This window comes from Enhydra lutris, unplaced genomic scaffold, assembly GCF_002288905.1.
Source record: "Enhydra lutris kenyoni isolate GAN:26980312 unplaced genomic scaffold, ASM228890v2 scaffoldscaffold22, whole genome shotgun sequence".
NCBI classification, from domain to species: Eukaryota; Metazoa; Chordata; class Mammalia; order Carnivora; family Mustelidae; genus Enhydra; species Enhydra lutris.
In genome coordinates, this window is record NW_019154106.1 from 19,734,011 (window position 1) to 20,011,313 (window position 277,303).

General features: G+C 41.1%; 2 protein-coding genes and 1 pseudogene across 6 annotated transcripts; 1 reads left to right on the plus strand and 2 right to left on the minus strand.

The window, feature by feature from the left end:
• Positions 1 to 46,802: 46,802 nt before the first annotated feature.
• LOC111149515 (tetratricopeptide repeat domain 17) lies at positions 46,803 to 166,235 on the minus strand. 2 transcript variants are annotated; one of them, XM_022506612.1, is made up of 25 exons: positions 166,067 to 166,235; positions 144,256 to 144,345; positions 139,054 to 139,223; positions 138,296 to 138,407; positions 137,909 to 138,040; positions 132,489 to 132,598; positions 131,755 to 131,899; positions 130,908 to 131,047; positions 129,074 to 129,234; positions 127,654 to 127,766; positions 125,461 to 125,607; positions 123,439 to 123,554; positions 123,117 to 123,282; positions 121,893 to 121,970; positions 121,532 to 121,756; positions 111,043 to 111,229; positions 91,041 to 91,211; positions 80,128 to 80,387; positions 78,284 to 78,437; positions 73,308 to 73,428; positions 70,526 to 70,685; positions 69,102 to 69,185; positions 50,259 to 50,378; positions 48,543 to 48,686; positions 46,803 to 46,987 (listed from the first exon to the last, which is right to left on the minus strand). In XM_022506612.1, exons 1-25 carry the CDS (start codon positions 166,223 to 166,225, stop codon positions 46,856 to 46,858), a joined length of 3,597 nt encoding a protein of 1,198 aa, XP_022362320.1. In that variant the 5' UTR covers positions 166,226 to 166,235; the 3' UTR covers positions 46,803 to 46,855. The 2 variants fall into 2 exon arrangements, with proteins under 2 accessions (XP_022362320.1, XP_022362321.1); XM_022506613.1 differs by lacking the exon at positions 91,041 to 91,211.
• Positions 155,746 to 156,509, plus strand: LOC111149516 (annotated as a pseudogene).
• Positions 166,236 to 176,591: 10,356 nt separating the features above from the next.
• LOC111149740 (apoptosis inhibitor 5) lies at positions 176,592 to 204,880 on the minus strand. Of its 4 annotated transcripts, none has more exons than XM_022506983.1 (14): positions 204,662 to 204,880; positions 197,279 to 197,440; positions 196,123 to 196,216; positions 195,568 to 195,633; positions 194,674 to 194,825; positions 192,893 to 193,099; positions 192,074 to 192,178; positions 191,103 to 191,192; positions 189,714 to 189,895; positions 188,198 to 188,291; positions 187,370 to 187,426; positions 184,080 to 184,156; positions 183,426 to 183,562; positions 176,592 to 178,721 (listed from the first exon to the last, which is right to left on the minus strand). In XM_022506983.1, the coding sequence occupies exons 1-14, from the start codon at positions 204,728 to 204,730 to the stop codon at positions 178,639 to 178,641; spliced, it is 1,575 nt and encodes a 524-aa protein (XP_022362691.1). In that variant the 5' UTR covers positions 204,731 to 204,880; the 3' UTR covers positions 176,592 to 178,638. The 4 variants fall into 4 exon arrangements, with proteins under 4 accessions (XP_022362691.1, XP_022362692.1, XP_022362693.1 ...); XM_022506984.1 differs by having other exon boundaries at positions 178,631 to 178,716; XM_022506985.1 differs by lacking the exon at positions 197,279 to 197,440 and having other exon boundaries at positions 178,631 to 178,716; positions 204,662 to 204,854.
• Positions 204,881 to 277,303: the final 72,423 nt, after the last annotated feature.

Genomic DNA, 277,303 nt, shown 5'->3' on the forward strand with positions numbered 1-277,303 from the left:
CTGGGTGGCTCAGTGGGTTAAGCCTCTGCCTTCAGCTTAGGTCATGATCTCAGGGTCCTGGGATCAAGCCCCACATCGGGCTCTCAGCTCAGCAGGGAGCCTGCTTCCTCCTCCTCTCTCTCTCTCTGCCTGCCTCTCTGCCCACTTGTGATCTCTCTCTGTCAAATAAATAAAATCTTAAAAAAAAAAAAAGAAATGCTTTGAGATTATTCTGTATTAAATGAAAAAGTTGATATCTTTGCCTGTACAGGAGAGTTGAAGTAATATTTAGGATTCTCACAGGGACCTAGATACCTTTGAAATGGGGGTTGGTGAGAGACCAGCCTTAAAAAAGGTAAGTGGCTGTGTAATTTCTAATTCCCAAATGACTCACTATCAAGGGAGCTCAGCTAGGAACCAGCCTGAAACAGGGAAAGGAGTGACTCAGGCCAAAACCTAGATGTAAGGATCAAGGAGGTGCTTTCACAGTATTTTCTGTAGTTAAAAAGCCCAATCTGGACCTCCGTTTCAACCAATGCCAACCAGAAAGTTAGAACTTAATCTGTGAGTGAAGATCTGGTCTGGGCTCTGCCATTTGCTCCTAACGAAAGTCTGGAAAACGTCATTCGGTATCTTGAATTCCCAACTTATAAAATGAGTGCACCGCTACCTGCTCTACCCACCTCACAAGATTTGATTTTTAAAGATATAGGTGTGAACATTTTCCACAAATTAAAGAAGGCCTCACCTCTGTAATGGAAATTCTTATTAGTCACTGTGGTAGTTACTCTGAATTCTTCAGTATGGGCATCACAGTAAAAGCACACACTGGGCAAGCACTGTCATGTACTTAATTGTCTCACGGGCTGGATTTTTTAAAAAGCAAGGATGATATGCTCTAGAATGTTTATGGAACAATCCCATAGCCAGGTGTAACCTATGTATATTAGGTGGTGAGAACAAGTTCCGCTTCTAATTTCACATTTGTCTCTTGGTTCTTGATTCTCTTGAGTTCTCACTCAGGAGAATCCTAAGAACAGTGAGTAGGCTCAGCTCTAGTCATGCCAGGAACCTACTTAATGTTCCAGGTTTGGGCTGTCTTATTTGTAAAACCTTGCCACATGGAGTTGTGGTATTCAATGAGATCATACAAGTAAAATGCCTAGCACTGTGTTGGCACCCAATGAATGTTAGATGAAATTATCAAGGAGGCAGAAGAGGCCAGCCTCTGGAGTTTCATCTTCCTTGGCTACCTTATTTTCTTTTTGGTTCAAGGCACGGAGAAGCTCAGATGCCTCAAATTGATACCCACAGGGCAGGGCAGAATGACTGCTTAGGAATTTCTACCAAAGAGCCAGTAGAGGGAGCTCCCAGGTAAAACTGCTCTTCTCTAGCTTATATTTGCTTCATTTCTCCATGAAACAAATCTCTGCCCAGAAGCCACAGCCTTTTTCTCTACCAGAGACCTTTTTACTGAGAGCAAGCTGGAGTGCTGAGCAAAAGACCTAGACCCAATCCTGCTTCCAGAGAATCCAGGAGTTCTTGAACGTCAGAGACATGTTGTGTCCCATGGCCTGGTTCAACGCTTAGGCTCCAGGTGTCTCTTGGAATAGAAAGGACAGTTCCTGTTGGGGCTGATCCAAGGAGTTCTGGGGCTGAGACTTTGAGGCTAACACGTCTCTCGCCCTTAGAATCTTGAATGTGGTCTAGTTTTCCAGTCACCCTCTCTCCATAGTTATCTAGATTCATAGTCACTGAAGGACCTTTATTTTAAATTTGTTATAAGGCAGTCATGAAGCCTGGCCACTATTCACAGCAGAGTGAAGGAAATTGTCCTGTCTGCTGTTAGGAGTCTTTAAACACAAGTATATGAGGAACTGAATGATGGACATGGCATGTCTTTCAGATAAAATACCTAAGATGGCTGCCAAAATGTGGTGGGGTGGATTCTACTGAGGGTCTGAGCTGAATTTTTCCAGTTCCTTCTCTGCTCAGATTCCTGAGGTCAACCAGGTAGCCCACTATCAGGGCACAGAGCTTTCTTCCTCACACTTATTTCCTAGCTCACAGTTAATCAATACAATAGTAGGAGCCCCAAGAGATAGTAGGAGATATTTCTAGTCTTTCTTACAATTAACATTTGCTCACAGCCCAATTTTGATTAGCAGTGGCCTCATTTCTTTTAGGGTACCCAAGAGGCTCGGTGCCTTACCTACTTACAGGATGATACATAGCTTAGGAAGCACCCAGAATAAGGCAAAGACTTGACATATAGGAAGGTTGAAAATATATGGAGCTCCTCTCCCTCCTTCTGTTGCACAATACCAACTAACAATGACCAATATTTATTGATTATTTACTGATCTCAACTACTGTGCTAATAGGTATGTATCATCCTATTCAATCCTTACAGCAACTGAGTGAAACAGTTCCTACTACCGTTACCATTTTAAAGTTGAAAAGCCGGGACTTAGAGGGGCTACATAACCTGCCCTAAGTCAAACAGCGATTAAGTGTAACAGCTGGTCTGAGATACAGAGCAGCCCCTCTTTGAGCCCTAGCCGGGTTTTCCAGAATAGACAATAGTGGAGTTCCCTTTAGTACTAGAAGTTTCCACGAGTAAGGAGAGCCAGAGCATACCTTAAGTTCTAACCAGGACCAATGGAAATATCTGATGTTCCTTCTCATCCCATTGTTTCATTTCCACAGGGCGAGTGTGACCCTGGTCCAAACCGTGGAGAGCAAAATGGACTCATTACATCTTTGGCAAATGCACTGGACTTTTATAATTTGAGGTGAATGGAATGGTTGATATCTGGGGACTTAGTTCAAGGATAGAAACCTCTAGGGCTCACGCCTGTAAAGAAAAGACTCTTTGAGAACTGCCATTAAGAATAATCTGGGAGGAGCACCTGGGTGGCTCGGTGGGTTAAGCCTCTGCCTTCGGCTCAGGTCACGATCCCAGGGTCCTGGGATCGAGCCCCGCATCGGGCTCTCTGCTCAGCAGGGAGCCTGCTTCCCCTTCTCTCTCTGCCTGCCTCTCAGCCTACCTGTGATCTCTCTCTCTCTCTCTGTCAAATAAATAAATAAAATCTAAAAAAAAAAAAAAGAATAATATGGGGAAGAGGGGTAAGCTATGGACTCTATCAGCAACTCTCAAACCATGACGCCATCTGTCCAGATCTGTAACTTTGGCAGCTCTATTTACCCACCTCTGGTTAAGGGTCAATGTTGGCTCCTTTGCCATAGGGGCTGGGACCTAGTAGGGAAAGTACAGGCTGCAGAGCAAACATCACAGGAGGTACTCCTCATACCCATCGGTGACAAAGACTTCAATTACCCCATGAGCTTGGCTGCTACTACTCATCCTCCTCTTAAAGTCAACAGAAGGAAGCTATCCAGTGAGAACGCAGGCCTACTGATGACAAGGAGGAGAAAAACATGAAGGAGCTGCTGCCTTGAAGAGCCGGAGAATCACTGGCCACAGGGAGAAGAGAGGACTCAGGCCCAGTCTTGTCTTATCCTTTTGGTTCCTCATCTCTAGGGCTGATACCAAGTATTTTGACTCATGGAATAACTTGCTGCTGTGGGCCACCAGTATTAGCAAATATATAGGCTCTGATTGGTTTCAAATGATATGTAAAGTTGCAAATCAAAACACAACGTTGGTCAGCATTGTAACTCAGGAGAGTTACTCATGTTTTGATTAGATCTCAGACTCCTGCACATGCAGGGCTCATTATGATTAGAGATTTACGGTCAGGTTAACTTCCAGGCCCTGATAAGGATGCGCCAAGTCCTCAGCAGGAACCAGCCTTCATCATGCTTCAACCTGCTTCATGTCCATCCTGCTTTGAGCCCTTCAGGGCCAAACTAGTTATAGAGTATTTATGTTTTCCTTGAAATCTTCAAGTGCGTAGAAATCTCCCAAGGGGGACCTGAAGGGCCGGGATATTAGAGACAGAGACGCCTGATGAATGGAGGGAACACTAATAACAACAAGCATCCAACTGACCTCTTTTGATATACCAAGCAATGTCCTAAGCACTTTGTATGTATTCATGTACTCATTGTAACCATAGGAGGTGGGTACTATTATTATTCCCATCTTACAGATGAGGAAACAGGTGACTGAACTTGTCTGAGGTCTCTGAACTACTTAAGTAGGCAGGATTTTCATCCAGGCTCCCCGACTTGTGCTCTGAGCCCCATGTGAGAGTCTCTCCTCTTTATGGAAAGATCTCCAAAGTCCCTGGCAGAGGCTGGGCATGTATTGGTCCCAGCTGAAAAAGAATCCATAGTCAGTCTTGTGTTGTGTTTGCTGTGATGGTCTCTGCAATGCCAGACATCATGGGGACTAATGGGCCCAGAAAAACCTGTTGTCTGAGGTCTGAGCAACCACTGAGCCCTCCATCCCATGACCAGAAAAGAAGACTGATAACAACAGTACATTCAACTCCTACATGCTCACTCTCCCAAACACCTTAAGAGCTCCTAAGGACAGGAATTATTCAACTTGCTCTGACCAACACTCATGATATTACATAAATTATCGGTCTGGTAGACTCTGACCTTTGTTTTAGAGATGAGGTAAAGAGAGGCCAAGTGAATCACCAAAGTTCACTAGGTTAGGACAGCAGACCCAGGGCTAGAACCCAGCTGACACCTGGTTCAGTCAATTTATCTAATCATAGGGTCTCTGAAGACTGGGGGACAGATAAGAGAATATAGCGGTTGCTGATGAGGCAGGCTACTGGTACTGAAGCTCCTACCTTCTGGTGGGGGAGTGGGGAGCGAGAAGGAAGGTGTTCCTTTAATCTGTGTAGGGGAAATAAAACCTGGAGGGAAAGTTAACTTGCCCCAGATCACAGGCCAAGGGAATGAGCTCATTGATTTCTGTTCCCAAATATTCAGCTCACCAGATTCCTTGAACACAGTATAGGTTGTAATGCTTTAAAAAATGTGAGAGTTTATAAATAGCAGGTTAATATAGAGTGGGAGAAATCCTCTTGCCTTGGTGGAGATGACTAACAAAGGAGTTTTCATGGAGGGATAGTGGCTATTTTACTTTTCCTTAAAAAAATAAATCACCTCCCCAAATGATTTGTTTTCCAAATCTGTGTAAATTCAATATAGGAAAGTAAGTGGAGTAAATAACCCTTGTAGTGAATTGAGATCCTAACTCCTGCCCCAGACTGAAGCTAGGTTGAGGCCACTCCTTGGAAAGCAGATCTTTCCAGGCGCAGCGGTTCTTTAATACCCAAGATGTACTGGTTAGGGTAAGTCCTATTCTGAGATCCATAAGACCTAACATAATCATCTCATGAGCTTTGGATAGGATGAATTGCCACAAAAGCCTGGCTTCCTCCCCAAATATTACCAAGTCCCTAGAACAAAAAATCTGGACTTCAATGGATGGAACTTTTTCTTTTTCAAATGATAGATCCACATCAGTTAACATGCTCATATAAACTCATGGATCAAAGGATTCCTGACAGAATAGGACACAGGAAAGATAAGTTTGGAACAAGGAAAGGAAGGCTGTAGTGGATTATTGGTCAAGCAAGAGCTTCCTAAGTTCCTAAGTTCCTAAGGGTCTTACCAAAGGAGGAATGTAAGTTGCTAAAGGCCTTTTTCACCTTCTAGACTATGACTGCCATGATGGCAAGCAGGATGCATGTCTTAATCACCTATCTTCAGAACCTAGTATATGATCTCTATCTAGGGGACCCTCCATAAATTTTTGCTGAGTTCCCAATTTTTCACAAGGTCAGGAGGACCGGGTAAGGGATTACTTTCTTCTGTCCTCCACTAGGAATGAAGTCATTGAAACTCAGGATCTGGATGAAGAGTAGATAGTCATACTTGCCTCCATGGAATCCCTGAGGGACTCTCACAGTGTCCAAGGAGGACTTAGAAATTTGCCTGAGTGGATAGGAAGGGACTAGAGTCTTGCATCTAGGCTCCAGTGAGTCAAACACAGATGATCTTCTCACATCTATTCTCTTGAGGTCCAGACCTGTGCTAAGCACAGACTGAGTCCCTTTCCCCTTACCTGGATGCCTCCTCTTTCAGGACTCAGGGCTAGTGGGAGAAAAGAACTTATGGTCTCTGAGCTGAGATGAAAGGTCCAGGAAAGTTTCCCAGGTCTCTCCCTGGCTTAGCAGGGTCAGTGGAGAACAGTTCCTTTGGCTATCAGAGGGTAAGGGTGTGGGAAGATATATTTTACCCAGCGTCTCCCGAGAGGAGTCCCAGCATATGTGGGAAGGTCTAAGAACAGCCCAGCTATCTTCAGAGAAGGAAGAATCTACCCAGGAACAAAAGACACATGGTGGAAATACCACCCCACAACATGCCATAAGAAGATTGTCCCACCACTTTTCTGATGTTTCCTTGGCTTCAGAGGTCTGATAATAAAAATAACAGTAAAAATATAATGATAATATATCAAATACTTAGTATGTTCCAGGCACCGTACCAAGCCCTTTGCAAATAACTCAATGAATCATCATCATACATCTCTGAGGTAGGTACTGTTATTACTCTAATTTTAACTGTCAAGAAACCAAGGTGTGGAGAGTTTAAATAACTTGTTGTAACTCACGTAACCAACCAAATACAGGAACCCAGATTTGGGTGCAAACCCTGAACCATCCGCCATGATAATGTATTCAGGAAACCTGTGAGAGTCCATCCTATCAGAGACTTAGTTTACCCCTAATGCTAATTGGGATGGGAAAGAGAGGTAAGCATGATTTAAAAACTTTTAACATGTGCCTACGTGCACACATATAGGTGCAACAAAAATATCACATATGCAGAATATGCTAGAGTGCTTTTGGATAAGCCATCTAATTTCTCATTTTATTCTCAATGGGGTAGGTCTTATAATGTGAATACTCCCATTGTTCAGGTGAGGTCAGCAGGTCACAAAGAACCTAAATAATTTGTCCAAGATCCTATATTTCCTTGGTTGCTTGAATCTATGTCGTTTGAAGCCAAATCTGTGACTCTTTCAACTATAGCCTATACCACATATTCCACAATAACGAGACATGCTCAGAGTCAGCTAGCATTTCTTAAACACCCACAATGGGTCAAGCACTGTGCTAGCCTCTTTCACAAACAGTAAATAATTACTCATCGACTGGTCTTCCAGTCCACTAAGTGAGCTGCTGCTGCAGCAGCCTCCAAGTCTAACAAAGGTTACATAAAAGAATAAGAGTAATTCCTTTCCCTCTTTTCTCTAGGTACTCTTAGTAGCTTAGTCTAAACTCCCATGTTTCACGAAAGGGTGTTCTGTCACCTAAAGGACCAGGCAGGAAAGAAAAGCTAGATTAAGGCTGAAAACACAATTCTCAAAATCCCTCAACCAATGATGGAGGGTCAATAGTGTCTCTGTTCTCTAGTTTGGATGCATTTTTCATGTCATCTGATTTCCAATCTAGTCCACCTCACATTTCTGAGGTGCCCGCTAACTTTGCTCTTTAAAGGGTAAGGAGGTGGTTGATGAAGGAAGGGAAAATTCCCTTTGCACTGGGGTCCCTCAGAATAATAGAGGACTATCTTCCTCTTGACTCTTTGAGTCGTAAGCCCTACTTCTTCTGTATCAACATCAGTTGAACCTACTGCCAAAGTCTTTTCTGAGAACCTGCCATTAAATATCTAGCACAATTATTCATGAAACAAGTTGTTTTATTTTATTCATTTGTAGATGCTGAAATCAAAGTACTTATCAGGCAAAGGGTCTATTGGATGGGTCCAAGCTCAGAAGTATTGAGTAAGGATTGGAATAATACTTCATTTCCAGGCCTGGTCTCTAACCCAAGGCTTCAGCAGACCCAGAAGGATGAGCAGATGACTCCTCTCTTCAAAGCTGTGACAGGATCACCATGAACTTGTGGATTTTTCACAGAGTGGGACTTCGTTACAGGAGAAGAACACCCCCATTGATCAAAAATGGAGGTTGCTGAAGATTTTTTTTTTCCCTGCAGATAGTATTGTTAGCTTGATGAGCATGAGCAACCGTGTTCTCAGTCTAGGATCTGGATTACTTCTCACCTCCTCCTGACTAGGCTTCTTGGGTGGGCAAACTTGTATAGTCATATATGGCCTTGTGCTCAGCAGGGCTTCATGCTTGGTTTAATACTCTAATACTTAATACTCTAATACTCCTAATACTTAATACCCTTGTCTTGAAATTCATAATAATTTTGCCTTCTAACTTGTGTTTTGTAAACAAAGTCTATGGGACAGTGGAGAATATGTGAATATAGAAAATATGTGCCATGGACATGCTCACCATCTCTTGCTGCCCCATCATGTTGACAGTCCCTCGAGTACAGAATTCCAGTGGAGCTCAGTGAGACTCAACACAAGTGAAAGGCAACTCTGTAAGTGGGGGCACTGACAGTACTGAGAGGTAGTGCTGTTTGGACCAGAACTTGCTCAAAGGCAAAAAGAAGGCAATGGGGTTCTTTGAAACACTAATGAACAAGGAACCCTACCATAGAGTTTCTTATCCTCATTCCTTCCCTGTATTTAACAACGATCTATGCCGAAAATGATGACACAGGAGGAAAAGGAAGGATAGGACAGCTCATAGTTCTTTTTCCTTTCATTCCTTCCTTATCAGATAGCTGACGTCAGAGAGAGCTGGTAGAATGTTTGGTTTTAAAAAGTGAAATAAAACCAGTTGAGTACATTTTGTTTGAGGTTTCCATCATTCAGGTAAGAAGAGAATACCTATGCATGTATGACCGAGGAAATATGAATTGTGTAATTTTGGTGATTCTGCAAATAAAATGCTCTCCTATAGCACTGAACAATATAAAGATGGATGGTAAAATTCATGCTAATAATTTAAAATTTTAATTTTTATTTAGCAATTCAACAGCAAATAGAAAACAACACGACAAATTGAGAGAAACAAAGAAAAAAGTTTTATGTGTCAGTTCCTCTAACAGCACTTTTTTCCTGCTTTTTGAACAAGGAGCCCTACATTGTCATTCTATACGGACCCCACAAATTATGTGGTTGGCCCTGCTCCTGCCCTTATTTTTAAGAAAACAGCAGTGAAGCACCAGGGCTCATCCAAAGTGGTGAAGGGAAAAGTTGGACTCCATTCTTCTCATGAGTGGGTAGACAGCTGCTTGTGGTAAGGTTCTCCAACGTCGAGTGAAGGGGGAACTAACACTCCTGAATGAGTATGAGGAAACCCAAGGCAAATTCAGGTTCACCACATACACTCAGGGACGTCAGATCCACCCCTGAACCAGATGTGACAGAAGATGAAGCAGGTCCGCTCCTGTGTGTGTCGCCCATGAGCTCATTTGTGGAGAGGACCCTGCACACACACACACATACTTGCGCATGGGGCTGTGGTCTTGGCACACTTGTGAGGTACACGGCGCATGTGTATCTGTACGGGATGTGTGCTTGGGCACCTGGGAGAACTTGAGACGGGTGGTCTTTACGTGTATCTTTGGGGACCGGCTGATAGACATGAAACACCTTTAAGGCTAGGGTGAAAATGGTGTCCTTCTGGAACTTGGTCCTCAGGACACCACAGCAGAGTAGAGAGTGATACCAATGAATCCGGGGGACTATGGAGGACACATAGCTATATTTCCAGGACCAGACTTTTTCCTGTAACCACTCTCCTTTCCAATTTTATATCAAAAGGGGACAGACACTTGCTGATTTAGGTAAAGAACAGAAATAATTTCCCTCTAAGAAGGGACGACGAAAGTGACCCTACTTGCCTCCAAGGCTGTGAAAGACTATTCCTCCTCCACCCCTGGATAAAAAATGGGATGGGGAGGCAGGTCCCTGAACTAGGACTTCCAGTGATGTGGACAGTGGATGTCAGGCACGTTGGCCTGGTTTTACTCCACACTGGCAGGTCCCTAAAGATGGCACTGCCATCCGCTCTGCTTTCTTTAGCTGGACAACGCTTCACCCTAAGAGCTGGCTCAGTCCAGTCTGTGTCACTCTGATCCTGTTTCTATGTCTAGACTCGAAGCCTTTGGTTTATTCTAGCTCTGGAGGTGCGCCTTGCTGTGACCACGAGCGAGCGTTGCAGATTTCAACTTCCAAGCACCCTCCCTAAATCTCTCACCCCCACCCCCTGCTGAAAGAGATTCACTTCTCCTGTTAATTTGGTGACCCAGCCCCCTCCCACCCCCAGGATCAAAAAGCTATTAAGTCACTGCTTGCCAATCCCATCCTCAACACGGTGGTCTTCACTACTACCAGCCCAGCCCAGTCCAAAAAACCATTGCCTGTCACCTTCCCCATATCTCTAAGTGCATTTTAACTTCACATTCAAACGGTGCCCCCACATCTATATTTAAAGGCTGTGTGTGTGGGGGGGTATTCCCCCCTCCAGAGACTTGAACTCCACCTCCCAGAAGTGGCTGCTTTTCAGAGTGGAGGTGATTCAGCTTTCCTAGAAGATCATTTGCAGGGAAAAAAAAAAATACAGTACTACCACTGAGAGTGCTGCTTGCTTCCCTAGATTAAAAAAAAAAAAAAAATCCTGCTCTCAGACACATGGAATTCCCATTGACGAGGTTTGGCCAACGCCAGGCATGGAATTTTTCCCATTAAAGATAAAGCTCAGTATGAAAGCGGGGGCGGGAGAGGGGGTCACTTTCTTTTCAGCCTTTTCTACTCTCCGGAGGATTTGAACTCTGGCCCCCAAGGTCAAATGGCCGAAAAAGTCCCCCCTCTCTGTCGCTCCACCTCTCTTCCCAAGCTCCTTCCTAACAAAGAATGACTCTCTTTGCCACACACAATAAAGCTCTGGTGGATTTACCCAGATTAGAGAAGCCCTTGAAGTCTCTGTCAAAACTAATCTTCTCAGAAGAAACACTTGTTGATAACCACCTTGCTTTGCGGGGCAACAGGGAAACCAGGGCCCTGCTGGAAAACCTGGCCTCTGACCTCCCATCTCCGCAAGGCACCAGGCGCCGCACAGCCCCTGACCTCACAGAACACACCCCCGCACACATACACCTTGCACGCCCTCGCCCCCTAGCAGCTTCTCCTCTTCAAGCTAGACCCATCTCCACACCAGGCTCCCAGAGCAAAGAGGCCAACTCTGCAGCTTCCCAGGCTTGAGAGACCCTGGCTGGGTGCCAGCCTTTCCCTCCTCTGCTGCCCCTGCCAGGAACCCTCCACCCTGCTGAGTTCAGCCTCTCTTGTCTTCATGCTGCAAAGTTTGCCAGGCGCCTTTTCAGGCAGTTTTCCTCTACACAACCGGCCCCAAGAAATCATGCATAAAGATTTCCCTCTACAGGTGGTTGTGAGCTGTAGCAGTTTTTCCTCTTGCAATGGAAATGTAGTTTTTTTTTTTTAATTTCATTTTACCCACTAATAGGTTTTTTTTAAATTATTTTGATTGCACCCACTAAAGAGCATTTTCTCCAAGTCGTGAGAAATTAAATTCTCTATGCAAGAAATGTCCCCACCACCATCACCACCACCATGCCCTGACTCTTTATCTCCCCACACTCCCTCACTTTGCTCTGACTTCATGAAGCCTTTTTGCAACTAAATTTTCATGTGCAAAATGATGACAAGAACGAAGACACTTAGTGAATGAGAATCAACCCAAAATAAGACAAAGTGGAAGAAGCATTTGATCACTACAGAAGCGCCCCCCACCACCGCCCCCCCAAAAACATTAGGGTGGGGGGAGGCGAGACAGCACCCTCTACCCAGTTTACCACCACAGGATCCTCTTCCAACTGGCATGCCTCTTGCAAAAATCACACATACACACACAACCACGGAAAGCCTGCTTCAGAAGTCTAGGCAATCTGTACAAATATAATTGTTCAGTGAAAAAGACAGTAATCATGGCCAGTCACCCAGATCTACTCCTCCAAACATCCACCAACTGACATCATAAACTTTGCAAAAACCAAACACAAGACAGTGCATGGCATAACCTACCTTGGCGAGCTCCTTCACTTTTCGTGCAAATGTTTCCCCTCCGCATGCTTTACATAGATTTCTAGGGAAATTTGGAAGGACTGGTGAGGGGGTGGGAGAGGTGAGGGAATGAGGGTAATATAAATAAGGAAGCATTTTAAATGCACCACGCAAAAAGCTCGGGATTTCACGTTATGTGTCTGCACTCTTCCCGGAGCAAAGCAAAACAGTTCGCGTTCAGTGCCAGACTTGGAGGGAGAGGGAGAAGAGAGAGGGAGGGGGAGACAGGGAGGGGGGAGAAAAGGAGAGAAGAGAGGGAGGGGGAGAGAAAGAAAGAGGGTGGGGAAGGCTGAAGGAGAGAGAAGAAGAGAAAGAGGAAATGAGAGAGGGATAGAGGGAGAGGAGAGGGGAGGTGAGCGAGAAGGGAGGGGGAGAGAGAAAAAGAGAAGAAAGGAGGGGGGGGAGCCAGAGGAAAGGAGAGAGAGGAGGCAGCCCCCCTCCCACGTTCCCACCCCCACACATTCAGGCACCTCCTGAGTAACTGATCAGAGCAAGAACTCATCACCCACGTTCAAAAACCCGGTTTGGGGACTAAGTCCCCATGCACACACTCCCGGGATCTATTTATAGACAGACCCTAATAATATGCATTGCATTCTGCACGTAAATGTGTGTGTGCACGGATTACATACAGTTCCTTTGACAGGTATTTTTTTTTTTTTTGGCACTGCAGTGCGTCTGATTGTATCTGTTTGGATTTTCTTCTTTCTTTTTTTTGCATCAGGAAAACATGCATCAATTATGAAGGTGTCCGGGGAGGGGGAATGGTGGGGGTCTCAATGCTAATAAAACCCTGGCTGCTCCCCCCCCACCCCGCAAATCTGGGATATTTGCAGAGTTGGGGCTGTTTGAAAAGGCTCCAGCTCTGGCTCGGTGTAGCACGCCCAGTTCCAGCAGTGTGTGCTATTGACCTGCATTGACGTCAGTGCGTCATTAGGTCTCCCTTAGAAACACTGACTTTCAAAAATAGTATCAAATTAATTCAGTTGGAGCCTGGTGAAGAAAGGCTACTAGCTGGAATCAGCCATAAAACTCCAGAATTTTCAGCCCTAGATCTCTGCTTTTTCTAGGAGCCAAATAGAAATCAGATTGTATGGAAAATGCCATTGATGGGATTTTTTTTTTTTCCCTTAAGAAAAGGGACCAAATTAGATTGCAAAACCCAGAACTGCTTTTTTTCCCCCCTTTCCCCTCTTTTTTTTTTTTTTTTCTGATCTAAAAATAACCCCTTGCTTGAGCTGACTGCGGTATCTTTTGTATTGCGGCTCTGTTTTTAGCAGTGTGGTCCCAGAGAAGGCTGGAACTCAAGTACAGATATTGATCTATTGTTATTTGCAAAGCAAGGAATTAATTTTAATGGAGCAGGTGTGCCTTATGGTGGCAGTGGGTAACAGAGAAGAGGGGGCACCATGGGAGAGACTTATGCCATTCACACTTTCCTGTTTCATTTTTTCCAATTCATCTTTTTAAGATATAATTCCCACCCCACGTGTCTCACGTGGCCTCTGACCAGCACATGCAACCCCCATTCATACAAACACAAAGAACCAGCACATTCACACTTAGCAGAGACAGTACATTCATAAGCAAAGGCTCTGGGATGTTCCTTCCTCTCATGGTTGCTTGGCAGAAAAGACCTAGCAGCCCACCGAAACAGGATTAGGATTAATCTGGGGGATTTCAGTATGCAATTAGATTGATAATTAGATTGGACTATTAAATGCTGCACTTATTAAAAAATCTACTTTTTTGGGGGAGCAACTGCGCCTTTCACAGAGCTAACAACTGTTTTACAACCATACAGTTTTATACATACCTACGCATTACATACGTGAATATAAAGGGTGCCTCCCCAACGGAAGTGAGGTGGGTGATACAGAGTGACTCTCAAAGCTCGGGGGGAGGGTGGCTATTAGATTTTTCTATTCTCAGAGGCGGAGGTTTACCATAATTTTGTAGAGCCTTCATTCCCCACATTGCTTGCTCCCCAACCCTCTGTCTGACCCACTCTCCTCCAATGGGCAGCACTGTTCCTCTCAGTGATAAAAGAATTTGGTTTCTCTGACCCATTCAGTCTTTTGCCTCTGCTAAGACTGTTAATGAGGGGACTAATTAAGGCCATTGTGTACAAGGGCCCTCTTAGGAGGCTACTTGGATGACAAGGGATGTGGGGGGCCTTGGGTGGAGGAGAAGGAGAACCCAAGATATATTTAAATCATTTGACTTAAAATTAAATGGGCCTTACTTTTTTTTTTTTTTTTGTACACCTACAATGTCAGATTGCCATTTGATAATTATCCATCTGTGCTTATCATATTTCCTACAAGAATGAGGACCTTTCTTCCAAGCCCTGAAATCTAGCTGTGAGAAGGGGGTAACATGTTGTGGACCTCAACGTTTTCAGACAAGGACACAATGTGCATAAATTCTACCACGATGGGCTAGTACATCAGGGAAGCGGAGGTCAGAGATAAATCATACCCCAGCCACTCATCTGCCCCTTGCTCAGCCCCAAGGAGGAGCACTGAGGGCAAATCAGGAGGCTGTGGGGCTAGAGTTTATCTAAGGACAATTTCTGATGTTTGGAGGAACCTTGAACTAATAACAGACTGACCACGTGGTTTCCTTTGTCTTTCCCTGCCTTTCTTTCCTGAGGGTTCAGGGAAGACAAGGCAATTGCCAATGGTTCAAGCTGCCACAGCAGCAGCAGGAAAAGGGAGGTGCTCTGAGCAAATCGACTGTTCCCCCTCTCCCCCAACCCAGCACTTACAGACTGTGGTCTAGACGCTGATTGGTGGAGGATTCCAGACGCCAAGCACCTGCAAACCACTACCCCAGCTTGCAAGGGCTCCCATACACACTTCATCTCAAATGCATTCATTCACAGACACATACAGTCATTCATGCACCTGCACACAACCACATTCATTCATATTTTAGCCACAACACCAGCCGTGCATTTGCCTGAAAGCCTGGGCAAGTGTACACGCAAGAATACGCCTTTATAAGGTTGCATTCTACCCCTCCCCTCCTACACACACGTAGACACACACATACAGTTTGCTTGCTGCTTCTTTTCCCTGGGGGGAGGGGTGGTGTTCAACTCTGAAGTGTGCAAAATCCTGGCAGGAATAAATTTCTGCCATTGAGATGGTGGAATCCCCAGCCTTCATCAAGACCCACTGACCTCGTCCGTGATTAAATCATGGACGAGATGCCCAAGTGTTGGCAGAGCTGCAAATGCCTAGGTGGATGAGGGGGGCCAGCTCTTTTTCTGGCCCGATTTTCCTCCCTTGGCAGCCCAGAGAATAAAAAGAGGGCCAAGGGAGGGGCTTGCAGTGTGCCCCAAGGCTGTGCAGTGCCCCAGTTGGCTGGTTCAGATCTTGTCCTTTGGGGAGAGGTAAGCGTTGTGGAGAGCTGTCAAATACTGCCAGAGCCAAGCCTTGGCGTTTCCAGGTCTCAGAGATTCTTGTTGGTCTGCACACCAAGAATGGGGGAGCTGGGGATGCTCATCGGCCCCTCCTGAGCCACCCGGCCCTCTCTCCTCTCTGCTCTGTGCCCTGCCCAGAGGCTGACCTCTGTGGTCTACATTAATAGACTCTTGATCTGTGGTTCAGCCATTGGGGGTCCCTGACAGGGACACGGAAGACAAGAAGGGAACACAGTAAGGGATTTAGTCCCTTATGTCCCTCCCTTTCAAGTTATGGGCTGTCTGTGGCTATGTCCCGTTACTAAAAGCCACAGCTCCTGTTACGTGGCTCTCTTGAACAGCTACAGTTATAGCTCTAAGGGGGGTGTGTGTACGGATGCATCTAGGCCATGAATTCTCAAGTTCTCTGCACATGTGGAACTCTTCAGCATTGCAGGAGGTCCCAAATCCACATGCTTCACTGGGTCCTACTTGGTTGCCTAGAGCCATTGCCCATCAGAATGCTGTAGGGGTGGTGTTTGTTTTATGTGCATAAAGCAAGGTGGGCTTTGGCAGTGAACTCTACAAGATCAAAGACTAGATGCTGCTGGAGATACTGGGGAATAGTGTTTAAGGAGAACCCCAAAGTGGACCACCAAGTTAGCTGTCCACCAGCTTCATGAAATCTGCCCAAGTTACTTAATTTCTCTAAGCCTCAGTTTGCCCCTCTGTAAGGTGGGAATAAAACAGTACTCTACTCTTGGAGTTGTTACAAGAACTGTATGAAATAATCTATGTGAAAATGTATAATATAGTACCTCGTTTAATGCACAGTAAAAGTCAACGATTTACTAAGAGAATAAATAAGCATTCTATAAATAGCCATCCATGGGACATCTAGAACTTTCAAAGTTTTTGAGCCAGAGCCAACAATAAGATATTTTATACCATGACCTGAAGACACACACACAAACACACACACAAACTGAAAAGCAATACTTGGCCTTACAACTTCCAATGCACTTTGCTATTTTATTTGTTCTATTTCATCAAAGAAAAAAAAAAAGCTCAGGTCACAGCCAATTAAGGGGAAGACAGTGATCTAGTGGACCTTCCAGGAATCTATGTAGTGATCTATGTAATGAAGACACCTTTTCAGGTGACAAAATAGATAAAGATCATTTCCCGTTATCTTCTAAACAGGTGTATTCACGTTATGGGGGAAAAATTGGTTGGAGATACTCTGTACAGAATGAGAAATACACTCAAACAGCACTTGAATGGTCTTCTGCATAAGAGACTAGGAGACAGGGAAGGGGACCCAAATGGATCCACATGGTGCTTGCTCTCAAGGATGTTCTGGTTGAGTAAGAGAGTTAAGATTAATTCGTTTAACAAACTGCACACCTGCCACCTGTGAGAAAGCTTTGTTCTACATCAGTGAACAAGGCAGAAATTCCTGACTTCATGAAGCTTACCTTCTCATGACGGTGTGAGACAATGAACAAATAAAAGAATAAATGTAATAAGGCTTAGATAGTGGTAACGGGCTTTAAGAAAAAGCAAGGAAATGGGAGAGTGATGAGTAGGAAAACCAATTCTAGATAAGCTAGTCAGGGAACACGTCTCTAAGAAGGTATTTGACCAGAGAGGTGAAATGCAGGAGTAGCCCTATAATTTCTAAGAGATATGCACTCCGTTAAGAGGGCCAACAAGGGTAAAGCTTCTGAGGAAGACATGAAATGTTCTAGAAACAGGAAGAAAGCCAGTGTGGCTAGACCTTAGTGAACACAGGAGAGCTAGATGGGGCCAGATGACACAGGGTCCTAAATGTTGAGATAAATCTTGCGTTACATCTGAATGTGATGGAAAACCATTGTAGGGTCTTGAGCAGGAGAGTGACATGATCTGGTATATGTTTTTTTTTTTTTTTTTAAGATTTTATTTATTTATCAGAGAGAGAGAGAGACAGAGAGGGCATATATGCAGAGGGAGAGGGAGAAGCAGACTCCCTGCCAAGCAGGGAGCCCGATATGGGGCTCGATCCCAGGACACTGGGATCATGACCTGGGCCGAAGGCAGATGCTTAACAACTGAGCCACCCAGGTGCCCCAGATCTGGTATATGTTTTTAAAAGATCATTCTGTTGCTACGTGGAGCGCTGACCAGAAAGGGCAAGAGGGAAGCAATGGGACTGGTCGGGAGGCTAACTCAGTCCAGGCAAGAGATGACAGTAGCTAGGATGAGGATGCCAGTGATGGAGGTGGAAAGAAGTGGCTGGATTAGCAGTACCTACTTTGAAAGCTGATGTCTCTACGTATCTGGAATACAACGGAGAACGTGAGGTGCCAAGATAGAGTACACGATGTTGTGGGAACTCAGATGAAAATTACATCTGGCTGTGGGATGAGCTGGCACTTGAGCTGTGTCTTCAAGGATGAGTGGGCAGAAATGGTGCGGGAGGAGAGGACATTCCAAAGAAAGGGAAAGCTTACAAGTGAAGGCACCAAAGAGGGAAAACAGAAGGCAGAATTACCAAGAGTAATTCTGTGGATTATGGTAGGCGTGAAAGGGTAGATAGAGGGCAGGACTGACAAGGTAGGTTTGGGATAAATCATAAAGCGCCTGCCTTGCCATAATTGAGTTTGGGCAATGGAGAGCTGCTGCACGTTCCTAAGAAGGGTTTTATATGATCAGAGCTGAAATTTGGAGAATATTGTGCAACCAGAGGACTGCAGGGGAACCCGGAAGCTTCTGCTTTGGGTCTTGATAGATTCACTCATTAAGGAGATCTTTGACTTCCTCTGATCCTTTTATTAGATCCTTTATTAGATCCTTTCACTAGATCCAAAAGGGCCTTCTCCATGACCAATCGGGTGGCCACAACCCAACCTTTGCCTCTGCCTTTGTTCATGTAGTTCTCAGCACCTAGGGTGTCTTCTCTGGCTCCTGTTCACTTACTCAAATCCACCCCCTCACACATCCTTTTCTGGCTCCCTGGCGTCTACTGTTCTCTCCCTTCTACCAAAGCTCTTGTCTACACCACTCATGTTGGCGTGTAACCTCATACACCTGCTTACATTTCCTTAAGTATGTATTTCTAGAATGTAGGACTTCCCTTATGAGATATAAATTCCTTTCAGTCAAAGATCTTACCTGGCACTCCCTCTGTTTTCTCCACAGTGTCCAGCACTCAATAACTATTTAAATATATTGACCACCCTCATACCTAATAAAGTGAGTGTTGAGAGCCAAGGAGTCTTCTTAAGAGCTAAGGGCAGAAAGACACTTGTCCATATATACTGATATCTAGACACACAGCCCGAGGGGACCCAACTCCCTGCTCTGTTCCTCCTCTCATTTCCTCACCACCCTAGAAATGAACCCACTAAGACCTGGACACACTTAGGTTTTCTCCCATAGAACAACTCTCCTGGGAAATTACCCATGCTCTAGAGAATGTAATACATGTTCCAGAAAAGAGCCATGCCAATGATTTCCCACAGGAAGACAGGGAAGTGAGCCTGAATCAGATTTCATGTCTGCCCCTCTCCACCTCACCTCTCCACCAGCAGCTGGCGGACAGGTGGTTGTCCTGGCTCCTCCCTCCCAGTCTCTGTGCCACACTATTTCATGGAGCCCGTTTACTTACCTTAGGGCCTTCCACTCCGGAGTGCTTTCCCCTGGGCACTGCCCTTCCCCATTCCACCAGCCATTGGAAATAGCAACCAGTGAGACACAAGTTTCAAGACAGCAACAGGGCCGTGTGAACTCTCTCAGCACCTGACACCTTGCAGGAACACGGGTCACTTAAGGACACACTGCAAAGACACAGATGACGGGTTTCCTTCTCTGTTGCTGTGGACACTCAAATTGGCGTTTGGCCTGTCCTTGGCCTCCATTGCTTACTGGTTCTTCCCAGATGCTCCATCTGCCATTTCCTGGAGAGGGCTTGGGGGCCGGGGTTGTCAGCGAGGTCACTGACCCAGTAAGGATGAAGTTGTCAGATTCTTGGTCATGCCTTGAACTTGGTGCTTGGCCCGGGCTTCAATAAGCCAGGGTACCCCGCCCAACTGAGCTCAGAGTCTGGTGGTCAAGACCAACCCACACTGATCTGCCATGGCGCTGGCGCAGTAATGGAGATTAAAGAGGTCTGCGGGAATCTCCTCATTTCAAAACCTTTTCTGCCTGCCTCCCTCCAGCAAACCAAGCTTAGGTTTAAATCTAGAACCCGCTCTTCGCTCTTCACTTGGGGGTAAGAGTCCTCCCTGAAACTCAGGTGGATGGGGGGTGGGGGTGGGGAAGGGAGACCTCCTTTCACTCGAGTTCCAACTCCCTCCTCGAAAGCCAAGCCACCAAAAAGCTCTGCACCCCCCGAGCCCCCAACTCCTGAGCAGTGAAGGGGGGGGTCCGGAGGCCGGGTGTGCAGGGGCGGGGGGGGGGGAAGGGGCGGGAGTAAGGAGTGGCTACACAGCGCAGACTTTCCCGCAGCCTCCCCAGGCCCGGCCGCCCCCGCCGCCGCCGCGGCCTCCCTCCCACGCGTGGAAGCCGCACGGCGCCAGAGGCGACGGAGGCGGCGGCCGGGCTGGGCGGGACGGTCACGCGGGCGGCACGCGGCCCTGCGCCGCGGGCACGTGAGGGGGCGGAGCCTGCGCCCAGGATCCCCTCTCGCAGCTGCTTGCGTAGGAGCCCGGAGCCCGCCCGCGCCCGGGCTCGCGCCTGCACCCGCGCACCCGCTCCCTCCCCGCGCCGCCCCGCCCCGCCCGGCGCCACCACCCCCGCGCCGCTGCGCGCGCCGCCTCCGCCTAGAGAGCTCCCGCGCGGGGGCGGGCCGCGGAGCCGGGGGAGCGGGAGCCGGCGAGGAGGAGGCAGGAGGGAGGCGTGCGGACTGCAGGAGTGGGGGTCCGGGGCTGTGCGACGGCCCCCTCCCCGGGAAGCACCGTCCCCCCCCACTCCCTCCAGAGGTGCTCTGGGGTTTTGGGGGGGATTTGGGGCGAGGGGAAGTCGGGCTGCGGGATAGAGCTGCGGGCTGGAGGAGGCGAGGGGTGCAGTCGGGTGCGAGAACCCCTCCTTCCCCCCATCCACCCACGCGCCTTCCCGACGCTGATGATGTCCTGCCCGCTCCGCTGCTCTGGCTCGGCTCGTGACTCTGCTTCGTGCTGGCAGAATTCCGCAGCTTGCACACGGGGGCGGGGGCGGCGGGGCGGGGGAGGTGTCTCCTAGCGTTGCCTCTTGAGCGTTCCCACCTTGGGGCCTGCCAAGGACCCCACTTACCTGCCCCCACCCCCACCCCCCAGACGGTGGCCTCACGCAGGTCATTCCCAGGCCCAGCCCCCGTGTCCCCATCCACTCCACAGGACAGTCTTTTGTCTCCATCCAGCACCTTGTTCCCCACCACCATCCCAAGGGCAAAGAAGGCATCCATCTTTTGGGGGGCACTCATAACCCCACCTCCGGTATCCACATGGGTGCTGGCAGCAGAGGGGAGTGGGGCAACACAGACTGCCCATGCAGCCCCTTCGATGTACACGATCTTGGAACAGAGCAGTGGAAAAACAAACAGGAACTCTGCAAGAGGAGATGGAACCAAAACACCAGCTCATTTCCACCCTCCACTTGTTGATCACTGAGCACGTGTGTCCGCCCCCGGGGTAAATATTGTGGTTTGGTTCCGCTCAGCACCCAGAAGACGCACTCGCTGCCCCTGGTAACTGGGCAGCAAGACCTTGGCCAGGGCTCTGTCTTCTGGGATGCAGTGCTTCTGACGTAGGGTCCAAGATAAGGTGGTGTGTTGGACACACAGAGAGGGGTAGGGCGAGAAAATAAATATTATGAAAAGCAAGACGTACTCGGTAAATCAGAGTTGGTGCCCTACAGTTGGCAACACCCTGCACCGGAAGGGATGGACTCCTTTTTGGAGGCAGGACTGCGTGAGAACTATGTTGCCCCTTGCCTAGCCAGAGGCTGATTTGGGATGCAGCCCTGAGAGAAGAGATCCTGTCTTTCAAGTGGCAGTTGCCTGGGCTGAAATTTCACGGGGAGTGGGGAGTGAGGCAGTGGGGCTGGGCCTCTGATCTGGGCATTGAGAATTCCCGGTTCCAGGGATAAGGACTATCTAAGAGCTTGACCTGGAGAGGCTCTTTAAAACTGCTAGGCAGACAAGCTCTATCATCCCCTCAAAAGAAGTCTAAGAAGTAGGTTCAGTTTTCTTTGGTCCTCCTCTGCTGCAGGCTACTGGATGTTTGGATCTGATTGCCTTTAACTTTGGAAACTTGAGGCCATCTTTCAGAAAGGCTGTTACAGTCCACACCATATTCCTCAGATTTCCTGTTGTTCTGGATAGCACAGCAACTTTCTCTTTGATTTGAGCTAATTTTACTACCTGATGTCTGCTGGAAGGTGGGGATTTATGTGCAAAGGGCCTCAGGAGAGGGCTTCACTGCTTGGGGTCGAGATGACAGTGCCCAGCTTTCAAATCCTTTGAGCACTTATTGATTCATTCATGATTTTTGAGAGCTCATTATGTTCTATGTGTAGGGGGAGAAAAAATTTTCTTTTACTTTTTAAGTTTCTTCTATCTGTTCTAAGAAGTTGACATGAGACAGATGAACAGGAGAAAATCAGACTTAATTTTGTACGTATAGGGAATCCATGCAGACCTGAGATTCCAAAAACAGGCAAAATGGGGTATATATGTCATCTTGAACTAAGGAGAAGGGGGTAGGGGGTTTGGAACCTCAAAGGGAAGGAATGCAACTCCCAGGAGTAAATGTTTGGTAAGCAAGTGGTTGCTAGACCTGTCAGAAATAATGGGACATAGACAAGACTTTGATCAAACAGACCTTGCTAGATTCTTCCCTGTCTACCATTCCTAGTTCATATTATAATGCAGTTATCTATGGTGATAGCTCTCTTCTTAGAGCAGCTCCTCTGCCTAAATTCTTTTAGGCAGTTGGAGTGAGGTCAGAGTTTCTTCCTGAGTCTTTTAGACCTTTATTGTTTTCAGCTAGAAATAATCTGCATGCCAGTGGGGCACATTTTGAGGCAGCCTACCCTTCAGCCCTACATGCCTTGTGCAAAGCACTGGGAAAACCTAGTTAAAATGAAATGAGCTCTAATGGGGAGGAGTTTGGCATCCACTGGAAAGATTGTGAATGGTTATGCCACAGTGAGGTCATTGATACAACTGGATTGTTGGTGAGATGCAGTAAGGCCAGAAGCTGTCGTAATCTGCCCTGGGGAAATACATCAGTCAGCTCCAGTTACTGGTGCTGCAGTAACCAATGACCAAAACATTTCAAGTAGCTTAAAACAATCAAGGTCCACTAGAGGTCCCCCCTAGTTCTGCCTTGTGCTCTCTTCATTCTGGAACCAAAGGTAAAGGTATATAATCTCCGTGTGGGTCTGGCTGATCTCGATGGCAGAAGGAAAATAGATATGGCAGAGCCAAGTAATAGCTTCTGCTCCAAAGTGTCGTGTCCCCAACTCACACTTCATTGGCCAAAGCAAATCATGTGATTTAAGTTGGCAGTAAATGGAGCAAGAAGTATAATCTTTCTGCACCGTGAGGCCAGTGGGAAGGGGCAGTGAATATATAGACTAACTTACAATCCTCCACAGCCTCCCAATCAGCCTAGGCTGATTGCAAAAGCAGATTAGAACGGGGGCAGGTAGGCAGACAAGGTAGGAGAAGATATTCTGCAGCCACATGGGCCACAGTCTTAGAATTATAAAACTTCCTGGTGCCTTCAGGACAAGCCAGTCACCCCTCATTCAGCGGTCTTTCCTCCTACATCTGTGTAGTATAGGGCATTATTCTTCATCCACCCCCCTTCCTTTCTGTGAATCTTCTTTTAGGGGCTTGCCCCCAGCCCTGTTTCAAGGATTGTCACTAGAGAAGGGTGCTGATTGATTGTTGTGTGTCTTCCCAGAAAAAAATGGACCCAGATTACCCCCAAAAGACTCTTGTCTTCCATAAATACTGGAAAACAAACAAAAAGATCAGCAGATTGTCATGTGGTTCTTAATACCTTAAAGACTGCATGTGGTGGGTCTTGATGTGTATACATGGGAGCTGGGGGCTACCAGAATCACCACTGCAGATGTCAAGTCTTCTAAGATTCCAGCCTGTGTTCATGGGACACAATTTCAGGGCCACCTGGATGTCAGCAGCGCAGCCTCTCTCTCCGGGTAAGCCTGATCAGTAACGGCCTCATTCCCATCTTCGTCTAGCACTTTCTATCCTGTTTTAGGAATTAAAAGAGGATGCCTCTTGGCCAAGATGCCTAGATGTTGGTGTCAAACAGCCCCTCAAATGCTATTAAGTAAGAGTAAAAATGCTGTTATTGATTTCTGAACTATTAATGAAACCTTGCATAGTAGTTAGACTTTGACTCAGAACTGGCATGCTATTAGCTTCACCTAAATATTCTTTCGGCCAAAACAAGTCACAAGGCCAAGTCCAACACCACTGAGGCAGAGAAATATACTGAAGAAAAAAAAATCCAGCTTTTCTCAGTGCTGCAAAAATTGAGATTAGCAATGGGATTAGGACTACTCGAAATTTCCAAAATTCCATCTGTATGGCCTTATTCACAATTGTCTCATGTTTGTGTGAACATGCATAAAAGGGTTCTGCTGAGAAAATCACATATCAAGTATTTTCCTCCTCTCTAACTTCCCTTTCCCCTGGTCCCAGCCTTCAGGCTTCCTCCAGATTTTCCTACAACTATCTGTGATTCATTTCACCTGTTTTGAGATTGTGAGGGATGATCCAAGAACTATTGTTGGTGTGTATCCCGAACAGGTGAGTGCCCACCTGTCTGAATATCGTAGAAGTCATTCTTGTTGTGTGTGGAAGTTGGATAAGAAGAGATTACTTCTTGAGCCCTTTCCCATTCTACAGTATTCAAATTCTGGGTATCCACGTTAATTTCTGACCTATGTAGTTGATTTTTGGACACAGGATTTGATCTGTGAATCTTTGATCTCCTTGTTTCCCTTGTCTTCAATTTGGGATCCATCAGGGCGTAGGACCACAGTAGGCTCATACACCAAGAAGACCACTGTTCTGTCCTCCCTGGGGTAAACTATGAGGAATAGAAATTGCAAGAATGTAAGTTTCCCAGCACCCACATTTTTTTTTAATAGCACTTCTCTCTGCCTCTGGACAGCTACTGGTGGAAGAACGGTTCTAGAAACATTAGTCTCCCCCATCCTTTTTTTTTTTTAAATATACATTTATCTAAGAAAGAAAGCACAACTTTATATTTTTTATTCCAGGGGCTCAAAGCGCCCAATGCCAGGAAGTTCTGCTTAGTGTCTAACTTTATTCTCTATGGTTAAAGGCCATCCTTTCTCCTTTCTCATCTTTCACATCTTTGCATATGGTGAAGGCCATCTGTAATGTTGGTTTTATGGAGACCTGTTTGTTTTGTGTTTCTAGAAGAATGAACTGGTATTGTTTTCTCTTATTTCACATCAGCGAAGAATCACAGAATGAGTGTGATCATCCCCATAAGAACTTGCGATATCCTGAACATTGCCTTTGGAGCCAGACTGTCTGTGTTCTAGTTCCAGTTCTTCTACTTACTAGGTGCGTGGCCTTGGGCAACTTATTCAGCCTCTCTTGTTCACAATCTCCTTGTATGTAAAATGTGATTACAATAGTACCTAAGAAACAGAGGTTCTCTTAAGGGATAAATGAGTTCATGTATGTAAGGAGCTTAGAATAGTATCTGGCACATACATGTTCATACATGTTCACATAGATGTAAGTAAGACCTAGCCATTGTCCTCAAAGATCCCAGACCCCAGGGAGGGAAATGGCACTGACCACACTGAGGCACTGGAGGATAGCTGTTCTCTTGACGAAGACGGTGAGGGGATATGGGTAGTTGTAGGAACACAGAGAGAGGAGGTTACAAGGAGGTAGATTTTTATTTAAGGTAACATCTTCCTAACAACTAGAATTTATCAAAAAATTAGTTAAACAATGGGATCCTCTGTCATCGGAAACAGTCAGGCAAATCCTGAATACCCATCCAGATGAATGGTAAATGAAATTCTCTAGAATTTGAAGAACAGACTTTGCAAATGGTTTGTTCATGGACTGGATCTCACTGCAAAGGTGTTTTGTTTGGGCTGCAATGTATTTTTTAGAAGTGAAGTGAGTTGCCAACAAATTAAGAGGTTTTTTGCTAAACAATATAGATTTTTTTTTTTTTTTCTCAGAGTTGGAAGATCTGACAACACTGAGTCTACAATGTTGTATGTCAGTCATGGAGCTGAGCTGTGGCTACTCCCTTAAGACAGAGCCCATTTTACGTATATGTATGTCTTATGCCTTCTAGGATCTCTCCTCTTATTTATGGGACTCACTTGGCTCCTATGTTATTCTGAATTTAAAACTCCTGTGGCAGAAGGTTTGCCTAGGAGGAGGCTCGATCAAGCCATATCACCTTCAGGATGACCTGATCCCACATGAACTCCCTCCTAATTCTGAGAGCCTGTACTTGTATTCTGAGACACAGGTCTGACCCCTAGCACAACACCATTCACCAAACGGGTCCTGCACACCTACTCCTTGCTACGCCCAGTGACTGATCCTGGCGCTCTACAATACTACACTAGACTTCAAGGGGTCCTAGATTAAATATTGAAAGGAGAACATTTGTTTCCTTTACTCACTATTCACTGAATACTTCCTACACCAAATGTGTGTGGGGTTTTCCCCAGCAAGCAGTTCTCCAACTCTGTGGATGCCAACTGGGTGTCCTACAATTCAGCTCCGTTCTGATACTGACTGCCTGTGTTTAGCACTGATCCCGCAGGTGAAGGGCTCAGCCCCACAAGACTGCCTGGCCCCTTTCAGACGCCAGCTGCAAGTCCAGGTTGTTACCTTGAACTTCTGGTCTTCCAGCTAAACATCAGAAATTCCCACAACCCTCCCCTCGCATTGATTATTTGCTAGAATGGCTCACAGAGCTCAGAAAAGCAGTATCCTTACCAGATAATTGGTTATAAAAGGATAGATGCTGTAGAAACAGCCAGATAGAAGAGATGCATGGGGCAAGGGGTGGGTGTGCTACCCTCCCAGCATTTCCTTGTGGTCAGCAACCTGGAAGCTCCTGGAACCCCAGGGATTTTTTTTTTTTTTTTTTTTAATGGCGACTTCATCACACAGGCATGGTGGATTGAATCATTGGCCACAGGTGATTAACTCAAATCCAGCCCCTCTAAAGTCCTCAGAAGACAGGTCAGGGACTGAAAGCTTCAACCCTCTGAATACACAGCTGGTTCTGCTGGCAATCAGCCCTCTGCTCCAGGGGCTTTGCCCAAGTCACCTCATTAACAAGTTCCCCGGGGTGGCTGAAAGGGGCCTATTATTAATAACAATATTCCTTTTACACGTATTCTTTTCATCCCTTAGGGAACTCCAAAGGTTCTAGAAGCTCTGTGCCGAAAGTCCAAATATCGATCTATTATAAATCACAATGTCACACATATATTTGATTCTTTTTGTGGTAAAAACACATAATAAGATTTCTCATTTTCACCATATTTAAGCGTACAATTCAATTCAATGTACAATTAAGAACATTTACAATGTTGTGTGCGATCATCACCACCATCCATTTCCAAAACTTTTTCATACCAAACAAAAGCCATACCCATCAAGAAATAACTGCATTTCCTCCATCCTTTCAGCCCCTAGTAATCTGCCATGCTACTTTCTGTTTCTATGAATATTCTATTCGAGGAACTTCGCGTAAGAGGAATCATACAATATTTGTCCTTTCATGTTGGATTATTTCACTTAGCAGGATGTCTTCAGAGTTCATCCATGGCGTAGCATGTATCAGAATTTTATTCCTTCTTAGAGCTAAATACTACTTCATTGTACTTAGGTACATTTGGCTTATTCAATCATCTGTGGATGGACACTTGGGTTGCCTCCACCTTTTGGCTGTGGTGAATAATGTTGCTGTGAACATTGGTGCAGTCGTATCTGTGGGAGTCCCTGTTTTCAATTCTTTGGGGGTGCATGTGGTCCTGTTAAATTTTAATTCAAATTAAACAATAAACTTCCAGCTCTTTCTTCTCATTGTTCCATAAGGCAATAATTAAAAAAAAAAAAAAATCCTGGTCCTTCCGTTTTACAGACGCAGAAACTGAGCTGAACTCAGGGCTGGAAACCAGAATGGGAAACTCAGTCTTTGATGGGTCGTCACACCAGAGTAACATTCCCAAGGACCAGGGCTATGTCTGTTATCACTGACGCATCCCCAGGACAAGTGACTAGGATGCATTCAACGTGTTTTGAAAGAATAAGTGAATGGTTTTTGTGCTTTTCACTCTAACAGAGCTTCTAGAACAAGTTCCCGGTGTCTGGGACACTTATTCTCCTTTTCCCGGTCTCCCTGTTAGACACTCCTCCACGCAAGGGATTTGGACAGACAAGCCGGTCCCCCAACTTGCAGTTGACTCAAGTGATGACAACTCCAGTGTCAGTCCAGCCGGGAAAAGGCGGCTTTCCAAAGCGCTTCTGGTCACAGTCCCAGGAGTCCGTCTTTGCTCCCATCCCTTGTGGGGTTCCATTTGAGCCCCGCCTCTGAGTCCGCTGCAATCCCGGGAGCAACCGGCTTCTGGCTGGCGAACAGGACCCACGGGCGGGGGCGGGGGGCTGCCTCTGGCGGGCGGGGGGAGGGGGGTTCGGACGACTTTGAGGCAGATTTTGTCAGGGAATCTCTAGGCTGCTGCTGCCTGCTGGCAGGTCCGCCTGTCCCCCAGTGCGCTCCTGGGGTTCGGGAACCTCAACCCAAATTTCCTTTTGTTTAGAAACGGAGACAAAAGTAATCTTAATGGAGTGGTGGAAAGCTGCTCTCGGGAAACCGCACGGCCGGCTTGGCATTTGCTTTAGAAAATGAGGGCTCCGAAAGGATTCCCTGCTCCCTCCGCGTCGGAGCCGCACCACTCGGGCTCTCGGAGGAGGGAAGGGGTGTGGCGGACATCATCTGGGGCCCTTTGTCCACTGCTTCATGCCTACCCGACAACAAAAGCTGTCATTAACAGCACAGTGATGGGAGGCACGAGGCGCTCGTGACCGTGTCTCGCTAATGGGGAGAGGCTGGGTAAGGAAGAAGGCGAGTGCCGGGGAGAAGCACGCGCAAGGCATCCATTTCAGGCCCCCAGAACAGTCAGGCTTGAGGTTCAGTTTCACCGGGGAAATTTCTTAGACTCTTTAGGAGGGAGATGCCGAGACAAAAGGTTTGGTGGGGGCGGGGGAGGTGTGGAGGTGAGCTCGCGCAGGTTTGGCCAAAAATAGGGAACCAAATGCATTTCCCTATAGCCGGATGGGAGGCCCCCAGAGCGCCCCCTCCCTCGGCTGGAAAGGGGCGGGCGGCCCCCCGGGCAACAGAGAGTTAACCCCTGGGGGCTCCCGAAGACCTGGGAGCGGGCTCCGGATTGAGAACTGTTATCCCTTGTTATCTTTCCTCATGCCTTTGCTTTCCATTGTGTTTGGATTTCTGGATTTGGCTGTTTCTTTTGAATATTTAAAATATTTAGGAGAAAAAAATTCATCCCAGGGAATGGACGGGAAGCCCAGCGGGAGGGGGGGGGGGGGGGGAGGGGCCATCGGGAGTCCTGGTTCAGAGGAAGGGCATTCCACAGAGCCAAAAAGACCTCCACCTGGGCGGAGGGGCTTCCTGATTTGACGACCCACCTTCCACTAGTCGGCTTTGAGGACAGCTTTGATTAACAGGGACCCCCACCCCATCCCATGGGCGCTCCTCACAGACAGTCTGAGCTTCTGCAGGCCTGGGAGCCCAGGTGATCCCACGGTTCTGTCAGGCATCCTTATCCTTCCTCCTCTGCTGACCCGGTGGGGAAAGGGCATGAAGGAGAAGGGCACACTCTCCCTGAATGTGAACGGAGAGAAAATGGAGATCAGGTTCCAGAAATGATGGAAGAAGTGGCATAGGTCGCTCAATAATACTTTAGAGCTTCTTAGACCTGGGAGCTTATGTGATATTCATAAGAGAAAATGTTAAAACTTGGGTAGGGAGGGCGTGTTCAGCCTATGGCCGTATGGATTAGAATTTTCCAAAGCCAGCAGGCTTCACGTGAGGCGAAGGGTGCTGAGCGCCAAGGTCGGGTGAGAGAAAGGTAAGGTGGCCTGGGTGTGGCACTATGGAGCCAGAAATTGAGGCAGAAATGAAGAGACAGAGCTATTAACTCCAGAATCCCAGAGATGGAAGGGAGGTAGGAAGGTATTAACTAGGGGGACCTGCTCCCCAGAGGAAGAATGGTGTTGGCCCACATGCTTGAGATGGAAGCATCCTGTCGGCTTGCTTATTTAGGGCCCTAGAGAGATGACTAGGGAAGGGATAATAGCTACTTCTCAATGGAACCTTGTAGCTTGGAAGCCCTGGGAAGCTGCAAGAATTACAAGGAGCCGAGGAGGTGGCTGGAGAGGCAAGACCAAATAACATCTGCATCTCTCTTAGTCTTGCATATAGTAGCGCTGACAGAGAAATCAGGCCCCAGGAAATGGTGAGCTGGTGTTAAAAATCAGAACTGGGTTTCCTGAACCAAGACTTACGTGATAAAAATGGGCTTTCTACCGAGGACAGACCACATCTGAATGCGACCATGACCATGGTGCCCGGTGGGAAGGTCCACCACCCAGTCAACATAAAGCTGAAATTTGAGAGAAAGAGGGAGGGAAAATATCCGTCTGCAATGAAAACTGGAAATTGTGGAGAATAAGCCTGGCATTGGTGAAAAATAGAAAAATGAAGAAGTTCTCAGTGAAGGAATGATGTTTAAGTGATCTCAGATGTGGGCTTCTATTTAGTTCAGCCAACCTAAGGTCAACCAGGAGGAGTGTGTCCATTATACTTCAGTACTTCAAAAATTTTTTTAAAAAAGGAGTCAACTAGCAGGAGACTGGAAAGTGGGAGGAGAGAGTCAAGTTGGGATTTATTTTGTGACTCCATGCGCTGGCTGCATCCCTCTCGGAGGACCACCATTCTTGTCAGGTGGTAATCTGTTATAGCAGCTCTCTTCAGATTCTGGTATCCACCCCTCCTTTTGCCCTTCCAGAGCTTGGAATGGTAACAGATACCCACAGTTACTAGCTCCATTCTTTGCTGGTTTCCCTTAACGTTGCCCACAATACTTCATCAGCCTCTTTCTTAAACTCTCAGTTGCCCCACTGGAGAGCGCCAGCCACTTCCTACCAGGATCCCGACAAAGACAAAAATCTGATAAATGACTTCAAGTTGAAATTGTAACATGAGGTTATTATACGCTCAAAGCCAAAGCCATCACCAAGACTCTACCGGATGAAGTTTATGACATGGGGTCTATGATATTAAGGATGCCCTTCATTCAAATCAACTGGACTCATTGCAATGGGCCAAGGAGTAGAACTCAGTTCATTCATTTATTTAAAGAAATATTTGTTGAGTAGCTGCTGTATGCTATTCAGTACATTAGGAATTGGGGACTCAGTGATGGGCAAATGACAAGCTCTCATGGTGTTTTCAGTGTAGTGGGGGAGAAAAACATTAATCACATAGCCACAAATATAAACATATAGGTAGAAACTAGGACAAATCCTTAGCAAGATAACTCCAAGTGTCTTTGAGGGCATCTAATAGCAGGCTAACAAGGAGTAACCTCCTTTGTGGAAGTGACAGTAAGCTTAGCCAGGCACAGGCCAAGAGAGGGAGAGAAAAGCAGTGTAAGCAGAAGGAAGAACATGTTCAAAGATTCTGAGGCTGGAAGGGTTTTACAGGTGTTTGGTAAATCTAGGAAACCCTCTACAGCAAGCTGAAATTGGCTTTAAGTGCAACGGGGAGGCTTTAGGGAGTTTAGAGCAAGAGAATATCATGATTTGATGTCATAAAAGCTTGGTGGTAGTACCGTGGGGAGCACAGGTGGGGATGAAAGGAAAATCAAGTGATGTTGCTGTGGGAAGTCCAGACCCCTGGTTGGGTTAACAGTGTTGTGATGCTTTCCTTGTCTAGGGAATTCTATATCTAGCAAGAGGGGCAAGAGGCCAACTGAGCTCATGGGCATAACAATTGGGGGCTCTGTTCTGTCATAAACGTTGCCGTGGATAACATTCTTGATCTGATTTTCTCTTTCAAAGAGATGAGACAGCAATGAGGGGAGAGTTCTCACTTGGGACCTAATTCTGACCCGCAAGGCAGAGCTTGTGGATAAGGTGAAAGTGTTTGGAGGAACAGAAGAAGTTCTTGAGAGAACAAGACATGTGATTTCGTGGTATAAGTGTATGTGTGTGTGTGAGAGAGAGACAGAGACAGAGAGATAAAGAAGAGTGACAGAGACAAAGAGATATGCTAGAAGAGCAAACCTTATAGACTTCAGAAAGAGAAGAGCTTATGGCTAGAGATTCAAAGAAATAAAGGCTTAAAAGGTACAGGAAACACAACTGTGTTAGTTTGCTGGGCTTGCCATAATGAAGTACCACAGACTGGTGGCTTAAACAATGGAAATTTATTGTCTCACAGTTGTGGAGGGCAGAAGTTCAAAATCAAGGGGTCGGCAGAGTTAGTTTCTTCTGAGGGCCGTGAGAGAGAATCTGTACCAGGCCTCCCTGCTTGGCTTGTGGTTGGCCATCTTTTGCCCTTGTCTCTTCACATTGTCTTCCTTCAATTCATATCTGTCTCTGGATCCAAATTTTCCCTTTTTATAAGGACACCTGTCCTATTGGATTAGGGCCCACCTTGATAAACTCATTTCAGCCTATTTCTATAAAGACCCTCTCTCCAAATAAGGTCACATTCAGGAGTAATGAGTTTTAGGATTTCAACATATCTGTTTTTAGGAGGCATAATTCAATCCATAACAATTACCTGGTAAAATTCAAGCAGAACTTAAACTAATTCATCTATCAAACATGATTTGGGAGCTTATTCTGTACCAGCTACACTACTAGGTAAGGTTTGTTTACTTGCTAAGTAAGGTCTTGTTCACTGCTAAGTAAGATAATGGCCAAGAATGGCCCCAAAGGAACACTTGGTCTCGTGGTAGGATACGGGTATACAAAAGCATATCAGATAGGTTAGCAAACGTTATGATAAATATATTTATCTCTGTGATACACTGTTATATGATACAGTTTAATGTAAAATTAGAGGTAAGCACAGGGTACACAAAGCAAAGTATACAATGGATGGTCAGCTCTACTCAAGGGGGTCAGGAAAAGCTTCTTGTAGGAGGTAATATGAGCTTAGTAACCAAGGATGACAAAGGCATAGCCTAGGTGACATGGAAGGGAGTTCCACACAGAGGGAAATTCATGGAGTGAGTGAATGCAGTGTGAGCATGAGAGCATAGCTTCACGGTCTGTGGAAGGAGATGAGGTTAGAGAAATCAGATAATGAAGGGTCTTAGGTCTAGGATAAAGAATGTGAACTTTATCCTGAAAACTGTGCCGTGTGTGTGTTGGCGGGGGCTGGACAACATCTAGGGGATTTAAGGAAGGGAGCGATAAGATTAGATTTGGCTTTTGTGTGGAGAATGGATTGAGGCAGTTGTGAAGGAGTCAGAAAGAGTAGTGATTGGGCAGAGAAACAGAAATGTGAGAGGAAGAGCAAATGAGAGTGAGAGTGAGAAAGAGAGAGACAGATGGAGAGCGAGATTGAGATTGCAGAGGGCCAGACCAGGGCAGTAGAGATGGAGAGGGGAGAAACCATCACACAGAGTACTAGGGGTGGGATTAAAATCTGTTAATGACAATTTAATTGTGAGGGACAAGGGAACAGGGAATTTAGGATGGCTCCCAGATATCAAGTTTGAGGGTATAAGTGGACTATGGTGTCCATTCATAGGACAGGGACTTTAGGAGGAAGAATGGATATTGGAGATTAGTTCTGTTTGGACGTGCTGAGATTGAGATGTCTGTGAGAGTCAGGTAGAAATATGAAATAGGAAGTTATTGTACATACAATCTGGAAGTCAGGGAAGAGGTTTGGGTTTGAGATAAATTCTTGGGAATTGTCAGTAGTTGAAGTCGTGCACTTGGATAAAGTTACCTAGTATGAACTCTTAGAGTGGAAAAATAATATAGGGCTCACAGACAAAAGCTTGAGGAAAAGAGCATTCCACATGTGTATAAAATAACGAGCCTCCAAAGGAGATTGTGAAAGACCAGCCAGATGATCCTGGAGAAGGGTGTAGCAAATGTGTTGTCACAATATTATAGGGAACAGAGTTAACATTGTCAGATGCCCCTGGAAGATAAGATGAGAAAAAAAAAAATGAAAGGGATCTATTGGATTAGGCTATTCTGTGGCCATTGGTTACTTCACTGAGGTCAGTTTCAGTAGAGTGAATACAATAAAGGCTAAGTTGCTTGGATAGAGGAGTGAACAAAAGGGGAGAGAATGGAGATGAATAGTGTAGATGATTCTCTCAGAAAGCTTGGCAGTGTGGGGAGAGAGACCTTACCTAGAGGGGCAGAGAAGATTGGGAGTTGTTGAGGATTTTTCTCCACGAGAAAGTGTTGGTAGTGTCTATAATGAATGAACAGAATAAGGAGAGGGAGAAGTCAAAGACACAATAGGGAAAGGGATTTTTGGAGATGAAAAGGATGGGATCCAGAGAAAAGTGAACAAGTTATCCTTGCAGGAAAGATATCATGGAGATGGTAGTGGGTCCAGCAACTTTAGATGGATAGTCAGGAAGTTGAGGAATTCCTCGATAATGTTGTCTATGTTTTTCTTCCTTGACATATAAGAGGTGCTTCATTTCTGGGAAATGAGATGGGAAGTGGTTGAAGAGTAGAGATAAAAATTGATGAAGGGAAGAAAAACTTGTAAGGAAACATATCAAAAAAGGGGGGGCATATCAGCCAGAGTTCAGCTGCAGGTAAAAAAAAATCCATCCTAGCTATCTGAAAGAGAAAGAGATTTAATAATGTGAATTGGGTACTTACAACATCGTTGGAAGGACTGGAAGGCCGAACTCTAATCTAAGACTCCAGGAATGAATCCAAGGCATCTCACCATTGACCTTCCAGAGGACTTGCCACCTCCAACACAGTCAAGAAATTGAGGAGTCTGGAAGCCACTGCTACAAATGTGGAATCCAGGAACGCACTCTTCATCTGTGATAAAGGAATCAGGACGTCGAGATGCAACTTAGGATACAGGGCCAAGGTTGCAAATTCAAGATTCACTGAGTGTTTCTCATTGGCAGGACCTAAGTTATAATTTAAACCAAAATCTAAAATTGCGAAGGATTCTGGGAAGTTTTTGATTTTTCATTCCCTGCAGTATAGGGATGCACAGTTTTATTCTCACACTTTAAATTATAAAATAACAATAGCAAAAACATCATGCTCCCACCTGATAAAACCATCCTTTCATATAAACAATTCATCCATCCATCCATCCATCCATCCAACCATCCATCCATTTTTTTAGTTGAAATCACATTTTTGCCTAATATATAACTACAGATTTTGACAAGCCTCATTAATAGCCACAGACTTTCATCCTTGAATAATAGATAATTGCCAAGAATCTCCATTTTAGCCAGATACAGAAACAGCCTAGTAGCTATTTACCTTGTCCCTTGTAAAGTTTACTATCCTCTTTCCCATACACGACCTCATTTGATTATCACATCATTTGGTGAACTGGATATACATGGGGACTACTGTTTTCATTTTATAACTGATGTAAAAGTCTCAATTGGTGCAGTAGCATACAAATTTTAGTTGTATTTATATTAATTTCAAATTTCTCTAGTATTCAAATATATTTACAGTCCATCAAAGAGAAAGAGGTTGTGTATTACATTCAGTAATAATACTTGTGTGAGGAACAATACAGGTTGGGGGGTCAGTTGAGTCCCGTTGGGCAGTGTACTAATCTGTCTAGAAGAGACTGGAAGCGATTACCTTAGCCTTACTAATAATTTCCTTTTTTTCAGCTTTATTGAGGTATAGGTGACAAGAAAGAATTGTATATATTTAAGGTGTTCGAGCTGATGTTTTGACATATATATATTATAAAATGATCACCATAATCAAGCTAATTAGCGTATCCATCACCTCACATAACTATAATTTTCTTCTTTTGTGAGCATACTTCAGATCTGCGCTCTTAGCAGATTTCAAGTACACGGTACTTGTTAAGTACAGTCACCATGCTGAACTTTACATCTCCAAAACTTATTTATCCGGTATAGTTAAAACTTTGTACCCTTTGACCCCTGTCTTCCTCTATCCTTCTCCCCCCAGCTCCTGGCAACCACCAACTCTACTTTCTGCCGCTATGATTTTGACTATTTTAGATTCCACGTATAATTGAAATCATAGTATTTGTCTTTCTGTGTCTGCCTAATCTCACTTAGCACAATGCCCTCCAGGTTCATCCACAATGTCATAGATGACAGGATCTCCTTCTATTTGTGGCTGAATAATATTCCGTTGTGTGTACCACGTTTTCTTTAACCCTTCATTCCTTGTCAGACATTTAGATTGTTTCCGTATCTTAGCTGTTGTGAATAATACACTTTCATTTTGCGTCTGTCCATTCATCCATCCACCCCCTAACCATGGTCAGCATCAGGAGCTGGTCTGATACAGTACAGTAGACAGATCAGATCGAGAACAGCAGCTGCAATGGAAATCACAGTGCGATTTCTGTTACATAATCTGCCGTCATTCCCCAACTCCAACACATGTCTGGGGAAACAGACAGGCTCCATGAGGAGATGAGGATCACCAGTAGCTTAGTGGTAAACTGGCTTTCAGAAAAGAAAATAAAAAAACCCTGATTTGTAGTGTTTGCCGGTTTCGATGGTTTAAATAGTTCCAACTCGGCCAATTCCAAGCTCCCAAAGTGACGTCACTGCAGATGAAGTTGGGAAGTAATGTTCACAATCTTCACAATTCTTATGAATAAATGAGAATAATGTTAACACATTCTTACAGGTGTGTATGAGCTGATTCCAGCACGCCACTGGGTCACCAACCTTGCATTTTTTTCAAGTCTTCTGTGGTGGCACTGCTCTCTCTGATTCTCCTAGAAATGTCGCACCAGTTTTGATCTCCCTTTTTGTTACTATTTTGTTAGGAAAGGCCTGACAAGAGTTTTCACTTGGTCCTTCCTCTCATGCCAGTCCTTACTCCAGAGGTCAGGCAGGCGATTTTGCCTGTTGCTAAGTATATTTGTATTTTCCAACTCTACATTCAGGACCTTAAGAAACAACCACAGGGTAGATATGATTCTGTTGGACCCACTATGAAATAATTTGGGCCCAAACTCCATTTATTTCCTGACTTTCGTTAATTCTCACTCAACCCATCACCTGGAATTAGCGTTAACTCAGAGCCAGTAAGAAGTCCTGAAAAGTCTGGGATTTCTCTTTGATCAGGGCACACTCACTCTACTTAATGGCCACAGAAAAATCTGGGTGGCAGGTGCATACTATAAATGTGCAGTGTTATATGGTACAGAATATGAAGTTTTTCTATTTACCCGACTTAGGTTGGGGATTTGGTGAAAACCTATAAATCTCCTGACGTCCTGAGATTTTGCCTGTCAGATCTCTAGTTTGTGTGTCTTTTAACTGAATGTGCAATGCTTCACGTGTTTTAGCCCTTGGTACCCAGATCGATTGGCCACCGCCAGAGACGACCCCCACCCCCTCTTGTGTCAGTCTATTCTGACTGTCATTCTGGTCCTGCTGCCTTCTGTGTCCACTTTGCCCCTGGTCACTGTCACTGCATCGCCCGTGCTGGGATCTCATGATTCCCATTAAAACCCAGGAACACATTTCAATGGCAGTATCTTCCATCATCAGCCCCAGGACTGTTTCAGATGTTTCTCTCTGTCAGGGTGAAAGGAAAGTCTTTCGGTCCCTCTCAGGGCATTTAAAGTGTGGATAAGCCAGTCATGGGTGGTAAACCCATTTCAACATACCTAGCTCCCTAAGTCACTGGCTTTCTCCCACATTATACCTAAGAATTCGCTGGCATGTCAGTTTCACTCGGCTCTTGCTGAAGCCAGACTTCAGTTTGCCAAGAGAAGTAACACTAGAACTTCTATCACTTTCTCAAGCTGGTACGCCAGCCTCAGAATCTCTGGTAAGCACAGCCATCCTGAAAAATTAAGCTGTATTTCCAACTACATTCGTTTCTCCCTGCTCTGGAAGGGGTGGGACCTATTCTTATGACTATGTCTCAGGTTTTCATTGATATATAAATGTGCGTGTTTTGGTGTGTAAGCATTTGCTAGATTCACCTTTATAACTGGCTCCTTGGGCACATGGAGATTGTCTTTTAGCCATGGCTCTGGGGTACATGGGAGGTTGTGGGGTGAGGGACAGTCCTAGTCTTCAAACAAGGCAGGACCAGTCTCCGTAGGTAGGGCAGGACGGGGTGTTCCTACTAGTGAGAGAAGCCTGGTGGACTGATGGGGTTCACGGTCTTCACACTGAACTGGGTTTTCCTAAATATCACCGTTCTGAATTTTGAGACCAGGGTCCTCATGGTCTCAAATGGTCTCTTTCCGAATCACTGTCCCACACCGAGCTGCTGGCGTGGTTTTTACGTCTGGTTGGCTGAAGCGCATTGGAGATGAAGCATCGGTTTGAGCTCAGAGGGTCTGTGACTTGGCGATTTGGAACGTGAGACAAGCTGTCGAGGTCAGCCTCTCTGTCTTTCCCAGCACCTGGACTCCCCCGTTGGAGCTGTCATCCCAGCACTGCGATGCGCAGTCTGCCTGTCTGCCTCTCTCATCACACGTGAAACCATGCACCTGTCTTGTTTTCGTTATGTCCCCAGTGCCCAGCAAGGTGCCTGGAATACAGAAGTCTTCAGTACATATTTACTGAATAAATGTACCAATCAAGGAATAAATGACTGAATGGTTATCTTCCAGGTTGTTGTCCTTAGTACTCGGAGGAGTTACCCTGAATATGTTCCTTCACCCATCTGGCCACCCGCCACATACTTACTAAGCATCTACCCTGTGCAAGACACCTTGTCCCTGATTTCCTTGTAGTGGCTTGTTTTTAGTCAACAATCTGCTTATTGTGTACAGAGTAGTACAGATACTGTCCGTGGTGGGGAGAATGTAATCTCTTCTTGACTTTAAAGAAGGAACATTGGAGCCAGGCAGAACTGAGATTGAATCCTGCCTACGACGTTTGATATTTTGGAAACCTTGAGCCATTTACCTTTTGGAGTAAAGAGTTTCTCCTTCTGTAAAGTGGTTTGAAGAATATCTACTTGCAGGATGGTCCTGAGTCAGCCTCAGTGAATGTTGTTGAATGATGAGATGTAATGGGTGAATGAATGAATGAGCGGTGATCGCCCCACTTAGGCTAGGTGGTCAGGCACAGCCTGGCTCCGCTCCCATAGGCAGAGTCCACCTGCTGGCTGAAAACTCAGGATGGGTACGAGAAAGCCTAAGCCTCAAGCTTTGCTTAACCAAGCAAAAATGGCACAAATTGGGTGACAAAGCAGAGCGCGAGTGAAGTCCTCCCCCAAAGTGGACCTTGAGCCAGCGGCAGGGGCCCTTGGGCAGGTGACCCAAGAGACAGACGAACCGCTCCCTGGACTGCTGAATGTCCCACTGCCCCAGCCCCTCCCCTCCCCCCCAGGGATATGGGCAGTGCGATGTTGGCATGGTGACCAGTCAGCCTGTCTCCCCCTCCTCTGCATCCCGACGACAAAGAGGCCCTGAGGAGTAGAATGGGGCCCTGCGGGCTCGGCGGGCTGCAGACGGGCAGGGAGAGCGGGTCCAGAAACTGAGGGGGCCTGGCGGCTGCACTCTGCGCCGGGAACAATGGAGCCGTTGCCCTGGCAACCAGGGGCGGCCTCTCCCTGGGGCTCAAAGCCGAGTCTGGGAAGAGGTGTCCTAAGAAAGGGAGGCTGGGATCAGGGGAGGGGAGTGCCCGTTCTCAGAGCCGCCTGTCCCCCAAAGAAGGGCCAGGGGCCGCCTTCCAGGGAGGATGAGCCGCGTCTCTGCGGACGGTTCTCCAGGGCGTCGGAGGAGAGCGGCTGAGCGCAGCCCCGGGCGGGCGGAGTGGAGCCTCGGTGGAGTGGGTGGGGGTCGCTTCCCCGCGGCGTGTGACGTCGACTCTCCACTGCTACCCACTCCTCCTCCCCTCCGGCCTCCCGAGGGCTGCTTTAGGGGCGGAATCAGGGCCCAGGGTCAGCGGCGCAAGGGGTCCCCCCACGTCGGGGCTGTCCTGCAAACTCTGGGGTGTGCGAGGCTGCAGTGGGTACAGGTGAGGTGGGAGGGGCAGGGCCACATTCTCCAGCCTGACGGCGGACACTTGTCCTGAGGGGTCCCGGGGTTTGTGAAGGTGACAGCTTCTGGAACAGGGCCGTCCTGGCTGCAGCTCAGCGGCAGCCCTGACCCGCTGCGGGAGCCCGAGGAGCCGGTTGTGTTGGAGGCCAGGTTTCCCCAGCTGAAAAGCAGGACTGACACCGGCCTTGGCGTGTTGGGATGGCATAGAGGAGACGGCCCCTGGGAGGCACCATGAGGGGCAGAGGGGCCCCCTGTGGGGCAGCTTCCCCTCCCTTCCCTCCCTGGGCCGCACCTGTGGCTGGGAACCCTGGAGGGGTCGCCTCAGCTCTACCCAAACTGTGGCGATACTCCCTCAACGCAAACATATCCCCATTCTCCCGGAAAGGCTCCCCTGCTCTCATGAGCCTCCCAAGGAGCACAGTCCGTGAGGGTCCTGGGCAGGACATAACCTTGTCGTGGTGACCAGAGCAGTCTTTGAGAATGGCCAGTTACAGGTGTTTCTTGCCTTTCTTGAATTTTCTCCTTTTGCCCCTTTGGACGTGGGTTGCTCTTGCTATAAAGAAAACGGTAAGGGGAGATGAAACACACCTTATAAAAGGCCCCAGTACTCAGAGGCGCGGGAGGTGGCCAGGCTGGGCCATGAGTGTGTCCTGGGCCTGGGGCCCACTGCACTTGCCTGAAGAGAAGCAGGTGGCTGAGGGGAGCCTGCCTCAGCTGGTGGCCACCTGAACAAGAGGACCCAGAGCGGAGGCTTGGCCGCGCACGACCCGCTCTGTCCCCTTCTGCAGTCAGCACCCCACAGGACCCGGGAGCCTGCGTGGGTGTTGGGGGATGAAGTCTGGAGTCACGATGTCAGCCAATGCCTAGTCCTTTCAGAACAAATGGGTCCCTCTTGTGGCCACAAGGCCTCATGGCAGCCGTTTGCCACCCCAGTACCCTCGGCTGTGGCTCAGACAGGTGTCTGAAGGGAGGCACACCAAGGACTCCGGACCTGGTCTGGCCTGGCTCTGGTGTACCCAAAGTCCAGATCACACCTGGCCTGGCTCTCCGAGTCGGACTGAAGAAGCAAGGTTCTTCCTTGCTTCTTCCCAAGGGAAAACCTTGTGGAGACTGAAAGGCAGCCTTTCTGAGAGGGCTCACCACACTGCGATCCTGATGGATGAGGGGGGCTGCTGAGCAGACAGGCTGGCTGCAGGGATCTCACCCACAAAGGCGGTCTCAGATCCAAGATGATCGGACAAGAGTGCACATACTAATTCTGGGGAGTCTGTTATGTCAGAGTCCTGGGCTGGGCTCGTGGGGTGTGTAGGCAGAAATGAAGAAACTAAGAAAAACACACTTGTGGCTCTCTAGTGCCCTCACCCTGGTTAGTGTGTTCATTCCAGACAGAAGTTACTTGGGACACATGGAGTGGCCTCAGGGGGCCTGTGAACCCCTCAAATTATATGCAAAACACGGGCTCAGGAGCATTTTCCTAGAGAGGGTCCAGAGTTTTCACCAGCTTCTTGAAGGATTTAGAAGAACCAGAACCACAATGAAAGGAGATGAGACCCGAACGTTCTTATCTGATGCGGTATGGGCCTCAAAATGGCCACCCTGTCCGGAGGCAGATGTGCTCAAATGATGCTGTCTGCTTCCATCTGGGGTTCCCTCCGGCTGTCCTCAGGGTAGCTTTCCAACGATGGAGGGATGTCAGTCTCATTTCTCCCTGGCCACATCTGGCTTTTGTCCCCAGAATGACCCAGCTTCATCACCCACCTTAGTCATCAGCTTTGGATTCAAATGACTGTCAGCCGTTTCCAAAAACGCCATCCACCTTAACAAGGCAAAGATTTGTCACCCTCAAGAGTATTCAAGTGAACATGACAGGATTGCCGCAGGAGTTCCTGAAACTTCTTCAAAACTCTGAGTGGGAAAAGAGTATATAAAGGTATATAGTCTTTGGAGATGACTACTTTAAAGGTCTGCTAGATCAGTAAAAACTCACTGATGTAACTCGGTAATGATGAATTGTAAGCATAATGGAAAACTAGGAAGGCCCAGAAGGTGAGATAAAGGATCAAGGAATGTATAGAGGCAGTCAGAGAATGCACGAGTTGTGGTGGCCAAGAATGGGCCATAATTCATTCATAAGGCATTCAAGAGACATTTCTCCATGTCCACTCTGGACCCTAGGCAAATAGGACAGGAGCTCACAGTGGATAAAGGAGAGAGGCCCTGTTTGTGCCATGTGTGCTAATGCCCATCAACTAGGGATACAAAAGTCCTTTACTAGAGATTTCAGCACATTTCCCCTTGTGTAGATATGTGGAAGGACTAGCAATGGTCATAAAGGAAATTCACTCATCATGCAATAAATATTACTGAGCACCTACCACTCACCATGTTCAAAGTGCTATGGCAAGTAAAATCTCCTAAGAGGCTTAAAGTCTAGTAGGAGAGATAAGTATAAATACACAAAAGGGAGAATGTGATCAAAGTGTCACAGAAGAGACCAGACAAGGGGCTGGGGAAGGCAAGACTTCGAAAAAGGCTGTGGTTGATGACCTTAATGGTTTTGGGTCCTCATTCCTCCCTGTGTCCGTGTCCATTGCCATGGGACTTCTCAGCACTCTCTCACTGAATGTAAGTTGTAATTCCTGTCCCAGGATCATGGATAATAGCACAGGCCACATAAGCAGGGTATTTTAAAGTGCTCATGTGATTGTTCTCTAAGGCTTCTGCCATTGCCACAAGAAGAATGTTCTGGGCTATGTCCCTGGTCCCAGAAGAGTCTCTGGAAGTAGGACAGGCAAACAGAACCCATGTTCTAAGAACAGGGGAGGGGGTGAGGACCCTCAGAGTGCCCCAATCCGGTTCATGGGTCAGTCGGTGGTCACCTCGTTTTGACAACATTCCCTAACACGAAAAATTGAATTTGTAATTGCATTCCACTTCAATGCCTAAATGGCAGTATCAGTAGGCGGATGGGTTAGAGGCTACCACACCGACCAGTGCAGGTCTGTGAACTCCCTTCACCTCCCTTCTGCCTCTTCATCCTCTGCAGCCAGCGGCGGGGAGCTCCCTGGATTGTGAGCATCTCCGCACCTGGAATGCCATGTGGTCTGTCTTAGTTACCAAGTTTGGTCCTCAGAAGCTCAGCCTGGTGTCCAGCTGCCACCTGCAGGATTTGGAGAGTAATGGGCAGAAGTTGGCCTGGTCCCTTATCCCTGGGGCCCCTGGTCTTCACTAGCTTTACCCAGAGACACTCGACTGTAGAGAGACTGGCTGCTGAGAATGATTCTGGACATATTATCAAACTCTAGGGAGATGCCTTACTGGAGAAGCCCCGGGCTCTCATCTGCCTTTTTTATGGAGGTAACACGTGGTAAGGGTCTGGTTGGGCCTTCCTGATTCAAAAGGGGTCAGGGCTTGTTTCCAAATGGTAAGAAGTACCTCCCGACATTTCCAGAATAGCTGGGCTTTCTGTAATAGGCTCCTGCAGAGATTTTGGGGTTGAAGGGTATGGCCTAACTCTGGAGGAAACTCAACTGCAGACAATGGATGTCTGCTCTGAAGTCAGTGGGTCTGAAGGCCTTTTTTTCCATTTGAGCCCTTATGGAGAACATAATTCATGTTTATCAGTAGCAATGCTTCTCACACAAGGGCTCATGTTCCCCAACGGGAGGTTCTAGATTTCTTGAGGGAAAGGTCGTATGTAGTATAGAACTGGTCTTTTCAAACTTCCAGTCATGAAAGCAATGTGGAGCACACACACTGACATCCCCTACCCTCAACTTCAGCACACACAATGGCCATATATAGTATTTTAAATATTGAGCTAATGCAAAGTCAAGAAGGATAGATAACCAGGTTCCAGCAGCACTGCAACAATGCACAAGGCCTGAGAAAATCATGACAGGCTGAGGAACTCTGGTCTCAGGCTCCATACAAGGCCAGGAATTAGGACAACTCATGGACAACTGAGATTTTGCAACTGGGCTCTGTGTAAGGACAGGAGCCAGGAATGAGACCCAGTCCACTAGGTAAAATATTAGAACCTTTAGCCTTCTACCTGTAGGAAGGTGGGACCCTAATTGATTCTCCATACAGTGTGGAAACCTCATAAAAAGGGACATGAAAACATGTTTGACCTTGTAGAGATCCCATGTGAGACTGCCTCAAAAACTTCCTGTATAAGGGAGGTGTCCTCAACCCCAGGTGCTTGTGGGATTACCTCAAATGTTAACTCCTACTGAATAAGGACAACGAATATAAAATATATGAGGAAGTCCAGCACCACTCAATAATTAATTAACTCAGCAGTTTTCTCCGGGTATCTTTTGTGTATCAGGGGTTAGAGATACATCAGGGCACAAAGTTAAAAACTTACTACACTGTATGTTAACTCGCTTGAATTTAAATTACAAAACAAAAACAAAAACAAAACATAAAAACTTTGTAGTTAGAGCTGACTTTTAGGTTGGGAGTGACAGACATTAAATACGCATTGCACTCACTGATGATTGAAGTTAGAGAGAGAAGCAAAGCAGGAAAGGGGATTAGGACATAGTGGAGACAGATGCCACAATATTACAAATATCATGATCAGGGAAGGCCCACAGACATGATGAGTGGAGTCAAGTGGATTTTTGGGGAAGAGCAAATGCAGATGCCCTGAGGCAGGAGCGTGCTGGAAGTTTTAAAACATAGTCACGAGGCCAGTGCAGCTGAAGAGGACTAAGAGGGAAAATAATAGATGAAGCCAGAGAGGTGAGCCAAATTTTTTTTGGGGGAGGGGTAAGGCTTTATGGCATTGCAAGTCCCTGGTTTTTAAGCAGAGAAATGACACAATTTGACTTACGTTTTAACAGGAGTTAGGGTTGCTCTAGGATTTTTTGACCCAATTAACTGGAAGCAGGGAACTCAGATGGGAAGACCAAAGTTAGACAAGCATCTCTGGGAAGGATAAGGAATTCAATTTTGGACGATGTGAAGATATGGGGTAGACAGATGATGAATTGAGGGCTAAAGGAGGCTATCTGTGCAGGAGGTGTGATTGTGGAGGTGTAAGCATGGAGAGAGGATCAGAAACCACATAATCAGATGAGATCACTAAGGACGTGAGAGAATACAAAAAGCAGAGATTCGAAGACTGAGAACCAGGGAATTCCAACATTATGGGGTCAATAGTCCACAGGCCCAACAAGTAGAATTTATTCCAGATAAGTAAGGAATAATTGAGTGATTTGAAAAGTAAGAATGCTGAAAATGTTCAAGTCGGTAAAAGAAAGACTAGCATCCACAAAACAAGGAGAGATCATGAAACATGAACAGGCAGATATGATGAATAAGAACCACCCAAAAACCCTACGAATGAAAAATATCATTCCTGCAACAAGGAATCTCAATGGATAAGCAGCAGACTAGACATAGCTGAAAAGTTACTGAATTGGAAGACAGAATGGAAGAAATCCACCGAAGTGAAAAACAGGTAAAAAATGTCTTCAGGTGGCATTTCTATTAAAAGTGCTCACGGGGCAAGCTCCTTACCTTCCAGGCTAGCAATCACTGTTCGAAGCGGTCAAACTTTTGAATCAGGGTCCAGAAATGGAACAAAACTCTTTAACATGGAGGAAAAGGTAATTTATTTCTAGAATTGGGAAGACGTGACGACTGGATTGAAGACCTCTGCCGAGGGGAGCTAACACTGGCTGGCTCCGTAGTGTGTGCCTGTCTCTGCAGGATGCTTGCCAAGGCTCTCCACGAAGCTTCCCCGGGTGAACCTCAGGATCGGTGCTCACCTGAGGGGAAGTGACTTTGCACTGTAGATTATTCCTTTCCGGGAAGGTCAATTATATACCCACCTCTGAACACTTGCTGATCATGTATCTTTCCCGGTCAAATGTATCATGCTAATAAGTTCATCAACCATAAAGCCTAGTGATGGATTGTTTCTCCCCTCACCGTGCCGTTGTGGGAAGGAAGAAAGATGAAGACGACCCAGGACTTGAGAGGATCAGATCCAGAGTTACCGTCAGCTTCTGAGCTGTCCACATTAGTCTGGTTTTAAAGAAAAAAAAACAAAAAAAAACAAAAAACCACTCCAGACCTATGTTGCTCATAAACAACTTTTATTTTTGTTCTCAGTATGTGCCCTTGAAGATTCCAAAATGTCTGGAGTTTCTGATTCTCCTGGGACCAGAGGTAAAAGCATTGTACGGAAACACTCAACCTTGGCGCCTCGCTCTCTCCCGAGGAGCTAAGTTTGAAGGCCTCAGAGAGAGGAAGCAGACACACCTTATTCCGAGATGGGTAACACAGTGAACAAAGAATTAGTAAAACATAGATTCAGCGTAGAGGGCTTCAAATATACATATTCTATATATATAAACCTGTTATATAGGATTTCAACTTATTGGTTTCCTTGTGATTTGTAATTAAAGCACAAATGATATAGATGTTGTACACTGCTGACTTCCCCTTCTCAGCACCCCCCTCCCTCCCCAACATAAATAACATTACAAAGGTCAGGTGATCCTAAGAGTTTTTGTTGTTGTAAATATTTTGTTTTTTTAAAAATCATTTCCCCTTCCTCCCCTGCAAACTACCTCTGAGGGTTTGTGACATAGCAGCATGGAACGGACACGACGGGGGACGGCACGGATCTAATGGCGAGAGCGCACGACGTTGCTTCTCACTGGCACCGGGCGGGCTTCTGCATTTCCACTGACAACAGACGCTATGACAGGAAGCAGAGGATGCGCAGCGCCGCTTTGTCCTCTGCCAACGAGGAAAAGGAGGTGGCGGCGGCCGGCTGGACCACTGAGAAAAGCCCTAAAGGCATCGAGGTTTTGGAGACAGAGCACAGCTCCAGAAACGTCTTGGCTCAGTATTTACACGGTATCTTTCTGCTGCATTTTCCTTTTGAGAAATTTGTGTTTCTGAGGTTGGCTGGGGGGAAAGAGAGGACTTCAAAACAAAGACAAACCGATTCCCACATACGTAAAAGTCCTGTTGTAAGTCCTACTCAGTTATTTTCACACACATCATTAAAAGTAGATACTGACAATGATTGGTTTCTTTTCTTATTCTTTTTTTTTTTTTTAAGAGTGTGAGAAGAGAAAGAAATGAGAGAGAGAGAGAGAGAGAGAGAGAGAGAGGGAGGGAGGAGGGTGCACTAAGGTGAGCGCCGTCCCTTCTTTAGCATTAAGTGACACTGGATGGTCTGGATTCGGTTCTTGGCCGGAACGAACTCAGGCTGCAGCTTCAGCGTCGATTCATACCACACGAGAGCTTTCTCAAACTCCTCCTGTGAGGGGCAAAGGGGCAGACGTGAGTGGGACACCACCCCCTGGCCAAGTGTGTACCGTGACTTCTTTCTCCTCAAGAAACAATTCTGTGCTAGGAGCATCCTGCAGTGTTTTCTCAATGGGTTGACATCTCTGAGGAAAACTCCAAGGTCTGCAAGGGAACATCACCCCCAAGGCACAAAGAAAAGGAAGGCAGAGCCCAAGAGCCAAAGGGGAAGGGGAGGTTGACTTTACAAAGGTCTGACCCAACAGTGAGGACCAATATTGCCGAATACCGGCCACAAGCCAGGCACTGTGCCGGGTGCTTTATGAAAACCCTCCATTTAATTCTCACAGAAACTTCTAGAACTGTGCCAGGCAAATGCTCCTTATGCCTCTGCCTGAATTTTCTACTATAGCTAGAAAGATGGCAGTTAAGTGTCTCAAAGTCAGGTGCTATAAATTTTGAAACTTTTTTGTTCTCCCTAGCATTTAAAAATATGAACATTGTTTGGAAACGATCGCTGTCATACTGAAGGCGTTCATCTTCTACTTAGACCAATACTCTCAAAGAAGAGCCCAAACCAAATGGTTAAGTGACGCCTTCTAGGCAAATGAAAGGCAGAATTCCTCATTCACAGTAGCAAATTTCACATTTACTGGGGACAAAAATAGATTCTTTGATTCTAAGAAGCAGAGAAGGAAATCTGCACATTCAGCAATACCTACCTGGCCGAATTATACTCGCTACGTTTCAAGTCAAGGCTGACACATAAAACCCCCAGCCTCAAGCTGCTCATTCTATTAACCTTTATTGAGAGCACCTTGGGGATCGCCCCGTGTGGGGCCCCAAGCTATAGATGAAAATGCATGGCACGATTCTCATATTAAATTCAGCTATGACAGCTTCTAGAGGACCCCTGGGATTTCAAGTTCTGAAATCAGTCCTTGTTTCTGACCAGAATGAGGGTTCTAGATGATGGCTTCGCCATTTTCTCTGGAAATGGTACCCCATGAAACTAGTGGTATGCCGCCATCAGGGAACACGTGATGAGCACCTAGTGTGTGCCAGACACTGTGAAGTGCTAGGGACAGAAAGACGAAGAGGAATCTCTTCCCTAAGAAGCACACCGTCTGGGGGAGGGACAGATACTTAAAAAATTCTAAAACAAGGTGAAAACAGAGACATGTACAGGGCGTCATGAGTGCAGTGATAATAGGCACCTAGCCCCACCTGAAAACAAGGGAGCACAGGTGAGTCTGTCCACGCAGGTTTTCTGGAACGGGTGAAGTCTCCAGAAAATTGTAGGTCAATCTGACGCCACTGTCAGTGTGAAACTCATGGGGAGGGGCCACACAGTTGCAAGTACTTAGATGGGTTTCATGTACTGTGTTTTTTTTAATTCATAAACTCCTTAGCCATAAAATATGCCTTTGGTGGGGCTAGCAATGAGAGGCGCAAAGCGTACAGGAAACTGGAGGACACTGACACCGTCAAGGGAGTTTGAAGGCACAGGCGTGCCGGGGAGAGGCAGCGGCGGAGGTGATCTGCTCCGCTCATGCCAGCGACCTCACCATCGCCACGTAGACGTTGCCCAGCGTGAAGTGGTTCACGGCGAAGTGTGGCGCGATCTCCACGGCCATGGTGGCTACTATGACTGCATCATTCCAGAGCTTGGCGTTGTGCAAGATGTTAGCCAGGCTGATCAGGGGCACGTCCTGGGAAAGGAAGGAGAAGGCTGAGAAGGAAAGGATACTGATTTTTGGGCTTTGGTTCCTTGTGGTCCTGACCATAAATAATGCAGTAAGTTTCTCCTGACGAGTGACTGAGTAATGCAACCTAACCCGCCGGTCTTCTGTTTGCTACTGGCCCATGACCCATGGGGAGATGCATGAAGACATAAACCAATGCATTACTTGTTTCCTTAGGAAAGTCTGGTCTCAAAACACAAAGCAGAGGAGTCAACTGAGTAAACAGTCTGCTTAGTGAAATTGCTGGTTTACTGCTGGGGCAGGTTCCCGACTCGTTGTGACTGGTAATGAACAGCTCATGGCCAGTTCACAGACCACACTTGGAGTCCTGCTGTCAGAGAGTCCAAGTGTCTTCTGCAAGGCCCATGGCATCATCTGCTTGAAGCAGGGGCCGGCAAACTGGCCTACAGGCCGAATCTAGCCTGTTGCCTGTATTTTAAGGTTTGATTGGAATGTGACCATTCTTGTTCCTTTACGTATTTCTGCGGCTGTTTCAGGCCGGCATGGCAGAACGGACTTGACTCCAACAGAGGCTGTCTGGCCCGCACAGCCTCAATGTCTTACTGTGTAGCCCGTTACAGGAAAGGTTTCCTGACCCCTGACCTAGAGTGTCCTCTGGCTGAAAGTACAGCGCACAGAATGGTGGGCTGAACAAATAGCAACACTGTTACCAGCACAAAGACTTAGTCCTCTAAGTGTGCACCCAGCAAGCACCACCTGTATCACACTGTACAGGGTTCTCCAGGAGATACAGAAGCCCTAGGGAAAAAGGACCCACCTTTGTCCTTATCGGACACTCACAGAGTGAGATCATTATATGAGGTCACAGAGCTTTATAACTTGCCTAAGGTCACAAAGCCAGCAAGAGGCAGAGCTCCTGCCACCATTCCAAATGCTGCCCTTATGAGCAAACAAGACCCAAGCTGTGTCTTCAGAAAGTCTGAGATGGGGAGGCGAATGCAGAACTCAGCCGTGTGGCTACCACTGTGAGGTTGAAAAGCTGAACGTTCTCAGTCATCACAGCAATAACTGGCATTTTTGAAAAGACTGATGTGACACTGAGTTAGCAGGGCTTTCTGTTTTTGTGGAAAAAGCGAAGTCAGACAGAGACCAGGAACTGGCCCATATGTAAGAGATGGAAACTGCTTCAGTTTCAGGGTCTGAAAACAAGCTCAGATCAGCAGTACACATGAAACAAGTGTCACAGGCCTCCAGGTCCCTGGGTGTTGGCTAATCCCAGAAGGACTTGTGGGGTGATGGCCTACTGATGTACATTGGGTGGCTCTGCACACAGTGGAAGGGGCATTAAATGATGGAATCTTGAAGACTTTCCCTTGTTCCCATTTGCAGAGGCAGGGAAGGCGAGGGAGTACGTCTCACTCCCAGGCCTGCAGCACCATCACTGGGGTCAGAAGGTTCTTCCACCCTGTGCTCACCTCTTGCCACTACTTTACTGGCTATGCACGAGGAAGGCTCGTTGAAACCTCATAACAGGAAAGGACCGGGAGACAGAAATTTGCACCTCTGAGTCCCACTCACCTTCATCTGGTGTGGAGCGTAGTGGAGGGCCTGGCGGAGGCAGTCGATCGCCTTCTTTCCCTGGCCTTTCACTCTCCAGTAGAGGGCTGCCATGCTGGAAAGGACCCAGGAGGTCTGGTTCTACAAAGGAATGGTTAGTTGAGGCTGTTGTCTCTTAAAAAAAAAAAAAAAAAATAGCAAAGGACTCCTTGCCTGTGATACGAATTACAGATACATTCCCTCAGTTCTCAGATGTTTGCTTTTGGACCTCTGGTGTTTTTTTGTTTTTTTGTTTTTTTTTGCAATGCAGGCTTTGATTTCTACATAGTTCAGTTTATTAATTTAGATGGCTTCTGGATTTTTAGTTGTAGCTGACAAGGTCTTGCTTACTTGAAGGTTATCAAGAAATTTTTACATTTTCCCCCCAGAACTCCCCCCCCCCGAACTTTTCTAGTTTCATTTTTTTCACATTTAAATCTTTGATTCATTTGGAATTTAACTTGGTATAAAAAATATGGCTCCACCTTAAATGGTTACTAAGTTGTCCCAATAAGATTTAACAAATAATTCATCTCTCTTCACCCAGTGAGATGCTACCTTTACCATATACAAAATTTCAGTACTTAATTTAGATCTAATTTTGGATTTTCCTGTCTAGTTCATTTGCCCCTTTCGATGGATGGTCTCTAATTCCCGACCATCACTAAGCAGACAGATGGTCTCTAACTCCCAACCATCACAGAAAACCTGCCCTGATTTTTGCTTTCTATCTTATTTCTTTCTTCCAATGTAATTCTTTGGTAATTTTATTATTCTTCATTGTCAGGGCATATAGTATTTATATTGTTCTATCACCCTATTCCCCAAAGTTTGTTTTTTATATTGATTTTGCACTTAAACACATTCATTGACCACTGACATGACTTTTGTGTGGTTTCCCCAATCATGTCGTGGTTGACCGAGGTTCAGGCCAGTACTGTTGGTGGGCACGATATTCTTTGAGACTGTTGTTATGGGCTGAATTGTGCTTCTCCAAGACACATCTCAGCCTCTCGTACCTCAGAATGTAACTGTATTTGGAGATAAGGTCTTAAAGGAGGTAATTAAATTGAAATGAGGCCCTCAGCGTGAGCCCTTAATCCAGTAAGACTGGATTTATACGAAGGATTTATAGAAGAGGAAGAGCCACGTCAGGGTCCTGTGTGCAGAGGGAAGGCCCTGTGGAGGGGAAGCAAGAGTCTGGCCACCAGCAGCCTGAGGAGGGAGGCCTCAGAGGAAACCCATCCTGTCGGCACCCAGATCCTGGACCTGGAGGCTCCAGAAATGTGAGAAAACAAATTTCTACCGTTTAAGGTCCCTAGGCTGTGGTGCTTTGTTACGGTAACCCTACCAAACCCATAACATCATGTGAGTTCAAAACTTTCTGTCTTCAGCCTTCATACCTGAAGGACAGCTGGCTGGATATAAAACCATGGCTCATTCTTTCTTTCCTTGAATAATGCGTTGGCATTGTTCCATCGCCTGCTGGCACGGTCGGCTGCTGCAGAGAAATCTGAGACTGCCTGATTTATTCCCCCTTCTCAGTGACTTAGTGACTTGGTCCTTTTGATTGGTTTCTCAAAAGGATTCTTTTTTTAAAACTCAAATTATCTTTCTTTAATGCCAATATTTCACACATACGAAAGAACATGTTTAGGTAATTATATATACATAATAATTATATGAAAAAATATACCCCTATGCTATAAAACATAATGAATATCCCACACACTGCCACCCTGGTCTAGAATGAACTGGCAGCCAGTCATCTATGTGTTCTTAAACAATTCCAGCCTCTTGCCTTTTCTCCACAGGCACACACTATCCTAAATGCTGTGTTTCTTATCCCATTGCTTTTTCAAAGTGTTCTGTCACACACACACACACACACACACATTTGCTTCAACAATAAAATACTTAGTGTACTTCTTATGCATTATAAAAGTGGTCTAATGTGGTAAGGAGTTTTCTGGGACTTGAACTTTTTCTTTTTTTAAAAAAGATTTTATTTATTTGAAAACGAGAGATCAAAAGTAGGCAGAGCAGCAGGCAGAGAGAAAGGGGAAGCAGGCTCCCCGACAAGCAGAGAGCCCGATGCAGGGCTCGAACTCAGGACCCTGAGATCATGACCAGAGCTGAAGGCAGAGGCTTAACCCATAGAGCTACCCAGGCACCCCGGACTTGAACTCTTTACTCAACACTCTAGTTCTAAAATTCATCCATGTTGTGTGTAGCTTTAGCTCATTCAATTTCCTTGCTGCACAATGAAATGTCCATTAAGTGAATATATTACAATGCATTTATCCCTTTTCTGTAGATGGGGGCTCTGAAATATCTCCTGTTTTTAAGTTTTCTGTTGCAAATAAACGCGTAGAGTTTCTCTAGTCTAGAGTAGGTACCTATGGGTAGGCTTGCTGGTTCACAAGACATGTAAATGTCCAACATAGCAAGAGAATGGCGACTTGTTCCCTAGTACCTTGTACCAATCTACAGTTCCATCAGCAATGTTCAGAAGCGCTTCTTGCTTTCTAGCCTACTTCTTGGCGTCATCGGTGGTGGTGAAATAGCATCTTACTGTGGTCTTAGTTTGCATTTCCTGATCATTAGTGAGACTGATACTGTTTCTTGAGCTTATCGGCCACACGTATCTTCTTTCAGTGAAACGTCTGATGTTAATCTTTTATGTATCTTTCTATTTTATTATTTATCTTTCTCACTGATTTGTTTCTATGTTCTGCGTATCAGTCCTTGCAGGTTGAATGTGTCACACATACTTTCTCTCACTCTGTCTGGCTTACCTCTCTTTCATTTAAAAAATGTATTTAATTAAAAAAAAGTTTAAACTTTAATGTAGGTGAACTTAGTCACATTTTCTCTTCTAGTTAGTACTTTAATATCTTAAGAAATCATTTTCTATTCCAAGGGCAGAAAGATCACCTCCTACATTTTATTCCAATTTTTAAGGCTTTGTTTTTCATACTCCAGTCCTTAATTCACATGGAATTCCTTTTTTTGTATAAGCTGTGAGGTGAGGATGAATGAGCTCAGCAATTGCCCCAGCACAGCTTCCTGCAAAAATCCTCTCTCTCCCTGTTGATCTTCCACAGTCCAATGTATGTCAGTATGTTTCGGGGTTTTCTATGTAGTCCCCCTTGTCATTATTTCTGTTTATCCTTGAGCACAAGGCATTATGGCCTGTTTTATAATTTTTCATAAAAGTAAGGCAATTCTCACCTTATTTTTTTTCAAGAGTGTCATGTCTATTCCTTACCCTTCCATATAAAGGTCTGCTTTTCAAGTACCATAAAAAAAAAAAAAAAGAAAAAAAAAGAAAAACTTGTTGGTATTTTGTTTCTAGTAGCATTGACTCTATAAATCAAATTAGGGAAAACTGACATGTTTATGATGTGTGTTGTTTTATCCATGAACATTATATATCTTGGTTTATTTAGGTCTTAAAATGCCTTTCAATAAAGTTGTATCACTTTGGGCAGTCAGGGCTTACAAATTTTTTGTTAGATTTATTATTGGGAAACTGATATTTTTGTAGCAATGGAAATACTTTGAAAATCATGTTTTCTAATACTTTCTGTTGCTGTATAGAAATGCAACTTATTTTTATTGACTTTACAGGCAGCCATCTTGATAAAAATGTTATTTCTAAAAATTTGTAGATTCTTTTGGGTTTGCTATGTAGATGATCACATCATTTCTAAATAATACTTTGGTTTTTTTCTTCCTAATACGCCATTTCTTTCTTCCTTCCTTTCTTTCTTTTTTTTTTTTTTTGGTTTACTGTACTTGCTACGCTTTTGGTACAAATCTGGAAAAGTGGTGATGGTGGGCATTCTCTTTCCTGACTTCAAAGAATTATTTTAAATATTCCCCATTAAGAATCATCTTTGCTGAAATATTTTGTTGATTCTTCTCATCAGATTAAGGAAGGCTTTGTCTATTCTCAATTTGCATTAGTTTTAATGAATGGTACTGCATTTTATCAAATATAATCTACTGAAATAATTTCATAATATTAATCCTTTAATTTGGTTGATGAAATACAGGGTTTTCCTAGAGTTAGACCATTTTTGTATTTTTTGGGATAAACCCAACTTGATCAAGGTGCATCTTGTAAAAGAAAAATATATCCTGTCGGATTTTGTCTGTTAAAATTTGGCTTATGATTTTGATACCTATGTTTGTGAGTGAGCTTACAGTATTATTTTTTTCTCATGTCTTTGTCTAGTTTTGTTTTCAAGACACTGGTCTTGTCTCAAGCAATTAATTGGGAAGTTGTTCCCTTTTCCGCTGTCCAGAAGAGTCTATTTATATTGAGGTGGTGTACTTCTTAAAAGTCTGGTAGAATTCACTTGTAAAATCAATAGGCCTTGTATCCTTTGTGAGGAGATTTTTTTAACGTACTGCTGCAATTTATTTGAGTTATATTACCAAATCAATTTGGATAACTACATTTTTCTAGAAATTTGTCTTCTTTACAATTGTTTTGAAATTTATTGGCATAAAATTGTTAATTGTATCATTTTTCTTATCTCTTTAGCTGTAGTTCTGCTTCCCTTTTCCCTCAATATTGGTTATTTGTACTTTATTTCTTCTTGATTAATTTTGCCTGAGCAGTGCTTCAAAGAAACAACTTTTAGATTGTGGATCTCCATTCTTTGGTTTCACTGATTTCTGCACTTAATAACAGAACTTAAAAATATAAGAATCAAAAACTGATAGAAAATAAAATATATACAAATTCAGAGTTACAGCTGTAGATTTCAACATGCTTCTCAATGATGGACAGAAGAAATACACAAAAAAGTCAGCAAAGATAAAGAAGACATGAATAATATTATCAAACCACTTGACCTAAATGACATTTCTAGAATACTCTAACAGTAAAAGTATTCTTTTCTGAGGTACATGGAACATTTACCAAGACAGATCATATTCTGGATCATAAAACAAGTCTGAATAAGTTTAAAAGGACTTAAGTCATATGAACTATGTTCATTTACTGCAATAAAATTATAAGTCAATTAAAGAAAGAGATCTGGAAAATGCCCAATACTTGGAAACCCAAATAACATACTTCTAAATAACTTACAGATCAAAAGAGAAATTAGGAGGAAAATTATAAACTATTTTAAACTGAATGAAAATATGACAAAATTTGTGATATGAAGCTAAAATAGAATTTAGAGGGAACTTTTAACATTAAACACCTGCCTTAGAAAAGCAAGGGATCAAATAAATAACCTAAACCTACACATAAAGAAACTAAAAAAACCCCAACAAATTAAATCCTAAGAAGCAGAAGACAGGAAAGAGTAAAGATAAGAGCAGACACCAATGACAGAGAAAATAAAAACAACAGGGAAAAATCAATGGATTCAAAACCTTGGGTTCTCGGTTCTTTGAGAAAATCAATAAAATGGATAAACTTCTGTCAGTCTGATCAGGAAAAAAAAAAAGAGAAAAGATATAAAGTACGAACATCAGAATTACAAGAATATATGTTACTACAGATCCCACAGATGTTATCAGAAAAAAAAGAATTATGAACAATTTTATGCTAATAAATTCAACAACTTGAAGTAGACAAATTTCTTTAAAGATACAACTACCAAAACTCACTCAAGAAGAGATAATTTGAATATTTACTAAAGAAATTGAATTTGTTGTTAGAAATCTCTCACAAAGAAGAATCCTGGCCCAGATGGCTTCACTGCTTAATTCTATCAAATATTTAAGGAAGAAATAATACCACTTCTGTATATAGTCTTCTGGAAAAATAAGGTGGAGGAACATTTAACTCATTATACAAAGTCGTTTATTATTAACCTAATAACAAAACTGAACAAAGCATTATAAGCACGGAAAACCACAGACTAACACACTTCATGAATATAGATTCAGACACTGATTGGTTTATCAACTGTGGGGAATGGTATTTATGTCGGTATTTTTTATTTCTTCCAGTGGATCATTTTTGCTTTATATTTTTGAGATTACTTTATTGGGTATGTGTAAGTTTAGAATTGGTGTATCCTGTGAATTATATCTTTTATCATTACATAGTCATTTTCTCTGCCCCTAGTAATTTTTTTGTTTTGAAATATATTTTTCAGGTAATTAATAACTATACCTTTCTTTTGATTACCAAATATCTGGTATATCTTCTTTCCCATTTTTTTCAATGTTTGTATTATGTTTCAGGCATGACTCATTAAATCTTTTTTTTTTAAAGATTTTATTTATTTATTTGACAGAGATCACAAGTAAGCAGAGAGGCAGGCAGAGAGAGAGAGGAGGAAGCAGGCTCCCTGCTGAGCAAAGAGCTCGATGCGGGGCTTGATCCCATGACCCTGGGATCATGACCTGAACCGAAGGCAGAGGCTTTAACCCACTGAGCCATTCAGGTGCCCCTTGACTCATTAAATCTTTAAAAAATTTCTGATTTGACATTATTTTGACTGCTACATTATAGAATTTTGTTTTTAAAGATTTTATTTGAGGGTGCCTGGGTGGCTCAATTGGTTAAGTGGCTGCCTTCGGCTCAGGTCATGAACCTAGGGTCCTGGGATCAAGGCCCACATTGGGATCCCTGCTCAGCAGAGAACCTACTTCTCCCTCCCTCTCTGCCTGCTGCTCTCTCTACTTGTGCACTCTCTCTCTCTCTCTGTCAAATAAATAAATAAAAAAAAAAAGATTTGAGAGAGTGAGAGAGAGCGCCAAAGCACAAGTGGGGGAAGGGGCAGAGGGAGAAGCAGACTCCCTGCTGAGTGGGGAGCCTGACCAGAGGCTCCACCCCAGGGCCCTGGGATTACAACATGAGCTGAAGGCAGACGCTCACCAGGTGCCCCTTATTACAGATTGTTTCTAAGATTGTCTACTCTGGGCTTCTATTTGTTCTTACCACTTTTTGTTGCTGTTGTTCTGACCCTTAAATGCTCTTTTTTCCTTTTTTTTTTTTTTCCACTTCTTACATTAAAATTTTTTTTTTTGATCCTCCCCTTCCTAACTTCATTATTTTATCTTCAAAGGATTGGGATCTGCATTCTTTCTAATGGTTAACCTTAAATCTTTACTCAATATTGAACCTAAGTCCAAGCAATATGTTAACTCATGCCTCCTAAATATTGAGGCCTTTTGAACACTTTAACTCCGATCATCCCACACTCAAATGTGTATTGTTTCGCACAGTATTTCTGTTTAGTCGTTTCTCTTAAAAATCCCACAAATTATTGTTTTCTACAGACATATTTGCATGCATGTATCACTTTATTTGCTTAGCAAATCTTCGGTCTCAGTCAATCCTTCTTTGGCTTTCATATAGAAAAATTCGTTTAGGTAGGACTCCTGGTAGTAAACTTTTTCCAGTTATCTTTAAATGTGTTTACTCTTCTCTCACTGTAAGGTACACAATTCTAGGAGGGCCCACTATGTTTTCAAAACTATCACGTGGCTTAGATAGGTGTTTTGAGAAGCGGGCTGGCATTTTGACCAGCATTCCTCTGTAGGTAATCTGTCCCTTCTGTCCTTCCTAAGGGCAGAGGTCTTTGTCTAAATTTTTCCTCACTGATTTATCCCAAGCACTTAAAAAGTCTTTGGTACACACTAAGCCTCTGCTACATATTTGTGAGTAAATTCATACATATGCACGTTGTGGTCTTTATGAAGTGGTCAGATGCAAATCCAAAATTCTATAACGTGCTCTGTGGTACTGTGGCTAGAACGCTGCAAATCATATTTCTCTTTTGTTAGCAGGCTTCTTGTCAGGGTCTGCAACTGTGCAACCTAGGAGACTGAAAGGCAAGAGGGAGAAGGGGCTTTTTTCTTCCTGTTTGCGTGTGGCATCTGTCAGTGTCATTTGAGCAACGGTATTCTGTGCTCCCAGACCCAGCCTCACTGCATCCCTTCAGCAGCCAGGATATGCTCCCTCTTCAGAAGCCAGGACTCCCACTTGCCAGAATTCCTGTGAACACTGAGATTTTGAAAACCCCACTGCCTGCCTGTTTCTCTCATCCCTAGGCTTGGGTGCCAGGCCCAGCAGTTGGTATTTCTAGCTTACTGGTCAGGTGTTTCCTTTTTCACCCTCCCACAACAATGTAATCAATTCTCTACCTTCAATTTGCTCTTCTGAATTACCTAATGTCGTTTCTGTTTTCCTGACAGTGCCCCGACTGAAACAGATGCTCTTAAGATACCTTTGTTTTTGCTGATTTACTATGACGTAGCCAGGCATGGATTTCTTTTTACTTATCCAGCTTGGAATACAGCATGCTTCCTGAATTGGTCGATTCACTTACCGTCTTGTCTCTGTAATATTTTAGGTAATTTTTTACACAAAGCTTGCATTCACTATTTAACTGTGTCTAATTCACCCGATGAGTATTTGACTTAAATAATTTTAGTTTAAGAGATGTCAATTTGTTTTTTTAACTTCCTCATTTCTGGTATGGTATTTGTTTGCTCACCTTTGAGATAACATTTTAAAAAATATTTTATAATGAGAAATTTCAAATATATACAAAAGAACACAACAGTATAAGAACTTCCATGCACTCATTGACGAGCTTCAACACTTATCAACTCATGGCCACTTATGATTTCCTCTAACCCCTCATCCATATTAATGTGAAGCAAATCCCAGACTTCACATAATTTCATCAGTAAGTTTTCCATGTGTGTACCTCTAAAAGATAAAAACTCACATTTAAAACAAGGTTAACAAAGCTTGCTTAAAATATTGAAAATTATTTTTTAGTATCATCAATAGTCCTGTTTCCCCTGGCTGTCTTATGCAAGTTCATTTTGCTTTTATAATTTGAATCATAATCTAAATAAAGTCTGCATGTTGCCATTGGTTAATGTGTTCCTTAAGCGTCTTTTGATACCGAGGGTTCATCTTCATCTACTTTTTAACATTCCTGTGGAAGAAATGGGGTTATTTATCCTGTAGTTTTCCACTGTCTGGACTCTGCTGATGGTATCCCAGGAGTCATTTAACATGCTCCTTTGCCCCTGTATTTCCCACTGGTTGGTAGTCAGAGGCTTGACTGGCCTCAGATTTATTTGACTTACTGAGGAGGCAGGGTGGCCAAACGCTTCACAGGCGGTAACGTGAATGTCCAATGGTACCCACGTGCTGAGTGTATTTGTGAGGTTAGTAGCGAGTGATGATCACTGCCATAAATTAATTAGGAGCAGCGAAACTGTAATATTCTAATTTTATTATTTCTAGTTTACTAGTTGGAATACTCCTATAGAGAGACTTTTTCTCATCATTGAATCATTTACCCTAAAGTACAGTTCATTTAGAAAGAAAGGAAACATGCTGGTTATTTTCTTTTCATATTAGGAAAAACAAAACAAAAACAAAAACCCAAGTTTGTTCCCATGCATCTTCCAAAACCAAATCCTCAGTGTGAATTTGGGAGTCTAAATATCGTTTAATATATGTGATGTTATCTACCCACTCAGTTGCTTCAAAGTGTTCCATCTTTGGCCAATGGGAACATATTCCAGTTGGCTCTGAGTTCTTCTGACACAACCTTTGTTGAGTTTGGGAGTCTCTTTGCTTGCCTGGACTTGGTAGAAGCCATTTCTCCAAGGAATTCTGGCTCCTTTTAGTGGAAAATAGTATCTAAGGATCAATATCTAGGCATAAAGTGTGCTTATCAATACTGGGTTACTCACTGATATTAATCTTTTCGGCAAATAAAGTTAGGAAATGTGTAAATATATGAGAAAGTTTTGCTAGTGTTTTTAATTCACAACTACAGACGTTTACTTAACATCATCATTCTCACACTTTTATGTCCTTTACCCATAGCCAAACTCTAGTTTGCAACATCACCAACAAAATTATTCATTTATTTCGCATTGCATACACCTACAATCTCAGGACAATATCAATATTACTAACAATAGTATTACTGAAAACGAGTAAGGTTTTCTTTTGTGCGTAGGGTAAATCCCATCAGGGAGGTAGTCAAATAATGGTCTTTTAAAGTCACTTGGAATAGTTCCTTTTGGTATGGTTTTACTACCAACTGAGTATGTGGTCGGGCTCACTTAATTTTACTTTTAATTAGGAACTGCCTTATTAAAATTTGTTTTGATATTAAACAAAATATTAGTTTTCAAAATCAAACAAAAGATAATATAGAGTCAAGAAAATCTAGCTTCATGCCCGATCTTTCCCAACCAATTTCTTTCTTCCCTCCACGGAAAACCATTTAAAAGTATTTTTAAAAGTTACTCTTCCATTTTAAAATATCTGTTTCTCGGGGAGCCTGGGTGGCTCAGTGGGTTAAGCCTCTGCCTTCGGCTCAGGTCATGATACCAGGGTCCTGGGATCAAGCCCCACATCAGGTTCTCTGCTCTGCGGGGAGCCTGCTTCCTCCTCACTCTCTGCCTACTTCTGATCTCTGTCAAATAAATAAATAAAATCTTTAAAAAGAAATATCTGTTTCTCTCTACACACATCCCCAACCTTGTCATTGTTTAAAAAGCAAAATATTGTAATCAGAGAGATGATTTTTTTCCCACTTTCCTTTTCCTTTTTTCACTGCCTATATCATTTAGATTATTTCATAGAAGTTTATAGAAATTGTCTTCATTCTTTTTGACAGCTGTAAAAGATTCCATTGTGAGGATGTTCACACCAAATAAACACCCATGGAGGACTTTTTATTTACTCAGTCTTCTTCTGTTGGGCATATGGGTTGTTTCCAGTCTGCTATTTCAAGTGAGGCTACCATCAACAGCCTTATTCATAGGTATTTTTGTATTAATTTTGTATTTTTAGAAAAGATTCCTGAAAGCTGGTTACATGGGTAAATGAATATATAATTTTATTAGATAGAGTCAATTTTCTCTCCACAAAGGTTATTCTACTTTGCCTTTCCACCAGGATGTATGAATGGTAGCACCAATTTCCCAACAGCCTCACTGAGCCTATAAAAATTCTGGATTTCTGCCAATGTCAGTGGCAAGAAATAACTCACTGTAGTTTTGATTTGTTCTTTTTCCAGCTTTTTGAGATAAAAGCATAGATCACTCATTTTTGGTCTTTTTTTCTTTTTTTAACTAATATATCCATTTAAGGGCTATAAACTTCCCTCAAGCACGGCTTTAGCTGCATCCTACAAGTTTTGACCTGCTTTATCTTTGTTATCATTCATTTCAAAATATTTTCTATTTTTTAAAAAGATTTTACTTATTTATTTATTTGACAGAGAGAGAGAGAGAGAGAGGAAGCATGGGGAGTGGCAGGGAGAGAGGGAAAAACAGGCTTCCTGCTGAGTGGGGAGCCTGATGCAGGGCTCGATCCCAGGACCCTGGGATCATGACCTGAGCTGAAGGAAGTTGGTTGACTGGGCCACCCAGGCACCCCTCAAAATACTTTCTAATTTTGCTTGGGCTTTCCTCACTGGCCCATGGGTTACACAGAGGTGTACTGTTTAATGCCACCAAAATTGCTGAGGATTTTTCCATCTATCCTCCTGCTTCTGATCTTTATTTTTTTAATTTAATTCTACTGTGGTCAGAAAATAATACTCTATAAATTATTTCAGTATTTTAAATTTTATGACTCAGTTTATGATCAACATGGTAAATGGGCCACGTGCATTTTTTAAAAAATTATTTTAAGTGGGCTCCATTTTAACATGGGGCTCGAACTCATAACCCCAAGATCAAGAGTTGCATGCTCTACTGACTGAGCCATATGCTTTCTTAAAAATGAGAATTATGTCACAGTTTAATGAAACATTATATAAATATGTGAAGTCAAATTTGTTTTTTAGCAAGATGGTCTATATTTTTACTTTTTTTGTCTGTTTAGATCTACCACTTACTGAGAGAGGCTGACGTCTATTATGATTGTAGATTCATTTCTCTGTTTAGATCTGCCAATGTTTAATGCTTGTCATATATAATTTGAAATTATCTTATTGGTTTCATCAAACAGATTTACAATTTTGTATATTCTTGGTGGACTGACCACTCTATTATTATTAATCGTCTTTTTTGTAGTAATGCTTCTTCCCTTAAATTCCACATTGTCTGATGTTGGTATTAGTTAAACCAGCTTTCTTTTGACAAGTGTTTGTATATCTTCTTCCCATTTGTTTAATTTCAACCACTTAATATCTTACAGTAAAGTGTGTTACTTGTGAACAGCATGTAAGTGGGTTCAGTATTTTAACCCAGTCTGATAATGTTGGTAATCTAAGTGGAATACTTAGTCCTTTTGTATTTACTGTCATTAATGACGTATTGTACTTATCTCTAACACTTTACTATTTGTATTTTATTTTACCCATTTTTATATTTTACATATAATATATATTTCTATTTTATATTCCTTTTGTCTTCCTTTTTTGCTTTACTGAATTGATCAAATTTTTTTTATTATTCCATTTTTCCTTAACTATACATTCTTCAATTGTTCTTTTAATGATGAGCCTAGAAACGACAATATGCACCTTTAAATTATTCCAGACTAAAAATACAAATTACTTTAATTTTGCTACTTTCCTGATAATGCTAATACCTAACACCCTGCCCATGTGCATTCGTGGGAAAATTAATCTCATGTTAATCTTCCAGCTGTGTTACCCTGGAAACCTAATAAAGGTAGAATGCCAGCCATGTTATCAGCCAACACACTTAGAGTAAAGACGACCTGACGAAACTGCAGTGGACGGGGAGGACTGTGACCATTCCCGAGTGTGACATTTCTTGTCCCTTGCTGGAACTCTTGCGCTCTAGCCCAGTGGACTCTTGTAAAAGTTATTGGTTCCTACATGGAACTTGCGACTTCTGAACTAGGGTTGTTCCCATACTCAGCTCATGTGGACTTGATCCCTCATCGCTGAACTGTCACTTGGGGAAAGGGGCAGATAACTGTCCCTGGGCCTGCTGCCAGACTGTTAGGGCAATTCTTGGAAAAACTCATGAGAAGCTGCATGGCTGGTTTACTGGGTTTCCTACTCTATCCTTCTGAGTGAAGGCAAGACCACAAGTGCCCTACTGAGTTGTGCGAGTTTAAAATATTTATCTAGCTGGCCCTAAATCCTCTGGCAATGGATACCGCAGAGTGGTAGCAGCAGCAGAATGGACTTTCATAGCCTTGGTTCAATGTGGCCAAGGCACTGTGACATAAAAGAATGCCCAGGGAGATGCAGAAGAAACTAAAGTCTCAGTGCGGGGCCAACTTTCTCGGGGTCTGATGGCAGAAGTTTGACATTGTGTGACAGAGGATAAATCTTCCCGTTGTGGGCCTAGATGAAAGCTGAAGACAAACTTGTGCCAAGAGCAACTGCCCACTCCTCCCTTCCCCACTGTCCATGAAATGGAACTGAACAGAAGCACAGCTGTAAGTGGGCTGGCTGGAAGAATGACAATTGCCTTGGGGTAGCTGATGCATTTGGGTCAAATGGGGCCCTGATGCCTGGCAGGGGGCGTGGAAGAGACTCGAGCTTGACTCCATGTTTGTGAGTGGGGCTGGACTAGAAAAGAGGTGGAGCAGCTGGGTTGGTTTGGACCGAAACTGGGTTGGCCACGGATCTACTCAGCATGGAGTGGTGCCCATGAGCCCCAAGCAGGGGGAGCAGAGGACAGAAGCAGAAGAACCACTCTGCACCAGCACACAGGTCGAAGAGGGCTAGGTGGCAAGCTGGCACACAGATTGGCTGCATGGCAATGGCTGTGGTGAGCTGCACGTCTGGGGAGGCAGCGCTGTCTGAGCAGCTTATGTGGGAGCGACCTCAGCTGCAACCTGGGGTGGCATCCCGAGGGTTTAACCTTCACATGGGGACTAATCAGTGTCATCTACGGACACTTAAGGAGATAATGAATGGCAAGGCAAACTACATACTCCTTGGGCTTTCCAAGAAATGACAAATGATAATGACTATTTTAAAAGCTGGAAGCAAAGAGGATATGGACATGCTTGTTCTTCTGTGAGTGATAAATGAGAAAGGGGTGCTTTATTTGTCATCACTGTCATTTTCTAAGGCAGCGGTTTCAAAATGTGATCTTCTTACCAGCAGTATCAGCCAACAGCTTACAAGAAATGTCCATTCTCAAGCCCAGCCCTAGTCCTACTAACTCAAGAAGCCCAGCAAACTGTGGAGTCTAATAAGCGCTCCAGGTGATTCTGGTGGACCCTAAAGTCTGGGAGGAGTTGTATTAAAGTTAGTAACTCAAGGTCATGGAGGTTGGTCTGTGAGCCCACAATGGACAGGGTTACTAGATTAACCTTCTAGCTCTATTTTCCTGAAAACCTAATAAAGGGTGAATGTTCTCTTACCAGGCAAGATAGCTTATAGTAAAAATGACCTCAGTTGGTAACTGTAACTAGACTAGGAGAACTGGAAATAAACTATGAACACCTCATGAAAAGCCAGTTCCAAGTTTCGGAGTGCCGTGATTCTTATAAAGAGCGAGGCTCTTTCCAGGACTCAAGGAGCTATCACAAAAGATAATGGTTTTTATATGGAACTTGGAACATCTAAACCAGGATAGTTCCCATAATACATCATTTGACTTGTTCCCTTGCACTTGAACTGTGGCCTAGCAGCAAAGGGCAGCAGGCAGAGAAGGGTTGCTGGGCTAAGCAAGGACTCCCTCTGGAGGGACACACCTGATGCTATTACACTTTCCCATCAGAAGCTACTACTGTCATTACTTTGTATGGTCACACTCATTTATATTTAATATTTACCCTTTCTGTTGCTCTCTGCTTTTTCCCGTTTCCATCTGGGATAGTTTTTGTTCTGCCTGAAGAAATTCCTTTAGTGATTTTTAGCTCAAGTCTGTTTCAGTTTCTGGTGGTCTAAGATCCTTAAACCTTCATTTTTGAAAATAGGTATAATTTATACAGAAATGCTCAGATCTTAAGTAAAACATTCACTTTTGACTACTACTAAATACACAACATTTCCAACACTCTACAAAGTCCTTTCAGGCTGCTTCCCAGTCAACCCTTTCCCCACAAAGCAACAAGTGATCAGAATTCTAACACCACAGGTGTTTTGCCTGTTCTAGAATTTCATATAGTTGGAACTCACACACTAGGTACTTTTTTGTGTCCAACCTCTTTTATTAGCATAGTATTTTTGAGATTCATCAATATGGATGTTGGACCTTTCTTGCTGAATCCATTAGTATAATTAGTATCGACCATGTAAATACACCATTGTTCTTCCATTCTTCTATTGATGGGCACCTCAATGTTTTTCTGGCTATTATGAATAAATCTGCTGTGAACATAAAGTATTTTGTGGACATGTATTTTCACGCCTCTTTGATAAATTCTAGCACTAAAATTCCTGGATCATATATGCTTAATAGACAACCAAACTTCTCCAAAATATCTGTACGGTTATACTCCCAACTGGCAACTCCCAACATGAGAGTTCTGGTAGCTCTGTAGCATCTCCCACATTTGCCATTATTGATCTTTTTCATTTTAGCTCTTCTAGTGCTAGGAGTGCTTCCTGCTTCAAAGTCTATTTTTTTCTGATGACAACGTTGCTCTCTTTTTTTAACTGTTTGCATGGTATATATTGTTTTCCATCTTCATATTCTTGACACTTCTGTACCTGATATTTAAAGTGTTTCTCTTATAAGCAGCATATAGTTCGATTTAAAAAATCCATTCCATAATAAATGCTTAAATTACATAATCTTTTTTACCTAACTGCTGATACGCTTGGAATCTCTACTTCCTATTTTACCATTTGCATTTTATTTTTATGCACCCTTTCTCTTGCCTGACTTTAATCAAATGTTTTACATTATTCCATTTTCCTTCTGTTCAATTACATTTTAAAACCATTGTTAGTAGTTAGCCTAGAGCTTAAAACTGTATTCTTACTTATCACAGTCCTATGCAAATTATTACTTTAGTACTTGGCTGATACCAATTAAACCTCAGAACTTTTCAACTCCATTCACTTCCCTCCCATCACCTGTTATTGTTACCGTGCACTTTAGTGACACGTAAAAGCGTGGCACTTTAGGGCCCTGCAGCTTTGACTCTGTATGGCTACTGTTCATTTACATTTGTCTTCGCGGCGTTCTTCATTCCCTCTTGCATGTCGGTATCTCTATCTGGGATGTTTTCCTGAGAACGTTCTTTGTTATTTCAGTGCAGGCCCTCTGGTGCCAGATTCTCTGAATTTTCGTTTCTCTGAACCCATCTTTATTTCACCTTAACATCTGAAGGACATGTTCGCTGGTATAAAATTCTAGGCTTGCAGTTTTTCTCTTCCAGCTTAAAAGATGTTTTTACACTGGCCTCTGGTTTCTATCATCTCTATTGAGATGCCGTCAGTCTCGTGGCTCCTCTGGAGGGACCTACGGTGTGTTAAAGATGGGCCACGCGTTCTTTGTCACTGCTAGCAGATGGAGGACGTTTCCCCGGGCTTTGATTCCGAGCAGGCGCCAGCACTCTCCGCTTGGACAGAGTGGTGCCGTGGCAGTTCTGGCTACGCACAGGCTCTTGGAGGCCTGCGTGCTTCTGCTCTCACCCTTGTGGAGCTCCGAGCCATCGTGGAGAAAGGTCCAGCTACCCTGCTGAGAGACAACCAAGGCAGGGCTTCCCAGCTATGCCCAGCTATTCCACCCTCTCCACCGGAGGTTCAGACACGTGAGTGAAACCTTCTTCGGTGGCCAGTCCCAGATGAGTCTCTACACGTCTTCAGTGGCATGAATGACTCCAAGGGAGACCAGAAGAATGTCCAGCTGAGTCTGGCTCAGACTGCACAGTCTTGAGCAAATCACAGTTTTGTTTGAAGCCAGTAAATTCTGGAGTGGCTTCTGAGGCAGAAATGGAGAACTGAAATAGTGTTTGGTGTCCAGAATAGAGTGCGGCCATACCAGACACTTAGAACCTGTGGTGTTAGTTCTAGGACTGGGTCGACTACAACTGCTGAGCAGCAGTGAGACTCTTCATGGAGGCTGGATGAGCACGGAGGAAATCAGGATGGGAGGCTGGAGAAGGGGAGGACTTATCTATTGGTAAAACAGTGAGGCTGTATCTTAGAATACAGCAAAAATACCTAACTAAATTGTAGATCTGGCTAGGAAGACTTCCAAGAGGAATGCTGAAAGTGAAAAGGGTTTTTGAAAAGCTATTAAAAGAGAGAGCACTTTAGAAACTATAGTTTTCGGGCAGGGTTTAGAAAAACTGCTTTCAAGTTGGGACTTGCAGGGTTAGAAAATGAAACTTTTTCAATCGTCAGCTTCTCCAATCAGCATGAGGTTTTAAAGTAAAAAAAAAAAAAATTCCAGAAAGTTACCAGTAAAACTATGGCCTTGGGGTCAAGCTCAAATCAGAAACACGGCAGTAGGACCTTTTGTTACTCCTGCCTCGGAAGGATATAGATGTAAGCCTCATTAGGCTCTCACAGACAAAAAGTGCCTAAAAATCTTAAGGGTATTTACACCCTGGACTCACATTCAAGGTAGACAGGGACCTTCTTGAAGAGATTTGAGATATGGGTTCTGTCTGCAGTGACTTATCATTTGAAAGTCTACAAAGTCTTTTTTTTTTTTTTTCAAGATTTTATTTATTTATTTGACAGAGAGAGAGAGATCACAAGCAGGCAGAAAGGCAGGTAGAGACAGAGGGGGAAGCAGGCTACCCCCTAAGCACAGAGCCCGATGCGGGACCCGATCCCAGGACCCTGAGATCATGACCTGAGCTGAAGTCAGAGGCCCAACCCACTGAGCCACCCAGGCGCCCTCTACAAAGTCTTTTAAAGGGGTTGTGCCAGTTTGGACTAAAAGGGAGAGAAAGGTGGGAAGCAAGACGAGTGAGCTTTTCAACTTTAAACACAGGCCTTTCTTACAGAAAAGGAAAGACCACTCAGAGAGAAGGGTCAAGAGTGGAGAAACAAATTAGGGAACCAAGCCCAGGAAACCAAAATGGACCATAATCAAGGAACATTCCTTGTAAAGCAAGTCATCAGGGGAAGTGGTGACATACGGGCCAGATGGGGTTCAGAATCGACACAGAATGGAGATTGCTATGTCTTTCCCATTTCCTGTGTTTAAAACTACCATGACTTCCCTATTCCTGCCACACTGTCATGTCGTGCCGAAGCCCAGTAGATTCTCATTAGGTTATAGTACTGCTTTAACATTATATATTAATAAAGTGGAGAGATACTTAACCATAAAGTAATTAATTTTAGTTTTACAAAACCCCCTCTTTACATAAAGATCACACAGAAACAGATGAACAGTCTTAGAAACTCTGTGATATGTTCTCTAGGCTTCTAGAGAACAAAAACGCAGTTTTGCAGATATTTTGTTTCATTATTTTAAGAGAAGAAGGTATTTAAAGTTGTGTTTCCCATCCACAACCTGAAATACCAACTACTCTTCACCACCAGAAGAACACCCGACTTACATCATATACTGAGATTCCCTGGTTGCCAGGAGCCCCACCTCCACGCTGGAGTAAAGAAGACAAAACTGAGGGGCGGGGCACAAATAAAGGCCACAGGCTCCAATGTGTGTGGTGTTAAAAAAAAAAAAAAAAAAAAAAAAAGACAAAACTGACAAGGTAGGTTCTACCATAGAAGGTACACAGAGCAGCCAAAAAGAGTACTAACTGAGTGATGGAAAAAGCAATGGAAAAGTGATGGAAACTCAGTGGTGGGTTATTTCACATCTTCCCTTTAGCTACTAAGCGCTGCGTAACTCACATAGAGGTTAGAGCCACTTAGTGGCAAATAATCTGGGAAAGTCAGAAGGTGGACAGATGGTAGTTTCCAGCTTTCCTACAGGGTGACTCACCTTTTCCAAAACTTTGGCAATTCGTGTGCCGATTTGTTCGAGTGACTGCTGTGGATACTGGTCTTTGCCAAGATTTTGCAGTACCTGGTGTAGGGAAAGACGGCAGGTGAGAGCAAGGAAAGGAGCAGGATCTAGGTGACGCTGCTGACGCTGAGCTGGATACTAGGGCCCAAAAGCCAGCAGCTGCTCTGGGGTATGTGCTGTGGTCCTGCTGGTCGGGCACTTTGGGGAAGACGTATGGAAACCTAGCATCCCTTGCATACCCTCCCACTTGACAAAAACTACAGACACGTAAAACATATTCATTACAGCAACATTAGAAAAGAGAGTAAATAAAGAAAATTAAAACTATCTGTATTCCTGTCACCCAGATGCAACCAGTGTTAGTATCTTTACACTACGGATATTTCAGGGATTTTTCTGAAATAGCATGTGTACACACATACTGCCTCTCTCACAGAATATGGGATCACACTACATATTGTCACCTATATTTTCACATAACATGAAGATTTCTTCATGCCAATAAATGTATTTCTACATCTTTCTTTTTTTTTTTTTTTAATAAAGATTTTATTTATTCATTTGACAGAGAGAGATCACAAGTAGGCAGAGAGTCAGGCAGAGAGAGAGAGGGAGGCAGGCTCCCTGCTGAGCAGAGAGCCTGATGCGGGGCTCGATCCCAGGACTCTGAGATCATGACCTGAGCCGAAGGCAGCGGCTTAACCCACTGAGTCACCCAGGCGCCCTCTACTACATCTTTCTTGAGGGCTCCATTGTATACTATCCTCTATCTGTACAACATTTATTTAACAAATCCTCTATTCTTGGACATTTGTGGTGGTTTCTCAATTGTCCTTCTCGGTACCTGTTTGCTAGGCATATGCTGGGTCTGCTCGCCTTCCTTGCCTTCTTAAGAATGCCAACAGGAGGGACGCCTGGGTGGCTCAGTTGGTTGAACGACTGCCTTCGGCTCAGGTCATGATCCTGGAGTCCGGGGATCGAGTCCCGCATCGGGCTCCCGGCTCCGCGGGGAGTCTGCTTCTCTCTCTGACCTTCTACTCGCTCATGCTCTCTCTCACTGTCTCTCTCTCAAATAAATAAATAAAATCTTAAAAAAAAAAAAAAAAAAAGGAATGCCAACAGGAGAATAAGCTGCCTCAAGTAATCCTGACAAGAGCCTCTGTCCGCTGGCAAGCAGAGTGCTACCTACCTTGAGGAGTGAATCAGAATTCAAATTTCCTGGCCCTTAAAAGAAAAGCATAAACTCAATCCCAGGGCCTGAAATAAATCAGGCCTGGCCTAAAGCCACCTAGATTTAGGCCCTCTGAAATGTGGCCCGGCCCCCGGGCTTCCTGCTGTCAGCTGCGGCACCACTGCGGCGCTAGCAAGTACAGCCGCGCTGAAGACGGCTGGGCACTCACCTCTGTCAGCTGACTCTCGCCCGTGTAGTGCAGGCTGGCCCGGTTGGAGACCCCGTGCAGGTGGTCCAGGGTGTGCATGCTCGTGGGCAGATTGCCGTTGCAAAGCGGCTCCATCGCCGGCTGCTGTATTGGAGTGGCAAAGTCGATGTGTTCTGTGATGCTGGAAAATGGAGATTGCCATGTTAGCCATGGGAAACCCGAGTGGGTGGGGAGCAAGAGTATCAATAATCGGCTGATCGTAACTTTGCGATGTTACCAGGACTGTCTGGAACCACGACTCACAGACTGAAGAGACAGCAGAGGTGATCGAGTCTGCTCTCTCGTTTTATAGGTGCAAGAATCCAGTGCCTGGCCATAACTGTTTGCTGAACGTATGAGCAGAGATCGTAGCCCTGGTCAAAGGAGCAGCGCTGGAATCAGAGTCCTGAACTCAGTGATTTCCCGGTCCACTCAAGCTGCCTCCTTTCTATGCACCATGGGGTCTGGTGTGGTCACTGCCATTGGCCATTTTTTCTCACTGGGGAAGTTTTGAACCTGGCAGGCTTTAGTCTAGGGTTTCTGTTTTTAGGGTAAAATTCCCTTTTCAGTGATAAATACCCGCAAGTGGTTCCTATCTTTTATTTTCCCTTTATGCACAGAAGCCCACCCCACAGAAAAAATGACCCAAAGTTTAGACAGTACATTTTAAACAGATGCAGCTGTTCAATGTATCCATGCATAAGACGTAACTCCCTTTTGTAGACCCAAAGTGGTCATTTTCCTGCTATCTGCAGGCTAAATGTTATACACTCTCATATATGCTGAAATGGCAAACTGGCATGGCCAAATTTTATTTTTAGCTATTTAAAGCTAATATGTATTAGGCAGGGCACCTGGGTGGCTCAGTGGGTTAAGCCGCTGCCTTCGGCTCAGGTCATGATCTCAGGGTCCTGGGATCGAGTCCCGCATCGGGCTCTCTGCTCAGCAGGGAGCCTGCTTCCCTCTCTCTCTCTCTCTCTCTGCCTGCCTCTCCGTCTACTTGTGATCTCTCTCTGTCAAATAAATAAATAAAATCTTAAAAAAAAATTAATATGTATTAGGCAAACATTCATTCATTATTTATTTAGAGCCTACTACGTGTCACACACCAGAGGTACAATAATTAACAAGACATCGCCAATCCCTGCTGTTATGGTGCTCGTGGTCTTGTGAGTGGCTCGGTTATTACAGATGTTATAAAAGACAAAAACAAGGTACAGTGTCAGTACACTACGGGGAGGTATGTATTTCCCCCTCTGCTGATGGAGGAAGGAGGTGACTAGTGAAGGATTCCCTAAGGAACCAAGATTTAAGTCAAGACCAGGGTGTGAATAAACCAGGTGGGAAGAAGGTGGTGAGAACATCACCCCACGCAAAGGAACACCAGTGTGAAGGGCCCGACAGGAGGGAGGGTGGCGAGGATGGAAAGACACATGGCAGCAGATTACAAAGGGCTTTGTGGACCATGGTAAAGAGCAGTAAGAAGTTATTAGAGCATTTTAAGAATTATTTGACTTGTATTTGAGGAAGGAGTCTGAGTATTGTAGGGATAAGGGGCAGAATAGAGTCAAGAGTGAATAAAGCATGCGGCCCGGCTAGGCGCCTACTGAGTGGAGTGAAGTGGAGATGATGGCGATCCGGTTTAAGGGTCAGAAATGGAGATGGAGAAAAGCTGACGGCTTAGAAAAACACTCAGAGGGTGGAAATAGTAAGAATGGGTAATAGAGGGGCGCCTGGGCAGCTCAGTGGGTTAAGCCTCTGCTTTCAGCTCAGGTCATGATCCCAGGGTCCTGGGATCGAGCCCCGCATTGGGCTCTCTGCTCTGCAGGGAGCCTGCCTCCACCTCTCTCTCTGCCTGCCTCTCTGCCTACTTGTGATCTCTGTCTGTCAAATAAATAAATAAAAATCTTTAAAAAAAAAAAAAAATGGGTAATAGACCGGATCTGAGGGTGAAGGGAAAGGGGTCATTAAGGACGACTCCCAGGTTTCTGGCCTAAGGACTGCTGGAGCGATCTACTAAGAATAAGAAACAGAAAACACACAGAACAATGATTTTTTGGAAGGTGAGTGGACAAGGAAACAATGAGTTTGGTTTTCCTGAGGTTGAGGGGTCTCAGAGATATCTAGGCAGAGAGGCCAAGTCGGTAATTGGACAGATGATTTGAAGAAAAATCTGGTACGGAGATCCAAATTCAAGAGCTGTCAATATATTGGTGGTGACAGAAGTTCTGGGAGTACATCAGTCTGACTCGGAGTGATTCTAAGGTAAGAAGGCTTAGAGGTAAATCTTGGGAAACACCAACATTTAAAGGGCAGAGAAGGAGCCAGCAAGAGAGAATGAGTATCCAAGGAGGAAAACGCAGTTACCGGAGGGGCAACTTGGCTCAGCCTGAGTCTTGGTAGGTGTTTGTAAATCTAGATGTGCTCTGGCTCCCTTTTTAAGTACACAATGTCAGAATCACAGGTTTTTCCATAAAGAGGGATCCAGTCTTTAACTCAAACTAAGTAAGTTCCATACTTTCGCAGACCTTACAAAGTGTGGGGGAAGGCCCTGAGAAGGGAGGGCACGTTCACTGCTTCAGTACAATGGACTGCGTCTACCTGTGGCCTGTGGTCAGCGATGGTCATCCTCAGAACCTCTAAGCCTAAAAAGGACGACTCCTCTAACAGCCGCTGACAAAGGGCATCCCTGAAGTCAACAGAGGCCCAACAGGTTCGCTGGTACATAAATGCCACAAAGGAGTGAGGGGTTTAAGATACTCACTCAATGTTTTTTGAAGAAACTGCAAGCCAGGTACTCACGATGGCAGTCAGCTCTACCCAGCGGAGTTTGAGGCACTCGTCTGGGCTGGGCCATCCCAGACTCTGGTAGTCACGCTTTTTTCCTAGAAGGAAAGTATGACATCAATGCACACGACTGCAAAGGAACAGAACCTGCAGTGTCTTACTTAACCCAGGCTGGTGTGTTTGGAGGTGCCAGTCATTCTTCTAGTCTTTAGGATTTTTACCATTTAGAGAATTAGAATCTTGTCATTCACAGCAAAGGAAATAAGATTATCTGAGTGAAGTCTCGGGCTCAAAGACAGATGATGAAGTAAAAATAAATGAGTCCACTGGATTTAAGACTGATCAACGGAAGATAAGAGCTAAGATATTCTTCGATGTTAACATCTTACCAAGTTTCATTTTTACCCCTCTATATCTTGATTTTATAAAGACAGCTCCAACTTAGGAGGAGCATGTACGGCTAAAGCATGGTTTCCCATTCTCGCAGGACTGACTGTGGCTGGGGGGTGCTTTGTGTGGGGCTGTCCTGTGTACTGGAGGATGTCTAGGAGCATCCCTGGCTTCTACCCTATAGAACCAGTAGCACCCCCCATTCCCCCCCGCCACACACACACAGATGGGACAACCAAAATGTGCCCTGGGAAGACAAAATCACTCCTGGTAGAGAACCACTGTTGCAGAGAAAAGCAGCAGATGGGGAATAACGGTGATAATGATAGGGTATCATTTATTTCCAGAGCACTTACTGTGTGCTCAGGTCCTGTGCTAAGTGCCTTATATCCACAGCTTATTTCTTAGGTGGGAAAATGGAGGCACAGAGAGATCAGGTGACTTGCCCAAGGTTACCTGGCTAATGGACGGCGGAGCTAGGATCCAGATCCAGGTTGGTCTGAGTCCAACATGTAGGCTTCCAATCAGCATGCTATTTAAAGCTATACTGGGCTTTTAAAGTTCTGTTAATTGACACCCTTCACAGGTACTACCTTTTGTGTACAGGCCCTTGACTTAGATTGAGTCCCCAACTAAGTCTTGTCTGGGATGGGGGACTTCTGGAAGACTTACAATAGAATGAATGGACAGGAAGGAGATCTTTGGTTCTGTGTAACTTTTTCTTATAATGTGGGAATTTGCCAATAACAGAAAACTGAGGTATAAGCAGGGCTTTAGATTTAAGTAAAATGGAAGAGTTTGGAAGAGTTTCAAATGAGCCCTGTTTAAATGAATAACTAAAAGAATTAAACCGTAAGTTTCACAATAAAGCTTATTTTTCTGTTATGTTTAAGAAATTCACTTGAAAAGCATTTATTGAGCATCTTTCATAAAGAAATGGGAACTGTGTTGAGGCACTAGGAATAGTCAGGGGAATAAAACAGAAGGGGCCTGCCCCTGAGTTCACAGTCTAGTGAGGAAGGTAAACATGAACAAATCCTAGGATACGGAAGGATGACTGCTAGAGTGAAAGTACAGGACAATGGCACGGAGGTGAGAGCAACTAATTCTGCCTGAAGGTACCAAGGAAGGGAAGGCACGTGGCATCTGAAGTTTAAGGATGAGTGATATTTTAGCACTGCTGATGTGGCAGGAGGGCAGGCCAGGCAGAGGGGGCAGCATATGCAAAGGTAAGGGGGTAAAATAAGAGCATGGTTGGTTCAGAAAAATAACAGTATGAAGGACAGACAGTCTGGATGCTTGTACACCACACGAGGAGGTTTGGACTTCATTCTATAGGCAGTGGGGAGCCTCTTAGCCCACATTTCCCCATCTTGTTCACTGGAATATCCTAACAGACTCTATTTATTTATTTACTTATTTTTTTAAGATTTTATTTATTTGACAGAAAGACAGCAAGAGAGGGAACACAAACAGGGGGAATGGCAGAGGCAGAGGGAGAAGCGGGCTTCCCACTGAGCAGGGAGCCTGTGTGGGGCTCAATCCCAGGACCCTGGGACCATGACCTGACCTGAGCCAAAGGTAGACACTTAATGACTGAGCCACCCAGGCGCCCCCTAAAAGACTTTGTTAAATGCTTTGCTGAAATCTAGTTACATTGTATTTACAGCATTTCCCTGGTCTTCCAGTCTGGTAGCTCTCTTCAAAAAAGGAAGTGAAATTAGTTATGCATTATTAGTTTTACTAGTTCTTAGTAAATTTACAGTGTCCCTCATTGATCTCCACTCTTCCCCACGGCCTCACAAACTATCTTTTTTAGGATTTGCTTTAAAACTTTGTCAGAATTTATCATGAACCTTATCTCCTAGTAGTGAAGAGAATGCAGATTTATTTGAAAACCCAGGATACTGTACCTCTCTGGCTACCTGTCATCTCTTCCAAGCCTTAGAACTTTTCATGTTACTGAGAGTAAGCAGGTTCCCTGATGTCATTGGCCAAGTACACTCAATGCCCTATGTGGGCCCACCCACTTGAATATATTTAAAACCACTTAAGTGCTTTCCTGTCATCTCAACCACACCAAGCTTTAATTTTCACTTTTACAAGAAATTTTTAGTTTTTTGTTTGTAAAAACAATATAGGCTTATTATAAAATATTTAGAAAATGGAAAAGCATGTAAAAGAAAATTAAAAATTACCCATATCTCTATCAGTACCCAGAAATGACCGCTTACATTTTGGTATATTCTCTTCTATACTTGTTTCTACGTACTTGTTTATTTTAGCTTCTTTTATCAAATCTAAGAGGTCCTAAACATTATTTTATATGGTATAAGAAAGAAAAAGACAGCCAATTGTTATTTAAAATATCATCAGCTGTAAGATACACCTCAGCTGCAGATACAGAAATATGAACAAGTGTAGTCATAATCCAGTATATCTACTACCTTACAAACACTGAAGGGTTCTATCTGCTATTTTATAAACCACTTTGGTTCACTTACTAGACTACAAGCATCTTGGCTGCACAGTACATGGCATGGATGTTCTGTAATTTATTTGGGCAATTACCAGCATTTAGGTGGTTTATAATTTTTTATTATGATAAGCGGCCCCATGATCAATCTTGCCACTTCTGTCTGGCATCTATAAAATGATTTACTTAGGGTAAAGTATTGGAAGTAAAATTATTGGTATATTTTTAAATTGTCTGATCTATATGGTCAAATGATCCCCAAATTGATCTCATTAACTCTGTGTATTGCACATTTAAAGACAGTTTGAGGAGCAAAGAAGGCATGTCGCTGTTTGTGTTTATGTCTCTTTGATTGCTAGTGAGGCTGAACATTTCATCACATGTTCAGTGGCCAACTGTATGTGTGTTATTTGGGGGACTGTCTCTGTACTTGGACACAACTCACTGAAATGCTGTGTTTTCATACTGATTTGTAGGTGTTATTTTATTTTTTTTAAAGATTTTATCTGTTTATATGAGAGAGAGAAAGAGAGAAGAGCACACAAGCAGGGAGGGGCAGCGGGAGTGGGAGAAGCAGACTCCTCACTGATCAGGGAGCCTAAGGGGGGGCTCGATCCCAGGACCCTGAGATCATGACTTGAGCCGACGTCAGGTGCTCAACTGACTTAAGCCAGCCAGGTTGCCCTGTAGCCCTTGTAGGTGTTCTTTAAATGATACTGCTATTTTGTGCTTGTCACCGAGTCTGTAAAAATATAAATATTCTGCAAAAATACTTTGTTTCAGTGCTCTGCCTATTTTATGGTGTCTTCTGATGCCATAATTATTTTTTTTTCTTTTTCTCTCTGCCTTAGAAAGTCCTTTTCCATTGGAAAACTATATAAATATTCATCTAAATTTTCTACTTTTATGATTTTATTACATTTACTATTTAATGGAATTTTCATTTCCATAATGATGTTTTACATTTTGAACACCCTTTCCCTTGCTATAGAAGATAGACCGAGTAAAGGAAGTGCTGCTTTCTTTCTGTTAACACACGATGTCACCCTTAAATAGTACAGCTACTACATGCTGTCAACTCTGGTCATGACAAAATGTCCTTTTTGGTGTCCTTTGTATTTTTCCCAAGTAACAGTTCACTCTGGGATTTAGCGAAACTGACCCCATTCTTCATATTTTATTATGTTCCTCCTGCTTTCAGCTTTAAGTATACCAAATTAAATAAGACATCTTTTCATGAAGTTAATTTTTGAAGTCTAGGATAGTGAAAATATCCTTTCTTTCTTTTTTTTAAAGATTATTTATTTATTGATTTGACAGATAGATCACAAGTAGGCAGAGAGGCAGGCAGAGAGAGAGGAAGGGAAGCAGGCTCCCTGCTGAGCAGAGAGCCCGATGCGGGGCTCGATCCCAGGACTCTGAGATCATGACCTGAGCTGAAGGCAGTGGCTTTAACCCACTGAGCCACCCAGGTGCCCCTGAAAATATCCTTAAAAAAAAAAAAAAAAAAAGATTCTTTATAAAAGAAATTTGATCACCACTATTTCATTGCTAGAAAAGAAAGTCAACTGGGCCCATGGCAATGGCCCTGAACCTGGAGTCCCAAGAAGCACTTCAGGACAACTATGAACACTAAAAGTACATGACAAATTCTGATGTGTATGCATTTTTCCTGGGCACAGTTCTAAAGCATATATCCAATACTTAAAGAGATATCCGACACATGAAATATTAAGTGTTAATATTTATTGAGTCCTATGTGGCCAGTTCCTTTAAAGTACTTCACATGTATAATTCTTAGAGTTCTCACAACCATCCTATAAGACACATGTGATCCTATTAAACTAGACTATCGAGAATTAATAGGACTTCAAGCTCACGATGATAAAAATATAAGCCCGACAGGCAATGGTAAAGAAGTCAAGTAATATCAAAACAAACTTTTTATACCAGCGACTGTTTCCTCATTCACTAAACCCCATTACCCTCTCATCTGATCTCCTTCAAGTCACAAACTCATCCTTAGTAAGAAATGAGACAGTGCAATCTGAAAAAAGGAGACCGGCATATTAAACATTCAAATTTACCTTGTGGCCCAGGAGATGCCACCTTTGGGCCAGTGATCTCCAAGTTTGCTTGGTAACGATGTACATTTTCTGCTTGATTCTGTTCTACCTTTTTCCCAGGAGTTTTCTTATGATCTCCTTTGGGTTTCTTTACACGTTTGACCTGGAATGTGATCTGGAAAATGGAAATATGTTAGGGACAAATTAGACCAATTATCAAATCTGTAAAGGCTGTGGATATTGGTGGTTTTAAGAGTAACCGGTCCTAATTCTACAAAGAAAACATCCAAATGGCCAAGAGACAAATGAAAAAGTGCTCAACATCACTCAGCATCACGAAAATACAAATCAAAACCACAGTGAGATACCACCTCACACTAGGCAGAATGACTAAAATTAACAAGTCAGGAAATGACAGGTGTTGGCGAGGATGTGGAGAAGGGGGAACCCTCCTACACTGTTGGTGGGAATGCACACTGGTGCAGCCACTCTAGAAAACAGAATGGAGTTTCCTCAAAAAGTTGAAAATAGAACTACCCTCCGACCCAGCAAACTACTGGGTATTTACCCTAAAGATACAAATGTAGTGATCCGAAGGGGAATGTGCACCCCAATGTTTATAGCAGCAATGTCCACCACAGCCAAATTACGGAAAGAGCCTAGATGTCTATCAACAGAGGAATGAATAAAGAAGATGTGGTATACAGATATACACAATGGAATACTATGCAGCCATCAAAAAACCCGGAATCTTGCCATTTGCAATGACATGGATGGAACTAGAGGTTACTATGCTAAGCAAAAGAAGTCGGGGCACCAGGGTGGCTCAGTGGGTTGAGCCTCTGTCTTCAGCCCGGGTCATGATCTCAGGGTCCTGGGATCGAGCCCCGCATCAGGCTCTCTGCTCGGTGGGGGGCCTGCTTCCCCCCACCCTCCCCACCTCCTGCTCTGCCTACTTGTGATCTGTCAAATAAATAAATAAAATTAAAAAAAAAAAAAAAGAAGTCCACCAGAGAGGGATAATTATCATATGATCTCACTGATTTGAGGAATTTGAGAAATAAGACAGAGGATAATAGGGGAAGGGAGGGAAAAAGGAAACCAGGGAGGGAGACAAACCTTAAGAGACTCTTGGTCTCCAGAGAGAAACTGAGGGTTGCTGGAGAAGAGAAGTGGTGGGAGGGATGGGGTGGCAGGGTTATGGACACTGGGAAGGGTACGTGCTATGGTGAGTGCTGTGAGTTGTGTAAGACTGATGATTCACAGACCTGTACCCCGAAACAACAACAAAAAGGTAACCAGTGCTAGGGGCGCCTGGGTGGCTCAGCTGGTTAAGTGTCTGACAGAATCTCAGGGCTGTGAGATTGAGTCCTGCACTGGGCTTCACACTGAGCAAAGAACCTGCTTAAGATTCCCTCCCTCCCTCTGTCCCTCTCCACCTCCTCCCCACCCCACCCCCGACTTGAGCTCTCTTTTTCTAAAAACAAAAGAGTAACCAGTCCTATTCTAGAGTTCTGTTTCATTCTTACAGGTCTAAATGAAAAACGTTTAGTAAAATGAACAAATAGTCTAGCCCTGAAGGGTGTATAGAGGAAACTGAAAATGAAGATGTCTGAGTTGGGCAGCTGCAGGCATGCAGGCTGGACAGCCTCCCCCTTCGTCTGCCTCCTGGAAGAGCTAGCGATACAGACGGAAGTAAAGGGAAATGTTCCTCAGTACAAGGCCCATTCGAGGGCTGACTGGAAGGTGGAGTAAAGTGGTGCCACACCCCTAAGAGAGATGTCACACTCTGCGAACTTGGAAGCCCCCACCCCCACCAAGACCTGGGCTATGGTTTGGTGTGAACGGACTTGGCAAACTCTCACCCATTCTGTGGCTTCATCATCTTCACTTCTGCAGTCTCCGTAGCAAGAGCTTCTGGCCACTCCATCCTGGGGACCCTTCTTCAGCACTCGTATCCCCTGCAAGTCCAGACGCCGCCCTTTCATCTCCAGGGCTCCCCCAAAGCCTTCCAGGGGCCATGCCTGTTGAAATTCATCCACCAAAGCCAGTATCTCTTCAGACATTTTTGTTTCATCTGAATTCTCCATCTCATCGGAACCATTGCTCTCCTCAACCACTGTACCTGAAATTTGAGCGCCCGCATATCATTAAAGATTTCGTAGTACTCACTCCAGTACTTGAATGACTCCGATCTTGCTGTCTGAGCAGCTTTGGCTCTGCTTGGAGCAAATTTGATAACCACCCATAAAAATGCCACTCATCATCCTCAAAATGCACAATAAAACGTCCTCTTTGCTGTGTAGCTGTGTCAAAAACTTGGATAAGGACAACAGTAGCAGCAAGGTGGCAGGCAGGCACTGATTACTGTATCACTAGTGAGCAGGGGGATGGCTATTTTATAGACGTATTACTGAAAAAAAAAAAGACACACTTGCTTTAAATATAAGACACGGATGGCAAAGGTGAAATTTATTATGATGTTATTTATTAAATATGTGAGATCCTTGAAGTTTTATTCAAATAGCAAATGAAATATCATGGCTGCATGTCCAGGCCATATAGTCTAACTGCCTTACCTGAACAACGACTTGTTTAATGGATAATTATCCTAATTCTACATTCAGGCTCTTATTTTCACTAATGGCCAGTGTAAAAGAAATAGTGATGGAGTAGTGTAATATTTTCCTAAAATGGTTATCAAGACATTATTTGTTATGTTGCTCAAGTTTCTTATGTAAAGACTTCCATGGATGTTTCCCAGTACAATGGCCTAGAAAAATTCTTTCTCTTGAGAAGTCAGTGTTTCTACTGTTATACATTAAAGGTTATATAACCTTACACGTTCCCTTCTATGCCTACATGACTAGAACATTTAGGGCAAAAATTTGTCTGAGTTTCTTAATAGAATGCTTTCCTTCCTTAAAAAGAAAAAAAACTTTATTACTTAACTTTTGCTATTTTGAATTAACGGCTGAATCTTATAGTGTGTGTTCATGAAAGTCATCACCAATACTTTCCAGATGTAGATAGGGTACAAAAACAAATACAATGGAATACCTCCTTTTGTACTATATCTACTGGACAACCTGAGAGCTCGGGGTTGATTGCTCAGAAAATGCCAGTCTACCTTATCCTAGTTAAGTCATCCCAATAACCTTCAGTTGGTAATTCTGGTTTGTTCAGTGATTTAAAACATGGTACTAATAAGGCCGAGGTCAGGAATCTCACTTCCATATTGACCAGACCCATAACCATAGTGAGTATGAACTCACTTTAGAAATGCACAGTATTAGTCTCTGGGGAGGCATGGGTGAGAAAAGTGGCTGACCACCAAGGCTAAAGGCAACATAAAGCTTTGATCCCCACACCCAGAGTATCTCTCTCGGCTCTGGTAGCATCTCTATCTTCCATCCCACTTTCTATTCCAGAAAGTGGGAAGGTCTGTTGTCAGGCTGGGAGTACCGTTAGAAATCTGTTATTCTTTCTTAAAATAATTATAAGGCTCCTTCACTTGATAACAAGTGACTTTGAAATGTACTGTGGTCCTTTCAAGTAAATTTCTTTTAGGTTTTTTGAACCAGTCTGCTGGGGTTTTTTTTGCTTATTATTATCATTATCACTAATGAAGTTCCGAGATAAGCATAAAGTAAAATGGGGGTTTACAAGGGCATTTTCTTTAGAATATTCAGATAACGATGGTTATTGCCTAAATTATGTGGCAAACAGTATATCTAATTTTCAATTTCTATCTTGTTTACTACTATATCCTGAATGTCTAACATTGTATGTGACACGTAAGAGGCTCGGTTGTAGAATGAGTTAATGGAACTGGGGAATATTTTGGTTTGTGAGGTTCTTGAGGATCTGCTGCTCCAGCCGTTGCCTTGCCCTGCTGGTGATTCAAGACTTTATAAACTCTAAGGTTGTCACATGTTAAAAGCAAGCATCATGTCCTTAACATAATGTCTGGCATACTATATGACTTACTAATTTTTCAGTAGCTAACTCAAGGAAAATACCTGGACAGTGTTGCTATGGAGGACCGCAACACAGTTCTAAGTTTTTTTTTTTTTTTAAAGATTTTATATATTTGACACAGAGAGAGAGGTCACAAGCAGGCAGAGAGACAGGCCAAGGGGGAGGGGGAAGCAGGCTCCCCGCTGAGCAGAGAGCCCAATGCAGGGCTCTATCCCAGGACCCTGAGATCATGACCTGAGCCGAAGGCAGAGGCTTAACCCACTGAGCCACCCAGGTGCCCCAGAGTTCTAAGTATTTTTCATGTTATTTTAGCTTCCTGTCCTTCCTTCTCCTATGGGCACCATGGGATTTCCTGCACCTAGTCCTGAGACAGGAAAGGGGTTTTGATATATTTGTGGCAGCCAAGAGTATGGGCTTAAAGAAAAGTGGCTTTTGGCCAAAGGTAGACTGCAGGTAACTAATTCCCCAGGGTATAGTTAGAGCCGCATGCATATGGATGTGGTGTTTGGAAACCTTATTTCCATTCAGTAACTACAACTATTCTAAATAAATAAAGCTGTTCAGTTGCAAAGAGTTCTGCAAGCCCAGTTCCAAAGGTTAATGCTCCCCTATGCCCAGACCATATGGAAATATATATATGATTACTGAAAAGTTCTGAGAGAAAGGGCCTTTCATTGACAGAAAGTGGTATTCCAGTCAAGAGAGACTATGGAACTTGCTGCAGGCTTTTGCTGCTGGCAACCACTAGTCCTTTCAAAGACTGTAGGGGTGGGGGTAGAAGCAATTCCTAAAGAACAACACTAAATAAAGGTGAAGAATGGGGAGATCATTAATGTGCTATGAGTTAGAAACAATAAACCAATCTTTATTTATTTAGAACCTACTATGTGCCTATTTCATGCTATGAGCCATATAGGTGGGAACAAAAAGAATCTGAGGAATTACAGTTGAACAGCATGGGGGTTAGGGGCACTGACCCCCACACAGTTGAAAATCCACATAGAGCTTTTGTTTCTCCAAAAACTTAGCTACTAATAGCCTCTGGCTGACTGGAAGCCTTACCGATAACATAAACAGTCGATTAACATGTATTTTGTATGTTATAGGTATTATATACTGTACGCTTAGAATAAAGGAAGCTAAAATGCATTGTTAAGAACATAATAAGAGAAGATAAAGTACTATATGATATTTATCAAAAAAATCTGCACATAGGTGGATGTATGCAGTTCAAACCTGTATTGTTCAAGGTTCGACTATATAGTCAGGTTGGAGACACTAAACTATATACATAAAATAATCAGAGCATAATTACATTTAGATACTTTTTTTCCCTAGAGGAAAAGCATAATTGAATGTGGTCATAACATGCTTCCTAGAGGAAGGCAGACTCCTGAGGCAGGGTTTGGACAGGCAGAGGGCCAGGGAGGGCCGAAAGGGAGGAGCTTGAAAGTATATACTCTCACAGCCACATGTATACACACTGATGTAGACATAGGGAAGGCAGTATGTGAAGGCACTGCTCATTTCACGTGAACTAGAACAAAGAATGCATACAGATGATATCAGCAAATAAGATACTTAGGGAAGGTGGGTGACAATGAGGATGTCTGGGAAAGTTGGGAGCAAGATTCATTGTCAAGGGAGCCTTCTGTTTCCTAAACAGAAGAATAACAAGACGAGAGCCATAATGTGGCCTGTGCAGGCCAGAGTGGTAAACCAGCTGGCATACTGAGAGGTGGAGAAGGAAGACGGAGGACAGAGACCAGTTAGAAAGGTATTTCAGCAGTCTCTCTACAGTTCTTTTTTTTTTTTAAAGATTTTATTTATTTTTTTGTCAGAGAGAGAGAGAGAGAGCGAGCGAGCATAGGCAGACAGAATGGCAGGCAGAGGCAGAGGGAGAAGCAGGCTCCCCACAGAACAAGGAGCCCAATGCGGGACTCGATCCCAGGACGCTGGGATCATGACCTGAGCTGAAGGCAGCTGCTTAACCAACTGAGCCACCCAGGCGTCCCTCTACAGTTCTTTAAAGAGAAGCTGGCCTAGGGTGAAGATTGCAAAAGGGGAATTCTGAAAAGGGAGGAGAAAAAGGCACGTGAAGAAATTTCAGTGGACAAAAATAAAGTTTGGTGGTTAAATGGATAAAATGACAAAGAATAGGGTAAGTTCAAAGATAATTTCAAGATTTCAAAGCCTAATGTGAAACAGGGAATATATGAAGTTTTAGAATCTGTGAAAGTGAAAACAATGCTATGTACAAGGATTATGGAATTAGGAGAGGGCAATAGGACTTATCATGTTGGGATTTCAGACACTTACTCATTAATTTATTTAAGCATTTGTTGCCCATGCCCAAAAATGTGCTGAGGGCTCTCATAATAGAACCACGCATGGAGCTTACGGTCTAGGTTAGGATGGAGAGAAGAACATATCTCCAGGCACTTTCTAATTCTGGAAATACAGAATTCAGATTTGGAGAGGTCTGGATCACAGAAGGTTTTAAATTACACTTGAAGCAAGAAGAAAAAGTAAAATATTAGGATTGCTACTTGTGGGACCAATGGTATAACATAAACTAAAAATAGATAAACTAAGATCCGTATCTCTATTATTTTAACTTCTTTAACATGTACCATTTTCACACTGGAAAAAGGAAAATAAATATTATGAAGTGAAGAGACTGTGAGCACCCACAGTAAGCTTAGATGAGTTCATGTTTTTTCACTTGGATGAATCCTATCTCAGGTACTAGGAAAACTTATAGATGAGTTTGAGCCATGTCAGGTAGTCTGTCAAGAATCACAGGGACTAGGGGCGCCTGGGTGGCTCAGTCGGTTAAGAGTCTACCTTCAACTCAGGTCATGATTTCAAGGTCCTGGGATCAAGGACCCTGCCCAGCCGGGAGCCTGCTTCTCCTTCTCCCTCTGCCCCTCCCCCTGCTTGTGCTTGCGCACGCACGGTCTCTCTCAAATAAATAAATAAATAAATAAATAAAATCTTTAAAAAAAAAAATCACAAGAACTAGGAGAAGTGTTGAGAGACCAAGAGAAGTATAGGTTGTCCTCAAAAAGAAAAAAAAAAAAAAAGAAAGAAAGAAAGGAAAAGAGAAGAAGGGGAGGAGGAAGGAAAAGAAAAAGAAGTCCTGCATAATCTTGCCATGTTCCAGACACACCTGGAGATTCTTCGGTAAGTCTGGGCGCTGAAGTTTAAGGGATTTTCAAAACAGAACACATTGATAGAAACATGACTTGGTGAAAGTGCCCAAAACCACATTAAATGAAGGACTGAGGAAACCAAAGTGACCCCATGGAAGGAACAGTAGCTGACATAGTACACACACACGAAAATCAGGCTTAAAACATATCTTGCTAGAAATATTTTTTTCTTCTTTTTTAAAACATTTTATTTTTTGACAGAGAGTGAGAGAGCGAGAGAGTGTGTGAGTGTGCGGGGAGGGGCAGAGAAAGACGGAGAGAGTTCCAAGCAGACTCCAGGCTGAGTGTGGAGCCTGATGTGGGGCTTAATCTCACAACCCTGAGATTGGGGCCCCGAGATCATGACCTGAGCAGAAATCAAGAGTCACACGCTTAACTGACCAAGCTACCCAGGAGCCCGGAAAGATTTTTTTTTAAAATTCTAGAAAGATTACTTCGAGATTGGTGAAGGTACTAAGAGCCGTAACTGGAGTTGTTCAAGGAAACAAGGACATTTAGCTAAGGAAGCAAAACCATAGGGGGTAGGGTAGGTGGGAGAAGTGTCATCTTCAAATGTGATATTAATGAGAGACAAGACTGACTTCGTTAGCTTCAGAGGGCAGGACCGGAGATAAGAAGTCACATTTTAGCTCAATATAAGGGAAGACTTTTAAACGGTCAGAAAATGGAATGAGCTACCAAGGGAGACTGAGCTCCCTGGCCTGGAGCAGAAGCCAAAGCCACACAATGACTTATTGAGGATGCTCCTGAGAGGGAGTGGGACACCGGAAGATGAGTAAAAGAAAGTGAATCTATTGGGTAAGAAATGGTATTAATAATCTTGGAAGAGAGATTTTATCAAGAAGAGTTTTAAGAAGCAGAGAATGAAATAAAAGGTGAGTTCTACCTTCAAAACAGAGCAGACTGACAGCAAAAAGAGGTAAAGATCACACATTTGAAGAGATGACCAGCAAAAAAAAGACCTTCCTTCAAAATTTGACTCAAGACATCTCCAGAAAGTCTTACATGATTAATACCAATAGGCTTGAGTACTAGAATACGGTTTCTGAAGGCAAGCAAGGCACATTCTACCTCTGAGGATGATACTACAGAGATATATCTCCCTCTGGCTCGTAAAATAAAAAGAATATACTGTGGAATTAGACAAATTTGGTTTCATACAAAGACTCCACCCCATAGGACCTTTGGCAATTCTGTCTTGAGTTCTAGTATTTACTTTAAAAGGCAGTGATCTGGTTTTGAAGTCAAGTAGACTTCCTTAAGATTTCATGAGTGAACAATGGCATAATATTTAAAGCCAGTAATTGCAAAGCACAAAAGGCTTAAATGAAAAGTCAGACTAAGGTAGGTAGGGAAACTGACTTTTCAGAAAAAAACAACAACAACAAATCATCAAATTTTCATTTGCACCATTGGTGTTTTAGCTAGGTCAGTACAGCAGGAGAAAACGGACTTTCAAGAAGATAACCCAGAAAAGCAAACAGGTAATCTTTCCTCTAACTCTTGTGGAAATGTCAAGGTTCCCTTTAACTGAACAGATGTTTATTGAGCAGATACTGTGTGTATGTATTTGTGAGGACTTTGGCTCACAAGCAGCCTCTAAATCTGGAAGCAGTAGAGTCACGCCCATGTGTGCAGAAGTGAACACTGAGCTCCAACTGTGTACCCAGCTCTAAAAGAAATGTTTCATTTAAATACTAATCACTTGAAGGATTTTGTTTGTTTGTTTTTAAGTTAATGAAGTAAGGGAAGCTCAGAAAGAATAAGTAACTTGCCCAAGATTTAACAACTAGTTGGTGTTGGTGAAAGGACATGGTAGCAAGATCTCTAACTACAAAGCCTATGTTCTTCCTTCTACATCTAAGATTTACTGGGGAGGATTTTTGTACTAGATGATGAGGTATTAAAGCAGTGGTTTTCATATGTTAATTAGTGACACAATTTGTACCAATCCTTAGCAAAATGCAAAACATAAAAAGGATATGTATATAAAATTATAATACGCACATACAACACACACACACATCCAGATACAAATTTTTGGAGTAAGGTTGCTGACTGTCCATTTTTTGAAAAAGATTTGACCTTTATTGTGAGATTGTCTTTGTACTTTTTGACATTAAAATTTTCTTTGCTTTTATAAAATAATGGTAACAGCAGATGCTAGTTTTCTTTAAAAATAACCTTACTAATTAAGAAATAAAGTTCTAATCCATCAAAGTCTCTATTTCTGAGACCTGGAGCCGAAGGGCACAATGCATGGGATGAGTTTTAGCTCTGCTACCTACTGATGATCTCAGGCAAGGAACCCAACTTCTCTGAGTCTCAATTTTCTCATCTATAAGATGGGCTTGATACTAGTATCTATTTCATATGGTTAACACATAATTCATAAGTTCGTAAAATATATATGTTACTGAAGTGAACATATGTTTGTAAATTGTAAAGTATTATAGAAAGGTAGTGATTATCATAAGTTATTGGTTCCTGGAAAGGGCTTAACTATTTGTATTTCTTTAAATTTTCCTCCAAAAATAGAATTTTCAAAAATTCTTTAATATCTATACTTGGCTTTTATTATAACACATTTTTATTATAACTCACTATTTACATTTTAAAAATGGAGTTTTTCTCACTCTGATAACCATACCGCAGGAAGCCTCCTGGTATGAACATACTAACATATCATGAATGTTGTCCCTGTGGACTTGTTTGTATCTAGGGAAAAGAAGAAGGTGCTCCCAGAATTCAACATATGGCAAAGAAAAGTTATTACTTGAGAGAGAAACCAGTCAGAGTCATCATTATACTATGGATTGAATTAGCAATCTGTAAAGGAATCCACCCTAAGAGACAGTCTGCATGATGCTGAAGGGACCTGGAAAAGACCCCATCTCAGCCAAGGCAACCATATTGCCTTTCCAGTACAGGGATGGATGGAACTCCATGGGAAACATGGGACTAAAGAAACTTAACTTAGTCACTAGGTTATAATCTATCTCAAACAATGGTATATTATTTGGAAAATGAGACAAACATCAAGATTCTGGTTGGGTTTTATCTGAATTGTCAGAAGAAAAAACATCTAATTTGGTAGTCATAAGTATTCTGGTCATGAGGGAGCTGTATTATATTGGAATAGGAACAGTTTGTATAAACTGAATGAAACACCCCTTATCATTACTCAGTTTCATTTGTGGTGATCCTGAGTTTATCAAGCAACCTCATGATGTCCACTTGGTTGTGTGGGTACCTGATACCAGGTAGAGACAAGAGGCTGCTAGGCATTCGAGAGGAGTAGCTCCCTCGTAAATGAATAAACTGCCCATCCAGTTTAAGAATCCATCTCTTTTGAAATGGTAAATGGAAATTAGTTTTCTTTTTTTCTTTTTCTTTTCTTTTCTTTTCTTTTATTTATTTGACAGAGAGACAGCGAGAGAGGGAACATAAGCAGGTGGAGTGGGGAGGGAGAAGCTGGCTTCCCGCTGAGCAGGGAGCCCGATGTGGGGCTTGAACCCAGGACCCTGGGATCATGACCTGAGCTGAAGGCAGACACTTAATGACTGAGCCACCCAGGTGCCCCGGAAATTAGTTTTCTTAAAGCCCAATGATTTCTGACAGAACTGATGAAACTAATTTTCTAAACCTGCAAAGGTGAAGGTCAAAACTTCCCCTCTGAGGCCTAGCTTGCTTCTCTTCGACATCATTTTTTAATATACACTACTGCTTAGAAGGAAACACAGATTTTTAATTGCTAAATATGCTAATCCAACCCACACAGGAAGACAAATGCCACAATTCATTACTTTTAACGAATATTTACTGTACACAGAAATGAAGTTATATAGGACATGATATATCAGAAGTTCACAGTCTGATGGGAAATAAGACATATAAGCGTTCACACTGTATGAAATGTGCTTTGACAAAAAGTGTATGGAGCAACTTGTATTGACAACTTGTCTTGTATTGACGAGACAGTGTATGGAGCAACTAAATGCCTGGAGACCTTTGTGACTCCTTCACAGAGGAGGTGACATTTAAGCTTGGAGGTGGGTAAGAGTCGTCCACATAAAGCAAAAAGTACGCAGGGGCCATTCCCAGCCTGTGCAGACATGGGAGGCTCCAACAGCATGGCATGGAGGGAAACGGTGCAAGGTTTATACATCCTACTACGTAGAGTACTGGTAGATGGTGCACTTGGAGACAAAACTAAGGGCCAAACTGCCACATATTCTATACTATGATACTGGATTCTTCCTATAGGTAACAGAGAGCCATGGAAAATTTTAAACATAGGCAACCTGCCTGATCAGATCTGATTTTAGAAACAACTCTTCAGACACAAAATATACTGGTAATAGGGGTTACTTCTGCTTTTAAAATTTTGTACGTATTACATGTATTATCTCTCTCCTGCAAACACACACACACTCTCTCTCTCTCCCTCTTCCCATACACACAGAAGTAAAGGACTGGATATTGGGAATTCAATTATGAAGCTACTACAATTCCCCAAGCAGAAATGAAGAAAGTCCGAATTCAGGCGGTGGCAGAAGGAAATAGATGAAGAGATGAACGGATGCAACAGGCCTTGGATACTGCAGTGGTGACTGGGGGAGTTGTGATGCCATTAACAAACAGCAGGGACATAGGAATTAGAAGCAGGTCAAGTAAAATGAAGTCAAAATGAGGACAAGTTCAACTTTGGATATGTGAGATTTGAGGTGCCTATGGCACACTGAGATAGAGACCACTAGAAAAGTGGAAATAAGATCTAGTGTTGTAGACAATGTGCTAGCTGAAAAGAGATTTGGAGTCACTGTTATACTCAAAAGTATTTGAGACACAAAAAGATAAAACACAGAGTGTTAAACAAGAGGGATAAGGAAAAAAAGACCAAGGTCAAGATCCTGGGTAACCCAACAAGTAAGAGGCAAAGTAAAGAATAAGTGAAAGAAATGGAAAAAGCTGTCCTGAGGACAGGAAGAGAGCCAAGAACAAGTGATACCCCAGAAGCTGAAAGGAGAAGAAAAAAGTTTCAAGGAGAGGGGAGTTGTGCATAGATCCAAACACAGCAAAGTGGTTAAGAAGGATGAGTACTACAAAGTCATTCATTTTAGCAATTATGCATTGACTGATAATGTCAAGAACTGTTCAGTACAGCATAGCTCAAAATGTGGTCATGGAATGGACCTTTAGGAGAGGGCCTGGTACGTATGTCTATTATTCCAAATCTTTAAATATTACTGGGTTAGTGTAAATATAAGTTATCTTGCTTTTTTTCAATGGCTTGCTGAGTAGACTACTGATATTAAGAAGAAAGACTCGTATATAAATGAATCAAATTTGTCCTAGCAAAATAAGACATGGAGGTGAAAGAGAAAAAAAAAGAAGTGTGAAGAGCTTTTTCACATGCTAGCCTGTCTTCTACCTCACACCTGAGGGTCACCCTTGTGATTCTACAAATATAATGAGTGGCTATTAAAAGAAGGAAACTATTTAGAGTAAAGAAAAGCCTAAACTCAAAGCTTGAGAGTTGATTTTACCCCAGAAGCACAGCTCAGGTCAAATCAACTTACTTTCAAGTCTAAGGGCATCTGAGTCCCTCCCTGAATTCTCAACAGAGAGTACAGGCTCCTCCTCTGTTCCTGTCTCAGAGGGCTCTTCTTCGGCAGCATCCAGTGATTGTGAGTTGTCAAAATATTTCTGTTTGTCATGGCTGTTGTCCAGGGTTTTCTCATGACAATTACCTCAAGGACAAGAGACACAGAGACAGCATATTAGAAACAACTCTCTTAGGTAGTCCCAAGGCTCAAGGTCTTCAAGCAGCAGGAAGAGCAAAAAGATGATGGTGTCAGTTTTTCTCCTGCAGGGCATTCAAAACTCAGTGAGCTGGAGCACCACGAGCCAGATCTTTATTGTGACTCAAGATTTTGCACTGAAGTTCAAGTTTCACCTGCTAGACCAGCATAAGAACCAAGTGTCTGGGGGAAAAATTATGACAACAAAGATCAATTCCCAAGATCTCACTGCATTTACAATGAATGACTGTGAAATATTTCTTTGAAAGTCAGAAACATCACAAAAAAGTAAGTTTCCTTCTGTTTGTCTCTCAAGGGTGAGAAATGACCAATTAGTACCTGAATAAGTCTGGAGATGGATGAACTATAGCAGAGAAATATAATATCCATTCTCGAATTACAAAATACAATACCCATTCTCGAGGCCTCAAAATGAAAGATACATCAAAAGGCAAAGGATTATAAATTAAAAACCAAGGACTTAAAGAGGGATGGTGGTGGCCGAGAATCCATGTTTAAGACCGCAACATCACAAAGATGTGCATTATTCTTTTGGAAAACGAATTCTGTTCATGTAAAGATTTACTTTAGTGTAAAATGTCACATCTGGAATGTAACTGTTGCATTCTCTGTTACTTTCCGCTATGCACAGGGAGCCTGACCTCTTATTATAGTTTTGCCATTGAGTTGAAGAGCCTTGACCCTCTTAGGGATTGTGTGTTCATGTGGATAAAGAGCCACTGCCCTGCTCCACCTGATGGCCATTCTCTGGGTGGGGGAATGTGTTACTAGGTTGGTGTGTCTGATGTGGCAGTGATCTGCCAGCTGAGCAGGACTCCTCTTCCTCTTACATTTGATGTGCACTGTCACGAACCATGTATGTACAGTGGAAGCCTACACATCTCTCCTCTCATCAGACAATTCTTCCAGTAAGAGTATCTAAGTAACTTCCTTCCTTTACCAGAACCTTCAAACATGCTCTACAGGTTCATTTTAAATAAAAAATTGTCCCAAAGAGATGTATGTAGCCAATTAAGCTCTCTCTGCAGCAATGGAAGTACAAGAAGTCTCTTTCTGGATTTGAAGATTCCCTTTTAGATTTCATAATTGAGGAAAGCACTTCTTATGCCATTTCTGTTATTGTGCCAGGAAAACATAATGGACTCAAAACCTTTCCCAACTTATGGAGTTTGCAGTAAGGGAACTGCACGCTTAAGGAGTCACTTTTATTTTCCAGTTCTACACTCACACATCTGAGGCTACCATATCTAATAAGGTTACGTCAGAAACGGAATTTTTTTGTTTCAGAGGAGCTTTAGCTCTTAAGCAGCTCACAAGCAACTTGGGAAGACAGTAAATACAAGACAACAAACAATAATGAGGTAGCATACTGTGCCAACTAGGTGCTTCAGAGACTAAGCTTTGAGCAGGTAAACCCTAATTTTGAGGAAAAGGTAGTATAGGACTTAAAAACAGGGAATTACAAGGAAGGGAGCCAGATCTCCTGAGTGCTTTTTGTATTTTTTCTTCTACTTACCCCTCAAAAATGCCTTGTGAATTAACTGATTTTCATTGTACAGATAAGGAAACTGAGTCTCAGTGAAATCAAGTAACTTGCCTAAGGTGAAGCAATAAGTGGTAGATCTGAGATTTCAATCAGTTCTATCCTACTAGAAGGCCTCTTGGCTTTCCAACAGTCAATGCCACCTCTTTAGAAGAAATGAGAAGGTGGCACCGTACGCAGGAAGGAATTATGTGTTGAGCAAAGCAACAGGCGCAGGAGTTCTCGTTTGTGTTTGGGAAACGATGAGAACCAGTTTGAGAGATGGAAGGTTGTGTGGTGGGCTCTGTGTGCACCCATCAAAGGTTGACAGGAAAGATGCCATGATCAATGACAGTCATTCCTTCTTTAAATTCCTCTGTGAGAGAACAGAAGTAGAGGATCAGTTTCTGCTTCTGTCTTTACCATCGAGTATGTGCAGGTAAGTATGGAGAAGCTAAGCATAAGAGCATTAGAATAAAGTAGTGACAAGAAACAATTGTACACACCCAACTAACTAAAATTGACTATGAAGAACATCACAATTCCTAGTGACAGCTCTTAACTGGGATATAAATAAGCATGACGATTAAAGACACATAGAAAATAATGATGACAAAGATGTTGATGATTTTCAAACATACGTTATTCCTAGTGACTGTTCTCTGCTTTCAGCTTTGGTGAGTTTGCCTCTAAAGCATTCTGCACCTGGACACAGGCTGAGAGAAACAATATTACAAAAGCAGAGGACAAACCTGTAACACTGGGACCCAGTAAAATTCTGTGTTTTCTGCAATTGACTTCCTCCTCCAACCTCTGCCTCTCTGATTTTTATCTCCCACTCTCTTCCCATTATGAAAATTTAATTGGTTTCATCTTATTAAAATGTCTGCAATATTTAAAAATGCCTCATAGGTAATTTATAAGATATGATGTGCATAAGATCCTGAAGCTAAAATTAGTCCTACATGACCTCAAACCCAGACGCCTTCTTGAAGGAAGCCTTGTGCATTCTAAGAATGTCTTGTCCTCCAACTCAGGAAATTGGGGCCAACATCTCCGAGAGGGAGGGCAGAAGAGGGGATTAGGGAGAATTGGGAATAAAAAGGAATAAGAAGTTTATGTTATAGTATTTGTTCCAAGTAGGCAGAACCAAAATGATCAGGTAAAAGCTATATGCTTTAAGGATTCACTTTTTCAAGTTAGAACTGTTAATATTAATTTCCTTAGGCTGACAGTTAAAGACAGACTGGTTCAGTGTTCTGTTGTGATTTGCATAATTATCTAGACTAATAATAAAAAGCCAAATTGCCTATTTTTTAAATTGCTCCTTCCGGTTGTCTGAAGGAGAACTGAAACACTTCAGAAAGAAGTAAAGTTTCTGTTCTTTGGGCTGCAGTATAGTTCTACTCTAACTCAAAGGGGAACTAAACAAAGTTGCCTATATGGAAAAATTGTCACTTGTCTTCCCAGCAGAGGTGGAGATGATGTCCTCATTAAAGAAACACAGGAAAATGTTGGCGAAAGAAAAATGGAAAGATACCTAAAAAGTAACAAGTCATCTTCCATGCATATGACTATTATTTTTTGCTGATGCAGAAATGAGATTTTGTGTCTTAGACTAACCTTGTGAGGTAGGATTTCTTTCTATCTTTCTTTTTTTCTAAGTAACTACATGATTTAAATGAAATGCTTTGGATAACAAGGTCCCAAGTGAAAAAGGAAGCACTTTTCTGTGCTATACTGCTGTGCTATATATACTTGCTTGCAAAGCATTTAGCATCTAATTCAAATCCTGATAGTTCAGTTTTTCTTGGAAGTAGGCAACTACACAGCAATACCAACTAAGCATAAAACTCCAGGTAGGGTATTTCTGATTCTGGAATAGCTATGCGATCTTAGACATATCAACATCCTTTTCTGTGGCTAGAGTATCGTCTGCATAAACTGAATTATTAATAGTAACCTATCCTACAAGGATGTTCTGGAAAACAACTAAATATTTAATATATCGTGTCAAAGCATTAAGTCTCCTAAGGCAAAGGCACAATTTATCCTATGGCTAAACAGGTTTTCAGAGTAAACTAAGTTCTCAGGAACGCCTATCATTACTAAGGCTGAGGAAATCTTCTATCTTCTCATAATTCTGTTTACAGAGGGCCCAGAAGAATACTTATTTTCTAGAATTGGGTAACCACTTACTCTTTAAAAAACATGCTTACCTTCTGAATCTTTTAAGTTGGCAAGCCATTCCTGGCTGGGTACTTTTAGGACCCTTTAGGATTAGTTATAACAAAGAAATGCCACAAATAAATCGAGAGGAATCAGCTTTGAAAGAGCCACATAACTAGAGCTAGTCGAGAAGAACTAATAAAGGCTCATGTAGTTCTGTTAGCCTAGAGCATCGTGGCTAAGAGCTCAGATGAGCCAGCCTAAACGAGTTCCAATCCTGTTTCTACTACTTTCGAGCTGCACACAGCAGGGCAAGTTACTTTTACTCTTTTTGTGTATCAGTTTTTTCATCTGTAAATGGAGCTTCATGGTAGTGCCCACCTCACAGAGTTGCTAAGATTCAATTTAAGAAGTGAGACCATGGCCTAGCACATGGTGAGCTATTACTGTTCTCTCTGAAAAGGTGCAAAGGAATAAATTATCCCAACGTCATCTCTTCCACCAAGGCCTTCCAGCTATAGCCCAACTCAATCTCTGTATGAGCCACTGGCTCTAGAAGTCATCAGGGGATCTGCCTCATTTCAGTGCCAATGTATGTGTGTGCGTGTGTGCGCGTGGGTGCGTGTGTAAGAGATGATGAAGGCAGCACAGAGTTCACTTCTACTGGGCTTTTAGAAGAAAACAACAACTAATTCAGATTCAACTGCTTGGCATATCTGAATCCTAAAATACTTAGCACATTTAGAAATTTGCCTCAGTCTGCTCTATGTTCTCTGAATTTATAGCCTTACAATATGAAAAGAGACCACAGATCTGCTGTTCAGTTAAATCAACACTTACCTCTCTGCACCCCACAATGTGTGTTATATTGTGACATATTAAAGGTTGGCACCAGTCTTCTTCCAAATCTTTCTTGCTTGAACATATTTTCCCCCACGCAACAAATAATGTAATACTCCTATGCTTCCTATTATATAATGACTTTTTCCTAAGGCATAAATAACAAACTGATTTATAATAGGAACTAGAATTTGAATTTGAATTTTATGTTGCTGAAGGCAAAGTAACAGATGTTAGAAAAATGGCCTTTCTGAACAGTGGAATATTCTAAAGATATCCTTACTATCCCTGTTCTAACCAGATTATATTATACTCTAAGGTCTCCTTTCTTATGCCTATAAGAAAAGTTACCTTACAGGAGGCATTCTGGTACATTCAACTAAATATAAGGTACCTGGGTAGAAAATACCCGGGTTGTCCCCTTAATAGACATGAGTATTTTACAGTATTTATCTTTCTCCTTATCTTTCTACTCAACTCCACTCAAATTATGCAGCTATATAACATTTTTTTTCGTATATAGGTAACACCGTGAAAGTTTTATTATAATTTTAGATAACTCAAAGCTTCATGATATTTCCCTAGTAAGATAATCTTTTAGAAAAGGTAGTAAAATAAATCACGAAGTGAACAGAAGTCTTTCAGTTGCTCACCATGCTATGCAAAGTTACTTTAAAAATACTAGCAGGAAATGTTAACTGTGGGTGTTAGGTGGGGCTTGGTACCATACAAAGTAATAAGCCTATCTGATGAAGAACGAAACCTTTCTGGGAACAGGTATCTTTAAGATTTCCACTTCCAGAGGTTGTGACAGAGGTCCTGTAGACCTGGTTCCTAGAAGAGCATTCCACGGTATAATTCAAATCTGGTCTTAGCGGCAGCCTTTCTGTACACACTTGAGCCGATCAACTTACTTCTGTATCTAGGTTCTTTATCTGAAATGAGAGCACTCCTGGGACACAGCACTAGTGAAACCGCCAGGAAGAGGGGCCTCGGAGCTCCCTGGGTCTGGGTGAGACCTAGCTTGCTGATGACCACGCTGGAGACAACAGTGAGGCTGCCTCACCTCCTTTGCCCTGTGCTGCCCTCTACTTAAGACAAGAGAAATCATTTCGACAGAAGTACTGGCTCCTCAGACTTGTTCTCTTTCAGCAATTACTGCCAAAGGAAATTCTTTGCAGGAGGTTTAAAGTAATGGTTATGTACTGACTGACCTTAAAAGTGCAATGCCAGATAGAAAACAAACCATATTAAAGACTTGAAATTAGCAACCTCGGAATTATACACGCTTTCCCTCCTGGTGAGGTGAATGAGTCAGAAACGAGTTCAAAAAAGAAAAACTAAGGAAAGGCTGTGACCTCAAATACAAGTGTGTGTGTGTGTGTGGGGGGGGTGTATGTATGTGTGTGTGCGTTTTCCTTTTACTACACATTACAGGTCTGAAGTCTATGCTGGGGACCACTTGGTCCACATATGGGAGGGCAGTCTGCTTTGCCTAGGGATTCAAGTCTGCGCTGCTTTCTGTAGACTTAAATTCCCAACCTTCCTTTAGAGGAGAAAAATGAGAGCTGGGTGTAAATCTGGCCTGTCTTCCCATGTGGCCTCCTCTTAAGTGACTGCGGCATAGAGGGCAAAGGCAGCCAGTTGAGACACAGACACCATAACCTGTGGTCTGTGGAAATAACTCCAGTGATGGAATCCAAACTCTTGGTAGCTACTGTTTTCTTTAGAAATGGGAAGAATCAGGTTCGATCTCTAGAACAAGGGAATTTAAACATTCACCAAAAGTTTACTATGAAAGATTTTCCCATGCAGAGAGTACACTGAAGAAGAAAGCTAGTTAATTGCCACAGCTGCTAGTTGTCGTCGTCGTCGTGGTGATCTTAGTAGTAGTCTTAGTCACAGTATTTAAATCTCTGGGTTAGTTCAGCTGAGGCAAACTTGTTTCAAGCAAGTGTGCTGGGTTTCTAAACCCAACAGGTTTTCTCTGATTTACTGATCTACCCGTAGATGATAGTTTTCCCATGAGGGTCAACAAGTACATAGGTTTGTAACTTTCATCGAAAACAGTGCATACAGGGAGTGAGAATGCAGGCTCTAGGACATGTCAGCTCTCAGTGGACAAGAGAGACAGTATGATTCCTTTCGTCTTCTCCCTCCTATGGTGTGGGAGCCACAGACTTTAAAAGAAGATCTGTATCTATATATGTATATTGAGTGGGGGTTTGGTGTAAAGCATTCTGGGTAAATGGTGGGTGGACAAAAGTTAATTACTCTTTATTACTAGGTATTCTCAGTAGTTCAAACTTGAAATATCACCAGCTACTTTGTCATTTAAGTAAATTCTATGTGCTAATCAATAGGGGGCGGGGCACAGAATGTATGGTGGGCCAGAGTATGAAAACGAGAAAAGGACTGGTCCCTGCTCTCAATGAGCTTAAGAAGCCTGGTAGGAGAGTTGTATCTCATACACAAATAACTACAATGGCAAGACACAGGAGCTTTAGGAGAGGATCAGGTAGAATGATTAGTTACACAATACTTATAACTAAGGGCTTGGGTAAGGCATATGGCAGAGCTGGACCTTGAAGGATGGGTAAGATTAGGATTTTTGTAGAGGGGAAGGACATGATGGAGGGTGAGGAGGAGGAGCTGCAGAAAACATGAGCAAACATGGATTCCCTGGATCCAGGGAAGTGGGATGTGTGTAGTAAAGGAAACAGGCTATCCACAGTATTATCCTCCTATATTACGATTACAATTTCCATTGACTTTGCCAGAAGCAGAAAGATATTAAAATATTTATGTGGTCAGTGAGCTTAAATCCAGCACATCTATTTGCGGCAACCACACATACTTGAGTTGATTTCACTCAATTCTTAATAGTCAGAATAAGCCTACAAATAGGTGGTAGGGGATGGGGCTTAGATTTCCTGGCTACCCACAACCTTCAGGGTTTATCATTTGCCTCTCCCTTCTCCTGCTGCAAGTGAATGGTCACCTACTGGTGTTGAGGAAAGGAAACTAGCAGGAAAATCAACAGACCTTAACTCTGGTTCTCTTCCTCAAAATACAAATGGAGCCAGAGAGAGAGCACAGTTGGGAAGGGACCTACCATCAGAAGCACTTACTTGTTGGGCATATCAGGATTGCCCTTTTTCCTACTGCAAGGGTATTAGGCCAGGTCAAGCCTAATAAATCTCAAAGGCTACTTGGTCTTTTTTTATTCCTCAGGGTAAGTGAATCATAAGGATGTCTTTAAATGAGAACTCAAGACCCTAGTTATTCTAGAATCGATAAGGACTTGAACCTAGTAATATCTCATAGGACTCATATGTGAAAACGAAGAGCATTAGCAATTGTCCTTTTCATTGGTATGGGTAGTGAGTATATTTAAACCAAGGTTTTTTTGGTTTCGTTTTGTTTTATTTAAAAGGCCACTTAAGTCCCTCCACCATGGAATATTTTAAGGAGGGCCTTGTGGATTTCAAGAAACAAAGTTCCTTAGTTGCCTGACGGCAGACACCACTTCGTGGGTATCAGATTAAGACAAGCACTTTGATTAGAGCATATCTAAGTATATATATATATAACCAATGTACTAAATCAAGTAAAAAACATGGAGAAATAAATGGTGCTATCACACTTTTTCCTTTTGCTTTATGTCACCAAAAGGCATTCACCTTGGTGGCCACTTTGCACATAATAACATGGTTTCTAAGACCTTACACTTTTCCAATTTTTAACATTTATGCTTTTTAGGCAGTGAAAGAGGTAGGGAATTGTTTAATTTTTTTGTTCATGTTAGGTTTTTCCCTAGCTATATTTCACACTGCCAAGGGAAACCTGGCTATGTTATTAGACCTGTGGCGGGAATAGGAACATCTGATCAACAAATGGTACACTATCAACTGCCACGGACCTCCAGCTCTTTTTCCTGAAATTTGATATGCTTGTAATTTTTTTTTATAGTAATCACTTTGGATATGAGACTGGGTTGTTAACCTGTGCCTGATAGCTAAAAAGGTTTAAATTGCTTTGGGTTTGGCAAATTTCTAATGGCAAATATAGGCTTGTTATTATAAAAAGCAATTAAATGAGAAGATAAATCCAAAGCTACGAAATTTAAATTTCTCCTGCATTTTCAAGATCATAACCAAATAAACCTTGCTAAGAAAAAGTTAAGAGATGGGATGCCTCGGTGGCTCAGTCGGTTAAGCATCTGCCTTCGGCTTGGGTCGTGATCCCGGGAGTCCTGGGATCAAGTCCTGCATCGGGCTCCCTGCTCAGCAGGAAGCCTGCTTCTCCTCCTGCCTGCTGCTCTCACTGCTTGTACTCTCTCTCTCTAACAAATAAATAAAATATAAAAAAAAAAAAGTTAAGAGATTACTGAAATTTTCTTGGTCAAAGAGCATGGTAGTTTAGTATGAAATACTATCTGACTACTAGTAATTACAACACTGGAAGAAAAAAGGCGGAAAAAAAATCAAAGCCAGCATTCCACATACACATATATATGCCAGAGAGCCTCAGTCATACGTATTTTAAAACTAACTAATGTTCTTTTGTAGTGATTATCAGGTTTAACTGCTTTATTTCCATCAGGCCATGAAACTGAGTAGAAATCATTCAATGATTAAATTTGTAAAAGGCTTTAAAGACTTAGTGCTAATAATGTTAAAAATTTCAACGCTGGGAATTCACTTCAAATGGCTGGCTCATAAAGAACTTACAGAGGCACAAATCACTTAAAAAAAAAAAGAGCTCATTCCACCAACGCGGAATGGACTTCCAGTGTGTGTGTATGTGTGTGTGCATACGCACGTGTGTGGGTGCACAAGTTCTGAATCAGAATAATCTTTTTGAAGGGGAAGAGTCGTGCAAATGCTTCCTATATAGGATGGCAAAATAGCTCTAAAAACATCACCAACAATGAATGGAAGCTGAAATTTAAAAAGAAAGACAGCAACCAATGAACTTGCCTAACTTACAGAATTAGCTGCCTTCAGTTCTTATCAGGAGACTGATCTACAACTGCAGTCACAAACCATATTAAAAGTACCTTGTTCAATCATTACTAAGGGCTAGATTAAACAGACCCCATCTTGCTCATCCTTACTATCTTCTCATAGGTGTACAATCACTTTGTCCATAGTGATCTGAGTGTAGGAAATTACAGTGAGCTCCTGATGTACAATGGAGTCTACATACAAAGAAAGATGTCCAAGTAGAACTTCCCAACCCTATTTGTAGGTAAGTGATCATAAAATAGGATTAATGATGCCATCCAGTGGGTATCCTCAAACTATACAAAGAGCAGAAAGGAGGCAGAACTGTGTTCTAAACTTACTTTAGTACCCAAAAATATGGGACTCAAGATAGTAACCCTAATACTGGTGGAGACCATTTGCACACCTCAAGTGTTAAGCTCAGCAATTCAGAGATATTATAAATTTATTTTTAGATCAGTGAATAAAAGTATTCCATAACCGAGTAACAACCTCCACTGACGTCAAGCAGTGCTACGGAAACGTCTACACTGACAGCTCAGTTGCTACCCTCAGTCTCCGTCCTCCTGGAGCATCACAGACAAGGCAGTGCTGATTCAGTTCCAACAGACCACTGGGAGCAGAGAAAATCACGTGCTCTGTGATATTACATGCTGAGGTCTGAACGCCCTCCTGATAAATGCCCCCTTGTTTCACTCCCCTGGCAAAATTTTCTGTTTTATTTCAAACATAGTTACTTTTTCAATATTTCTAACAGGTGAATTTTAAAAATCTTTCTTATGTGTATCCTATTAATATGTTTCTAAAGAATATTTCTCGGTATCATTATCTACTTGCTTTAAAGTTATTTTAGTCACTGAGTGACAGGCTGAAACATGAGTTATAATTTAGAAACTATGGCAATAGCTCTAAAAGTAAGAGCTCATTTTAACACTTCTATTATCCTAAGCTTTATTCTTGTTGTTTTAGTGTAGCTATCTCCTCATTTTACAGAAAATACTTTTGATAAAATGAAGTCACCAATGACTTCTTAAACTGTTAAACCCAGGGTGTTCCACACTCTTCATCTGCCAACTACTGCCATGATTTTTCCATAGGTACTGGCACCACTGCTTATGTAATGTTTTTCTTTAAACGGATTCACTGTATAATCTTAGATCATGTTAAAATGAGAAATCAGTACCACTATTCATAAATCACAGGTTTGATGTGCTATACATTCTTCCTAGTGTCCATCAAAATAAACCATAAATACTAAAATTATTAAAAAAATTTTTTAATACTAAAACTATTTATTTATTTATCTATTTTGCAGCAAAGGCCATAGTCGCCAAACTGTGGAAAGAGCTAAAACTATTTTATTTTTTTTTAAAGATTTTATTTTATTTATTTGACAGAAATCACAAGTAGACAGGCAGACAGAGAGAGAGGAGGAAGCAGGCTTCCCGCTGAGCAGAGAGCCCGATGCGGGGCTCGATCCCAGGACCCTGAGATCATGACCTGAGCTGAAGGCAGAGGCTTTAACCCACTGAGCCACCCAGGCGCCCCCTAAAACCATTTTAAAATGTTAACCTAAATAACACCTGAAAGCTGGTGTGCCTCTAGTGGTATCTGTCCCATACTTGGGGAACTAACACGGAACAGACTACTACTGATTTCTTTTTCCTTCTCAAACCCTCTGTTCTTCTGATCTTGAGGACATAGCTTCCCCTTGACTTCCCAATACTCCTCTACTCCTTCACTGGCTCTGCTCCTTAAATGGCAGTATTTTCTAGGATTCCACCCTTGGCCTTTTCTTCTCACCTTTCACATTCTCTCTGAGGGAGCCAGAGGCATCTCTAAAAGAACATGTCTACTGCGGAACTTATTCTCCAGCCTTATATCAATGCAGAAATTATTTCTTTTCCATATACTCTCTCTTAATTAATGACACTGACATTTATGCAGATACCAAAGTCAGAAACTTCTCTGGTCACTCTCATTCTGAGTCCACTGTTTTCAGCCTTTCCCACCTCAACATTTCCCACAACATCCTCTGCCTCTCTTCACCCTGATCTGACAACTGGCCTCTCATTTCACCGAGAAGCAATCAAAAGTCCACAAGTATACCTATATATTGTCCTGACTCCTATTTCACGACAAACCCTACCCTACGTTTGTGCCTCAGATGCCATCCCCCCATCTATTCAAGAACTTTGCTTCTACAATTAGCTTCTCTCTCTTTTTGCATCCTTAATTTCTCCTTCTTTAATGGATCTCCTTCTTTAATTTCTCCTTCCTTACTGGATCAGTCCTATACAAACATACTGCAAAATGTTCTATTTTTAGAATAAAATCCAAACCAAATTTATCCTTAATCCCTCATCCCTTTCTAACTTCCATCTCATTTTCTTCTTCTCATTTTAGCAAAACTCCTTGAAAGAGTTGCTAGCCATCTCCAAAAACCCCCTTCACAACCCATTTCATACAAACTTTTAGAAGACTGCCAACGACCTCCATGTTCCTAAACTCAATGACTTATTCTCTGTCCTCATCCAACTCACCTCTTAGGATGCATCTGTGTGGTGCAACAATAATGATACAACAGACTACTTCTCAAAAACATTTTCTTCATTTCTGGGACAAAATACTTGCCTGACGTTCCTACTGTCTAGCTGGCTATTCCTTTAGTGTTCTTTCTCTTCTCAACCTCCTAATGCTGACTGGAATATCCTAGTAATTCACTGTTGACCTACTTTCCTTTTTATACAAACCACTGAGGTAACTTCATCCAAGCTCATGATTTAAAATACCATGCCTAAGCCCATGGCTCACAAATTTTCATCTCTAGCCTGGGGCTCTTCCCTGACGATCATGACACTCATATATCTAACTGCCTCCCTAACACTTGCACTGAAACATTTAATAAGCAAACCAATATTAACATTTACAAAGCCAAACTTGTTTGTCTCCCTAAACCTGCTCCTCCTCAGACTTTACTATCTCATTTAACAGCACCAATGGTGATTACAAATCTTACCAAATAGCACCAGTTGCTCAGGTCCCAAATTTAGGAGTTATCCATTACCTCTTTTTCCTTCGTTTCCAACATTCCCTCTGGTAGTGTCTTGTTGGTTCTGTTTTCAAATATGCAACCCAAATACAATGATGACTTTTCACCTTCTCCCCCTTCACCTGGCTGGTTCAAGCCAATACTATCTTTCACCTGTATTTTTGCAACAGCAACCTAATTGGTCTTCCTGCTTGTGCCCTTACCCTGTCACAATCTATTTTCAATAGAGCAGCTAGAGGAAACCTGCTAATATGTAAATCAGACCATTTTTCTTATCTGCTCAAAACCTTCCAAATCATACATCTTTTTCTTGGAATAAAAGCCCAAATTATTAGAATGGTCTGCAAGGCAGTAAAAACATGGTTATATCCTCCTCCCATTCACCTCTGTTTTCATCTCTTGTAGGTCCACTGCAACCATACAGGCCTTCTTGCTATTCCTTGCAAAAGCCTTTGCAACAACTATTCTCTCTCGTATGCTGTATGTCTGCGTGGCCTAAATGCTTACCTCCTTCAAGACTTTGCTCAAATATCACTTTCTCAGTGGGGCCTCTGAACAATCCAGTTTGAATCTCAGCTGACCTCCTGCTCTATTTCTCCTTATCACTATCTTCTAAAGGATGTTAGAAGAGTTTATTTTTTATTATAATAAAATAAATTAATCTATCATCTGCTCCCTGTTTCTCTCCAGTAGAATGAAGCTCCATAAGACCTGGAATTTTTTTTCTGTTTGGTTTCCAGTTCCTAGAATAGTGCCTGGCAGACACTACTGGATGAATGAAAAACTATGCAGTTTTTCACTCGGTTTCCTTTAGTTAAAAGAAAACATTCTGTTGCTTTAGAAGGTTGTATCCATATCAAATTTCACTTTTTCTTAAATATTATTTGGCCAGGTTAACAATCTATAATAACTGGAGGAGAACTGTGGAAAGATCTTAGGCAGGGGCCAACAGGCTCATTCCTCAAAAGAAAAAAAATTTCAAAAGTTCACATCAAAAACCAGAATGTATTTGAAAACTAAAACGAATAATTTTATATTTAATGTCTTTCAGAGGGTGAAGTGTAAAACAACTGGCTATCAGAATTTGACTTACTGTCCTAAGCTCTTATGAAAACCAAAGGTAAACACTTTGTTCATGAAAGCTAAATGCTGGGAATCCCAAAAGATTAAAAAAAAAAAAAAAAAAAAAAAAAAAGCAAGTACAGCCGCCAGATCTGTGTATAATCAATTCAGAAGGGACAAAGGTGACAAGCTACACCGAAAGGGACTGTTTAAGATGTGCCTTTAGGGTTATGACTGCCCCCATAATCTAGTTCCGGTTCACACTTTATACAGGGAAGTAACTCTTTTCAGTGATGACATAAAAAGTCAGTGATTATACCACCTTCACAAAAAATGTCTCAAGAATGAATTATTTCAATCATAGCAGTGGAATAAGTTATTACTCATTGGGAGTAACAGAATTATGCACAGGAACCACAGTGGCCTTGGAAGGCAGAGGACTCAGATTTCAATCTCGGCTCTACCACTGAGTGACACTTGACTTGAGTAACTCATAATCTTTGCTTCTAAACTCATCAAAAGGGGCCTTTACCTATTCCCCCTCTACCACATAGATCCTTGTCAAAGGATAATTTCTAAACCAAATAATTATAGCCCTTTTTAGTAAAGAAACATGAAAATCTTAAAAACATAAGAGAGTTACATTCGGCTTTGTTGCAGGATATGCTTACATTTAAGGATTTTGAAATCTGTAGCATATTAAACCAAAGTTTTATTTCTTCTTATGGAAATAAATGGAGGGAAGCTAACTAGTAGCATATTAAAAATGCTGTAAAAACTGGAACTTTAAGACTTTATCTTGTTTTTTAAAGCAGACATCTTCATTAATTTTTATGAAGAATATCATAAAGCAAAGTCTTAATTGCAGGTAGCATATCCTGGGTAGTCCACAGGAGGGCAGCAAAATGCAAGATTTCTTTTTCTTCAAAATCTAAACTCCAAGTAAAATTGCTTTAAGCCACAAGTTATAAATCTACAGAAATTTAGGTTGAAGAACATAGACTAAAACTATAGGTAATGAACCAAATTATAAAAAGAGATATGATTTAGGTAAGTAAAATTATTAGGTAAATAAAATTATTAGGTTAAAAAATTTTTTTTTCTCTAGTGGTGAAAGCTTTCAAATACATATTATTGAAAAACCAGCATAAAATTCTAAGCATAGATAGATATTAAAGTCTGAGTCCTACTGTACAACATTTATCTGTCATTTCTTAAGATCTGGGTCAGTTTTTTGTTTTTTTTTTAAAGATTTTATTTATTTATTTGAGAGAGAGAGAATGAGGAAGAGAGAGAGAGAGAGCATGAGAAGGGAGAGGGTCAGAGGGAGAAGCAGACTCCCTGCCGAGCAGGAAGCCTGATGCGGGAATTGATCCAGGGACTCCAGGATCATGACCCTAAGCCGAAGGCAGTCGCCCAACTGAGACACCCACGTGCCCCTGGGTCAGTATTTTTAAGTGGGCATGTGTCTTAGTGAATTATGAAAAGACCAGAGAAATTCTGGGTTAGATGCTTAATTATATTCAGCAAATACCAAAGCCATTGTCAGTGGTATATCTGTAAGCATCTCATGTAACTGATGTCTAATAAATATGACCGGACATTGCTCTTATGTTTCCTAACAAAAGAAAAATAATACTGGATGAAAAATACTGAAAATAAAGTAAAACCATACATATCAGAGACATAATAATAAAATAATCTAGACTGCTTAAATAGTAGAAAAATATCTTTGCTAGATATAACTTTTTGATTAGCAAATTAATGAAGTTGAAGGAAAAAGTACTTAGAAAATATTTTGGAGTAAAATCCATTAAGTGTATTTTTCTGGACTTCTTGACAGATTCAAAATTTAATCATTCTGCTTATATTGTTACTAAAATTTATTTTCCATTTTTGGTCCTTAGAGAAGATAATCATTACTTCATAAAGTTTCATTCTTTCTGACACCTATATTGTTTCCAGTTAAAAGAAAAGTCCTTTTTTAGTATTGGGCACTGAAAAGAACTTACTTACACTTGAAAGCACGGCAAGTTTACTTACAGATTCCATTTTACTTTAAAAAGGGCCAAGTATGTTGTTATTGAAGAATGGGTTTGTTAAAGTGGCACATTCAGTTCTATTTAAGATAAACTGTGAAATAACAAACCATTAAATGTGGTAAAATGTATGTATTTCAAAACTGCCACAATAAATGTTTAATCAAAACTGAAAGTGCTAGCCTCTCTTTTAATAGTTAGCTCAAGAGTAGACAATTTAAAAATCAACCTATTGGGGCACCTGGGTGGCTCAGTGGGTTAAAGCCTCTGCCTTCAGCTCAGGTCATGATCCCAGGGTCCTGGAATCGAGCCCCGTATCGGGCTCTCTGCTCAGCGGGGAGCCTGCTTCCTCCTCTCTCTCTGTCTGCTTCTCTGCCTACTTGTGATCTCTGTCTGTCAAATAAATAAATTAAAAAAAAAAATTTAGGGGCGCCTGGGTGGCTCAGTGGGTTAAGCCTCTGCCTTCAGCTCAGGTCATGGTCTCGGGCTCCTGGGATCGAGCCCCGCATCGGGCTCTCTGCTCAGCGGGGAGCCTGCTTCCCTTCCTCTCTCCGCCTGCCTGTCTGCCTACTTGTGATCTCTGCCTGTCAAATAAATAAATAAAATCTTTAAAAAAAAAAAAAAAATTTAAAAATGAACCTATTAAAGCTTTCCTTCCCAGCATCGTTGAAACTGGGGTACTGATATAAAACTACCTATAAAAGAGAAGAATTTATTAAAAGCTATTCAAAGGAGAGAGAAAGAGATGATGTCAAGTACTTTCTATATAAGAACATACACCTAACACATGGTAGTCAACAGAAGTTTAGAAAAACTGTCAGATAAATAATTATGCATTGACACAGGTTTTGGCTATAAAGCCTTTACAAGTGGAAACATTTTGTAAGCACAGTGATTGTGTATTTTTAAGTTGAACGAAGTACCTGTGCAAACATTCCAAGAAGCATACACTGAAAATCTGTGTGAAAAATTCCATGATTACATATGAAAAGCAATAAAATACTTGCTCATGTTAACAGACTGCCTATGCCTACAATTTTAGCATTAAGTTCATATCATCCAAGAGATTATACTATGTTATAGTGACTGTAAAAACAGTTACTAACATGGATCTTTAAAGAAAATAATTTGTTAAAGACTAACAATAATGGTCAGAAAATTATTAAAGAAATGTTTTCTAAGAGTAACTAGTTATTTTTGATCTTGAAGAAAAGCTTATCTGTAAAGCTTTTAAATAGTAGCTTTTTTTTTAATGTTAGCTTTTCTTTTTTTTTTTTAAAGATTTTATTTACTTATTTGATAGAGATCACAAGTAGGCAGAGCAACAGCCAGAGAGAGAGAGGGAGAAGCAGACTCCCTGCTGAGCAGAGAGCCTGATGTGGGGCTCGATCCCAGGACCCTGGGATCATGACCCGAGCCGAAGGCAGAGGCTTTAACCCACTGAGCCATCCAGACGCCTCTTAAATGGTAGCTTTTCAAACAGACTTTCATAAAGTAATGACTTATGTTGGGATGGTGAGGGTAAGGGCAGCTGAAATTCTCTAATAAAAATCAACATGAATTCCTTGATTACTATATGGAAAAAGAATCATAAGCTTTGTTGATATCTTGAAAACTTCATACTGTCATAATAAAAACTTCAGAAAGATAATGTCTCAGACAAGTAGGATAACTTATGAAGTTATTTCAATATTTAAAAATTATTTCAATATTGCAAAAGTGAAAAAGCAAAAGGCAGACAATCATCTGAAGGTACAGAAATGCTAACCACTATTCACAGGTTTTTCTCTTTTTTGTCCTCAACCATTTAGTAAAGCTCAGAGATAAAGGAGATTAAACTGGGTTTTCAAATACAAGAAGTTCAAGTTCAAGGAGATACTTGTTGCTTTGAAGTTTCAGCTTTTCAAAGCTGGAACTCAGCAAAGTAAATGCAAATGTACAGGATTCCTGTGGAAACAGTAATGTAAAAACACTGTCAAAGAAAAAAATGAATACAGAAATGAACTCAGTATTGTCAATGATGTTGTCAACTTAGAAAATGCTATAGCATACATTTCCATCAGGCGGTATCAGTAGTTAGCAGATGGTGGATTCTCTTCTAAAGTAATTAATCGCAACATAAAAGGGGCTAAATTAAAAAAAATTTGTTCAAGAGCTCTCTCTGAAACAACTAAAAAAATATTCCCTCTTCCCAAGTCAAATTATTTTCTTTTATTGTATTAGATCAAGTAATAATATCTGTGGGATACCTGGACAACTAAATATTAAGATACTACAACTTCGTAGATTGGTTTCAGGTTATTAGTTTCCTGGGCTAGTTGAAATTATGCTCTGGGGAAGAAGTTTGAGACAACTGAATTCCTTCTCTTGACATGACTGACATAAAATAATAATAAATTTCAAGAAACTGAAATCCTAAGCAAAAGCATGTAAAGTAATATTAGCAAAAAGGCTTTTTAGAAGAGCGTCACTATATATATACACAAAACTCTTCTTTCCAATAACAAAGACATCAAGAGGGGCGAGGGAGATGAAAACAGGTAAAAAAATATGAGATACTATTAATAAAAGCAGCTCATTGAAAAAAAGTGAAATTCTGTTTACAAGGCTATTGTTAGGTAATCTAGGGAATTTAAGAGACCACAACATATTTTCTGGAATTAAGTAAGAAGATAAAGATCCATAACTCGCACCTTTAAGGTGGAACTATTTTGTACTTATTATGAATTTCTAATGGCTTACTTTTACCCAATACCTATCATGTGATAAGGATCTTATTTAATCCTACCAACAGGTCTATGGCATAGATTTTCCCTTTCATTTTATAGATGAGGATGGAAGCTACCTTACAGGGATCAAAAACACCGTAACGGGAGCTAGGGCTCAGACATGAGTCTGCAGGACTCTGTTGCATCGCTCAGCTATGCACTGTTGTGTTGCTGACACACTTAGGCCTTCCTCACTCATGCAAGCAACTCCAGATTGTGCTCAGTTCTTATCCACAACTGAGCAATGGAGTTTTGCTGCTACTAGATTTTTAGTTTCTTCACTAAAAAATTGGGCTCTGATACTTAAAAATGTACACTACTTACTGCCTATCATTTCAATAAGATCCCAAGGCAGTCTAGCACAGTGAATGGAAAACCATTTGCAGGATGTATATTTTCCTTCAGTGAAGCAGATGGACTGATAATGCTCTGCTTGAATATTACAATCTGATCTGAGCATTAACAAAGCACCCATGGTGTGTTCTACAACAGCAAGGTCCTGAGGGTCCACATAGATGTAAACCTCACCTCTCCTAGCTCAAGCCAAAGGTTTTTTTATTCTTATAGTGAAAATTAAACAAGTAAATAAACATAATGGAATCCTTAAGGAGTTCTAACTGATGAATTTACAATAGTTCAGATAGCTATTGACTCAACAAATAATTTTTTACCCAGATGAATACACTTCTGCACAGGTGTGTATGTGTGTGTGTGTGTGTGTGTATGTGTATGTGTATGTATATGTATATGTGTGTATATATATACTGGTGGCTGTTGGAGAAAGTGGAAGTATGCAAGACGATACCCCTCAGTGTCAGGGGACTACTTTAAAGTGCAGTCAAGATCTGGATCATCTTCACTGAAAAGCAAGGGGGTATATTTCAGTGAATGAGGATCAGATCTTTAAATCTTATTGCAGGTTGTCTATATGGAGATATATATATATCTATATATATATATATATATATAGATATATATAAAATATATCCCTTATCATGAATATCAGTCATTAAGAAACATCATAGATTCTGGGGAGAGAAAAAACTCTCACATCTATCAATCTCAGTTGAATACACTTTAGTCAGCCTTTTTCAACGGGTTCTAGGACAGAATTAGACACAATACCCTAAGGCATATATATGTAAGTAATGAATTAATTTCCTTCTGATGTATGTAGAATTATACTAATGATGTAAAATCCCTGGGAAAAACAGAGAAAATCATTTTCTGTGTTCTGCTGATCAGAACAGGAACCCTGGTTGAGCTCATTATTTTGCCAGCATTTAACAGCTGCTTACCACTGCAAACAGAAGAGGTGATGTTGTACAGAAAAGGATAAAACTGCATACAGCGTATCAACTTCAGGCTGTTTTCACATTCTGGGCATTTGGTCGTTAATTTCAAAGCCTGTCTAAAGGCCTCAAGTGCCCCACTGATATTCTTCAGAGCAAGGTAAGCATTTCCCAGGCTCAAAAAGGTCAGGGGCTGAAAAACAAAATTAGAAAAATGTTAGTGAATTAATATTTCCTGAGAGTTACAAAACTTCTGAAGTATACGTCTTTTGGCTTCTTTTAGGTTATCCCATAATAGTTAATGGCTAACTGTCCATTCTATTTAAATCATCCAATTCTACAATTTTACCCTTTTACTAAAATAAAAAATAAAGTGTAATATACACTAAAGTATATAGATCAGTGAATTTTTATATGTGTATATATCCCTGTAACAACCTCTCATCCCAAGATATAAAACATTTAGAATGTTTCTAAGACTCCAAAGGATTCCCTTGGGCAACCCAACCCAAATCCCAGATGCAACCAGTGTCGTTACGTTCTAGCACCATACATTAACTCTGCCTGTCCTGAAACCTCATATAAATGCAATCAAACAGCATGTTCCCTTCCATGTATATGTAATCTGTACACTTTTGTAGATTCTTTTACTCAATACAATATCTAAGGTTTATAAAACTGAATGTTTTTTGTATATAGTAGTTTATTATTTTTTTTAATTGATGTGTAATGTCTACCATGTGAATACATAGTTTGTTCATTCTCCTACTGATAAGCATTTGGACTGTTTCCAGTTTTGGGCTATGATGAATAAAGCTACTATGAACATTTTTGCAACTACCTTTTGATAGACATATTTGCTCATTTTCCTTGGATATATACTCAGCAGTGGGTCTTAGGGCAGGCATATATTTAGTTTTATAAGATATAACCATTTTTTTTTAAGATTTTTATTTATTTATTTGAGACAGAGAGTATGAATGGGGGTAGGTGCAAGGGGGAGGGAGAAGGACAAGAAGACTCTGAACTGAGTGTGGGCTTTAAAGTGCAGTCAAGGTGGGGCTCAATTCCACAACCCCGAGATCACAACCTGAGCCAAAACCAAGAGTTGGGTGCTTAACTGACTGTGCCACCGAGGCGTCCCACAACCAAGGAGTTTTCTAACTCCTGGGATGTACAAATTTACACTCTTACCAGGAAGTATGAGAATCTATTAGTACTGTCAGTTCTTTAAATTTAGCTGTTTTAGAGAAATAATGAAGTAGCATCTCGATGTGGTTTCAGTTTGTATTTCCTTGATTAGTACTGGTGTTGAATATTTTGTCATGTGCTTATGGCCATTTGGATATCCTCATTTCTGAAGTGCCTGTTGTTTTCCCCATTTAAAAAAAAAAAAAAAAAAAAACAACCACAGGTTGTCTTTTCCTTACTGATTTGAAGGAACTCTTTATATATGTACCAGATATGGGTCCTTTGTTGGAAATATTTATTGCAAATATCTTCTCCCAGTATGGGGTTTGCCTTTTATTCTTTGACTAGTATCTCTGATAAAAAGACATTCTTACTTTTGATGAATTTCTGTTTACAGATATATACATGAATATGTATATGTAAAATATATATTTTACAGTTAGAGCTTTTTTAAATGTTTGCCTACTATAACATCATGAAGACCATCCCTTATTTTTTCATCAAGCTTTACTATTTCATGTTTCACATTCTGGTACATGATCCACCTCAACTTAATTCTGTGTATGAAGTGAGGGAGGAGTCAAGGTTCATTTCTTTTTCCCCAGGGATATCCAAGTATTCCAGCATTACTTACTGAAAAACCACCAGGTGTCCCTATTGCCCTGAACTACTAGTATATCTTTGTCATAAATCAAGTAACCATATATACAGGGGGTACTTCTAATTTTTCTCTTATGTTTTATTGATATGTTTGAGTATCCTTGTGCCAATACCACACTGACCTAATTACAGCAAGTCCTGAAATATAGTAATAGAAGCCTTCCCACTGTTTTTTTCTTCCCCTCACCCACAAATTTTCTGGCTATTCTAGATCCATTTCTGTGTAGATTTTAGAATCAATTTATCCATTTACACACACATATACATGCAATCACCGGAAGTTCAGGGTTAAATCTATAAATCAATTCTGGAGAGAACTTACATCTTAATATTGAAACCCTCCAATGCATGAGTATAATGTCTCTTCACCTATTTAGGTCTACTTTGTCTTAGCAATATTTTGCAATCCAGTATAGAACTCTTATATCTTTCTTTAAATTTATTTCTAGGTATCTTGCTTGTTATTATAAATAGTTTTTGTATTCTATTTTCCAATTGTTTGTTGAGACTGTTTTTATAAGCAGCCCTATGTATTCAGTTTAGGTCCTTTTAGTTGAAATACACCTATGCTTGTTAATTTGTATTTGCTTGTGTACAAACCATTTTTTCTACACTTATTTTATCATTAAAAATATTTTAAAGGATCTAAGAACGTTTTATTTTTCAAACTGTACAGTATATCCCTATGAAAAGCAATACCTATGATTTATGCAACTACTTGCTTTTTTTTTTTCCCCTTCTAACTACTTGCTTTTGATTCAGGCTGTTATTTATTTATTTATTTTTTAAAGATTTTATTGATTTATTTCACATAGAGAGAGAGAGAGACAGCAAGAGAGGGAATACAAGAAGGGGAAGTCGGAGAGGGAGAAGCAGGCTTCCTGCTGAGCAAGGAGCCCGATGCAGGGCTCGATGCCAGGACCCCGGGATCATGACCTGAGCCGAAGGCAGATGCTTAACAACGGAGCCACCCAGGCGCCCCTGATTCAGGCTGTTAGGTCATCCACAATATCTCATTATAACCAAACCAAGGTATACAAAATATTCCATATCACAGAGGCATAATCTAAGTAGCTCTCAGATTACATTTAAAATCTTACTTTGTGGTTCATACCCAGATGCAATTAAATCCCATATTTGGATTTCAAAGTGTCTTTATATTTTCACATAAGGAAACAAAATGTTTATTCCTATGACCAGAATGATGGTTGTGCAAATATCTTATATTGAGATAAACTCATTAGTATTTTAGGAAAAAAATGAATTTTCATCAGTGCATCCAGAAAATAACTGAGTTTTTACTACTGTTTTATATACTGGGGATACAGCAGAAAATAAGAAAGATAAGTCCCTGCCTTTGTAGATGTTTTAGTCAAGTGTCGTAAAAACATGAGGGTATCACACAAGTATGAGAAGAATGTGATGGAGAAGAGTATAGCTGGGAAGAAACATTAAATAGACCAAAGTGGGGAACAGAATGCCATTTTAAATACTGGAGGAAGGGAAAGACCTACTGAGTAGTTAATATTTTAAAGGATTTCAAGGAGACGAGGCAAGCTATGAAGAATCTTGGTGGAGTGAAGTATCCAAACAGAGAAAATAGAAGGTTCAAAGAGGCTGAGGTGGGAGCATACCTAGTGTGTTCAAGGAAATGCAGAGGTAAGTGAGGCTAGAACAGAATGAGCAAAGGAATGATTTCATGGGGATGAGGTCAGAAAAATAACAAAGTCATGTAAGCCCTTCTACACTATTATAAATTCTTGTCTTTTACTATGAGTTACGTGGAGAACCATTGCGGAGATTTAAACAAATGACAACATATGACCTTTCATAAGGATCTTACTGATTGCTATGAATAGACTACAGGGGGACAAATGCCAAAAGCAGAGAAGTTAGGCCGGAGACTAATGAAATAATTCAGAATAGATAATGGTATATTGGATCAGACAGCAGTGGAGATAAACTGCAATTCTGGGTATATTTTGAAAATATCAGCAAGGTAAGTTAATACACTGAATTTACCCTGAGAGAGGAAAAAAGGTGTGAAGGACGGCTCCAAGTTTTTATCCTGAACTACTAGCTTTACTGTTTCCTGAAATGGGAAAGATAGAGAAGAAAAGACTGGAACAATGTAAAGGAGCTTAGTTTTGGCCTTTAGTTCTAAAGTGTGTTTTAGATATCCACATGGCGGTCAAGTAAGCTGCTGGATAAAGGATCTGCAGTTCAGAGCAAACCTGACAGGTGACACAAGACGGAAATGATAGGGTTCTCAAGATGTGGTGCTGGAACAACCGGATGTCTATGTGATACGAACTTTGATGAATGAACTCTGATCTCCACTTTGTATTACAAAAACAATTTAACTTGAAATGGTTCACAAACCTAAATGTAAAACCTAAAACTTCAAATGGTCTCAAAGACAACATAGGAAAATATTTTACTGTATTTGAGTCAGCTATTTAAAGACAAGTAATAGCAAAGACAAAATAGAACTAATTGCTTTCAAATTTCTTGTGAGGATACCTTAAATCTAACAATAAAAATCAAAAGAGAAAAGATGGGCAAATTGAAGGGTATTTTTAAAAGAGAAGACAAAAGCGGGGTACCTGGGTGGCTCAGTGGGTTAAAGCCTTTGGTTTAAAGCCTTTGGCTCAGGTCATGATCCCAGGGTCCTGGGATGGAGCCCCATAGTGGGCTCTCTGCACAGCGGGGAGCCTGCTCCCAGCTCCCCCACCTATTTGTGATCTCTGTATGTCAAATAAATAAAATCTTAAAAAAAGAGAGAGAGAAGACAAACAAAGAGAAAAAATTTTTCATGTATGATGGAGTTAAAGATTTTGTATAAAGAGTTTGTATAAAATAAAAAAATCTAAATTCGAACAAAATGGGCAAAGTGCACACAAAAACTTTTATTTTAAAAATACGATTAAAGGGATGCATGGCGGGCTCAGTCTGTGAGCGTGTGGCTCTATCTCAGGATTATAGCTTCAAACCCCACCTTCAGTGTAGAGATTACTTAAAAAAAATAATAAAATCTTCAGAAAAAATTAAAATAAGAAAATAGAAATGCAATTAAAGGATAAAGAAATTTATGTTCCAACACAGGAGAGATATTTTGTTAAGTACACTTGTTTTACAAATGTTAAGTCAGAGGCTGTGTGGCATGGCCAAAGGGTGTGAGTGCTGTGGCCAATCTCCCGGAGTTCAAATAAATCCAACTTTGAGACTTCTGGTAAATCCCTTTTGCCCGTTTCTTTATCTATCAAATGGGCAAATTCTATCTCGCAGGGTTATTGTGAGGATTAAATGAGTCATCACATGTAAAGGGATCAGTATGGTGCCTGGCTTTAGTAAACAATAACAAAAGTTAGCAATTAGTTCAATTGCCAAATTCTGGGGAAGCTACAGATGAAATGAATACTTTCCCACCTTGATGATGGCAATGTAATTGTTTGGCATTTTGTATCAAAGCCATCAAAATACTCATTGATTTAGTAATTCCACTGCTAGCCATCTTTCCTAAGAAAATTACGTGGAATGCAGAAAAAACCTTATGCAGAAAACCATTATTGGTAATAGGTAAGCACTGTCAGCAAACTAAACATTCAACAACTGAGGAGTACGCTGTGATATACAAATTCAAAAGCAGCCATTAATGATGGCTAGTAAAAACTATGTGGTAATAAAACTTTTTTATATAGTAACTTTTGAAGATCGCCAGTGCAACAGTGTTGCAACACTACGAAATATTTGAATAGAAGAAAAACTTCCAGGACTTTCCAAATGTTGATAGTTGAGGGAAGGGTGCTTGCTGATTAAGGTGCATTTTTGTGGTATCTATTCTGATCCACTGATTTCTCTTTTGACTATTACTGTAGCACCATAGTATTTAACAACTGAAATTTTATTGTAATTTTCAAATATAGAAAGGCAGTTGATTTCTAAAGGAGCTCTTTTTTCTTCAGAGGAACACTGCCTCATTGCCTTTGCTGGTGACAACAGAAAGTGAAATAAGTATCAGGGGAACACAGCTGAGGTGAGCCTTTGGGGGCCCAATCATCACATCCCATATATAGCATCTGTTCCCACTGTACCTGCACCTGCCCCCCAGCTTTTGGGCCACAAAAAAACATTTGGTAAATATCTGATATACTTTTTTGGCACCAGGCCTGTTGTACAGTATAGCAACTGTAAAGTTTGGCTTAAATCTACTTGTGAATTTGTGTATTTCAAGGGAAACTCTCAACAGGCAATATTTTCTTCTCATACTTAAAAAATTAGTTCTGAAATATCACAAACAAACCTAAAGCACTCATGCACACTTCTTTTAAAAGTTTTTTTTTTGGATGGGCACCTGGGTGGCTTAGTCCATTGGGCATCTGACTTTAGTTCACTTCATGATCTCAGGGTACTGGGATGGAGCCCTGCATGGGGCTCCCCTCTCAGTGGGGAGCCTTCTCCCTCTGCCTCTGCTTCTCCCCCTGCTTGTGCTCTCGCTCAAGTAAATAAATAAAATCTTTTAAAATAAATAAATTTTTTTTGGATATAAAACTTATGAACATTTAAATACTAGGTATAAGAGCAATTTAATTGTATATTTACTATAACTGTATTTCATCAAACCTAGGTTGTCATCAATTGTAACACGCATCCTTATTTCAGAGAAGCTGCATCTCAGAAATTATGAACTAGAGTAATTAACTACACAGCAGTGATTAACTCCATGGGCTGCATGTGGGAGGTTCAGGGCATGAATATTAACCCATCTATCTATTCTTATCAATGCGACCTTTAAATTATGCTCTGGCTTGGTTGATATAAAGATATCTATAAATTAAAGTTGTAAAACAATATAATATTAAGCAGCAGGCATACTGTGATGAGTAGGATAAAGAACCAGATGTTTCAGACTGACATAAAAAAGTGGCAGTATATTTTTAGCAGCTGTGTCATTCTTATTTAAACATAAGTTCCTAAAAATAAATTAAGCACATAATTATAAATTTCACTCATTTAAAATAAAGAAATGACACAAGAGAACTATAGGCCAGTATTTCTGATGAACATAGGTGCAAATATCCTCGACGAAATACTAACAAACTGAATCCAACAATACATTAATAAAAATCACTCATCACAATCAAATGTGATTTACTCCCAGGATACAATGGTGATTCAATATTCACATATCAATCAATGTGATACATCAGTTAAGAGAAAGGATAAAAATTGTATGATCATTTCAATAAATACAGAAAAAGCATTTGACAAAGTACAACATCCATTCATGATAAAAGTCCTCAACAAAGTAGGTCTAGAGGGAACACACCTCAACATAATGAAGGGCATATATGAAAAACCCACAATAAACATCACCCTCAATGGGGAAAAACAGAGCTTTTCCCCTAACATCAGGAACAAGACAGGATGTCCACTCTCACCACTTTTATTCAACATAGTACTTAGTCTTAGTCTCAGCAATCAGACAAAAAGAAATACAAGGAATCCAAATCGGTAAGGAAGAAGTAAAATGTTTTACTATTTGCAGATGATGTGATACCATATATAGAAAAGCCTAAAGACTCCAAAAAATTACTAAAACTGTTAAGTGAATTGAGTAAAATCATAGGATATAAAATCAATGTGCAGAAATTTGTTGCATTTGTACATACTAATAATGAAAGAGCAAAAAGAGAAATTGAAAAAACAATCCCATTTACAGCCATACCAAAAATAAGACCTATGAATAAACCTAACCAAAGAGGTGAAAGAATTATACTCTGAAAACTGTAAAACACTGATGAAAGAAATTGAAGAGAACACAAACAAATGGAAAGAAATCCCACATTCGTGAGTTGGAAGAAAAAACATTGTTAAAATGTCTATCCTACCCAAAGCAATCTACACATTGAATAAAATCCTTATCAAAACACCAACAGCATTTTTTGCAGAACTAGAACAAAAAAAATCCCAAGATTAATATGGAACCACAAATGGAACCTTGAATAGCCAAAGCAACTTTGAAAAAGAAAAGCAAAGCTGGAAGTATGACAATTCTGGATGTCAAGTTACAGTACAAAACTGTAGTAATCAAAACAGAATGGTACTGGCACAAAAACAGATACACAGATCAATGGAACAGAACAGAAAACCCAAAAATTAACCTACAATTATATGGTTAATCTTATTAAATCAGGACAGAATATATCTAATCGAAAAAAGATAGTTTTCAACAAATGGTGTTGGAAAAACTGGTCAGTAAGTGGTAATAAAACTGGACTACTTTCTTACACCACACATAAAAATAAACTGAAAATGGATTAAAGACCTAAATGTGAGACCTGAAAACATAAAATTCCTAGAAGAGAACAAGGCAGTAATTTCTCTGACATCAGCCATAGCAATGTTTTTATAGATAGGTCTCCTGGGACAAAGGGAATTAAAAACAAAAATAAACTACTGGGACTACATCAAAATAAAAAGCTTCTGTATAGTGAAGGAAATAATCAACAAAATTAAAAGTCAACCTATGGAATGGGAGAAGGTATTTGCAAATGACATATCTGATAAAGGGTTAATATTCAAAATATATAAAGAACCTATACAACTCAATACTAAAAAAAAATACAATTACAAAATAGGCAGAAGACATGAACAGCTATTTTTCCAAATAAGACATCTAGATGGCCAACAGACACATGAAAAGATGTTCAACATCACTCATCATCAGGGAAATACAAATCAAAACCATGAGATACCATCTCACGCTTGTCAGAATGGCTAAAATTAACAGCACGGGAGACAATAGATGCTGGCAAGGATACAAAGAAAGGGAAACCCCTCACTCTGTTGGCGGGAAAGCAAAATAGTGCAGCCACTCTGGAAAACAGTATGGAAGTTCTCAAAAAGGTAAAAATAGAACTATCCTATAACCCAGCAACTGTACTACTAGGTACTTACCCAAAGGCTACAAACATACTGACTCGAAGGGGCACATGCTCCCTGACGTTTATAGCAGCATTATCAACGACAGGCAAATTAAGGAAAGAACCCAAATGTCCACTGACTGATAAGTGGATAAAGAAGATGAATTCATAAATACAGTGGAATATTACTCAGCCATCAAAAAGAAGTCTTGCCATTTGCAAGGACATGGATGAAGCTAGAGTGTATTACGCTAAGTGAAGTTAGTCAGAGAAAGAAAAAAAACCATATGATTTCACTCATGTGGAATTAAAGAGAGAAAACAGATGACATATGGGAAGGGGAAAAAAGAGAGGGAAGCAAACCATAAAAGAGACTACAGAGAACAAACTGAGGGTTGATGGAGGGGCGGTAGGCGGGGAATGGGCTAAATGGGTGATAGGTATTAAGGAGGGCTTAATACCTATTGTGCTGAATGTGATTAAATTCTACTCCTAAAACTAGTATTACACTGTATGTTAACTAATTAGAACTTAAATAAAAATTTGGAAAAAAAAAAAAAACATTAAAAATAGAACTCCTGGGGTGCCTGGGTGGCAGTCTGGTTAAGTGACTGACTTTTGGTTTCAGCTCAGGTCGTGATCTCAGGGTAGTGAGATTGAGCTCTGCATCAGGCTCCACGCTCAGCACAGAGTTGGCTTGAGATTCTCTCTCTCCTTTTCCCTCTGCCCCTCCCACTCATGCTCTCTCTCTCAAATAAAGAAATAAAACTTAAAAAAAAAAAAAAAAAAAAAAAAAAAGAACTACCCTATGATCCAGCAAACACACTACTGGGTATTTATCCAAAGAAGACAAAAACACTAATTCAGAAGGATCAATGCACCCCTTTGTTTACAGCAGCATTATTTACAATAGCCAACATGCAGAAGAAGCTCTATGGTTCATCGATAGATGAATGGATAAAAAAGATGTGGTGTGTATACACACACACACACACACACACACACACACACACACACACACAAAATGAAGTATTATTCAGCCATAAAAAAGAATGAAATCGTGTCATTTGCAATGACATGGAGGGAGCTAGAGAGTATAGTACTAAGTGAAATAAGACACAGAAAGACAAATACCTTATGATTTCACTCATACATGGAATTTAAGAAACAAAAGCAGCAAAGGAAAAAAAGAGAGAGAGAGAGAGAGAGAGAGAGAGACAAACCAAGAAACAGATTCTTAGTTACAGAGAACAAACTGATGGTTACCAGAGCAGAGGTGGGCAGAAGGCAGAGGCACCTGAAACAGGAGATAGGGATGAAGGAGGGCACTTGTGATGAGCACCCGGGGATGTATGGAAGCGTTGAATCACTGCATTATACACGAGACTAATATAACACTGTATGTTAGCTAAAGTGGAATGAAAATTAAAGAAAATAAATTAAATATATCTAAGATACATCTGGGAATAAAAACAAGAAGATACAGAAAAATGTGATTAGCACGATTTTACATTTGTACAAAATAAATCAATACAAAAAACACATCAAAAATAAGACAAAACAAAATTTGCTTTATGTCATCCTAAAGTATGCAAACTGTACTCTGATAAAAACGTGAGACTTTTTTTTATGCCTTCCCCAGAAAAATACAAATTGTACCCTGAATTTGAGTTACCCCCACATAGTATATGGAGCTACAGAGAAACATAAAACCTCACCTCAGAGCTATTGATGGCCAAAGCTTGAAGGAGCAGTTTAGTGGCATCAAGATGGAGACCATAGTGAATCAAAAGGTTGGCCAAGTTCACAAGAGGAATGTCCTGGTATTGAAGTGGAGCCAAATTCAAAGCTCTCTGAAGACAGGCAATAGCAAAAGTGCTGTTTCCTACTGCTCTCCAGTAGAGTCCAGCTTCATTGAGTATCAGCCAGACGGGGGCATTTGGCTGAAAAACCCAAAATACCTCAGTTGCTGAAAGAATACAGTACTAGTTCCAACAAGGATTTTTAATGCATGCATTTTAATTTTTAATTACAAATACTAAGCATTTAAATTTCAGCTGTCTAAAGCAGGAGACTTACCTTATTAATAGCATGAAATAAGAATGACCCAATTTCTTCTTCTGGGATAGTATAGTTATTAATACGGGAAAGCAAAATCTGAAAACATCAAAAGGAAGACTGACTCAATTGAAAATAAGAGGGAAGACATTTGAGAAAATTCTATAGATAGCAGTCTTGAGCTCCTCAGGAACAGCTAATTTGAATAGACATTTATAATCATGTATTTATATATATAAAACATGAGGTCATCACCAACAGGTGTTGACCTGCTTACATGAAAGCCCTAGTTTCCTCTAACTAAAACATGTTACAAGATGTATACCACATACACATACCCCTTTAAAGTCAACCTAAGTATCCAAAATCAAAAGAGAAATTATTCAAAAGACAACAGCATGTAATACCCAATGGCAACAAAAACCTTCTATCTTTCCTAGCTGGAAAACCACTAGATCTGCAACTATGCTATGTTCTTGCAACACGTGTGTAACTGTGAGTAACTCTAAGGTGGGGATCATGGTCTATTTATCTTTCCTAGCAATCCAAACAGTGCCTGGTACATAATGTTTTCCGCCTCAGTAAATGTTTGTTGACCGTCAGTAGTAACTGTTCACAGTTTTAAAATTAAGTTTTAAAAAGGTTATTGTGATGGTCTGTTTTCTCTGCAAAAAACTAATCTTTCATTTGTATCTCTGGAATGGTATCTAATGTAGAATTTCTAGTCAGTAATACAACACTTAGTTATACATAACTAGCAGGAATTAAGGTACAATGCATAATGGAATTTATCTATAGTATCTGTAAATTCATACAAATTCATACAAACTTCCAAGGACCTTACATAAGGCCACAGGGTTGAAAAGGCCACAAAGAGAATCTTCAAGCTTTCAATTTATACAGACTCCTGGAGACTTGGAGGATGCAAAGCTAAACTGAAGGGGTCAGAATGGCCCCCAGTAGATGAGCCCCATCAAGTAAACAGAGAGTTCTGTGTTGCTCATCTTTGCGGCACTCTTATTTGAGAGAATGCTCATGTGGTCTGCGTGAGCAGCCCTGAAGCACATTTCCCTGACACTCCTTCAATAGCATGAAAGTCTTCTTAATGATTCCACCAATGCTTTAACAGTTTTAAAAAAACTTCACGTTCAATAACTGCCTTCTATCAAGTTTTCGTTCCACCTAAGAGGCTTGTGAAGTCACCCAGAATGGACGGCAATGAACACCAGCCTAAGTGAGCCTTACTTTTCGTGCATGGTCATCTGGCATTTTGGCTTTCAGATCCATGCGGACCTCTAATTCTTTGACTAAGTAGGACAGAGTCTGGCTTTTTCTGAAGTCAGTTATGGAACAGTCAGGGGTTTGGGCCTCTTCTTCTGAAGAATAATCATCACTGTTGAGTTCGTGGATCCTGGCACAAGAAAAAGGAACAAGATTCTTATTTTCAAAGTTTGGGTGATTTCAAGATAAAGACTTAACCTTTCAAGTCCAAGGTTGGTGCTCTCAAAGAACTGCCAGATGACAATCATGCAGAATCAGGTGCTTTGCCAAATCCATCAGCACTTGCCTGAGTCCTTTGTTTTCCGGTGGCAGAAAATACGTTGGTAATTCCCCGCCAAGAGGGACTCTAGGATAGCTTTCTGCACAATCTGCTCTTTTAGGCCAAAGAATATGCTGTTTGTCCTAATAAACAGAAAAAATTTCTCATAAATTTCCTTGCATTCAATATTTCGACATGCTAAATAAACTTTTAAAAGAATATAAATATATTAAGATAACTGAACAATTTCATATTTAAAAAAACCTGTAGACACTGTTGTAGACTCTATCATGTTCCTTCTACCGAAGACTGTTAGTCTATGTTAGTAATTCTACCTGCTTTACCATAGACTGGTTCAGGGTTGGGCAGACCTAAGTCGGCTGAGCCCCATGAGATACAAGGAGAGGCTTGCTTGGGGCTTCTGAGAAAGAAAAGCCAGTCTTTGTCTCCTTTGCCACATAGGAACAAAGAACACGTTGCTCCAAGTTGCTGCAGGCTGTTACCTCATGACCATGAGGAAGACAAGCATTAAGATGAAACCTATACCGGGGATGGCAAATTAAAAAAAAAGGAAAGAAACGGGTCCCTGATGATATCACTGGCCCATTTAATCAACCAAACCCAAAGCTTGCTCTCATCTCTGGACTTTCTGTAATATGAGGCATATTTTCTTTTAAGCCGGTTTAAAGTAGAGTTTATGATTTGTACCTGAAAACATATATGAGCTTAAAAAACTGGCACAGAAAACTACTTTTCCCTGAACTAAGATGGTTTCTTTTCCAATGCCAAAATTTAACAATTGTTTTGATATGTAAAATGTTCATTTTTCTAAATATAAATAAGATACATCAGAGGCTTATTAAACTTAAATCTTGGAGTTATCAAACTTTTGGGAATTTATTTTACACAGAATTAAATCTAAGTGGCTATATTAATTCTGATAGAATATTAACTGGACTAAATTCTAAAAATTTAATACTGAATAAAAAATACATGGTATCTGTCCTCATACCTTGGTATCCCCATGGGCTAACATACAATTATTTCTTAGCTAGTCAGAAATACATATTTATTGGGGCGCTTGCATTGCTTAGTCGGTTAAACATTTGCCTTTGGCTCAGGTCACAGTGCCACAGCCCTGGGATCAAGTCCCACTTCGGGTGCCCTGCTCAGTGGGAAACTTGTTTCTTCTCCCTGTTCCTCTGCTACTTCCCCTACTCCCCCTGCCTGAGCTATCTCTCTCTCTCAAATAAATAAAATCTTAAAAAAAAAAATACATACTTATTAACTTATTATCTGTATCATCTGATAGAATACAAGGTCCAGCAAAGAGCTCGCATACCGTATCCACAGTACCAGCCTGATGCACAAATAGGAGCTCAATAAAAGAATGCTGATTAAAAAGTGAAATATAGCTGGCCCTTGAAAAGCACAGCTTTGAACAATGCAGGTCCATTTATACGTGGATTTTTTTTTTTTATAAATACAGTGCAGTACTATATATGTATTTTTTCTTCCTCATGACTTTCTTAGTAACATTTTCTTTTCTCTAGCTTACTTTATTGTAAGAATACAATACATAATACCTACAACATAAAAAAAAGTGTTAATCTACTGTTTATGTTCTCAGTAAGGCTTCGGTCAATAGTAGGCTATTAGTAGTTAAGTTTTTGGGGAATCAAAAAAGTTATACGCAGATTTCTGACTGTGGGGGGGGGGGTCGGACCCTCTAGCCCCCATGTTGTTCAAGGGTCAACTGTATATAGAAGCATATACTTAGGTCAAGTTTAGAAACTTTTGAGGGTTGGTAATTATACTCAGAGCCCAAAGTTTTGAACCAAAATTGGAGTGTCTATATGCCTCACTTGATTGGGAGGAAGACCTCAAGGCAGACCCTGTGTCTTGCTAATCTACTACCTAGGAGAATGCCTTGTGTTTAATAGAAGTTGACTAAGTGTTTGCTGAGCTAAGCTCAACAGTGATAAGGACCATCACTGCTTTCAGAAATCTTGTCTGAGAAAAATGCTTCATCATCCTTTATTCACTCACCCTATATGCATCAGAATCCCTGCCCCAGATCCAGAGAATGGAATGGGCTACAGGAGAAGACTTGACCAAATCACTGATATCACTCTGATTTGCCTGAACATCAAAGTTCACAGACATCATACTGGAGGTTGATGAATCCTCACCAAACTAGAAAATGAAAAGAAAAGTTGAATCAAACTAGAAGCAGAAAAGAAGTTGTGATTAAGATTTAATCCAACTCAAAATCTCAGTGAATACTCAAACCCAGAAGGAAATCTGAAAGTAGGTCAGTAATAAAGTAATCAGAGCTTTACATTTTTAGAACTAGGCTCCAACACTAGTCTCTCAGAAAATGCATAGTTTAGCAACTTTTAATCAACTATTTTATTGGAGTATGAGAAAAATGGCATGGATTCTTTCTTTCTTTACTGTCCCTTTACTTCCCTTCTGTGATTTAGTCTCTTTTAAGTTTAAACATGAGCTGATTATCTAAGATGTTTGGCTCATTATTGCCCTCCCCTGTCTAGACTAAAATGATCGGTACTCTATAGAATTAGTGTGCTATGTGAGAAGCAAGGAACTTGAAAAAGGGCTCTCAGGAGTTTAATATAGCTATGACTTAGGCATTATAACCATTATACAATCAACTCCCAATAGAAATATAGCCTCCCTCCAAACCAAGGTAAATCAATGCTTGATATTCTTAGGGGATACCCCAATTCCTGTTTATTTCTAAAACATTGTTAGATAAGGGAATGGGACCAGGATGGGAGGGAGTAGAAAAGAATGGATTCATTCACTATATAACAGAGATGCAACTTATGGATATATAATACTGAAGCTACACTAGTACAGGGGAGTCTTCCAAATGGTCTTCTTGAGACCATCATGATAACCAAAAGTCACCTTGGTTTCAGTCTGTGTCATCTGTAAATATTATTCCCTTTTTCCCCCTTAAAATAATGTTTGGATTTAAGACAGGGAGCTATAGGGGCAGCTGGGTGACTTAGTCAGTTAAGCATCTGCCTTCGGGTCAGGTCATGATCCCAAGGTCCTGGGACTGACCCTTGCATCAGGCTCCCTGCTCCATGGGGAGCCTGTTTCTTCCTCTCCCTCTGCTGCTCCCCCTGTTCGTGATCTCTGGCCCTCTCTCATAAATAAAGAAATATAATCTTAAAACAAAAAAAAGACAGCTATAATATCAGCTGTGTAAGTGTGATCTCCCTTTACTGTGTTTGAAAACTAAACATGGGATACTGTTAGGAACTAGTTGACAAAAATCATGGGAAGCATTTGGTCTTCATTATTAATACTCCCCTAAACGGCCTCTTAATTTTTGCTTCTTTTTCTCAATGAGTTCTGGGTTTTTTCAGACTAAAGAGTACTAATTCTTCATCGTTTGTCCTCCTATAGAAGCTGTTCTGATCTATTAATTATCTTAACTGCTCATCTCTGGAAATTCCTGTATCTATGATTAAAGATATGATAGGTTTCAATAGGATATGATAAACTTCACTTTATTTCCAACATCCTTTTGGATGATATTTGGAACTCTGGTTGTGCTTACTATCTGCTATCAGTCCAATTAGATGCCCTCTGGTATCATTAAATATATGTATTATTTCTTCCCAACTAGTTAGCCTAGGATTGTATGAATATGACTTCATGCATATGTGTGTGTGTGTGTGTGTGTGTGTGTGTGTGTGTGTATACACACATGTCTATGTATGGATACTCACAGAGAAAGAAAGAGAGAGAAAATACCCATGCCATGTAGCAACAGTGCTTAATAAAAATTTTCTGTTGATAATGATCATTTTGTTAATGTTTTTAGTTGAAGCAACATAACTGGACTGATGACTCAAGGAAAGAGCATGGCTACTCTTTCCCAAATTTTAAATTACTGGTCTTACTCCAGCAAGTTAAAAGGGAGATGAAGGCTTTGAGTTAAATACAGCCCAATCTAGCTCTCATGGTAAAGGAGAAAAGAAACAAAGACATATACAGCCTGTCCTTGGGGGGACTGGAAATGTCATGCAAGAAGTAACTGAGTACTATCTATAAAATCTGACTTCATAAACACACTCAAAATCTTAAATTAGTAACAAATTTGGGGATCAAATATACAAGGAATCAAGGGGGAAAAGCGATATTAAGCAGTATTACTCTTAGATATGCAAAGTTATAAGAACTAGAAGACAGCAAGAAAAAGACCTGAACATGGTCCACATTTTCAAAAATATCTCCACGATGGTAGCGCACAGGTTGGTCCCACTGGCAATGTAAACTATGCTGCTGGTTGACCAGACGGCATATCTGATGATTTCCTGGAATAAGAAAAGAAATTACAATTTTTGAGAAACATCAGCAACGCCAACATGGTTTCTTTGGTCTGAGTCACTTCGTTCCAGAGCCTGGCAAAGTACTTACACAGGGGGTACCATACACGGAAACACTCATTAATAGTTAGCTAAATTAAATCGTTCTAAAGAAGTCTCAGTTTCTCTAACTATAAAAAACAAAGGGGTTCCACTAAATCACCAAAATATCTTCTGGTAATTACATTCTGTGACAGTAAAATCTATCAATTACATTGTTTTAAGAGACTTTTGCCATCTCTCTGGAGACAATCTGCTTTATATACTTCATAATTCTGTTTCAAAATTATTACAAGAGCTCTGGTTACATTGTAATATAGAGCAAGCAGTAAATAACCCAAAGAACTGAACATATTCTTTATACTCAAAATAGTAAAGAAAACCTAGTACGTGGATTATAAAACGGACTTTAAATGGTCACAGCTAAGGTTCAAAGATTTAAGAGACCTTCCATATCAATATTCTATTAATTTATTCTTTGGTGTCAGCTGTTAGATCTGCTCCCTTAGGGTTTTATTAGAAGTGAAACATTCTGGATATAACCAAGTCGCTGATATCCTGTCAACCCAAGTGTCCTTAGACAGTGGTTCTAACTTCTGGGTCATGGACTCTGAGAGATTTTAATAAAAGCTATATGCCTTCTTCCCAGAAAAAAAATTGTGTACATACATATTACAGCATATAATTTTGGGGGAGGATTTCGGAATCTCATGAAATTAATCCACTGACCAAAGTTAAGAGTTCCTGCTTGAGACAAATTCTAGCCTAAAATCTTACTTCTAAAATAAAATATTTGTTTTTAAGGGAGGAAGAAAAATAAGACAGCCTTATTGCCAGTGTTGGCTTGACAGTAGATGGTTTGTTTCAAGGGTGTGTGTGGCTTGTGTTTACTTGGTATAAGGCCATGTTACTCACATTGTGTTTTCAGACCAGCAAAAACAGACATCAAATAGGAGCTTGCTAGAAATTCAGAATCTCAGGTCCTACCTCAGAAGAATCTGTATTTTAACAAGGTCTCCAAGAGATCGGCATGCTTACTAAATCAAACAACTGTTGTTAAGACTTCTAAGATTGAAAAGATTTAATTTTTACTTTAAAATGTGAATTAAAAAAAAACTTGATGAAGACTCGATTTTAAGACTGAGGGAAGTCATAAGCACAACTTTATACTGCTTTAGGGCTACACAAAAGTTATAAAAGTAGAACATGCTAGAAGTAAACTTCCTAAACTGTCTTTATTTGGAATTAATACTCACCTAACTGTGCCTCTTTTGCCATCTGTGTCTCGTGGATGATATTTCTTAAGATTTGCTCTTCCTGAATCAGCTTATGTTTTTCTAGGATCTCCTGTTGTCTCAGGTAGTGGTCATGCTGTTTTTGATATTCTTTCAACTCATTCAGTGTTCGCTGGAGGGATCTTAACATTTTTTAACACCAGGAAAAAGTTATAGAGCTTTAAAATGGAATTTTTAGAACTTTTTAAAAAAATTATTTATTTATTTATTTATTTGACAGACAGAAATTACAAGTAGGCAGAGAGGCAGGCAGAGAGAGGGGGAAGCAGGCTCCCTGCTGAGCAGAGAGCCTGGTGCGGGGCTTGATCCCAGGACTCTAAGATCATGACCTGAGCTGAAGGCAGAGGCTTAACCCACTGAGCCACCCAGGTGCTCCTAAAACTGAATTTTTAAACTCACATACTGTATAGATTTTTTTCTGGTCCTCAGCAATAATTGCTAGTTTTTTCCTTTTAACATACAACCACTGCACCACAAATTTAAAAATAATGGGGGCAAAATAAATCTATTATTTTATTAAAAGTTAGTGGCAAAAAGATGGATGCAAAGTTCTTCCCTTACAAAGGGCTCTTTTGACATTAAATGGTGTGTTGGACTGTTCAGGTACCCAAAAGATATAGCAACACACTATAAATCTTGACATATTCAACAACTATTCTATTTCATATTCATACATATTGACATATTCAACAACTATTCTACTTCCCCCCACAAAGTCTGTGTTAGTTCTACTGCCACCTTTTCATCTTTTCTTTTGATTCTACATAAAGACAAGGTTAAGAGAAAGGGCCAACAGCACCTTGCTCTTAACCTCTAGCTCCTTGTGTTTGTGGATTTTTGGAAAAAAACCACACAAACCCGGCTTAGAAACACATTTTGTGTACCACCTGGTATCAATAAATCAGCTGCCTGATTATATTCAGTCACAGAATCATTTTTACCTACTACATCATAACATATGGAGATTTACGAGCTGTACAGATTGTGTACGGGAGAACCAATTTGCTCAGCCAGGACAAGTTCTGATCAGGTGTAATAGAAGTCAGTATAAACAAGTAAGTGGTCATTCCTTCCTTTTCACCACATTATGCTTTAAAATGATTGGAAAATAAGGAAATGCAATAGTTTAATGAGTTCTAAATCTCCATTTAATTCTCTAATAATCAAAAACTACCTCAAAACATGGAGGCTAATTCCGTAAGAATAATTCATTTCAAGTTATGTGAAGTTTCCTAACTGGCCCTACTATTTATGGAATCAAATACATTTTTATTGAGTATATTGCAAGGACCAAGTACAACAGCACTTCATCACTGCACAATTTACAGAAATTGGATTAAAATATGGGCCAAATAATGTTTCTCAGTGTCACTTAACTAATGTAACATTAGTCCAATCCTAGCATCTAACGGGGAGAAAGAGCAAATACAGCATGTGCAAGTTATTTTTCTGACAATGTATTCTGTGGAAACTAAAACATAACCGAATTTCTAATTATCTGGCAGTGCCCCTACTCCATCATAAAAGTAACTGATGGTCAAAGTATAAAGACCTAAATGACAGAATTTACTGCAAATATTCTCTAGTTCCTGGAACTCATACTATTAAAGATTCCTCTACACAACCTCTGAGTTGTGCTAACCCACCCTGGATCTGAAGAAAAGGGATAGGACTAGCAGCAGTGAAGAGGTGTTTTTAATTCTTATGAACAAATTAACACGGGCATTACCCTACACGGGTCTAGCTTATGGTTCTAGAGTGCTATGGCTTCAGTAACATTTTCTCTCCCAATTACCTATGTTGAGCTTCCAATTTCTGCTCGAGTTTTTGCTGACAAAGGACAGCATGCTTCCTCTTTATAGCTTGCTCAAAGCCAGGTTTGGCCTGCAAAGCATGGTCATAACAGAGCACTGAGTGGTTATACTCCCCCAGCATCTGAAGAGACAAAAACACACACACACACACACACACACATACACATATACACACACAGGAGGAAAACATTAGTCACGGCATGGTTGGACCTGCCCAAGCCCCCTAACGACTTACAAGATCACACCTACATCTCACTCTACGGTGAACATTATTTTTAATAATTTTGTTTTGTTTTATTTATTTATTCATTTGAGAGAGACAGAGAGACAGAGCACTAGCAGGGGGAGGGACAGGGGAGAGGCAGAGGGAGAGGGAGCAGCAGACTCCCCACTAAGGTAGGAGCCCAAGGTGGGGCTTGATCCTGGGTCCTGGAGATCATGACTTGAGCCAAAGCAGACGCTTAACCATCTGAGCCATCCAGGTGCCCCTGGTGAACACTATTTTTGATCAGTGACCAAATCCACAACATAAGATATGCTGTAAGATTGCTTAACTAGAAAGTAGTGCTATCTTCAGAGGGGTACTCTGTAGGAATTTAAGACTCCTATCAATTTAATTATTTTTCTTTTTTGTCAAGAGGCTAGGACCATTACGATACATTATTATGTTGAGGTATTTTCCCCCTAATTTCTTCATTTCCATTCCCTTTTCCTCGTTCAGACCAAAAGAGGGAAAAAAGGTAATTTTTTAGTTGAAAATAAAATTTTTTTAAAAAGAAAAGGAAATAGCAACTGGTTTAGCTCATGAAAACACAAAGTTGTATTTACTGCATATATATTTCCCAAAGTGTAATAGCTGGTGAAGAAGTCACTGTCATCCAGGGCTGCGTGGACCACCACAGCAGCATCTGCAGAGAAGTGTGCTCTGTGCAGCACATTTGCCAAGTTGACCAGGGCAATGTCTTTATTGTGCCTACAAGAGAAGGAGAGGTGCAATTCGGTGTTAGGAGAGACGCGTGTGCTCCGTGACTCCGTGTAACTATTTAACAAGAGAACATTACATTCGAAGTTATTGAACTTAGAAAAATAACTTTGAGTGTACTGATAGAAAAAATAATTGAAGAAAATCCTACTGTTCCATTTTTATATAACTGATGGTGCTTATTCAATCTGACAGCTATGAATTTTGCCATAGAAATAAGGTTGGGCAGATACTTTATGGCTGTAAAATGTATTTAGGGCTCATTATTTGCTTTGAGAAAAATTTAATTTATGCTAATTCCTCCAGGCAAGGTCCTTATCGTCAAGTTTCAAGTGAACCAGAGGGCCTCTACATTATATATTTTTTCCTTAACGGAAATCAGAAAGATACTGTGCTATTAACAACGAAACTCTTTGACATCTGTCATTTTTTTGTGATGGGACTAAATTCTTTGAACACATACAGAGGAGAGTGTTAAGTACAACACAATGCTTCTTCATATTGCTTTCTTATGTGCTGCTTCTTTACCAGTCTTGATTTATATGGAGAGTCAGGAAATCCAGAAAGGGAGAAAACTTACCTGGAAGAGAAGTGAAGTGCTCGCATGGCACATTCCACTACTTGATATGGCTCATTCTTTATTCTCCAATAAAATGAAGCCATATTATACAGTACCCATGAGGAAGAATTCTAGAGATTAAACAAATAAGAGAACAATCCAACACAACTCATCACACTTTCTTCGACTCAGAATGTTCAAAATCAGCACCTTCACTATTCTGCCTCTTCTGAAATATAAGCTGAAGAACAAGACATTACACCAATGAATAAGCAGGGGACAAAGTACCAAGAAACTACATCTGTCAAAGGAGCCTCCTGATCACCAGCAGAGCAAGTATGTGCCTTCAGGTGTCATCTCCATGGAGAGACCACTCAAATTCAAGCTCTTGCTCCAAGAGGGAAATTAAGCTGAAAAGCCCACCAAGTGACCCAAACTTGTTGATTCCTATTTCAGGACTTTAGAAGTTAGGACCTAACCTACTTAGAAATGCCAGTTGTTCCAACATGAAATTCCTCAAGTTAACAAAGTTTCCTATTTATTTAAATATCTGAATGAAGGTACATATGTAAGCAAAAGGCAGGCTTATCCTTTTGTAAACAATGAATTTTTATTTGTTCTTCTTTCATCTGTGTTCACAATCCAAACCTTCACTGTTAAAAATTATGTCTTTAGTATAGAGTAGTAAGTGTATTATTTAGTGAAGTTAAACAGAAATTGAGATAGGTTTGCTTCTTCTGTGGCTTGGATTCATAACATATACTAATTTCAACCACACAGAGGTCTAAACACTGAACTGGACCATACAAAAACTCAGTGTAAATCGTTTAAGCCCATGTAGAGAAATTTCAAATTTGGCATGGCAAAAAGAAGTCATATGAAGTTAAAAAAAAAGTTATAAAATTTAAGATAAATTGGGTAAAGTATATATGACAACTACTGTTTACTATCTTTAATACATAAAGAGCTCTAAAAAAGAAAGACAAGAATACAAGACAAAATACAAGAGAATATGGGTCAAAAACATGCAGAGACAAATTCAAAAGTTCAAAACAATGGGCAATTAGCAGGAAAATGATGTATAACTTAATGAAGAATATAAAGAAAAAAGATACAAATTTTCCTTTTATAAATTCGCAAAGATTAAAAAGAATGCCCACTCATTGTGGGCTATACTTTGAGTTGTGAGTATATTAACTTCAGATATTAACCGTAGAAATGTTAGGTGAATGCAACATTTCTGGGGCACAGTTTGCAACATTATGTAAAAAGCCTTAAAAGATGATTACACTTTGATGCCCACAATTCCACTATTAAAATTTTAGGGGCACCTGGGTGTCTCAGTGAGTTAAGCGCCCAGCTCTTGATTTGGCTCAGGTCATGACCTCAGGAAAATGAGATGAAGCCCTGCATCAGGCTCGGAGCGCAGAACCTGCTTAAAGAATCTCACAATCCCTCTCTCTGCCCATCACCTGCCTACCGCCCCTGTGTTCTCGCTCTCTTAAAAAAAAAAAAAAAAAAAATTACGAAAATAACTTTTAACTATAAAGATGTGTAAAAATAAAAATAAAAAGATTACATTGTAAGATAGTAATGATCTCTGAATTTTTTTTTAATTTTCTCTTTTCTAGATTTATGTAGTCTGAATTTTTTCCACAAGGACAAATTATTTTCTTCAAAAAGAGTTATTTTTAATATTAAAACTAAGTATAATTCTGCATTAATCAGCTTTAAGTATTCCCTCTTCAAGAAATGTATAGAATTTGCAAGTGATGCAAATAAGGGTATAACACTTGTGTATGTTGTTAAGGGATATGTGCCACATTCTTTCAGATCTGACTTAAGACTTAGGTTTCAGTCTGTTTTGACAGCCCTTTGAGAAAGTTTTTTTCAAATTAACAAATGCTTTGATTTTTATCTCTTACATTCAGACTTTGTGAATTGGGACCAAAAAAATCGATTACAAATTCTATAGGAATAAGTGAAAACACTGTGATAAGTAGACTATGATGGTCTATACATGTGTGTGTATGTATGTATGTGTGTGTGTGTATATATATATATATATATATATATGTATGAAGTATATATTGGAATATATTGGAAGTAAGAGAAATCACAATATATTGGAAGTAAGAGAAAAACACATCTTTAAAGGAGAAATTTTTCTGTAAGATTTCTCATAAAATTTCACCGTCAATACTTTCTCCTCTTGGACACCTTTTCCCTTGGCTTTTAGGAGACCGCATTCTTCTGGATACCCTTTTGGATCTCTTTTGCTGAACTCTCCCCCTATGCTTGACAGCTAACTATGGAAGGACCAGGGACTCAGAGTGGCCTCTTCTCAAACTTCCCTCTCCTCTAGATGAGCTCATCCAGTCCCATGGCTACAAACACTCCCTACTTAACTATCCTTTATCTATCTATCCAGCTCTGAACCTCCTGGAGCTCAAGTCTCTTCTAGGTATTTTTTTAAAAGATTTTATTTATTTATTTGACAGAGATCACGAGTAGGCAGAGAGGCAGGCAGAGAGAGAGGGGGCAGCAGGCTGAGTGCCTGATTCATTTTCTTTTTTTAAAAAATATTTATTTATTTATTTATTTTAGATTTATTTATTTATTTGAGACAGAGAGAGCAGGCGCAGGAGAGCACAAACAGTGGGAGGGGCAGAGGAAGAGGCAGACACAGACTCCCTGCTGAGAAGAGAGCCCCAGGCAGGGCTCAATCCCAGGATCCTGGGATCATGACCTGAGCTGAAGGCAGAGGCTTTAACCCACTGAGCCACCCAGGGGCCCCAGGTATTTCAAAATTTAATGTGACAAAGCAGACTCTATCTTCTGTTCCTCTACCCCAACACTGCTCTTCCTTCAAGTTGTTCATGCCAGGACTTCAGGAATTATTCTCAATTCCTCTATTCCCTTCATTCCCCACATCTAACTCATCAGCTTCTAAACTTCTAAACATTTCCTGAAACAGTTTAAGTCCCTCCATTTCCAATACTAACCATTTTAGTCCAAGCTATGTCATCTCTCTCATGAATTACTGCCCACAGCCTTAGAACTAGTCTCTCTGTTTTCAGTTTGGGTTCCTTCAGTCATTTCTCCAACTAAGTTTAAGAGTATATTTTTAAAAATAGTAATTGCGGGGCACCTGGGTGGCTCAGTCGTTAAGCGTTTGCCTTCGGCTCAGGTCATGATCCCAGGGTACTGGGGTCCAGTCCTACATCGGGCTCCCTGCCCTGCAGGAAGCCTGCTTCTCCCTCTCCCCTCCCCCTGCTTGTGTTCCCTCTCTCACTGTGTGTGTCTCTGTCAAATAAATAAATAAAATCTTTAAAAAAAAATTAATTGAATTATGTCATTCCTCCACTCTAGCCTCCCAGCACTCAAGTCTCAGCGCACAGAGTCCTTACTCTAGTTTTCAGAGGCCTGCTTAGTCTGGCCCTGGTCTACATCTTTGGCTCCTTTCCTCTCCTTTCCTCACTAGGCTCCAACCTTAGGGAGCTTCACCTGTTAAAGACTGAATTTTGGTGTCTCTCCCTGCCCCCCGACCCTGTCAATTTACATGTGGAAGCCCTAACCCCCAGTGTGACTGTACATGAAGACTGGGCCTAGAACGAGGTGCTAAAGGTTAAATGAGATCCTAAGAGTAGGGCCCTAATCCAATAAGGCCAGTTCCTTCATAAGAAGAGGAAAACATATCAGATCTCTCCCCCCCCCACACACAGAGAAGGGGACATGTGAGGACACAGTGAGAAGGTGGTCATCTGCAAGGCAGGAAGAAAGTCCTCAGCAGGAATGAATCAGCCAGCACCTTATCCTGGACTCCCCAACGTTCACAACTATGAGAAAGAAGTTTCTGTTGTTTAAGCCACCCAGTCTGTGGTATTTTATGATGGCAGCCTAAGCAGACTACTACACTACTGAGCTCATAAAGTCTTCAGAGCCTTTGCCTTGGCTTAGAATGCTCTTCCTTGACTGCTGACTTTTGGTTCCTTCTTGTCATTCAGGTATTAGCTTAAATTTCACCTTTAGAGAGAGGATGACCCTAACTGTTCAATCTAAAGTAGCCACACAATTACCCTCTACCTTAATTTTCTATAGAGAACTTACCACTATGATCTATTTTCAACTAACCATCCTCTGAAGGTATTTTAAATCCTAGGCCAGTTTTCCTAGGTAGTTTTTATTACTCATCAAGTTCTGGGGATGCAATGTTTTACATTACCTTCAGAAAAACAAGATGAAGACAGTAACTTGGCTGTAAAATCATCAAAATATATATATATGTCGTATTTGAATAAACATATAAACATATAATAAACTCTATATAAATGTTGCCCGTTCACATTTTACCTAGTACCATTATAATACTGCTTAAAAACTAGCCTCCATTTTGGGGCACCAGGGTGGCTCAGTCAATTAAGCATTCTGCTCTTGGTTTTGGCTCCAGTTGTGATCTCGGGATCATGGGATTGAGCCCTGCGTCAGGTTCCACACTGGGTGTGGAGCCTGTTTCAGATTCTCTTTCTCTTCCTCCTCCTCTGCCCGTTACCCCGGCTCTTATGTGCCTGCTCTCTCTCTCTTTAAAAAAAAAAAAAAAAACAAAAAAAAACTATTTATTTATTTATTTATCGGGGCTGGGGGGGTAGAGAGAGAGCCCACAAGTCGGCAGAGTGGCAGGCAAAGGCAGAGAGAGAAGCAGGCTCCCCACTGAGCAAGGAACCCGATGCGGGACTTGATCCCTGGGCCAAAGGCGGCTTAATTGACTGAGCCACCCTGGTGTCCCTCGCTTACTCTTTTTTGAATAAATGAATAAATAATTTTTTTTTTTTTAAGAAAGGAAAGAAAGAAAGGGAGAGAGGGATGGAGGGAGGGAAGACACTAGCCTACATTTTATGATACAACTCAGACACAAGAAGAGTTAAAAAAAAAAACCTGCTTTCTAAATTCCCACACGTCATGCTGAATGACACATTTAATTTCTTGTGTGCTGTTACGTAATTTAATTCTCTATTTCATGTTTTTAAAAGTAGATGGTTCCTTAAAAGAAAATTATCAGAAGACTTTATTGTTGGTAGTGATTGTTTTCTTGTCCAGAGAACAGTGATGATCTATGTACTGGGTAAATATTTCAAAGACGCTAATGTTAAATTTTCTTTCACATTCAAAATATATAATCTAGCCTATAAGCCCTGTTGTTTATGTTGGCTTATAATTTGCTTTTTCATGAATTAGTTTAAATAAAACTTTTGGCATCCCTTCCTGGTAGAGGGGACTAGACTACCAATGTTTCTCCCTAGCTTTGAACCATATAGTTTATATTAATGTAACCATATTTAAAATCACTCTCTAGACAAAAATAATCTAGGCAGATTATTTTCTGAGAAAAAAAGACCGTCTGCACACAGAATCTCTAGCCCTTTCAATCACTGATGACTTACCTTCTGCAGCCCTTCATGAATGAGGTGACCTATGTCATCTATACTTCTTCCTAGTCGTTTAGATAAATATGTGAAGATTGGATCTTCTTTAGGTAATAGAGGTGCAGAAAGATTAACTCTCTCTTGTACACCCTGAAGAGAAGAAAAAAAATGAAAAAAACAAAACAAAAACCACACACCCAGAAAAAGGAGATCATAAGACGAAAGCTCACAAGTAACTCAGTATCTTATAGCACTTATTTTAAAGGAGTTTTAAGAAATAGGAGATGTTTGTAAAATTATAAATCTGTTTGGAAGGGGAGAAGAAAGAAAAAATATTTATAAGCAGGAGACTAAATTACAGAAAAAAATGTAAAAAAAAAAAAAATCCCAAATCTCTCTACTTACTCGTAGATGTTGAAAAGCATGTATACTATATGGAAGTTCTAGAATTTTGGTACAATCAGGTTGCTCAGGGTCTGGAGGGACAGGAGATTCTGTGTCTATATAATCTTCAGGGCTAAAATCAAGAAGCCAGGGGCAATAAATCAATGAAAGGTGAAAAAATGTCTAGTTTTTCCCTGACTGAACTATACTCTCCTAGCATCTCATCTTTACAACCAGTATTAGTCCACATTCAACCTTTCTCACACAGCAACTGTTGGGAGGCAGTATTTTAGGAGTTTAACTTAAAGGAGATAAATCAAAAGAGAGAAAACAGCAGGTAGACCAAAGAATGCCAGGATTATGAACTTTTTAAAAAGTTTTTCAATATTCTTCCCAGAAATGTTAAACCGATTTACACTTCTGTTGACAGCCTCTCCACATTTTTACTAGTTACTGATTTTTAAATATTTTTTCCAATTTGAGAGGTGAAAACTATCTAAATGGTTTATTTTGTACTTACTTGATCATTACTGAGAGACAGATCTTCCACATGTTTGTTGGCCATTTGTATTTCTTTTCCTATAAGTTGTTCAATCTTCTGTGGTATTAAGTATTTTTAATTGATATTTAAAAGTCCTACATGTATTTTAAACTTTCAAATTTCAATAAACTCATCTGTGACTGAAGCTTATCCACTTTGATAAATAATTTCTTACCAATCTGAGAAAGGTCTATTCAGGAAAACATTAATTTTATTTCTGGAAAGAGAATTTCTTTACCTGATGTCTTTGCTTTCCAAAGTTATGTATGTGCCATCATACAGATCCAGGTCCCCTAAGGGCACCTTGGCTTTGATGCAGTCTGGATCCTCTTTATTATGTCTCTGTTCCAGTCCAGTATCTCTGTCCTCATTCTCTTCTATATGAATTTTTTGAGCAACTAATTGCTTCTGTTGAGAAGACAATGAGAACACAATGGATTTTTCTAATATTTCAGTCTAGACAACACATAAGAGAAGGGAGAATTTAATGTGTTGAAGTCAGAAAAATCCTCTATGAAGGAAGATAAGGATTCTGAACACAGAAGTCCCCCCTTACCTGTAGGGGTATATTCTAAGACTCCCAGTGGAGACCCAAAACCACAGATAGTAATAAAACCTATATATACTGTATTTTTTTTAAAACATTTTATTTATTTATTTGTCATAGAGAGAGAAGCGAGAGCGAGCACAGGCAGACAGAGTGGCAGGCAGAGGCAGAGGGAGAAGCAGGCTCCCCGCCAAGCAAGGAACCCGATGCGGGACTCGATCCCAGGATGCTGGGATCATGACCTGAGCCGAAGGCAGCCGCTTAACCAACTGAGCCACCCAGGCGTCCCTATACTGTATTTTTTGCTATACATATATATCTATAATGAAGTTTAATTTATAAATTAAGCACAGTAAGAGATTAACAATAACTAATAATAAAATAGAACAATTACAACGTTATACTGTAATAAAAGTTAGGTGATGTGGTCTTTCTCTCAAAGCATCTTATTGTACTGTACTCATCCGTCTTGGGGTAATATGAGATAATAAAACGCCTACATGATAAGATGAAATAAGGTGGATGATGCAGGCATTGTGACACAGTGTTAGACTATTATTGACCTTCTGAGGATAGGTCAGAAGGAGGATCATCTGCTTCTGGACCAAGGCTGACCCATGGGTAACTGAAACCACAGAACACAAAACTGTGGATAAGGGGGAATTAATTTGCTGATATAAATAAGCTTCTCTAAACAGGTGTCCATATATAGAAAGTAATATTATATGACATTTATAATAATGGCAGCTGAATACCTTCATAATAGATCTCTGACTACCTATAAAGCTGCATCTATCAATCTAACTTCCCTGGAACAAAATGGCTCAGAAATTAAAACTACTTTGAATTGTCCATACATCGTATTTCAGTCCTTCAAGATATCCAGCATGTTGATAATGTGGACTGGAATAATTTCCCCTAATGTCCTGTACTCCAGGTAAATTCCTGCTACTCACAATTTTTTTTAAACATATCGAATTATTACATAAAAACCTATGTTTCCACCACCCACATCTACCATATGATAACATTTGCCATACTCATTTCAGATTTTTTAAAAAGGAAAAACAAGGTAGTTGAAACCATTCTTTACTGCCTTCAAAATCCCTCTCTCCCTTCCCAAAGTTACCACTATGCTGAATTTGTTTGACGTATCATTTCTGTGTGTATCTTTATAAAATATCACTTTATTACACTTATTCTCTTAAAATATTATGCATATATATCCATATATATGTCCCAAATCAACATCTAACATTGATTTCTACCTTTAAAACCTTTATGTTAACAGGATCATCCCATATCATTCTACAACTTATTTTTTTAACTTCATGTTTTTAGGATTTAACTACAGTGATCAGTATAGTTCTAAATTTTTCATTTTAACAAACATATAAAAATGTTTTTATCCACTTTTCTGTAAACCTTTAGGTTGCTTCTTTATCTTTTTGCTACTAAAAATGCTGTGATATTCTTATAAAAGCCTCCTGCTGCACATGTGTAAAAGACCCAGAAGGGGTAAAAATATGGGACGCAGAGGTCATATGGGATCCACATTTTCTGATTTAGGTACTTTCTGCCTTTCAAAGTTGGTATAACCACTAGAATTCTACCAACAGATAATGACAATACCCATATCCCCACAAACTTACCAACATCACATTTTTAATTTATGTCAACTTGATGGGCATTAAATGTTATGATTATTGGGGTAGACTGTATTATTCTTTTTTTTTTTTTTAAAGATTTTCTTTATTATTTATTTGACAGACAGAGATCACCAGTAGGCAGAGAGGTAGGCAGAGAGGCAGGCAGAGAGAGAGGAAGGGAAGCAGGCTCCCTGCTGAGCAGAGAGCCCCACGCGGGACTCGATCCCAGGACCCCGGGACCACGACCCGAGCCGAAGGCAGAGGCTTCAACCCACTGAGCCACCCAGGCGCCCCTAGACTGTATTATTCTTAATGAATCTGCTGCAACTCCTTACAAAGGAGCCTACACATCACTGTTCTGCTGAACTCAGATGTGGCCAGTATGACTCACCTTGACACATATAACATGAGATGTGCAATGGAATCCTCTGAAGAGAAACATGTTTAGAACCAGTGTATGCTTTACTATGTTCTTTTTTTTTTTAAGATTTATTTATTTATTTGATCGAGAGAGAGAGAGAGAGAGAGAGAGAGAGCACAAGTAGGCAGAGAGGCAATCAGAAAGAGAGAGGAATCAGGCTCCCTGCTGAGCAGAGAGCCCAATGTAGGGCTCGATCCCAGGACCCTGAGATCATGACCTGAGCCAAAGGCAGAGGCTTAACCCACTGAGCCATCCACACGCCCCTACTATGTTCTTTCTTTTCCTTCCAGTACTGAGAATGGCAGTATGCCAGACAGCGGCTGTGCTGTCAGCCTGGGTTCTGGCATTTGGACCAGAGTGACATTTAATACGACCTCATTGTTTTAAGCCATGAAGATTATTGGGATGTTACTAAATGATCTGTTTCTACTTACTCATTCCCTCCCGACTCTTTCCCTGTAGGTAGGCTGTACTATACATTGCCCTATGACTTCAGGCTTGTCCATGTGACTTGATCTAGACGATGGAATGTGAGTAGAAATGACGTCACTTCTAAGTAGAAACTTGAAACAGGCTCGTATGTTTGGTTACTCTTCCTTGAACCTCTAGCTTCCTCCATGAAATAACACTGAGATTTTTGGGACTATCTGTTGCAAAAGTTGTCATATACTGCAAAATGGAGCCTATCTTAACTAATGCAATCATTAATCTGATTGAACATATTTTCATATGTTTGTATTTTATAACTTGACTTTCCAAATCTGCCTATTTTTCTCCAGTTTTTTTAAATTGATTTGCAGAAATTTAGAAGAGTGATTTTGTAAACTCGGTCTTTATCAGTGATATGTACTGCAAATATCTTCTCCCAGTTTACAGCTTATGTTTTAATTTTGTTCATGGTGTCACTTGCTAAAGAGAAACTTTTAGTCTTAAGATGGTCAAAACTATCAGCTGTTTTCTTAATTGTGATTTCTATGTCATTTAAGGAATCCTTCCTATCCTAATGTCATAAATAAAATATTTACTGATAAAAAAACCCAATAAAGTAAAAAGATAAGGCAAGCACTAGAATAACAGAAATGTAATCTATAGTTTTAATCCCTGTAATTTATTTGTTAAACATGTTGAGTCATTTGTTCTGCGGAGTCTGCCATTCTACAGGATTTTGCTGACTGCATCTCCTTGGTTCATTTAACATGTCCCTTTCTTTGTCCTCTGTATTTCCTGAATATTGACAGCAGGATCCAGGGGTTCTTAACTCTTTTGTGTCACAGACTTCTTTGGCAGTTTGATGAAAGCTGTAGATCCCTTCTGAGAGTCATCTTTTAAATACATAAAATAACATATGTAGAATGAGAAAGGAAACCAGTTATACTGAAAATGACACTGGAAAATAAGTGGATTCGATTCACATTTCTTTTGGCAAAAATACTTGTTAGGTAGCAATACTCTTAAGATATCAGTATGTTTGCCCATAAATTTTCCAACAGGATTTTAATTTGTTCAGTTAGTTCTACCTTCTCTTAAACATGACAGAAGAGTCTAACAGGCTTTAACTAATCACTGAACAGGCTTCAACCCAACTATGTATTATTTTTACCTAGCTTTACCTTTCAAAGGGCAAAAAAATAAAAAATTAAATAAGTTTAGCAACTTCTTCATCAGTATTTGTACTCATCATTATACATCCTTTGCATATCTCCTAGGTTTATTTTTCTTCTTGTAGAAGTACGTCTTTGACTTTTTTAAAAAGCGAGTCCACGGTAAGTAAACTCTGTCAGAAAACATCTTTGCTTTGCCCTCACTCTTGAATGATGGCTTAAAAGAACATAAAATTCTAGTTTGAATGATTTTCCCATAGCACTGTAAGGCTATTCCTCCACTATCTTCTGGCACTTTAAGAAGTCCATCTCACTGTCACCACTTTGTAGACACATGGTATTATTTAGTTTCATGACTTTAAGTATGTATTTCAAAGACTAACAAATTTATATCTCTAGACTGTACCTTTACCCCACAATCCCTACTACCTTAATCAAAAACGGATGGAGTCAACATTTTTCATTTTCATTGACATGGTAAATGCCATTTTCTCCCTTCATATAGCCTCATTTACTGCCTCTTAACAAGAGAATGGCAATAAACATATACAATGTGTATATGCATCTGAAAATAAAAACTACTTTCTGTACCACTGCATTTTTGGAACACTGTTTTTAATAAAAACAGATAAAGCTTCCAAGCACAATGCTGTATAAATATACCTATTGTCTTATTCCTACTTTTTCAAATAACAAATATTGTTTGTTATAAAGCAAAATCAATTTATGGAAATCAATGATAGAAACAAAAAGGTCAGACTTTATTAGTACTAATAGATTTCAAAGTTTTCAAAGTGCAAGGTCATTAATGCTTTCAACTCACCATAAAAACACACAATAACAAGACTCTACTTGGGAATTAATAAAAAATACATTTTGATAAGTAATGAAATCATTTTGTATTTTACCCAAACTCTCCTTTCAAGTGTATGCACAGAGATCATTCCTTTTCATACTTGATGGAAAAACTTACACATGGAATCCCTGGTCAATTATATATTAGTCAAGAATCAGGCAAAACTCGGGTTAGTCTGTTTCTCTTACTATCACTCAAATGTCGTTCTAATTAGATGTTACTTTAAAAAATGTGATTAAAAGTATATATGAAACTGAGAAGAACTGGGCTTAAGAAATAATACACTTTCATTTTTTTTTTTTTATTACAGGAGCTCCTGTGAAATGCAACAAGTTTCAACTGCATATCACGTTTCCACCATCTCACCTCCAATTCTTTGAGGTAGTTAACTGTTGTTTCTTGTCTCATTAATATGACTAAGTCATGGGGATGCTTCAAGTTCATTGGTGAATCCACCTGTAAGCAAGCAAGCAATAAACAAAGCTCAGACTTCATCAACATTTGTTTGAATTCATAAAGTTTCCCTTAATATGCTTTAAATTACTGTTCAACCACCATTACAACCAAAATTAGGTGTTCAGTAAAACTCAAGGTGTATTTCAAAAGTGATAGCACAAAAATTTCAGCAAAGAGAATTACATATTCAATAGCTGCTCCCTGAATTCCAACATTAAAGAGTAAGCTTTTGAGATGAATATTCTAACTTGGGTCAGTCACATAAGGAATATTCAAGAGGAGAAGTATTTGGCAACAAATAAAAAAGTAAATTCCTTAAAAAGATAATTCACACCTGTAATAATAAAAAAGGAATTGTCTTGTCTTGACAGAACATTTCATATCTGAACAGGTTTGGAATGATAAAAGGAAAATTCTAAAAGCACCTATTTTTGAAGGCTATTTGTAGAAGCCATAAATCAAAGTCAATATAAAATAATCTTGAGATTTATTATTTACAACTCGTTTTCTCTGGATCATAAATGGGTAACTATGTTGTTGAAGATGTAGTAAAAATGAACCCTCATATGCTAGTAGCAGGCTTATAAATTTGTTCTTGCTGTCTGGAGGGTCATTTGATAACATGTATCAAAATGTTAAAAGTGCATCCCTTCTGATCTGGCAATATTAACTCTAGGAAACTATTCTTAAACAGGCAAAAATAAACACAAAGGATGCTTACTACGACACTTTAAACTGCAAAAAAATTAGACAGAACCTAAGTCCATCAATAAGGGAATAGGGAGGGGCGCTTGGGTGGCTCAGTTGGTTAAGTGTGCGACTCTTATTCTCAGCTCACAGTCACAATCTCAGGGTCATGAGTTCAAGACCTGCATTGGGCTCTACACTGGGCATGGAACCTACTTAAAAACAAAAAAATAAGGGAATAGGGAAATCCATTGTCTAAAATGGGATACAGAAGACTAGACCTACTGTCATGGAAGGATAGTCACACCTCATAATTTAACTAAAAGAATAATAAGCATACTATGATATTTTTGAGAAATTACATATATATATACTTAAAGATGTATACATGTCTCTATATGCACAAAACTAAGTAACTTTACAGTGGCTCCTTTGGGGAAGTGGGATCAAGAAGAGAGGCACACTCATGTCTATATACTTGTATTATTTTTAAACTGTATATAATGAAGACATAATACATTTATAATAAAAAAAACACAGGTGCACACACACACACGATGTTTGAATACCAGAAAAATCTGACAGTGGCCTTGGTACCTAAGGGATGAGCTAAAGTTCCTGCTACCCTATGATGCGAGATTGGAGCTGTCAAATTATATATGAGTCCTTCAGGAAGTTCGACTTTGAGGAAAAAGTATCTTTTTATAACCTCTAAGAAACTGGTATCAGCTCAACTAATCGAATTTAGAGGTAGCTTTAAAAAAAAAAAAGATTTTATTTATTTATTTGAGAGCAAGAGCATGTGCAGGTGAGCGAGTTGGGGGGGGGGGCAGAGGGAGAGAGAGAATCTCCAGCAGACTCTGCGCTGATCACAGAGCCTGACCCAGGGCTCAATCTCAGAAGCCTGGGATCATGACCCGGCTAAACCGACTGAGCCACACACGTGACCCTACAGCTAGCTTTTTAAGTGCAGAAGATAGGCTTGCGTAGATGTTGGTGATATAAGAGTCTATTAAAAAAAAGATTTAAAAAAATGGGAATAATAACAACATGAAATAAAGTTGGATGACTGCTTTAATAATATGCATTCTAGGGGCACCTGGGTGGCTCAATGGGTTAAAGCCTCTGCCTTCAGCTCAGGTCATGATCCCAGGGTCCTGGGATTGAGCCCTGTATCGGGCTCTCTGCTCAGTGCGGAGCCTGCTTCCTCCTCTCTTTCTCTCTCTGCCTGCCTCTCCGCCTACTTGTGATTTCTCTCTCTGTCACATAAATAAAATCTTAAAAAAATAATAATAATATGCATTCTATTGCACAATGTTAGGTGACTACAGATAAAATTCATCTGCCTTTGCTTATCCTACCATCTCAGAGACACCGGAGGAAAAAGAGATGCTAGTCCAGAGTAACTTCCATACTTCCACTGCAATGATCTGGACTATATAATTATTATTGTATCATTGTGATAATTATCATAGCCCATGGTCTTGCTTTTAAGATGAGAGCCCTTCATTGCTCCCCCTGGCCTTTCCACTATATTGGAATCTATACCAAAATTGGACTCTGAATTTAAAAGGCACTAAAAGTACAATATAGCAAGGCCTATAATACTCGACAACCTGAGCTATAAATCTCCTCTATCAAACAATCAAAGCTAGCAAAAGCCTACAAGCAAAATGCTATGTTTATCTCAATACAGAACAGAGAATTTCACTTGTCTTTTCATAGTATTTGAACATATGCCCAACATTCAAATGCACGTAGGGAGGGAAAGCTACTATAATGAATTGAATCTGAACTGATTCAACTCCAAAGCCCATTGATCTATTTTACAATGTAATAAGTTACAGCACACCATAGTTTTTTTTTTTTCATAATTTTTATAGAAGAAAATGTAAAAGCTACAGCCAGTGGTCAGAGTGCTAAAGAACTTTCCATAAGGAGGCCAAAGAAAGTCTGCTTACTTTGCTACTCTGTCCAGAACTTCAAGAGGTAGCTATTTAGTACATGACTCTATAAGGATTTTTAAATGAGGATTTTATAAAAAAATAAAATAGGAGGTGGGGAAGGAATGTTGGAGTATGACATTCCAATTCCAAAATACCTAAGCAATCCGTTCACCTGATATTTGGAGAATTGCAAGAGGAATGAAACAATGCGATGAATGAAGATTTACACTGAAGAAATACTGAAGCACATTCTTAGTTTTAGATTAAAAGGATACTAGCTAATCAGGGCTTTACCATATTTGAATAGCATGGGATCGGCCAACATTCAGTTGTGAGGAAGTACTTTTCATTTCCTTAAAGCTTTATGTTCAACAAATATACAAGAGCTAGAAGAGGTATAAAGATAAAATTATTAGCGGAAGGAACTAAGTGAGCTCACTGACAGCTGTGCTTCTCTTTTTGACATGGCAGCAAATGGCATGGATCTTTGCCAGATAAGGGTTGGTTGCAGATTTATAGCCTGACATATATATTTGAGGTAACCTCAAGTTCTTAAAATTTATAATTATCTTTGGCAAATGCCAATTGACTTGAATTTCTCTCCTTTTGAATACCTCCCCTCCTTAAGTTACAAAAGAGAGTAATGCCTGTAAAGACTACAACATCCATTCAATCAATAAAGGTTTATTAAGTCTCTACAAACCAGGCCCACTATGTCAATATTTGAAGCCTATGTACTCCAATTTTATATACAACATGAATGCCTTCAAAATCTTTAGCATTTAGAAGAGGCTGCTATCAGCCCAGGAGCAAAAAGTGACAGGAATTAGAGAGGTAGGTTAAAAAGGACATGACGCATACATAAGACCTCAAAGTACCTTACGGCTTTTTCACAAGGGACAAGCACCCCTACAAACTTCTGTTATTTCACAGCATAATAAATGATGCTTGTAATGACCTGAATCATAAAGTAAAAGGAATGATTTTCAATTACTTAAGATGGTGAAAAAATACGAAATATATTTTAAAGCAAAGCTTATACTACAGGGAAAAATTGACCAAATATTTGGAAATTAGCTATATGGACTTATATCATATAGAATGATTCCTTCTCTAAGAGTTCTCAATTCACTTTCATTTTCCTTTGAATACATTATATAAGCACATGTGTCCAATTTTATATAACAGCAGTAAATATTTTACTCATATCAAGTTCGTTTTCATATATTTCAAAAATTTGCTGCTGTCTCTATCATTAATACCTACATTTCTCATCTGGAGCCCTACCTCTGTGAATTCAGTAACTTCACATGGTAACAGAGGGAAATGTCACTGTATAAGGATAATTACTTCACTGCCAAATCAAATAAAGGGTGAACAATTTAAACTTAAAATAACCAGTCTACGTATTTAAACATTTTTGAGTTCTACAAGAGCATGAGTGAGTCCATCACTTTCCAATGGTCCTTTATGACAGGAAATTGACCATTTCCATTATAATAACTCCAGCTCTCACAGGCAACTTAATTCTTCACATATGCTAAATATTCTTACCTCTTATTTCTTAATGGTATTCAAATGAGTATGTGAGAGTAGCATTACTGAAATCTTGTATCATGCTGTACACATTTTTTTTTTAAGATTTTATTTATTTGACAGAGATCTCAAGTAGGCAGAGAGGCAGGCAGAGAGAGAGAGAGGAGGAAGCAGGCTCCCTGCTGAGCAGAGAGCCTGATATGGGGCTTGATCCAGGACACTGAGATCATGACCTGAGCTGAAGGCAGAGGCTTTAATCCACTGAGCCACCCAGGCGCCCCTGCTGTACACATTTTTTAAAAATTCCCCTTAATTAGAAACTAGGGATGAAATATTTTAAATCTTTTATTCGGAATTTTAGATTTATTGAGATAGTATGATGGAAAACATAAAATCTTCATTGCTTTGAAGATTCTACCTCTACTGTAAGTGATCCCACTTAGTGGGTATTTATAGTGTTTGCTCTCTAGTATCTGCAGTTCCCTTCTTGTGGCAAAAACACCTGCCTTGCTTGGCTGGAAGCATCCTTCCCCACATGGGAAGCCCAAATCAGTGGATTCCTTTCCCTTGGTCATGGTGATGATCTCTGAGAAAGGACATCACCCAAGTAGTCAGTTGGTACTGAAGAGACTGTAATCTAGAACTTTTGTTTGAGTTATGGGGACTAGTCATCTTGTATTCACAGGCGCCTAAGAATGGGGTTAAAGAAACAGAGAAATGAAGACAGAGAACAAACCTATCATGGTTATACTGTTTCAGTCCTGGATCAAACTGTAGCACTTAGAATTTGTTCAAAGATTCCAATAAAAATTTTCAATACAGAAGTCTTGCTGCTATTTCTAAACATGTGCTGACTTTTCTTAGGCCCTCTGTCTAGGGTATCCTCTTACTCTTGTGGCTCTTTTCAGACTTCCTGTCCCTTTGCATATGCTAAGTCTCCTACTTGGAACATACTTCTATCCTTATGCTTTTGGTGAAGGCCAAATGACTGGGCTTAAATGACATTTCTTTTGTGAAGCCATCCTTCTCTCGAGCTCCCACGGTACTCTTTACATGCTGCTGCTTTTTTTTTTTTTTTTTAAGATTTTATTTATTTATTTGATAGAGAGAGATCACAAGTAGGCAGAGAGGCAGGCAGAGAGAGAGGGGGAAGCAGGCTCCCCACCAAGCAGAGAGCCCAATGCAGGCTCTGATCCCAGGACCCTCAGATCATGACCTGAGCCGAAGGCAGAGGCTTAACCCACTGAGCCACCCAGACGCACCTAACATGCTGCTCTAATAGTGTTTATTACATTGTTTAATTATTATATGTCTGTCTCTCCAAAATTTTTTTTTGTATTCCCCTTTCTACTTTCAGTACTTCATAGGCTTTCAGGTATATGTCAGACACCTAATATACTGTTCATTACTTGATGAAGTTATCTGATGTCACTTCTGTTAGAGAATCTCTGTCAGCATTATCATTCAGTGATGACTGACCATCTGTAAAGGAGGTAAAGTGGTTAGGCCTCCAGGAATCATGACAAAATAAGTCCTTGACAGGTCTATGACTAGCTGTATGACCTAAAGCAAATCACCTTCCCTGCACAGGCTTCCATTTCCTCATCTATAAACTTGGGGGGACCCAGCACGATGACTTCCGAAGTTCCTTATACTCTTCATATCCTACCTTCATAAAACACTTAACACTACCATAAAAGCATCACATTTTTACAAGTCTCATGCACCACTGAAGTAATACAATGTTCGAATGAATGAAATGATCATTCTTCCAATTAGCCCAGATAAATCTGTACTCACTCTAGGTGGGGACTCTCCAAAGCTGCAGCTAAAAGCTTCTTTTCAAACTGTCAGTTTGTCAAATTAAACTAAGGTTCCAATTAGCAGTGGCTATTTATTTCTGAGCAATTAGGCCGCTCATTGTATCATGGGCAAAATTAGCTCTCCCAGTCCTTATGCCACTTAATTCCAACAAAGTTCAATTAAAAAAAAAATCTCTTCTGATCATAAGCTAAATACGTATGTTACTGTAAAAACAAACACATTATGGATAATATAAAGAAGAAAATTAAAATTACTTAAAATGTCACCTTTCGAGATAACTATGTCAGGATCACTTTTCAGGCTTGTGCGCCTGTGTCTGCATGCATGTGCGTGTGTGCGCACACACACATACGGCTATGTAGATGAATATTTTTACAAAAACAGGATCATATTTACCATATTGTATCCTTCCCTTCTCCACTCTTTCCTAAAGTTTATCAGATTTCTTCCTCAGGAATATAGATCTACATCATCCTATTTAGTTAATATTATATTATTTTTATCCAGTTTCCTACTAATTAAAATTTGAGTTATTCTCCCTTTTTAACAATATTGAATGAGTACTTATAAATTTTTTTGATTGCTGCCTAATTATTTTCTTCCTAAAAATAGAATTGCTAGGTTAAAAGGACTGCACTTTTAAATGTCTATTTTTTGCCAGCTTTTCTCCAGAATACCTGAATCAACTTAAATTGCTAACAACAGTCACTGAGGTTCTACACACTCTGAAGAACACAGGGAAAGGGTGAATACATTTTAATCTCTTTGTTGGCCATATGTATTTCTTCTTTTGTGTACTTACCAAAAAAAAAGCTTCCTCATTGCCTCACTTTAAATCCATCTGATAGTTTACATCACAATTTTACAACTGCTGTTATCTAGATGATTACTCTAGATGACTACCTTCTTGTTTCTGACTTTTTCTAAAACAAACACCTATTTCTTCCTTTTTAACTGATATCTACCCATCTTGTTAAAATGAAATTTTAGAGTGCTATGCAACATGTATTTTAAAGAGAAAACAACTGTAATGACAAATAAGCTTAGTTCTGAGGAATAGTCTTGTAGCTTTTCCTTTTATATTCATAGAGAAAAAGTTCCTCTTGCATACGTGGGGCCAACAAAAACACTTCAAAAAGTTAACATCTTTGGTATTTTCTTGTTCCTTACCTTACTCTCCTCAGACTTTTATCCTTATTTCAAATCTAGTTCACTACCATTTTCGAATGACTGCCCAAAGAACCCTCACCTTTATGACCCCTGTCAGGTGAATACAGGGGCAAAGCAAGATGAGTTTAGAGGGATGGAATGAGGGAGACAAAAGTCTGTTGCCTGACTCGTCATGCAATTTTTTCTTCAGGATCCAAGTCTAACCATCACAGACCTGTATGTACCTTCCTCCAGGTTCAGAGAAACGCAAGCTCACAAACACAATACCAGTCTAGCCTCGCCTCTTGAGAGGGACTTACATGGGTTCTTGGCTATGATTTTCTTTTTTTTTTTTTTTTAATTTATTTGTCAGAGAGAGAGAGAGCGAGCACAGGCAGACAGAGTGGCAGGCAGAGGCAGAGGGAGAAGCAGGCTCCCCACAGAACAAGGAGCCCGATGTGGGACTCGATCCCAGGACACTGGGATCATGACCTGAGCCGAAGGCAGCTGCTTAACCAACTGAGCCACCCAGGCGTCCCTTGGCTATGATTTTCAAAACTTTAATACAGGAGCAGATATTTTACTAGATATACTATCAGATCAATAAAACACTATCATTATGAACTGTCAGGATTGGCAAATATTTTTGTCAAAGATGACCTTTTTTTGCCATTAGGTACTTGTACAATATGGAATTTTAATAAAAAAATTTTAGAACATGCCTCAATTTTGCATCAGAAATCAGGTTATCGAAACTAATATAAAGAAACAAAAATACTGAATCTTGACCAGCACATGAATTTTTACAGCCTTATATCTCTACTTTCTAAAGTTTTACCCTCAGATTTTACCTTCTTCTCATTTTCACAGTTCTTGGAAGACAAAGTTGTAAATGCTTAAGTGCACTTAAAACAACCTAGGTATTTGAAGTATATTATATAGCTATAATCTAGATTGGACCATGTACAGTGTTGCAGCCAATTTTTTAAACACTATTTATTTATTTATTTATTTAGAGGGAGGGAGGGAGAGAGAGTGAGCAAGTGAACAAGCACAACTGGGAGAGAGAAGAGAGGGAATCTCAACCAGATTCCACGCTGAGCATGGAGCCTAACATGAGGCTCAATCTCACCACCCTGAGATCATTACCTGAGCCAAAATCAAGGACACTAAACCGACTGACCCACCCGGGTGTCCCTGTTGCAGCCAATTTTATGAGAACATTCATATCACACAATCACCATGTCCTAACAGAAAGCAAGTTAATAACCATTTTCAACATGAACAACAAATGAAGACTTCTTTTAAAAAGTGCTACCAGTCTACATGTTTCGATTTGTGTCACCAGGAAACATACAAATAACAAAATGAAGCAAGTAGACAATTCACAACTTTACAAGGAAAGAAAATGAAATGCTGGATCAGGACTCAAGAGTCACAGATACTTCTCATTTGTGTATTTATGATATTCTTATAAACGTATACAGAAAAATGTCAATGCAGTTAAAGCTATTTTATATTGAACTCAGAAGTGACTCTCATTTCAGCAGCCAAAGCTTATCAAACACAGAATAAGGGCCCAACAAAGATGTCCCTGTCCTAATCCCAGAACCTGGGGCTAGTTAGGATGCATGGCAGAAGTTAAAGTAGCAGATAGAGTTAAGGTTGCTATTCAGATTATTTTAATTAAGACAGAGAGTATAACCTGATTATCCAGGTTTATCCTTATCCTTAAAAGTGAAATAGGCAGGTGAAAGAGAGATGTGGATAAGGAAGAAAGGTCAAAGAAGGGGGCCAAGAGCCAAGGAATGTGGGTGGTTTCTGGAAACTAGAAAAGGTGAGGAAATGGACACTCCCCTAGAACCTCCTGAAAGACAGGCAGCATACTGTCCCCTTGATTTTATTTTATTTATCTTTGTTTGTTTTGTTTTTGTTTTTTCTTTAAAGATTTTATTTGACGGAAGGAGATCACAAGTAGGCAGACAAGCAGGCAGAGAGAGAGGAGGAACAGGCTCCCCGCTGAGCAGAGAGCCCAACGAAGGGCCTGATCCCAGGACCCTGAGATCATGAGCTGAGCCAAAAGCAGAGGCTCCAACCCACTGAGCCACCCAGGCACCCCTGTCCCCTTGATTTTAGCCCAAGGAAACATGGGTTGGACTTCTAACCTACAGAACTGTAAGATGATAGATTTGTGTTGTTTTAAGCCACTAACTCTGTGGTAATTTTTAACAGCAGCAAATAGAAAATTAATACAAGCACCCACTAAGTTCTGGCTTAATGCCAGTCTTAATATGATAAATAAAACATGTGTGAGCTTGCAAATTCTTAGATGGATACTATGGATTGAACTGTGTCTCCTCAAAATCATATGTTGAAGCTGTAACCTCCAATGTGACAGTAACTGGAGACTGGACCTTTTGAAGGTAATTAGGTTTAGATGAGGTCATGAGGTTAGGCCTTATGACAAGATTGGTGCCCTTATAAGAGGAGACATTAAAGCTAGCCTTCTCTTTCTCTCTGCCATATGAGAACACAGCAAGAATGCAGCTGGTCTGCAAGTCAGAAAGAGAAGTCTCACCAGATCCTGATCACTCTGGCACTCTGATCTTGGACTTCTGGACTCCAAAATTCTGGACTCCAAGAAAATAAACTTCTGTTGCTTAAGTCACTCAGTTTATGGGATTTTGTTATGACAGCCAAAGTAAGATTTGTTAATCAAATATTGGAAAAGGGACACTAAAATGAGTGCCAGAAATTGAACCTTAATTTTATCATTACCCAGGTGATGGCAAACTCAAGTCAGGAAATTACTTTGCTATTCATGCTAGAAATCATTGCTGTAAGACACTACTGAATAAAGTTCAACTTGTTATTCATCAAACAGTAGTATTAACATGGGGAGGTCAGCTTGACTAATTTCTTTTCTGCAATCCCAACAAGTGTGAAGTAAGTATTAATGACAAAGGTTCAATTTTCTATGAAGATAACCAAACCAAACTGAAGGTTCCTTTTTGTTCATACTTCCACAGATGGGCACACACTGTTTCACTAGGGCAATGGATGGGATAAGGGGTCTTTCACTAGAATCAGATTATATAAACAAAGATCTGACACATCCCAAACACTGCTGGGCATCTTCAAACACTCCTGATGCGGTCCTTTAAAAGGAGGATTCGGCAATATCTAAGAAAATTAAATACGCATTCCTCAAACCAGGAAATTCCATCTCAAAGGATTCATCTTACAAATACACTCACAGAAGGACACAGAGACCTATGAAGGAGCACGTTCACTCACGGCAATATTGTTTGATAGGAAAAGCCTGGAAACCATCTAAATGGCTATCATTAGGGAACTGGTTAAATAAATTATAGAATAGCCATATAACCAAATACTATGCATTTTTAAGGGTAAAGAGAGTAGCTTTTCATTTCTGATAGATGTTTGCCTCTTATTAAGTAAATAAAAACTAGTCATGAGACAAAATGTTCCCAGTTGTGGTTTTTAAAAAATCTGTATGAGGGGCCGTCTGGGTGGCTAAATTGGTTAAGCGACTGCCTTCGGCTCAGGTCATGATCATGGGGTCCTGGGATAGAGCCCTGCACTGGGTTCCCTGCTTGGCAGGGAGCCTGCTTCTCCCTCTCCCTCTGCAGCTTCCACTGCTTGTGCACACACTCTCTCAAATAAGTAAAATCTTAAAAAAAAATTAAAAAATTTAAAAATCTATATGAGGATTTGCAAATGCATGGGAACTTTTTGGAAGAATACACAAATAATTATGTGATTACTTCCAGGAAGAAGGACTGTGAGTGGTTATGAAACTTTCACTTTTCATTTTGCATCATAAGTAGCTTGAAAAAAATGTTTTGAACTATGATCACATATTTTAGTTTTAAATTCAACTATAAAATTAAAAAATACATCGGTGTCTTATAGATAAAACTATAGAAATATTTTTCTTTATACTAGTAGTAATGCTTAGCAATACAGAGAACAGAGCTTAGAATGGGATCTGAACTTAAGTTTACACATTGCCATTTCCTACCTTCATGGCCTTGGGCAAGGAGTTTAACCATACTTAGCCTAAATTTCTGGATTTAATAGAGAGATCAATATCCACATCATACTGAGTCTATAGGACAATGAGATATGAATATGAAAACCCTTAGTAAAGTGTTCAGTGAAATAGACATAAAATTTTATTCCTATAAAAGTTACCCGTTCTCTTCCCCTAAGCGGCCTGAGGTGGCCTCTGAAAATGGTTCGCTATTTGTTTGACCCAGAAAAGCCTACAAAATCATGCAAATCAAGAGGTTCAAATCTTCACGTTCACTTTTTTTTTTAAGATTATTTATTTATTTGACACAGAGAGGCACAACGAGAGAAGGAACATAAGCAGGAGGATTGGGAGAGAGATAAGCCGGCTTCCACCTGAGCGGTGAGCCCGACGTGGGGCTCAATCCCAGAAGCCTGGGATAATGACCCGAGCCGAAGGCAGCTGCTTAACTGACTGAGCCACCCAGGTGCCCCCATGTTCACTTTTAAGAACACACATGAAACTGTCCAGGCCATCAAGGGTATGCATATCCGAAAAGCCACCAAGTATCTGCAAGAGGTCACTTCGCAGAAACAATGTGTGCCATTCTGTCGCTACAATGGTGGAGATGGTAGGTGTGCCCAGGCCAAACACTGGGGCTGCACACAGGGTCAGTAGATCAAGAAGAGTGCTGAATTGTTACTGCACATGCTTAAAAATGCAGAGAGTAATGCTAAACCTGAGGGTTTAGATGTAGATCCTCTGGTCACTGAGAAAATCCAGGTGAACAAAGGCCCCAAGACGCGGCGTAGAACTAGTACAGGGCTCGTGGTCGGATTAACCCACACATGAGCTCTCCCCGCCACACCGAGATGATCCTCACTGCAAAAGAGCAAATTGTTCCTAAGACAGAAGAGGAGGTGGCACAGAAGAAAAAAATATCCCAGAAGAAACTGAAGAAATAAAAACTTATGGCCTGGGAGTAAATTCTGCATAGAAAAAATGCAAATAAAAATAAAAACAGGCGGGGCGCCTGGGTGGCTCAGTGGGTTAAGCCGCTGCCTTCGGCTCAGGTCATGATCCCAGGGTCCTGGGATTGAGCCCCGCATCGGGCTCTCTGCTCAGCGGGGAGCCTGCTTCCTCCTCTCTCTCTACCTGCCTCTCTGCCTGCTTATGATCTCTCTCTGTCAAATAAATAAATAAAATCTTTAAAAAAAAATAAATAAAAAAAAAATAAAAACAGGAAAAAAGTTTACTTTATCCTAAATTAGAGCGCCCTCCATGTGTGACTGTATAAAATGCAAACTCTGTGAAGGCAGGTACTGTATCTCCCTCACAGCTGTAATTCCACCTACCCAACACAGAAAGCATTCCAGTATGTGTTTAATGAGCTAGCTAAGCCTGCCAAACGTAACCGCGCACAAAAAGCTCCCAGCAAATACTTCCCCAAATAAAAACGCTCCTGCCTCCATCGGACCACGTTTGGCAAGTATCATTCTCTTGAGTTTTACTAAAGATTACTACCCATCTCAACTCCCTACCAAGCAATTAGACTCAAGGTAGAAAGGGCTGCTGGGTGGAGTGGGAGGATGTGTGTGTGTGTGTGTGTGTGTGTGTGTGAGAGAGAGAGAGAGAGAGAGCACTCTCTCTTGCCGGTCCCCTGATTTCAACTTAAAAGTGCCTCACTGGTAAGTGAAGACTAAGTAAGATGTTAGTAAAAAATACATAAATGAGGGGCGCCTGGGTGGCTCAGTGGGTTAAGCCGCTGCCTTCGGCTCAGGTCATGATCTCGGAGTCCTGGGATCGTGTCCCGCATCGGGCTCTCTGCTCAGCAGGGAGCCTGCTTCCTCCTGTCTCTCTGCCTGCCTCTCTGCCTGCCTCTCTGCCTGCCTCTCTGCCTGCTTGTGATCTCTGTCTGTCAAATAAATAAATAAAATCTAAAAAAAAAAAAAATACATAAATGAGTTCTTTTCAAAAGTCATACTCATTAAGTGGTTAAATAAATATGGAAAGCATAATCTGATCTGTCCAGTGTAAATTTCTCGTAGTAGGTATTGAAAACAAATATGTACTTTAGCTTATGTAAAACTGTCATGACAGTACAGACTTATTAAAAATTTATTTATTAAAAAATGTTTCTATGTACATGTTTATATTAATGTTAAATGACTTACCTATAAAGTATTCGACAGTTTATTTATATAATATTCAATAATTTAAATAATGCCACAATCTCCAAGTTCTTTGAGCATATCATCAAAGGTATGTACCTGGTGAGCACATCAGTATGTAAGATTCACCAAGAAAAGAGGAATTCAGCAGAAGAGAATGAAAAGTCATGACCAGGGATACTGAAGAAAGCTAGGAGTGTATGTCTCAGAAGCCATGGAAGAAAATAGATCAATAAGGTCTGAGGACAAGTGCTGGCTGGGGAGCTAAGAGGTTAAGAGAGAGAACTGAGAGCAGAGCACGGAATCTGGCAATAAGGCCAGCCCTGGGATGTCTTGACAAGAGTCGCATGGAGGATCTATGGATGAAGGACTGACTGGAGTGGCTTTAAAAGAGATTATACAAAGAGAGGGAAGAGAGCCCATGAGCACAAACAACTCTCTTGAGGTGCCTGGCTGTCAAGAGCCACCCAACAGAGGAATTCCCCTTGCTTTGGCCACCATGGAGTCTAACTGAGATGAAGGTAAGGGTTCATCCCGCTCTCCACACTCCGGAGTGCAAAGCTGTTCTAATTTTTTTTTTTTTTTTTAAAGATTTTATTTATTTATTTGACAGAGAGATCACAAGCAGGCAGAGAGAGAGGAGGAAGCAGGCTCCCCTAGAGAGCAGAGAGCCCGATGCGGGGCTCGATCCCAGGACTCTGAGATCATGACCTGAGCCGAAGGCAGCGGCTTAACCCACTGAGCCACCCAGGCGCCCCAAAGCTGTTCTAATTTTTGACCTGACCTGCTGGCAAGCCCTCTTAATTTCTCACTGTCAGAGCGCCTTCTGTTCATTTCCACCAATGTTGCTTCTGAACTTGCAACAACTGCTGAACCCCACAGCTGATCCTAATCCCCCCTCAACAATGCAGCTGCCATTTCTCCTCCATCTTGCCTCTGCCTTTTCTGATGGGGTTTTTTTCTTCTTGTTTTTTTTTTTTCTTTTTTTTCCTTATCTCTTGTCTCCTCTTCATATGTTTCAATGCCTGAGCAATAAAGACGACCTTTTAGATATATCCTCAGTGACAAAGGATGACTTCCTTTGCATGCACAATGTGACCACATTAGCTAGTCCAGGAGCTATCCCTGAAAGTATGGCTCTTCTCGCATGCATACTGCACCTTTTATGAAGGCCTAATGGCTGACTCACGAGGAGTTACTTGGAGCTTTACAGATCTTCCAGGAGTCTGAAGCCTCCTGTAGGCTAGCCTCCAGGATGACTGTCACATTAGTGAGTACTGCACCTCACACAATGGTAAATCCCTGAATGGCAGGAAGTGGTTCCCACATTTCTCTGTATCATCCATTCAACAGATAACTACTGCAGCCTAAGGGATTAAGCACGAAAGATGCAGGAGGTGCAGAGAAGATGGATACGGCCTCTCCCTTCATGGAGCATGTAGTAGTCTAGGAGGGCATTTACATAAGTAAATTGACACAATATGGCATGGTAAATGTCTTTTTTAAGGGAATACAGGATACCATGAAAGCACATAGAAAGAACAGCTTATACAAACTTGGGCATTAGAAGCATCTCTGAAAGTGATGTTTAAGTTGTGAAGAGTAATAAGTTAGTCAGGTGGGGACATTTTGGGGGAAGAACATGTGCAAAAGCCCAGAGGCAAGTGAGAACACAGCATATCTGGGGACACGGACTATGGTGACACTAACTAGCTATGTTAAATATAGGTAAGGTGTTTATGTGTGTATTCTGAGGTGAGGGTGGGCCCTCAAGAATGAGCAAAGATAAAGCTAAAGAGAAGGAAGAGCCAGATCACAAGAACTGTTAAAGGACCATATCCTGAGATATGCACCGAACTAACTGTGCAAGGTAGTTTTCCTTAGGGAGTAAGAATGGGGAGAGGTGGAAGGACTTCGCTTTATTACTTTAAGTACTCCCATAACATTAGGCACTTGTTTTTACAATGCCGCACACTGCTTCTGTAATTCAAATTTGTAAAAGTAGTCTAACTGCACTGAGGACAACAGAGTGGAAGCAGGACAAGACCTGGGCAGGGAGAGCAATTAGGAAGCTGTGACAAGAATCAGGTGGCCTGAATTAGAGTGACGGTTGTGGCAATGGCAAGAAGATGTAATTAGAAAGTAAAACGGAAAGATCTTGGTAAGGAATAAGGGAGACAACTAGATTTCTGACTTGGGCAAATGGGTGGATGGGGAATGGTGGGCTCTTCCATTCAATTTGGGAAAACAGGGCATGACACAGATATAGGTAGGGTAAAATGAGTTTAGAGTTGGTCATATTAAGGTTTAAGTATCTAGAGGACATTCACGTGGAATTAAAAGTTTATAGAAGTCCTGAATCTATAACCCTGGAGAAAAAAATGTGAGTTATAGAAGTGTGATTATTCTCTGCATATATATGGTAATTTAAGTCTGAGAAAAGATGAGATTGCCCAGGTATATGTAAAGAGTAAAAGCAGAAGGCTGGAACAGAAGTTGGAGGCAGAGCAGTATATAAAACTGAATTTCTCAGAATGATCTGTGACCCATCTGTATCATAATCTCCCGAGGAGTTTGATAAAAATGTAGAATTCTTGGCTTTACCACCAAACTACTGAATCACACACTCTAGTGGCCTGGGAATCTGTATTTTAAGCAAGCACCCCAGATTATTTTTGTGCATCTAGAAGATGAATGAAGAGCCAGGGAAAAGAAAAAAAGGGGGGGGGAGGTTAAGAAGGACTTGTGCTCTGCTCACCCTCAAGGAAAAATGAGAATTTCGTGTCACAGTAACCACTGGAAAAGTGCATATTCATCAAAGCACAGTGGGCTGGTGAAAAATAAGCAGTCAATAAATATTTGTTCAATAAATAACTGGAAAAAGTATTTAATGTTATAATTTACCTCTGTATACTTAAAAGCTCCTATTAACTACTGTAAGTATAAACAAAGTTAACACCTGGGTGATTTATAAGAAAAAAGATAATAGTGGGAAGTCTGAAAAAAATGGATCGAATGATAATCGTTTTGATGCCAACGTCCAGGACAAATTGCATAGGTTTAGCAAGTTAGTGATTAAATCACCATGACCTCTCAGGACCAAGTAAATCCCTCAAGTGTATAAACATAGAAACAACACTTTATGACAAAAAGAAGCTCAGTTTTGGGGCGCCTGGGTGGCTCAGTGGGTTAAAGCCTCTGCCTTTGGCTCAGGTTCATGAGCCCAGAGTCCTGGGATCGAGTTCCGCATCGGGCTCTCTGCTCGGCAGGGAGCCTGCTTCCCCCTCTCTCTCTGTCTCCCTCTCTGCCTACTTGTGATCTCTATCTGTCAAATAAATAAGTAAAATCTTTAAAAAAAAAAAAAAAGAAGCTTAGTTTTGTTTTTTTTTAATAAACTTTTTTTTTAAAAGGTTTTATTTATTTATTTATTTGACAGACAGAGATCACAAGTAGGCAGAGAGGCAGGCAGAGAGAGAGGAGGAAGCAGGCTCCCCGCTGAGCAGCGAGCCCGATGCGGGGCTCAATCACAGGACCCTGGGATCACGACCCAAGCTGAAGGCAGAGGCTTTAACCCACTGAGCCACCCAGGCGCCCCGAGAAGCTGTTTTGAAAAGCACTGAGAGAAAGCTGTCAGCTTCATAGTGTCATCTGGATGCCCTCTCCCAGATGAAGCAGTTACTTAATATCAGACACAAATTAAACCACTCCTTCACTTATAAACTATTAAAGACCAAGAGATAACGATTTAGCCTGTGTATCCAACTAAATCTGATAGCTCTTGCTCAAATCACAGTTGCTGAACTAACCGCCTATCGAACACTTTTATGCCAAGGCTGCTAGGCTCCAGAGCATTGGTTTTGTTAGAAACCTCATTTGTTCTAAGCAGTTCAAAGGATCTGTACTTTTAACACATTTGCTTGAGAGAAGGCAAAAATGATTAAATAACCCCAAATTAATTCACACCTATTTCTGACCCTCCCCGACCCACTCCCAACTTTAAAGTCACCACAAAATATTCTGCAGAGGTAAAGCAAACTGGACAAGAGAAGACTTTTACTTCACTATTCCCATTTTCCCTTTTTCCTTTTCTTTCTCTTCTTTCATTGGTAGGTACTACGAAAGAGGGGGAAAGCATTTCAATCTGAGTACAAGGTGCTTGCCTGCATGCTACTGCAGAGTTTTACTTCCTGCTATCACTAACTGCCACTCACTACTTGTGTGACTTTGGACGACTTGCTCGCCTTTGAGTTGTACTATACATACCCTTTAAGAATTGTTTCCAAATCTAAAGTTCTATGGTTCTAAGATTAGAGAAGAGGGAAACAGTAGCCAAGTAAATAAATACTATGTTGTGACAGAGTTGATAACAATTATACTCTTTATTTACTTCAAGTTTTAGACCTCCACTTAGGAAGAAACAGACTATCCAGAGGAAATGAACCCAGGACTAGAAGTACTACTTTTGAATTCAAGAAGTCCAAGACAAACTGGTAACATTTCAGGAATTCATCTGTTAGCTGCTAATTTAGAACATGGAACATTTTTTCCACAGAAATGAAGTGATACATAATGGTTAGCCTCTTAGGCTAATTCACAAAAGTTCATTCAACCTTCCACTCAAGTGACTCTCCAGACTGTTTTGGTAAAAATGGAAAATAAATGTTGCCATACTAGTAATGAAGGAAAAAAGAGAAAAAGGAAACGAAAGAAACCACAAAATTATCTTAAAGCCTGTTCTTCACAATGAAGCCAACCACCTAATCCATTGACCTGATCACACACAGATCCTCCTAGTGTCCAGATTATAATGGCTCCATTACTTAGGTCCATGGACCCCAAGGATCCTGGCTTTATTTAAGGCACAGGGGGCATGAGGCGATCAGAGGTATGCCAAAGCCCAAAGCTGGGAGAAAAGCATAAAGCTGAAGAGGAGCACCTTTTCTTAGTTGTCCCCTGACTCCAGTGGGACAGGAACTTAGAGACCAGAGCATTCTCTTCACATCCCACCTCCAGGGTTCCCTGGCCAATGCTCTGGGGAGTTCAGTGGCAGCTCAGTAAAGACGGGACCTAAAAACATGCTTTCCAGCTCAGGCAGGGACTGTGGAAAGGAACAATTCCCTGAGCTGCCATGGCCAGTGCTCACCGCTTGCTACTGGCAGAAGCAACCATAGCTCTGACAGTGAGGAGGCTGCCTGGAGGAATGGCCGCTTCCTGCTCTGACTGAAGCCCCATTTCAACCCCCTCAAAGATCTAGGTCTTCCGACACATTTCCATGGTCACAAGCCTGCAGTCCGTAACTTGTGGGTACCTATCTTTATCATTCGCTAAGGCCTGAAATAGAAAAACCAAGCATAAAGCCAAACCAGTTCTTCTCCTGGGAAGAACTGCTTAATGTAGTTAAAACTTTAGGGGCGCCTGGGTGGCTCAGTGGGTTAAGCCGCTGCCTTCGGCTCAGGTCATGATCTCAGGGTCCTGGGATCGAGTCCCGCATCGGGCTCTCTGCTCGGCAGGGAGCCTGCTTCCCTCTCTCTCTCTCTCTCTGCCTGCCTCTCTGTCTACTTGTGATCTCTCTCTGTCAAATAAATAAATAAAATCTTAAAAAAAAAAAACTTTATAGTGATGTTAACTATCCCTGTGTAAGTCTGTATTTTGGGCAATTCAGATTTTTAATTCATAAGTACTTCTCCAAGTTCACTATGGAAAACAATTACCTATTAGATCTAATTTGGACAGGTTTAAGTATCAGGCAAAGGTATTTGCCACTCTGATATTCTAAGATTGCCATTTCAGTTTGCCATTAGCCCTCTCCCTGATATTAGAGCACTTTAAAACTAAAATCAACCTTCTGTTTTCATTCAGATATTATTAACAAGTAGCAAGGCATATGGTATGTCAGTTATCATTATATATATACAATATACCATATATATATATCTCCTATATATATATAGCTTTTAATTAATTGATTCTGAACATATGAATAGATCTGCAGTATACCCAAATCCATATACTAAAGGGATCTTTCAATTCTTTAATAGACATATATAAATGTGATAATCACAATCAAAATTGAGGTTTGGATCCTGCCTGAGTTCAAGTTATTGTCAGGAAGGGCAGCGTGGGTAATGTATGCACAACTACCACAGTGGCACTCAGAAGCTGATCATGTATTCAACTCTCTTTATAAATGTTGCTTTTCCCTCAGATTAAATCCAACTTTCCTTCCTGGCCTCCTCTTGTTTTGTTTTTGTTTTTATTTTATTTATTTGAGGGAGAGAGAGAGTGCACACACAGGCATAGGGGAGGTGGGTGGGGTGGGCGGAGGGAGAGGAACAAGTGACTTCATGCTAAGCTCAGAGATCATGATCTGAGCCAAAAACAAGAGTGGCCTGCTTAACCAACTAAGCCATCCAGGCACCCCCCAGACTCTTGTTACGTTGTAGACACCAACTTTATTTCTTCTGATACAAAATTCTGTGGTTCTCTGAACTTAACATTGTAAATGCTACATAGCAAAGTACTAGAAAATTCACTGAAAAAGTTAACTGTTAAAAGCTTGTAGTAAAGAAATCTTTCTTTCCTAACTTTAAGCCTAACTACTTACTGCAGGGGTGACTTGGCAGACTTCCAAAAGATTTTTCAGATTTCTCCCTTTCTGAGGCAAGTTACCAGTAACCCCTACCTTTCCCCCACTAAAACATAAGTATCCAGTGTGGGGGGGGGGGGCGGAAAGAATTTGTTTTTGGCTTGGTTTTGTTTTTCAAACAAATCAGGTTCTGCTTTCCCATTGCAACGTTCAGCATAATAATACAATTCCACCAGCTTTCACTTTTTAGATGGGCTACTTCCTGGGCTGAGTGGCAGGATACCAAAATGGGAAGGAGAAGTCAATGTCATAGTGTATAAATAGCTGTGGCCAAAAACAATATTACAGAAGAGTCAATAAGAGAAGGGCTCCCCAAATTGCAGCAAGAGTGACTTAATTCCATGTAGCCCTTCATGAGGGCCTCAGGGAAAACTATCATCAAGAAACAAAAGAAAGGGGGAGGCGGAAGCAGCCAGGACTCACATAAGATTTCTAACCTTTTGTTAAGGAAAGAAGTAGCAGTGTTTTCTAGGGTTTCTGAAACACGCATCTATCTTTTAAACCTCAAAGAGGAAATTTCTTCTAAAGTAAGGTAGATAGAAAATGCCATCCAATAAGAAGCCAATCTCTTTTCTCACACACAGTGAAAACCACTCACCAATACCAACCCGATTTTTAAACTGTTTAATTCATTATACTTGAGGTAAAATTCGCCATCAGGTGAACTTCACTTTATACAAAAGTAAACCTTGCATTATGTTATCATCATTCATTACACACAACCCAAAGGTCCACAGTTCCACACAATAATGATTGATACATTTGAGATCAGTGAGCGAAACTGCATGGGGCACACAATTCACTACCTAAATGTTTGCTGGACTTTTCAGGATTGCTCTCAAGTGCTGGAAGTCATTAAGTTTACCAACAGCAGAGCACACACACGTACTGCTTCGGGATCAGCAGCATTCACAAAATGTAGGCAATCATAAAGTTATGTAAGGAAAGCAATCTCTCCTCTGAGCAATTAGTTCGGGCATACAAGAATCCAGGAAATCGCGTATCCTCCTTGCGGGGCTGGGTCACGGGAACTAGGTAAAGAAACAATGCAAAGTACACTGGGAAACGAGGGCAGTTACAGCTAGAAGATGCAGGCAACGCCGCCAGAGGCATCTTCAAGCATTCCTTAAGAAGGAAAGTGTGTGTTGCCTCTAAAGAACCCCTGTTGACCTGGGTAACGGTACAAGCTGAAACCACCAAACCCCGATACGAATTCCAGCACATAGAAGAGGAGACTGGGGAAGAAGCATTAGATGACCCACTGCCTAGGGGTGCCGAAGCTGTCACCGCCGTGGGACTCGCGCACACCACGGCATTGCCACCTGCTTTCTACTTCTTCGGGGAGGGCTGGTGACGCGTGGTGGGCCCGAGAGGAACGGAGGCAAGGATAATGAATCCGCGGTTTCTAAAGCCCAAGCACAACAAAATGTCCCCAGAGCCCGACCCCCCCCCCCCGCCCCCACGGCCGGGCGACACTTCCCACGCGGCACGCTGCCTCAGGGGTGGAAGGCTGAGAACTTGCAGGAGGCTGAGGCGAGGGCCAGAGGACAAACGGGGAGGGAGCGACGCCAGCTCTGAGTAATGGGGTCGCTCCGGCCGCAGCGCCGGGACCGTGGGAAGATAGGCTGGGGGCGGGACCGCGCGGAGCCAAACAGCCAGGGGCCGGACCTGGGAATCCCCCGGGGCGAGGGCGGGCGCGGGCGGAGAGGGACGCCCTGGCCGCTACCTGCTGCTGGATCTTCCCGTCCTCCGTGACGACCCAGTGCGTGGTGGCGAAGGCCTCTCGAGCCGCCACACTCAGCAAGGCGGAAAGGCTAAGGAGCCAGCCTGGGCCGGAGCAAGGCGGCAGCTCGCACCGGCCGCGGACCCCTACTGCCGCCGCCATCTTGCCCCCCCGGCCCTACTGTTCACACCGGAAGCGGAAGCCGGCCCCCGCCGTCCGCCATCTTGGGGAGGTCGGAGCTGGAGGAGGTGGAGCCCCGGAGGCGCAGCCCCGGAGGCGCTGCCCGCTGACGACCGACTTTCTCAGCCTCGGTTTGGGCGGCGCGGACAGCCGGGTTTGGCTTCAGGTCGGAGAGAGCTTTTTTGTTATTGTTTTCCTGTAGGCAGTTCGATCTCGTGGCGTGGGAACCAGAGGGAGATAGAAGGAGTCTTCTAGGTGGAGTCTTCTAGGTGGAGCCTGAGCGGATATGAGAGGACTCTGTATATATTTACATATATATGTATTTAATAAAACCTTGGTTTTCATTTTATTTCATTTTTATTTATGGTTGTGTCATATAGTTTTAAAATAAAAGGTATGCTTTCGAAAGACTTAAGGGAAGAGATGGATTCTCTTTTGTTCTTAAAGCCTCGCAGTAGTGGAAGCTTCAGAGTTGGGCGCATTGTCCGTCTAGGGCAGCGCTGTCCCGTAGAAGGATGTGAGGCTCGAGCCACGGAGAAGTGTTTTAAAAGAGCGAAATAACGCATTTGATTTAACCCATTGTATACAACACAGTATTAGTTCAACATAAAATCTGTACAAATGACTGAGCTATTTTATTTTTAGTACTAAGTCTTTTAGGCTTCCAGCTCGTCTAAATTGAGACTGGCTAGGGGTGCGCCTGGGTGGCTCAGTCGTTAAGGATCTGCTTTCCGCTGGGGTCATGATCCCAGAGTCCTGGGATTAAGCCCCGCATCAGGCTCTCTGGTTGGCGGGAGGCCTGCTTGTGTTCCCTCTCTCGCTTTCTCTCTCTCTGCAAATAAATACATAAAATATTTTTAAAATTTTAAAAATTAAAAAAAAAATAAATTCAGACTGGCTGGATTTCAGGGCTTAAGAGCCACATGTGCCTGGTGGCTACCTTACAGGGCAGCACGGGTCTAGGCTGGAGGTCTAGATCAGGAGACCCATAGCATCGGCATCACCTGGCAGTTTATTAGAAATGCACCTTCCTGGCTCTCTTACCCGACCCCACCAGATTCAGACTTTCCGCAAGGGTCCCAGGTGACTGGTATGTACATCAAGAACTCTTCTCTCTAGTGAAACATCATGTAGGGAGGCCAAGGGACTAGCCTGGCTTCTAGTAAGATAATGTTTTAGGTATTTCACGGCTGCCTTCTGGCTTTGTGTGTCATTTTGTGTTTAGGTTCATTATGCTTTTGGTTTTCTCTTTGGGAAGAGGAGGTTGAGAATTTTGCCTGACCGCCTTCCTACGCTGACGTATTGTCAGAAAACAAAAATAATTGCCAAGTGTTTAAACATCTCTTCCTACTCTGGGAGCAACGACCACAGCACTGGTTTTTAGTTCCTTTCAAAAGTAGCTTTCCTTAGAGGATTGAAGTAGTGAACATTCATCTCGCTAAAAATGTATGACTTACCCACTTTTTTGCCTAGTACTCTGCTAGACAGCAGGTATGGAAATCTGACCACTGAGCAATGTGCCAATTCAGTGGAATATTGGCAGGTTAACAATTGAAATACAGGATAATGGGGGTGTATAACGGCACATGTGTAGAAGAGAGAGCAACCAACCAGATGAAAGCCTTTTTTTTTTTTTAATTTATTTATTTGACAGAGAGTTCACAAGCAGGCAGAGAGGCAGGCAGAGAGAGAGGAGGAAGCAGGCTCCCTGCTGAGCAGAGAGCCCGATGCGATGCGGGGCTCGATCCCAGGACCCTGAGATCATGACCTGAGCCGAAGGCAGCGGCTCAACCCACTGAGCCACCCAGGCGCCCCCAGGTGAAAGGCTTTAAGCAAAGGTGCTGATTCAAGCAGAATAAGCAATACATGAAAAAACGTGAAAACTGTCAGGTTGTAAGGGGTTCTTGTATGTCATACCGAAAAGTTTAAACACAGACAATAGGAAGTGTTCCACAATTTTGAAATGAAAAAGTGGAAAACGAGTCTCCCTGTTCTCAGCATTTTATTTTAAGGCACAGACATCAATCCTCTTACCGCTGTATAAAGGTTGCTAAGTAATGGCAGTCATCATCGTCTAACATTTGTTAAGTGTTTTAATACATGCTGGCACTAGTACTCACATAGTCATCTTTGCTGACTTACCGGGCATAGACTAGTTAAGTAATTTGGCCAAGATCATATAGCTAATAAGTGGCAGACCTCAGATTTGGACTCAGATCTACCTGACTCTAGAGCCTGAGCATGGCTGAAGGATGGTGAGGAATTTGAGAGCAGCCCCAACATCACCTATTTTGGCCATCAGCAATTTCTTTCACACTCATAAGTTAACCTATAAAAGGGCAGAATCATAGCTTCCGTAACTTTAATATACCACAGACCTCTGCTTTCTCTAGATGATAACCCACGTCCTTGGAGATCCTGTATTAGTTTTCTGTTGTTGTGTAATAAATTACCATAAATTTAGCAGCTTAACACATACCTGCAATCTCAGTGTTTTCACGGATCAAGAGTCTGACGTGGCCTGGCTGTGTTCTCAGTGTCTCACATGGGTGATAGAAGGCTGCTTTCTTTCTCCAGGGTTTGGGGGCCTCTTTCAAATTCTTGGCAGAATTCAGGTCTTTGCCATTGTAGTCAGTTTTCTTGCTGGCTGCTGACTATGGCCATTCTCAACTCCCCCCACCATTCCCTGCTACCATGGCCTTCTCAGCATGGCAATTATTCCTTCAAGGGAAATGGGGAAAATCTCCACTGCCTCAGTTTCTGACTTCCTCCATTTCTGATGGCTTGACCCAGATTTAAAGGGCTCATGTGGTTAGATAAGGTCTGTCTGAATAATCTCTCTTGATTAACCCCAAATCAACTAATTTGGCTGATTTGTAATTTGTCAGTGCACATTTGGGTTGCTTCCATATCTTGGCTCCTGTAAATGACACTGCAAGAGACAGGACAGTGCAATCTGTATTTCCAAATTAATGTTTTTATTTTCTTTGGGTAATTCCCCAATAGTGGAATTACTGGATTGTATGATATTTCTATTTTTAATTTTTTGAGGAACCTCCCTGCATGGCTGCACCAGTTTACATCCCTACCAACAGTGCATAAGTATTCCTTTTGCTCCGTATCCTTGTCAACACTTGTTACCTGTCTTTTCGATTCTAGTCTTCCAACAGGTGTAAGGTGATTCTCATCGTGGTTTGGTTTGGTTTTGTTTTAAAGATTTTATTTATTTATTTATTTGACAGACAGAGATCACAAGTAGGCAGAGAGGCAGGCAGAGAGAGAGGAGGAAGCAGGCTCCCCCCTGAGCAGAGAGCCCGATGCGGGGCTTGATCCCAGGACCCTGAGACCATGACCTGAGCCGAAGGCAGAGGCTTTAACCCACTGAGCCACCCAGGCGCCCCCTCATCATGGTTTTGATTTGGACTTGCCTGCTGATTAGTGATGTTGAGCATCTTTTTATGTGTCTTTTGGTCATCAGCATGTCTTTTGTTGTTGTTGTTGTTAGAGAGAGAGAGAGTGCACAAGCAGGAGGAGCAGCAGACAGAGGGAGAAGCAGGCTCCCCGCTGAGCAAGGGGACTTGATTCCAGGAGACTTGATCCCAGGACCCTGGGATCATGACCTGAGCCAAAGGTAGATACTCAAATGACTGAGCCACCCAGGCATCCCAATTTGTTTGTTTGTTTTTAACTGTCTATTCAGGCCCTCTGCCCACTTTTTTAAAAAAAGGATTTATTTGTTTATTTGAGAGAGAGTGTGCATGCGAGTGGAGGGGAGAGGAGTAGAGGGAGAGGTGAAGCCGACTCTGCTGAGAGCAGAGCTCAGTGCATTCCACAGCCCTGAGATTCTGACCTGAGCGGAAACCAAGAGTCACACTCAACTGACTGAGCCACCCAGGCATCCTCCTCTGCCCATTTTAAAATCAGATTATTTATTGTTTATTTTTTGGTTTTAAGTTATTTATATATTTTGGGCATTAATGCATTAGCAGATTTGCATTTGCAAATATCTTCTCTCATTCAGTAGGCTGCCCTTTTGTTGATGGTTTCCTTGGCTGTGCAAAAGGTTTTTTAAATTTTTTTGGTTTTTGTTTGTTTTTTGTTTTTGTTTTGTTTTGGTATAGTCCCAATACTTTATTTTTCCCTTTTTGTCCTTGCTTTAGGAGACATACATATCTAGAAAAATGCTGCTAAGGCCAGTGTCCAAGATATTACTGCCTATATTTTCTTCTAGAAATTTTATAGTTTCAGGTCTCACATTTAGGCCTTTCATTCAATCTGAGTTTGTTTCTGTGTATGGTATAAGAAAAAGGGTCCTGTTTCAGTCTTTTGCCTATAGCTGTCTATTTTCCCCAGAACCAATTATTGAAGAGACTGTCTTTTCCCCATTGTATATTCTTGCCTCTCTGTTGCAGATTATTAATTGACTAGAAAAGCATGGGTTTATTTCTGGGCTCTGTATTCTGTTCTATTGGCCTATGTGTCTGGGTTTTTTTTTTTTAAGATTTTATTTATTTATTTGACAGACAGATCATAAGTAGGCAGAGAGGCAGGCAGAGAGAGAGAGGGAAGCAGGCTCCCTGCTGAGCAGAGAGCTCGATGTGGGGCTTGATCCCAGGACCCTCAGATCACGACCTGAGCTGAAGGCAGAGGCTTTAACCCACTGAGCAACCCAGGCACCCCTATGTGTCTGTTTTTGTGCCAGTATCATACTGTTTCAATTACTACAGCTTTGTACTATACCTTTAAACTTGGGATTGTGACACCTCCAACTTTGTTCTTTTTTTTTTTTTTTTAAGATTTTATTTATTTATTTGACAGACATCACAAGTAGGCAGAGAGCCACCCAGGCGCCCCAACTTTGTTCTTTGTTAAGATTGCTTTGGCTTTTTGAGGTCTTTTATGGTTCTGTACAAATTTTAGTATTATTTTAGTTCTGTAAAAAAGATTGTTGGTGTTTTGATAGGGATTGCATTGACTATATAGATTACCTTGAGTAGTCCAGACATTTTAATAGTATTTGTTCTTCCGGTCCATGAGCATGGAATGTCTATCTGTTTATATCACTTTAAATTTCTTTCATCAGTGTTTCATAGTTTTCAGAGTATAGGTCTTTCACTTCCTTGATTAAGTTTATTCTTAGGTATTTTTTAAAAAGATTTATCTATTTATTTGAGAGAGAGCACTAGAGAAAGAGGAAGCATAACTGGGAGGGGGGCGCAGAGGGAGAAGCAGGCTCCCGCTTAGCAGGAAGCCCAACAGGACTTGATCTCAGGACCCTGGGATCATGACCTGAGCCAAAGACAGACGCTTAACTGACTGAGCCACCCAGGCGCTCTTATTGTTAGGTATTTTATTCTCTTTTGGAGTAATTATCAATGGAATTGTTTTCTAAATTTCTCTTTCTGCTACTTCATTATTAGCATATAGAAACATGATTTCTATGTATCCTGCAACTAAATTAATTTTTTACTTATAATAGTTTTTTTTTGTGGCGTCTTCAGGGTTTTCTATGCATAGCATCATGTCATCTGCAAATAGAAGACAATTTAACTTGTTCCTTTTTTTTTTTTTAAGATTTTATTTATTTGTTTAACAGAGATCACAAGTAGGCAGAGAGGCAGGCAGAGAGAGAGGAGGAAGCAGGTTCCCTCCTGAGCAGAGAGTCTGATGCGGGTCTCGATCCCAGGACCCTGGGATCATGACCTGAGCCGAAAGCAGAGGCTTTAACCCACTGAGCCACCCAGGCACCCTAACTTGGTCCTTTCTGACTTGGATGCCATTTCTTTTTCTTGTCTGATTGCTGTGACTAGGACTTCCAGTACTATGTTGAATAAAGGTGTTAAGAGTGGATATTCTTGTTTCTGATCTAAAGAGGAAACAATTTTTTTTAAGGGCAGAGAATTTTTTTTTTTTAAGATTTTATTTATTTATTTGACAGACAGAGATCACAAGCAGACAGAGAGGCAGGCAGAGAGAGAGGAAGGGAAGCAGGGTCCCTGCTGAGCAGAGAGCCCGATGCGGGGCTCGATCCCAGGACTCCAGGATCATGACCTGAGCTGAAGGCAAAGGCTTTAACCCACTGAGCCACCCAGGGGCCCCTAGAGGAAACACTTGATTTTTCACCATTGAGTATGATGTTAACTGTGGGTTTTTCATAATATGGCCTTCATTATGTTGAGGTATATTTCACCTCTAAACCGACTTTGGTGATTGTGAGAGTTTTTATCATGAACAGATATAAAATTTTGTCAAATTTTTGTTTTTATTGAGATGATCGTTTTTATCTTTTGTTCTGTCAGTGTGGAGTATCACATTGATTGGTTTACAAATATTGAACCGTCCTTTTATCCCTGGAATAAATCCCATTTGATTGTGGTGAATGATCCTTTTAATATATTGTTGAATACAGCTTGCTAATGTTTTGTTGAGGATTTTTTTCTTCTTTGTTCATCAGAGATATTGGCCTGTATTTTGGTAGTTAGTTCTGGTAGTACCTTATGTTATTAATTCTTTTTTTCTTTTTAAAGATTTTATTTATTTATTTGACAGAGAGAGAGATCACAAGTAGGCAGAGAGGCAGGCAGAGAGAGAGGAGGAAGCAGGCTCCCTGCTGAGTGGAGAGCCCATTGAGGGACTCATCCCAGGACCCTGAGATTATGACCTGAGCCGAAGGCAGAGCCTTAACCCACTGAGCTACCCAGGTGCCCGAGTAATTCTTTTTTTCAATTAGTTATACATTGTTAGTGTCTGATGGCAGGAAGCATTTCCTATACAAATATACTTTTATCTTCCAGAAAGCTTGGTTAGTTTGACTTTTACTTACTATCTCTATAAAGTATAGAATTTTTGAAGCTAGGAATTGGACAATGATAAAACAGACTTTCTGGATTGTTTCCTCCTTTGAGCCATTTTATCTGAAAGTTGCATAGAATCTCCATACTGTTTATTCCTTAGAGAAAATATAAGATATAAATGTATCTGAGAGTTAAGATTCTGTTTTAAATTCTATTAATTATCTTTTGCTTCATGGTAAACCAACTTAAATTTTAGTGGCTTAAATGTTTAATTTTAAAACATAATTTATTGGGGCGCCTGGGTGGTTCAGTGGGTTAAAGCCTCTGCCTTCAGCTCGGGTCACTCAAAAAAACATAATTTATTATATTTCATAGTTTATTGGCTGGACTCAGCTGGGTGGTTCTCCTGCTGTTGGCTTGGGTCACTCATAGGCCTGGGACCTCAGCTGGGGCCGGAATGTCGTGAAATGTCTCCACACACATCTAGTACATTTGCTGAAGTGTCTGAAATGACCAGGGGTAGCTGTGCTGTCTCTCAGGGCAGTTATAGAGGCTTCTTACATGGTAGAAGCTGCCAGGCTCCTTGACGGCCCGCCCCAGAACTGGCAGTGTCACTTCTGCATTCTACTGGTCAAAGAAGGGAATAAGGATAGCTCAGATTCAAAGGGAAAAGGAAATAGATTCATCATCATAAGTGAAGCAGCCATGTTTAAACGGAAATGGAGGAAATAACTGGCAGCCTACTCTGCATATAGTTCATTCCTTTAGAGGGAATTTTAATTGATAGATGTTGATAAGGTGGTTAAGAAAGGAGGCTAGTTATGGCTGGAAGGGTTGCAGAGGTATATCTCCCCAACAGCTATATGCAGAGTGGGTAGGATTTTCAAAGAGGAGACAGAGGATACCTAAATATAGTGATTTCATTTAGAAACAGTTTGCCAAATAAATCAAGCAGTTTGAAGCATGAGGACTACTACGGGTGAGACCAAATGTCCAGTCAGCCCAAGATTCCAGTTCACAGTGATACTAGGGCTGCTCTGAGGGTAGCATGATGGTCAGCCTCAAAAAAGAATTTTCCTGATACAGACTTACCAGACATTAATTTATTGAAAGTCTTCCAGGTGTTACTGTATTTGGGGAGGACAGTTTTATTTGGGGAGTAATTTTATTGTGACTGTTCATTCTGTAAGAAGCTAATGGTCATACCTGCTCCCATCCCCAGCTTTTACTCCCACATACACTCAGGTATCAGGATCTTCATTTTATGATGAATCCAATTCATTCTATTCAAATCTTTTTAGTTTGTGCTTTTTTACCTCATCACCATATAGCAAGCTAAATTTTAGTTTTTCCTCATAGGAATACCATTTCCTTTTTTTTTTTTTTTTCCTCTCTTTGGTCCTTTTCTACTTAAGTATTTCTTGAGAAATACCAACTGGAGCTGTATGTGGTATTTCATCTATCTAAGGCCTTGTCTCAGATCTTGTTTATAATATCAACTCTTTATGACCAGAATTTCTTATTTGTGATTGCATTAGTTTTAGAGAGTAAATGTACAACTTCTAGGAATGAATTTACGATTTCTTAGGTTTTTGACAAATTAGGTTTCATTAGTCTAAATTTTAGTTTCCATCACGCTTGTTAGACTTGAATCTCATTCGCTGTTTTCTACCTGCCCAGAACTGCTTTGAGTTTTTTCTATGGTTTCTAACATGGGAAAATGATCATGTGCTAAGGGAGCACACAAGTGGTTGGTCCTGTACCCAACTTGGGAGGAAAGGCTTCCCAGGGAGAGTGAAATCTAGTGTGACCTGAAGGATGAATCCTAAATTAGCTGGATGAATGGGGGTGGAGAATAGGGGGTAATAATTTTCTGGGCAGAGGAAACATGCCTCAGTGTCAGAGAGTGCAGTGCCCTCTGAGTTATTGAAAGCAGTTCCTTATCATAGAAGAGGAATTCAGGATCGCAGGGGTTGAAACTAGGAATCTACAAGTTTTGGGATAGCGCCCCCCCCCCCATTTTTGTTTTGTTTTAGCACAGCCTGGTGCTCTTAAAGCCAAGTGTTAGGGGCACCTGGGTGGCTCAGTGGGTTAAACCTCTGCCTTTGGTTCAGGTCATGGTCTCAGGGTCCTGGGATCGAGCCCCACATTGAGCTCTCTGCTCAGCAGGGAGCCTGCTTCCCCCTCTCTCTCTGGTGCTCTGCCTCTTGTGATCGCTCTCTGGCAAATAAATAAAATCTTAAAAAAAAAAAAAAAAGTCAAGTGTTATGCAGGTTTTGTTGCCTCCATCTCAAATGCTTTTCCCTGACATCTTCACTAGGCTGGATCCAAATCATCATCCAGTTCTCAGCTCAAATTAATTGACTTTTCCAACTGTTCTTTCTATGCTGTCACATCAGAATGCATGTGTTTTAAAACTAATCTCTGAAATCAGCTTATGAGGCCTGTGTAATAGAATGTAAGCTCCCAAGAGTTTGCCTCTGTTGCTCACCACTATATTCCCAGAGCCTGAAACACTGCCTTTTTTTAATTGAAAACTTAATATGTACCAAGCACTGTTTTAGTTGCAATTATCAGGGAGTAAAATACAAAAATCCTTACTTTTGTGGCATTTTAGCCAGATTACATTCTATCAGGGAGAAGCAGACAAAACAATGTACAAGTAGAGTATACAGTATGTTAGAAGTCGGCAAACGCTCTAGGGAGCATGTGGTAGGGTTAAGTGGGATTGGGCATCTTGCGGTATTTAATTTTCCTTGAGAAGGTAATCTTGGAAGATTTGAAGGACATGGAGATGGAGTTAGACAAGAGATATAAGAGAAAGAGTGCCTGGAGGGAACAGCCAGTGCAAAATCCCTACGGCAGGAGTGTCTTTGCCTAGGCCGCATGAAGCTAGCAGACTGGGGCAGAGTGATGGAGAGGAAGGATAGCAGCTGAGGTCAGGGATGGAAGCCATGGCAATGTTTCTGATTTATACTCTGAAATGAGCCACTGAATAGCTTTCAGTAGGAGTGGATCTCTGCTGTCCTGTTTAGAACAGGCTATAAATGAGTCAAGTGTAACAGCAGGGAGAGCCATTAGAAGGCTGAAATGATGGACATAGAAATTTGACAGTCCTCAGCATATAGGTGGCATTAAAGCTGTAGGCCTGGATGTGATCACCAGGGGAATGCAGTTATCTCGTTCCATTCCATTTAAATTTGGCTTTAGAACACTCCTAACCATTCTAGGTGCTACTTCAGGAAGACTTTTAATAAAGGCTGGTAGCCAAATTAAGAAGTTCCAACTTCCTTTACATATTAACCTGAAGATGGAAATTATTTCATAACAATTTGGCAAGTATGTATCTGATATTTTGTTTCAATAAAAATAACCAAATCATTTTTTTCAGAAGTGTATTAACTTAAAAAAAAATAAATCTCCAAAAATGAAAATTAAAAATAACTTGCCTATCTTTATATTTTCATGTTTGGCACAACAGAAACAACCAATATTGTTTAATGGATATCCAGGAATCTTAAGTTATCATAATCATAACACATCAAGACACAAAACAAAATTACAAAAGGAAATTTATTTCAAAAGCATAAGGGAACATTTACATTTGAACAAGGTGATAACAGGTGTCTTGCAAAAGGAAAAAAAAAATCATGGCATGAAGTTTTTCTTTCAAATTTTTGAAGCAAAAATAACCTAAGATGTGTACTGTTGCCTTTGGAAAGGTAAGGGGAACGATGAGGTGGTAAAGGAAGGAACACAGTCAACTCAGTATCAAACTTGAGAAAGTTAAGTCACTTCTGCTCAGCATTTTTTTTTTTTTTTTTACAAATATGCTTTAAAAAAGAAAAAGAGGAAAAGTTACATTTATGTTCAAATTTATATAACTGTAGTTCCAATACAGTTGCTGTACTTGAAATGGCTTTAGGCCACCAGCTGATGCCTCTGAGGTCCAGACTATCTGGTCACAGTTTTCAAATGGCAATTCCATGTTCCTATGTCTTTTCGGATTCCAAGGGAGCTTAGGTTCAGCTCATACTCTTTTGGAATGTTTTAGAGATTATTGCCACCACTCCATAGTCAAGCTGACCAATTTCTTTTGCTCACTTGTATCATTCTGGTCTTTAAAAATATTTTTCCCATAAACATGTGCAGTAATTCTAACAAAGGGGTTTCGCTTTTTCCCCAATGTAGAGGTAACAGTAATGTAGACACCTGCATTAGAATCACAAACTATTCCTCGAAAAATATGTCAAACTACTAGAAAATGTCATTCAGGCATTGAATTTGAATAGCAAACTTGGGGAGGGAAGATTAACTGTGGAACAAAAACATATGAATCATTCAAAAGGCAGAGCAAAAGGGCCTATGCTACTAAAAATGCCCATGACATTAAACACTCCACAAACCCCCCCGTCTGTTGTTTTAACCTAAAGATTCTATCAGCTAACTTATACAATAATTTTGATTAATAACCTGAGAAGTTAAAATCTTGAAAGTGGCAAAAGCAAACCAAGAGAGCATCCCTTGCTTATTGGTACACAATGTTTTCAAGTCACTTTTCCTGGGTTGCCCTGGTTATTAAATCCCCAAATTCTAAATTAATCTAGCGCATCCTGTAGAAACCTATATGTACATCAGATTCAATATTTTGGCTGTATTTCTCCAGCAGGGATCTCCAAATTTATCTTTGAAAACGCAGCCTTGGTTTATTTTTAGTTTTAAATAACAATAATCATGTAAGTGCAACTGACTCAAAATCCCTCACTACTGGGAGGAAAACCTAGGTAACAAGTTAATGGATTCAGCCTCAAAAAGGATCATCACCGTGTCAAAGACTACCCGTTCCAGGAATTTAAAAAAAAATGATTTATGTTGTGTAGTCAAGTTTCACAGCACGCATATATACACACACACACATATATGCTTATGTATGCATGTATATTATACATACACATTTCTATTCAAATAGTAAGATCCCATAGTCAAAAGTTTATATCTAACATATGGAGAAGAGTTAAGTAAAGGGTGCAAAGCAACTTACTTCCTCCTAAAAATGTAATGTAATTTCTACATTTTAAGAAAGCTGGTAAGTATTTTGCTTTTACAACACTAGGTAGGAAATGCCTAGCAGCTTTATTAAAAATAATGAAAATAAAATGTTAAGATCGACCATTACTCTTCTCCATATATTGGGGGGGAAAAGAGAGGGTAGAGGAAATCAATAACCTTTCAACTTTCATCTTTACCAGTTATCAGAAATAGACTGAATTTCATTACATTTTAGACTCGAATAGCTTTCAATAACAAATTACCAAGATGTTTAAAAGTAAAAGATTCACAATATGAAGTCTGAATAATGATGATATTGCAAAAACAAGTCAAGATTGTGGACAAAGCATCCAAAAATATCACTGTGGTTTTTACCTTGGACACAACCATGGTCTGTTACAAAAGTAGATCATACATACAAAGGTATAAAGAACATTAAGTTTTTAGCTGAAGGCAGCAGTCCTTTTAAAGGGACATCCCCGGCAATCCAATGAGTAGTAGAATTTAAGTATTATTAAGCTCATGACAATGCTGAAGAATGTGATGTCTTACTCAGTAGAGTCTTCCCCGACTACGATTTCCTCGTGCTCCCCAACCTCGGCCACCTCTACTTCCCCTGAAGGCTCCTCTCTGCTCTACGAAAAAGCGAACAAGGGTTTAGGTCTTGCTCAGGACTTCACGGTACAGCAAACACAGAAGCGTAACTCATAGCTTTGAGCGTGTAGCAGCCGGCTCTATGAAAGTAGCGCTAGCATTCTGTTAGTCTGTAAACTCAATCTGTACATAAAACCAGGGCAACACCTACACTAAAGCACATATGGCAAGATGTCAAATATATTCAGAGTAGGTACTCAATTAAAACACACAAGATATTTAAAGGTGACAATGTTATAAGTACATTTCTTCGTTCTTTATTTTGATGGCTATCACTACTAAAGATAATTACACTATAAAAATTTCTATACTTGATATGGAATTAACAAAAAGCCACTGGCCTTCAAAAGCTAGTGCCATGAATGCAAAATATCTTGAATTATCACTGATCAATTTTGAAAAATTATGCTAGACTGAAAAGCATACCTTTCAAATGCAGTGAATAGGCAATCTGTTTTGGTCACAATATTTCAAGCACCTAGACTCACAAAAATGTGGGTATAAAGCCAACAGCTTTTCTCACTGCTTTATCAGCTACATGAGCTGCTCAGAGCACTGCCAAAAAGGTGATTATGTACAGAGTGCTTAGATTACTGATGTACAGTAAGTATATCTTTTGCTGAAAAATCAAGTCACTTGTGTCATACAGTAGAATGAGTCTTTGATTCATTCACTGGTTACTCTCTTTTATCGCTCCAGAGAAATATTCCTTTAAGGAGTCTTTCCAGTGAAGAAAACTGATTGACGTTATCAGACAGGTTGGACTTTTCATCATACATAAATAAGAGCCTCAAACTTCTAATTCCAGAGGTCAAATCTCTTCATTGAACTTTTAAACTTCCTCATTGCAACAATCCTGTTAGGAGCAATAAAAACCACCTGGCGTTGCTGTTTTGGATCCGTAATGTTGAATGGTTGAAAAATTCCTATTAAGTCCATATTGCAACCCTTTTTTTGACATTATGGCTAGAAATATAATTACTTTATTTGGGTAATGTTTTTACCACCCCCGCCCAGCAACCATGAGTTAGAAAACTAACTCGACCTTTCCCCAACTTAGCCAATATTTATGTTTAATAGAATGGGATCTGATTCAAAGTCATCGTTCATGTCATGGAACATTTTTCTCAGTTGATCCATTTGAAAGCCTTTTAAATGACACCACCATGTTTATTACCCCTTGAACATTCTCAGAAAATCAGAGGTGGTCTAAGGGTAAGATGCTCCCCGTAATTTTGCAGTGACTGTAACAGGGAGCATAGCAACCCTTATGTAGGCTGTAACTCTTGCATTTTTGACTGTTTAAGACTTGGCCTTATCTATGCAGATGTCAGCACATTTCCCCCTACTGTACTCATTATAAAACCTTCCATTTTTCAGTTAACAACACACTTAACAAATTAACATCTTTTTTTAAAACAAATTAACATCTTCATAGGAATCATTATTACCTATTAGCTAAGTGACTACTAAAATACACCCTTTCAATTGTTTTTAAGATTTTATTTACTCATGAGAGAGTGAGAGTGCGTGTACATACACACACGTACATGTACACACACACACACACAAGCTGGAGGGGAGGGTAGAGGCAGAGGGAGAAGCAGGCTCCCTGCTGAGCAGGGAGTCCAATTTGAGGCTCCAACCCAGGACTCTGGGATCATGACCTGAGCTGAAGGCAGACACTTAGATTCAGCTACCCAGGCACCCCTCAACTGTTCAACTATATCAATATTACATACACTGTATGAAGATATTGTTCGATATGGTTATCTTTCCTATACTGGCTATTTCTTTTTGCTCTGCAATGGATGTAGCCATTTCTACAGTTCAGGAAGTCTCCAAATTTTCTTTCTTTGAAGGGCTCCATCCTGAGGGACCAGTCTGCACTTTTGGATCTTTTCAGTGGTTTCAAGCTTACATTACTAACTTGAAAAACCACTGCTCCCAGTTAAAATTATACTTTATTTTTACAGTCTAAAAAGGTAAAAGATGAAGGATACAAGTCACAACATATAGCATGTTCAGTATTTCTGGATTACTGGGCAATTCTGTATGCAGGAAGGAAAACCAAACATGAGCAGGTGTTTGTAAATACTTCAACTGAAAATGTACCAGGAAGCCAAACTGACTACATATATATAAAGCAAATAAAAGACCTTGAATAGTAAAGTGATAAACTTGGATAAGGAAAAAAAAAGTCTACATAAGCCTGCCTGGATTCAAAAAACAATCACAAATATGGCTCTTCTATGATGAATAAGTTCCAGCCTATGAAACTGGAACAGTCTGTTTATTTCACTGTAATAAGACTGTACATTAATACTACCTGATTCTCTAATAACCAAAAAGAGTCAATTTCCTAACCCCTCAGCATACATGATCTTAAAAAAAAAATCCAACCAGTTTTTGGAAAGATAGATAAAATAAAACGTGAGCTTGACTGACAAAGAAAAGTGGAATTACAATGATTTTGCCAAATGTGGTTAAGAAAATCTATCTACTAAGTGACATTAAAACATGTTCTCCTCTCCAATTTTGAGGCAACACTGATATCCCAGGGAAAAAAAAAAGCAATGTGCTTCTTTCTTCTGGACACACTGTCAGTTCCCTAAGGAAAGGACACAAAAAAGGTGGAGAAAAATTTGATGTAGATAGGTCTTCCAAATCCCATCTGTAGTATCAAGAACTGTTTTCAACTGAATGTGTAAAAGAAAGCCAAGAACTCTTAAAATTGCTACTGTGAAAATACCTATGACCTGTTAACATTCAACTCCAAAATGTAAAATGCTAGCAGAAATTTTGCTGCCACTTTCCAATAAAAAGAGTCAGAGTTTAGTTTGCTTTGTAATTCTGTTTATGACTAGCACCCCAAGGACAAGGTTGACCCCTTTAGGAATATTAAAGTACTGTAATATCAGACACAAAAAAAACAATTAACAGGCAAGCTTGTTCTGCCTTTGTTACTTTGAGGACTATAAACAACTGTAGTTATAAGGGACTCAGATTTTCTACCGACAGTGAAAAACAATCACCACTAAGGCTTTGTATTTTTCACATCTCTTTTCCACATGCATTGTATCATCTGATTCTCACCATCAGGCAGCCAGTGAGTTCACATGGCAGAATCCTCCTGGAAACTCAGGAGTAACTCACTTGTCCAAGTGACAAGGAATACAATTCTCTATGCATTGTCATTGCTTTCAATTACTTTACATTTAAGCAAAATGAAGATAGTATTTGAGTTAATAATTGGATTTTAAGAATAATTCTCATAGACACATTACATGATACAAGTGACAGAAGACTATCTTTGTTGCAATGAGGTAGCAGAATCCTTTCAATTTATAAAATGTTTTCACAAATACTGTTTTTTTCCCCTTATTTGAAATTTTTAAGAGTGCTATGTTGTCCCTATTTTTCAAGTTAAGAAAAGAGGCTAAGAAATGTATATTTACATATTAAGGAAATGATTCCAGTGATCTTTCCTACACTAATTTGCTTCCAAACCTGACTGGAGTAGAGGGGTCATTTCACAATCTAAAAACTGCTTTTCTACAATGTTTGCTCAGATATTAAAGGAATCTAGCTATTGTAGGATGACTTTAATGTCACGATTACCTCACCCTGGAAATGATTATAGACAGTCTATGTTTCAGAATGTGTTTTAAGAATAATTACTGAAGAATTAGTTCAGACCAGTAAATAAGACCAGCCATAATAAGTATTTTCAGTTGCAAATATTACTAAATTTATCTTTTTCTTCTTTTTAAAGATCTTATTTATTTATTTGACAGAGAAAGACACAGCGAGAGAGGGAACACAAGCAGGGGTAGTGGGAGAGGGAGAAGCAGGCTTCCCTCTGGGCAGGGAGCCTGACTCGGGGCTCGATCCCACCACCTTGGGATCATGACCTGAGCCAAAGGCAGCCGCCTAACAACTGAGCCCCCCAAACTCCCCTAAGCTTTGTCTTCTTAAGCAAGATTAAGGAGCTGATTCAGTGATATTTCATCCTTTCTTCTTTGAAAGAATCCATCAGACTCTAAGTCAAATGAAATAAACTTCACTTCTTCACAGCACTGGGAGACAATGGACTAGTGGGAAGCTCTCCTGGCACCAATGGCTAACACTGACAGGGAGACTGCACCTGGGCAGTGGAGACAGACTGCAATGGGACACACCTTCCTTGCCAGATGATACTTTAAACATCTGACTCCACTTCTAGGACTTTTCCTTTTCAACTAGTTAAGAAGATGGAAGACAAGCAGGAGGCAGAAAAGGTCCAAGAAGATTACTGATATCCTCACATCTGCCAGAAGCTGTAACTACTCCTGAGGGAGAATGCACAGAATGTCTTGCCTTGAAGTTACAACAGGGAAAACCAGGAATGGATGGTTCATGCCAACTTCCTTCGTTTTGTTCCTTCCTCTGAATACAAGAGGCATATTATCTTTTCTAAGTTCTTTTCTAAGTACTGCATGCTCTATTTAGTGAGCCCATAAGGAAGGGTTAGAAAGAAATGGGGTAACTTGTTTCCCCAATAGCTCTCATTTCCCAAGCTACCTCAGAAGTCAGTGGAAAAAAGTATTATATATGTGACTATATATAATTAATAATTAAAATCAACTGTTACACAATTTCTGCCTAATTTCTCATATTGCTTGTACCCAAACGGAAACGCTCACCATAATTAAAGTTGCTCAAATTGCTGCTATATTTCCCACTAGGAGGATTATATATCTGCCTGGCATCCCTTTTTGGTCCAGCTGAAGATTTCTTGGGTGGTGAACCAGAAGTTGTATCTTCATTGGCTCTCTTCTGCCTATAATGGTAAGAAGAATGGCAATAAAAAAATTCTATTACCAGAGGCCATTAAAACCCTTGTAATTTAGCGTATCAGTTACAAAAGACATCCCAAAGATGATAGTTACATCAGAAAAAAGGAAATAACATTCTGAGGTCATCAAATTAACTGTGCCTTCGTAATCCACACAATGCCAGAGGGGATTTACAAGGCTTGAAAATAATCTGGAATATGTGACTACAAAATTTTAAGGGCAAATGACTTAGTTTGTAAAATTTGTCAAAAGTCTATGCCACAGAAGTACAGACAACCCTGAAAATGCCAGGGTTATTCTGTACCTACTTATTTGATATACACTGCAATTAGACTTTATATTTTAAGTCATGCTTCTAATACTCATATTTTAACATCTTATTAAGACTATTTAACTGGTAAGATACTCTTCTGTATAGTAAATATAACATCTAAATTCAGATTTTCATATTTATAAATCATAACTATTAGAACACTTACAATTCTTTTAAATATATCTTACCCAATTTCAACCTTCTGTACAGGTTTCCAGGATAATGTTACTGTGCTTTTATAAGAAGGAGGAATGTGGAAGAGATCCTAAAAAGACAAAATGAAGACAAGATTTCTAATATATCTGGTGGTATGGAGAATGGTGGTGAGGGTAAGAAACATGGAGACATCTTAAAGTTTAGGAGAGAATAAGTTCTTATCTATCCTTGTTCACCTAAAAAAAAGTTGCAAGAGAAAAAACAAACAGATGATTTTGTTTACAAATTATATCTATTACACTTCATTAATGTCATTTTGTATGTATCACTTCAGAAACTGTAGTAAAGTTTTTTTTTTTATTGTTTTGTTTTATTCATTTATTTGAGAGAGAGAGAAAGAGAGCACATGAGCTCCAGCACGAGGTGTGGGGCAAAGGGAGAGGGAGAAGCAGACCCCCACTCGCTGAGGAAGAAGCCTGACATGGGGCTTGACCCCAGGACCCTGGGATCATGACCTAAGCCAAAAGCAGTTGCTTAACCAAATGAGCCACCCAGGCATCCCTAGCTAACTTTTTTCTAAATGATGATCGTTTAGAATTCCAGGATAAAATATATCAACTGTAATAAAACGAAGTCTTAAATATTTCTTTTGCACAGATGCAGTCACTGAGGTGCCTTAAGGGAAAAAGAATGGTGCAAACTATATTTGCTTTTGCAGATTTTTAAGTGTTTCAAAATTAGAACAAAACTAGAAAACTAAAGGCCTGGTTAGTATTTTTCTTCTTCTCAAATATCTATAAGTTACCAATAAAGGAAAAACCCACAAGACTTAAATACCAAGTTATTAGTATATGGTAATGCAAATGTTTGCTCAATTTAAATGTTAAAGTAACTAAAATAATCTAACCTCATGATATCCTCAAAATTTAGATGGATTTCTAAACATATTTATTATTAGTTTTTTACCTAACATTTCTTATCAGCTTTTGATTTTTAAAAAAGATTTCATGTATCTATTAGAGAAAGAGTGAGTGGGACAGATGGGGGGAAAGAATCTGAAGCAGACTCTATATTGGTGCAGAGCCAAAAATGGGGCTCAATCCCAGGACTGTGAGATTATGACCTGAGCTGAAACCAAGAGTAAGACACCCAACCGACTAAGACACTAAGGCAGCCCACTCTGATTTTTATATATCAGTAAAATTTGATTAAACTGTTCTTTCTGCAGTTAAACATTAATAAAAACCATCACAATATGAAACAAGTCTACTGTGCCAGATAAATGCAGGAAATTAGCGGTAAAGTCCTTTGGATCAAAAATGCTTGAGGTTTCTAACTAGACTCATTTAACATATGATAATGTTACTAAAGAAAGGAATTTTACTGTATCTATATATGAGAAAATGGATGTTGGCTGAATCTATTTGTGGTAGTAATAATTTCATTGTATATGTATGTTAATCGTATATACTTTAAACTGATAACAATGATATGTATAAATTATTTCTCAAAAAAATCACATTTTGATATATGAATTCACTGTTTGAAATTATTATTTTTAAGGTTTGAAATAAGTAGTGGCTAAAATTATGGAAAGAGCCCAAATGTCCACTGACCAATGAATGGATAAAAAAAATGTGGCGTGTGTTTGTGGGTGTGCATGTTTATACATACATATATATTAGAATATTACTCAGCCATCAAAAAGAATGAAAGCTGGCCATTTGTAACAATAGGGATGGAACAGAAGTGTATTATGCTAAGTGAAATAAGTCAAAGAACGATCATGATTTCACTCATACGTGGAATTTAAGAAACAAAACAGATGGAACACAGGAGAAGGGAAAGAAAAATAAGATAAAAACAGAGGGGGCATCTGGGTGGCTCAGCTGGTTAGACGACTGCCTTCGGCTTGGGTCATGATCCTGGAGTTCCGGGATCAAGTCCCACATCAGGATCCCTGCTCAGTGGGGAGTCTGCTTCTCCCTCTGACCTTCTCCCCTCTCATACTCTCTAAATAAATAAATAAATAAATAAAATCTTAAAAAAAGAAAAAAGATAAAAACAGAGGGAGGCCATACAGAGGGGTGCTGGAGGAGAGGTTGTGGGGAATGGGTTAAATGGGTGGTGGGTATAAAGAAGGCATTTGTTGGGATGAGCACTGGCTGTTATATGTAAGTGATGGGTCACTAAATTCTACTCCTGAAGCCACGACTACACTTACATTAACTGACTTGAATTTAAATTAAAAAATAAATAAATAAAAGGAGTAAAATTATAAGATTTTCTTAGGAGATGGGAGTACTCGCACCTCTTCTCTTTCCATGATACTCATTCCTTAATGTCTCACTGTTGCTTTCTCTGAAAAGTTTCCCTCTCTTCTGATAAAAAGTAATGATTCCATGGGAAAGTTACCAGATTCGAGTTAGGAGTATACCACCAGTCCTAATTTTGTTATTATCAGGCTTTGTGCTCTAGGTTTTAGAAAACTCATTGCTTTTTCCACCTGGCTACAATACTGTTGACTTATAGAAACAAGTGATGGTTACTTTGTTGTGATTCTTTTTGTTTTTCCCCTCTCAGATTGTCTTCTGTTCAGATTAATGTTTACCTGGGGAGGGTAAAGAGAACTGGAGTGTATTTATGGTTTGATGGTAAGGTACAGCTTAGCCTACAGTACAGAAAGCTCTAAATTTATTATATAGACAAGTTAACAGAAGAGACTATAGGGAAACATTTCAAGGGCCACACAGGCTTGTTCATCCTTAATGTAAGCAAAGTGGGGTTTTACTGGCCATTTGAAAGGACCCAACAGACCAGCAGAACTTAAGTCCGTGAAATTTCTGAGTCTAAATGTATTTGTTCCAATGCTTTGGGTCAGAGAAAATCTGCATGCCTCCCTTTGACTGCAGTATCTTCTGCAATAACTTTTATTTTATTTATTTTTTTTTTAAAGATTTTATTTATTTATTTGACAGAGAGAGATCACAAGTAGACAGAGAGGCAGGAAGAGAGAGAGAGGGAAGCAGGCTCCCTGCTGAGCAGAGAGCCCGATGTGGGACTCGATCCCAGGACCCTGAGATCATGACCTGAGCCGAAGGCAGCGGCTTAACCCACTGAGCCACCCAGGCGCCCTGCAATAACTTTTAAATGACTTTATGATAGCTACAGAAATGGCACTTGGTATTACAGAAAGCATAAAGCCTTAAAAGGCCGAATGCCTGGAATACAATGGTACCATTACAGATCTAAAGACACATGGATAACCTCTTGCACAAACTTTCTAGCTAGCTGGAAGGACTGGGTAAGAAAGAACACTTACCTTGATTAAAACATTAATATTATTTGTTATTTTCAGTGCAACAACTTTAATCTTGTTCTGCAAAAGGAAAACAAAAGTGCCAATAACTTTTATGATGCATATCCCATTCCCATATAGAACTGGAATAATTATACTTTTCTTTCAGAGTCATTTCTGCTTATTCCCACTTCTTGACTCTAAACCAGTGTAGAAATGGCAAAGAAAGAAAATAATCTTTATGTTCTCTTGACAGGTTAGAATATTAAAGTGTTATCTACCACTTATCTGAAAAAATGAGTGAAAGACTGGTCTTACGTATATATGAGTTGTTTTAAAACTCATTAGCTTAAGTTATAGGAAGACCTAATGAAAACTTAAAATATTTCATGGGAAGTGTGATGAAGATTGATCACAATAGCTGAGATGAGAGAAATCCAAAAATCCCAACACAAACACACATACAGTTTGGTTTAGAATTGGCAATTTAATCCTTTTCTCAATGTAAATTGCTATTTTTCCAAAAGGTAAAAATTAAAATATCACATCGTCAATCAAATATTTGAACAAAATGTGCTAATGAGACCCTAGTGAAAGACTGGTATGTATCTAAGTTTGTAACACTGCTCACAAACTTGGACATATTCGAAATATTTCAATGAGGATAAAAATATAACTTAGCAAATAACTAGGCAATCTTCTAATATCTTATTGTATCTTCAACACAGACTTGTATTACCAGTTCAAATGACGTCAAATGTTACATTTCGACATACGAATTGAGACTGAATTTACAGTACATGTTGGCTATTATAAAAAATTTCCTTACAAGATGTGACCCAGTATTCTTACCTCTTCTGTTTTTAAGGCTTCGCCTGTTTTTCCCTGCAGAGCCAAGCGAAGTTGTCGGATATAAACCTGCAGTCCCCGTGCAAAGTATTGCAGCCTAAATAAAGAAGTATTAGTTGGTTAGCAAATCACCACTTCAATTTTGTTTTTAAATTCAGAGAATCTTCTACTATAGCTAAAAGTTCTTAACTAATAAAGGTCATTTTTTTTGAGGAACTTTTTTTATTATCAATATATGATCCCAAGAGATACATAAATAAGCAAAATAAAAAGTTTTCCTTTACCAAAAACGGGAATAAGTCCATACTAAATCTGGCAAGGGAAAGATCTGTAACACTGTGCTTGATATGTTAACCCGTAAGGCACAGTCAGAGTGAACCATTCAGGAACCACAGATCAGAATCGATGGCCTGAGTTCTTCTCTTTCAATGACCAACTGAAGGTCAAGTGACCTTACACAAATCACGTAACCTCTACATATTTATCTGCTGACAATGGACAGTGTTTGATTGTCAAGGTCTAGTTAAAAATAAAACTGCTGATCTGAGAATTTATTATAAATGCATATAAATCTCTAAGGGTTCAAAGAAATACCCCTTTCAAGTTTGTTCCCAGATAATATATGAAAGAAAGGCAGTATATAGCCCCATCCTGCTGACTTCTAGAACTCTGCTTAATAACCTGGCATCATTTTTTAATTTTTGCAGGAATTTCTTAACTTGTTGCTTTTTTTTTTTTTAAGATTTTATTTATTAATTTGACAGAGAGAGAGATCACAAGCAGGCAGAGCGTCAGGCAGAGAGAGAGGGAGAAACAGGCTCCCCGCCGGGCAGAGAGCCCGATGCGGGGCTTGATCCCAGGACTCTGAGATCACAACCGGAGCCGAAAGCAGAGGCTCAATCCAGTGAGCCACCCAGGTGCCCTTAACGTGTTGCTTCCGATCAAATGTTTCACCAAGTATTAAGCCTTACCAAACAATAGAGGACAGTAACAGATGATACAGTGGCTAAGCATTTCAAATTTTAAGGTGTGAAGTTGTTAATAAAATGATTCCATACAAGTGTGTTCGTGAAAACAACTTATGATTTCTCCAGTGCTGCTCCCCTAGAATACTCTAAGACCTTAATAACAGCAACTCCAATTTACAGAGTACCCATTATGTGCCAGGCACAGTGCTCAAAGCTTTCTATTCACTGTCTGATTCTCACAACTCTACGAGGCAGCTGCTGTTCTCATTTAAAGTAACTGCTGAGGAAAATCAGGGGGTTAGTAGAGAGGTTGGGAAGCTCAAGATCATAAAACAAGTGGGAAGAGTGAGTTTGTTTTTGAAAAAGTTCTCTCCCCCACATGGGTTTTTATGCCACACTTTTATATACATTCCTGTTTTGTGGATCTTCCATTTTAACCCACCAGGTAAGGCAGGGTGGGGACACAGCTCTTATAAAAGGAGAAGAAAATCAAGGGCGTATCAAGATAGCCATCATCTTTGTCAAGGATTGGACCTTCAATCATACATCACCTAATTTTAAAATCTTTCAGTTTTTCGGCATTCAGTTTGGCCGTTAAGAAATCTGGAAGTTTTCGGCCCAACTGGTGAAAGCTGTACAACAAACACTCCACGTAGCTGAACTGCAACTTGGGTTCTTCATTACCGGCATTCTCCCCATTTTCTGCTTCTTCTGGAGGAAGAGGCATATATTCCTAAGAGATGAAAATATAGAGATATTTGCAATCTGCCATAAATGCTCTAATTATAAACAAACAGTGAAGTGACTACAGAGCAGGCTTTTAGGGCATGAAGCATTAAAAACTACCAAAATCAGAAATTTAGGTAAGATATCCCTTTTACCCATCAGATCAATGACCCAGCCTGTCAACCCCTCTATATTAACCTCTGTTGTAGCTGCTGCTACCTCCACCACTGCTACTACTACTCCTGACAGTGAAGAAGCTAGTAACATTTATTTTTTATTTTTTTTAAAGATTTTACTTATTTATTTGACAGACAGAGATTAAAAGGGAAGGGAAGCAAGCTCCCTGCTGAGCAGAGAGCCCGATGCGGGGCTCGATCCCAGGACCCTGGGATCATGACCTGAGCCGAAGGCAGAGGCTTTAACCCACTGAGCCACCTAAGCGCCCCACTAGTAACATTTATTAGGTACACTTATACAAATGAAGGAATGAAATTCTGAGGTAATTTTTCTATGGTGAAAAAGTCCGTGATGAAGAATCAGGATTCAATCTTGGTTTGCCATCAAAAGCTGATGCTTTTAATCACTTTATTATGCTAAACCAAAAATCTTTTCTGAACATTTTCCCACACTGTTTGACTCTCCTTACAGTCCAAGTACTTCCAAAGGCATTCAGTATGAGTGCTATCACACCCCGGGGAAGGTGTACAGGTCTGGATGAGCTCCAGATGTTACATGACTCAATTCATACTACAGGTCTAGTGCTTATCACGCACTGTGTCAGTTACACAAGTGTTTACATCCAACAAGAAAAGCACTTGGTGATGCTGATAATGATTTTATCAGATGGCCTACTTTCTCCCAATTATGACTTAAATGATTTTATTTGCTGGCTGCTCTAGCTACTACTTGGCCTTAGGCAGCAACCTGGAAGGTGACCTGGAGCAAATGTGAAAAGTATTTTGATAAAGAAATAGCAGAAAAACTTACTATAAAAATCCTGTACTATCTTCTATGCAAACCATCAAAAACAGAAGAAATGCCAAAGATTTTCTTTTAAAAGTAGACAACATGTGGCCTGAACAACTAAAAATACTTGCTAGAATTATTCTATCTAATTTGGATTTCTAAAGTTGGTTCTCTACAAATTACACCACACTATTAGACTCTGGGATTACATACTGACTATGCCATTAAGAAAAGAAAAAAGTTCTTACCAGTAACTTGTCAAATAGTTTCCTTAAATTTGTTTCTAGCTTTTCCATGTCACCACAAAATGAACTCATCTCTGCCAATAGTTTCAATACCTAAAACAAATAATTCATTATTAGGTTTTTTTTTTTTTTTTGAATAGGTGAGGGCTGTAAAATAAGAATGATTCTAGGTAACTTTTAAGGTTGCTTTCTGCAACAGCTTAATACTGTACTACGAAGAGATACTTAGGAAGAATTCTTAACAGCAAAGAATTATTTATTAACATTTAGATGGGCTTCATTTGGTATTAAATTTAGTCTCTGGACACTAACTCAAAGTATTTGTAGTTGCTACTATTCTCGAGGTTCAACTCTCCTTTACTCAGTCCAGTCTAATAAGTCAAACCCAGGACATCTGAAGCAAATGACAGCATCAGTACACAGTAGGACTCTTCTCTATCACAAAAAAACCTATGAGGGAAATGGCACACACATGTCCACATTTCAGCCCAATTCAACAATCATTATTAAGTGCCTTTCAGAATCAGGCTTGGCACTAGATTCTGAGAATCTAGAGAGGAATCAATTAAATGTGGAGCGATATTACAAGTGCTGTGAAAAAAATGTGTGTGTACATTACAGCTGAGATACAGAGGAGAGTGGAAAACTGGAAAAAGGATAAAGGATATTTTGTATTAACCCAGTTTAAATCTGGTTCTTATCAATTACGGATAGAGAAAGGAACAGTCATGAATTAAACACCTTGAAGTATTAAGGCTACAAAGAGAGAGAGTATCATGAACACTTTATGCAGTGCTTTCCCACTGCAGCAAACTTTCATTAAATTCATAAAGCATTCCTATGTGGTTAATTCTGGGACAGATTACTAGCTAGCCATCATACCTTTACTCTCTTAGAAATCAGAACTCTATGTTATTTATGTTAAAATATGGGAATGTCTTTTTAGTGCTAAAAAGCAGATGTTTTTGTCTTACCTCCAACTGTATATCAAGACCCTCCACTGGGGTAGTCAAGGAACTGAGGTTAGGGAGAACCTGCTCACAGAAGTAAGTCACAAACCTTGTGGAATGCACATTTTTCTGTAAAAGTCCAAAGAACAGTGAGTTGTCAAAAAAAGGGAGGGGGAATATTCTTTCAAATATAACAATGCCATCTGATAAATGCTGAGCATGACATCAAGTACTGTGGCTATAAATACAACACAGTGCGTACCCCAGGGCACCCCAGAAATAACCTTGGTAGACAATATACACTTTGTTGCAAAGTAATCTGGAGCATCTGGACCTCTATAAATTTTCAAACTCTTCCTCAAATCTCATGTCAAACTTTTAGGGATATTTTAGTGTTGAATTCTGTACATTTTTCAAAAGGGAGGAGTCCTTTACACAGTGTTTTTCAAACTATTTTATGCACATCCAAGAAGACTCATGGCCAGAGGAATCACAAAGCCAGAGGAAAAGAGTATATTTACCTAAAACAACGATCTCCTAGAAAATTTACAGAAAAAAGCTAAATTACTGAACCAAATGGTTTAAAAACTCAGCCAAAACCACAAAATGTTGATGCAAAATTTTCTAGACTTTAAAAAAAATCTCTAAGCAAGACTTTAAAAAGAAATTTCTTGCTGCTTTGGGCTCTCATCAACCCCACCAAGGGTTCCATAAAGTAATATTCACTCCACTGTGTTACTATTTCATGCAAAAGCTTGAGGAGAATGTTCAAGTGAGTATCTACAGAAATGTAAGCTTCAGCAGAGTAATCAAAATAGCAACTAGATAAAACAAAGAGCTCACAGAGAAGAGGGGTACCGCCTGCCGAGTGCATTGTAAGAGCCTGTCCACACAGTCGGGATCCGAGGGATTGAAGGTTTGTTCCAGGTCGGCCTGTTCAGCCACCAGTTCTACGAGTTGCTGCCTTCCACTCACTGTCTGCAAGCTTTTTAACCCAGAGAGTATCTTCATGAACAGGACAAATTCTTCACCAGTCACATCTTCCAGGACCTAGAAAAGACAATTCAGAATTATAGTACTGTTATCACTTGAGTGAAAAAGAGCAATACTAAAACGGTGTTAACCAAGTTATTTCCCTTATTAAAGTCAGGTTGTTGTTCGTATTTCTGAAACACTGTTGAGAGGACATGGCTTCAGTCAGTTTAGCTTTACAGTACACCATGCATTCTCAGTGGGGCGAAATATGGTCTCCAAAGATGCAAAACCTGGTTCTTATGAAATGTACTTCTTTTATGTATAAAGTACAGATACACAAAGAGTGCATAAACAGATACAGTGTATCTGTGGCATTAAAATTTCACAGGAGAATAGCTAAGAAAAAACAGACTAAGAAGGCTCTTTGGAGGGGTGGTGAGAGCAAAAAAAAGTAGAATTCTATAGTCGACTGTCAAATCAGATTAAGTTTCCTATATGTAAAAGCAGCTTGGGCCGCCTGCCTGGCTCAGTCAGTAGAGTATGTGACCCTTGATCTTGGGGTTGTAAATTCAAGGCCCGCATTAGGTATAGAGATTACTTAAAAAAAATAAAACTTAAAAATAAAAGCAACAATAAATTATTTAGTTTATTAATTCAAATTAATTAGGCAATTGTATACAAAATAGGAGACCATACAAGTCCACATGAGTAGGCCTAAGCCTTTCTATTCACTGATCGAAGAAACAAGCAATTATGACATACTCCGCCAGGTTATTAGCTGGGGCATAAGTAAAATATGTTGATATTCCCAGCTGGAGAGCTGCTCCTTTTGCTCTCACTGAAGAAATCTCCTCAGTAAGCAAGTCAGTGGTGTTAGTACAATTCTGATTTTTCCTGAACATATATATCAAAGCAATGATCTTCCAACTTTGGCACTTTATGAGTGAAAAGTTAGCTGTGACAAACGTTGCAAATATTAGCATGCCTAGCTATGCTAGATGCTGGGAGCACAGATAAGCTTGGTCTCCTGAGCTTAGAATGATATTGGGTAAGATGGGGGGGAAAAAAAAAAAGAAGAGGCATTTCAATTTGTTTCCTTGTCATTTTGAATTGATCCAGAATACTATAAGGAGAATATCCTAAAACTGGGGAAAGGAGTGGAAATTAGGTAAAATCTCCCTGAAGGAAATGATTTGCATAGAGTACTGAAGAATACATAAATTTTGAGGATAACACCACAAAGATTTAAATGTGATCACATCCCTTTAAATTAACAGGCTGATTCATCATTACTGATAACCAAAATGCAAAATACCATGTAAGAAAAGCATGACTTCTATGGCGGTTTTAATGGAATATATCATTTTATACACAGCTAATTTCATCTTTTTTTTTTTTTTAAGATTTTATTTATTTGGGAGAGAGAGAGCAAGCGAGAGAGAGCACAAGGCATGGGGAGAGGTAGAGGGAGAAGCAGACTCCGTGCTGAGTGGATAGCCTGATGCAGGGTTCAATCCCATGACCCTGGGATCATGACCTGAGCCAAAGGCAGAAGCTTAACTGAGCCACGCAGGCACCACATACATACTGCTAATTTCAGATATGTTCTTCTACTTTAGGGAAATCCTGTTAAATGATCTAAAGCTTACCTTTTTGGATTCAGTTAGTATAAGTTCCTCTACTTCCTTTGTTAATACTTCATCTGGTAAAGTCTTAAGTTTTGTAGAAAGGAATTTGATTGCTCGTTCTCTAACAATGTCCTCTCCTTGAAGTATTTGGCTAAACAAGCCACCCAAAGTCCCTGCAAAACAAAACAGTAGCAAGTCAATTATATATCTTCATCAAGTTTTTCCATTTAACTCATTTAACAATATTTCTTTTCCAGTGAGTTAATAAACATCCTGAATATCATTGATTCTGGCTAAATTAGTCTGAAATTTCTATAGCCCCAACCATAACAGTAATCACATGCTTTGTTCATGGATTCAGAATCAGAATCAGAATCAGATTCAGAATCAATGTGAGCATGACTTTCCCCCTTTAATCATTATTAATAATAAATAAACCCAGGTATTTTGGAGAATTTCTTTTATGTGGCAAGGAGAGTCTTTCAACAGATTACTAATGGAAAAGTTTGATTTGTTTTTGCCATTACTTCTGCTGTTTTTTTTGCATCACTAAGATGTTGTGCCTTTTTTTTTTTTTTTTTTAATTTTCTTTATTTATTTGACAGAGAGAGAGAAGGGGGTGGGGTCAAGTAGGCAGAGCAGCAGGGAGAGGGAGAAGCAGGCTTCTCACTGAGCGGGGAGCCTGATACAGGGCTTAATCCCATGACCCTGGGATCATGCCCAGAGACAAAGGCAGATACTTAACCAACTGAGCCACCCGGGAGGCCCTGCTAAGCAGCTTTTTTAAAGAACACTTAGAACTTTTATGAAATAGATTTCTGGGTGAATCTGACTTTATCCTTAACGAATAACGCCAAGCTGCCCAATTTTTGTTTAACACATCAAGCACAATTCAGAACAAGAAGCAGGCCTTACCTTTTGCATCCATCTTAAATATACTTAATAGGGCATTGTTCACTAAGTTAAACTCTGCAGAGTCATCTGGATAGAGAAAAAGTAGTACAATGTATAAAATGAATGAAAATATTTGCTTCATTTTCAAACCTAAAATTCAGCATAATTTCTCAGAGACTACATTGAAAGCAGACATAACTAAGCATTCTTCTCAAGTACCAAGAAAATACACCTTCCCTATAAAGGTAAAGAACCTGATCTAGCATAGCAGGAAAGCTTCTGCATTAAGATGTACAATTAAAAAAAACTACAGCAAATTGGGGGGAAATCATGATACATCAAAATTCCCAAAAGAATCAGTATGTCTTTATAAACAATTAAAAACAAAGCAAAACATGAGGAATTAGATAATCACAATCCAGTAAGCTTCAAACTACTGAATGAAAAAAAGGAATTTTAATTTTGATTGGAAGTAGTACCTTCAGCCATAAAGAAAAAAAAAAAAAGCTGAAAACAGAGTTACTTTTTCAAAGAGAAGTTATATTTAGATAAAAGGGTAATAATAAAATTCCTTACCAGTCTGCAGAAGTTGGGTTAGTATATCTGCCACTCGGGGAAGATTTTCTCCAGCAGCAAACTGAGGCAGCTCTTTAATTGCCTGCCGTCGAATCTGAATACGAATTTAAACAAAAAATTAACCAAAGTTAAGGAAAACTAAAACCTCAGAGAAACCATAATTAGGGGCATATGAGTCACCAAACTATAAAACATGAGACTTCTAGCTGTTTTAGAAATAATTTGTTCCAATATTAAAGTCAAGCTTAACAGAATAATTAAATATGTGGTAGAAAGGGATGTTAAATACGATTATCGACTGGAGTAGACAGATTTGAGATCAATAACAACAATTTATACACTGATTACATGTAACTGTTGGGTCTTTACTACCTTTGGGCACATACTGCAGTAGCCCTTAAGAATAGCTAGAATGGCAATGACCTATCTAATAACTATATTTACTTTAGAATTTCCAGTATTAACTATTCAATATAACATCTGTGAATATATTCTGTGTACTTAATTCCAAATTTGTGGGCCTGGCTTATTTAGTTTAAAATAAAAATGGATAGGACTTATATCTAGCAAATTGTGCATGAAATGTTGGCGATTCACTAATTTCATTTGAAAAGCCAGGAGGTGATAATTTAAAGTTCTTAGGAACCTGAATCAGAAGCCAGAATGCTGACAGTTAATTCTGTTCCAAGCAAAAACGATTTCTTCTTTTTCTAGAGTCACATGTAATAATTACAGAGATAAATTATTTTTTTGCTACACACAATATTTTGGGGTGTTGAAACTATAAGATGTAACAATATTTTAAATATCTAAGCAAGTACAAACTGACTGAAAACATTAGTCTAATTTCATGTGCACAATGTATAACAATCTATGAAAAAATGTGAGCCACAACCCATTTTTACCATTGAATAACAGATAAGCAAAACAAAGTATTTTGTAATTCTGTGCATTTTTCACAGCTGAAAGGTGGTGAAAGAGAGAATACATTTTCTCAAACACACATTTAAGCCTCAGTATGGCATCGCGCCAAATGACATTGCAGTATTTCACTGCGCGTGGATACAACTGGTGTTTCAATGACATTAGCTGCACACTGGAAGTATGGCAAGTGAGACATCTGCAAGCTTGTTGAAAGCATCAATCATAAACTTACTGATACATCTTCATCCTCACAAAGGTCTAACTGTGCATTGATAGCAGAATCAGCCAATTCTGGAAAATGTTTAAAGAATTTCGGAATAAACTGGGCTGCTAATCTTTTTTCTTTTGTACCACCTTTCACACCATCTAGTATCACTTGATAGGCATCTTTATGCTGAAAGAAAGAATAAAGCAGAAAAGAAGAATTTTAAGGATGGGAAGCTAAACAAACTCGAGTCTGCTTTAAATTAAAAAAGTTTTATGTAGGCTAAAAAGGAGGGCTTATGTTTGGAGTTTTACTGTTCAAATCGGACACCTATATTCCTACCATCTTCTCCCTTGCACGCCCCATGCCCCTGCATTATCTGTCAGTTGGGGAAGAGAGAAGGATGACTTGAATTTTAAATGCAGAAAGCCAATGGTTTGTTGACACATCAAAGCTTCCTTGTACTGTTGATTACTGACCCTGACCTTGAATACTTTCTAGATAGTCAACTTTTGGATTAAGATAGATTCTAATGTCACATATTTAAGTTTTTATTAGAATACATTCAAAACTCACTTGTTTCCTTTTACTTATTTTTGAGAGACAGATAGACAGCACACAAGGTGGGGGGGTGGGGAGGGAGAGGAGGAAACAGAGGGAAAGAGGGAGTCTCCAGCAGACTCCATGCTCAGTACGGAGCCCAACACAGGGCTTGACCTCATGACCCTGAGATCAGGACCTGAGCTGAAATCAAGAGGTGGACGCTTAACTGACTGAGCCACCTATCAGCCCCTCATTTGTTTCCTTAAAAACAAAAAACAAAAAATAAAAAAACTTTCAGAAGTGATCTCCCTCAGATACTCATAATGTGAAGGGTGAACAAGACCCCAATCCCACTTACACCCTTGCCTCCAAACCAGTCCTTTTCTTAAACGACAAGGATCAAGCTAGCAACCAGGAATGATAAATCCTCAGACTGTAGATACACGTTCTGTTTGGACATATGGATAAAATTTCTAATTACTGAAAACATTAAACATTATAATAATGATACCAAATGTGCACACAACATAGTGTTTACTCTGTTCAAGGCAATGCTCTGCTTTAGATATGTGCTTTGGATACTTCGATGCCACCAAAAGGAAAATAACCCACAAAAATCCAGTGGATTATAGAATTGCCCAAACTTTAGTTTCATAATAACTCTTTCCATGGACAATACTATGTTAAGTGGAAAAAATAAAGCAAAATACGAAGTTATTTAGGTACAGTAGGATCTTAATGAAGGATTTTAATATCAGAAATAAAGTGTTCCAGTATCAAAAGGGCTAGTCACAATTAAATCTTTTTAAGGTACAGATTTTAATAAATTCTGCAAAATACTAGACTGAAAATTCAAATACTCCCAACCTACCTAAAAAAAACATAAATTCTAAAAGTTAGTTCGAAAAAACCTAAAATTCCACCAACTGATTGACAACTCCTCTTAATATCTGAAACATAACACCAACTCCTAAATAAGAAAAATGTCTCTGAATTAGGTTAGCTTCTTCATGCAGTGCAGACACAAAATCAATCTTCAGGAGTTACTACTTCGAAAGTATATTACACACTGGGTGCCTGGGTGGCTCCGTGGGTTAAGCCTCTGCCTTCAGCTCAGGTCATGATCTCAGGATCCGCAAAGGGCTCTCTGCTTGGCGGGGAGCCTGCTTCTCCCTTTCTCTCTCTGACTACTTGTGATCTCTCTCTCTGTCAAATAAAAATCTTAAAAAAAAAAAAAAAGTTTCCCAAAAAAACCCCCAAAAGCATATCACATACTTTTTAATGCAAAGGTCTGAAAAACTATGGCTAACTTCTCTACCACTGTACATTCCTGTGTTTTGCCTCATGTCTTCCAGACAGGCTTCATAAAAACCAAAGTTTTAAACAGTTCTGACACCCTTACTTTTTGCAGGGTATCAAATCCAACTTCCTTCAAATCAAACTAAGCTTTACTTATAAAGTCTTTTGAAGAAATTCCTTACAGTGCCTAAAACTAAATGAAGAATCCCTACCTCAAACAATTCATTGTCAAGAAAAAAAAAAAATTTGAATTAAAAAACAAAAAAACAAAACAAAAAACAAATCTGAATAGAATAAAAAGGAATCATTAGCGACATTTATTGAAAGCCTACCAGGACTGAGTAATGCCTTATGTACATGCCTCACAGTAATCCTGTGAGTTAGGTGTTACTACTATCCCTATCTTTTATTTTATTATTTAAAAAAATATTTTATTTTTTAATTTGAGAGAGACAGAGAGTGACAGAAATAGGCACAAATGGGGTGAGGGGCCGAGGGAGAAGCAGACTCCCCGCTGAGCAGGGGGCCCATCCAGGGCTGGATCCCAGGACTCCGGGATCATGATCTAAGCGGAAGCAGACACTTAACCAACTGAGCCACCCAGGCACCCCATCCCTATTTTTCAGATGAGAAAACCAAGACTCAGAAAGTGAAATAATTTGTCCAGAGCTACACAGCTAGACAAATAGCAGACCTGAACACATTTTTTTTTTTTTTTTTTTTAAGATTTTGACAGAGATCACAAGTAGGCAGAGAGACAGGCAGAGAGGAGGAAGCAGGCTCCCCGCTGAGCTGAGAGCCTGATGCCAGGCTCGATCCCAGGACTCTGGGATCATGACCTGAGCCAAAAGCAGAGGCTTTAACCCACTGAGCCACCCAGGCACCCCATGAACACAGTTCTGACAGGCTCTAAAGTCAAGACCTGTGCCTAATACCAAGCCTCTTTAAGTTCTGAGATCTTTCTTAACAAAGGAAGAGAGAAAGCAAGCTTGCCAGATCTAGGACTGTCAAAGGGAAAATGTGAGTCCTAAATATAGGCTCTACACAGGCATGTACACTGAGATATAGCATCCCAAACACAGCAATTCCTTTGAAAAGTTAAGCACTTTAACATATTCAAACTAGAAATCAAAGCATCAATTTTATCAAATAATTTCTATAAACATTACTAACAGACTTCACACTGATTACCCTTTATATAATGCAAAATAAAATGCTCTTCTTTGCCAGTTCTTTTTCTTCTAACTGTAGCATAGGGACAAGACTTTTTACAGAATCTCTCTAAAACAGTTATTACTTCTGGTTTTCCAAGCAGGAAACAAAATATAAGTGATATTTTCAATGATCACAGTGATTTAGTGGCAGGTAGACTGTAACCATTATAAAGTATTCCAAATACTACACGGCACTGCTTTTTTCCTCTTCCAACACAACAGTATATTTCAGATAGATAAATAGATTTGTGATCCTAACAAGAAGTTTTAATTGTAAATATTTTAATGCATTTCTGAAACTATGTATTTGTGTATGCTTTTAATGGCTAATTAAAAAAGCAAAGTCTGAAGAAACCACTAAAATATTTTCAAGTAAAAAGTCAAGCTACAATAAAATCCACATTCAGCACATTTCTTCTACAATAAGAAATTTGTGAGAGTGATTGTCAAAACACAACCAATATATTTAAGTGATCAGTGACATGCCAGGTAAAGCCATGTTTGAGATCAGGATGCAGCTTCTAGGAAATAAACAATTTTTAAATTTTATTTATTTATTAAGATTTATTAATTGTAGAGAGAGAAAGCAGCAGCGGGAAGGGCAGAGAGCGGGAGAAAGGCTCTCAAGCAGACTGCCTGAGCACGGAGTCCTACACAGGGCTCAATCTCATGACTCCGAGATCACAACGAGAGCCAAAACCAAGAGTTAGCCCCTTAACTGCACCACCCAAGCGCCCCTAAACATTTATTTTAGAGAAGAAATGATATAGTTCCAACAAACATATTTCTCAAGTATGACATAAAAACAAAATGGATAGGCTAAGCTATATTACTACTTTCCTCTTCACTCAATAATCTAGTTTATAGGAAATACTGAATTAACACTTTATTAAGGAAGTATAGTGACAGACTGGAGGGTCTTGAGGCATTAAATAATGCTTTATTTAGAATTTATTACTCCAGGTTTGCTTATTAGAAAACACACTCGTGGTTTAAATATATGATGTGAGAGTATAAAGTTCTTATCTTCATTCATATATATATATATATATATACATGTACACACAGTAATTACATGGATATATCATTATATAACATATTAATTGTATAACCTTATTATTAATATAATTATACCTGCTCTTTGAATGTATTTCTTCAACTGTAAAGAAAAAATGTCTACTGAAGGGCAAGGCACAGTGCAAGGAGAGAAACAAAAGAGTCTTAACCTCAAGACTTTATAATTTGGTAAGGGAATAAGAGAAGTCCTCACATGAAATAAAATATAAATGTTGAATACTATAAATGAATACGCAGTGTCAAGGAGGTTCATCAAGAGAAAGATCTGGTCTGAGGTTTTTTTTTTAAAAGATTTTATTTATTTATTTGATAGAGATCACAAGCAGGGGGAGGAGCAGAGGCAGAGGGAGACGCAGGCTCCGCACTGAGCAGGGAGCAGATGCAGGACTCAATCCTATGACCCTGGGATCATGACCTGAGCCGAAGGTAGATGCTGAACTGACTGAGCCACCCAGGTGCTCATGATCTGAGGATCTTCTGAGGAATAATTCTGAGGAAAATTAGCCGAAAACCCCAGGGAACTTGTGTTTTTCCTAATATATTCAGAGAGCATTACTCTGAAAGAAGTACTGACAGTAGTGAAGAGGGCGTTCCCCTCAACAGCAGCAGCATGAACAACTGTGGTACTCTGATCTTTGACAAAAGATAAAAATAAAAATAAATGTTAGAAGGAAGTTCTAGACTAAAAACTCAAATATGGTCTCAGAAATGTCCAGAAAGGTACCTGCCAGGAAACTAAACCCTTGAATGTAAACCTTGTAAGTTAACTGACAATCAGGCTTTGCTACATGAAGAATGTAAACACTTTCTCTCCTTAAAAAAAAAATTGTCAGTGCTGGGCACCTGGGTGGTTCAGTGGGTTGAGCCTCTGCCATCACCTCAGGTCAGCTCAGGTCATGATCCCAAGGTCCTGGGATCGAGGCCCGCTTTGGGCTCTCTGCTCAGCAGGGAGCCTGCTTCCCTCTCTCTCTGCCTGCCTCTCTGCCTACTTGTGATCTCTGTCAAATAAGTAAATAAAAAATTTTTAAAAATCATCAGTGGTGTTCCTTCCAGTAAGTTGGCTCCTGCTTTTAGTTAAAATTCATATGTAGTATCTTGAAACCTACTATCTTTTTTGGTAAGCAGTTTCAGGACCTTTTTCTAAAAGGGGAAAAGTTATTACACAATAGAGCAGAATGAGTAGCCATTGTGGATTCGTCCTGCTTCAGACCTCCCAGAATTCACTGAGCCTGAGACAATCACTGCACTTCATTATGCACAGGTCTTTTTGCATCAGAGAGCTGCCTGCCAGCTGTCATTAGAGTGTCATGAAGGTATCGATCTCACATCATGTCAAGAAATTGTGCTAAAATTTTAGCAACTGACACAGTGTGTGGCACATGGTAGGCAATCAAAAAATGTACTGAATAACCCTTACTGAAGCCTGAATGAAAAAGCTCCTCTTCTGTTTTCACAAACTTCTGTCTCCTAAGAGCTCTTTCGAAATTAAAAGCAGATTTTTTGCCTTGACAAAGACATTTTTGACCTCTTGAGGGAGAACTCTCAACCTTACCTGGTACTTAAGATTAAAGATGACATTAAAAGGAAAATGTGAGCAATTCTTAATTCTTCACAACATATATGTAAATTCTAGTCTGGATTCTATTTGCCCTAACAGACTCTAAGCAGGTGGCTGTCAACCTTTTTGGTATCCATTAAAGAATGAGGGTGGGGGTATGGGACATGACTAGGTACACAGTTTCTAAGTTTCCCTAAAAAATTTCTGATCTACCTCTTTGGGAGGGCACCATCTACAAACTGAGGATCACTCTCCTGGTTTCTACCCCATCTCCTCTGCTGATCTGCAACAAAGTCAATTTTAGGTAGAACAATCTGCTACAATATTCCTCAAATCTGTCACAATGAATAAGAATATCTTCACTTCTGGGTCACCTGGGTGGCTCAATGGGTCAAGCCTCTGCTTTCGGCTCAGGTCATGATCTCAGGGTCCTGGGATGGAGCCCCGCATCGGGCTCTCTGCTCAGCAGGGATCCTGCTTCCCCCTCTTCTCTGCCTGCCTCTCTGCCTACTTGTGATCTCTTTCAAATAAATAAATAAAATCTTAAAAAAAAAAAAGGGTATCTTTACTTCTAAATCTTTCTAGGAACAGTAACAAAATCAAAATATGACCGATCACAGTTTTTCCAAGAATCTACCTGAATTACACAGCCCCAGAAAAAGGGGCTGAGGGGGACAGTGCCACACAGCCTTGCTAATGTTAGTAGCAAACTACAGGATCTTCTACTTCCTACTCCATGCAAGAGACAAGCAGAAGAATCACACAAAGTTCTAAGCACTGAAACGATATGGCATAGAATTTCTAACAACAATGATCAAGATTACCTGGGAGAGCCTGGTTCTTCTCCCACGGAAACATATACACACACATCCCAACTCCTTAAGCCCAATATACTTCAGTTCAATGTACTCCAGGGCTTGAAAACTCACAAAGAAGCCGGTATGGCAACTCAACACTGCTGAAACTGTGTGTCTTGGGGCAAACACTGCGGAGAGCTCTTGCCAGACAACTCTATTTAAAGCTGCACTCTCCCCCTCCCCCCTGCCACTGCACGGTCCCGTTATATTTTCTCCACAACGCTTTCCAAGGCGGGTACCCAGCTTTCTTACTTCTCGCTAGTTTCCCTCACGAAAGATACATTCGGGGAGAGCACGGGTAACTTTCTATCCTGTACTTTCAGGGCCCGGCACAGCGCCCGTTGTGTGTAGTAGGCGTCCCAAACCGTACTGAATAAATGAAATCGTAGGCCCTCCTTAAAATCTGGGAAAAGGGCCCCTCTTCTGTTTTTCACAAACTTTTGCGAGCTAAACACTCTTCCTAAATTAATAGATTTTTCGCCTCGACAAAGACATTTTTAACCTCTTGAAAACTCTGTTTCATCTTCCGATGGGCTGAGGTCCATCGGAAAGGAGAAAGACTTAAGAACCATCTGCAGGGCAAGACTCGGGATGAGAATTAACGGGGGGGCGGGGGGAGAGGCAGACGAGGCTGAGTTAGAAAACCCCACGGTGAGAAAAGGGAGGCGGAGGAGCCTGGGACCGGGACCCGCGCTCTCCCTGGTGAAGCCAGAGTCTACACTCCGAGAGGAGCCCACCCCGACGAAACAGCCGGGGACGCTGGGAGCCCGCTGGAGGACGAAGCAGCAGCCCCCGCCCGGCCCGGGGAGCGCTTTCGAGAGGCCGCGGAGCGCCGGGCCCTGCAGGCCGCTCGGGGACTTACCTGGCCCACTTGCTCCGTAGCATCGGCTAAGATGCCATAGTTGCGATAAAGCTCCTCCACGGTCGGCATGGTGAGCGACAAGCCCAGGGCCCGCTCCTGCTGTCGTCTTCGTCGCCGGCGCCACCGCCGCCTCTAAAGTTCTCCAAGCCCGCGATCCGCACTATTACGCCTCCAGCTGCCGCCAGTGCCGCCGCCAGTCACCGCGCTCCGAGCGGCTCCGCCCCCAACGTTTACGTAAAGACGTGCGCGTTGGGAGCGGCCTTCATTGACAGCCCATGCACCCCCCCCCTGGGGTTCTAGCGCCCTCTAACGCTTGGCTGTGCAAAAAGCTACAAAGATTTAATTTGATTAAATTCTCTCAGGCTCCTTTGAAGGATTGTGTCTGGGAAGGAGCTCTCGGTGGGGGTGGAGGAAACTGCCAAGATGACTGCGTTTCTGCTCTTCAAAGATCTCCCATTGGGACGCCTGGGGGGCTCAGTCGTTAAGCGTCCGCCTTCGGCTCAGGTCCATCCCAGGAGTCGTGGAATCGAGCCCCACGCCTTGGGCTCTCTCTGCTCTGCAGAAAGCCAGCTTCTCCCATCTCCCACTCCCCCTACTTGTGTTCCTTCTCTCGCTGTCTCTCGCTGTCAAATAAGTAAAATCTTAAAAACAACAACAACAAACAACAAACAACAACAAGAAAAAAAACCCCTCCCATTGTCTAGAAAAGTGATCTTAACCGGAGATAAACAGAATGAGGGGTGGAAGAGTTTCAGGGTTGAAACGTTAAGCTATTGTAGATGATAAATTTCAAAGTCAGATCAGTTTATGCCGAATATGTACAGGCAATAGTCACAAAACAGTTCCCTGGCTCTTGTACTCCTTGGTCAGATTAAGAATATTAAAAAGGATTAGGGAGCAGAAGGAAAGGAATTGGTGAGGTTTTGTTTTGTTTCTGAGAGAAATGTGCTTAGAGATGTGAGTAGCATAGGGCAGTCATCATCTCCTGCCCTCAAGCTTCGGTCCATTCTGCAGAGTCCAAAATATGGTGCCTATTGGGAGACTACAAAAGACTGGTGTCTAATGAATGCTGAAGAAGTTTGAGTTTCCTGGGGCAGGAGAGCAGAGGTGGCCCTGTTGGGACCTACCTGCATTCCCAGATTTCGCTGGAGCAAAGGTGTTGGAGTGATTTCCTTGTGCCAGAGGTGGACCATGCAACAGAGAGAAAGATGATAGATCCATTCAGAGTCTTACTCCAGGGATTTTCTGCCTGAGAGAGAGAAAGCCCCATGACAAGAGTCAATGGCAGCAGGAACTACGTGATCATTGAGAACAGCAAACTGGAATCTCAGGGCGTCCCACAGTGTGACTCACGTGAAAGACTTGGTCTCTACCAGACCAGACAATGTCTGGAGGACTGCACAGTTCAAGAACCTTCTTATGTACTAATTTCTTCCCTCTTCTTGCTCCCCTTATGCCTGGGAGGGCTCAGAAACTGCCTTCCAAATTTAGTCAGGGATGAGAAGCAGAAGGGCAAGGTGGGAAGGAGGCCCCAGCTGGAGCAGAGGCGATCTAATTGCAAATCAAATTTGCAATTTGGGTTCACGTGTTGGAATGGACATTTCAATTTCTGAACTGAACTGAGGATTGTCTTTTAACTAAAAGTGAGCAGAAAAGTCGTGGATCTGCCAGAATTTCTGCCTAGAGCCAGAATAAGATTACTCCATCTGAATAAATTTTAAAGAGATCATGGAAGACAATAATAAAAATGTATCTTGATGACGTCCCCCAAGTTAGGTATTCAATGTAGTGTCAGGTGTGTGTGTGTAAACGTAGAGAAAGGGATCAGGGGCAGGAAGTGAGTCTGTGTGTGTTCATGTTTTAATTCATTACGACAGGAGTATGCTAATATATACATCCTATGTGTTTGTATGTCTCCATATAATTTACATATCAAAAATTTTAAACAGAAATTTTAAAAGGAAAAAGATTCAATCGTGTTCCTCGGTTGTAAAATGTAAGTTAATCAGACAAGCTCCTTCCACCCTAATCTTATCTAATGTTCCAGGGAGTTTAACTCAGCACCATGTCCTTCACTTCCTGGTGCCATCTATTAATTAGTAAGCCATCGTCATCAGGCCTGTGAACTCTTCTTGTTTCCTTATTCTTCTGCGACTCTCACTCTTGGAGAATGCTTTAAATCATTTTCTATTTCTCTCTATTTCCAGCTAGTCACCTAAGCTAAGGCCTAGGACTGGCCCTGATGATGGTAATGTTGATGGTAATGCTGGCAGTGGTGGTAGTAACTGAAGTCATTCTAATACTAACCAACATAGACTGAGCAATGATGATGTTCTAAGCTCTTACATGAACTGATTCACAAAAGCTCTATGAGCTAGGAAATACTATCCCCTCCATTTATAAACAGGCAAACTGAAACACTGAGATATGAACTAAGTTGCCCAATGTCCCTTAGCTGGTAAATGGCTCAGTTGGGCTTTGAGTCTTGGCAGGTGAATTCCAAAGCCCATGCTCTTTACTATGAAAGGATATTGTCTCTCACCCCCGAACCAGGACCCTTCCATCCCACTACAGTCAGTCAATCACAAGTCTCGACTCTACACCTGAAATTGATTGCATGTTTATCTCTTTCTCACCTTTCTTTCTGCCCCAGTTCAGGCGCCCTGCCTCACGTTTGAGTGATGGTCACAGCTTCTTGAAAGGTGTCCTTGTGTCCAGACTCAGTTGACTCTACTTACTGAGTATCTTTTCCTCTTTTAAGAATTTTATTTATTTATTAGAGGGAGAGAGAGAGAGCACGAGTGCACAGTCAGGGGAAGGACAGAAAGGTAGACTACCTGCTGAGCAGGGAGGCTGACATGGGACTCAGTCTCAGGACTTTGGGCTCATGACCTGAGCCAAAGGCACACACTTAACTGACTGAGCCACCTGGGTGCCCTGGAGATTTTCCCTTTAATTTAATAAGGTAATATAAGAATAGGGTACTGTCATAATACATTCAAATACTACAAAAATATTTCACATAAAATCCAAAAGTTCTTGCTCATATCTCTCTTCCCCAGAGATGACTATGGCGACCAGGATGGTTTATATTCTTATAGATCTTTATATACAATATATCATTTTAAATAAATATATGTAAATAGTGGCATATCACATGTTTTGTTCTTTGCCTTGTTTTGATTACTCAGCATATGTTTTGTAGATCTTTCCATGACAGTGGTATGTAGCACTGATGGACCATAGTTTATCTATTTCTTTTGGGGCATGTAGGTTGTTTCCCATTTTTCATTATTACAAACTGATAAAGGGATGATTTTTATTTCTTTCTTTGTGCTTTTCTATCTTGTCCAGCTTTTCCAAAAGAGGTTTTGTAGCTTTTTTTAAAAAAGATTTTATTTACTTATTTATTTGACAGAGAGAGAGAAAGAGAGAGATCACAAGTAGGCAGAGAGGCAGAGAGAGAGAGAGAGAGAGAGCAGAAAGCAGGTTCCTTGCTGAGCAGAGAGTCCAATGCGGGACTCAATCCCAGTCCCCTGGGATCATGACCTGAGCCGAAGGCAGAGGCTTTAACCCACTGAGCCACCCAGGTGCCCCAGGTTTTGTAGTTTTATATATTTTTACATATATTCTCTCTTTTTGCCATTGGCTCTATGAATGGGTTCAGAGGTCATTTTGTAGAATTCCCTCTCTTCTTACAAAGGCAAAATTAAGTCCCAGCAAAGAGAATGGAATTGGCTCAGCTGAGGTCATATATCTGCTTTGGTCCAGTCCGTTAAGACCAAGAATGCGACATCATACAAAGGAAACACAACTTCCAGGGGCCCATGTTACAATGGGGGAGGTTGGGCCAGAGAAGGGAGAGATGAGAAGGGTGTTGATCTCCTTTTGGGAGAGTTGCTAGTGCATCCTCTACCAATGAGAATGCTTCAAGGCCGTTTGGATTCCATTCTACCAAATTGCCTGGTTGAGTAGAGGTTGTGGGGTTTTTTTTTTTTTTTTTTTTTTTGCCTTGTTTTGTTTTTTTGTTTTTTGGCTTACCGTTCCACAAGTATTTTTTGAACACTTCCGATGAGCTAGGTACTGTTTTAGGAGGCAACCAGGCTAAGCAGGCATGAAGCTTACATTCTGGTAGAAGGAAAGAAACCAAATACAATGTATTTGGCTTACAACAAAGCAATAACATCAATATCCAGTACGAACAGCCAAGCGAAAGTTCTCATAGGCTGACGCTATGGTATGTGACTGATGACCCCGTCTGAAATGAGCTTCGCAGGGATGCGAAGAGCTCCGGACAGCTGTCAGATTTACCACTTACCCCAGAAATTTGTGGTGAACGTCTCTTTCCTTTTATTGTTCCTCTACAACACTCAGTTCTTTCGAGCCTGGTTTGCAGTTGTTTGTATGCACCATCACGAGCTAATAAAATCTGGAACTATTTATTATTGGGCAATAAACATTCAATACATGAAGGAACGAGCTAAGGAATAAACAAATGAATTCAAACTTTCCTGACCAGTTTATTACAGTACGGCACGTGCTCCTATAGATTTCTTGGCAGTAGGAATTTTTTACTCTGCTTTTATGTTTATGATTTTCTTTTATTTTTAGGCAAACCCTTCGCTCTGTCTCCTTACCTCCCCTTCCCTCACCTACCTACCAATCAGTGCCATTTACCCTAACAAATTGTGACATTTCCACTGCTGTGACTACCTTTGAATCTACTTATTTTGTAATTTTGAGATTGGGTTTAATTCTCTACTAAATGTATGTTGAAAGGCTTAAAGGACCGCCCCCCTCCCCTGCCATTACTTTATGTGCCTCGTACTTTCTGAGAGCCTACATTCTGAGAGCTTTTATTTTAATCCAATTTCTGTCTTCCAAGGAGGTCTTTTTAATTCTAGCAGAAGAAAAGATCATGGTTCCCTGGAAATATCAGAGAAAGATTAAGGTCTAGCTGGGTCTTCATTGAACTAATGATGATAACAATAGAAAATATCCATTGAACGTTTACTGTTGCTTACTAGCACGTGAGCTACAGCAATAACTAACTCGACCTTACAAAGGGCCCACAACCTGCTAGGCTTCATCCTAAATGCTGTGCGTGCTTTCACTTACAATGACCTTGTGTAAGGCAGCTTCCAGCATATGCTCACTTAAGCGACGGAGCTATCGGATGCCTGGGTGGCTCGGTCGGTGAAGCATCCACCTTCAGCTCAGACCATGATTCCAGAGTCCTGGGATTGAGCCCCGTGTTGGGCTCCCTGATCAGGGGGAAGTCTGCTTTTCTCTCTCTCTCTCTCAAATAAAGAAATAAAATCTTAAAAAAAAAAAAAAGAGAGAGAGAGAGATGAAGAAACCAAGGCACAGAGAGGTTAAATACCTGCCCAGGATAACAAAGCTGGTGAGTTGAGGTTTTGGGGTTCACACCTGGGCACTCTGGCTCTGATGGCTGGACCCCTAACTAGTATACCTCACTGCCTCCTGGTTAAATGTGTTTATTTCTTCTATGGGTTATGTCATGTCTAGGGTCCTGCAGTTCTTTATCAAGGCAAATACTCCGAATCTAGTTTGGGCCCAGCCAGGGGAGATTTACATGTTTATCAGTGAATCCTACTCTATAAGGTTGCGGAGAAGAGTAAATGAAATAGTAGACTGTTCTGGGCTCACATGAGTGCCCGGTCAATTTAAGCACCCTTCCCTTGTACCATTGCAAGATCTTATTCATTTATATTTCAAGAACAAATGATCTTTGGTCACAACAAGTTGCTCACCAGAGGGACATGCACAGGTTCTGAGAGTTAGGAAGTGGACGTGTCATTTTAGGGACCCTCATTCTACCCAATCAGTGTAAGGGGTTAAGAACAGATGCTTGGGAGTCAGACAGCCCTGAATGAGGCTCTGCTGCAGGCTCCATGGGTAAGAGGCTTTTTAGGGCAGGGTCAATACAAGTGTCTTTTCTTCCTCCAAATCAAGGGTCAGCAGTTCCTTTCCTCTCCATCCCAACATGGGGAAGATGACAACCCAAGCTGACTTCCTTCTTCTAAAACAGCAGTGAGCTTGCATTCCTCAGAGTTCTCCAGACAAACAGGAACAATAGAATACATACACATAGAAAGACATTTGCTATGAGGAGTCAGCTCATGCAGTTACGAAGGCTGGCAAATCTAACTCTGAGGTTTTGCCAGGCAGGCAGAGACTCAGGAAAGCTGGCAGTATAGTTCCAGTCTGAAGGCAGTCTGCTAGAGAATGTTTCCTACTGGAGGTAGGATTTTTAATGTTGTTGTTGTTGTTCTGTTCAGGCCTTTAACTGATTAGACGAGGCCCACCCATGTGGTGGAGGGCAATTTGCCTTATTCTGCTGTTAAAATGTTACTCTCATTCAAAAACACCCTAGCATATACACTGAGAATAAAGTTTGACCAAATATCTGGGCATCCTTTGGCCTAGTCAAGTGGTCACATGAAATTAACCATCACAAGGCTTAACCATTTGATTCTGCAAATATTGGTTGGGGACCCATTGCATCACAAAGCCCAGGAACTCAGACCCAGTTCTTAGCACTAACCAAGAGCAGGAGAACAGCCAGAGGAAAAGTTGAATTGTTTACCTGGAAAAAAGTTCCAAATGAGCAACCTACCAAGGGTCAGCTAGCTCATAGCCTCCCACTGTCTGCCACCCACTGGAGCATAGTAGGCCCACATATTATGTTACGCAGGACGGTCCCTGCTACAGAGGGGCAGTTGAGAGGGAGACACTGCATGTGCTTAACAGCAGTGGACTGGAAACCCAAAAGAGGAGGCCAATCACATTTTCACCGTCGTGAGTTTCAGCAAGTTACTAAACTGTTCCAAACCTTAGTGTTCCCATCTTGAAAGGGGAATCAAAATTATTCCACATCAGAGGGTTGTTGCAAGGTTAAGATGTGAGCACGCTTCCCAGAGCCTGGCCCATAGTGATGGCCTAAACATAATTAATAACAATAATAACTGGTACCATGTTTTGACATGCCCCCAGGCATCCCCAATTTACAGATAAAATGACTGAGGCTTAAGTAAGACCAGGAGAGGTTAACAGAAGCAATTTGTATTATTAACTCTTCTTTGCCAGTTACTCAGTTCATTTGACTCCCTCAGCCTCCTTTTTCTATCTTCAGAAGGAATAATTCCTACATTAATGTGTTGCAAAGATTGAAAGGATATAAAGTACTTTGAGGTTGAGCTGCTTGTTTTATTTTAAGGAATTTGGGCCCATGCCTCAGTTATTAACAGCTGGCATTACTTATTTCATACCTTTGAAAAAGCTTTAAATTTGAATACTTTGTTTTGCAAAGTGCTAAAAGCTCTGGAAATTGGTTCTAAGTTTCTTAAACAAGGCATTTGTAAAATTCGAAGAAACAATTGAGAATTCCTCCTTAAGCTAAAGAAATTTCATTTTGATAAAATCTTCCAAAAAAAAAAAAAAAAAAAAAAGAAGGGGGGGCGGCGCCTGGGTGGCTCAGTGGGTTGAGCCTCTGCCTTCAGCTCAGGTCATGATCTCAGGGTCCTGGGATTAAGCCCCGCATTGGGCTCTCTGCTCAGCAGGGGGCCTGCTCCGCCCCCCCCCCCCCCCACGTGTTATCTCCCTCTCTCTGTTTTAAAAAAAAAAAAAAAATTTAAAAAAAAAAAAAAAAGAAAGTTCATTTTGTCTGAAGCATGGCACCTTCCATAAAAGGCTTCGTATGTACTTTATACTGGGCAAAATGTTTCATCACTATTGTCTCTTTTTTGTTTATTTTTTTAATTTTTTTAATTTTTTTAAATATTGTATTTATTTATTTGACAGAGAGCCACAGCGAGAGAGGGAACACAAGCAGGGGGAGTGAGAGAGGGAGAAGCAGGCTTCCCACCAAGCCGGGAGCCTGATGCGGGGCTCGATCCCAGAATCCTGGGATCATGACCTGAGCCGAAGGCAGACGCTTAACGACTGAGCCACCCAGGTGCCCCCATCTTTTTTGTTTATTTTTAAAAACTTTTTTTTTCATTTGAGTATGGTTGGCACATAATGTTACATTACTTGCAGGTGTACAATCTAGTAATTCAACAACTCTCTACAGTACGCACTCACCACATGCAGAGTTACCATCTGTCACCCTATAATGCTATCACAGTATCATGGACCATAGTCCCTATGTTGTGCCCTTTATTCCCACACCTTCTTCATTCCATAACTGGAGGCCTGTGTCTCTGACTCCCTTTCACCCCCTTCGCTCATCACCCCACCATTTCCCTTCAGCAACCATCAGTTTGTTCTTTGAAGCTATAGGTTTGATTCTGCTTTCTGTTTATTCCTTTGTTTTGTTTTTTTTAGATTTCACATATTAGTGAAATCACATAACATTTGCCTTTCTCAGTCTGACTTGCTTCACTAAGTACAATACCCTCCAGATCCATGGGCCATCCATGTTGTCACAAATGGCAAGAGCTCATATATATATACATATACATATACATATATACACATATGTGTGTATATATTTTTTACAGCTGAGTATTCATTCATATATATATATATATATATATATATACACACACACACACACACTTGGGCTGCTTCTATATCTTGACCCTTGCAAATAATGCTGTAATAAACATAATGGTACAGATACCTTTTGAAATAATGTTTTCATTTCTTTGGGTAAATACTCAATAGTGGAATTACTGGATCATACGGCATTTTTACTCTTGATCATCAAGACACTTACCAGTTTGTGAGTTAACAGTGATGAAGGTGCAGTGGAGCCTGGGGCTGGTCCCACTTTCCTCGCTAGGATTGCCTGCCAGCCCTGCAGGGTCTCAGAGGGTGGACAGCATGTGAGAGAGGGAGGGAGAGTAGCTGAGACGATGCAGCGTTTGCTGCCTGTATTCATGGTCATCGCCATCACAAAAGTGACACTCCATGTATAAAGTATTTTCTCTGTGCATGTGCCCCTCCCTTTTTCCCTTCTGGTTTGGGAAGTATAGGCTTAATTCTGTGCCATATCAAAGAAGTCAGGAGTGACATGAATTTCCAAGCTGGCTCAGTTTGATTGGTGACAGAGACGGGATTTGAACTCAGGTCCATCTGACTTCAGAGGCTGAGCTCTTAGATTCTGCAGTTTTGTGTCTTCTCCACTTTTTGCCATTGCAGAAACTGACTGAAGCTGACGAGAAAACCTCTTCCCTCCGTTTGCTTTCCTTTCATAGAGAAGGAGCAGAGACTGTGCATCTCTATTCCCTCCACGCTCCCCATTCATTAATCAAAACAGGCCTACTGGGTGAAAAGAGGTGAAGGGAGGGAAACAATTCATAAATTAAAAATACAAAAAAAATTGCCATAGATCGTGACAGGTGCTGTGACACAGAATGACATAGGTGGACGTGGGGCTAGGGGATAGTCTCTGTGAGGACAAAGCAGTTGCCATAAGCCTAGAGGATGAGAAGGAGCCAGTTGCTTGGAGAGCGGTCCAAAGGGGGAGGTATTAGTATGGCTAACTTACTTGACTTTTCAGTGCCTCATTTTCTTCATCTGTAAAATGAGGATAATGGTAGTACAGAACTTAAAGGTAAGATTATAAAGATTTAATGAATTCAATGTAAAATGCTCACATCACTGCCTGGCATGTGATAAGCACTTTGTAAGTGTTAGCTATCATTGCTGTGGTGCCAGAGGGTTCTTTGAATTCCCAGGGACTTGCATTTTTCCTTGATGGCTCTCTCTGACTCTAGTTCAGGTCGTTGGTGGCACAAGCTGTCTGTGTTCCTCCCTCTCTCAGCCTGTGTCTTGAAACTCAGCCCTTCGCTGGCTTTCATCAAAACAAACAAACCAGGATGCCTAGGTGGCTCAGTCGGTTAAGCGGCTGCCTTCAGCTCAGGTCATGATCCCAGGGTCCTGGGATCGAGTCCCGCATCGGGCTCCTTGCTCCATGGGGAGCCTGCTTCCCCCCACCCCTCTCTCTGCCTGCCTGCCTCTCTGCTTGCCTGTACTCTCTCTTTCTCTCTGACAAATAAATAAAATCTTAAAAAAAAAAACCAACAAAAAAAAGCCCCACAAGCAAACAAATGAACAATAAGCAAAAGCATATTAATAAATGATAAAAACAATTTCATTCTTCTGAAGCATTCATAAATGTTTTTTAAAGATTTTATTTATTTGAAAGAGAGAGAGAACGCCAGAGAGAGGAGGGTCAGAAGAAGAAGCAGACTCCCCGCTGAGCAGGGAGACTGATGTGGGACTTGATCTCAGGACCCTGGGGTCATGACCTGAGCCAAACGAAGATGCTTAACTAACTGAGCCACACAAGCACCTTCATTCATCAATGTTTAAAGTCCACTTTACTGAAGACTTGGAGGTCACAAAGGGGATGCTGTTAGCCCTCAGAGGTCCATCGTCTTGTGAGTTTCCTCCTCCTTGCCCGTGTCTCCCTTTCTAGAGCAAGACTTTCTTTTCCCATCTCATGCATAGAGTTTAGCTTCTTTCTGTGGCTTGAGCATGGCATAAATGCTCCTTCTGTGCACCCAGAACACATTGCAATATTTTTCCTGAACAGAGGTGGTGCCGTTACTAAGAAACCTGGTTTTGTTAGTCTCGGTCTTGCTATGCTGTTGTAACAAAGATCTCTGAGATCTCAGTGGCTTAAAACAAGACAGACTGATTTTTTTTCCCATCCTGTTGTCTTTTGTGGGTTTGGGTGATTTTTTTTTTTCTTTTGGGTGTAGCTGACTCACAATGTTACATTAGTTTCAGGTATACAATGTAGTGAGTTCCCATCTCTATACATTATGCCGTGTGTAGGTACCACGTGTCAGCATGCAACACTATTAGAATGTCATTGGCTATATCATCTAAGATGGGGGTTTTGGTGACTTTTTAGGGCAGACCCCTGCAGATAATGCTCAGTGTTGCACTCCTTCTCTACGTGTGCTGCCAAAAGTCCTTGCAGCAGGGTAAGAGTGTAGTGGAATTGAGCCCTGCCAATTTAATACCTCCACTCCGAAATGACACTCACTTTCTCTGGTATTTCATTGGCGAGAGCAAGGTGTATGTCTCTATCTAACGATGAGGCGTAGAGAAGTACAAGCCTTGCTTGTGCCCCAGAGTAGAGGGAAATTGGACATTGGTGAACCATGTTCATGTCTGGTGAAAAGGCAATCTGGACTTCATTACCTTGAGACAAAGTGAGGGGCTGGCAGAGCAGGATCAGAATCTAGAACTCTGGCCATCCATTTAGGGACACTTCCCCCGGGAGACAGCACTACCAGAAGGGAAACTAAATACCTATGGAGAGCTTGTGTTCTGAGATCAACTCCACCCAGACTATGCCACGTGGAAGCAAGCAGAGAAACTCCCACCTTCCCACCTTCAGTGTGGTTTCCTTTTCGTAAACTGGACACAATGAAGGTACAATGATTCTGAGTTCCTTTTTGGGGGAACATTTCATCTACATTGAGCTAAATATTTGTAAGGTACAGTAAAATGCCTCCATGTCATGTAAAACATCAACATTCAATATATTTTCACAACAAGAGAATTGACACAAGTTTGGCTTTTGTGCATAATATTATCAGCAGCTGACTTTGAGACAAATTATCAATGCAATCACTCAGATCAGGCGTGACCAACAGTTAGGTTCCATTAAATCTTTGTGCAATGAATAGATGAATAAACTCTATTCTCCCACAAGCCCTGTTGCACATATTCATTCAAAAACAAATATTGAATGCCAATGTGATACATGATTACCTTGGGGGGGTCCCAGGGGAACATCCTTCCCAGCATTCATACCATAGGTAATGACCTTGCACATTCAACCTTGGGCTCGCTCATGTGGCTTGTTTTGTCTGAGGGAACTTCAATGAAGACAATGCAAACAGAGGCTTGATAAACATTTGTGCACTGGGGCTGATGTTACCAGCATGGAGGGAGACGTCATCCAGCCTTTTTGAGGACGAAAGACCACAGGGAGAGAGCAGCTCAGTTATCAAGACCATCCCAGCTGAATCCACCCTCCAGTTCATCCTCGAGATGAGTGATCCCAGGAGAATGGCAGCAGAATGACAGAAACCATAGCATTGTGATATGGAGAAAATTCTTAGCATAGGTCAGTGGTCAGCAAGCCTTTCCCAGAAAAAGAGCCAGATAGTAAATATTTGAGGCTTTCATACAGTTTCTCTCGTGGTGACTCAACTCTGCCATTACAGCCTGAAAGCAGCCAACGGAGATATATAAAAAAATAGATATGGTCGTCTTCCAAGAAAACTTTATTCCCAAAACCGCATGGCAAGCTGAATTTGGCCCATGGACCAGAGTTTACTGGCCCTGTTTTAGGCTGCTAAGTTTGGGACAGTTTGTTTTGCTGTGGTAAATACCGGAAATAACCTGCCATCTTCTTCTTCTCCCAGGTGTCCTCCTTCCTGGGAACATTCCACTGCTATGACTTCATTCCTGATGACTCCCTGGGGTGGAATGCCCTCATTTCTCAGGCCTGGCCCTTGGAAAATTAGAAAGTCAGCAGCGTGTGTTTTTAGCTTTTCTGTTGAAAGGTTCTAAGGGGGCTTAGAGGAAATGGTTGGGGAAGGTGCCAGGTCCTAAGTTCCAAATGAGTGGAGGAGACTCTCTTCCTGCCCTGGGGCCCCCAGGCTCCATGAGGTCTGAGCAAAATGACTTCAAGCTGCATAAGAGGCAGTTGAAGTTAGTGTAATGGAAGTGTCCTAGCCTGATGGTCTCGTTATGTCATTAGAAAGACTCAGCTGTCCCCTTAATATGGTGGCTTCTGACCCACAATCCACAGATTGATCAGAAGCCCTCAGATTTCCTGGCATTTCTACCAGAATTTCTAGAACTCTAAGTAATGGTATTAAAAAATCAGAATTATTGCATAAGGAAGGGTTAATCATCAAGGAAATCGAGAAGCTGCCCTGTTATTATTTCTCTTCTAGTTTGGCAGTATATCTGGGGATAAGAGTGCTGATTCTGGATTCAGGCTGCCTAGAAGCAAATCCTGCCTCCCATTCACTTAATGACTACATGACCTTGGGCAAATCATTTAATACTCTAAGCCCAAGTTAACTCAGTTATAAAATGGTGATAATAATAGCATTTACCTTTATGATTTTTGTGATGATTAAATGATATCATCCATGTAAAATATTTGTCACAGTGCCTGGCATATACTAAATATTCAGGAAATGGTAGCTGCTTTTATAATTTTTTAAAAAGATTTTATTTATTTCTTTGACAGCAATCATAAGTAGGCAGAGAAGTAGGCAGAGAGAGAGAGGGGGAAGCAGGCTCCCTGCCGAGCAGAGAGCCCGACTGGGGGCTCCATCCCAGGACCCTGAGATCACGACCCAAGCTGAAGGCAGAGGCTTAACCCACTGAGCCACCCAGGGGCCCCTGCTTTTATAATTTTTAACCCACTGTCAGTCAGTGCAGCAATTTCTGAATTCTGTAGATTTTTATAGAATATTTATTTTATTTCCTCAAGTGCTCTCACCTCCCTAACTCATTTATTTGCCTTAAAAAAATTGGGGACTAGGTAGTTCAGTAACAATCTCAACTTAAGGGGGAGGTAAGTAATTTTGAGGTGTTACATATTCTTCTATTGTCCCAGTTATCTTTATTCTTGCCTAGAGAAGTGGTAAGAGACAAGTATCTTTGTCCCCATCCTTGTTCCCTATCCTCAGTTTACAGGTCTGGAAGAAAGGCAGGGGTGTGCAGGCACAAGAAATAATTATCATTTAAGTGTTGCAGGACTATTTCCCAAGAAGCATACTGAGAAGATTTCCATGAAACAAGTCACTGGAAAGTTCTCTTTGGGTCAACAGCTGTGTGGAAGGGAAGGAAGCCGGAGCAGGCGGAGGGAAGAGTTGGAATGTGATTCCGATGCAACAAAAGTCTTGGTTGTCCCACCAACTGACCAGTCATGGGATGTAGGCCACCCCCAGTAAGGACTGTGACCTGGGGCAATGCTGTCGTCTTTGGTTGAGAACAGGTTTCAGGACAGACTCAACTGTGAGCTTTCAGCTGTCGCCCCTCTGTGCTGAAGATTTTGGGGTGATCTGGGTCTCTGACACATCAATGTCCACAACATATGCCTTCTACTGTGTGCTAGGCAGAGTGCTATGGACCATTGTGTCCATCACTTTATTCAAACCTTACAAAAAACATGCGGAATAACTCACGAAGGCAGCTATGATACGCTTCATGCCTCTTATGTCTGGAGGTTTTCAAGCTCATCAAGGTTGGAATTGTTTTGTGCATCTAGTGGCAAATAAAGTTCAGAAGAGAAAATTGGGAGTTCAGAAAAGCCAAGTTAGTGCTCAGTACACGAACCCAGCTCTGTTTCATATCAGCTGGCACCTGTCCCAGTGGGCAGCACTGACCCATTTTCCAGATGAGGAACTTGATAGTGAGTGAGACTGAATGACTTTCCTCAAGTTCAGAGATAGTCGAGGGCAGACTTGGGGCTTGAACTCAGGTCTGTGGGGTGCTCTCTATCAGGTACCAGGCTGCTCTGGAGGAATGAGAAAGTTGTATATCGGGAAAAGGGAGCAAGACCATGACATAGTGGGGAAAAGGCAGCTGAGATGCAGCACAAGTTCTCTTGAACTCTGTTAACTTCATCCCTTGCTGCTTCAAAGGTTTTCAGATGCTTCCTGACAGCGACAGTTTATGGTCCTTGAGCATTTCATTAGGGCTGCTGAGAAGGCTTTAGGAAACCACATTTTTGTTTTGCTTCTCCCTTCTCCCCCCTCTACTCCTGTATCAGCCCCTAGGACCTGGCCACAACTTTGAGGAGGTGGTGGGGAGACGCTAGAAATCTTATACCTGGGAATATTGAAATTACCAGTGAAGTCTGGCGCTTTTGGCGGTGCAGTTGGCTGTGCCGGCTTTCAGTGGGAAGCCACTAGATGGCGCTCACCCTCCATTCTTGAGGTTTCCGTTGCCAGAGGGGCTTGGTCCCCTCCCTCCCTTCTTTCTTGTCCTTATTAACAGTATTAATAGCAAATAGTTATTGGGAAGTTACTGTGTGCCCAGTAAGTTACTCTGCTAAGTTCTTTACATAAATTATCTCGTTTAGTACTTACCATAACCCTTTCAAGTAGGTATTGTTATTCCTAATTGACAAACAAGGATAAGTGACTTTACTGGTAACAAGCTGGTGCTTGCCGGTGGGTGAGCCAGCAACTGAAATCAGGTTGTCTGACTTAGAACTCTGACCTCCATCTCCTACTAGCTCCCCGGTCATTATATAATCATGACAACTGAGTGTTTACTGTGTGCCACCGTGTGCTAAGTGGTTTGTAAAGTCCGCTTCATTTAAAACTCAAAATTTTCTGTCTCTGTCTCTCTCTCTCCTCACACCCACAGACACAAAATTATGTGAGGTGATGGATGTGTTAATGAACTTGTTGGGGACAATCCTTTCACAATATGTATGTGTACAAATGATCCTATCATATGCTTTAAATATCTTGTCAATTACAACCCAGATTAAAAGAATTCCATAGGACCTTGTGAGAAGAGCACTACCATTCTCCCTCATTTAAAATCCAAGACAATGAGGGGCGCCTGGGTGGCTCAGTGGGTTAAGCCGCTGCCTTCGGCTCAGGTCATGATCTCAGGGTCCTGGGATCGAGTCCCACATCGGGCTCTCTGCTCAGCAAGAAGCCTGCTTCCTCCTCTCTCTCTCTCTCTCTGCCTGCCTCTCCGTCTACTTGTGATCTGCCTCTGTCAAATAAATAAATAAAATCTTTAAAAAAAAAAAAAATCCAAGACAATGAAAGACAAAATCATATGATTTCACTTATATGTGAAATCTAAAAAGTAAAGCTCATAGATACGGGTAACAGATTGGTGACTGTCAGAGGCAGGGGGTAGAAAGTGGGAGAAATAGAGAAAGAGGGTCAGAAGGTATGAAATTCCAGCTGTGAAATAAATAAGTCCCAGGGATGTAATGTACATACAACATGGTGACTACAGTTAATAATACAGTATTGCATATTGGAAGTTGCTAAGAGAGTGTATCTTAAATGTTCTCATCACAAGAAAAAAAATTTGTAACCATGTATGTGACAGATGTTAAGTAGACTTATTATGGTGATCATTTCTCAATATATACAAATAGATATGCCTTTTTTATATTTTACTTTTTTAAAAAAGATTTTATTTCTTTATTTGCAGAGAGAGAGAGATCACAAGTAGGCAAAGAGAGAGGGGGAAGCAGGCTCCCCGCTGAGCAGAGAGCCTGATGTGGGGCCTGATCCCAGGACCCTGGCATCATGACCCAAGCCGAAGGCAGAGGCCCAACCCACTGAGTCACCCAGGCACCCCTTATTTTAAAATTTCATTTATTTATTTTAGAGAGAGAGAATGTGCAAGCCCTGGTGGAGAAGGAGGGGCAGAGGGAGAGGAAGGGAGAGAAAGAATCCCCAAGCAGACTCTCTGCTGAGTGGGGAATTGCTGGGCTTGATCCCAGGACCCTGAGATCATGACCTGAGCCAAAATCAAGAATTGGACACTTAACAGACTGAGCCACCCAGGTGTCCCACATATATATATACTTCTATTGAAGTATAGTTGATACATAAGTTTATGTTAGTTTCAGGTGTATAACACAGTGAGTTGACAAGTCTATATGTTATGCTATGCAGTTACCATCTGTCACCATACAATGCTGTTATAATACCATTGACTATTAAGTATTGATTTATTACATTGTACACCTGCAACTAATATAATGTTATTTATCAATTATACCTCATTAAAAACATTAAAAGAAAAGTGAGAAGATTGGGGTATAGAAAGGCTATCTAATTGCCGAGATACAGCTAATCAGTGAAGGGACCCAGATTAGAATTCAGATTTCCTAGGCTGTGAATCCCAAGAAGGTCTACCCTCTGAGGGATCACAAAAAATGAGAATATTAGAGGACTTGGATTCCGGAGTCACCCCAAGATTCTCTCTGTATGTACCTTCTACCTCTTCTCAGTGGGCTTACTCTACTGGGAGGCAGCCCAGGCTTTGAGTCAAATTTAGGTTCAAATCTTGGCTCCACTGTTTTCTGGCTCTGTGTGACTTCTCTGCCGTTTTCGCTGCCTTGGTTGTCAACATGCAGAAATTATGGTCCCAGTACTGTCGTGTTACTGTGAGCTCACAGGCCAGGCAGGGAAAGGGCATTCAAGAAAAGGTGTCTCTTTCTCCTCTCTCTCAGAGTCTCCATGGCTGAAGGAGGCCCGGGGGAGCACTGGGCACAACTTTTCTTAAGTGGGTCAGGGGCCATTTAAGATTGATGCCACCTTTTCTGGAGATGCTGAGAGAAGCAATCTCCATGTCTCTCTCCTTTTCTAGTCCAGCATCTGCCAATAGAACTTTTTGCAATGATGGAAATGTTCTGTAACTGTACTGTCCAGTATGGTAGCCAAGAGTCACTTGTGGCTTTTGAGTACTTGAAATGTGGCTTATGAGACTGAGGAACTAAATTTTAAATTTTACCTGATTTTAATTACTTTAAATTGAAGTAGCCAATGTAGTTATTGACTACTTTATGAGAGAGATCTCTAGATGGTTCAGTGTTCACAGCTGCCTCCTCAGAGCCTGGATAGCATGTGCCCTTGGAAAGGGCTGGATAAATATGTTTCAAATAAATGAATGCACCAGTAGGGTTATGCATGTAGGAAGCCTCAGGGTCTGTGCTAGCCAGAGATGTGGTGGAGAAAGGAGAAGAGGAGACAATCAGATTTGTAGACATCATCTAAGAGAGGAAGTCAGTTTGAAACAAAAGACCACGGACTATGTCTGGAGTAATGTAGTAAGTTAAGGAACACTTGTCACCACCCCAGTTTGTTGTATTTTATTTTCCCTTCAGTGGTTAGGATCAACTCTTAAAGTGGGAAGGAAACAGGCTTGATGGCAAGGACCCCAAGAAAGATAGGAGCTAGAAAGACTTTATCACTCATTCCACAAGCAAGAGGAAGAGAGAGACAGAGAGAGTGCCCAGGAGGTAGACCAGAAGTCAGGAAGATGGCAGGGCTCTTGGGTTTGTGTCAGAGGGAAGGGAACAAAGATGTCACCCTAGGAAGTTAACAGTCTAGAGGCTCAATTAGGCCACTAGGTGTAAACTCACTTATATTCATAATCTCTACTTTTGAGTTAAAATCAGAGATCTGAGAAGAATATTGGCTCTATTTTCCTATGAAGTCTCTTCCCTCTTTCCTGTGGACCTAGTGTAAATTTTTCATCATTGTCATTATCATGATTCATTGAGCATATACCAAATGAATGAATTACATCATTTAATCCTTCAATAGAACTCTGAGGGAGATGATCTTAGGTCACATTTAGTGAGCATTTATTATGTACCAAACATTCTAACTCTTTAAATGTTCATAACCTCCTCACTCTCCATGGGCAGGTGCAATCATCATCACCACCACCATCATCATCACTCAATTTACAAACGAGGATACTGTGAATAGATGGGTTGAATAACTTGCCCAAGATTATACAGCTAGTAAGCAGCAAAGCCAAGGTTTAAATCCTGGGCTACTGGGCTCTAGAAATTATATAATACTGTCAGGTTCTGAGAGTTACCATATGTGTGTTGACTCTTAATCTTCATAGTAACCCTATGAGATGGAGATTATAATTATCAGACCCATTTTATAGGTGAGGAAACTGAAGTTTAACAAGGTTAGGTAGCATGTCCCCAATTATACAGGTAGTTAGGACTGGAGCTAGGATTTGAACCCAAGCAGTTGGGCTTCAGTGGTCACCCTCAAAAACCACCAGGGTGGAAATACGGAGTTGAAGAGTGTCCTCCCATTTATGTCCTTCCCAGAACTCCAGAATGTGATCTTTTTGGAAATAGGGTTGTTACAGATGTAAATGGTCAAGATGAGGTTATAGTGGAGTAGGGTGGGCCCTTCATGCAGTGTGACTGCTGTCCTTTTATGTAAGGAGAGGAGAAGAGACACATAGATGCGCAGGGATATATGTGAAGGTGGAGGCAGACATCTGGGTGACAGATTTGCGAGCGGAGAAATGGCAACGGTTGCTGGGAGAAGAATGCTGCCCTACAGGTTTCAGAGGGATCATGGCCTTGCTGATGCCTTGATTTCAGACCTCTAGGCTCCAGAACCAGGCAAGAACAGCTCATCAGCACAAAGAAGCCTAAACCTTTCAGTCTTCCCAAGAGCTAACGTTGAGGACATGCCTTGTGGATGGCAGGGGAAGAGGCACGTGAATAGAAGAGGCAGCCTGACTGCCTCCTTCAATGACTTCATCTTTCTTACACGAGCAGTACGGCTGACAGCTGCTTGGCTCTGCGCCTGCTCTTAATACACCTGTTAAGGTTCATGCTCTGGAGGTAGATAGACCCAGATTGACACCAGGCTCCTAGTCTTACCTGGAGACTTTAAACAAATTCCTCAATGTCTCCAAGCCTCAGTTTCCCCCTCTGCAGATGAGGATGACAATACTTTTTAACTTGAGTGCCGCTGTGAGGATTAAATGAGATACTACAAAGAATGTCCGTGGATGTCCATATTAAGCCCTCATTGAATTATGTTTGTTTTTCTTCTGGGAGTTGACAGAGAGATGGAGGAAAGGCAGGGCCTCCGGGCTACATGGTTTATGTTCTGGGGCTGGACTCAGTGATCAGAGTGTTGAACCTACAGTCTCCAAGGTCTTTTGCAGTTCCACAATCCACCCCTCTTTTTGGCCCTTTGCAGATTAAAGAGCTGTAATCAAGGAAGGATTTTGCTGTATTCTTTTCTTCCCTAATCCAGTAGGTGGCAATAAGCCTCCACCATTGTTCTTTAACCAGCTTTTTCTCTTTGGCCCTCGTTCAGGCTGCGCTGTGGAAGGGGCCACTGGGAAGGGTTGAAACAATTCAGACTGAGAGGCCTCCTTAGGGAAACATGAAGCACCTCTCAGGGCACAAACAGGCCTTCATCTCCATCCCAGAGGGACTTCCCTAGAGCTTTTCTGGAGATTTTTATGCCCAACACAGCAACCACAGATACAAAATTTATATTTGTAACAAGAGACCTTCTATTTTGTTACCAGAAAGAGGGTAAATTATCTTCCAGCGGACTCCCCGTCCTAATGGTTAAGAAGTAAACCCCGCCTTACTCGCAAGGCATCTAAATGTCTCAGTGAATATTGGATTCACAGCGCGGGCAGCACCTGGGAGTTTCTTAGAAATGCAGAATGTCAGGCCTCATCCCAGACCTGTCCAAGCAGAATCTGCATTTTAACAAGCAACCGAGGTGACTCATGTACTCATTCAAGTTTGGGAAGTTCAGGCTTATAGGATCTCCGAAGAAAAGGATTCCTCCTGCCAGGCCGTAATTAGTTCTCTTTAACTCAGCCGAGAATAAATAATTAACTAGCATCGTCATCAGGTGTCCTATCTACAAGGGGTGTTTTTACTCCCAAAGGACGACTATATATATAGAGAGAGTCCTATTTGATGGCTGTACTTCTCGAAACAATAGCTCAGCTTAACACCATTTATAGCTGAGGAGAGGAGCCTTGGAGGGCTGGGCGAATCCAAGAGTAGAACTGAGGTGTAATGAGCGCAGGATAAGCAGCCGAGTCTGATCTGTGGTTTCCGCTTTGCCCATGTTCCCGCCGGGGGGTCAAACCGCAGTCTGGAGCACCTGGTCTTCCTTCTGCCCAATCCGCAGAGAGCTATCGGTAGCGTCACGTTGCGTCATGACGTCACAACGCTGCGCCCCTCCCCTCATTCCCTCTCATCACGTAGGCAGCTTGTCATCTCCTATCGTCGCGGGAAGGGTGAATACAGTGCAGTAAGATATTCGGAGACTGTATTCCCATAAATTTTATTACAGTATAGTTGGCCCCTGAACAACACGAGTTTCAACTGCACGGGTCCACTTGCGTGCGGATTTTTTTTTTTTTTTTTTTTTTTTTTGGTAAGTCCGGTCCTGCAAATGTTTTTTTCTCTTCCTTATGATTTTCTTACCATTTTCTCTTCTCTAGCTCACTTTACTGTAAGACTACAGTATATCATACAGATAACATACAGCAGATGTGCTGAACGACTGTGCTATCGGTAAGGTAAGGTCAGCAGTAGGTTATTACTAGTGAAGTTATATGTGCATTTTCAACTGCTCAGGGGGTTGGTGCCCCTAACCCCCCCCACACACACTTTGTTCAAGGGCCAACTGTATATTGTTATAATTGTCCTTTTTAAAAATTAGTCATTGTTGTTAATCTATTACTGTGCCTAATTTATAAAACAAAAGTTATCCCAGGTATGTATGTATGTATGTATATCATAGGTATATTGTAGGAAAAACCACAGTATACATAGGGTTTGTGACTATCTGCGGTTTCAGGCGTTCACTGAGGGTCTTGGAATGTATCTTTGGTGGATAAGAGGGGACTACTCTAATAGAAATAAGAGCTGGGGGCACCTGGGTGGCTCAGTGGGTTAAGCCTCTGCCTTCAGCTCAGGTCATGGTCTCAGGGTCCTGGGATCCAGCCCCACATCTGGCTCTCTGTTCAACAGGGAGCCTGCTTCCCGCCCCACCCCCGACCTGCCTCTCTGCCTTCTTGTGATCTCGCTGTCAAATTAAAAAAAAAAAAGAAAAGAAATAAGAGCTGACACTCAGTCCTATGTACCAGGTCATATACTATGTTACACGCATTATTTCATATAATACTCCTTACAATTCTAAGGAGAGGGTACTACTGTCACCATTTCACAAATGAGCAAAGGAAAGAGTGGAAAGGTCAATACACTGGTCCAAAGCCATGCCGCTGCTAAATGTGTGACTGATCTAGAATTATAACTCAAGCCAGTAGGACTCCAAGCCCGAGAGCTTAACCACTACAGCTTAAGTTCTCCCCGAGGGTTGTATGAATTTCTGGTATGTATGCCATTTTAAAACATTTGCCTATAATTATAATATACTTTTGAGTAAATCACTTTTAAGCTTAAATTAATAATTATTAATAATTCAGGACCATTTCTTCCCCAGTGTTTAGTCTCTTCTCTTGGTATCTCTATTAATTTCCTGTGGTGGCCATAGGTGCCACAAACTAGATGGTTTAAAACAACAGAAACTTGTTTTCTCCCAGTTCTGGAGGCTAGAAGTAGAAAATTGCGGCATCAGCAGGGCTTTGCTCCTTCTGAGACCTGTAGGGAAGAATCCTTCTTCACTTTTTCTTGCTTCTGGTGGTTTGCTGGTAATCCTTGACGTTCCTCAGTTTGTAGCTGCACATTTCCAATGTCTGCTTCTGTCTTCACCAAGCATTCTGCCCACATGTGTCTGTGTTTTCTCTTCTTACAAAAGCACGGGTCATAAATAAACGATATTGGATAAAGGGCCCACCCTACTCTAGTATGATTTCATCTTAACTAAGTACATCTGCAATGATCCTCTCTCCATATAAGGTTACATTCTAAGGCACTGGGGTCAGGACTTCAACATCTTTTTTTGGGAGAGTGGAACACAATTTAACCTGTAAGAGCATCTCCTAAGGCATGTGGGTTCCAGAACAAAAGTGCCAGGGCTCCAATCCTGGCTCTGTCACATAAGCTGGGTGACTTAGAACAAATCACTTAGACCGAACCTCACTTTTCTTCTCTGTCAAGCAGGAGAATCTCATGGGAATGTGTCATTATATGTGTCATTAATACATCCTCAGCACCCACCTAGAATGATGTTGTAGTAGAAATGCTGGTGTCCCTCCCAGGTCCCTCTTTACCAGCTGATGCCCCCATTCCCATCCACTGTTAACAGCTTATCCCAGTGACCTTCTATGGAGGCTGATCCTCAGCTACAGGACCACCTTGTTGGAGATTGCTGGGACGTTGATCTCTCCTGCCTGGTTCACTGACCAAGGCTACGCTTCATCTCAGACTTTATCTCGGCTCTTTCCTATTGTTTACTACTTTATCGGTCCTTCCTGAGAGCATGGCCTTAAACCATCGTATGGATCTGAAGCCCCGCCCCATGTTCTGCTTCTCAGGGACTCTATTTGACATGAGTGCCCAGGATGAATGTTTTGGATTGATGTTATTTTCAAGGAGCCAGGAATTTACCTCCCAGTCTTTCTGCATTTTTTTCAGGGACTTAGTACTGCCATTAGGTCTTATTTTTCCTGCAATTAATCTTGTAATGTCAAGAATGGTCACGTTTTCCCCATACACACTGACTGGTTCCTGGGTTGAGCTGCTCAGGGGAACCAGCTCCTTCGCTGCTGCTGGCCACCTCTCAGAGTGTGTGCAGACCCTGCAATCTTCAACCTGCCTCCACTCCGGACTGCCACATTCTCTTCCTTGCTTCACAGTGTCCATTTCTGAGAAGTGAGCCCATTTCTCAGCACTTGTTACTCAGTCCTTTGAATAGAGAGCCAAGTCTGCTTTATAACAGGATCAGGGATTAGTAACTGTTTTTGTGTCAGCCTAGCACAGTTCGACCTGTCGGTCCCCAGTTGCAGACACCGTAGCCCCGCCCCTATTACTGTCATCATAATAGCTATACTTGGTGAAAGATTAAGGTGTGGCAGGTGTGATAGACCATATGTAGTCTATATAATAACATGGAAATTAGTTTTATCCCTTGAAAACTCTTTGAAAGGAAGAGTGACATCCTCATTTTCCTAACAAAGTGCAGATGGTCAGAGATTATATCACTTACTTGTGGTCATGCACTGGTTAGGTTAGTCTCTCAACCAGGATGATCTGGTGGGGAGGCAGTGTAACTCTCAAGTTCCTTGTCGAAAGCCCATTCTCTAGGGGCGCCTGGGTGGCTCGGTGGGTTGGGGCCTCTGCCTTCAGCTCGGGTCATGGTCTCAGGGTTCTGGGATCGAGCCCCGCGTCAGGCTCTCTGCTTCGTGGGGAGCCTGCTTCCTCCTCTCTCTCTTTCTCTGCCTGCCTCTCTGCCTGCTTGTGATCTCTGTCTGTCTAGTAAATAAATAAAATCTTTAAAAAAAAAAAAAGCCCATTCTCTAAAGCACTCAAACCACAAACCACCGATTTTCTCCCTGTGAGTAGCACTTTTAATAGCTGGGGTCCTATTCCCTGCCTAGTAAGGTGAATTGATATCTTAACTCCTTGAATTGTTCTTTTCCTTTTTTCTCCAGTCTGGGCTTAAAGTTTTTTCCTAAGTTTTTACTTCTATCTGCCATCTGATGCTGCTTTGGGCTTCTGCCCCAGCATCCCTCTTCCAACCCCATTTTTCAAACCACAGGCTTGCATATTCATGAATATTATTCACCCATTTCCTTTTGTCCCCAAGATTTCATCTTCAGCATTCCATTTATATCTCTCCAGTTCCAATTAATCACAAAATTTGCATTTCAGACCCACATTTAAATAAAGGCATATGTAATCTTCTTTTTTTTTTTTAAATGTTATGTTAGTCACTATACAGTACATCATTAGTTTCTGATGTAGTTAGTGTTCCATGACTCATTGTTTGTGTGTAACACCCAGTGCTCTATGCATTATGTGCCTACTTAATACCCATCACTGGGCTAAATTACCCCTCCCCCCAAACCCTTAGTTTCCTGGAGTCCATAGTCTCTGTTGGTTCATCACCCCCTCTGATTCCCGCCCCCCCCTTCATTTTTCCCTTCCTTCTCCTAATGTCCTCCATGCTATTCCTTATGTTCCACAAATAAGTGAAACCATATGATAATTGACTCTCTCTGCCGGACTTATTTCACTTAGCATAATCTCCTCCAGTTCCATCCATGTTGATGTGAATGGTGGGTATTCATTCTTTCTGATGGCTGAGTAATATTCCATTGTATATATGAACCACATCTTTATCCATTCATCTGTTGAAGGGCATCTCAGCTCTTTCCACAGTTTGGCTATTGTGGACATTGCTGCTATGAATATTGGGGTGTATGCAGCCCTTCTTTTCACTGTATCTGTGTCTTTGGGGTAAATACCCAGTAGTGCAATTGCTGGGTCATAGGGTAGCTCTATTTTTAACTTTTTAAGGAAGTTCCACACTGTTTTCCAAAGTGGCTGTACCAGCTTGCATTCCCACTAACAGTGTAAGAGGGTTCCCCTTTCTCCACAGCTACTCCAACATTTGTTGTTTCTTGCCTTGTCAATTTTTGCCATTCTAACTTGTTTAAGCTGGTATCTCAGTGTGGTTTTGATTTGAATTTCTCTGGTGGCTAATGTTGTTGAACATTTTTTTTTCATGTGTCTGTTAGCCATTTGTATGTCTTCTTTGGAGAAGTGTCTGTTCACGCCTTCTTTTTGACTGGATTATTTGTTTTTTGGGTGTTGAGTTTGAGAAGTTCTTTATAGATCTTGGATATCAGCCCTTTATCTGTAGTGTCATTTGCAAATATATTCTCCCATTCTGTGGGTTAAGGCATATGTAATTCTTAACTTGGCCATAGACTTTGAGAAGGGACTATACCGGTCATGTCATTTATCATATTTACCTATAACGATGCCTTGGGAAGATTTCATTGATTAAGCTCTGAAACAAAGCCTCCTTCTTTCTTCCTGGTAGCCCAGCCATTCATTAGAATTGGATTATTTTGGGACGCCTGGGTGGCTCAGTTGGTTAAGCAGCTGCCTTCGGCTCAGGTCATGACCCCAGCGTCCTGGGATCGAGTCCCACATCGGGCTCCTTGCTTGGCGGGGAGCCTGCTTCTCCCTCTGCTTCTGCCTGCCATTCTGTCTGCCTGTGCTCGCTCTCTCTCCCTCTCTCTCTCTGACAAATAAATAAATAAAATCTTAAAAAAAAAAAAAGAATTGGATTATTTTGAAATCATCACTTTGTAGAAATCTATGGCAGATTTCTGAGTTTCTTAAGAAATCGTGGGGGTCCCATGAAATTACATAGAGAAAGCTTTCCACATGGAAAAATCCACTAAAGAACTCACCACTTACAACAGTTCCCAGTCAGACATCCTTCCCTGATCAACTCTAGCCTCTGTCCCCTAATATTTGTGGGCGGCTGTCAGGCTCTTGATGATTTATGAAGGGTAAACATCTGATAACTGCAATTCAATGTAAATCAATTGCAAAGTGAAACTGGGAATACTGCAAAGGGTGTAGGATTTCACAAAGTCAATGGAATTGGTGTTGGAAGGCTGTCTGAATCACATGTGTTCTGTTTGGCAAAAAAGATTGGGAAGAATGCTTAAAAATTGAAGCAGTTGACGATGATAAGGATGCCTGAGCTTCTTCAAGAGACAATGCTTAGAATATCAAATGCTTAAGAGAGTCCCTTGGGAAAACTGAGGAACACTTTATATCTTCCAAAAATGTCTCTCTTTGCTCTTGCTGTGCAAGTTAAATATGAAATCAAGAATATACTATTGTGCAGTCATACAATTTGTGGAAAAATTATGCAAATGGAATCAATACATGATTTATTCTTTGTTATGGAATAATAATGACCTGAATTTTGTTAAACATAGGCAAAAATAAATCAATTTTTACAACTTTCAACTTAAAAAAAATTTTTAGAAAAGACTTTTATTTATTTATTTGACAGAGAAACAGCGAGAGAGGGAACACAAGCAGGGAGAGTGGGAGAGGGAGAAGCAGGCTTCCCACTGAGCAGAGAGCCGGAGATGGGGCTCGATCCCAGGACCCTGGGATCATGACCTGAGCCGAAAGCAGATGCTTAATGACTGAGCCACCCAGGTGCCCCACAACTTTCAATTTTTTTTTTAAGATTTTATTTATTTATTTGAGACAGAGAATGAGAGGGAGAGAGAGAGCATGAGAGGGAGGAGGATCAGAGGGAGAAGCAGACTCCCCACTGAGTGGGGAACCCGATGTGGGACTCCATCTTGGGTCTCCAGGATCATGACCTGAGCCGAAGGAAATTGCTTAACTGACTGAGCCACCAGGCGTCCCACAACTTTTAATTTTTAACAGAGAGCCCCTGACAGAGCTGTTTTTTGGCTATTTACTATGACATTTTGCTCTTATTTTATACAAGTAGCTTCATTCTGTGGAGCTCAATTACACTTGGAGATCAGAGAACTTGCCCTCTTAGAGCTTATGGTCTTATGGGGAGGCTTTCCTAACACACCGGGGACAGGACAGTGATGAGTGGGAGGATCCCCTTGGCCAGGTTGCAAGTACAATTTAACAGTAGGAAGGAGAAGAGAAAGGCGGGAGAAAGTGTCTTCTGCTTTGCCAGATCTTTAGCTTGGCCCTGGCCTGGCTTTCTTTGGCTTCCAAAATGACTCTCTGCTACTACACAAACTCTTCGGCCCCGCTGCTGTCAGTAGCGTGTTGACAAGGCTCCTTTGTCAGCTTCCTGAGGGAGCTCATGAAGAGCGCGTTGGGAATTCAGCAAAACACCGGGGCTCTAACTGCTCCTGAATGAGACAGAATTAGAAAATGGTTTCAAATTGAAAACTTAATTTTCAATTAGTGTACATTCAGGCAGGAGTGGGAGGGATTAAGGGATGGCAGCTTGTTTGGTTAACATGCTTTTCAGAAGACATGCTTGCGAGCTCTTAGTTAGCTTCCTCCTGCCTCCTCCCCCCCGCCCCCAAGTGCTCCTTGCTCTGTGATTTGGCAGCGGCTGCTCAGGGACCTGAGGCGTGCTCAGTGCCCGGCGTGCTCAGTCCCCGACTAACTCAGATGCAGATGGCAGCAGCCGCAGCCACAGGAAGTGGGATGCAGCCTGTCATCTCTGAGACTGGTTAGTGTGTGTCATCCTCACTGTGGACCTTGCGAGGCCATAGGTGACTTGTCACCTCTAAAGATGCATGCCCTCTGATGACTTTAAAAAAATACATTCAGGAAAAAAAAATTTTTTTTCTCCTCTCTCCAACATATTTTATCATAGTTTGAGGCTCTCCACTGGGCAGACATACTCAGTATAACTTGAACATTTGGGATTTGTGATAAAGAGTGGAGCTGAAGGTGGTCGAAGGGATGATGTTTGTTATGCCCGAGTTTTCATGTCTGAGAGACCACCAAGGGGCTGACACTGATGCAATCACACGAGGGTTTATTTGACAAGCTTAAGCTTGGGCCCAAGTATATCCCACACAGTGGAGTAGGGACTTGGACCCCCGAACCAGACTACAGTCAGAGTTTTTAAAGGCAGAGTAGGGGTGGACTCGGCGGTGGGTGAGGACAAAGGGGATGATGGTAGTCTCTAAGGAATTTTGGAAGCAAGGTCTCCAGGACCTAGAGGGGCTAGCTATTGTTGGGAGAAAGGTTATTTATTACCAGTAGTAAAAATCTTCTCGTGAGACCCTTTAGATGTATATCAGTGGGTCATATGCTTGGGAATGATCGCTTACACTATCTTGGAGGTTTAGAGATAAAGTTTCACATTTCTCCTATCAAGGGTCCTTGTTAGTGAGATTTAGGTTTAGAAGAAATTAAACTTTATTTACATTTCCTTCTGCCTCAACCTCCTTCAGTTTTAGGGTGGGGAGGGCGACATTAGGGCTTGGGGAACTGAGTTATTTGCCTCTGGAAATTGGGCTGTTGTTAAATCTCTAGGACATTTGTAAACCAAGGGAGACTCCTGTCTTGCAGGATTGTGATCTCTGCAAGTTAACTATTTGTTTTTCTTTTAGGGCAGCCAGGGGTGGCTGAGGAATGTCACACATACTACCGAGGGGAGGCGAGCAGGTGGAGAGGGGGTGCAAGGTGCCAGCTTTTGCTTTGTCAAGATGGCTGTACTTACGTCAGGGCTGGACTCGAGGTGGGTACAGCCTTTTCTTGGCCTCCACAATGTTGGATGTAGGAGATGGAAGGGGCTGCCTACTGGGGATGTGGATGGCTTTATTTGTCCCCTAGGGTCTTCCTTCCTGTCTTTAGTTGGAGTTCACATCTCTTTCCTCCCTCCCCCTCTTTTCCCAGTTAGAAATACTTTCCAGGTTTAGAGTGTTCTGGCAACCACAGCGGGTTCCCCCTGGTTAGCCCTGTTTTCTCCCAACATTTTGCTACCTGTAGTGAGTTTACTGTGGAGTCAGGGTCTCCGAAGTGCTGCCTCAGTTCACACGTGAGCACTTTCAGCAAGGTGTGTTTACAAGCACTGGAACTGGAAATCATTAATTCAGTCAGCAGAGCAGTAACTTCATTAGGAACTTCCTTCTGTCATTAGGAGGCTCGAGAAAGTGGGCTACAGTGACTAAACACGCCGTCTCAGATGCGCTAGGCAGGGCTGCTAGCTGCATGCCAGGTGCTTTTCATCTGTTCGTCTAACTTCCAACTCTTCTCCGATATGGCAGAGCAGGCAGCGAAGGGTGGAAGGAAGCGTCCTGTCCTTTTAACAGACATGGCCGCTGGCTCCACAGATCTGCCACTAGGTAGGGTTTTCTGACTTCTTCTCTGACCTTGGCTCAGTTCCTGGTGACATCTGCTCCCTGCAGATTGGACTGAACAGATTCCAAGCGCCTTTACTTAAGGCTTTCTCAGTGAGTGCAACCCTAGGCTAATTCCTGCAACCCTTTCTCAAATGGACAGGTGTCTTCAGTCACCTTTGGTACCAGCCTCCCCAAGGTCAAATTGCTCTCCAGAGAAATGATCACTGCTTCTTTCTTTAATCTTATCATGCCGCTGTTTCTTTCATTAGTCTTATCATGCCAATGAGCAGCTATTGCCAGTCCTCTTTCCCTACCGTCCAAGCTGTAGCCTTCCAGCCTGGTTCCAAAAAGTGCTGGATTTCACCGAAGATAGGATGAGAGGGAGACATGTAGTGGCCCAAATGATAACATCAGCTTCTAGACTAACAAAAGGAGAATGGGAAGGAAAAGTGTGTGTGTGTTTTTTAAAGATTTTATTTATTTATTTATTTGACAGAGAGAGAGAGAGAGAGAGAGAGATCACAAGTAGGCAGAGAGGCAGGCAGAGAGAGAGGGGAAAGCTGGCTCCCTGCTGAGCAGAGAGCCCATGCGGGGCTCAATCCCAGGACCTTGAGATCATAACCTGAGCGGAAGGCAGAGGCTTAACCCATTGAGCCACCCAGGTGCCCTGGGAAGGAGAAGTTTCGAAAAACAACTTCTGCTAGACAAACACCAGTAAATCCTGACAGCTTAGATGTAATTAACTTAGAGAAACAAAACAGAAAACTCAGATTTTGGGGTTTGGATGGGGCTTTGAAGTCTTGTAATCCAACCCTCTTGTTTTATAAGCAGGCAACTCTGACTTAAAAAAGGCTAAAGGGCCAGCCCAAGTGACTAGAGAATGGTAGAGAAGGGTCTCTAAGCCTGTGACTCTTCCTGTCTTGTTTTATTCACTAAATCACACAGCCTGTCTCATCTTTCCCTTTGTGAAAGGAATTGAGAAGGGTTTTTTGTTTGTTTGTTTGTTTTTCTTTAAAGATTTTATTTATTTGACAGAGAGATCACAAGTAGGCAGAGAGGCAGGCAGAGAGAGAGGGGAAGCAGGCTCCCTGCTAAGCAGAGAGCCCGATGCAGGGCTCGATCCCAGGACCCTGAGACCATGACCCGAGCCTAAGGCAGAGGCTTAACCCACTGAGCCACCCAGGTGCCCCGAGAAGGTTTTTGGTGAAGGTGTCAAAAAGCTCACTGACTTACGATTTTTCAAGATACCAATATGCTTTTTCCCAGGACTTAGGGGTATGTCCGTCAGAACTCTTTTGGGTGCAAGAGACAGAAGTACAACTTGTTAGAAAGGAGAGGTCAGTAGCCCACGGAATCTAAGGGGGGTTGTCATGGAAATTTGGGACAGGGAAATTTGGGACTGCATTCTTTCCTGGAGACTGCTTCTTTGTCCTCTTTTTTACCCCACTACATGGAGGGAAACCATTGTTATTAATAGCTCTGTGTTGTGTCTTACAGCTCTTACCACTGGAGGTGTAATCACACAATCTCTGGCCTCTCAATTTTTGGAAAGCATCTGTTTGGTTGAGGGGGGTGGTGATAGGAGACTCAGGTGGCCTTCCCTGAGCCAATCAGTTGTAGCCAAGTGAATGAGGTACTATTATTGGCTGTGCTTGGGTCAGGGCCTCACCTAGGACCAATATTAGTGCTCATGGTGTTGGGATCTGTACGAATGTGGCTACTCCCATATAAACCTCATGGTTGGAGTTTCATGTGGGGAGGGTAGGCAGGGAATGGCATTTCCACCAGGAAGCAGGGGCCGGGTAGACAACATGACAGTAATCTTACCATCAGGGCTAAGCCTGTTTCTTCTCGTTGAATGAACCCCATTTCACATGGATCCTCCCCTTAGTGTCGACTCTGAGATGACATAAGGCAAATTTCTGTTCTTCCAGTATTTCCCACCACCTTACCGAATACAAGACAGTAGAAATTGACAAAAATATATGGCACACACACAAAAAAATTCCAATAGAAAGCATCTCATTGGACTGGTCAAATTTGAAAAGGAGAAGTGTAAAGTGTGCCCTGCTCAGCCTAATGAATCCAATCCTTGCACTTAAAAATAACAATATATTCTTTACTGTTGAGTTTGTTCATTTGTGCCCATTGCACCCAGTTATGGTTGTGAGTCTCCCATCAGTCTGTCCTAGAGGACTCAGAGGTCTCAAAGTGATACTAACACCTTTACAACACTGGTGGGATTTTAGAAAGCTCCTTTTTTCTTCTTCTCATAACAACTCCGGGAGTACAGTGTGTTTCATAAAGTGAATTATGAGTTACTGTTACTGTGAAACTCTGAACTTTCCATACCTTCCCCAGGTTTACATTTGTAGCTTTCCTGATGCAAGGGGATATTCTTCTGATTCCTGTGATTATTTTATCCCTTCATTAAAGGATGCATGATTAGATCAGCAGTCAATAGAATAATAATCATAATAACTTCAGTACCTATTGCGTGCTTACAAGGTGCCAGCTACTGTTATTTTTTACATGTTTTAACACATCTGATCCTCAAAACAACCCCAGGAGTTTAGTACAATTAATATTCCTCCTTTGTAGGTGGAGATAATATAGTAGCACAGGTAAGTTAAGTCACTTGCCTGTGGTCACACAGCTAGAAATTGGCAGAGTTGGGATTTGAACCCAGGCCATCTGGGTTTGTGGTATGTGCATTAAAGCATCATGCTATTCCATTTCTTATTAACATATAATGTATTATCATGCTATTCCATTTCTTACGTGGCCAGACACTATTATGGGATTTAAGAAGTTTTGGAAAAAACTGTTCTTCTTCCTCAAATACTTTACCTACTTGTTGAATAAATGACTGATCGATTTAATTTAAAGTATCTATTTTACCGTAAAAAGTAGAAATAATCCTGGAACAATATACTATTAATTTTGATTTAGTAAATTACCCTCAAATTCAACAAATATTTCTTAAGTGTCTGTTGTATGCTCTAGCTTATTCACTTGATACAGGAGTACTGTGAAGTGGTGATACAGTCTCCATTTTACACGTGAGGAAACTAAGACTTAGCTAGGGTATGTAATTGCCAGAGTCACAGGGAAATAGGTGGGTGAGCCAGGATTTGAACCAGGCCTGTCTCACGATGGAAGAGTTTAGTGCTCGCTGTCATACTTGTTAATGAAATGAATCTGTGAGATGTTTGCCAGCTGGCAGAGCAGATTTTAATAGAGAAGGAAGGTGGAAGGTATATAACATTGCCTCCTTGCTGGAGAAGAGGTGGGATCCCTTGAAGGGTCTGAGGGGACTGGTGTAGGAAGAAACCACAGGGCAGATGTGATAAGCTATCCTACAGAGTACCAGTTCTCTCTGTTCGCTGCCTGGAGAGAAGGGAAACATTTACTTAGCTCACATTTTTGGAAGTCTCTGGCAATTAGAGTGTTAATACTCTGTGTAGTCACAATTATGCTGTAACTACCAATTATGGGAAAACTCATCATTTTACTGTAATGTAATTACATTAAATAGCACCAGTCATGTCAGTGCAAAGACTGGGGCAGCCTCTAATTATCCCCTGCGCCCAGACACCTCAGCCTGGATCAGGAATAATTGGTGTAACACAGTTTTGCCTTTCGGGGCTGGCCTCAGTTTTCCTCAGAAAAGCTTTTTTTGTCTTCTGTTCCTCCCCCATGTGTGTGTGTGTGTGTGTGTGTGTGTGTGAGAGAGAGAGAGTGTGTGATATTCGGCTGTGTTGATGATCTAGAAGCAGATGAGATGCTAATGTGCCCAATTTAGGTGTGACTTAGTATTTTCCTCAGTGAGAAAGGATTGGGGAGGAAGTTTCTTTTACAGGTTGTGAGCCCCCCTGAGGGCCAGGACTGTCTTCATTCTTCTCTCACCATTGCAGGGGACAGAGAATGAGAATAGTTAACATGTCCTGACTGTCTCCCTTATGCCAGGGACTGTGCTAAGCACTTTACATATATTTTATTATTAATTCTCCAAACAGCACTATAAAGGAGATATTAAAATCCCCATTTAATAGAAGATGAAACTAAGGATGAGAGATGAAGCAATTTGCCCAAAGCTGACGAACTAACAAGTAGTAGAGCCCAGTTCATTCTTTGGCCAATGCCCGTGCTCTATCTGCACCTTCTAGAAGGTGGCTGATAAATATTGCTGGGATGCAGTTGGAGCTAGGCTACACATACTTGCACGTGAGGGCGGTCCTTTGCTTTCTGGTCTATTTCATCAACTTTTTCAGAACTAGATCTCTAGTTTGGTTAATTTCTAAAAACTCCTCTTTTCTTTCCTACATGATAAGCCACATCCAGTTCTTTTCAGTATTTGGAAAGGGCCTTCTGATTGTGTGTATGTGTGATGTACACATTTTAAAGACCAATCAATTGTGAAGTTGACCTGAATTAATATCCTCAGGGAAGACCGAGGTCTTGGAAGGAAAAACCGAACTACTGTGAGGCGAAGAGACCCAAATGTATGATAACGCTAAAAATGGTCTTATTTTTAAAATTCCGTTGGCATTTGGATTTGGCAGTGATCTGATCTAAAATTTAGGGGAGTGCATCAGCTGTTGTGATTTGTGTTCACTTATAAAAGGAATGATGTGGAGGCCCCTGTGGGTTTTCAAGTTGTAATAGCTGGGATCACTTTGTTGTATTGTGCAGACACGTAGTGTTTCGGTCATCTTTGATCGATTTCTTCTCACCCTAGAGGCAGCAGAGGCAAGAATAGGCACCCCCGTTTCAGAGATGGAGACACTGGCATGGGTTGGGTCGGGGTGAGGGGGATGATGAAAAACCAGATTTACCTTGGGAGGGCATCTGCACGGGTCACTGGTGTGAACTGAGGTCCTGAGAACCCAGCTGATGGATTTTAGTTCACCTTTAAACAGAAATAGAATTTATTATAGCAGAGGTCGTCAGCTGACCTGTACTGGCTGTGGGGTTTGGCGTTTCCTTCTGACGGATGGGCCTCACCTTTCCAAATGAATTTTCTTTGCTTATGGTAAGTCTCCTCAGAGAGGCTTTTATTGGTCTCTAAAATCAGAGAAATTTGGCTTTTCTGTTTGGGCATTACGATAGTGAAATTGCAACAGAGCTTCTTAGTTAATTAAAATCGAAGGAGAGAGCCATTACTTTGGAAAACCCTTCAAGTGATTTCACAGAGAGGGTAAAGTGGGATGCCCCTTCCACCAGAAGATAGGCAAGGCCAGAACCTGGAGGAGAGAGCACTTCAGGAAAATCCAAAGTGGAAGAGCGACCCCAGTGGGATGGCGTGCAGCACTGCTGTGAGTAGTTACGATAATAGTTATTGGAATAACCAAATATCCAGAGAAGGGCATGGAATTTTCAGTTTTAACATATTTCCTCTATGTTTTGATCTGAATTCAGAGTTTTTGCTCTCCTTTTTAGCCTAAAAATAATCAGTGCTTCTGATAAAATTCAAACAGTTAGATGAGATATGAAACAGGAGACTCCTTCCCTCCCCCTTAACCTTCTATCACACCCTTTAGGACTAACAACTATAAACGATTTCTTGTATTACCCATCCAAGATCATTTTAAATAAACGCAAGGAGATATTTATGTGTGCGTGAGTCATGCTTGTGCTGTATTTCCACAGCTGTATCTTGGGCATTGTTCTATATCATTCACAATAGATTTGCTTTGTTTATTAAAAAGTTATTGCAAATTGTTGCTATGTATGGATGCACCATTATTTCCATATCTTTCTTTCTCTCTCTCTCTCTTTTTTAAGATTTTATTTATTTATTTTAGAAAGAGGCGGGGAGAGAGTGAGCCACAAGCCAGGGAGAGAGACAGAGGGAAGGGGAGAAGCAGACTTCCTTCTGAGCCGAACCCTGGGATCATAACCCGAGAAGAAGGCTGACACTTAATCAACTGAGCTACCCAGGCACCCCTCTTTTTTATTGTTTATTCTTTAAAGATTTTACTTATTTATTTGAGAGAGAGATAGCTACAAAGATAGTGAGAGAGAGCACAAACAGGGAGGAGAGGGAGAAGAAGGCTCTCTGCTCAGCAGGGAGCCTGATACAGGGCTCTATCCCAGGACCCTGGGATCATGACCTGAGCTGAAGGCAGATGTTTAACCTACTGAGGCAACCAGGCGCCCCCATTATTTCCATTTCTTATCAGTGAACATTTGGTTGGTGGTCATTTTTTTAATGGTTTTTAAAAATTGTTGTTGTCATTGCAAATAATGCTACCCTGCATGCTTTTTGTATGAGTCCATTTCAGAAACCCAAAGAACAGAGCTGGAAATAGCTTTAGAGATCAGTGAATTCAAATTTCTTTATTTGCAGATGAGAAAATTGAGATCAGACAAAGAGGAGAAGTGACTTTCTCAGGATTATGCATTCTATTATAGTTTAGCCATGCATACAATCCTGATTTCTTGGCTCCACAATCTTCCATGTCCTGGGATTTAGATAAAAGTGACATGGCGCGCCTGGGTGGCTCAGTTGGTTAAGCATCTGACTCTTGATTTCAGGTCAGGTCATGATCTAGGGGCTGTGAGATCGAGACCCATGTGCTGGGCATGGAACCTCCTTGGAATTTTCTCTCTCTCCCTCTCACTCTGCCCCTCTCCCGCTCCCTCTCTAAAAAAAAAAAAAAAAAAAAAAAAAAAAGTGACTTGAATATTCCTTGAAATAAATAGCCTGTAGGCTGAGCTTGCTATTCTTCCATTATGTAGTTTTCTGTTGGAGCTGCTGCATGCATATGGATGCATGTTGTACTCTGCACAAAAGCACCTAGGCTAAGAGGTAAGTGATGGCTGAAATCCACAGTAGGCTCTACTTGCTAAGCCCTGAAGTGGGGCTTTGTGCTGCATCAAAATGATTTTCCCAAACTGGACACTTTTCTCAAAATTGCCCCAAAGCACCTCATGAGCTACCAGTGGTCCTCATTCCTGGGGTAAATACCTAACTCTTGAGAACAATCAGGCACCTTATTTTATCTTATGCAAGGATGCGATGCCATTTATTTTAGTAGAAACAGCTTTCCAGTGTTGTTCACACTTGCTCATGCCTGACAGTTTGCACTTGATAGATAATTGTGTAGGAGTCGGGCTACAGCTCACTATGATGGGTAGGTTAAATGTAATAGTTGAATTTGGCAGACAGAGAGGTCTCTCACGGGCAGAAGGTCTCGCTCTCTCTGTGGTTTGGTGTTCAGCTTTCGGGAGCTAGTGGTGTTTCTGTCTTGTGGAGCAATTAGTGTTAGTTGCCATTGTGAAGCACATGAGCCTGTTTTTCAGGTAAGTTGTAGGCTGAGCTGTCCCCTCCTTTCCGTTCAGCTACCCTCGATCTTGCCTCTGAGCTACTAACCTTCAGTTCCACGTCACAGGGAAGCTGTTCAGCTACAGACTACTTGCCACAACAGCTCTTGAAAAGTTATTCTACTTTTTTGGACACTGATTCTTGTTTTTGGTATAATGACTCTTATTTTATTTATATTTATTTATTTAAGATTTTATTTATTTATTTGACACAGAGAGATCACACGTAGGCAGAGCAGCAGGCAGAGGGAGAGGGAGAAGCAGGCTCTCCGCTGAGCAGGGAGCCTGATGCAGGGCTCGATCCCAGGACCCTGGGATTATGACCTGAGCCAAAGGCAGCCACATAACCGACTGAGCCACCCAGGTGCCCCATGACTCTTATTTTAAACCTGAAAACACACTAACAGATGATTTAAGGAGGGATCTTCCAGCGTCACATTTATTGGCAAAGATGGACCAATTTATGATTTTAACTAATATATTATTCAATCTGTGTTTGTTTGGGTATCGTTGGTCAGAATGAAATCAATTCAGTTTTTTTCCCATTAAAATGAATAAAAATATTGTTTTATTTAATGACTCTTCATGTAGTGCAGGATTTTCAGGAGTGAATTGGAGTCATTAAACAAAGGGTAGGTGTAATGGATCATGGCCTGTTGAGGTCAGGGACCATGGCTTTCCATTTTTATGTCAACGGTACAGTATAGAAGATGTAATAAGCTTTCGGTAAAAGTCTGTAGGATGAATGAGTACATCCTTTCACAGAAGTGCAGGGGACATATTTTCCAGTAGAAACTACTGGGATTGTGCAGCATAATCTCCTTTTCTCCCTGGGTATGGCTTTGGCATTTCCTTATTTGAATTGGCCAGGAGCAATGGAGCAATCTTCGTAAAGGTGGAGGTCAGATGGGCACATATTTGCTTGGCACTGGAATGATTTAACACTGTGTCTTGCTCAGGCTTTTTGAGAAAGGCTAAGCCTTAGGTGCCCAGGTGGGTTACTCTGTGAAGTGGGTGAAGAAGGGAATAGCGGAGTGGTTCTGGAGGGGCAGGAATGGAGGAAGCCTGAGCCATCAGGAGGGGCGGATCAAGGTTGTAGGGGGCAGTCATTATATAAAGCTAGAAAGCCATGGAGCAAGGGTGGTGGGGGCTCAAGGAAGAGGGGAGCTGGTTTTGGGAGATGTCTAGGGAGAAGGAGGAGGAGGGGCCAGCATGCATTAAATTGTGGAGATGTCAGGGGCCAGGGAAGCAGCTCAGCAGGAAGAGGCAGCAAGTTGAGGGCTTTGATTTCCACTGCTTAAGAGAAGTGTGGGAGAGGAAAATAGAGACACAAAGAGGGATGGAGAGAGGAAGAGAGATGGGCAACTCACAGATGAAGAGAGAGAAAGAGAAAGAGCAGAGAGAGGGAGAGACGGAGGGAGGGAAAATGAGAATAAGAAAGACATTTAGAACAGAGAACAACCAAGACCGAGATAGACACAGAGACACAGAGAGAGTCAGAGCGTGTTAGTTGCTCTGCTGAGAGAAGTGTGTAGTGGAACCAGGAAGTACAGCATATTATTAAGCACCCATCTAAAGAGTGGGGGCCCTGCAAAATGTCACTTTCTAACGGGGAGCGTGCCCTTGTCCTCCAGCTGCCTGTGGGCCTCGGGTCTCTGCACACTGTGGTTACACTCCCATTCTCCAGCTGACTGGCTGCATACCCCTCAGGCTAAAGAGATACAAACCAAATAAAGGCCCTCCTAAGAGGTAAAAGGATGTGAGAAGCCAGGAAACTAGGGCCTTGGTTATAACAGAGACACACACACACACGCCAGCAAGCATTTGCTTCTCGTTTGGAAGTGACAGAAAGGCCACCACCTTGAAAATATCCTTCAGGGTCTTACATGATGTTGCCTTGGGTCTTCTTTTCTTTTTAATAAAAACCCATGATGAGGCAGAGAAATTCCTTCTTTCTGGGTGTAGGTTCAGATGAGGATGGATAGTCCCGTTAAATTTTGGAAGTTCACGTTCTTTCTTCTGCTTCAGCTACTAACTGATTGTCTTCTTTGCTACTCAATAACATGGCAAATCAGAGGTAATGTAAACAGGGAAAAATGTAGTGCTTTCCTTAATTAAAATGTGGTGGGACCAAATGGGACACAGGAGATGTTCTTGCTGCCAGGTTTGGTGAGTGGGTAAGTTGTCCTGCCCCTGATGTCCTGATGGGGACCCCATGAAACTAGTAGACAGCGTTGTCTTCCATCCCGGCTGGAGACAGAGCAGCCCTGAGGCTGGGGGCAGGGCACCAACCTGCTCTCGAAATGGTTATGAGGAGCTGTATCCACCATCGCCTCACTTCTTGTACCAGAGGAAGAATGGTGGCTCTTTGTAGGAATACGGCGTTTGTGGTTTTGTGGAAATGAGGACCTCAGATTTGAAAGCTTATGTCGTTTATGTGTATTCCTAAATGTGGGTACAAACTGTGAGGTCTGATCTTTCATGGCCTGCAGACCCCAGAAGACCACCAGACATGGATAAACAGAAAATAAATATTTATAGTTTAGGCCTGAAAGTGGGAAAGGCTATTTTGTTTTCCATGGGCCAGGAATCAGCTAAAGAAAGGGGCCTTGCAGCCATTCACATTTTTGGATCTTCAATTTCCATTATCAATTAAAAGACAGTAAACTCTTATCCCGAATAGAAGTGCAATTAGATCCAATAATGAAATCATCAAGTACTATTGAGGTGGAACTTGGCAGTAATTAGTTTTTTGATACATAAATACAATTTCCAAATGCAATTTGTCCCTAAGCCCAGGCTGCTGATTCAATTCACTGTGTTTGCTATTACCAGGGAATGTGCGGTGAGGTATATTCCAATTCATCAGGGCTGTGTCTCTCCACAGAGAATGAATTGAGTTGCCTGACATCTGAAATTACTAGTTGGACATGGAGAGGACGTGTTATGTGACTCTTCTGGGAACTGGGAGCGGAGGGTGTGCTCCCCCCACCCCAAATCTTATTGGCATGCGAATCACTTGCGCAAGCTGATCCTTTCTGCCCTCCCTGTCCTTTTTCCATGTCTGTTTTCCTTCTTTCCTTCTCTTCCCAACACTGCCCCATCATTCATTTATTTATGTCTTCATCTATTCAATATTTACTGAGGGTCTGCTATACTGTGTAAGGTGCTGGGACGTAGCAGTAAAGAAAGTAGATGCATTTCCTGCCCTCTAGGGACTGTTTATTTAGTTTCAACATTAACAAAATACTTGTTCAGTTATAATTGTGGTAGTGCTATGAAGGGTCCCATGAAAGTGGAAAATGAGGTCTCTATCCTAGTTTCAGGGTTCAAGAAAAATTTCCCTGAGGAATGGACATTGCAGCTTTGATCTGAAGTATGAACAGGACTTAGGCAGAGAATTAGAGAAGACCATTCAGGCACAGAAAAATCTAGAAGGAAATTTAGTACAACGAACAGGGAAAATGCCAGTGAGGCAGGAACAAAGGCAGGAAAGGGAGCAGATGGATGAGATGATGCTGTGTGATAGCAAACAGCCAGCTCGCTCAGGGCCTGGTAGCCCTTGTTCAAGATTTTACATTAGGAGTTATTTGAAGATTTTAAAAATAAAGAAACAATATGATCCTACTCTTTAGTTGCCAGGCTCCCTTCAAGCTCAATAATGATGTACCTCTTAATTGGGAAGCTCTATTTGATTGCTCTTCAAGTCAGTTTCTGAGATTCCAGCGGGGAGAAAGGTATAGTGAATGGCAGACCCCGGACTGGTGATTTATGATGTCAGAATTTCAGTGCTCCAGAGCTATGAAGCCCTGGCAATCATAATCAAAAATACTTCAGGCAAAGGTTAAAGATCCATGTTATGGATTCATTATATGAGAAAGATATAGAAAGATTCTATATGAATGGATGCATTTATAAAGTTTTGGCAGAGGTATTTCCCCCTTGTTGCCCTCCTAACCCAAATCCACCTAAAAAATACTAAGATCAGTTTTATTTTTTTCCTTACTCCTTGGGTCATGGAAGGTCATAGGACTGACTTTGGGTTCTTTCTACAAAATATCAGAGTGAAGTGTCTGTTGACCCAGTTTTCTAAATGAATGGTGACTGTACTTTCAGTTGTCCCAGCGTGTTGATTAGGAGAGGGTAGGCTGCTGTGACAAAGAGATCCAGCAGGAGAGCAATTACAAGAACCAGAAAAGTCTGTTTCTCCTTCATACAACAATCCTGATGTGAACAATTCAGGTCAGGGAGGAAGTTCTGCTTCTCTCAGTCATTTGGGAGCCCAAGTTCCTTGGCAGTCATTACTGCTTTCTCCCCTGAGACATTGTTTTCAGCTGCATAAATGATGCTAGGTTGTTGCTACATTGGGATTCCAGCGGGTGAGAAGGTAGGATAGAGCCTCCCAGCAGACATTCCCAGATGTCTTAAGTAGCACACATCACTTCTGCTTGCATGGCATTGATGAAAACTCAGTCTACGGTAAGAACTTTGTCACCCATGGTACATCTAGCTGCAAAGGAGACCGTGAAATAGAATCTGCATGGCTGGCTGCTGTTCCATTACTATGGAAGAATGGAGAGTAGATTTTGATGGATAGCTAAGATCTCCACCATACCCAGTGTGGTAGATTGAGGGCCAAATGGCTCCAATTCTTCACATCTCCCTATATCCACACTCTGTGGGATGAGACATTAAAGCTCCTCTCGTCAAGAGATGGAGTCTGTTTTCCCATCCCTTGAATTTGGACTGGGCTTGTGCTTTGCTTTAGTCAATAGAATATGGTAGAAGTGACAGTTTGTCAGTCCAAGCCTGGGCTTCAAGAGAGCTGTGTGTTCTCCTGGACCTCTGTCTTACAACCAAAGTCATCCTTGACAAGTTCTGATAGCTGGTTGACTCCGAAATGTGTGAGAAATCCAAGCCAAGATCCGCACAACTGGATACCCAGCCCATAGCTATCCATGGATGCCATTAGTGTGTCCAGCTGGGGCCAAAAAAGCTCCACAGCTGACCAGTAGACCCTTGAGCAATAATAAATGCTTACTGTTTTTAGCCACTGGGTTTTGGGTAGTTTGTTGTCTCAGCAGGAGATAACTGATACAGTTCTAGATATTTTCTTACTATCATCATGTAGCCTCTGGGATTGATTAGAAAGGAAAGATAAAAGGCATAATACCAATATACAAGGATGTTAAACTGGAAGTTTTGATTGAAGTAATGAGATAAGATAACCTTCTGTCACCAAAATAGGTTGTATTATAGACCAAACAGTAAAAGTTCAAGGTAGAGGTCCTAGAAGATTATTTAGAGATCACCAGATTGAGGGCGTAAAAGGATATTGAATAAAGATGGAAACTAGTTTCCAAGGATTGCATTCTTGGAGCAGGTTCTCCAAAATAGAGGCTACAGGGGAGTGTCTGCTTCTTCCCTCTGATCTGGTGCAAGAGACTTCAGCTGGACTATTTGGAGACCTTGATATGTGTTCTCTGCAGTTGGAGGGCACAGTGGATTAGTCTGCTTCAGTCTTACCCAAGAAATCCAGAGAACAAGAGGTTAAGTGGTAAGTGCTTTGATAATGTATTTTGGAAACTTGCTGTGTTTTGTGACTGGCATCTAATCCCAAAGCTTTCAAGGTAAAACCATGTGGGAGCATCTAACCCATGGACTGAATGTGGATCTTGTATGCAAGAGTGGCAGTATAAGAGTCAGCTTAGATCTAGCGAAAGCAGGCTCCCTCAAGGGCAACTCTACCTTGGTGGAGAGGAAGCTGGCAGTGGTTGCTGGATTCGTGGGATAGCACAGGGAGTATTTCAGACTGCTGGAATAGAATACATTTGCCCAGGTCGGTGATTCTCAACCAGGGGCGATTTGGCCCTCCAGCAGACATTTAGCAATGTCTAGAGACATCCTTAGTTACAGCTAGGGGGAGAAGCTACTGGCTTCGAGATCGTAGAGGGCAGGGAAGCAGCGAAACATCCTTTGATGCAGGGAAAAGCTTTCCACAGCAAAGAATTACTCAGACCCAAATGTCAGTAGTGCTAAGATTGAGAACTCTGGCTTAGATCAAGATGATATTGCGGGGTTCTCTGAAGAATGAGCAAAAGCACCTATGAGAGAAAGCCAGGTTTAAACACGTGTCAGGGTCTGAGAGCACAGAGCCATCTAGAACATGCCAGTCATGCGAAAACATTCCTAATCCCCTAACATCTCCAGCTTCCCTGCTTCTACGCTCCAGCTCCCAACCCCCTCAGCACCACTGCGGGAGACGTCAGAAACCTCGATGCTCACGAAGAGGAAATAGGATGGAAGTTGCAGGTGGAGAAGGTGATAAGAAAGACCACAACCCTCTTTTCACGGAGAGTGGGTAGTTTACAGCCAGCTCCCGCGGAGGAAGGGAGATTTATTGTTACGTTGGTTTTGGAGTTTGGAATATTCCACTTTAGAATTACTGAGTCGAGACCGTGTTTACAGCTTAATGTAGCCCTAGGACTCCCTGGAGCGAGCAGAAATGTCTTGGGATCTACTTGAAATTTTATCCGGAGCTTTCTAAAGGGATATTGGAATGAAAAATTAAAAATAAAGTTGCTGATTGCATTCCCTGGGTCCTGCCTATTTTATATGCCCATTACTTTAGCAGTTACTGAGCAGCTCCTATAAAAGCTGGGAACTGTCATAGATATTCCCTCATTTAACCATAAAGTTTAAGGAGAGCAGCTATTATTCTCTTAGTGTTTGAAGTGCCATTATTCGTACTTTACAGGGAGGAACCTGAAGCTTGGAGAGTTGAAGTAACTTGACCAGATCACATGTCCAGGAAGGATTGGACGGTGGGACTGGAGGCAGGGAAATGCCAAATGTGGTTTCAGTGATTTCCCTCTTGTAGAAACACATTCACTTCCAGAATCCTGGAATCCCACAAAGTTAGATTCAGGTGCGTAGCAACATCTTACAGTTCCATGTTAGCGTGGTCCGCTAAGAGGGCAAGAGAAGGGTTTTTAATGCACTGCACACCCACTGCCTCCAAGAAGTTATTTAGAGCTGATCTTTCCAGTTTGCGTGTGTGGAGAGGAGAGTCCATAGGTGAGTCCAGATCCAAACAGGTCTCTGTGGAGCTGGTTGAATTAGACAGGTGTGTGTCCTTTCTTCTGCAGGCTGACCGAAAGCCTTCTTCATGGCACTTATAAGAACCTGCATTACAGCCCATGTTACATTGTTTTATAGTAATTACTTTTCATGCCTTTTCTTTTCCTTTTTTTGCCAGTTAGGTAATCACCTTCAATTTGAGGATTTTTGCTTTACTCCTTTTTATATCTGTAGTAGCCCCTAAATATAGTAGATATTTAATAAGTATGGCATAAATAACTAACTGGTCCCTGCCTTCAAGGAGTTTCCAACGTATGGTGGGGAAATGTGAAAAAGAAAGTTGTGGGCACACCTCGCTGGCCCAGTCGGTTAAGTGCCTGCCTCTGCCTCAGGTCGTGATTCCAGCGTCCTGGGATCAAATCCCATGTTGGGTCCCTGCACAGCAGGGAGCCTGCTTCTTCCTCCACTTGTTGCTCTCCCTTCTCGTGCGTGCTCTCTCTCTCTGACAAATAAATAAAATATTTAAAACACAGAAGAAATTTTAAAAAATTGTAATATAGTGTAAATGTTACTCTTTCTGTTTAAAAATACATGTATGTCAGTACGTGGATCAAAAATAATATCAGAAGAACTCTGTACCAAGTGGTGAACAGCGGTTACCTTTGTGAGGTCAAATGATGGGGGCTTTACTTTCTGTGTAATATATTTCTAGAAGATTTTATAGTAAGCAGAAGTATTATAGTCATTTGGTATTTTATTTAGTTATTTATTTTATTTGACAGACGGAGATCACACGTAGGCGAGAGGCAGGCAGAGAGAGAAGGGGAAGCAGGCTCCCCGCTGAGCAGAGAGCCCTATATGGGGCTCCATCCCAGGACCTTGGGATCATGACCTGAGCCGAAGGCAGAGGCTCTAACTCACTGAGCCACCCAGGTGCCCCCATTTGGCATTTTGGTGTTCAGTCAGGGAATATAATAAGATACAAATAAGAGAAATAAAATACTATCTATAATGCGATGTTGTGTGTGATTCGTTTTAAAATAAGAAAAAATAAGTCAGCATGCGGCAAAGCATGATAGACATTCAGAAGAAACTTGAGACTGGACTGGGGGCAGTCAGGGAAGCCTCCAGGAAAAGGATTTGAATTTTACTCATTATTCAGGACTTTGAAATCGATTTCCAAAAGGCATCCCAGTCCTGATCTTCCTGTTTGATCTCGGGATCTTGTTGTTGCTTTTAGAAAAGCCAGTGCCATCTGTTTTTGGAAGCTGGTATTCACCCACGGCTGCTAATTTGGACTTCTAAACCACCACTTGAAAAATTAATGGCTTTATAAAAGGTCTGCAACTCCCTCTTAAGAGTTTAATATCATATTTATAAACTCAGTCTGTGTTGAGTTCCAGCATATTGCAAATAATTTACAGTGTTGTCCTGCTCAGAGCATAACTAATGTGGATCCACAGCTGTGCAGATAACTTTTCCTATCAGCGGATGATAAACTGTAAGTGGCCCCATTTGGATGCGGGGAAACAGTCCAGATTTTAAAAGCTTCACCGGTGCAACTGGGAGGGAAGTGGTATAGCAATGGCTTCTCCTACCTGGAAATATCTCGGTCATGGTAAATATAGTCAGCTTCACTGCTAGTAATTATTATTCCTGGGAAGAATGGGCTGATCATGGTGTTTATGGCTCTTTGGTCTGCTTGCAAGAATGCTTTCCTGAGCAGTAGCTCAATAGTTTAGAAAGTGGGTCAGCCAGCCCAGAGGCTCTGAGGTCAAAAGGCATTATCTGGAATGGCAGAATGGTAGGGATTAAGATTTTGGATCTGGGTTCGTTGCTTCATGAAATTGACAACAGGTATGTTTATGCTTTTTACTTGTGCCTCAACATCCCTTTAGCAAATTTTCAGTGCATTTCAGAACCCTAGAAACCAGCTCTGCTCTTCCTGGCAAACTAGGTGTGAGGTTCTTGCTTTCTAGATCATGGTTCCTGTGTAAGATTTAATCCACCTGTATCTTGAGACTCCTGCTTACCCAGACTCCATTGACAGCTTGTGGGGTGAAGTACCAAGGGTGTTTGATGCTGAATTTAAGTTGAAACCCAGCTGAAAATTTTACACACTTTTCTGTTAGCTAGGTTGACTCTGTGTCTTCACTATGATTTTTATTCATTTTTGTCAAACATTCATTAGTAAACACCGGCCATGGGCTAAGATTGGTAATTGGTACTAGGGACAAATGTTAAAACATACACACACACCCCTCAGTAGCTGTCTTTTGTTTATCCTCTTGTCTCAGTCTAGAATTCTCTTTCCACTTATGAACCTGGTACTTTGGTATCGTTTCCTGGGTAAATATAAAGTACTTGCTTTTATTTTAAAACTGTGTCCTTTAGAGTCCTAAGTCCTGATGAATTGCCCCAGGAACCACCATGGAAGGCAGGAGAGAGACCCCAGGTAGAGAGAAGATACGGGCTGACCTGTCCCAACCATCAACTAGGGTAACCACAGTTGCTCCTATTTTATATTTGGAGTCTCTGATAGCTTAGATGATTTGGTGGGTGGGGTGGGTAAGTATTCATTCCCACTCTCTTTCTGCCTCTGGGCGAGGAGAAGACCTACCCACACATTAAGGTTGACTGTATGATTTACTTTGACCAATCAGATGTGAGTACAAGTAACAAGGTGTCATTTCTGAGCTAAGGTGAGGCACTGCTCTTTCTACTCACCCCACTGGGAGCTTTCAAAGTCAGCCACAGGAAGAATATGCCCCAGGCAGCTGCTGCTCTTCCGGCCAGGTCCCCGGAGTGAGACACATGAGGTATAGCCAGACACATGTTAATAATAAATGCTTAATTTCATGACACTGATATGTTTGTGGTTGCTTATAATGCAGTAGTAACTGATACGAATGTCTAGGTGAGATCTCACTTAGAGTGAATGTTTGCCCATTTGTGTTCATTCATTCATTCAAAAAATATTGAGTGCCCTTATACATATATCAGGCAGAACACCACTGAAATAGGTGGTTTTTAAAACCTATTAGCTTTGCTCATCATCTTGACTTTTGCTTGTTACATTTGATGTAAAGGCGTTTATATAAGAGATAAAATCAAGACACACCCTCAAAGGAAAAATAGTACTGGAACATCAATTTGAGAAGTGCCAAAGAGTTGACTACAAATTAATGTCTGTTTGCAAGAAATAAACAAGCCATATGCAAATACACATACCTCAAAGCACTCTTTTGCAAAAGAGATGCCCCATGATGAGAGGGCTGGCTACCAGGATTTACGGTTCTAGTTCTTGCTCTGGGCATTATATGCCACAGAAACCCAACGGGAGTCCCTGACAATCTTAGAGGCGAAGTGGGCAGATATGACAAAGCTAGCTTTCCTCTGATCTGTGTGACTATAGCCTATCTTTCAGGCCTCAGGAAGTTGCCAGGGCTGATCTGAATGTATTTAGAATGAATCTTTTTAATGATCTGTCAAGTTCAGTGGAATTGCCAGACCTGGGCTTTAATAACTTCTTGGTTTTTAGTACCTGAGCCTATAAAGATGATATACAGGCCACAAAGGATATGAGAGTGGCCAGGGTGCAGTGAAAAGGTGGGTGCGGGGGTGTTGGAGCTGCCATTAGAATAGGGGGCATGTGTAAACCTATCCATCTGACTCTCTGCGGGCGCACCTGATTTTGCAGCTAGAGGTGGGACAGATAGAGGAGAGGGGAAGCAGTTAGGGACAAAATCATGAAATAGACAAAGCATGATGGTGGAGCCTTCTGGCCCCCTTTTCACAAAGCCTTCCTCAATCCTGCCTTCTCTTGCCCCATACTCCATCCCCATCCTCTTTTCAGTCTACCCTATTTATTTCTCTCAAAGGCATTGCTCTTTAGTTGTTTTTTAAGTCACAGTGTTTTGAGACTCGGTGGTGTTTAGAGTTATAATGATAAGCAGTCCATACCCTTCATTTTATAGACGGGGAATCTGAGACCCCAAAACTGACTCGGAGTCAAGATGGCGGAGAAGTAGCAGGCTGAGACTACTTCAGGTAGCGGGAGATCAGCTAGATAGCTTATCTAAAGATTGCAAACACCTACAAATCCAACGGGAGATCAAAGAGAAGAAGAACAGCAACTCTAGAAACAGAAAATCAACCACTTTCTGAAAGGTAGGACTGGCGGAGAAGTGAATCCAAAGCGACGGGAAGATAGACTGCGGGGGGAGGGGCCGGCTCCCGGCAAGCGGCGGAGCAACGGAGCACAAAATTGGGACTTTTAAAAGTCTGTTCCGCTGAGGGACATTGCTCCAGAGGCTTAACCGGGGTGAAGCCCAGGCGGGGTCAGCGTGGCCTCAGGTCCCGCAGGGTCACAGAAGGATCGGGGGTGTCTGAGTGTCGCAGAGCTTACAGGTAGTAGAACGGGGAAGCCGGCTACAGAGACAGAGCCGAGGAGTGAGCTCTAAGCTTGGGGTTACCTTGAACCGGTCGCAGGCTCGATCAGCTCGGAGCGCGGCCGGAGGCCAGGGTGACGGGAGTAATTGGGCGCTGTTCTCTGAGGGCGCACTGAGGAGTGGGGCCCCGGGCTCTCGGCTCCTCCAGGCTAGAGACCGGGAGGCCGCCATCTTCACTCCTGCCCTCGGAACTCTACGGAAAGCGCTCAGGGAACAAAAGCTCCCGAAAGCAAACCCCAGCGGATTACTCAGCCAGGCCCCGAGTAAGGGCGGTGCAACTCCGCCCGGGGCAAAGACACTTGAGAACCACTACAACAGGCCCCTCCCCCAGAAGATCAACAAGAAACCCAGCCAGGACCAAGTTCACCTACCAAGGACTGCAGTTTCAATACCAAGAAGAGCAGCGGAATTCCAGAGGAGGAGAAAGCAAAGTACGGAACTCATGGCTTTCTCCCCATGATTCTTTAGCCTTGCAGTTAATTTAAATTTTTTTTTCTTTTTCAATTTTTTTTTCTTCTTCTGCTAAATTTTTTTAACTTTTACCGTTTTCTTTTTTAACGTTTTTTAAATAGTTTATCTAATATATATATATTTTTTTCCTTTTTATATTTTTTCTTTATCGGTTTTCTTTTTTTTAATTGTTTTTTTTTTTTCTTTCTGAACCTCTTTTTATCCCCTTTCTCCCCCCTCACGATTTGGGATCTCTTCTGATTTGGCTAAAGCATATTTTCCTGGGGTTGTTGCCACCCTTTTAGTAGTTTACTTGCTCCTTCATATACTCTTATCTGGACAAAATGACAAGGTGGAAAAATTCACCACAAAAAAAAGAACAAGAGGCAGTACCAAAGGCTAGGGACCTAATCAATACAGACTTTGGTAATATGTCAGATCCAGAGTTCAGAATGATGATTCTCAAGGTTCTAGCCGGGCTCGAAAAAGGCATGGAAGATATTAGAGAAACCCTCTCAGGAGATATAAAAGCCCTTTCTGGAGAAATAAAAGAACTAAAATCTAACCAAGTTGAAATCAAAAAAGCTATTAATGAGGTGTAATAAAAAATGGAGGCTCTCACTGCTAGGATAAATGAGGCAGAAGAAAGAATTAGCGATATAGAAGACCAACTGACAGAGAATAAAGAAGCTGAGCAAAAGAGGGACAAACAGCTACTGGACCACGAGGGGAGAATTCGAGAGATAAGTGACACCATAAGACGAAACAACATTAGAATAATTGGGATTCCAGAAGAAGAGGAAACAGAGAGGGGAGCAGAAGGTATATTGGAGAGAATTATTGGAGAGAATTTCCCCAATATGGCAAAGGGAACAAGCATCAAAATCCAGGAGGTTCAGAGAACCCCCCTCAAAATCAATAAGAATAGGTCCACACCCCATCACCTAATAGTAAAATTTACAAGTCTTAGTGACAAAGAGAAGATCCTGAAAGCAGCCCAGGAAAAGAAGTCTGTAACGTACAATGGTAAAAATATTAGGTTGGCAGCAGACTTATCCACAGAGACCTGGCAGGCCAGAAAGAGCTGGCATGATATATTCAGAGTACTAAATGAGAAAAACATGCAGCCAAGAATACTATATCCAGCTAGGCTATCATTGAAAATAGAAGGAGAGATTAAAAGCTTCCAGGACAAACAAAAACTGAAAGAATTTGCAAATACCAAACCGGCTCTACAGGAAATATTGAAAGGGGTCCTCTAAGCAAAGAGAGACCCTAAAAGTAGTAGATCAGAAAGGAACAGAAACAATATACAATAACAGTCACCTTACAGGCAATACAATGGCACTAAATTCATATCTCTCAATACTTACCCTGAATGGTAATGGGCTAAATGCCCCAATCAAAAGACACAGGGTATCAGAATGGATAAAAAAAACAAAACCCATCTATATGTTGCCTACAAGAAACTCATCTTAAACCCGAAGACACCTCCAGATTTAAAGTGAGGGGGTGGAAAAGAATTTACCATGCTAATGGACATCAGAAGAAAGCAGGAGTGGCAATCCTTATATCAGATCAATTAGATTTTAAGCCAAAGACTATAATAAGAGATGAGGAAGGACACTATATCATACTCAAAGGAACTGTCCAACAAGAAGATCTAACAATTTTAAATATCTATGCCCCTAACGTGGAAGCAGCCAACTATATAAACCAATTAATAACAAAATCAAAGAAACACATCGACAATAATACAATAATAGTAGGGGACTTTAACACTCCCCTCACCGAAATGGACAGATCATCCAAACAAAAGATCAACAAGGAAATCAAGGCCTTAAATGACACACTGGACCAGATGGACATCACAGATATATTCAGAACATTTCATCCCAAAGCAACAGAATACACATTCTTCTCTAGTGCACATGGAACATTCTCCAGAATAGATCACATTCTTGGTCCTAAATCAGGTCTCAACCGGTATCAAAAGATTGGGATCATTCCCTGCATATTTTCAGACCACAATGCTCTGAAGCTAGAACTCAATCACAAGAGGAAATTTGGAAAGACTCAAATACATGGAGGATAAACAGCATCCTTCTAAAGAATGAATGGGTCAACCAGGAAATTAAAGAAGAATTGAAAAAATTCATGGAAACAAATGATAATGAAAACACAACAGTTCAAAATCTGTGGGACACAACAAAGGCAGTCCTGAGAGGAAAATATATAGCGGTACAAGCCTTTCTCAAGAAACAAGAAAGGTCTCAGGTACACAACCTAACCCTACACGTAAAGGAGCTGGAGAAAGAACAAGAAAGAAAGCCTAAACCCAGCAGGAGAAGAGAAATCATAAAGATCAGAGCAGAAATCAATGAAATAGAAACCAAAAAAACAATAGAACAAATCAATGAAACTAGGAGCTGGTTCTTTGAAAGAATTAATAAGATCGATAAACCCCTGGCCAGACTTATCAAAAAGAAAAGAGAAAGGACCCAAATAAATAAAATCATGAATGAAAGAGGAGAGATCACAACGAACACCAAAGAAATACAGACAATTATAAGAACATACTATGAGCAACTCTACGCCAACAAATTTGACAATCTGGAAGAAATGGATGCATTCCTAGAGACATATAATCTACCACAACTGAACCAGGAAGAAATAGAAAGCCTGAACAGACCCATAACCAGTAAGGAGATTGAAACAGTCATCAAAAATCTCCAAACAAACAAAAGCCTGGGGCCAGATGGCTTCCCAGGGGAATTCTACCAAACATTTAAAGAAGAACTAATTCCTATTCTCCTGAAACTGTTCCAAAAAATAGAAATGGAAGGAAAACTTCCAAACTCATTTTATGAGGCCAGCATCACCTTGATCCCAAAACCAGACAAGGATCCCATCAAAAAAGAGAACTACAGACCAATATCCTTGATGAACACAGATGCAAAAATTCTCGCCAAAATACTAGCCAATAGGATTCAACAGTACATTAAAAGGATTATTCACCACGACCAAGTGGGATTTATTCCAGGGCTGCAAGGTTGGTTCAACATCCGCAAATCAATCAATGTGATACAACACATTAGTAAAAGAAAGAACAAGAACCATATGATACTCTCCATAGATGCTGAAAAAGCATTTGACAAAGTACAGCATCCCTTCCTGATCAAAACTCTTCAAAGTGTAGGGATAGAGGGCACATACCTCAATATTATCAAAGCCATCTATGAAAAACCCACTGCAAATATCATTCTCAATGGAGAAAAACTGAAAGTTTTTCCGCTAAGGTCAGGAACACGGCAGGGATGTCCGTTATCACCACTGCTATTCAACATAGTACTAGAAGTGCTAGCCTCAGCAATCAGACAACAAAAGGAAATTAAAGGCATCCAAATCGGCAAAGAAGAAGTCAAACTATCACTCTTCGCAGATGATATGATACTATATGTGGAAAACCCAAAAGACTCCACTCCAAAACTGCTAGAACTTGTACAGGAATTCAGTAAAGTGTCAGGATATAAAATCAATGCCCAGAAATCAGTTGCATTTCTCTACACCAACAACAAGACAGAAGAAAGAGAAATTAAGGAGTCCATCCCATTTACAATTGCACCCAAAACTATAAGATACCTAGGAATAAATCTAACCAAAGAGACTAAGAATCTATACACAGAAAACTATAAAGTACTCATGAAAGAAATTGAGGAAGACACAAAGAAATGGAAAAATGTTCCATGCTCCTGGATTGGAAGAATAAATATTGTGAAAATGTCTATGCTACCTAAAGCAATCTACACATTTAATGCAATTCCTATCAAAGTACCATCCATTTTTTCAAAGAAATGGAACAAATAATCCTAAAATTTATATGGAACCAGAATAGACCTCGAATAGCCAAAGGAATATTGAAAAAGAAAGCCAATGTTGGTGGCATCACAATTCTGGACTTCAAGCTCTATTACAAAGCTGTCATAATCAAGACAGCATGGTACTGGCAGAAAAACAGACACGTAGATCAATGGAACAGAATAGAGAGCCCAGAAATAGACCCTCAACTCTATGGTCAACTAATCTTCGACAAAGCAGGAAAGAATGTCCAATGGAAAAAAGACAGCCTCTTCAATAAATGGTGTTGGGAAAATTGGACAGCCACATGCAGAAAAATGAAATTGGATCATTTCCTTACACCACACATAAAAATAGACTCAAAATGGATGAAGGATCTCAATGTGAGAAAGGAATCCATCAAAATCCTTGAAGAGAACACAGGCAGCAACCTCTTCGACCTCAGCCGCAGCAACATCTTCCTAGGAAAATCGCCAAAGGCAAGGGAAGAAAGGGCAAAAATGAACTATTGGGATTTTATCAAGATCAAAAGCTTTTGCACAGCAAAGGAAACAGTTAACAAAACCAAAGACAACTGACAGAATGGGAGAAGATATTTGCAAATGACATATCAGATAAAGGGCTAGTGTCCAAAATCTATAAAGAACTTAGCAAACTCAACACCCAAAGAACAAAGAATCCAATCAAGAAATGGGCAGAGGACATGAACAGACATTTCTGCAAAGGAGACATCCAGATGGCCAACAGACACATGAAAAAGTGCTCCACATCCCTCGGCATCAGGGAAATACAAATCAAAACCACAATGAGATATCACCCCACACCAGTCAGAATGGCTAAAATTAACAAGTCAGGAAATGACAGATGCTGGCGAGGATGCGGAGAAAGGGGAACCCTCCTACACTGTTGGTGGGAATGCAAGCTGGTGCAACCACTCTGGAAAACAGCATGGAGGTTCCTCAAAATGTTGAAAATAGAACTACCCTATGACCCAGCAATTGCACTGCTGGGTATTTACCCTAAAGATACAAACGTAGTGATCCGAAGGGGCATGTGCACCTGAATGTTTATAGCAGCAATGTCTACAATAGCCAAACTATGGAAAGAACCTAGATGTCCATCAACAGATGAATGGATAAAGAAGATGTGTATATACACAATGGAATACTATGCAGCCATCAAAAGAAATGAAATCTTGCCATTTGCGACGACGTGGATGGAACTAGAGGGTATCATGCTTAGCGAAATAAGTCAATCGGAGAAAGACAACTATCATATGATCTCCCTGATATGAGGGAGAGGAGATGCAACACGGGGGTTTAAGGGGGTAGGAGAAGAGTAAATGAAACAAGATGGGATTGGGAGGGAGACAAACCATAAGTGACTCTTAATCTCACAAAGCAAACTGAGGGTTGATGGGGGGAGGGGGGTTGGGGGGGTGGGATTATGGACATTGGGGAGGGTACGTGCTATGGTGAGTGCTGTGAAGTGTGTAAACCTGGCGATTCACAGACCTGTACCCCTGGGGATAAAAATATATTATATGTTTATAAAAAATAAAATAAAAAAAAAAGAAATAGTCATCTTTGAAATGAATGCCTCTTTAAAGTGGAGGCTTAATCAAAGCTTAAGTCAGGTACTTGTATCACAAAAAAGAGAAACCAACTGTCAGGGTTTACACTACAATTGATTCTGTGCACTGGTTAAGACCCATGGTGCAGTGTTGAGCAGAAGTGATGAAGTTATGTTATTTTCCCTTTGTTGCTTTCACAGGTAACGTGCTCACCATTTCCTTATTAATGTATGTTTGCTAGGATTTTTTTTTGTAACACTTTTATCAGAGAACATGTTTCTCTCTCATGTTTATTTGATCAAATATTTTACCCAGAATAGATGTTGAATTTCATAAAGTTATTTTGTGTCCATTGGAAAAAAAAAAATGAACTGACTCCAAGTATATTGCCCAGCTGGTCAGTCACAGACCCACAACTGGGTCTTTTGGCCTCAGACAGTGCTCTGTCCAGTACTGTGGTGGGAATTAATCTCTGCTAAAGGCTTGAGACATTATCATGACCCTGAGACTCTTGAAGAAAAATATAATAGGGACATAAAAGAATGAAGGTATACTCAAGAAATTTTAGGTTTTAAATATAGCAAGTGGGAAGACATTTCTGGACCAAGGAGACTTCCAATATTGCTCAAGTTAAGCTCTGTCTGCTATCCCTTTTCTGTCTGGCAGGGGAGGTACTTTTAAAATGAGAGACCCTCCAGATTTGCCTGGTGTGAAAGAGGGACTGTCTTCTCAGAAGTTCAATATGCACAGACACTTTGAGAGCTCTGAGCCACTGTAAAAGTCCCATACTGGCAAATTCTACCATAGCGAATGTAATTTGGCACTATTTTGAGATATTAAGGGAGAGTTCCCCTTTCATCCCTCATTTCTTATATCCCTAGGTGCCTGCCCCCCACAACCCACCCCATGCATTCAGATAAGGTATTTTATGCTTACTGCTTTAGTGAAGGACTGACCCAACAAAATGCAGTTAAAACAAAGAATCTAGGTCTTGAGGGGACTAAATAATGAATGAAGGCAAAACTTAAAGCCACAGCCTGGACAAGACCTCTGTAAGTGGAGAGGAAGAGGGTTGGAGAGAAGAAAATTTAGAAAATGGCATTTTGGGGGTCTCTGCAACTTGTCCACCGTTTTCTGAGTTGTGGGGCAAAAAAACCCCCCAGAAAACCCCTAAAACTTATAGGTAAGTTTAGAGGTCTGTCTGGAGAGAGGAAATCTGGTATTATATTTGTTAACTAATGTTGTGACAAAGTACCACAAATAATGAGGATGTACCTAGCTCTTGCATCTGTGTGTTGTCTGGGAAGTGGCTGAAATGGTTCTGCTGATCTCAGGGGGGCTTGTTTACTCACATGTTTGGGTGTTGGCTGGGATCAGATGATCTAACCTGGGCTCAGATAATTGGAGAAGCTTGGCTCTGCTCCACATGTTTCTCTTCCTCCTCAGGCTAGTGGTCTATCCTGGTTATATTCCTAGGACTATAGTAGAGGTGTAAGGGAGCAAGTGGAAACATGCAAAGCCTCTGAAAGTCTACCCTTGGACTTGGCACAATGTCCCTTTTATCTCATTTAATTATTTAAGAAAAGTCCTGTGACCAAATCATCATCAAGGGGCAAAGAAATATAGCTTACCGGAAGAACTGCAAAAGGTATAACTAGAGAGAGTTATGAAGAACTAAGCCAAATGTACAATTGGCCATTGTCTTTTCTGAGTAGAGCCCAAAGAGAGGTCAAGACCTCAGCATCTCATGGGAGCAAATAGGTATATTATTTGTCTAGAAGATAACTGGGCTTTAACTAGTCACACACTTTACTCACATCCCATGAGGATATTTCCTGTGGGCCGTGGCATAGATGTAACACAAAGAGATGGACCTGAAAGGGTGTCAGATGGTTATAGCCCAGCAATGACACACTGGTTTAAGGGCTGAGGATCACATGGAATAAGAGACAGTTATAGTGCATGCCTATATGATGCATGATAACCAAAGACTGGATGTCCTCTTGTTCCAAAACCTTGGCACTATGAAAACTTTCTAGAACCTAGATGTAATCTCTAGAAAAGAAGATTAGTGTGGAGGAGCAGATCCCAAACTAGTTGGGGTTAAAGTTCTTCTTCTTTTTTTTTTCCCCTTAACTTTGAAACTTACTAAAACATCTTACATTTTAAAACTCACTGAATAATTCATTTGAGTATGCCAACAACAAAGAACTCCAAAAAATATAGACCAGCACTATCCAAAGAAATATAATCTAAACCACCTGTATAATTTTTAGTTTTCCAATAGTCACATTAAAAAATATAAAGAGAAACAGGTGAAATGAATTTTAATATATTTTTATTTAACCCAATATATAAAAAATATGAGCTTAAAGTTTTACCACTAACTGGAATGGGGCACTGAAATAGAAATTAGGTTCTAAAATCACATTTCTAGCACACCTGACTTTCTGATTTACAACTGATACCAGCTTTCTCTACTTATAAAGTTGTTCACAGGTTCTATTTTGGTTCATTCATTGCTTTCTTTGGCCTCTGTATTTCCAATATCAACACTAGTAGTTGGCTTTCTTGCCACCAAACAATACTTTTTCTTTTTTTAACTCCATCAGAGTCACTGAATACAGGAAAGAAATGGTGACCTTGAGATGCAGAGGCTAGATGAGCATTTAAGCTGCTCCACTGAGTGACTTGGTCTAGATACCAGCTTTGTGACCCATGATTCAAATTCTACCTGAAGGGCCATAAGAGTTATTTCACATTCAGGATCTTCTGTATTGCCCTATTAAATCCAGGAATATTCAGAGTTCACTGTGCATTTTTGCTCATTTGAGCCATCCCCCATACTCCTACACTTCTCCCACCCTTTCATAATGAAGAAAGTCAAGAGTAGGTTGGGAAGATTTCAATGAATATTTAAACATAGCTCCAGTTTTTCCTCCTTAAAGATGCTCTCAGTGCTAACACCAACACAGTTTCAAGTGGTGTTAATATATTCTAGTGATTTGAAAAATGAAAAAAATTTCTTGGACATACTTTACTTTTAACTTTGTAAACAAACTATGCTAGAATTTCATTCCTGAGATTACCTCATTGTCCTCATTGTTTTTTTCTCCAGGTATTGGTTTATTTATAGATGACATCACTTACTGTTGTAGGGGGTAGATCTGTTGAATTTTAGAGTTTCTTTGGCCATGGAAAAACTCAGGGTAGATAATGGGCAGATAAAAAGAAAGATAGAACCATCAAACAGATCTTGTACACTTTGTCCAAATAGCTTATTTAAATTTTAATAAGACCTTGTGAAGCATTTGGCATTATCACATTGCAAAAATGTTTTCTAACCATTCTCATAACCCAGGTGAGGTTTCTTCTTAATACACTCGGCTCTACTAAAACTTTGTGGGAGCCATCTACCTGCAGAGAATATGTGGATGCCTATAGAAGAAATTCTGGTGGAAATGGTCATCCGTCATTCCTGTTGGGTGGTCACCAGGCAAGGGGCTGCTAGAGGATGGAACAAAGTTTCTTCTCTTTAGAGGCTAGCTTTAATGGTAGGACTCAGGTGCATATAATGAGAAACTCTTTGTTGAGTAAGAGTGAGGCAGTTAGCTGGCAAATATGCAGTCCAGCATGGCTCCTGGGCTCTCAGACCATACCCCTTGTTTGTGCATTGGGATAGGTCGTGGGAATGCATGAGAGAGGCTTTTTAGAAAACCTCCAGTATCAGATCTGGTCCCAGCAAACCACCCACTGCACCACACCCAACACACACCATCCAATGTGTTCCCTTTCTTACCTCCCTCCAAGTCCCCACCATCCCCCAACAGGAAACCCACATACATTTTCTCCTAATTTCGTGCACAACTGTGAGCATCCCATTGAAATGGGTTGGGTGATCATATCCTGCTGTGCTCCTTTTATGGAAGTAAAATCAAAGCTCACTCAGGTTCATTGTTTACACAAGATCCCACAAGGAGTGAGTGGCAAATGTGGATTAAATTTTGTTTGTTTGTTTGTTTTTTCTGATTCTAGCAGTCCTGATATTTCCACTGTACCAGAGCATGTAGCTTTTAGATCTTGCCCTAACTAATAAACACACACTGTGAACAAAAGGGGAAAAAAAAGCCATTTAAGTTTAACGCTGAGACTGACAGTTTACATGACATGGACTGTGCTGTGCAGGAGAAAACAAGTGTGCATCCCCTCCTCCTATGTGAACGCTTAGCCCACAGCTCAGGCAGTGGTTGGATTTGAGAGAGTTTGGTAAGGGGTATTAATTAAAATGACCAAAGCAGAAATGGATTCCAGTTCCATTAGAACTTTCCTTCCTTGGGGTACCTGGGTGGTTTAGTGGGTTAAATTCTCTGCCTTTGGCTCAGGTCATGATCTCAGGGTCCTGGGATGGAGCCCCAAGTCGGGCTCTCTGCTCAGCAGAGAGCTTGCTCCCCGCTCCCTGGCCCCGCCTGCCTCTCTGCCTACTTGTGGTCTCTCTCTGTCAAATAAAATAAATAAATCAATCTTAAAAAAAAAAAAAAAGAACTTTCCTTCCTTGAAGGGATGCAAAGATCAAGTGAAAGGCAGTTGCCAGACTCTATCCTGTTCCCTGGACTCTAAAGGGCCATGAGGGGAAGGACGTTCTTGCAACTCTAGATGCAGCCAAAGAGGGCACTCTGAAACTGTAGCCTGGGGATTACAGGTGTCTCTTTCTTTTAAAACAGTTTGTCCACGTGACCACCTCAGGAATTTCAGAAGCTGGTTCCATCCTTTTCTTTCAGCTTGATCTAGATGCCCGTATGGGACTGATTGATTGATTCATTTAATGAACAATAATTAATTAGCTCAGGAAGGAATTTCAGCAGCCAATCTGAGACCCTTCATCTCAGAGCTGGGTTCTTACTAGAGTCAAGCTCAGACTTGATGGATTGATTTATTCATTTATTTATTCACCTGATTTCCAGTTGGCAAATCTGTGTGCTTGGCAGTGTACTAGGTTAATGTTTCCAAATATGTGTTTTTTGGAAACTGTCTTTCTTTTTAACACAGCACAAAGCTGAACGCTATTTATTAGCAGCGTGTTAAATGTGTTAGAAAAGTGTATAGCTATCATATCAAACTTGTAATTTCATGATTAGCATTTCTTAGCATGTAGCTAAAACAAAGCAAAAGAGGGTAAATTGAAAGAAAAAAAAATTAAGTTAATAATAGTAGGGGTGTCTGCTCACCAAATGTGAGCCTTAGCCATATCTGTATTGTCCACAGCACTTAGCACAGTGCCTGGCACAGAGTAGGTGCTCAGTAAACATTTCTTGAATGGATTGAGTTCCCATGCCTGGCAGACATGGCGCTGGGCTGGAGGGTCTCTTTGGTAGATAGGAGTTTTCCCTCTAGCATGCCACCGCTCTCAAAGTTGGAGCTGGAACATTTCCATAAGAAGTATCAGAAATTTAAAGATGAATAATAGTAATGGAATTGATAATAACAGCCACATATTGAATGTTTCCTGTTTTCTAGGCATGGTTCTAGGTAAGAACACACATCATCTTTCTTTTCTAATCTTCACTAGGACTCTGGGCATAAATGTCAATACTCCCTTTTTACAGATGAGAAAATACAGGGTTAACAAGATTAAGATCACTTGGCTGCTTGTGTCGGAGCAAGAAAAGGAGTCTTTGTGTACCTGACATCAAAGGCATTTGACACTCTGTTCCTCTGTATGATACTGTCCCTTAGAATTTTTTTTAATATGGCTAATAAAGCCATCCAAATTCTAATTTGTGTATCACATCTGATTACCATTCAGGACTGACTACATCAGAATGGCAGTTCAAAATAGCTGAATTATCTCCCTGCCACAGTTGGGAAGACAAGAAATTGTACCCATGCCACCACTGAGCCTTCCAGTTACATTTTTCATTTCATTAAACACACACACACACACACACACACACACACCCCAGCCAGCCAGCTTTGAGCTCTCTTGAAAAATCTTTGAACTGTTGATTTTACATCAAGGTTTAGAGGGGAGCAATGGGAAGAGGAAGAAGTGAGGGAAGTCAGCAGAGATTTGGTAAAATGGGTTCAGGCAGCCATCTCTCTGACCTCAAGACAGGAAACAGGGGCGCCTGGGTGGCTCAGTGGGTTAAGCCTCTGCCTTTGGCTCCGGTCGTGATCTCAGGGTCCTGGGTTCGAGCCCCGCATCAGGCTCTCTGCTCAGCGGTGAGCCTGCTTCCTCCTCTCTCTGCCTGCCTCTCTGCCTACTTGTGATCTCTCTCTCTTTCTGTCAAATAAATAAATAAAATCTTTAAAGAAAAAAAAAGACAGGAAAGAAATGTAATCTAGAACTCTGTCCTCCATTGTAATGACTACACTTGCCTTTCCTTGTTATCCCAAGAGAGGGATAATAATGGCCACTATCTTTCATTGGGGCGCTACAGGACATCCCCTGTGTACTAACCACTTAAAATCATCCCAGGTCTTTTCTTCCAGCCACTGCATGTCAGCAAGTTCTGTGCAGGCTCAGACCAGTTTAGGTAGGGGCAACTCAAGCACTCTCACCTTTCACTTCTTGCCGTGGTCCTCTCTGACATCATGACAGTGGCCACCAATCAAAAAAGATGCAGCCGGCAAATGTGGAGTAGTCAGTGCCCTCTGGCAGTTCCCATGAAGAGTGGGAGACAGAAACGAATAAATAAAATGCTCCCTCTCTATTTTTCTGGTGGATGTTTCTGAGATGTACTTTGGTAGGTGTCCAGGAAGGTGCTGGTGGTTCCAGTAACCAGTTGCCCATAGTGGTGGCCAACTCAGTAACACAACCTTATGTTGGTCTTCCTTTTTATTTGACTTCACTTCCCCTATCCATTATCTCTTCGTGTTCCCAGGGGTAATCTTTTCAAGTAAACCATGCACACATAATAAGCCTTTGCTTTAGACCTTTAAAGGGGACTATACAGGCAAAGAAAGATTCTAATAGTAATAATAATGAGTAACTCAAATTTGCATAACATTTTACAATATACTAAGCTTTTTACACAATACTCCTTTTATCTGCACAACAAAAAAGTTATACATACATGTATGTAGATGCGCAGTATATAGTACTTGGATTATTATTATTTTCATGTCCTAGATGAGACAGCTGAGATTATAGGTGGTAAAGAAGTTTATTCAAGGGTATGAAGAAGGTAATGGAACTAGAATAAGAATATTGGTCTTTGAGCTCTTAGTCCAGTATTCTTTCTACTTTGACTACATTTGTTATTTTTTAAAAAGATTTTATTTATTTATTTGTTAGAGAGAGAGAGAGAGAAAGAGCAAGCACAAGCAGGGAGAAGCAGGTAGAGGGAGAAGTAGGCTCCCCACTGAGCAAGGAGCCCGATCCGGGCCCAATTCCAGGACCCTGGGATCATGACTTGAGCTGAAGGCAGACGCTTAATTGACTAAGCCACCCAGGCGTTCCTACTCTGGCCACATGTAGTCTTGGAACCACTTGCCTAGAATTTTGCCTTTTCTAGACGTCAATAGCCAGTATGTTAAAGTCCATTGTATATATCAATGAAATTATTCAAATGACTCAATGTGTCCACTTAAATGCAGCTTATATTTCCTGAAACTTTTCTTAAGCAAATATTTCTTTTACTTTTGTGGGGTGTGATTTGAGGCCAGCCTGCTTCATAAGTAGCTCATCTCCTCAGAAAAGTACTAGGAGGAAGGTATGATAGTAAAAATAGCTACCCTTTATTGAGAATAGGCCACTGCCCTAAGTGCTTTTCATGGTTATCCTGATTAATCCTTAAAGATCCTGTGAGGCAGGTACCATTAATATCTTTATTTTGAGATACTGAAGCACAGGGACATTAAGTAATTTACCTAGAGTCACACAGCAAGTAATAGATGTAGTTAGCATTTGTACTTAGGCTTCCTCACTCCAGAGCTTGGACTCAAACATTATGCTATACTGTCTGGGAGAAAAAGTATATTTAATATTGCTCATTTTGTCATTTTTATTTTATTTTATTTTCTTAAGATTTTATTTTTTCATTTGACAGAGAGAGACACAGCGAGAGTGGGGGGAGCACAAGCAGGGGGAGTAGGAAAAGGAGAAGCAGGCTTCCTGCTGAGCAGGGATCCTGATGGAGGGTTCCGTCCCAGGACCCTGGGATCATGACCTGAGCGGAAGGCAGCCCCTTAACCGACTGAGCCACTCAGGTGCCCATCATTTTGTCATTTTATATTAAATGATAACTTTGCTGCTCAGATCCCCTGAGTCTGGGAGAGGATGGTGAAAGACTATTTCTTCTGCCAGCATCCACTTTTATCAACTCTGTTTTACAAAATACAGCAAGTCATGACTGTATCAAAGTTACTGCTCTGTGTATAACACTAATTTTCAACAAAGAACCAAAACAGAGGGTTATTTGGGAACTTGATCAAATGTCTAGAGTCTCTTTACAGACAATGGTATACAATTTTATGAGAAAATGTAGGCATCGTATTGAAAAATTAGTTTGTCTATTAGAATCTTTGTTAATATGTATTAGAAGTTATTTCTAAAATGTTAATCATTCTTAGGTTTAGAAATTAAACATCAAACTGCTAAGGAACTAAGGTTTAAAAGTTAAATGTAATTTTAGACTACATTTGTAATCCAATTTTGGATTAAAGTTTGGATCATCAGATGGTAATCCAGTACACACAGGATTATAGAAGAGCTCCAGGTACCTTCTAAGTGTTGAAGATAAGTGATTCTCAAACAGTTGTGGGAAGAGATAGGTTGAAATCACGGAGCAGGGGGAGGGGGTTACTCTTCAAGGTGATTATACCAATGTATGCTTTTTTCAGCCATGTAAGGGGTTTCCATTTTCCTACATCTTCCACCATGGTGGTGTTAACCGAGACTTTGAAATTTTCCAAATCTGACAAATATGAAATGGATTTTATTTCTGTTCTATATGAAATTTCTTAAATGAAGGAGGTTGCTTATGAAGTACCCTTTGATCTTGATAGCCTTATCAGTAAGTCTTTTTTCCCTACATCCTATCCTGTTTGCCATTTAGGCTAAGCCATATGAGTTGATGTCACATGAGCGAAGAGAAGTACTTAGAAGAGCAATGTCCTCAAAGTAAGGATAAAGGAAGGTATGATATAGAGGTAATTTCTGCCCAAGAAATGGAAGCCCTTCTAGAGCTTAAAAGAGGAGAAAGCAGAGATGACAGACACTCCTGCAGTGTTACCTCCTCAATCATTAATGGCCTGGGGTTACCTGAGATGAGGCTACTTAATATCCAATAAGGGAAAGCAAACAAATTTTTTTTTCCTGTACATCTGATTTGCTCTATGTAAAAATATTGCCCCATAACTCCAATGCAAGAATACCTGAGCTCCATCTACCAAAGTTCGGTGCTATCTCAACTAAGCACTTCATCTCTGTCATTTCCTTTAACCACCCAAATGGTCCTTTCAGAAGATGTAGCAACGTGTTTGTTCCCTTTCCATGGGAGGAGTCTGAGAGCGGTGAGATAAAAGGAGCCTGCCCCAAACTGCATGAACATGTGGTGGCATTGCTATGCTAACCCAGAGGAGACTGGCCCCGGATAGGCACACCTGACCACTGAACAATCCAGATTCCAACGGGAGCACCCATTGGTAGTGGTCTCATAGGAGAGTCTTGGACGTTAGGAAGATCGGACACCTTTGAATTCTATTCCCAGACATCAGGGCCAGAGTAGCTTTCAACATTGGACTTCGGGCAAGAAGTCATACCTTTCAAGTGCTGCCATCATGATTTCCTGGGATGACAGGAGCCAGTCTTGACGGAAGCAGGCCGTGGGCTCTGGAAGCCTTTAGGGATGTGGTAGATTCAATTAGCAGGTGAATGACTTAAACGATGATAGAACACAGTCATTGAGAACTTGGCTCTGGATCCAGTTGATGAGGTTTTGAGTCCTAATCTCTGTTATTTCTTTTTCTTAAAACCTTAGGCGAGCCACTTACCCTTTCTGAGCTCTTTTGTGAAAAGTGTATGGTTATGTGGATTATAATGATTTGTGGATTAAGTGAGATACTACAAATAAAGCCTTCGTGCACTACCAGATATACAGTAGGTGCTGCATGATGGGAGCTAGATGTTAGATGGATGTTAGATGGATGGATATTAGATGTTAGATGGATGGATGGAGCATCAGGGAGGTCTGGTAATATGCAAAGGACAGAAAATTGGGGCTGACTTTGACAATATAAAATCACAGGAGGAAAAGTTAAGTAGCCAGTGGATCTAGAACTGTGGATTTTAAAAAAGAGCTCCAAGTACATATCCACACCCACACCCGGGCACTTAGTACTATTATCCTACCCATGTGGCTTACAATGGAAGGCAGCTGGCTGAGGCAGCTTCTTCAACTTCATTTCTGAGAGAATATCCCTGAGGAGGCCTGTTTCCACGGGCCTCTCATGTGGGATTCAGAAAAAATTTCAGGCGAGACCAGTTTTGCTGTTCTGAAAGTTTGCTGTTTTGTGGTGACAAATTCTCAAGGTTTCTAGGGGCATTTTCCAGAAAATAATAGGTAGAAGGAAACCAGGACTCCAATTGGGTAAAGTCTTTTGAGTTTCTCGGGGGTGGAGAAGGGTATGATTTTTGAGTGAGGAGAGAATATGATACTGTGTAATAGCAAACTGTTCTTTAAGTAGATGACACACCTGGCTTGCTGTCCCTGGGACATGTTGCTTGATTCATTTCCTCACCACTAGGCTGGGTGAGCGCTGAGTCCACTGAGGTGAGTGCTGCGGTGATTGTGTGTGAGAGCCTTTCTGGAGGACCACCCTCTATCTCTTGGCCTCATTATTCCTGGGGTCTAACCATGGAGCTAAACTAATCAGCTGAGTTAACTGGTCATGGTATGTGTTGTATTGCCCTGGAGTTCTTTGTTGGTATTCCCATAAAATGCCAGTTTCTCCCTTCAGGCCCTAAAAATGAAACTCTAGTGCCTCAGAAGGAGCAGCAGAGGAGAGAAAATGGACAGAAGAGCACAAGGTAGAGAGAACTGCTATCGAGAGGAGAGGACTGTTGTCATTCTGTCTTTCCTGAGCATAGAGCTGCTCTGATTAACTCTGAGAGAGCAGGTGAGACCTGGTACGGACGAGGGAGGTGCTGTGGGGCAGCCTCCCCAAAGGTCAATTACTCTTGGTCGCTGTGTCTCTGGGAGCCTGATACTGATGACGCAGCTCCTTTGCTGTTTCCCCCTTCCCATCAAACTGCTTTTATCCAAGAACCATTAGCCTTATGCTCTTTCTCTCCAGGTGGGGCCAGGACCACAGTGGGCTGGAGGTCGCAGGTGCCCTTGGAAATGGTGGCTTTGGTGTTTATTGCTTCTGGAGTGTAAGGACCAGAGAGAGGGGAGCAAAGCCCTAACTGCTGTCATAGGTGAGGGGAAAGGGGTATGGGGCCCTTTTTTTTTAAGGACTGAAAGAGTAAGTGTTTTACTTGTTCCTTCAGCTGTCCATTTTTTTTTTTTCTTTATCTGCTTATTAATCTGGAGACCAGAAATGACCAACCCAGAGCTTCTGGCTGAACTGAATTTTGTTCCCAGAATTGAGCCTTCATCCTACATGTTCCTATATTCTCTTTCTCTTCCCTAAGCTGATCTTCTTGGGTAGTTGCTATAGTCAGTACTTTCCCCCAAACTTATGTCTCCCCTTCTCCCCACTGAGGATCACTTCTAAACCAGAGTAAATCCTCTTTTGTCCCAGGACTCTGCTAACTGGTACCCCATTGCAGGCATCAGCTCATTGTTGCCCTGGTCCTCTGATATTGCACATTAAATCCCACATTCTCTATGGATACAGAGTAATTTGCTCTTTAAAGAAACAGAAACCATGTCCTGTACTTCCATGTGGTGAAGGCTTATGCTGGCCTCTGATGGTTCTTTTTTAATTGGAACTTATAAGACACATAAATTGCTCTAACAGAGGGTTTTGTAGAATGCCACTACTGTCAAACTCCATTTCATCTCCTTGAGGGAATCTACAGATGAGGATTTAAGTAAAGATGAAAGCAATTTGGTCATTTCAGATTAATTCCTAAAGGTAATCCTGGGTCTTCTCATAGTTCCTGCAGCTGTTGCCCTTGAATCTAAAGAGTGAGGAAATGGGGCGCCTGGGTGGCTCAGTGGGTTAAGCCGCTGCCTTCGGCTCAGGTCATGATCTCAGGGTCCTGGGATCGAGTCCCACATCGGGCTCTCTGCTCAGCAAGAAGCCTGCTTCCCTCTCTCTCTCTGCCTGCCTCTCCGTCTGCTTGTGATCTCTCTCTGTCAAATAAATAAATAAAATCTTAAAAAAAAAAAAAGAGTGAGGAAATTACTCCTAGTGTGAGAGAGACTGATGTGAGACAGATGCAAAGCCCCTCAGGGTTTTTTTTTTTAATTTTATTAAATTTTAATTTTAATTCCAGTGTAGTTAACATACAATTCAGCAATTGTAGGTATTACCCTGTGCTCATCATGGTAAGTTTGTTCTTAGTCCCCTTCACCCATTTCCCCATTCTCCCCACCCACCTCCCCTCTGTTGACCATGAGTTTATTCTCTGTATTTAAGAATCTGTTTCTTGCTTTGTGCCTCATGTTTTTTTCTCTTTGATCATTTGTTTCATTTCTTAAATTCTACATATGAGCAAAATCATACGGTGTTTGTCTTTCCCTGACTGACTTCACTTAAAATAATACTCTCTAGCTCATGTTGTTGCAAATGGCAAGATTTCATTCTTTTTGTGGCTGAATAATATTCCATTATGTGTGTATATTATACATATATACACACATATATACATATACGTACAATATATACAAAATCCATTGTGTGTGTATATATATATACACACACATACCACTTCTTTATCCATTCATCTATCTATGGACACTTGGTCTGTTTCCATAATTTAGATATAATAAATACATTGCAATAAAACATAGGTGTGCATATACCCTTTTGAATTAATGTTTTTGTATTTTTTAATTTTAATTTTTATTATTTTTTAAAGATTTTATTTATTTATTTGACAGAGACAGAGAGAGCACAGAAGTAGGAAGAGCAGCAGGCAGAGGGAGAGGGAGAAGCAGACTCTCCACCAAGCAGGGAGCCTGATGCGGGGCTCAATCCCAGGACCCTGGGATCATGACCTGAGCTGAAGGCAGACGCTTAACTACTGAGCCACCCAGGCACCCCTGTGTTTTTGTATTTTTTGGGTAAATACCCAGTAGTGTAATTACTGATCATAAGGTAGTTCTATTTTACTTTATGAGGAACCTCCATACTGTTTTCCAGAGTGGCTGCACCATTTTGCATTCCCACCAACAGTGCACAAGTGTTCCTTTTTCTCTACATCCTCTCCAATACTTGTTGTTTCTTGTGCTGTTGATTTTAGCCATTCTGACAGGTTTGAGGTGATACCTCATTGTAGTTTTGATTTGTATTTCCCTGATGATGAGTGATGTTGATTATCTTTTCATGTGTCTGTTGGTCATCTGTATTTCTACTTTGGAGAAATGTCTGTTCATGTCTTCTGCCCATTTTTAAGTTAGATTATTTGGGGTTTTTTTTTTTTTTTTTTGATGTTGAGTTATGTAAGTTCTTTGTATATTTTGGATACTAATCCTTTATCAGATATGTCATTTGTAAATATCTTCTCCCATTCCATAGATTGCTTTTTACTTTTGTTGAGTGTTTCCTTCACTGTGCAGAAGCTTTCTGCTTTGATGTAGCCCCAATAGTTTATTTTTGTTTTTGTTTCCCTTGCCTCAAGAGACATCTAGAAAGAAGTTACTGTAGCTCATGTCAAAGAAGTTACTGCCTGTGTTCTCTTCTAGGATTTCTGTGGTTTCAGGTCTCACATTTAGATCTTTAATCCATTTTGAATTTATTTTTGTGTATGGTGTAAAGAAGTGGCACAATTTCATTCTTTTGCATGTTGCTGTCCAGTTCTCTCAACACCATTTGTTGAAGAGGATGTCTTTTTCCCATCAGATGTTCTTTCCTGCTTTGTCGAAGATGAATTGATCATTAAGTTGTGGGTTCATTTCTGGGTTTTCTCTTCTCTTCTATTGATCTATGTATCTATTTTGTGCCAGTATCATTCTGTTTTGATCAGCCTTGTAATGTAATTTGAAATCTGAAATTGTCATACCCCAGTTTTGCTTTTATTTTTCTAAATTGTTTGGACTATTCGGGGTCTTTTGTGATTCCCTACAAAGTTTAGATTTGTTTTTTATAGCTCTGTGAAAAATATTGTTGGTATTTTGATAGGGATTGTATTGACTCTGTAGATTGCTTTGGGTAGAATGGACATTTTAACGTAGTTGTTCTTCTAATCTATGAGCATGGAATGTCTTTCTATTTGTTTGTGTCATCTTTAATTTCTTTCATCAGTAAGTTCAGAGTACTGGTCTTTCACCTCCTTGGTTAAGTTTATTCCTAGGTATTTTCTTATTTTTGGTGCAGTTGTCAATGGGATTGCTTTCTTAATTTGTCTCTCTGTTGCTTTATTATTAGTATATAGAAATGCTCTTGTACATTGATTTTGTATCCTGTGACCTTACTGAATTCATTTACCAGCTCTAGTAGTTTTTTTTTGGTAGAGTTTTTAGGCTTCTATATTTGGTATCACATCACCTGCATCTTTACTTCTTCCTTACCAATTTGGATGCCTTTTACTTCCTTTTGTTGTCCAACCATTATGGCTAGGACTTCTAGTACTATTTTGAATAAAAGTGGAGAGAGTAGACATTCTTGTCTTGTTCCAGGTCTTAGGGAGAAAGCTGGCATCCCCCTGTGATGATTATGTTATGAGGTGAAGTGCTACACGGAGGCTCAAAGGTGATGCCAGGCTTTGGTGTTACTTATCCCGCCTTCAGAACTCCCTATATCAAGGGTCAGTCCTTTGCCCAGAAACCCTCTTCCAGACCCAGGGTCATCCAAGTTACATGTTGAAGCTTGTTTTTCAAACAGCTATTCCTGGGATTGGTATTGGTTAGTTTTTGCTGTGTAACAAATCACCCCAAGACATAGTGGCTTAAAACAACAACCATTTATTTGCCTCATCATTCTTTTTGGTTGGAAATGTGGCCTGGGTCTAGCCATGTGGCTTTTCTCTTCCCTGCTGGGCTCACTCATTTATCTTAACCAACTTCCAGACTGTTCTGTGGCCGATTAATTAGCTTGGCCTCAGTGGGGTTAGGTTATCTCCACTCCATGTGGATTGTCATCATACAGCGGGCTAGCCCAGGCTTGTTCACATGGCCAGTGGGCAAGATTTTGAGACTGTGTGGAAGCTGCAAGGCTTCTTATGGTTTAAGCTCTGGAACTTATATGTAGTCTCTTCTGCCACTTTCTTTTGCTCAAAGCAAGTCACAAGGGCATTCCTGATTGGAGGGTGAGGAAATAAATTACACCCTTTGATGGGAGGATCTACAAAGTCACATTGCAAGAAATGTGAATATGGAGAAGGGAATAATTGAGACCATATTTTAGAAACAATATTCTGTAGTGTGACAAAGTTTTGTGTTTTACTTGGGATAGATTTTTTGGCCAATGGAGTCTTAGTTTCTGCAAGCCTGAGGAAAACATTAGACTGCATTAAAAATTTTTTTTTTAAATCAGTTAATTAACATATAATGTATTATTAGTTTCAGAGGTAGAGTTTAGTGATTCATCAATTGCATATAATACCCAGTGTTCATTACATCAAGTGCCCTCCTTAATACCCATCACCCAGTTACCCCATCTATCCCCCCACCCACACCCCTCCAGCAACTCTCAGTTTAGGCTGAATTTTTTAGGAATTTCAGAATATAAGCCTAAGATTTAGAGATCTCCATGGGATTGACTCAAATGCCCTCTTTATCTCCGATTATCAATGCATTCCACAACACAAGTATTTTGTGGGACTGTATTCTCAGGGATATTCTCCTTGGTTCTTAGACCATACATACTATCATCATTTCTGTTGCTAGACCTTTTGTCATTGCAAACCCAATACTATGAATTACCACCAAAGGACAACATCCTCAAATCTTCACTATCTATGTTTTAATTACTCATGTTTTGATTTATCTGAGGTGATCCACTCAGTTGCTCTGTTGATATTTTCATATTCATTCCATTTGTACCGTTCATGCATGTCGATATTACCCAAGTCATGAAGCTATCTCTGTTGTTGGGAGAGTTTGAATGAGTGAAGTTTGGCTTACAATGCTCTATTTGGATCAGCTTCATTGCAGGTCTGCTAGGTCTGCTTCATGTGGGAGGTGGTGTAGGAAAGGGCCATGGTCAGGCTGATTGTCCAGAGTCCAATTTTTATATGGGAGATACATTAAAAAATCCCTTTCCCTGGTTATCACATACAACTGAATTCAATGCAAATGTCCAGACAAACCTCAGAGTTTTTTTAGATTACTCACTCTTTTGGACTGTCCCCATCTGTTTCCTTCCTTACATGAAAAACTGGGAATTGACTGCATAGTACAAGCATGTGGCTTATTTATGGTTTTTGATAGAGTCTCCTACATGCTTCATTGTGCTTTATGAAACTATAATCTATTCAGATTATAAATCTTTTCTTCTGCTTTTTGAAGGCAGCTTCTTGCAGTCCCTAAAATGTAGTAAATATTAAGATGGTAAAGCTTCAAAAGTATACTGTGAAATTTAAAAGTTAATCTTCTACCAATAAGAGCCTACTATGAGACATACTGCATAGGCACTTTAAATACATAAGTAAATACTTCTCACTTCTTGCATGTAGGTTTTGTCATCCTTATTTCATATATGAGGAAACTAAGGCTCAGAGCAATTAAGTAACTTACTTAGAAGACCACAGAATCAGTTTGTTGCTAAGCTGGTATGGGACCAAGGTCAGCCTGATTCTAGAACCTGTTCTTTTTATACTACAGTGGGATTCTTCATATGATAATGACCTCTGACTACTGAGGCATTGCTACCATCATTTTGTGGGAATGGTCTTACTTTTTCTTGAAAAAGGTAGGGGAATTGATTCTCTCCCCATCTTTATGACTTCATGGCATAACTACAAGATAGAAGTAGTTTTTTAAAAACTCACATGAGATTGGAATTTTAGACCTTTCACAAACCTAGGGGAAAGACACTGATATATCTTAAACCTGAATTTCAAGGTGTAGCAATGCACATTACTATAAGGTTTATCATTATCAGTGTTTTTGTAAAAAACTCTATAGAGTGGTGGCAAGGCTGCTAGCCTCTTCTCTCTTGACCCAGAATTAGATCTTGATGGTCTTCTAAATCCTTGGTGATGTTCACAAATGAAGGCATTGCGTCAGATTCCAATTTCCTCTTCCTAACACCTCTCATTATTATTATTATTATTATTATTATTATTAATTATTGTTGTAAACTGAAGTTAGATTTCATCACAGCTGTTCCTGTAAATCACATCATCAGCCCCGTGTAGGTAGTTCAGCCTCCTTCTTCGTGGATTACTTCCACTCCAGGGCTGTGTATTTGGCTTCAGTGGTTTGGTTCTAGTGGAAAACCATAGGTTTTCCTTCAAAGCTGTTTGGTTCCCAAACAGCATCTCTTGGGAGTGTTGTGGAACACCATTTCCTAAATACATTCCCAAGTCTGGGAAACGCTCAGAAATTAACAACACACTCTAGTTTATGAAAAGTTCAGAAAAAATACTGCATTTAACATGCCCACTTAACTGTTTAATGCTGGACAGAAATCAAGAGCTCCATTTTGGATCTGTTACATTTAAGTTGTTTATTATATATCTGAGGGTAGATGTCCAAGGGAGCAAGTAGATATGAGCCAGGCACTCAGGGGGAGAGATTAGATTTAGAGATAAATGTTAGGGAATTAATCAGCATATGGGTATCATCTCTAAAAAAACTTACAGGACGCCTGGGTGGCTCAGTGGGTTAAAGCCTCTGCCTTCTGCTCAGGTCACAATCCCAGGGTCCTGGGATCGAGCCCCACATCAGGCTCTCTTCTCAGCACGGAGCCTGCTTCGCTTCCTCTCTCTGCCTGCCTCTCTGCCTACTTAGTGGTCTGTCAAATAAATAAATAAAATCTTAAAAAAAAAACTTACAGTGATAAAATGGGACCTATCCTCTTAAAAAACATTAAGTGTACATTCTTGTTGACTCTAGGTGCAATGTTATACAGCAGATTTCTAGATCTTACTCATCTTGCTCAACTGAAACTTTATGCCTGTTGATTAATAACTCCCCATTTTCCCTTCCCTCTTCGCCCCTTATAGCCACCATTCCAGCCTTTGTTAGCATATAGATGTTTTCTAATGCTGTGGGATGCTCTCAAGTACAAATAAAGAGAAGAGGACTGAGCTTGGCCCTGGAACACCTGTGGGAAACCTATGACTCTAAGGGGTAATAAAATCACAATAAATAACATGGAAAGCTTTAGAAGACACACATAAGGGGAATATATTAATTAGTATTTCAAAACTTGAAAATTGGGACGCCTGGGTGGCTCAGTTGGTTAAGCAGCTGCCTTCGGCTCAGGTCATGATCCCAGCGTCCTGGGATCGAGTCCCACATC

Bases quoted from the DNA above. Each gene is read 5' to 3' on its own strand.
- LOC111149515 (XM_022506612.1), bottom strand. From the start codon at position 166,225: ATGGCGGCGGCAGTAGGGGTCCGCGGCCGGTGCGAGCTGCCGCCTTGC. The intron at 144,346-166,066 runs GTAGCGGCCAGG...GCTTGCTTACAG, and splicing joins ACGGGAAGATCCAGCAGCAG to GTGGATTCACCAATGAACTT. The intron at 48,687-50,258 runs GTGAGTGGGACT...TTCCTTTCCCAG, and splicing joins ACGCTCCACACCAGATGAAG to GACGTGCCCCTGATCAGCCT.
- LOC111149740 (XM_022506983.1), bottom strand. From the start codon at position 204,730: ATGCCGACCGTGGAGGAGCTTTATCGCAACTATGGCATCTTAGCCGAT. The intron at 194,826-195,567 runs GTAAGGCCTGCT...TTTGTTTTGCAG, and splicing joins ATTTAAGATGGATGCAAAAG to GGACTTTGGGTGGCTTGTTT. The intron at 193,100-194,673 runs GTAAGCTTTAGA...TGTCTTTTCTAG, and splicing joins TACTAACTGAATCCAAAAAG to GTCCTGGAAGATGTGACTGG.